This window comes from Oncorhynchus gorbuscha, linkage group LG13 (assembly GCF_021184085.1).
Source record: "Oncorhynchus gorbuscha isolate QuinsamMale2020 ecotype Even-year linkage group LG13, OgorEven_v1.0, whole genome shotgun sequence".
Classification (NCBI taxonomy): domain Eukaryota; kingdom Metazoa; phylum Chordata; class Actinopteri; order Salmoniformes; family Salmonidae; genus Oncorhynchus; species Oncorhynchus gorbuscha.
The window spans coordinates 30,763,067-31,051,424 of NC_060185.1; the positions used below are offsets into that span (position 1 = coordinate 30,763,067).

Here is a 288,358-nt window from a genome sequence, read left to right on the forward strand (position 1 = left end):
ACAGCTAGCAGCAGAGACGGTTGTCAAAGTGACCATGTGGTAGCCAACCTCATCTCTGTGTCCAGCTGAGCTGTTGAACTTGGGTCACGTGAAGCAGGTTTGAATTATTGAGCCAGGGATTGTTTAGGTATTAGTCCATAGGTGCTTCACGGCATAAATTAAACAAGGGCCACCATAGCAATGGGGTCACATGATACCAGGGGAAATCACTGCCACTATAAGCCCAGAACAAGATGCCAGCACTTACGTCAGACCGATGCCCAGTTGCGCCGCCCCCCCCTCTTCATTGCTCTTGCGCTCGCTCTCTCTCTCTCTGTGTCTCTCTCTAATTTGCCCAGCTGAATACACTTTAATTCCAGAAAGAAAATAACCGGGGTGCAGTCACACTGTAGCTGTTGAGCAGCCCCTAGCCTAGCTAGATGTACGTACGTGTGTGTGCGAACTTGTCCCTCTTGCTGAACGTGTGTTTGCGGTTATGGGGACTGGGGGTTAAGACCCTCTTCCTATAGGGTTATTGTTTTTGTGGACTAGGGATTTGAGACCCTCCTCACGTCACGCTGAGGGGGTTGTCTGTCCGTGTGTGGAGGGGGTTATTCTGTGTGTGTGTGTGGGACCTAGCTCCAAGCTGGCGGATCGGGAGGACTCAGATTGCTGGGATCAGATGATCCATCTTCAGCTGACCATCTCAGGGGACTGGCCAGCACCCTGTGAGTGAGCCTGCCCACCACCATAGTCTAGTTCAATCTCTCCTCTTTTTCTCCTTCTCTTATCTCTCATTTCACTCTCATTCCATTCATTCAATTCTCATCATCCAATCTTTCTCATTCCAACTCTCCATGCTCCTCTACTTCTCCTCTCCACTTTTATTTGATCATCTGCTCTTCCTCTACCTCTTTTGAATGCTTTGGATGATACTTTAGGTTTTATTGCTCTGCCTTATGTCTTTATGATTATCCTGAGTGTAGTTATACAAGTTATTTATTGGCATATAGTCTTGATATTTTCTAGTAGGAGATATGGGCTAGACCTGGTTGTTAAATGGGATCTAGTGAGCAGTTCTCCAACAGTTCAATCAACTAAATGCTTGATTATTTTATGCATATCCAGATATTTCTAATGCTTGACATTAGCGTATGTCTCTTTAGAAATTTCAATCAACACAAATGTTTGACTATCTTATTTTTTGATATCCCAAATGGTTCAAATGTTTGAGGTAAGCTTATGAATGTATTTTATTTATTTTTTATCTGAAAAGTGTAATTTTTTTGAGGTCCTGTAGGCTATATCATCAATATAACTATGTTACAGTTCAAGTTTACAGCAAACAATTCAGGGTTGTCTGACCACACATAGGAACAAACAGAACTTGGTAACCATGGGTAAATTATTGATTTGTGAGATCTGTGACCTCCATTTTGGTCTCTGTGGACCCGAGTCCAGCTGAATGTTGCCCAGATTACGTAAAAGCCCTCTCAAACAGCTGTGGGGGATGACAGAATTTTATCCACTATTAATCAAGGCACTGTATTTATTCTGCTTTTGATCTTATTTTTTTATGTTTAATGTGCTCAGTCTTCCCCTTCAATTAATCTCATCTGGGCTTTGTAGGTTTACGTCTGGCCAGTATTTGTAGTGTTAGGGGGATTACCAGTAGCAGTGTTGAATTATGATAGCTGAATAAAAACAGATTGCAAGAGAGGGCTATACAGATATCAAGATGATGTTAAGGAAGACCTAAATGTGATTTTTGCTCCTGACCTCTTACTGTAGGTTGACTTTCATTGGCTTCAAGGCTCGGTCATTTATGTGAAGCACCCTGTGACAAGTAGGGCTGGCATAATTACTGTGTCACCAACGGTTATGGATGAAGACCAGAATGAAAGTAAAATAGTTTTTTATTGTGGAACGAACAGCTGACCGGAGACGGGACAGCCAGGCATTTGTGTGGATGAGTCCATTTCTGCTATAACATGGACTCTACAATATGGTGAAACTTTGTTGCTCCTTGCTGAAAACAAGCATGGTGTTGTAGCAAACGAGTCATCCGTGATCTAGGCGACCCCCCCCCCTCCCTACAACAGTAGCATCAGCAGTCAGGAGCGGAGGAGAGGAGAAAATGTGCATCTTAATAAGTCGCTCTGGATAAGAGCGTCTGCTAAATGACTTAAATGTAAATGTTAATGGTTATTTTGGTGACTGGTTATTTGGCTGACCAATAACCGTCATCCACAATTCCATGACCGTCACAGCCCTAATGACAAGTGATGTCATACTTGAATATTTAACTGAACTGACAAGATTGGAAGAGTTTCGTTGACTGCAATTCACTGCTTAAGACAGTTCAATGTTGGCAGATCTGTGGAAGCAATATGGCGGAAGCTTCACAACTAAATCTCCTTTACCTAGGGCTATGCTGTACACACCAGCCTATCATTAACAATTTGACAAGCACTTGGCAATGCCTCCAATTTCACTGCAGCATCCCCTTTGTGGCCGTAATGTACCCCTAAAACATCCATTCCTTTTGTGGCCGTCGTACCCTTGGCCCGGAATGCTGCATTGTACCCTTCTCCCTCGGTGCTGCGTGTTCCGAGGCATCTCTCACTCACATGACTCTCCATTATGTGATCGGGTCTTTCTCACAGGCTACAGGTGAAGACAGACACATTGGGGACGTAACTGCGTGAGTCCTTATCCAATTCCGAGGTACATATGGAATATATTTACTTTTCGTCAGCCAACAAGATGAGTAGGCCTAACGAACAGCAAAAGCACTAGCCTATGTCAATCGACAGTCCCCCGTAGTACAAAAGTCAACCTATTCTGTACGAAAAATAAATACTCCAAAAATAGTCTGGGACAGTTGTGGGATGCGATAGATCCCAAATGAATACACCCACTAGCATCAAAAAATAACTTTTTATGCAATGTGGCTGATGCAACAGATCAGAACGTTTAGCTTAAAATGTTGATAAACTATTAGGCTATTTCTTCACATTATAAGCACAGCAATGTGCACATGGCAGTAGGCTATATTCGCGAATGTTCCATTAGTGGAAAACACCATTATCAAAAGTGACAGCAAATGTGAATATGCATGTAATGCTTTTATTATAAAGATGCTTTGTTATGATGAAAATTATCTTCCCCAAACTTGACTCACTCGCTGCTTATGTACAGCACCTTGCAAAAGTATTCACCCCCTTGGTGTTTTTCCTATTTTGTTGCATTACAACCTGTAACCAAAAGGGGCGCCCACCAAAAATCACAGACCAGGCAAGGAGGGCATTAATCAGAGAGACAACAAGGAGACCAAAGATAACCCTGAAGGAGCTGAAAAACTCCACAGCAGAGATTGGTGTATCTGTCCATAGGACCAATTTAAGCCGTATACTCCACAGAGCTGGGCTGTACAGAAGAGTGGCAAGAAAAAAGCCATCGCTTGTTCGCAAAATGGCATGTGGGTGACTCCCAAAACATATGAAAGAATGTACTCTGGTCAGATGAGACTAAAATTGAGCTTTTAGGCCATCAAGAAAAACGCTATGTATGGCGCAAACCCAACACCTCTCATCACCTCGAGAAGCTCAATCTCTCTGTAAATGCCATGTCTGTAGATCTCTCTGTTGCACTCTCTTTGCACTCTCTTTATGTATTGAGCTATCTTTTGTTTGAGCACCTCCATATCACTTTGTCCTCACCTGTGAGTATTGTTTTTGGTTATGGTGTTTGTTTTCTGGTGGGAAAAGGGGGAACCAAGACAAGTCGCCCGTGGGCATACACTACCCGTAGGTAGACTTTGTTAAATACACTAGTTAGAACTGTGCAGACCACCCACTGTATTTTTGGTTAGTTAGTTAGCTGGTGTTGAAATAGGCTAGTCTAGCTTAGGGGTGTTTTTGAATACTTATTATTTCTTTCCTTGGGTCCAGCTCAGCCCCTTTTCCTGCTCCCCCCATTACTGTGTGTTTTACAATAAACCTGGAGTTTGACGGTAGATTTCAGTTGTCGTGGTTACTTCATTCTCACTTTTACTTTGTCACTATTATAAATTGCATGAGTTATGTTACGGGTCTCATTAACATCCCCCTAGACTGTCTGGCCAAAGGGGATTCGTAACACTTATAGAGACATACCCCAAGCGACTTGCGACCGTAATTGCTGCAAAAGGTGACTCTACAAAGTATTGATCGGGGGTGAATAGTTACTCACGCTCAATGTTAACATTTTTTGTCTTATTTCTTGTTTGTTTCACAATAAACAATATTTAGCATCTTCAAAGTGGTAGGCATGTTGTGTAAATCAAATTATACTAACCCCCCAAAAAACATTTTAATTCCAGACAACAAAATAGGAAAAATGCCAAAGGGGCTGAATACTTTCGCAAGCCACTGTATGCAAGTTAGGCTCTTGTATCCACCCCTTGTATAGTGGATTTATGTGCTTTATTTTAAGAAGTTATTTGGCCACTTTAGTTGCAAAAATAGGCATTGTTCTGATGCTGGGCATCATTCACAAGTGATAATTAGAATTCATTAATTAAGTGATAGGCTAGTATTGTTACCCATCAGACTATTCTTGATTTAATCTGGTCTTTACGTATCCTAAATAATATACAGTGCATTTGGAAAGTATTCAGACCCCTTGACTTCTTTCACATTTTGTTACGTTAGAGTTATTCTAAAATGAAATAAAGTTTTTTTGCCCTCATCAATCTCCACACAATATCCCATAATGACAATCCAAAAACAGGTTTTTAGAAATGTTGGCAAATTTATTACAACAAAAAACTGAAATAACACATTTACAGTTGAAATCGGAAGTTTACATACACTTAGGTTGGAGTCAATAACTTGTTTTTGAACCACTCCACAAATGTATTGTTAATAACAAACTATAGTTTTGGCAAGTCAGTTAGGACATCTACTTTGTGCATGACACAAGTAATTTTTCCAACAATTGTTTGCAGACAGATTATTTCACTTATAATTCACTATCACAATTCCATTGGGTCAGAAATTTTACATTGTCATGGCAGAATCAGGATTCTTGAGGTAACATTTATAAATAAGATGTTTTATTCATTTTATTGCATGCTTATGTGAGATATTTGTCATTGGAATGTATTCTTTTGGATAATACTGTTTGCAGTTTGCAGTTATCCCTTTCCTGCTAGGGCTAAGTTACATTGGGCCCCAGAGAGGGGAAAGGTTAGTCCTCTCTGTGAATGTGTCTGTAAACTATTCCTAAACCATGTGAAGGGATGGTGTGATAAATGGGGAGCCAGATAGGTTGCTCCACAATGTCTGTGTGCCAGTCACTGTATCTCTGTGATCTTCTCCAGGAGGGAGTGTCTAAAATGACAAGATATATATATATATATATATATATATATACCATTGGATGAGGTAATGTCTTGTTACTGTTTTGTACCAAGAATGAGATAAGAGCTTCTTCGTTTAGGAGACCAAACTGAATGATAATTTATAGCTAAATACTGTCTGGCGATGGGATACTCCTCTCAAGTAAAATCTTTCTTTGTGTAATGTTCTTAAGATCTGTTATTTGTCATGTTGACTAGGGGGGTGGATCTTTGCTATAAAGGATCTCAGTTGCCATTATGTTGACACTCAGAGAATTCATTTATAGACACTGAATTGATCTGAGAGTCACAGGGTTGTGATGGAGCTCATATAATTAAATATGGACTTTATGATAACTCTGACTTGTGTTGTTTGCTCTCATGATTTGATAATACAGGAAATTTCCACGACAACATACACTGTGCCTTTAAACAGCTTGGAAAATTCCAGAAAATTATGTCATGGCTTTAGAAGTCTGATAGGCTAATAGACATAATTTGAGTCAATTGGAGGTGTACCTGTTGATGTATTTCAAGGCCTACCTTCAAACTCAGTGCCTCTTTGCTTGACATCATGGGAAAATCAAAATAAATCAGCCAAGACCTCAATGTTTTTTTTTTTTAATCTTATTTTTTTAGATCTCCAAGTCTGGTTCGTCCATGGGAGGAATTTCCAAACGCCTGAATGTACCACATTCATGTGTACAAACAATAGTACGCAAGTATCAACACCATGGGACCACACAGCTGTCATACCGCTGAGGAAGGAGATGTGTTCTGTCTCCTAGAGATGAATGTACTATGGTGCGAAAAGTGCAAATCAATCACAGAACAACAGCAAAGGACCTTGTGAAGATGCTGGAGGAAACTGATACAAAAGTATCTATATCCACAGTAAAACGAGTCCTATATCGACATAACCTGAAAGGCCGCTTGGCAAGGAAGAAGCCACTGCTCCAAAACCGCCATTAAAAAAAGCCAGACTACGGTTTACAACTGCACATGGGGCCAAAGACCGTACTTTTTGGAGAAATGTCCTCTGGTCTGATGAAACAGAAATTGAACTGTTTGGCCACAATGGCCATCGTTATGTTTGGAGGAAAAAGGGGGAGGCTTGCAAGCCAAAGAACACCATCCCAACCGTGAAGCACGGGGGTGGCAGCATCATGTTGTGGGGGTGCTTTGCAGCAAGATGGACTGGTACACATAACAAAATAGATGGCATCATGAGGGAGGTAAATGATGTGGATATATTGATGCAACATCTCAAGACATCAGTCAGGAAGTTAAAGCTTGTTCGCAAATGGGTCTTCCAAATGGACAATGACCCCAAGCATACTTCTAAAGTTGTGGCAAAATGGTTTAAGGACAACAAAGTCAAGGTATTGGAGTGGCCATCACAAAGCCCTGACCTCAATCCTATAGAAGATTTGTGGGCAGAACTGAAAAAGTGTGTGCCAGCAAGGAGGCCAACAAACATGACTCCGTTACACCAGCTCTGTCAGGAGGAATGGGCCACAATTCACACAATTTATTGTGGGAAGCTTGTGGAAGGTTACCCAAAATGTTTGACCCAAGTTAAGCAATGCTACCAAACACTAATTGAGTGCATGTAAACTTCTGGGACCCACTGGGATGAAATAAATAAATGCTGAAATAAATCATTCTCTCTACTATTATTCTGACATTTCACATTAAATTAAAGTGGTGATCCTAGCTGACCTAAGACAGAGAGTGTTTACTCAGATTAAATGTCAGGAATTGTGAAAAACAGTTTAAATATATTTAGCTAAGTTGTATGTAAACTTCCGACTTCAACTGTACATAAGAATTTAGACACTTTACTCAGTCCTTTGTTGAAGCACCTTTGGCAGCGATTACAGCCTGGAGTCTTCTTGGGTATGACACTACAAGCTTAGCACACCTGTATTTGGAGTGTTTCTCCCATTCTCTCAAGCTCTGTCAAGTTGGATGGGGAACGTCGCTGTACAGCTATTTTCAGGTCTCTCCAGAGATGTTAGATCAGGATCAAGTCCGGGCTTTGGAAGGGCCACTCAAGGACATTCAGAGACTTGTCCCGAAGCCACTCCTGGATTGTCTTGGCTGTGAGTTTAGGGTCGTTCTCCTGGTGGAAGGTGAACCTTCGCCCCAGTCTGAGGTCCTGAGCGCTCTGGGGCAAGGTTTCATCAAGAATCTCTCTGAATTTTGTTCCGTTCATTTTCACTTAGATCCTGACAAGTCTCCCAGTCCCTGCCACTGAAAAATGCTTCACCGTAAGGATGGTGCTCGGTTTCCTCTAGACGTGATGCTTGGCATTCAGGCCAAAGAGTTTAAATCTTGGTTTCATCAGACCAGAGAATCATGTTTCTCATGGTCTGATGAGTGTCTTTAGGTGCCTTTTGGCAAACTCCGAGTGGGCTGCCATGTGCCTTTTTTCTGAGGAGTGGCTTCCGTCTGGCCATTCTGCCATAAAAGCCTGATAGGTGGACTGCTGCGAGATGGTTGTCCTCCTGGAAGGTTATCCCATCTCCACAGGGGAACTCTGGAGGTCTGTTAGAGTAAACATCAGGTTCTTGGTCACTTCTCACTTCGCTGACCAAGCCCCTTCTCCCTTGATAGCTCAGTTTGGTCGGGAGGCCAGCTCTAGGAAGAGTATTGGTGGTTCCAAACTTCTTCCATTTAAGAATGATGGAGGCCACTGTGTTGTTTAATGCTGTCAACATTTTTTGGTACCCTTCCCCAGACCTGTGCCTTAACACAATCCTGTCTCGGAGCTCTTCGGACAATTCCTTCGACCTCATGGCTTGGTTTTTGCTCTGACATGCATTGTCAACTGTGGGACCTTATGTAGACAGCTGTGTGCCTTTCCAAATCATGTCCAATCAATTGAATTTACCACAGGTGGACTCCAATCAAATTACAGAAACATCTCAAGGATGATCAATGGAAACAGGATGCACCTGAGCTCAATTTTGAGTCTCATAGCGAAGGGTCTGAATACTTATGTAAATAAGGTAGTTTATATATATATACACACACACACACACACACATTTGCAAACATTTCTAAAAACTTGTTTTCGCTTTGCCATTGTGGGATTTTGTGTGTAGATTGATGTAATTTAACAAAATGTGGAAAAAGGCAAGGGTACTTTTCAAATGCACTATATGTGTAAAATTTGTTTTGATTTAGAATGGACCTTTACCATGCACCTGTATTGAAAAAAAAAGGTGAGTAAGAAATATAGAAGGCTTGGCCTATAGAAAGCTGATGGGATCCTCTTTTTAGTAGAGGCCATCACTCACGCAATTGCATAGGCTATTGAAATGTTGCATAACATGTTTTCATGGGCTGTGTACCAGGCGGTTAGCAAGTTTGGTAGGCTACTAATGACCATCAGCAGCATCAGAGATTGGGAGAAGCCTAATTGCCATGACTCGTGACCGGCAGTGTGGCAGTAATACGGTCACCGCAACAGCCCTACTTATACCTATTCTTCACATATACCAATACTAAAGGATTAGGGGTATGGAGTGTATTGGAACCAGCTGTGTGTTGTTGCTGTGTCAGGTGAGTTTTAGTGACTGTGTCTGTGTGTTTGCTGTGTCAAGGTGACTCCCAGCGGGTGGAGATGCCCAGGAGAGAGATGGAGGTGGTGAAGGGTCAGATGGTAGTCCTACAGGCCTGGTACAGCCCCACATCTGATATTGGCAGGAACAGCGTCATCTGGAACTTCATGGCCAACGACTCCAAGCAGGTATGTAAGGGATCTCCTCTTCCTCAGACATCATGCATGGTTTCCACAGAAAACACTGTTGCTGGATCTTTTCTGATGAACTTTTCCCTGAGGTTTTATGTCCCTCTCATTGGTGATTTGTTGGTGTGTGGTCTAAAGGAACAGACTAGTGTTGAAGAAACTGTTTATGAACTGTTGAAGAAGCTGGTTGATTATTTCAGGGCTGGGAGCAGTTCTGCTCAGTTATCGGTCAGTTTTAGTTTATTCTCTGAAGTACCGGACCAACCTCCCATTCTCAGTAATCCAATCCCCTTCTTGTAATCCCAGATCTGGCCAGGCATTTTAGCTGTTCAGCCATGCGGCAGGTAGCCTAGCAGTTAGAGAGGGTCCCACGTTAGACGGGACAAATCTGTCGATGTGAGCTGGATGCCATTCCCTGCTATTGAGCAAGGCATTTAACCCCCTACAACAACAGGTGCCCAGTGTGGCAACCTCCTACACCTCTCCAAGACCTGTATGTGTGTCTTTTGGTGGGGTTGGGTTAAAAGGATCTTGTGTGCAGTTGACCAATAAAATAATATTAATCTTAATGGCATGTACAGTGCCTATAATAAGTCTACACCCCCTTTAACTGTTTTTAAACATTTTGCTGCATATCATAATTGGATAAGTCTCCACCCCCTGAATTAAAACTTGGTGGAAGCACCTTTGGCAGCCACTAGAGCTGTGAATCATTTTCATTAAGATTCTACCAGCTTTGTACTTTGTCTTTGTACATATATCCATTGTTTTTGTCAAAATTGCTCAGGCTCAGTACATTTGGTTGGGGATCATGGATAGACAGTGATATGTAAGCCTTATATCTGTTTTTTTTAAAGCAGATTTAAGTCAGGACTGAGACTCAGGAACAGTCAACACCTCTTGGAAAGCCATTCTGGTGTGTCTTTTCAAAAAACATTAATGGAATTGTGTCGCAGAAAAATAAACCTATCCAAAGGGTCTTCAGAAGACTGAGGTGGGTTTTTCTCTAACTTTTTACCTGGGCTTTGCTCCTTTCATATTTCTTTTGATCCTAACAAACTCCCCAGTCCCTGCGGGTGACAAGCATACTCATAACCGGGTGCTACCACCACTATACTTGAAAATACAAAGGGATCAACAATATTACTGGCCTGTATGACAAAGTGAAAAGAAAGAAACCTGTGTTCAAAAATCCACTCAATCATCCATTCTATTCTGTTTTTCAGTGAGACAACAACACACATTTTTATACCAAAGACACACCAGAATGGCTTTCCAAGTGATGTTGAGTGTTCTTGGGTGGTCTAGTCTCAGTCCTGACTGAAATCAGCTTAAAAAGGTTTGAATATCACTGTCTATCAATGTTCTCCAACCAAATTTAATGTGCCTGAGCAATTTTGAAAAAAAGATGGATATATGTTGCCCTAAGATTTGTGTAAAGTTGAATTTGCAATTGTAATGGCTGCCAAAGATGCTTCCACAAAGTACGATCTTAGTGGGGTGGAGACTTATTAAATTATGATATTGCAGTTATAGAACATTTTCTTCATTTGGGAAATGTTCCATAACTTTCTTTCATGTAAATGTGGAGTAGGTTGTGTAGATCTTTAGAAAAAAATAAAATCTAATAAGGGATTAAATTCAAGACAACAAAATGTGAAAAGAGTTTAAGGGGTGTAGACTTTCTACTGGTATTGTATGTACATAGAGCAACTTTTTTTTATACACATTACAGACAACAAAAGGAGCTTCTTCACACTAGAATATGTAAATCTGAACAGCTCAACGTGGAACAATGCACTGATTGGAGACTACACAGTTGAAAGCTGTCAGATCTTTTTTCCTTTTTTGTGCTTAAATATTTGAGTTTTCACACAAAATGAAAAAATATATGATGAAGAAGATTAATAGTTCAAAGTTGGTTAGTTTGCCTCTAATCTCATCCACCGGCCGGCTCTCTCTGTCGAGCCGTCTGGTTTCACAGCACCTCAGTGCATCCCAATCTAGCATAACCCTTAGAACCTCCCCCCTACATTGGGGAATTCAAAGTGCGTACGCATCTTAGAAAGTGGAAAATCTGAAAAAACGCATCTTCGAAATAGTTTTCGCATATAAACTTTATCGGAATCAATTGGTCTTCCCAAAGATAACATGTGATAGAACATACATTTTGATTGGTCCCATCTAATACAGCTGTAGCAGGCTCGCTCCCATTCCCACCTCAATTTAAATAACCACACCTCTTTCAAGTCCCACTGTGGCACAGTGTTACCAGGCTCTGTGCCAGAAATTTGAGCCTGGGGATGAGGTTAGTTTAGCTTATTTATATTTAAAAATAAATGTAACCATTATTTAAGTAGGCAAGTCAGTTTTAAGAACAAAGTCTTGTTTACAATGATGGCCTACACATGTAGTTGTGTGAGACTATATTAGGATTATTCTCAACATCAAGCCTGATGGCTCCTTACTTTTATAGATCCAGACTAAATATGTGGTAACAATATGGCACTAACAATGTGGCCTTGTTGCATGTATGTCCTGTATGTTTAGAAAACGTGTGTGTGCATGTTTCTTCAGTGATAGTCTCAGTAGTTTCACTGGCCATGGCCTATGAGCTTATCTCTAACAGAAAATCAGTCTAAAAATTCTAACTCCATCTGCACATACATATCAGGATTATCTTTATGAAGGACATTGACTTCTGTTGTACGGTTAATCTGTGTGGCTGTGTAGACGGTCTATAGATGACACCGAAGATCGTATTTCAGCTCAATATCAGTATTGTATATCTAGAGAACCGGTATTTATGTAGTTACTTGCATTGGTTTTCATTACAACAAACTCTCGTGTTGCAAAAATGCTAGTCTCTCTCCTCGACAAGCAACACAAATGCTGGCTCGAAAAAGGCTATATGTAGGGTTTAGATGCAGTATGCTGGCGCTACTAGAAGGCTTCTATGGAATCGAGTACTCATCCGTGTAAATAATTGCTGACAGTACATTTGGTTCCTGAATTGCAATAGGGAACACAATCTACCATTGCGTTCCCTATTGTAAACTATTTCCCCTGTCTGTCTGTCCGTGCAGGTCATCTCCTACAGTAATGGTGAGCCAGGGATAGGTAGTCCTGAGTTCAGGAAGCGTGTTGGGTTCAGCCTGTCCATGCCCTCGTCCAATCTCTCCATCTACATCAACAACACCCAGGAGTCAGACTCAGGACGATACCTCTGCAATGTCATCATCCCTGGAGCCGCCGGTCTCTCTGGAGAAATGCGCCTCAATGTCAAAGGTACCGACCGGACGCCTAGATTCTGGCACGTTCCAAAAATGATTTTTGGGCCAGGCCTCAGAGATGGAAACACAAAAGTGTAAACTTTACAGTTTGTACATATGCACTGGGCTGTCTCTATAATATTTTCCCACAGCTTCAACAGATGGATAGTGTTGGCAAATGTCCTTTACCTTGGGCAGTGTGACCACCATTCTTAAATACAATACCCTGTTCAATTGAAATGGATTAATACAATACTTCAGGAGGTCAAAAGGGGGTCAATTGTAGTAGACCAAATCCTTTCATTTGTTTCTCTCTTAACTCTTCTGTTGTTTCTAACTATCTGTTCTCTCTCGCTCTCAGTCCCTCCCTCGCCTCCAGTGTGCACGATGACTGGGTCATCTGTGCTGAATGGCAATGTGACACTAAGCTGTAAATCCAGTTCGGGCGAACCCATCCCTCATTACAAATGGACCAAGAATGCCCCCATGTCAGAGGTCTTCTTTTCCCCCATGCAGAGTGAGTACTCCCTTATCTTTACCAATAATGTTAGCCAATCACATTACCTCTCTGCCTCAGTTACGTTTCATCCTAATACTAAGTAGTCCCAATCAGTATGGATTCAATTCTTATTGAGTTTAGAAAACACCTTTCTAATATTGAATTGCACTGCCTTTTGCTCTCAGAACAGACTCAATTTGTTGGTGCATGGACTCTACCAGGTGTTGAAAGCATTCCACAGGGATGCTGGCCCATGTTGACTCCAATGGTTCCCACAGTTGTCAAGTTGGCTGGATGTGCTTTGGGAGGTGGTACATTACACACCGGAAACTTTTGAATGTAAAAAACCCAGCAACGTTGCAGATCTTGACACACTCGAACCGGTGTGCCTGACACCTACTACCATATCCTGCTCAATGGCACTTCAATATTTTGTCTTGCCCATTCACCCTCTGAATGGCACACACACAATCCATGTCTTAATCTGTCTCAAGTGACATCAATAAGGGATCGTAGTTTTCACCTGGTCAGTCTGTCATGTAAAGAGCAGGTGTTCCTAATGTTTTGTACACTCAGTGTATGTACTGTATGAGCTGAGGATCACAAAGGATAGCTCACCTCTATCAATCACCAATGTATAGCATTAAACCATGTAATGCAGAGTAGCCACAACTAACCAGCACTGAAAACACCTGCCACTACTGTGGATGGGTGCAATATATTTTTAGCCAATGCAAACTGTACTCTTCACAGCAGCTCCATATGGGTTATTGTAGTAAGGAAACCTAGTCAGTTGTACATCTGAATGCATTCAACTGAAATATGTCTTCTGCATTTAACCCAACCCCTCTGAATCAGAACGTTGCGGGGGGATGCCATAATCGACATCCACGTCTTCGGTGCCCGGGGGAACAGTGGGTTAACTGACATGCTCAGGGGCAGAACGACAGATTTTTACCTTGTCAGCTCTGGGATTTGATCCAGCAACCTTTTGTTACTGACCCAACGCTCTAACCACTAGGCTAACTGTCGACCTGTCTGTCACTAAGATTGTCAAAATGAGAACTAAAATAGATAAATTGATATGCTCTTTAAGTAATAACTAGCTTCTAAATATACATTAACATTGACATATTCCAAATGAATAACAAATATATACCTTCAGAGATTCAGATTGATCTGACAGCGTTTACACAGGCATCCTATAATTCTGATATTTTTCCACTGATTGGTCTTTTGACCAATCAGATCAGCTCCTTGGCCAATTGAATCAGAATAGGGCGGCCTGTGTAAACACAGCCATAGCAGCATATTGTTATTCCATGTTTTTACTGGTAGATGTGTTCAGAAAATGTTGAGGACTAATGTGTGGTGTGTTGGTGCCTGGCGGTGGGATTGCGGATTCTCTCTTTTTTTTCTGTCAGTTTTTGTTTTCTTTGAAATGCCATAACATGCATCACTTAATCCTCTTTATAGACTGGGAAACGTCACCACATACACACTGCATGCTCATGTCAGACTTGCAGAGGGAGAAAAATATCTAAATGAGGTTTATTTCTGATATGATACTGCACATATGCCTGTTATATTGTATTATTTTGTGAAGAGTTGTGGAAATGCAGTGGAAACAATTATTGTGAAAGCACCAGCTGTTTCTGAGCAATAATAAGGCTTACACTGATTGACCCAAGTATTGGAATAGCTCTTTCTCTGATCTCCTCGCTTCTTCTATAGATCACCCATCTAATACACTATCTGTTTCACTGTCTGATTGACACAATATCAAGGACTATGGGTTTGAATGCACCACCAAACACACACAGACAAATCTGCATAATCTCTAGGAGTTGAAAACACTCTGATCCTCTGTATTTTTCTCTTTGACCTGGCATATGCTCTCTGTGACATTGAGCCTCCACCCCCGTGCTCTACTGGCATTCTAAAGGGCTCTACTTTTGACTAAGCGTAAGGGGTTGGTATTATCAAACGCAAATGTTCATTTTGATTGTTTTGGTCCAGCAGCAGCAGTCGGCTAATTCTTTTCGCCAAATTTGGCAACTTTCAGTTGTTTTATGGTAATAACTTTGTCAGTGGTGGCACATTGTCTAGCCTAAATTGCCCATATGCCAATGGAATAAGAGATGTGATTTATGACACATTTACATTTACATTTAAGTCATTTAGCAGACGCTCTTATCCAGAGCGACTTACAAATTGGTGCATTAACCTTATGACATCCAGTGGAACAGTCACTTTACAATAGTGCATCTAAAACTTAAGGGGGGGTGAGAGGGATTACTTATCCTATCCTAGGTATTCCTTAAAGAGGTGGGGTTTCAGGTGTCTCCGGAAGGTGGTGATTGACTCCGCTGTCCTGGCGTCGTGAGGGAGTTTGTTCCACCATTGGGGGGCCAGGGCAGCGAACAGTTTTGACTGGGCTGAGCGGGAGCTGTACTTCCTGAGTGGTAGGGAGGCGAGCAGGCCAGAGGTGGATGAACGCAGTGCCCTTGTTTGGGTGTAGGGCCTGATCAGAGCCTGGAGGTACTGAGGTGCCGTTCCCCTCACAGCTCCGTAGGCAAGCACCATGGTCTTGTAGCGGATGCGAGCTTCAACTGGAAGCCAGTGGAGAGAACGGAGGAGCGGGGTGACGTGAGAGAACTTGGGAAGGTTGAACACCAGACGGGCTGCGGCGTTCTGGATGAGTTGAAGGGGTTTAATGGCACAAGCAGGGAGCCCAGCCAACAGCGAGTTGCAGTAATCCAGACGGGAGATGACAAGTGCCTGGATTAGGACCTGCGCCGCTTCCTGTGTGAGGCAGGGTCGTACTCTGCGGATGTTGTAGAGCATGAACCTACAGGAACGGGCCACCGCCTTGATGTTGGTTGAGAACGACAGGGTGTTGTCCAGGATCACGCCAAGGTTCTTGGCGCTCTGGGAGGAGGACACAATGGAGTTGTCAACCGTGATGGCGAGATCATGGAACGGGTAGTCCTTCCCCGGGAGGAAGAGCAGCTCCGTCTTGCCGAGGTTCAGCTTGAGGTGGTGATCGGTCATCCACACTGATATGTCTGCCAGACATGCAGAGATGCGATTCGCCACCTGGTCATCAGAAGGGGGAAAGGAGAAGATTAATTGTGTGTCGTCTGCATAGCAATGATAAGAGAGACCATGTGAGGTTATGACAGAGCCAAGTGACTTGGTGTATAGCGAGAATAGGAGCGGGCCAAGAACAGAGCCCTGGGGGACACCAGTGGTGAGAGCGCGTGGTGAGGAGACAGATTCTCGCCACGCCACCTGGTAGGAGCGACCTGTCAGGTAGGACGCAATCCAAGCGTGGGCCGCGCCGGAGATGCCCAACTCGGAGAGGGTGGAGAGGAGGATCTGATGGTTCACAGTATCGAAGGCAGCCGATAGATCTAGAAGGATGAGCGCAGAGGAGAGAGAGTTAGCTTTAGCAGTGCGGAGCGCCTCCGTGATACAGAGGAGACCATGTGACCCGATTCTACCTAGAAGCATTGGAGCAAATAGTCTGCTTGTTTAATTTCATTTGATTTAAAAACCAAGCTTATATAAAATATTCTCTTTCGTAATGCTATATCAATGTAACTGCAAATGTAATCATGCTTATAGAACAATTGACATATCCATGCATGGCTCGCACATGATGCAATGCAATTTACCCTACTGTAGCCTATATAAGGCCTTTTCCGCTTACGAGAGTGCTGTGTAAGATAATTCCATACTTACTTATAATAAACATACATTTCTAACATATTTAGCAAATAAACTAGATACATGTGTTATTACAATTAGGGACTATTAGGTCACTATACTCCACCAATCACAATGGACTAGGACGAACATTCATGCCCTCCCACTGAATTGGAATTAATGACAACACACACATGTCAAAGTCTGTTCATGCCTTGAATCGACCACATTTTATACCGTAGAGCATGTTAAAATTAGCGATGGAGTGGTCAAGCCCTTGCCACACCTACAACTTACTAATTAATCAAAAGCTATCCCTTTTAAGTCACCTCCAGGTATTGCGTTCCGCCGTGAAAATGGCAACAATATTTCTGACACACCGTGAGCTATTTTGGTTTGTTAAAATAGCAAGCTTCCCTCAATCAATCAGCATGTGTCTCTTGCTTCAATCTAAGATGCTGGGTTTCTATTGTGTTCCCAGTCTCTCCTTCTCTACTACCTCGGTCTCATCACTCCTTTCTTGTAAACTTTTGCAACTATCAACTCCTTACAACTCCCTTGTAAGAGCTAGGGGTTGATGTCTCTTCTTCTCTCCGTCACTGTCTCTGTTACTCTTCTCTCCTGCATGACCACAGAATGGAGAGCCTGCCCCTCGCCCTTGCTTGTTCTAGGGTTCATGGGTAAGGGTTTCACAAATACACCCCCAACCCACTCTAGGATGCAGAAGACTGTAGAGCCCCACAGCCTATATAATATTAGAGCTCGCCAGCTTGTAGTCCTAAAAACGGAAGTGAGTTACCTCTGGTTTGTTCAGCCATTCCTATATGGGAAAAGAATTGGGAAAGAATGGGGTTTTGGGATAATTGGTGAAAATAAGGTCTGAGGTTAACACAGGTTTATATGTTTTGATCTATGAGATAATATCAGCCAGTTAACATGACTTTTAGAAATTATGAAGCCTTTAAGTTTGTGTTTTGATTACAACATTCACAAATGTGCTGTTAGCTGACAAAGATTATCTCATAGAACGAACCGTATAAGATATCCTAAGCCTGTGTTTACCACAAACTTTATTTTCGGCATTTTTCCTAAAACCCTGAAAAAGAAAACATTCACCCCCCCCCCATAGGCTTTGGCAAATGAGCCTTAACTGAGTTTGTGCCTACGAAAAGATGCCATTACTATTGCTCTCTATAATCTTGCTGGTGTCACCCCAACCCCATGTAAAACAAAACTGCCCCCCACTAGACAGACACAGCTGGTCCATTGCATCGAATGATATACATTCAATGATTCAATCAAACTATGATTGCAAGGTGCACTCTGCTGCGTTTGCTGAGATCATTGAGTTTGGATTGAATCCAGAATAAGTGTTTGCTTTTTGTCTTGTACGTACACTAAGATTCTGAATATGTATGAAACATGAAAAGGTGCACAATTAACAGTTGGCATAAATACTGCCAGTTTGTTTGTGTTCTTGCGTTCTTAGATCTTGGCTGTAGAAATGTTGGTGATAGTTACTTGCTACTGTAGTTTTACTGTAGTTATTTCCTAGTTTGATTTCAGTGTATTTTTATCAGTACAATACATTCTTGGTATAGACCTGTAGGTGATCTGATGTCACCAATCTCTGTCTTTGGATCTTGATTGCAGTGCAATTTTGAGAATCTGCCAAGTTTAAGAATGAGCTGATCTGTCGTTAATCTGTAGCAATTCTGTCTGGTTCCTCTTGTCAGAGTTACTAATGGCAGGTGCCTATTGAACACACCTACAGGCACGTCCGTCTGGCACACAAATCACTGTCAGGCCATGTACTTAGTATAGTTGTATTGAATCCTCATTGACGCAAATGATATCTCCTCAAGAGGCTTTGTTTATTCTGAAATGAAAGTAGGTATTTGTATAGTTTATTATGGATAAATAGGTAAGGGTTGGCAGCAGCTACTCTTCCTGGGGTCTAGCAAAATGAAGGCAGTTTGAAGTTAGTAGTAGCACCGTTGTGTAGTCTGTGTGCTTTGCGTGCGTAATGATTTTCCCCCACCCTCTCAGAGAGAACAGCAGATGGTGCATGCTGAGTTTATCAAACAAGAATCCCAGCCAGCATTTCACTCCTAGACTTTGGGACAGGGACAAACAGCTGTTTGTCCCAATGACAATTTAGGACAGAGGACATTGTATGCAATAGTTTATTTATAGGATTTTCTAGTCTGGTCATTAGTAAAGATACTGATATCCTATTGTGAACTTTAGCTTCTCTACTTGAGCGGCGCTGGTTGACTTACTGGGTTGCTTTGATAAACCATTTATGATATGCATCAGGACATTTGATGAAGATATATCCATTTGTTTTCCCTCTTGATTCTTTATATTGGTATATATGGATGGAGGCTCCAGCTGTCCAAGTCATAGACTGTTCTCTCTGCTACTGCAAAGCAAGCGGTACTGATGCACCAAGTCTGGAACCAACAGGACACCGAACAGCTTCAACCCCCAAGCCATAAGACTACTAAATAGTTAACCAAATAGCAATGACCCCCCCCCCCCTTTGCACTAACTATTTTGACTCATCACATATTCTGCTGCTACTGCTTATTATCGATCATGTTGCCTAGTAACCTTAAACCCTACCTATATGTACATATCTGCCTCAATTACCTCATACCCCTGCACAGTGGCTTGCGAAAGTATTCACCCCCATTGGCATTTTTCCAATTTTGTTGCCTTACAACCTGGAATTACAATGTATTTTTTGGGAGGGGGGTTAGTATCATTTGATTTACACAACATGCCTACCACTTTGAAGATGCAAAATATTTTTTATTGTAAAAAAAACAAACATGAAATAAGAGTAGAAAACTGACAACTTGAGCGTGCATAACCATTCACCCCCCAAAAGTCAATACTTTGTAGAGCCACCTTTAGCAGCAATTACAGCTGGGGTATGTCTCTATAAGCTTGGCACATCTAGCCACTGGGATTTTTGCCCATTCAAGGCAAAACTGCTCCAGCTCCTTCAAGTTGAATGGGTTCCGCTGGTGTACAACAGTCTTTAAGTCATAAATCAAATCAAATCAAATTTTATTTGTCACATACACATGGTTAGCAGATGTTAATGCGAGTGTAGCGAAATGCTTGTGCTTCTAGTTCCGACAATGCAGTGATAACCAATAAGTAATCTAACTAACAATTCCAAAACTACTGTCTTATACACAGTGTAAGGGGATAAGGAATATGTACATAAGGATATATGAATGAGTGATGGTACAGAGCAGCATACAGTAGATGGTATCGAGTACAGTATATACATATGAGATGAGTGTGTAGACAAAGTAAACAAAGTGGCATAGTTAAAGTGGCTAGTGATACATGTATTACATAAGGATGCAGTCGATGTAGAGTACAGTATATACATATGCATATGAGATGAATAATGTAGGGTAAGTAACATTATATAAGGTAGCATTGTTTAAAGTGGCTAGTGATATATTTACATCAATTACCATTATTAAAGTGGCTGGAGTTGGGTCAGTGTCAATGACAGTGTGTTGGCAGCAGCCACTCAATGTTAGTGGTGGCTGTTTAACAGTCTGATGGCGTTGAGATAGAAGCTGTTTTTCAGTCTCTCGGTCCCAGCTTTGATGCACCTGTACTGACCTCGCCTTCTGGATGATAGCGGGGTGAACAGGCAGTGGTTCGGGTGGTTGATGTCCTTGATGATCTTTATGGCCTTCCTGTAAAATCGGGTGGTGTAGGTGTCCTGGAGGGCAGGTAGTTTGCCCCCGGTGATGCGTTGTGCAGTCCTCACTACCCTCTGGAGAGCCTTACGGTTGAGGGAGGAGCAGTTGCCGTACCAGGCGGTGATACAGCCCGCCAGGATGCTCTCGATTGTGAATCTGTAGAAGTTTGTGAGTGCTGATTCTCAATTGGATTGAGGCTTTGACTAGGCCATTGCAATACATTTAAATGTTTCCCCTTATACCACTCAATTGTTGCTTTAGCAGTATGCTTAGGGTCATTGTCCTGCTGGAAGGTGAACCTCTGTCCCAGTCTCAAATCTCTAGAAGACTGAAACAGGTTTTCCTCAAGGATTCCCCTATATTTAGAGCCATTCATAATTTCTTAAATTCTGACCAGTTTCCCAGTCAATGCTGATGGAAAAACATCCCCACAGCATGATGCTGCCACCATGCTTCACTGTGGGGTTGGTGTTCATGGGGTGATGAGAGGTGTTTGGTTTGCACCAGACATAGCGTTTTCCTTGATGGCCAAAAAGCTCAATTTTAGTCTCATCTGACCAGAGTACATTCTGTACATTCTGTACAAACATATGTTTGGGGAGTCTCTCACATACCTTTTGGCGAACACCAAACGTGTTGGCTTATTTTTTTCTTTAAGCAATGGCTTTTTTTCTGGCCACTCTTCCGTAAAGCCCATCTCTGTAGTGTATGGCTTAAAGTGGTCCTATGGACAGATACTCCAATCTCCGCTGAGGAGCTTTGCAGCTCCTCCAGGGTTATCTTGGGTATCTTTATTGCCTTTCTGATTTAATGCCCTCCTTGCCTGGTCCGTGAGTTTTGGTGGGCGGCCCTCTCTTGGCAGGCTTGTTGTGGTGCCATATTCTTTCCATTTTTTTATTATGGAATTAATGGTGCTCCGTGAGATGTTCAAAGTTTTGGATATTTTTTATAACCCAACCCTGATCTGTACTTCTCTACAACTTTGTCCCTGAACTGTTTGGAGAGCTCCTTAGTCTTCATGGTGCCGCTTGCTTGGTGGTGGCCCTTGCTTAGTGGTGTTGCAGACTCTGGGGCCTTTCGGAACCGGTGCATATACAGTGGGGAGAACAAGTATATGATATGCTGCCGATTTTGCAGGTTTTCCTACTTACAAAGTATGTAGAGGTCTGTCATTTTTATCATGGGTACACTTCAACTGTGAGAGATGGAATCTAAAACAAAAATCACATTTGTATGATTGTTGAGAAATTAATTAGCATTTTATTGCATGACATAAGTATTTGATACATCAGAAAAGCAGAACTTAATATTTGGTACAGAAACCTTTGTTTGCAATTACAGCGATCATACGTTTCCTGTAGTTCTTGACCAGGTTTGCACACACTGCAGCGGGGATTTTGGCCCACTCCTCCATACAGACCTTCTCCAGATCCTTCAGGTTTCGGGACTGTCGCTGGGCAATACGGACTTTCAGCTCCCTTCAAAGATTTTCTATTGGGGTCAGGTCTGGAGACTGGCTAGGCCACTCCAGGACCATGAGATGCTTCTTACAGAGCCACTCCTTAGTTGCCCTGGCTGTGTGTTTCGGCTCGTTGTCATGCTGGAAGACCCAGCCACGACCCATCTTCAGTGCTCTTACTGAGGGAAGCAGGTTGTTGGCCAAGATCTCGCAATACATGGCCCCATCCATCCTCCCCTCAATATGGTGCAGTCGTCCTGTCCCCTTTGCAGAAAAGCATCCCCAAAGAATGATGATTCCACCTCCATGCTTCACGGTTGGGATGGTGTTCTTGGGGTTGTACTCATCCTTCTTCTACCTCCAAACACGGCGAGTGGTGTTTAGTCCAAAAAGCTCTATTTTTGTCTCATCAGACCCCATGACCTTCTCCCATTCCTCCTCTGGATCATCCAGATGGTCATTGGCAAACTTCAGACGGGGCTGGACATGCACTGGCTTGAGCAGGGGGACCTTGTGTGCGCTGCAGGATTTTAATCCATGAAGACATAGTGTGTTACTAATGGTTTTCTTTGAGACTGTGGTCCCAGCTCTCTTCAGGTCATTGACCAGGTCCTGCCATATAGTTCTGGGCTGATCCCTAACCTTCTTCATTGATCATTGATGCCCCACGAGGTGAGATCTTGCATGGAGCCCCAGTCCGAAGGTGATTGACCGTCATCTTGAACTTCTTCCATTTTCTAATAATGGCACCAACAGTTGTTGCCTTCTCACCAAGCTGCTTGCCTATTGTCCTGTAGCTCATCCTAGCCTTCTGCAGGTCTACAATTTTATCACTGATGTCCTTACACAGCTCTCTGGTTTTGGCCATTGTGGAGAGGTTGGAGTCTGTTTGATTGAGTGTGTGGACAGGTGTCTTTTATACAGGTAACGAGTTCAAACAGGTGCAGTTAATACAGGTAATGAGTGGAGAACAGGAGGGCTTCTTAAAGAAAAACAAACAGGTCTGTGAGAGCCGGAATTCTTACTGGTTGGTAGGTGATCAAATACTAATGTCATGCAATAAAATACAAATTAATGACTTCAAAATCATAATGTGATTTTCTGGATTGTTGTTTTAGATTCCGTCTCACAGTTGAAGTGCACCTATGATAAAAAATAACAGACCTCTACATGCTTTGTAAGTAGGAAACACTGCCGATTTTGCAGGTTATCAAATACTTGTTTTCCCCACTGTATACTGAGATCATGTGACACTTAGATTGCACACAGGTGGACTTTATATAAATAAATATGTGTCTTCTGAAGGTATTGGTTGCACCAGATCTTATTTTGGGGCTTCATAGCAAAGGGGGTGAATACATATTCACCCACCACTTTTCCGTGGCTTAATGTTTTCGAATATATTGAAAGAAGTAATTTTTTTCACTTCACCAATTTGGACTATTTTGTGGATGTCCATTACATGAAATAAAAATCCATTTAAATTACAGGTTGCAATGCAACAAAATAGGAAAAAAGCCAATGGGGATGAATACTTTTGCAATGTGCTGTAATTATCGTTGTGTATTTATTTCTTGTGTTATTATCTTTCTATAATTTTTATATTTTTCTCTCTGCATTGTTGGAAAGGGCCCGTAAGTAAAGCATTTCACTGTTAGTCTTCACCTGTTTTTCTCTGCGTTGTTGGAAAGGGCCCGTAAGTAAAGCATTTCACTGTTAGTCTTCACCTGTTTTTCTCTGCGTTGTTGGAAAGGGCCCGTAAGTAAAGCATTTCACTGTTAGTCTTCACCTGTTTTTCTCTGCGTTGTTGGAAAGGGCCCGTAAGTAAAGCATTTCACTGTTAGTCTTCACCTGTTTTTCTCTGCGTTGTTGGAAAGGGCCCGTAAGTAAAGCATTTCACTGTTAGTCTTCACCTGTTTTTCTCTGCGTTGTTGGAAAGGGCCCGTAAGTAAAGCATTTCACACGTTGTTAGTCATTTCACTGTTAGTCTTCACCTTTTTCTCTGCGTTGTTGGAAAGGGCCCGTAAGTAAAGCATTTCACTGTTAGTCTTCACCTGTTTTTCTCTGCGTTGTTGGAAAGGGCCCGTAAGTAAAGCATTTCACTGTTAGTCTTCACCTGTTTTTCTCTGCGTTGTTGGAAAGGGCCCGTAAGTAAAGCATTTCACTGTTAGTCTTCACCTGTTTTTCTCTGCGTTGTTGGAAAGGGCCCGTAAGTAAAGCATTTCACTGTTAGTCTTCACCTGTTTTTCTCTGCGCATTTTGTTGGAAAGGGCCCGTAAGTAAAGCATTTCACTGTTAGTCTTCACCTGTTTTCTCTGCGTTGTTGGAAAGGGCCCGTAAGTAAAGCACCTGTTTTTTCACTGTTAGTCTTCACCTGTCTTTTTTCTCTGCGTTGTTGGAAAGGGCCCGTAAGTAAAGCATTTCACTGTTAGTCTTCACCTGTTTTTCTCTGCGTTGTTGGAAAGGGCCCGTAAGTAAAGCATTTCACTGTTAGTCTTCACCTGTTTTTCTCTGCGTTGTTGGAAAGGGCCCGTAAGTAAAGCATTTCACTGTTAGTCTTCACCTGTTTTTTCTCTGCGTTGTTGGAAAGGGCCCGTAAGTAAAGCATTTCACTGTTAGTCTTCACCTGTTTTTCTCTGCGTTGTTGGAAAGGGCCCGTAAGTAAAGCATTTCACTGTTAGTCTTCACCTGTTTTTCTCTGCGTTGTTGGAAAGGGCCCGTAAGTAAAGCATTTCACTGTTAGTCTTCACCTGTTTTTCTCTGCGTTGTTGGAAAGGGCCCGTTGTTGGAAAGTAAGTAAAAAGTTAGTCTTCACCTGTTTTTCACTGTTAGTCTTCACCTGTCTTCACCTTTTTCTCTGCGTTGTTGGAAAGGGCCCGTAAGTAAAGCATTTCACTGTTAGTCTTCACCTGTTTTTCTCTGCGTTGTTGGAAAGGGCCCGTAAGTAAAGCATTTCACTGTTAGTCTTCACCTGTTTTTCTCTGCGTTGTTGGAAAGGGCCCGTAAGTAAAGCATTTCACTGTTAGTCTTCACCTGTTTTTCTCTGCGTTGTTGGAAAGGGCCCGTAAGTAAAGCATTTCACTGTTAGTCTTCACCTGTTTTTTTTTATGACGCATGTGGCAAATACAATTTAGATTTGATTTGGAAACACATCTGATAAATATTCTCTTGTGACGTTTCCAATCGGATTTTGAGAGGATTTGCTTGATAAGACCTGCCCCACATATGTTTATTATTCTCTAGTATCCCCAGTGTTACATATTTACAATAGAGCATCCCCATGCCAGCTATGACAAGTGGACCACAGCAACTAGGATTATGTTAACTGAGTCCAGTTGTGAAAAGCCACAGGTTCTGATTCATCATTGTGGAGATTCTTTGTCTGGTGTTTAACCATTTGCTAGTGAGGTCTCTCCATATAACAACATTATTTATCCCCGGGACAGAAAAGAGAGATGTCATCAAAGAGGATATGTACTGGTATAAAGAACAGCCCATCCCACTGGGCACATACTGGTTGACTCAACATTGTTTCCATGTCATGTCAGTGAAATGATGTTGATCCAATGTGGAATAGACATTGAATTGACGTCTGTGCCCAGTGGGATGTGACTCCCTCGGACCAGGATACCCCTCAATACTTATAGCTTCGGAACCAAGAGAGTATTGTACTTGGTAGAGTGGGTGGTCTGATTATGTTTGTATACATACTGTAGCTACCCTTGTGTTACCTAGTGTAACTGTCTACATTACTGTAGACAGAGTGTGTTTGAAAGGTGTATAACGTTCTGTGCACTGTACATCATCAACATATTCATGTACTGTAGAGGCAAGAGTGTGTAACACTGTCTTTCTCTTTCAGATGAGAGGCAAGGTACCCTCAGGTTGAGTAACCTCACTAAGAGCATGTCAGGGAAATATGTGTGCCGAGCTAGCAACACTGCCGGTTCTGACACTTGCTCTATCAACCTGGAGGTCTTCACCTGTACGTGTAGGAAAGTAACACACACATTCTCATATTAGTACATACAGACTGCTGATGTTTCCTGTTTGAAGCCTCTCTGTGTGTCCTCTTCCACAGCCTCTAATTCTGGAGCGATTGCTGCTGCTACTCTGGGGTCCATCGTGGGACTGGTAGCCATCATACTCTTCCTCATCTTCATGCTGAGGAGGAGAGACCACGAAGAGGAGGAGATAGCCAATGATATCAAGTGAGATTTTTTTCTGTGTTTGTGTGTGTTATCAGAAAATCAGGTGCAGTTGTTAAACACCACGGGTTGTACAACTACTAGGACTTTACCATGGACAATGCAGGTGTTCTAATTCAATTTCTGCAGGTTGATGGTTGGAGGATGTGTGTAGCATGTGATATGATCTTGGTTGGTGTTTTCTCATTAGCTGTCTGTCTGTCTGTCTATCCATCACAGGGAGGATGCCCAGGCACCCAAGCGTGTTTCCTGGGCAAAGAGTGGCACAGGCTCAGACATCATCTCCAAAAATGGCACGCTGTCATCCATAGCCACGAGCCCCCATCCGGGAGACCCCCAGCAGCTCAAAACTTCCCCTACCCCACTGCACCGGCCTCTGACACAGGCTCTGTGCTCAACGCCTACCGCCTTCGGCCTGGAGAGCTCAACCCCCTGCAGGGCCTCCCAGGGTACATCAGTGGCACACTTCCACCCAGGCACACCAGACCCCTCTGTGTTGCTAACAACATTGATGCCACCTATCCACAAGGGCACAGTCGACCCCCCAGTTCTAACCACATCAGTGGGACTCCACCCCCTGGCCACACCCGGCTCCTCAGCACGAGTATCATTGTTGACACTCCTCCCCATGGGTTCAGTCAACCACCCAGTTTTAACCATGTTGGTGTCACCTCTCCACATGGGTACAGCAGACCCCATAGTTCTAACAACATTGGTGCCCCCTCCCCCCAGGGGCACAGTCGACCCCCAAGTTCTAACAATATCGGCGCCCTCTCTCCACATGGGCACAGCAGACCACCAAGCTTGAACCACATCAGTGGCAGCTCTCCACAAAGGCACAGCCAACCCCCCAGTTCCAACCACAGCCGACCCCCCAGCATCAGTAGCATGCCTCACTATGGACACAGCAGATCCTCCAGTTCTAACGGTGCCCCACCTCATTCCCCACCTGGCCACATGGTCACAGACCCCGACAAGACTAAGGGGGCCCAGCCCCAGGTACCACGCCCTCTCACCTCGCCCATCAGCTCCACCACCCTGGCCCGTATGGGGGCTGTGCCCGTCATGGTGCCCGCTCAGAGCCAGGCTGGATCACTGGTATAGCCCACTGGAGGGTCTCCCGTGTTACTACTGAACACAAACTGAAGCAAATGGATAAAGACTTCCTCAAAGGAAGATTGCACAGAGTAGAGAAGGATTTGCTTGGAATTAAAAACACTTTTTTATTGTGATCGTTCAAAATGATGTTCGGAGTAGAAAGAAGAGCTCATGCTGAAGAAGACACTTGTGGAATCTCCTGTATTCAAGTCTGCACAAGTTCAAAGACTTAATTGATTTGTTTTTATTCTTTTAGCTGTTTTCAAATATTTTTTGCTAAATAAATGTTTTTGCTTTTATTTGCCATGCTCAGATTCTTTAAGGTTAAAACAAGGCCTATTCTATATTCTTTAAGGCCTATTAGTGGAATATCAGACCGTATATATTTTTACTGCTCTAATTACGTTGGTAACCAATTTATAATCGGAATAAGACACCTTGGGGGTTTGTGGTATATGGCCAATATACCATGGCTAAGGGCTATAGCCAGGCACTCCACTTTGCATAAGAACAGCCCTTAGCCTTGGGATATTGACCATATACCAACACCCTTTTTTAGCAAGTTGTTTGCGAAGACGTTGTTGAATCGAGATGCAGTACATTTGGAAAGTATTCACTTTTCCACATTTTGTTATGTTACAGCCTTATTCTAAAGTATCCTCATAAATCTACACACAAAACCCCAGATTTGAAATTTTGCAAATGTATATAATAAAAAAAAAACATAAATACCTTATAAGGCTTATATATAAGTACTCAAACCCTTTGCTATGAGACCCTAAATTGAGCTCAGGTTCCATCGATCATTCTTAAGATGTTTCTACAACATGATTACTTGTGGTAAATTCAATTGATTGGACATGATTTGGAAAGGCACACACCTGTCTTTATAAGGTCTCACAGTGCATGTCAGAGCAAAAACCAAGCCATGAGGTCGAAGGAATTGTCCTTCGAGCTCTGAGACAGGATTGTGTTGAGACAGATCTGAGGAAGGGTAGGTAAAAAAAAACATTTCTGTAGCATTGAAGGTCCCCATCATTCTTAAATGGAAGACGTTTGGAACCACCAAGACTTTTCCTAGAGCTGGCCGCCTGGCCAAACTGAGCAAGCAGGGGGAGAACAGCCTTGGTCAGGGAGGTGTCCAAGAACCCGATGGTCACCCTGACAAAGCTCCAGAGTTCCTCTGTGGAGATGGTTGTCCTTCTGGAAGGTTCTCCCATCTCTGCAGCACTCCACCAATCAGGCCTTTATGGTAGAGTGGCCAGACGGAAGCCACTCTTCAGTGAAAGGCACAACAGCCCACTTGGAGTTTGCCAAAAGGTACCTAAAGACTCTCAGACCATTAGAAAACAGGTTCTCTGATGAAACCAAAATTGAAATATTTGGCCTGAATGCCAAGCGTCACATATGGAGGAAACCTGGCACCATCCCTACGGTGTAGGATGGTCATTGCAGCATCATGATGTGGGGATGTTTTTCAGTGGCAGGGATTGGGAAACTAGTCAGGATCGAGGGATAGATGAACAGAGCAAAGTACATAGATCCTTGATGAAAACCTCCAGAGCGCTCAGGACCTCAGACTGAGGCGATTGTTCAGGTTTCAACAGGACAACGACGACCCTAAGCACACAGCCAAGACAATGCAGGAGTGGCTTCGGGACAAGTCTCTGAATGTCCTTGAGTGGCCCAACCAGACCCTGGACTTAAACCCAATCTAACATCTCTGGAGAGACCTGAAAATAGCTGTGCAGCGATGCTCCCCATCCAACCTGACAGAGCTTAAGAGGATCTGCATACAAGAATGGGAGAAACTGCCCAAATACAATTGTGCCAAGCTTGTAGCGTCATACCCGAGAAGACTCTAGACTATAATCGCTGCCAAAGGTGCTGAATTACTTGTAAATGGATTTTCTTTTTTTTTTCAATACATTTGCAAACATTTCTAAAAATCTGTTTTTGTTTTGTCATTATGGGGTATTGTATGTAGATTGATATGGGGGGGAACAATAATCTATTTTAGAATAAGGCTAACATAACAAAAATGTGGAAAAAGTCAAGGTATGAATGCTTTCCACTGTATTTGACAGGTTTGACTTATATACATTGTGTAAAATTGTTATGCCAGTTATTGATAAGGGAGGTGTTGTCTGGCGAGAACATGCTCAAGAATGCACATCACTTCCCGTAGATGGGTTAAACATTTAACGTCGCACACACGCAGATACCTGATATACAGTAAAGCACACTCCCTTAGTCCTCCTTGACAGTCTTCGCAGGCCAACTGTTCATGTTGAGTTGTTACAACTCCAGTAAAACCTCCCATACATGTTCTATCCAGGTATTTTAAACATTTCCAGTATTGAAATATACTTGCACACGTATCTAATAAGAACTTATATTACAGAATATTGTGGTTTTCACATTCATGTATACTGAGAATATAATCTCAATTAGGTAGTTGGAATGTATAATTCATTGATAATGCTAGGCTGTGTTCAATTTCTGGGCTTTAAATATTCTTCCCTTAACTCCAAAAGGCCCAGTGCAGTCATGTGATTTTCCTGTGTTCTGAGGTTGGAATAATACTGTGAAATTGATCATGGCCATTCAGTGTAAGAGATTTTTTTTTAGCATCGAAAAAGAATTTGCATCACAGGTACAAAGGTCCAATGCAGCCGTTTTAACATTTTAAACATGGTTTATCGTAATGTAGTACCACAGCTGAGAACATTGACATTTAAACTTATCTAGTGCTGTCAGTTTTATTGAGTGTAAATGACCAAATATTATAGTACACACACCATACATGAAACTTTAGTTATCCAACCCGCCACAGTTGTTTTAGGATTAAACTGGAATTATCATGAGAACCAAACTTGCTCCTGTTTCAAATGTTATCATAACTGAATACACATGAAAAGTCACGATATCAAACTAACCATCTGATACATCTGGGGCGGCAAGGGTAGCCTCGTGGTTAGAGCGTTGGACTAGTAACCGAAAGGTTGTAAGTTCAAATCCCCAAGCTGTCAAGGTAAAAATCTGTCGTTCTGCCCCTGAACAGGCAGTTAAACCTGTCATTGAAGGTAAAAAAATATATATAGATGCATTGTTTTTTTTATTGCAAGACAACCAAAAAGCTTCACCACAAAATACAGCATGGAGAAATATTACATTTCCAACGTGGTTCCACTTCCATACTGTATCTCCAATGAGTAACTTACTTAAATCACCTAACATTATTTAATTCCATGCTGTCAATAGGTCTTCCTGTCCTGTTTGCAATCTCAAACAAAACTGCTATAGTATTTTCCCCCTTTAAAAGACACTTGAGGGATCCAGTCACAGTCAAACGCCACATGATGGCTGCCACCACCATCCCTTCAAGACAGGAGAAAGTCCATTTTGGATGGCCCATGGCATTACATTTATCCAGACTCTGACAGTAAACTTCTGGCAATTATCATCCGCATCACTTCATTTGTTCCTGAAAGGAAGTATAAAAAGGGTAAACGTCAGTAATTTGTCAGTGCAACAATACCTAATTTTATAGATGTGTGCGTTACCATTCAAATACTGAACCACCTGTTACAAAGCAGAATTTCAGAAGGACAGCTTTGTCATGGTAAGCAAAGTGTATACATACCCTCTAGTATCTGGTGTACTCGAATGTCCCGGACAAACTGTTGAACAGCGTAGTCTTTGAGGTAACCGTATCCACCATGCATCTGGAGTGCCTGGTTACAGATCTGTTGATTGCAGAGATACCTGTGTGTGAGAGCTGTCCAGCTACATCTGATAGACATCATTAGCAGTGTGCAAAAGGAGACCACTTACTGTAAAACGTCCCTTAAATGTTGGGTCTCCAAGCATTGGTCTCTTAATGGCCGGGCATAGTTTCACATTTTAGCAAATAAACACTGGCCTATAATAAGCTCTGGTCCCCAAAAAGTATAATTAATCGTGTACTGTCTGCTGCAGTGGAATTTCACTGCATTTCAACCTTGCATGTCAAAACAAGTCTGCTGCAGTTTAAGCAAATACATGCCCAGGATAATAGCTATTGGAGGGTTTTACAGTAAATACTAAAATAAGTATTTTTATAAGAACCATTTTAAGAGATAATATTGACTCACGTTGAAGCACTCGTCAGTGACAAAGAGTTTGGCCATGGAGCAGAGGGACACAGCGTCAGACCTGCTCTCCTGCAGTGCCACGGCAGCCTCGCGTAGCAACAGACGTGATGCCACTAGCTTGGTTGCCATCTCTGCCAACTTAAACTGCAGGAACTACAGAAGGAACCCAGAATCAAATATCCTATTGGATTACTAAAGGTCTTTCCCAATTCAAAGCCGTAGACTTGATGGGATGCTTACCTGGTTGTTAGAGAGAGCCTCTCCAAACTGCTTGCGTACTAGCAGGTGATCTCTCGCCAGCTGTACACATGCATGGGCCGCCCCAAGAGAACAAGAGGCTGCAGGCAGATAAACCCAATGAAAGTTAATGTAGCTGACACCCTAGCATTGGTTGTGTTTTCAAAACCTGTGAATAAAATGGGTTAAGCAAAAACGACTTGAGAAAAATATATAGATGGCCATCAAATAACAAACCATTGAAACAAAAGGTAAATCTGGTGCCATCTCACCAATATTGATCCTGCCTCCGTTCAGGCCTCTCATAGCAATGTTGAAGCCCTGTCCCTCCTGACCCAGCCGATTGGTCACTGGGACGTGGCAGTCCTCTAAGATCACTGCTCTAGTTGGCTGAGAGTTCCATCCCACCTGGAGAGAGAGGAGGCCTCAGTTGGAAAATCACTGCATCCCTCAGGGACTCAACTATGGCCCCTGGTGGACATGGCTTCACTTAGTTAATGTCCTCATGTCTACAGACCATGTAAGTTTGTAGGTTCCTGCTTTACAGTTTAAGACAATGATTGTATTCAAAATTACCAATTTAAGACATCAATCAAATGCCAGCTACCTTCTTCTCCTTCTTGCCAAAGCTGAGTCCTGGAGTGTCTTTCTCCACCACCACACAGGAGATCCCCTTGGGACCTTTCCCTCCCGTCCGACACATTACTATGTACACGTCGGTGTCTCCTCCTCCACTGATGAAGGCCTGCAGTAGGACACAGAGTGAGACGGGAACTTCCACTTTATATCACAATTTATTCTATCAGCTATAGTATGGAGATGAATTAAAAACAGTACCTTGGAACCATTGAGGATATAATGGTCTCCTTCCAACTTTGCAGTAGTGAGTAACGAAGCAGCATCACTGCCACTGCCTGAAACGTGACATGAGATTCAATAAGACAAAAAGAAAATAAATTCAGATTCAGAAATAAAACTGCTTCATAACCACATTACACAGGTTCATGGTGTCAATGCATGACATACTACCATATACTAGAAAGATGAAGACAATACCAACCTGGTTCAGTGAGACAATAAGAGGCAAACTTGTCCATCGTACAAAGCTCAGGGCAGAACTTCTCCCTCTGCTCGGTGTTGCCGAAGGTGTCAATCATCCAGTTACACATGCTGCACAGAAATGAGCATCCATTAATGAACACCCCATACTCAAGTAAAATCGGCCTTTTTGGGCACCCATTGCATTCCACAAGGAAACTGCATGGCAGGGTGACCACCTGTTACACGAGTGCAGCAAGGAGCTATGGTAAGTTGCTAGCAAGTATTAAACTTATCTTATGAAAACAATCCATCTTCACAATCACTAGTTAACTACACATGGTTGATGATATTACTTGGTTAACTAGCTTGCCCTGCGTTGCATATAATCAATGCGGTGCCTGTTAATTTATCCTTGAATCACAGCCTACTTCGCCAAAACGGGGGATTTTGTTTTGTTTTTTTGTTTTAACCTTTATTTAACCAGACAAGTCAGTTAAGAACATTCTTATTTTCAATGACGGCCTGGGAACAGTGGGTTAACTGCATGTTCAGGGGCAGAATGACAGATTTGTACCTTGTCAGCTCGGGGGTTTGAACTCACAACCTTCCGGTTACTAGTCCAACGCTCTAACCACTAGGCTACGCTGCCGCCCCATGATTTAAGCGCATTCGCGAAAAAAAGCACAATCGTTGTACGAATGTACCTAACCATAAACATCAATGCCTTTCTTGAAATCAATACACAGAAGTATATTTTTTAAACCTGTATATTTAGTTAAAAGAAATTAATGTTAGCAGGCAATATTAGCGAGGGAAATTGTGTCACTTCACTTGCGTTCGATAAAATACGGAACGGTTCCGTATTTCACTGAAAGAATTAAACGCTTTGTTTTCGAAATGATAGTTTCCGGATTTGACCATATGTGATTTATATTATAATTAAGTCTATGATTTGATAGAGCAGTCTGACTGAGCGTTTGCTGGCAGCTCTTAGCAATGCTTGCTCACAGCGTTGTTCAAGCCTATCAACTCCTGAGATTAGGCTGGCAATACTAAAGTGGCTATTAGAATAATAATAAATAATAATATGCCATTTAGCAGACGCTTTTATCCAAAGCGACTTACAGTCATGTGTGCATACATCCAAAAGTCAAAGGTATATGAAATACTAATGGTATAGAGAGAAATAGTCCTATAATAACTACAACCTAAAACCTAACTGGGAATATTGAATAACTGGGAATACTGAACCACCAGCTTTCATACAGTGGGGCAAAAAAGTATTTAGTCAGCCACCAATTGTGCAAGTTCTCCCACTGAAAAAGATGAGACCTGTAATTTTCATCATAGGTACACTTCAACTAAAAAAATATCCAGAAAATCACATTGTAGGATTTTTAATGAATTTATTTGCAAATCAGGCCTCATCTTTTTAAGTGGGAGAACTTGCACAATTGGTGGCTGACTAAATACTTTTTTGCCCCACTGTATGTTCTCATGTTCTGAGCAAGGAACTTAAACAGTAGCTTTTTTACATGGCATATATTGCACTTTTACTTTCTTCTCCAACACTTTTTGCATTATTTAAACCAAATTGAGCATGGTATTATATTAAAATAAGTGATCATTCAGTATTGTTGTAATTGTCAATATAAAATATATATATATAAATAAATCAAATTATAAAAATAAAAATCAGCTGATTAATCGGTATCGGCTTTTGTTGGTCCTCCAATAATTGGTATCGGCGTTGAAAAATGATAATCCTATAATAACCAAAAATCCCCTATAGGCAATTGACTAGATATTAATTTAAGGCAGGGGTCGCTTGAGCAGACCCTGTAGAGAGGTTGAATGTTGTGGTGATTGCTGGCATTGGCCAGGCCTTACTTATGAATGCTGATGTAGGCTGTGGTGCTGACACAGCCTGTCGATAACGCCTCAAAGATGACAGAGGTGTCCAGGCGAGACAGGCCAGATCCCCCCACCTCCGGCTGTACATAGATCCCCCCAAACCCCAGCTGGGCAGCCTTTCGCATGGTCTCCACCGGGAAGATTTCCTGAACAATAAAAAAAATATATGCTTTTACGTTCAAACAAATGCCCTTACACAAAAAGGGGATGAGTGATTGCAGAGGAGGCTGGTGGGAAGAGCTGTAGGAAGTCAGGGTCATTGGAATGGCATTGATCACGTAGTTTCCATATGTTTGATACCGTTCCATTTCTTCCATTGATATGGATGGGTTGAAAGGGAGTCAGATTTTAAAGTGGCTCAAAAATCTAGCTAAACAAGCTGCACTGCACAGTAGTTAGTACCTTTTCATCCCACTCGGCCATGTGTGGAGACATTTCATGGGCTGCGAAGTCAAAGGCCATCTTCTGAAACTCCTTCTGTTCATCACTGAGGCCATGAGAAGCTGCAAGGAGGGAGTTAAGAATAGTGTCACGCATGGCACATACTGAATAAAGCCTAGTGGTATAATGACAATGATAATACTGTAGAGTCAGGTAAAAATGACCAGAATCCTTTTAAACATACTATTTCTCTTCATGTGAAAAAGTTCAAACAACCATAGAACATGACACGCCCTTTCTTTACATCCGTCCAACTCAACGTAGGTCAGGCCAGAACAGTGTTGCCATGTTCTGGCCAAATTGGGCTACTTTGAAAACGATGTCGCATGTGAAAATGTATTGTTAGAAGGTTGCAGGTTTTTGGGCTATTTCTAAGTTGCACTGCAGCCACCATGGTATTTATCTTTAAAATATATATACAGTACCAGTAAAAAGTTTGGACACACTTACTCATTCAAGGGTTTTTCTTTGTTTTTAATATTTTCTACCTTGTAGAATAATAGTGATGACAAAACTATGAAATAACACATACGGAATCATGTAGTAATCTAAAAGTGTTAAACAAATCAAAATATTTTTTATATTTGACACTCTTCAAAGTAACCACCCTTTGCCTTGATGACAGCTTTGCACAGTCTTGGCATTCTCTGAACCAGCTTCATGGAGGTAGTCACCTGGAATGCATTTCATTAGAGTTACCAGCCTCAGAAATTGCAGCCCAAATAAATGCTTCAGAGTTCAAGTAACAGACACATCTCAACATCAACTGTTCAGAGGAGACTGGGTGAATCACGCCTTCATGGTCGAATTGCTGCAAAGAAACCACTACTAAAGGACACCAATAAGAAGAGACTTGCTTGGGCCAAGAAACACAAGCAATGGACATTAGACAGATGGAAATCTGTCATTTGGTCTGACGAGTCCACATTTGAGATTTTTGATTCCAACCGGCATGTCTCCGTTCGCCTACTCTGCATGTGTGGTTACCACCGTGAAGCATGGAGGAGGTGGTGTGATGGTGCTTTGCTGGTGACACTGTCTGTGATATATTTAGCAATTGCCGATCAGTTGTTAGAACACATTAGATTGATGTTAATAGTAGTCTGATTAGGCTACAGGTGAAAATAAATTTAAAAAAATATACATTGGCTGTTGTTGACAAGCATGCATATATAAATACACACACACACACACACACACACACACACCTCAAAAAAATAAAGGGAACACTTAAACAACAATGTAACTCCAAGTCAAATCACACTTCTGTGAAATCAAACTGTCCACTTAGGAAGCAACACTGACAATAAATGTCACATGCTGTTGTGCAAATGGGATAGACAACAGGTGGAAATTATAGGCAATTAGCAAGACCGCCCCAATAAAGGAGTGGTTCTGCAGGTGATAACCACAGACCACTTCTCAGTTCCTATGCTTCCTGGCTGATGTTTTGGTCACTTTTGAATGCTGGCGGTGCTTTCACTCTAGTGGTAGCATGAGACGGAGTCTACAACCCACACAAGTGGCTCAGGTAGTGCAGCTCATCCAGGATGGCACAAACTAAGGAGATGATTGTGGACTTCAGGAAACAGCAGAGGGAACACCCCCCTATCCACATCGATGGAACAGTGGTGGAGAGGGTAGTAAGTTTTAAGTTCCTCGGCATACACATCACAGACAAACTGAATTGGTCCACTCACACAGACAGCATCGTGACGAAGGCGCAGCAGCGCCTCTTCAACCTCAGGAGGCTGAAGAAATTCTGCTTGTCACCAAAAGCACTCAAACTTCTACAGATGCACAATCGAGAGCATCCTGGCGGGCTGTATCACCGCCTGGTACGGCAACTGCTCCGCCTACAACCCTAAGGCTCTCCAGAGGGTAGTGAGGTCTGCACAACGCATCACCGGGGGCAAACTAACTGCCCTCCAGGACACCTACACCACCCGATGCTACAGGAAGGCCATAAAGATCATCAAGGACAACAACCACCTGAGCCACTGCCTGTTCACCCCGCTATCATCCAGAAGGCGAGGTCAGTACAGGTGCATTAAAGCTGGGACCGAGAGACTGAAAAACAGCTTCTATCTCAATGCCATCAGACTGTTAAACAGCCACCACTAACATTGAGTGGCTGCTGCCAACACACTGACACATCTCCAGCCACTTTAATAATGGGAATTGATGGAAAATGTAAAATATATCACTAGCCACTTTGAACAATGCTACCTAATATAATGTTACATACCCTACATTATTCATCTCATATGCATACGTATATACTGTACTCTATATCTACTGCATCCTTATGTAATACACTTTGTTTACATACTCATCTCATATGTATATACTGTACTCGATACCATCTACTGTATCTTGCCTATGCTGCTCTGTACCATCACTCATTCATATATCTTTATGTACATATTCTTTATCCCCTTACACTGTGTATAAGACAGTAGTTTTGGAATTGTTAGTTAGATTACTTGTTGGTTATCACTGCATTGTCGGAACTAGAAGCACAAGCATTTCGCTACACTCACATTAACATCTGCTAACCATGTGTATGTGACAAATCAAATTTGATTTGATTTCAATGCGAGCTGTGGCAAGAAGTTTTGCTGTGTCTGTCAGCGTAGTGTCCAGAGCATGGAGGCGCTACCAGGAGACAGGCCAGTACATCAGGAGACGTGGAAGAGGCCGTAGGAGGGCAACAACCCAGCAGCAGGACCGCTACCTCCGCCTTTGTGCAAGGAGGAGCAGGAGGAGCACTGCCCTGCAAAATGACCTCCAGCAGGCCACAAATGTGCATGCGTCTGCTCAAACGGTAAGAAACAGACTCCATGAGGGTGGTATGAGGGCCCGACGTCCACAGGTGGGGGTTGTGCTTACAGCCCAACACCGTGCAGGACGTTTGGCATTTGCCAGAGAACACCAAGATTGGCAAATTCTCCACTAGCGCCCTGTGCTCTTCACAGGTGAAAGCAGGTTCACACTGAGCACGTGACAGACATGACAGTCTGGAGACACCGTGGAGAACGTTCTGCTGCCTGCAACATCCTCCAGCACGACTGATTTGGCGGTGGGTCAGTCATGGTGTGGGGTGGCATTTCTTTGGGGGGGGCCGCACAGCCCTCCATGTGCTCGCCAGAGGTAGCCTGACTGCCATTAGGTACCGAGATGAGATCCTCAGACCCCTTGGGAGACCATATGCTGGTGCGGTTGGCCCTGGGTTCCTCCTAATGCAAGACAATGCTAGACGTCATGTGGCTGGAGTGTGTCAGCAGTTCCTGCAAGAGGAAGGTTATGATGCTATGGACTGGCCCGCCTGTTCCCCAGACCTGAATCCAATTGAGCACATGTCTCGCCCCATCCACCAGCGCCCCGTTGCACCACAGATTGTCCAGGAGTTGGCAGATGCTTTAGTCCAGGTCTGGGAGGAGATCCCTCAGGAGACCATCTGACACCTTATCAGGAGCATGCCCAGGGGTTGTAGGGAGGTCATACAGGCACGTAGAGGCCACACACACTACTGAGCCTCATTTTGACTTGATTTAAGAACATTACATCAAAGTTGGATCAGCCAGTAGTGTGGTTTTCCACTTTAATTATGAGTGTGACTCCAAATCCAGACCTCCATGGGTTGATACATTTGATTTCCATTGATCATTTTTGTGTGATTTTGTTGTCAGCACATTCAACTATGTGAAGAAAAAAGTATTTAATAAGAATATTTCATTCATTCAGATCTAGGATGTGTTATTTTAGTGTTCCCTTTATTTTTTTGAGCAATGTATATCAGACCATCTACCACAGGTATGACAAAAAAATACAATTATGGTAACCAGTTTGTAATAGCAATAACGCACCCCAGGGGTTTGTGGTATACGGCCAATATACCAAGGCTAACAAATGTATCCAAGCACTCCGTGTAGAGTCATGCTTAAGAACAGCCCATGGTATATTGGCCATATACCATTCCGCCTTGTGCCTTATCATAGCAGTCAAATTAGTTAAATTGACATCCATTGATAAAAAAATCTGGCGAGTTTAAGGGCAAATTATCTTTTTCAAATTGTCATGTCATACATAGCTCACAATTATTATTAGTGGTCGACCGATTAAATCGGAATGGCCGATTAATTAGGGACGATTTCAAGTTTATTATTTTTGGAAACCGATTTTGCCTGTTTTTTTTTACACCTTTATCTCATCTTTATTTAACTAGGCAAGTCAGTTAAGAACACATTCGTATTTTCAATGACGGCCTAGGAACGGTGGGTAACAGGGGCAGAACGACAGATTTTCACCTTGTCAGCTCGGTGGATCAAAACTTGCAACCTTACAATTATATACGTAGAATATACGTAGAATGTATGCACACATGTCTGTAAGTCGCTTTGGATAAAAGCGTCTGCTAAATGGCATATATATATATTTAATTAACTAGTCCAACGCAATAACGACCTGCCTCTTGTTGCACTCCACAAGGAGACTGCCTGTTATGCGAATGCAGTAAGCCAAGGTAAGTTGCTAGCTAGCATTAAACTTATCTTATAAAAAACAAATCAATCAATCATAATCAATAGTTAACTACAAATGGTTCATGATATTACTAGATATCTAGCATGTTCTGCGTTGCGTATAATCTGACTGAGCATTTAACCATCTAATTCTCTGACTGAGCGGTGGTATGCAGAAGCAGGCACGTAAACAGTCATTCAAACAGCACTTGCGTGCGTTTTGCCAGCAGCTCTTTGTTGTGCGTCAAGAATTGCGCTGTTTATGACTTCAAGCCTATCAACTCCCGAGATGAGGCTGGTGGAACCGAAGTGAAATGGCTGGCTAGATAGCGCGCTAATAGCATTTCAAACGTCATTCGCTCCTAGACTTGCAGTGGTTGTTTCCCTTGCTCTGCATGGGTAACGTTGCTTCGAGGGTGGCTGTTGTCGTTGGGTTCCTGGTTCGAGCCCAGGGAGGAGCGAGGAGAGGGACGGAAGCTATACTGTTACACTGGCAATACTAAAGTTCCTATAAGAACATCCAAGAGTCAAAGGTTAATGAAATACAAATGGTATAGAGGGAAATAGTCCTATAATTCCTATAATAACTACAACCTAAAACTTCTTACCTGGGAATATTGAAGACTAATGTTAAAAGGAACCACCAGCTTTCATATGTTCTCATGTTCTGAGCAAGGAACTTAAACATCAGCTTTCTTACATGGCACATATTGCACTTTACCTTTCTTCTCCAACACTTTGTTTTTGCATTATTTAAACCAAATTGGACAGGTTTCATTATTTATTTGAGGCTAAATTGATTTTATTGATGTATTATATTAAGTTAAAAGTGTTCATTCAGTATTGTTGTAATTGTCATTATTACAAAATTATTATATATATATATATATTTTTTTTTTTACATTTTTTTATTTTTTTATTTAGTTATTATTATTATATATTTTTTAATTATTACGATTTATTTATTTTTTAAATTATTAGTATTTATTTATTTAAAAAAAAATATTATTATTATTATAAATCGGCCGATTAATCGGTATCGGCTTTTTTGGTCCCCCAATAATCAGTATCGGCGTTGAAAAATCATAAATCGGTCGACCTCTAATTATTACCAATTTTGCTTCAAACGTAGTTATAAAAGTTACTACGATATTCCTTCTTAATTGGCTCGATAACATTATGGAAGAAGGTTTTATTGTATAAATATAGCAACTCCTCTCTTGCTGAATTTTTGTTTGTTTTTTAGCTGTAGATGGCAACCCTGGGACTGAAGGCCACCTCAAGACTGCTTCTCAAATTACTGCCTCGCCTGGTTCACCAACTATTTCTCAGAGAGTTCAGTGTGTCAAATCAGAGGGCCTGTTGTCCGGACCTATAGCAGTCTATGGGTGTGCCACAGGGTTCAATTCTCGGGCCGACTCTTTTCTCTATATACAACGGGGCAAAAAAGTATTTAGTCAGCCACCAATTGTGCAAGTTCTCCCACTTAAAAAGACGAGGCCTGTAATTTTAATGATAGGTACACTTCAACTATGACAAACAAAATGAGAAAATAAAATCCAGAAAAATCGACCAAATACTTATTTTCCACCATAATTTGCAAATAAATTCATTAAAAATCCTACAATGTGATTTTCTGGATTTTATTTTCTCATTTTGTTTGTCATAGTTGCAGTGTACCTATGATGAAAGTTACAGACCTCATCTTTTTAAGTGGGAGAACTTGCACAATTGGTGTCTGACTAAATACTTTTTTGCCCCACTGTATATCAATGATGTCGCTCGTTGCTGGTGATTCTCTGATCCACCTCTACCCAGACGACACCATTCTGTATACATCTGGCCCTTCTTTGGACACTGTGCTAACAAACCTCAAAACAAGCTTCAATGCCATACAAAACTCCTTCCGAGGCCTCCAACTGCTTTTAAATTCAAGTAAAACTAAGTGCATGCTCTTCAACCGATTGCTGCCCGCACCCTCCCACCTGACTAGCATCACTACTCTGGACGGTTCTGACTTAGAATATGTGTAAAACTACAAATACCTAGGTTTCTGGTTAGACTGTAAACTGTCCTTCCAGACTCATATCAAAACATCTCCAATCCTAAATTAAATCTAGAATCGGCTTCCTATTTCGCAACAAAGCCTCCTTCACTCATGCTGCCAAACATACCCTCGTAGAACTGACTATTCTACCGATCCTTGACTTCAGCGATGTCATTTACAAAATAGCCTCCAACACTACTCAGTAAACTGGATGTAGTCTATCACAGTGCCATCTGTTTTGTCACCAAAGCCCCATATACTACCCACCACTGTGACCTGTATGCTCACGTTGGCTGGCCCTCACTACGTATTTATCATTAAACCCACTGGCTCCAGGTCATCTATAAGTCTATGCTAGGTAAAGCCCCGCCTTATCTCAGCTCACTGGTCATCATAGCAACACCCACCCGTAGCACACGCTAAAGCAGGTATATTTCACTAGTCACCCCCAAAGCCAACATTTGCTTTGGCCGTCTTTCCTTCCAGTTCTCTGCTGCCAATGGCTAGAACTAATTTCAAAATTCAATGAAGCTGGAGACATATCTCCCTCTCTAAGCATCAGCTGTCAGAGCAGCTTACCGATCTCTTTTGCATCCCAGTATCTCTACTTGCACATCATCATCTGCACATTATCACTCCAGTATTGATACTAAATTCTAATTATTTTGTCTCCATGGCCTATTTATTGCTTTACCTCCCTACTCTTCTACATTGGCACACACTGTATACAGATTTTCCTATTGTGTTATTGACTGTACGTTTGTTTATGTGTAACTCTGTTGTTTTTGTTGCACTGCTTTGCTTTATCTTGGCCAGGTTGCAGTTGTAAATGGGAACTTGTTCTCAACTGGCCTACCTGGTTACATAAAGGTGAAATAAAAAAGGCAGGGGCATAGTACACACACCCCTGCCTCAGAGAGGTCGAACGGAGCCATGGCTGACCAATACAAATCAAGTGGCTGTCCTCAAGCAGGCCTGCCTGTACACCAGCATGCAATCTCAAAATTCATACGGTTAAAATACATCGACACAAAAACAATTTGAAAATCTTGTTTGACGAGGAGTTGCTACAGCAATGATTACTTTATGTCAGTTATGAACAGAAAACAGGGCCTTATCCCAGACACGTTTAAAGTGAAGAAATTAAAGAGTTGGCAATGAGAAGCAGTTTGGTGCTGCCAACAATGGAGAAGAGGGACCACTGGACCTGCAAGACCTTATAACATTATTCTCACGCAAACTCTTCAATGACGCCCTTCCACAAATTGTCCTAAAACACCAACTATACACAATAGTTGGACCCAAGTGGACATGTGTGACAGTATAACTTTAGACCGTCCAATCGCCCATACCCGGGGGCGAACCAGGGACCCTCTGCACACATCAACAACAGTCACCCACGAAGCATCGTTACCCATCGCTCCACAAAAGCCGCAGCCCTTACAGAGCAAGGGGAACTACTACTTCAAGGTCTCAGAGCAAGTGACTTCACTGATTGAAGCGCTATTTAGCACGCACCGCCGCTAACTAAGCTAGCCGTTTCACATCCGTTACACATGCAGCTGAGTGACTTGAGGGAACAGGGGAGGTGTTGATGTTCCAGCTGGGCTTTGATGCTGAGGTCTTTGGGTTGGTGTTCGCTGCAGACTACAAGGCTAAAGTCCTGGCCAGAGAGTAGGGGAGTTGGACTCTGGGCACAGTAGAGAAGATCCTGGTGAAAGTGCTGCCCTTCTGCAACAATATGAGCTTCAACAAATACAAAATACTCAAGGAGTTTCTCTTCACAGGCTCAGAGAACGCAACTGGTGAAGTCATGGGTTCTGACAGGGATGCTGGCAGCTCTATCCCCAACTGTCAGATTCACCAAGTACCTACTACAGGGTCGTAAAGTTGTGCTGGGCATGGTTAAGACGTCCAAATATAACTTAGTCTTAAGGCTGGAGGAGAGACAGACCAACTCACAGATTCAATTCCAGATCAAGTACCACATCCATGACATCATTGGTGCAGAGCTAGTAGAATGTATACCCACAACTTCAGGAACATTGTTAAGGTGTGTGGACTAATGAACTCAACTGACTGAATGGATATTAGGACCTGTTTTCATGGAAGAAACCCTCAGAGCAACTGAACATTCATTTGGTGTATTGCCTTGTTTTTGTGGAAGTTTTTTTTGCCAATTGTACAAAGTGAAAACTTGTAGATCGATGAAATGCCAATGGTGTAAAATAAAATATTTTCAGGTTTCATTAAATAAATATATTTTTTTTAAATACTGTATCAACACGACTACTTTGGCTTCAAAATAAGGTTTGAGTACAACTTGACCACCAGAGGTTACATTGCTACTTAGGTAGTACAACGTTAGCTGTTACTGTCTGTCGTTAATAACTGGTCAATATGACTAGCTAGTACTTAAGTAGGAATACATTGCTGGTCCGTACAATTGACCTTACTTTAGCGCCTAAAAAACGTAATACTTCCAGATCAACTGTAATGTCAATACCATTGTAAAGCACACGTTCTCCCCTTTCCAACAAAATAAGTGACATGACCTAAACACTGCCCATTTCTGCATGATTCAAGCAGGCAATGAGCCCCGTCGGATCTTTTTTTAAGGGGCGGGTGGGGAAGCGAAACAAATGCGTGATCGTAAGAAGGAGAGATGTTGTGTGGGAAAATTGCTTTTTTCACCAGATCTGTCCAACTTATCACCTTATCGCCTCTAAAATGTAAATAAAACACTATAAAAAGTTCATATCATGTGTGATTACATACCTATTTGAAGGTTTGTGTCGAATTTGAATCGGGTTTTTAGGACGGTGCTAAAGTGATCCTCAGAAGTAAACAGTTTTTTTGAGTCTTGATGCTTAGAGTGACAACGCAAAATATGACTAGGTATCCCCCCTTACCCCCGTCACTGTCCATTTCTTGTTTTTAAACGATGAGAGAAGTGCTACACCAGGTGGAGAGAGATTGTAAAACAGAAATAGTTGCTTTATGCGTGATGTACGTTATGGCATGACACGTCACGATGTAACGGAGGGTCCGTTTTCAACTTTTCTCCAATACTATAGAGCCATTACCATGTCGATCAACGCATGAATATAAACGTAGTTCACACCCCAGATTTTGAAGTCAACACAGTTCCATTAGTTTTCTTTGTAGCCTCGTTTGAATGTCGCGGTTGCGCACATTTGTACGGAATGGGGTGAGTTTACGTTACAGTACTCAGCTAACGTTAGCTAGTTTAGATAGCTATTCAGCTCATCCCAACTAAGCTAATGCGTCAGATGGTTAGTAGTGCAAGTCTGGAATTACTCTACCAACGATTTGGAAACCAAAAATGCTTACGGTCAATACACGAAGCGATTCCTCGTCTCTGTGTGCTGTTAAATATTAACCGCCGACTTCTGCCGATGCATGAACTCAGTCTGACAACTCTCGATAACGTCCCCATGGCCATGTTGGTTATTGGTTATATCACGCTGCTGCTGTAGGGAAATGTAGTTCCATTACGCAAGATACGTGTAGTTGTTATATTGGGTTGCTTGCTTAGTTTTCTTCTATACTTTTTCAGGAAAGGGCACATTTTTCTCGTTATTTAATTAAAATATAACTTAAGGTCGATTGTTTGCCTAAACCAGATACATTAAGGGGGCATAAACAGATAAACAAACTAAAACTAAAATAGTTTCTACTGCATATGCCTTTGACGTAAGCCACCAGCGCGGGAGTTCTTCGTCATTCAGTCCTTCTTTTTGCAGTGTTCTGAGTTTTATGGTTCCGACCACTTCGATTTGCATCGTTATAACGTACCAGTAAGTAACAATGCAACCCTTCGCATAATTAACTGATTTAATGAAACAAGTTATTTTTTTAAAATTGTAAATCAAATGTCACCTACTGTCACGCACCAATGGTTAGATATCATTGGAATGGGACTTGAAGATTCTAGTTCTTCCAAACCAACCACTATTGCTTCATCTCTCAGGCATGGCACCTAAAATGAGAACCCGTGGAACCACAAGAACACTACAATCCAGTAAGTAAAAGCGTTCACATTTCTGTGCACTGAATGACATGCCATTGCAATGTTTTTCAACATCCCTGACACTGTTTCACACTCACTTTACTACCACAATGATTTGATTTTAGAATGGCTATTAATAAGTGCATGTATTACCCAGGCAACGATGAAGAGACAAAAACTAATGCCCACAGTGAGGACTCCCCATTGGAGGTTGGTCAGGCAGTCAGGGGGAAGAGGAAAGGTTCTGGAAAGACTGGAAAACAGGAGAGTTCAAAGGCAAAAAAATCCCCTGTACAACCACAGTATTGTCACTGGCTGATGAAGTCAGAGCCAGAGAGCCGCTTGGAAAATGGCATAGATGTCAAGGTATTCTATTCTGCTTAATAATAGGATGGTGTCATCTGTGCCAAGACCTGTTGTTGCTCAATAGTGATGTCTTGTTCAGGAGAAATTATATCTAGGCTATTCCATGTCACAATTGTTACCAACTCAGAGGCTTTGTGGTTAATGTGTCCAACCTTAGATTGGAAAGTTGGGGGTTCAAAAAATGGGACCCGAGGCATCTGTTTAACTTTCAGCATAAATGGAATGGATTGGGAGTAATTCCCTGTGACAGACTAGCATCCTATTCTGGGTGTATACTTATACATCAAGCTGCCTAACGATATACAGAAACAAGAGATGGGCTCCTGTCCTATGGGTCCTTATGGCTTACTTACTATGTCACAGTTTGGGATCGAGGATCTGAAGACTCTTCCCAACCAAACTGGGTGTTGGGATGGTGTTCGGAACTATCAAGCCCGTAACTTCATGCGAGACATGAAAGAGGGGCAGCATGCATTCTTCTACCACAGCAACTGCAAGGAGCCTGGAATAGCTGGAGTTATGAAGGTGAGCCTGTTTTTATTTCTGTTGGTAATATACACTGTGTTTCAGGTATGGTGCCTCTCACCTGCTTTCTCTTTTCCAGATTGTAAAGGAGTCCTATGTGGACCACACTCAGTTTGACAAGAAAGATGTCCATTACGACGCCTCCAGCAAGGCAGACAACCCCAAATGGAGTATGGTATGAATGGTTTCATGTTCACATTTGTTTGTGTTCCAAATGGCTTGAGATCAAGATACATCACTGGTAAGGATACAGGCTTTTTATCGCAATCCAATTTAAACTGTACTAGTGCTCTGCTGGCTTGTTTCATGTTTGACTGCCAGGTTGATGTCCAGTTTGAGAGGATGTTGAAGCGCTTCATTCCTCTGTCTGAGTTGAAGAAGATCCACCTGCAGCACAAGGCCAAAGGCGGGTCCCTGAATGGCATGGCTCTCTTCACCAGGGCCAGGCTGTCTGTCCAGCCCCTCACCAGTGGTACGTGGAGATCAGTGACACTGGGTAATATGGTTGTCAAATTGCCACATCATGGTTTACAAAGCGTTTGTGTACGTAAAATCATACCTTTTTAATTTTTTCACTCAGAGGAATTTGAATTTGTCCTGAGTTTGGAGGACAATGACCCACTGTGAAGATTTTGACAAGATGACCTGGAGAGAAGTTTTCCTGTCTTGTGTATGATGATGCTGCTGATAATGTTTACTGTAGGTGAGATCTATTGAACCATTATGCTTGTATTAAATGAAAATTGTCTCAAGGTTTCTGTTTGTCAAGAGACAGCCTGGAGTTTATTTCTAATATTAAAGAGGTATTATTGACAGTTCATGTGTTTGCCTTCACTGTCTAAAGGGGATCATTTCAGTCTAAACATGCAGAATTTTCATTTCCAAGAGTAAAGGCAATCAACCATTCCATCAGTCAAATATTTATCAGGTGCACACATGAACTTATTTATATACCAAAACGTGTCTGTGGATAACAAGGCATTTGGCAAATGAATTTCAGTTTTGGGGAAAGGGGCTATTGATTAGCAATTTGCAGAGCACAAAAAATACAGGAAAACCTCAGGCTAAAAGATGTGTTAAACATATTGAGGCAACAAAATTTCATTTGCTAGATTGATACACTTAGGCACAACATTTCAAGTCTCTAACATGGAAGATACAGAAGACTCCTTACTATCAGACCTCAAATACAAGCACTTAAAATCCCTGCCTAACACTATTGGAATGCTTAGGTAAAGCATGTGAATGTAATAGTCACATTGTGGCACCGTCTGAATGCTATTCACTGTATGACGGTTAACGGCATAAGAGGGTGAGAGATTCAATGGCTCTTATTTGAAGGATTTACAAATTAATGGGTAAGTAATCATTTATCAAGCCCTCTCACTCAACAAAGAAATTAGACAACCCTTACAATGCAATAGAAACCTTCCAATGATCTCACTGTGCAATCATTACACAAGGACTGAGCATGTGTATGTGGAGGAGCAATGGATACATATAATCAGTGCAAAGTTAAAATTTCAGATTTCATTATGACAGACCACATCAAAATGTCAGGAATACATTTGACTGGGTATGGAATGTTTTAAATGCATCGCTGTTAGTCAGGTCTTCAACTCCCTATGACAATAGGTTTGTATACGGAGTTAGAATCCATTCATATATCAAGCTAAAGCTAGAAATATACTTTGACGAAGAAAGTTGATCATTTGAAGAAGACAGAGTATAATATTACATTTTAGGGTATCACGCACAGGGGGAGATCTAAACAAGTGGCCGGCTTTGCTTTCACTGGATATGTGTGTTGAGGGAGTTGACCTGCAGCGGAATTTTAGGCCCCTGTAATGCCTCATGCAGGCTTCTTTTTCATTGTTCAGGTGTTTACCTACAGTCTTCCCTTAATCCTTCCTTTATCCCTTTATTCAGCAGCCCTAATAAATAGGGCTACTTTATCAGTGATCATGTGAGCTGACAGGTGCCCCCCACTACTTTTCCTTCTGTGAGGAGAATGAGCTTTAGCCGCTGTCCTCCCTCGCCGCCTTCTCCAGAGCGCTCTCTGAACTGGCTGAGCCCTCGAACCGCTGGGCTCCGATGGTGGCCTGGCTCGACATGCTCTTCCTCACCACATCCCCTTTCCTCCACAGTGTGATTTCCTGGAGAAGGAAGTGGTCTTGAGCTCATTGTCTTAATCATTAAATAATTTCCATAGGGAAACATTTAATGCTAGATAGGAATGCAATATATAAAAAGTGCAGCACAGTGGATACACCATGTTGAACCTGACGCCTGATAAATTCCCTCTAACTGCTAACAGTTACCCATCAGAAGCCCCTGTTCCATACCTGCTGTTTGAAGTAGCGTCTCTCCTCCTCATCAATCAGCACCAAGTTAAGGTAGTAACGCACAGAGAACTTCTTATTAATGTCTCGCATGGTGGGAGTCATCTCATAGCCAGCCAGAAACAACCGGATTGGAATTGACTCTCCTTAAACATAATAAAAACACTCAGTCAGACCTGATGGGTAGTTGAGCATTGCCATTTTCAAAAGCATACAATCCACTTCACTATATCCTTCACCTCGGACAGGAGCCCCATCCATGATCTCATATTTGGCGATGGTGTCATTTTCATGGTATACACTAGGACCGGTGCCAGTTGTCTCCCGTTTGATGATGTCAATCTCCATGTGCTTTATCTTAATCCGCACCAGCAGGAAGTAGATCTTACCCACAATTACGTCTTTCAGGTGGTACCTGTAGAGGACAGGAGAGATCGTCACAGGGCTGCTATAACACAAAAAGACAATACATAGTCAAAGGAAAGGTTCTAAACTACAATGGTTTCTGCATGTTCCTGTGACCAGAGGGGGGCATTTTGTTACTTTGTAAATTTAGTTTTTTAAAATTAGGTGACTAAGGATGTAATTTTTAAAAATCTATTTCACCCTTACTTAGATTTGTTGTACTCAAACTCAATGTGGAGACAGTCTTCAATCCCAACTTCCATTTTTATTGATGAGTTGAGCTCTGGGTAAGTGCTGAGTGTGTGCACCACGATATCCATCTCTTTACTGATGTCATTCAGTCTCCTGCTCACCGTAGCACGCAGAAAATACCTGCAAGTACAGCCGACAGACACTGAGCAAATCTGCTGTAATCTCAGATGTTATCCAACAACATATCCTCATTGCATCCCGAGGCTATAAAATAAGATAGTCATTATCATAACCAGTAATTATGATTTGTGTGTGTAATGCAATACATTTGAGCATGTGAAGCACACAAACATTACTCTTGATGAGGAAGTAGTGCTAGGCACATGACTGACAGGTCAAAGGTGAACTTGGGTTAAAGAGTGAGCCATAAAGTAATAGTTATTTTGGCAGAGAATGTTCAGGCTGCATGTTTCCTTACCGCAGCTTCACATTCTGGCCTGTGTAGGTCTCATAGGGCTTCTCAACATGGGTGAACTCAAAATCGAAGGTCTGTGACTGAGTAAGCTCGCCAGGCCTTGCCAGATCTTTCACCAGGGAGACAAACTCATGATGGTTTCCTCTGTCGTAGTACAGCTCTGTGAAGAAAGGACAGGTATACACATCGCAATAGAATCACTCCCTCATAGAAGAATGCATCAAGGCGTATTGGCACATATGACACTACTGCTGTTGATCAAAAAGTCCAACAGAAAAGGGGCCATTGCATTTATTATGATTCATTTGGAATAGATATCTCGACATTAAACTAGGATTAATACTCACCAATCTGGCCTACAAATTCGATTTTGATCCCTTGATGTTCCAGTCTTTTCCCAGGGTTCTTCAGTGTAACGTTGATCTTTCCAGACACAGTCTCCCCGTCATAAAATAGGAAATATTTGTCCTTCTTCCCATCTTCAGTCTTATGTTCAGCCTTCTTTCTCGTCTCAGCATCAGTCAGAACTACATCAATTTCTGCACTTTGGCCAAAACTGAAGAAACTCATGCTTGTGTTCTTTTGTGTGCCGTTTTATGAACAAGGTTAAGATTTATCGGATCTGAACATGAACAGATCTTTAAAGACCAATGTAGGTGACACTTTCAGTGCCCTATTTCTTACAAAAGTAAATTCAGTAGTTCATTCGAAATGACGGAAAGTGCAAAAAAAACAACTTGTTTGTTACCAGAAATGATCACAGAAGGTAGTATTTCCGAGAGGTCTCGAAAAATATGCAAATGTAAGCGTTATTTTACCTTTATATCTCTTCTCAAATTCAATTCAATTACACATACAGCACCATATCTTCGTATCCCTATAGATTAAATAAATAGCCTAAATACTACAAAGCATGGTGATATCTGCAAACACTGAAGAATGTTGCGTTTCCCTCGAACTCAAGATGTATCCGTCATTCATCGAAACCGATTAACAATGTGGTGAGTCTTGATTGTTTCCTTCAGAATGTTATTCGCACTGAATTGTTAAATTGTATCTTTCCTGAAATAGCATAATGTTGCAAGCGATCATTTCCTATGTTTTTGCACTTCCGGGGTTGTCTGGTTGACGGCATTATTTTTCAAAATAGAGGTTCAACTCTTCTGTAGTCAATTGCAAATAAAAAGTCCCAACAATACAGTAAATACAGTTACTTATGTTATGTCTTTATTGACAAAATGAAGTAAGCATATAACAGTATCCATTTCTTGCACTACAACGAATGAACAATTAACATTTTACAACAGTTCCTGAGTAGTGTTATTTTATAAACAAAGAATACCAATGAAAAAATAACTATATCAATAATGTTTCAAAAAGTCATTTTTAACAATTTCAATTTGAAACATTGTTTAATACTTATGATGTATTGTTACTGATAAAAATGTATGTGTAGACATTTTTTTTCTAACAAAGTTGTATTGCCTGTACATCCATTAATATTGTATATTGTGTCCATAAACAAAATACAGTTAATTGTGAGTCACAACTGGACAATATGTCCAATATTCATAATGTAGGTCATTAGTAAGCACAGAAGGTCACTTATAAACAGAAACAGCACTCTGAAAAAAATAATAATTACTTGATATACTAATAATAATACATCGTACATTGCAGTATTATACTGGGATTATACTGTATAACTGTAATATGTTTCTTTGTTATTCTGAACGCAGAGAATAAAGTTAGTTGGCTTTATTAAGCACAACCGACTGTTTCATTGTGCCCGTTGACTCTGCATGTAACAGATTATCAGCTTTTTATACATGCCCCACTCACTGACTGTATGTTCACTACCGTTCAAAAGTTTGGGGTCACTTGGAAATGTCCTTGTTTTTGAAAGAAAAGCAAAAATAATTGTCCATTAAAATAACATCAAATTGATCAGAAATACAGTGTAGACATTGTTAATGTTATAAATGACTATTGTAGCTGGAAATGGCAGGTTTGTTTATGTAATATCTACATAGTCATACAGAGGCCCATTATCAGCAACCATCACTCCTGTGTTCCAATGGCACGTTGTGTTAGCTAATCCATCATTTTAAAAGGCTAATTGATCATTAGAAAATAGCAAAATGGTTATGTTAGCACAGTTGAAAACTGTTGTTCTGATTAAAGCAATAAAACTGGCCTTCTTTAGACTAGTTTAGTATCTGTAGCATCAGCATTTGTGGGTTCGATTACAGCCTCAAAATGGCCAGAAACAAATAACTTTCTTTCCTCTGTCCAGTGTTTGTGTTCTTTTGCCCATCTTAATCTTTTCTTTTTATTGGCCAGTCTGAGAAATGGCTTATTCTTTGCAACTCTGCCTAGAAGGCCAGCATCCTGAAGTCGCCTCTTCACTGTTGACGTTGAGACTGGTGTTTTGCAGGTACTATTTAATGAAGCGGCCAGTTGAGGACTTGTGAGGCGTCCGTTTCTCAAACTAGACACTGTACTTGTCCTCTTGCTCAGTTGTGCACCGGGGACACCCACTCCTCTTTCTATTCTGGTGAGAGGCAATTTGCGCTGTTCTGTGAAGGGACTAGCACACAGCGTTGTACGAGATCTTCAGGTTCTTGACAATTTCTCAAATGGATAGCCTTTATTTCTCAGAACAAGAATAGACTGACGAGTTTCAGAAGAAAGTTCTTTGTTTCTAGCCATTTTGAGCCTGTAATCGAACCCACTAATGCTGATGCTCCAGATACTCAACTAGTCTAAAAGCCAGTTTTATTTCTACTTTAATCAGAACAACAGTTTTCAGCTGTGCTAACATAATTGCAAAATAGTTTTCTAATGATCAATTAGCCTTTTAAAATGATAACCTTGGATTAGCTAACACAACGTGCCATTGGAACACAGAAGTGATGGTTGCTGATAATGGACCTTTGTACGCCTATGTAGATATTCCATTTTTAAAAATCACTTGTTTCCAGCTAAAATAGTCATTTACAACATTAACAATGTCTACACTTTATTTCTGATCAATTTGATGTTATTTTAATGGACAAAAAAAAATATTTTCTTTCAAAAACAAGAACATTTCTAAGTGACCCCAAACTTTTGAACGGTAGTGTATATATTCACAATTATATTGACACAACCTTCCTTCATAATAACATAAACCAGTCCATCTTGCATTCAGAGGCTATGCAAGGCTGTTTTTGTAAAACAGGGTTGGTATATTTTGTAGAAATGTTTGGAAGTCAAAAATCATTGTCCAAAAACAGTATGAGGGAATGTTCCAGCATCAGTTTAGATGAACATGTTGGTGGAAGTTCAAATGTCAAAGCTTAAAATCGTACTGTAGTTGTAGTTACAGTAACGACTGAGGGCAAAACATATTTGTGCGACAAAAAAAACGGTGTACTAACAGGGACATAACGTTGCAATTGCCTATCAGAAATTTTGAAATAATGATTGATATTTTTCAAGATGATAACTTTGGTAAGTTAATTGTTGATGCGCACCAAAAAAGAATGTGCAATGTTACAGCTTAAATTTCTCACACGAAGCCTTATTATGGGATTTGATGCACTTTTGACTTCAGTGTGTCTCCTCTTCAGTGTGTCTCCTCTTCAGTGTGTCTCCTCTTCAGTGTGTCTCCTCTTCAGTGTGTCTCCTTTTCAGTGTGTCTCCTCTTCAGTGTTTCCCCTCTTGACGGTCTTCTATCTCAGATTTCAAATTATAAATGATGATTTGTGCCGGAAGTGACCCTGATGGAAATGGGAATATCAATTATCAAAAGAATACATCCACCTGCAGTTTATATTTATTTTTGTTTGCCATTTTGATAAATACATTGTGATTACATTTTAGCTCAATAATAATATAGAATATGGGAAACAGAATTAAGTTAATTTTATTCACCTCATCGGCTTCGGCATATTCAACACCATCATCTGCTGCTGGCGATTTGTAGCTAAAACACACACGCAAAAAAATCCTTAATTGTCACGCCTTGGTCATTGTATCTTGTGTTTTTGTTATATGTTTGGGTAGGCCAGGGTGTGACATGGGTTTATATGTTGTATTTCGTATTAGGGTTTGTATTAATTGGAAGTGTGTATTATTAGGGGTGTGTCTAGTTAGGCTTGGCTGCCTGAGGCGATTCCTAATTGGAGTCAGCTGATTCTAGTTGTCTCGGATTGGGAACCGTATTTAGGTAGCTTGAGTGCGCGTTGTATTTCGTGGGTGATTGTACCTGTCTCTGTGTTAGTCACCAGATAGGCTGTATTAGTTTCACTCGTTTGTTGTTTTCTGCATTTCGGTCTGACTCTCTCCAAACAACAGACGAAGTTCATTACATTAATGTCCACACAGACTTACTAAGCAATTCACAGCACATAGCATGTCACTGTACAGTACATTCAACCTATATCGTACTTGGGTTATTATCTATATTACTATTATTATCACTGCATTGTTGGAATGAGCTCTCAAGGTAAGAATTTCACTGTACTCTTTTACACCTGTTGTATCCTGTGCATGTGGCAAATAAACATTGAAACTTGAAACTACATAGCCCTACTCACTTGGTTCCTGTGTGATCCTTGCCAGAGGAAAAGCAGCCATGTTTGTGTGCATGATAAACCCCCACCATCACAATAGTGAATCCGGCCAATGCTGCCAACACCTTCAGAAAAATCCCCACTATGTCGACATCATCTGAAAATACAAGCAGGGCATTTTGAGATGAGATCTGGGTGACATGAACTCAAATTGAAACAACTTAAAGCAGAGATCATCAACTAGATTCAGCCGCGGGACAATTTATATTCTTGAGCGGACGGTCAGGGTGCCAGAACATAATTATAAATAATTTGTAGACCGCAAGAAGCTCAATCAGATATAATATGATAAAGTTTGGGAACCCTGACTTAAAGGAATGACCTTCCATGTCAACCACTATGATTTATGTGCACTAGAGTAGATGCATGTGACTCACAAGCAGGTTTGGTAACACACAATGGTATGTTCAGTGTGGCAGCGGTATGACACACTGACATATTTAAACATAATACATAGTCGCGGTAAGAATGTCAGTTGGGTATTTAGTACAGCATGGCCTACTCACAGACGTCCATCAGCTGTGCGGGACACTGTGCATGTCCAGCTTCATTCTTTGCCTGGCAGAAATACTCTCCCGCATCCTCCTTCCTCATCCTGCGGAATTTCTGCAGGGCAAAACGCCAAAATCAACCCCAATAGATCATACAGCTTTTCTCTTGTACTAACATCATCCAACAGTTGGATCTACTGTCTCATTAAAGTTGATAATCATATAGCTAGTGTCCTTTCGACCTCCCAGTCCCATTGATTCCTTACCAGACCACCTGTGTCAGTGTTAATGGAGTAGGTGGAGTTGATGAACTTGGGGCTGCTCTTTGGGTCCTGGGGAAGCTCCTCGTTGTTGCGGAACCAGCGGTACTGTGAGGCAGGGAAGCCCTCGTTCTCTAGGCAGCGCAGCTCAGAGGACGTGCCAACAGTCACTGCCACAGGCACACTGCACCTGGGCACCACAGGCTTTACTGTGTAGACAGATGAAAAAGAGATTTATAAATAAGATTTATTTTTCTAATTGTACACAAAGGTCCAACTGGAATTCGACTTCTGCTTTATCCTGACTGCTCCGGAAGACACACATACACTTAGGCTAATGGCAGAGGCCATACTACGGCACCCATGGAACATTTTATTTACAGAGAGAGGGAGCACATACTACAGTCTATACTTAAGCAATAAGGCACGAGGGGTTGTGGTATATGACCAATATACCACGGCTAAAGGCTGTTCATATGCAAGACGCAAAGCGGAGTGCCTGGATACAGCCCTTTGATGTGTAATATTGGCCATATACCCCAAACGCCTGAGGTGCCTTATTGCTATTATAAACTGTTACCAACATAATTAGAGCAGTAAAAATACATGTTTTGTCATACCCGTGGTAAACGGTCTGATATACTATGGCTGTCAGCCAATCAGCATTCAGGGCTCGAATCACCCAGTTTATAATTAGAAATAGACAACAACGCTGAAAAAACATAGCAAACTACTACAGGCTTAAAACTTTACACAGGAATATGAAAATACGTCCTCACCCCTGACAGCAAGACTGATTAGAATTTCATCAAAGTGTTTGTGGTCATCAATGGCAGCGACCTCACAGCGGTACTCTGCAGTGTCTGCACGGCTGGTGTTGAGGATCAGTAGGTTGGCTGGCTGGATCAGCTGGGCTCTGTGCTCCAAGTCCCCTAACAGAGAGGCAAAAACACACTCCAACCTCTCATTCACTTACAGAGAATAATAACAGTTCTGAGGCCAATTTGGTATTGGTAAAGTGCTTAAAAAAAGAATAAAAAATAATCATCTTACCTGAAATTTGATTTTGAAAGTACACATAACTAGGGACACCGTTTTTGATTTTCTTCCATTCGATTCTGGGGTTGTTTGTTGAGATGGACTCTATTAAGCAGGTCAACTCAATAGCTGGGAAGAAAACAGTGATACTACAATGTAAAAACACTGGCAGACAACAGAAGAGCCTGAAAAATGATTCTGGGAGAATGAGTCAGTGTTTCAGTGACTTACGTTCAAATTCATTTGCCCACACAGTCTTGTCTGTGGTTCGGAGGATTACCCCACGTGATGGAATGTAGCCTGTAAAAGACAAAAAAGAAGTGAAAAAAAAAAGAAGCTGATTGACAAGCTTCAGAATTTTCATCCCAGGACTATGCCCGTTTAAACAGATCAAATTAGAGGGTCAAGAGGTGTAGGCCTATCGCTACAGAGAGGGTGAGAATGAACCTTAGGGACAGGATTAATCATATCTCCGGAAGCATTTCTCGTGTATATATAAGAGGCAAGTGGAGCACATCTCGACGGGAGCACAAGTCTCAATATTAGTCAGTGATGTTTCCTTACTTTTAATTCTACAAAACACTTTCAAATTAAATAATTGAGAGATATACTTAGGGAGGCCTAAGAGTTACTAAAGGAACACACAGTGAGTAATGGAAACAGTCCCTTCTTCTATGTCGGCATCAGCGGTGTTAAGGACTCCAAATGAGGGGTGAAAACAGACGGTAATGTATTGGAGCACAATTCATCCAAGTGTATAAAATACTTCCAAGGTATAATCCAGACAGATAAAAGCACTCTGCGGTAGGGCTGTTACGGTGACCATATTACCGCCATACCGGCAGTCACGAGTCATGATGGCAATAAAATTCCATGTGACTGTTTAGTCACGGTAATTAGGCTTCTCCAAGCTCTGATGCTGCTGATGGTCATTAGAAACATACCAAACTGATACTCAGCACTCTATTGTCCCTCTAATCACTCTGACATCAATGCAAATGTGATTGAAAATATAATCAAACACTTCATGAAAGAACATGAGCTCATGTTGTGTAATGTTTCTATAGGCTAGGCCTACTATATTTATTTCTAAACTTTCCTAATATTAAGCACATTGCTTATCTTTACAACAGGAGTATAGCCTACCTGGCTGGCATGAATATTAAAATATGTAAACTTCTGACCTCAACTGTATATACGCAGAGCGTAAGTTTTGAGTTTGAGAAATATCCTTTTCACCATAAAAAAAATGCATCTTTATAATAAAAGCAATACATGCATAATCACTTTTGATCATGGTGTTTTCCCGCTAATTGATTGCATTTTGGAACATTCGCGCGTGTAGCCTACTGCTGTGTGCGCATTGCTGCGCTTCTAATGCGAAGAAATAGTCTAATAGTTTATCAACATTTTAAGCTAAACATTCTGATCTGTTGCATCTGCCTTAAAAAAAATGTTTTTGAGGCTAGTAGTTTTAATAATTTGGGATATATTGCATTCCACAACTGTCCCAGACTATGTTTGGAATATTTATTTCTCACACAGAATACGTCAACTTTTGTACTATGGGGGATTGTAGATTGACGTAGGCTAGTGCTTTTACTGTTTGTTAGGCCTACTCATCTTGTTGGCTGACAAAAAAGTAAATGTGGACGGGCATTGGCTAATAAGAATTTAGCTATCTGAAAGAGCCATGGCAGTGAGAGGTGCTTCCAAGCACGCAGCTGGGAAAAGGGAATTATAATTATTATATTCAGTCCAAGGGCACAACGATCACTGGCTGCAAAACACATACATTTTTTAGGGGGCATTAAGGCCACACAAAGGTGATGCTGCTGGGAAATATGAAGCATTATCAAGTGATTGTCAAATTGTGAATGAGAGACTGATGAAGTGTGTGCAGCCCGCGCAAAAAAAACAAACCAGAGCTCATGCCTTTGATACAACTTTTTTCAAATCATCATTAGAGTCATATCATGCAGCCTTAGAATGTATTAAAAATCTTAACATATAGCCCAACATGTGTATCACAACTAAAGTAGCATAAATAACTCTAAATGAAGCATATAGGAGGACCTGTTTCTTTGTTAACTGCTCAACACAGAATAGCCGCATGTGCGTACTCCCTCAAATTGTTTGGAGAAAATATCCTCTCTATTTTATTCAGCTATGTTCCATTGTATTCTTCATACAAAAAAATGATACCACGGAATTCTAAGCAAATCTTGTCTGCTAAATGAACTAGTGTAGCCCACAGCCATATGGCATAGCCAGATCAGGACCTAACATAAGGACAACTCAGAGTATGTTATTCTGGTCCTACTGAAATAGACTACATTTTCTTTATATTATGTTTCTTTAGACCTGTCTAAAATAAATAATGTAATTATTGTGATGGTGTAGGCTATATTATATGGATTTATTAGACTTTTAAAATGTAGATGTTCCGGGCCTCCCGGGTGGCGCAGTAGTCTAGGGCACTGCATCACAGCGCTAGCTGTGCCACCAGAGACTCTGGGTTTTGCGCCCAGGCTCTGTCGCAGCCGGCCGCAACCGGGAGGTCCGTGGGGCGAAGCACAATTGGCCTAGCATTGTCCTGGTTAGGGAGGGGTCCTTGTTTCACCGCGCACCAGCGACTCTTGTGGCGGGCCGGGCGCAATGCGCGCTAACCAAGGTAGCACAGTGTTTCCTCCGACACATTGGTGCGGCTTGCTTCCAGGTTTGAGGCGCGTCGTGTTAAGAAGCAGTGCGGCTTGGTTGGGTTGTGTTTCGGAGGACGCATGGCTTTCGACCTTCGTCTCTCCCAAGCCCGTACGGGAGTTGTAGCGATGAGACAACAATTGGATACCACGAAATTGGGAAGAAAAATTATTTTAAAAATAAAATATATATATTTTTTAATGTAGATGTGGCTATTCTGTGTTGAGCGGTTAACAAAGAAACAGGTACTCCTATATGCTTCATTTAGAGTTATTTTTGCTACTTTAGTTGTGATACAAATGTTGGGCTATATGTTTAGATTTTTAATAGTTACTGGCCATTCCAAAGGTCTGCATCAATAGCTTGTAGGCTATGTGGAAGCCAGGATATGCTAAATGTGTTTATGTTAATGAATGGTTAATTACCGTGAGGCAGGCAGTTATTAGCTTGACAATCACCGGCTGACAAAATTTCATGACCGCAACAGCCCTACTCCACGGCTGAATTAAAATGTTTTTGGTTAACAATTCATGATCCACATGAAATCCAAGTCAGCCAGCACTGAGAGTGGAGAAAACATGGGTCCTGCCAAAGTGGAGTACACAGTCATATTAGCACAGCTGTGGATGCTGATGAGATCCGACTCTTAGGTCTCAGCTTCCGTCTCTGCGGCTGACTTTCCCACCCCTGTACATCATGAGCTATTTTTACACCAAACAGTTACTGGCCATCCTGAGAGACACGAGGAGAGCTTGTCCAACAAATCTTCCCCTGGTAAACAGAGCAAGGACAGCCTATCCCTGTAAAACCACTCATTAACCTTAAATTCCTTTACAATATACTTAGACTTAGATAATATGAACTACTAGACTATAAATAGCTTAAACTACATGTCTCTATCCTAACTCTTCTCCTTTTTTGCTGCCAATAGACAGACAGACACTTATTGTCTCATTGTATATTTTAGGTGTCCAAGCTTTACTGTATCCCCGCCTGCATGAGGCTTTGTTGTCCCAGACAGTTTTTAGAGCGTGGGAGAGAATCTGTGGTTAATTAAGAAGACAATGGCTGATTTGCTATTGTGTGCCTGGAATAAAAGCATTCCATAGCCGAAAGCCCAACTTTACACTGTGTAGCCTACATCAAGAAAGAGATCTATGTGTTTATGTGAAGAATTTAATCAGAACTGGAAAGTTGTCAGACAGTAAAATAGATAGAAATGTGGCATATGTTGTTGGAGAATATTAGAGACCATCTCTCTCCCTCTATCTCTCTAATCCCTTTGTTGTTTTAATATATACAGTATAGAGACAGGAGGCTATACCCTGAGTGAAATGCGCTCTATGTTAAGTAGCTGTTCTACAGTTTTCTTTATGCACTTCAAGCTAAATATGAAAACAACATTAAAAAAATAAAAAAACAAGCTGTTGATCCAGTTCATCTAAAAAAAGCAATTTCCCAGACATTCCAGCACAGCCACTGTAAAATCAGCCAAATAACTTACCAACATTAAAACTGACCAAATGCAGTAGACTAGTATGTGAATAAAACTGTAATGATCAGTCAATACCACACAGAGACTGACTTGGCTATAATGTTATCTTTCTGAGCTGTAGTTGCAGCGCAGCAGTAATGTCGACAGAAGACAATGTATTCAAAACATAGATAGTCCTAGTAAAGTCTTCCTGAAAACACTGCCGCTGTCAGAGTGCTATTTTATCAAAGCAAATGTTATTTGTCACATGCTTAGTAGGCAACAAGGGTAGACTAACATTGAAATGCTTACAACAATGCAGAGTTAAAGACACTATCTTTTTTTATTTTATGAAATAGTAACACAGTGAATAACAAATAAAAATAACGAGTAAAAATAACATAGGGAGTAAAAACTAACATGGCTATATACAGGGAGTACCAATACCAAGTCCATGTGCAGGGGTACGAGGTAATTGAGGTAGCTATGTACTGTACATATAGGTAGGGCTAAAAGTGATAACTAGCAGGAGCGTATGTGGTGAATTGTGTGTGTGTGTGTGTGTGTGTGTGTGTGTGTGTGTGTGTGTGTGTGTGTGTGTGTGTGTGTGTGTGTGTGTGTGTGTGTGTGTGTGTGTGTGTGTGTGTGTGTGTGTGTGTGTGTGTGTGTGTGTGTGGCATCACTATGCATGTGTGTGCATGTTATGTGGTGTGGGCGTATGTAACAGTGTAAGTATCTGTGAGTGTGTGGGTAGAGTCCAGTGTGTGTGTGTGCATAAAGTCTGTGCATGAGAGTTGGTTCATAAAGGGTCAATGCAGGTAGTCTGGGTAGCCATTTAATTAGCTATTTAGCCGTCTTGTTTAGAAGTCTTAAGGCTTGGGCCAAGAAGCTGTTCATGGTCCTATTGGTTCCAGACATGGTACATTGGTACAGCTTGCCGTGCGGTAGCAGAGAGACTTTACCAGAATAAAATAACTCACACAATGAACTGTAGGCCTACCTGACAGCCTGGACGGAAATAGCGGTTGACATCATCATACTTTGAGTGACAGTTGAAGAGAGCCCAACGTTAGAAGATACAAAAGCAGTGTGTGTGCAACTTGTTCTCTCTTTATTTAAATATGAATGGAAAAACTGCAGAGGAATGTGTGAGCGTTTCAATGTCATTATAACGCATGTATAAATAAATTAATTACCATCTAATAATTGTGTGGCTCATCCTCAGCATGTTTACAGACCTGGACAAGCTATGCTAGGAAGCCCGTCTAGTCAGCGCGATCATTTCCATAACAAAGAATTGCTGTGATTTATTCAATTGTAATGCATAACACGTACCGTTACACTACACCTTATCTTAGTGGAAATGAAAATAACTTACCGAGAATTGAATAAAGGATGAACAAAGCCGTCAGTCGTTGTAACGCCATCTTGAAACCTTGGTAATGGATCGGTAATTCTGGCACACATAAAGCCAGCTAGCTAGCTATCACACTCCGCGCCCCTGGTCAAAACGGGTGAACTGGCTGGTGGATGTTGCCATTGACGAGTTTCCATAGCTACAAGGGCATCAGGGCGGAAGACTGATAAATCCCGAGACCGGAAATACATTTACATCTATTTTATAATGATGGTATACAACAATGCAATTTCATTAATGTGCCAAACAAGATTAATTATCCGTAATCCCTCTCTGACATATCACAGCTTTGACCCAGAGAACTAAACAATGCAAATGACATTTTATGTGAACATGAAAGGTTCAATTGAGAGAGACAGAATACACTCTTTTCACGCCATTTCGCCCGGTGGGCGGTGCTGTATGTCACGGTGGGCGTGGGTTTCAAAGTGCTTGGACTGTCTGATGCGCGTTCAAATTCAACCGAGAATCCGCCTAGGAACTCAATCATAAATGGCATTCTGTCAATCACTGAAATTAATTACTTGCGTTTCTGGCTTCATTAAAAGCTGTTCATTTTGGATGACCTTGGTTTTATTTATTTTTTCTAGAGCCAATGCATGTTACCATATTATCCTGGAGGTATACATACACACCCAGTCTCATCACTTTGCGTGAATGATAGGCCATCTCCAACTTCAAACAATGCAAAATTCGAAAACAAATCAGGTAGTCCTCTGGAATGTATTTCAATTAGAAAGTGTGCCTTCTTAGAAGTTGATTTGGGGAATTTTTTTCCTTTTTAATACGTTTGAGCCAATCGGTTGTGTTGTGACAAGGTAGGGGGGGTAAACAGAACATAGCCCTATTTGGTAAAATACTAAATCCATATTATGGCAAGAACAGCTCAAATAAGCAAAGAGAAACAGTCCATCATTACTTTAAGATATGAAGGTCAGTCAATACACAAAAGTTCAAGAACTTGAAAGTTTCTTCAAGTGCAGTCCCAAAAACCATCAAGCCCAATGATTGAACTGGCTCTCATGAGGACCGGCATAGGAATAGAAGACTCAGAGTTACCTCTGCTGCAGAAGATAAGTTCACTAGAGTTACCCGCCTCAGAAATTGCAGCCCAAATAAATGCTTCACAGAGTTCAAGTAACAGACACATCTCAACATCAACTGTTCAGAGGAGACTGTATGAATCAGGCCTTCATGGTAGCATTGCTGCAAAGAAACCACTACTTAAGGACACCAATAATAAGAAGAGACTTGCTTGGGCCAAGAAACACGAGCAATTGACACATTTGTCCTTTGGTCTAGAGTCCAAATTTGAGACTTTTGGTTCCAACCACCATGTCTTTGAAAGACGCGGTGTGGGTGAACGGATGATCTCCGCATGCGTATTTCCCACCGTGAAGCATGGAGGAGGAGGTGTTATTGTGTGTGGGTGCTTTGCTGGTGACACTGTCTGTGGTTTATTTAGAATTCAAGGCACACTTAGCCAGTATGGCTACCACAGTGTTCTGCAGCGATACGCCATCCCATCTGGTTTGGGCTTAGTGGGACTATCATTTGTTTTTCAACAGGACATTGACCTAACACAACTCCAAGCTGTGTAAGGGCTATTTGACCAAGAAGGAGAGTGATGGAGTGCTGCATCACATGACCTGGCCTCCACAATCCCCCGACCTCAACCAAATTGAGATGATTTAGGATGAGTGGGACCATGAAGGAAAAGCAGCCAACAAGTGCTCAGCATATGTGGTAACTACTTCAAGACTGTTGGAAAAGCATTCCATGAGAAGCTGGTTGAGAGAATGCCAAGAGTGTGCAAAGCTGTCATCAAGGCAAATGGTGGCTATTTGAAGAATCTCAAATACAAAATATTTTGATTTGTTTAACACTTTTTTGGTTACTACATGATTCCATATGTGTTATTTCAGAGTTCTGATATCTTCATTATTAATATAAATAATAATATAATATATGCCATTTAGCAGACGCTTTTATCCAAAGCGACTTACAGTCATGTGTGCATACATTCTACGTATGGGTGGTCCCGGGGATCAAACCCACTACCCTGGCGTTACAAGCGCCATGCTCTACCAACTGAGCTACAGAACCACTTATTCTATAATGTAGAAAATAGTTTTAAAAAATAAAGAAAAACCCTTGAATGAGTAGGTGTTCTAAAAACCTTTGACCGGTATTAATTTGTGGATGTCCATCATTCATTTTGAATGATATCTTACTATTTAAAAAATTGTATGAAATGTTATGAATTGCAGTTTGTACAATATATTACGAATTTGTAATACCTATGCCAGAGGTCTGGTGGGAGGATCTATAGGAGGACAGGCTCATTGTAATGGCTGTAATGGAATAAATGGAACAATATCAAACATGTGGAAACCAGATGTTTGACTCTCTTCCATTTATTATTTTCCAGCCATTAAAATGAGCCAGTCCTCCTATAGCTCCTACTACCAACCACCCTCTTTAAGTAACCTTCTGTCTGTTGTTGCTAACTTTAGCTAGGTGGTTAACATTAGCTAGGCTGGGGGTTAGGGTTTAAGGTTAGGGTTAGGAGTTAGGTTAAAGGGTTAAAGTTAGGGTTAGGTAAAGGGTTAGCTAACATGCGAAGTAGTTGCAAAGTAGCTAAAAAGGTAGTAAGTAGTTGCTAATTAGCTAAAATTGTCTGTGATGAGATGTGAACACACAACCCTTGGGTTGCTGAATGTTCGTGTTATATGCCTACCCATACACCCTGACCAACCACCCTCTTTAAGTAACCTTCTGTCTTATGTAACCATATCAAACGTAACATATTTTACTAATTTGAGTGTCTCAGATTTACATTTACTATGTTACGTCTAGTCTATGAGACCAGGTTGTAAAATAAGATACATTTTCCTTTGAAGAACCACATTTATTGTTGCCATAATCTGGTCACATGTTTTCATCCTCTCATAAATACACCAGGTGGCAGTGTGTGACCAAACATCACTGATTGTCATTCAATCATTATATCATGTGTTCCTACGAACACACCCCACATACAGACAGCATAATTCCTCTGTAGTCTCAATCAACACACAGTAAATCATCTGCCCTTGTGCAAATTGGCTTTAGGTCAGATAATATTATTAAGGGTTAATAAGTGATTATTACAGTGTTATTGTAGACCTATAGTTTATAGTGGGGATTAGTTTTATGATTTATATGACATTACTCATAGGCTATATGCAAATCCATCAGATGATAGGCCTTGCTGACTTTCCCATTATTCTCAACAATCTATTTTTAGTTATTTATTTCACCTTTATTTAACCAGGTAGGCAAGTTGAGAACAAGTTCTCATTTACAATTGCGACCTGGCCAAGATAAAGCAAAGCAGTTCGACAGATACAGATACAGATCAATCTATGTCATTCATATTAGTGAAGGGCTACCATGGGCTTCAGTCAGGATAATTGCATAAATCTATATTCCCAAATTGGCTTTGGAATAAATGTGTCTTGATCTTATTTGATATCTAGGCCTATACTGGCATTTAGAAATTACACAGATATAGCCATGAACCCATTGCCCCATCTTGTAGAATGGTTATGTGCTGAGGTGATCATGCTGCTCTAGTCCACCTTAGAGCTGTTGCTAATATGGGTTGCTAGGCAATTGTCCACAGCGGGATTCCCCCTTATGGATCAGGACCTTTGTGGCATCTCCTTGGGAATCTGAAGGTTTTATGGCCTGGCAGGAGTTCAGACTGAATTGACGAAAGAAATATCCTAACTATGAACAGTTTGTCTTTCTCAGAGAATACTGGGGGCCTGGGGCCATTCCTATTAACATGCCCCGCACTCAGATTTAAATGTCTTAGTGAAAGAAAGAATATCCCTCTGATTGCGTGGAGGAGATAATGACTGTCCTTGAGATCTATAGTAGGTTGTGGGACTCCATTTCAGGATCTCAGCTGTTCAGTCACGTTTAGTCACATCAAACTCAAATTAGTACGACAAGTCCTGATGTTATATAATTTAGTTTCATTAAAAGTTTCTGTTTGATAAATTATTTATTTAGGGAACTTAACAAGACTATGCCTATTCTCCAGTGTTTTGTATGCTTGCTTTTCTCTTGTTTCAATGAAGGCACAGTGGACATGATGCCTGAGCACAGGGGATAATTCATTGGAGACCATGGCCTGCACACTATTTGTTTCTTCTTCTTGCAGGGGTTTCATTAAGTATGCATTATGGAAGACTTCAGGAGGCAATCATGCGCTCTATTTCCTCTATTTCCTCCACATTAGCAAGAAAGAGCACGACTGTGTACGACATTGAGTGCTGAATGTCTGGAATAAAACATACTTGCTATGTTATTGAAACACAACATTTTCCTTACAACAGGCTGTAAATGAGGATGGCAAGGGAGAAATAATTTATTACAGATAAGAAAATCCGTCCCGTGGGGTCCTCAAGATCCTCATAGAGGCTAATAAATGTATTATTATGCCTCTGTTTGCCAATTTTTGGTTTTAATGCCTCTGTTTGACAATTTTTTAAAACTATTTTAGATACAGTATGTACCTTGCAAAAGGAATTCAAGAGTGGCTTCTTTAAACAAAAAGAAAACCGCTTTTTAAAAAAAGAGCTAATAGCATTGTTGCTTTTCCCCTCCCTGGCCTTCCCTATATCTGTCAGGTGACTGAGTGGCCTGTCATGGTTGTTGTCTTTGTTAAATCAGAGGTCTATTCCAGATGAACAGCCCATGGATCAATGATCCCTCTGCACAGTCCAGCTTTCTTGACATTACAGTACATAGATCTCCCATTTATCACCTGGATTCCATTTTCTGAGTTTGAAATACGATCACTGGAATGAAACTGCCATTTTGGCAAGGTTGCCAAGACAAGGTGATGAGAAGATAAGACAGTAAAGCATCCTCATGATACTCTATAGCAGTGTTTCTCAACCCTGGTCCTCGAGTATCCCCAAAAGTACACATTTGTATTGTAGCCCTGGACAAGCACACCTGATTCAGCTTGTCAACTAATCACCAAGCCGCCAATGAGCTGAATGAGGTGTGTTTGTCCAGGGCTACAATGAAAATGTCCACTGTTGGGGTACTGGAGGACCATGGGAAACACTGCTCTATAGGACTCTGGTTGAAATGTTTGACTATAGAATTCTTCCTTTGTCCAGACATAAGCTCTACAACACTACCATACTGCAGTAACCCTCAAAATGATATACTTCCCAGCTATACAATATATTTATCCATGCTGAAAAATATCTCATTAAAGTCAATATTGTTGAATATATATATATTAGAACTGGAAGACTGAGTTCAATCATAAGGAGGACAAATTCTTGCATTTATTCAAATATCAGTGAAACTGAATCCAGGTGAGAGACTATGCAATTTGACTGCATATGAAAACCTGACTCAATGAATTACTGATGAAATGTCATTTCAAATGACAAAAGTCCTCACCTTTTCATATATCCTTTGTGGAAGCAGGGTTGAATGGGAGTCTAGTGAGGGAGTGAGGCCTTACGCATGCTAGAGAAAGGAGTAGTCAGGGAACCAAGGCAACACACAGATATACAACTGTCCGTCTCTCACCTCTTGGACTTCTAGAGCTGAGGTACAGTACAGCTGTCAGACAGATGGAGTGATTTGTGGCCCCTGAGTGATGATAGGGGTATTTCTTCAGTTACCAAAGGGAACTGGTAACTGTAGGGGGGACACATTCCTTCTGGTCATTAACTCTTGTTCAGCAGCCAATATCTTGCGGACTCAATAAATACTTAATAGAACACATTTCTATTGCATACAGGACCGGTCTTAACGGTAGCTTTTTGTATGTATTCAGGAATCAATCTTGATTGTGCGCTATGAAGCTTGATGGACAGCTACAGTATAACACTAGAGAGCTGTGTTCCCTGCAATGATGTGTTGAAATGAATTGATGACAACCATATCAAATCTCAGGATCAAGCCCATTTGATCATGGCAATATTACAGCTCCATTTCATAACTTTGACCCCATTAAATTAATGTATAATACCCTTGAGTCAGACGGTGGTGTGGCATAAAGGAGCCAACAGGAAAGGCCCTTAATTCCAAAGAGAACTTCCATTTCCCCTCCAGCCAATCTCCATACAGTATTTCATTCCAGGTGAATATGTGAGACCTTTTTATAGCTCAGTAATTATGTGACCTGGATCCCCTGAACCTTCTCTTATTGATGAGGCTCATATGTCTTCTCCTACATTAAAAGGTTTTTGTTTTGTATTTGGCTAACAAAGGTAATATTTTTTTTTCTTTGTGTTTTCTTTTATGACATCCTACATATGAGGGATATTTCAGCTTGAATAGTACATGTATAGACTATTGTAGTTCCCAGGGGAAATGATGGTTCAAAATGAATTGTTAGGGAAGTTTTCAAAGGAAAGGCTGACCTTGCAGTATCCTCATTTAAAGGCTTTGAAATTCCTTTCAATTACTTTATACCAGACTTCCAGACTCTCATACGTAATCACTTAAAACTTAATTTACTGTGACAGTCTCCTCCTCTCTATATCTATATGAATATCATTTGCTGTAATAATTTAACTAAATACTGTATTTATTTATGCTCGATCTCAAGTAGTGCTGACAGGGCTGCATGTGCCCTTTGAGTATTGATATCTCCGGTAACATAGTAGCTGAAAAGGACATTAATTCCACTGCTCCGTATGCTAATGGTCAGCATCTTGGGAAAGTCTGTGCTTGAAATTTTAAGAAAGTCATCATGGCAGATGCAAAATGGCTCTGAATATTTCCATCCTATCCATCGCTTTCCTCCTACAATAGATGATTTTGGTTCAAGAGTAAACATAACACTTACACATGAAGATACAAGTATTTTCTAGTAGGCACATTGAAATGGCAGCTTGAAAGCATGAACCATTGTTGTTGCAGCCATTTACTGTACTGTAATGTATAGATAGAGGAAGCTAATCAATATGCTTTGCTGTTTTTATTTTTAAACTGAATTACATTACCAAACCCTGCCATCTGTTGAATCACATCAGTACTGCTTCACTTCCCTTCTCAGGTTATGGGTGGGAGGGTGGGTGGTATTAATGTCAAATTCCACAATTTATGAATGAATCACCTCAGTACTGCTTCACTTCCCTTTTCAGTTTAAACCAAAATCGAGACATACAAATTGAGACATAAAAAGGCTCTCACCGGTCAGGGCGTGACCGTACCCCCCCCAAAGGTGCGGACACCGGCCGCAAAACCTGAACCTATAGGGGAGGGTCCGGGTGGGCATCTATCCGCGGTGGCGGCTCTGGTGCGGGACGTAGACCCCGCTCTACCTCTGGCTCACCTCTGGTGTGGGGATCCTCACCGCCGACCCCGGACTGGGGACCCTCGCTGCGGGCCCCGGACTGGGCACCCTTGCTGGAGGCCCCGGACTGGCCCGCGGAGCAGGCACCAGACTGGGCAGCAGGCCCCTGACTGGGCACCCTTGCTGCTGGCCCCGGACTGGCCCGTGGAGCAGGCACCGGACTGGGCACCCTCGCTGCGGGCCCCGGACTGGGCACCCTTGCTGGAGACCCCGGACTGGCCCGTGGAGCAGGCACCGGATGAACCAGGCTGGGGAGACCTACTGGAGGCCTGGTCCATGTAAGAGGCACAGGATGAACCAGGCTGGGGAGACCTGCTGGAGGCCTGGTCCTTGGAGGAGGCACAGGATGAACCAGGCTGGGGAGACCTACTGGAGGCCTGGTTCGTGGAGGAGGCACAGGATGAACCAGGCTATGGGGAGCACTGGAGATCTGGTGCGTAGCCTTGGCACCACTCTTCCAGGCTGAATGCCCACTCTCGCCCGGCACCTCCAGAGCGCATGCACAGGTCGAACCGGGCCGTGGGGGAGCACTGGAGCTCTGCTGCTTGGCACTTGCACCGCTCCTCTTGGCTGCATGCCCACTTCAGCCCGGCACGTGCGGGGAGTTGGAACAGGCCGGACTAGGTTCTCCTGGCAAACTGGGGAAACCGTGTGTAGAGCCGGCACAGGACTCACAGGGCTGTGGAGGCGCACTGGAGGTCTGGAGTGCCGAGCTGGCACAAGACGTGCAGGGCTGGGGAGGTGCACAGGAGGCCTGGTGCGTGGGGCTGGCACAGTCTTCACCAGACTGCTAGCACGCACCTTAGGACGAGTATGGAGAGCTGACTCATTTGACATCAAACCGAGAACACGCTCCATAGGGCGAATGCCTCATGCACCAACACAGCAGCTCTCTCATAGCTCTCTCCTCCAATCTCCCCATCAACTCCTTCACTGTCTCTGCTTCACTACCTTCGCTCCCCTCCAAGTTCACCTTCCTCTCCCAGACTGGATCTGGTTCAAGCCTCGGCTCCGCCGACCATCCCGTGTGCCTCCCCCCAAAAAATTGGGGGCCGCCTCTGCTGGCCAGGCTGCTTGGTCCTTTGGTGGTGGGATGTTCTGTCACGGACGTCGTAAGAAGAGGACCAAGGTGCAGCGGGTTGAGCATACATTTTCCTTTTTATTAGATAAATGTCGCCAACAAACAACAAAACAAAGAAACAACTGTGAAACTTATGAGGTTATAGTGCCACTAACAAAGATAACCTCCCACAAATACAACAGGGGAAAAGGCTGCCTAAGTATGATTCCCAATCAGAGACAACGATAGACAGCTGTCCCTGATACCCGGCCAAACACAAAGAAATAGAAAACATAGAAATCAGAACATAGAATGCCCACCCACATCACATCACACCCTGACCAAACCAAAATAGAGACATTAAAAGGCTCTCACCGGTCAGGGCGGGACACTACCCAGGTTGTCATAATCCCACTGTTTCTTGGCCACAGAGGACTCTCAAGGGGTGGTCACGAGAGTGCTCAGGTAGGTGTTTAGGGGTTTCCATTGGTGCTACTATGGTGGAGAGTCCAGACCAGGTCTCCACCGTGCGCATTCTCTCTGAATATGTCGATTTGTCTCTCGTTTTCTCTAAAAAGAAGGCGACTCAATTACCACCCCATCGACGGGGCGATCATGCAATAGATCTCCTGGTAGACGCTGCACTTCTCAGGAGTCACGTGTATCCCCTCTCACAGGCAGAGATGGAGGCTATGGAAACATATGTCTCCGAATCCCTGCATCAGGGGTACATTCGGTCCTCCACTTCACCCGTCTCCTCAAGTTAATTTTTTTGTGAAGAAGAAGGAGGGAGGTCGTCTGCGTCCGTCTATTGACTACTGGGGTCTATATCAGATCATGGTGAGGTATAGTTACCCGCTACCACTCATAGCCACAGTGGTGGAGTCAATGCACAGGGCGCGTTTCTTCACTAAACTAGATCTCAGGAGCGCTTACAATCTGGTGCGTATCCGAGAGGAAGAGGAGTGGAAGACGGCTTTCAGTTCCACCTCTGGGCACTATGAGCATCTCGTCATGCCGTACAGGTTGATGAATGCGCCATCAGTCTTCCAAGCTTTTGTATACAAGATTTTCAGGGACTTGCACGGGCAGGGTGTAATGGTGTATATTGATGACATTTTGTCATATTCCGCTACACGCGCCAAGCATGTGTCCCTGGTACGCAAAGTGCTTGGTCGCCTGTTGGAGCATGACCTGTATGTCAAGGCTGAGATATGCCTGTTCTTCGAACAGTCCGTCTCCTTCCGAGGGTATCACATTTCCATGTCAGGGGTGGAGATGGAGAGTGACCGCATTGCAGACGTGCGTAATTGGCCGACTCCCACCATGGTTAAGGAGGTGCAGTGATTCTTAGGGTTTGCCAACTACTACTGGAGGTTTATTCGGGGTTTTGGTCAGGTAGCGGCTCCCATAGCTGAGGCGGACAGGGCTTTCAGTCACCTGAGGGCTTTGTTTACCTCGGCTCCCGTGCTGGCCCATCAGGATCCCTCTTTGGTGTTCATAGTGTAGGTGCGCGTACCGAGGCTGGGATAGGAGCTGTGCTCTCTCAGCGCTTGGGTACGCCACCGAAGCTCCGACCTTGTGCCTTCTTCTGGAAGAAGCTCAGCCCGGCGGAGCGAAACTATGACGTGGGGGACCGGGAGTTGTTGGCTGTCATCAAGGCACTGAAGGTGTGGAGACATTGGCCTGAGGGGGCTAGACACCCTTTTCTCATCTGGACTGACCACTGCAATCTGAAGTACATCCGGATGGCGAGGAGACTGAACCCTCGCCAGGCATGTTTTTCACCCATTTTGTGTTTACCCTTTCTTACAGACCAGGCTCCCAGAACGTTAAGGCAGACGCATTGTCCTGGCTGTATGACACAGAGGAGCGGCCCATGGATCCCACTCCCATACTCCCCGCCTCTTGTATGGTGGCGCCGGTCGTGTGAGAGCTGGACGCAGACATTGAACGTGCAGAGCCCGCTCCCCCTCAGTGTCCAGCTAGGCGTCTGTACGTTCCGTCTGCTGTCCCCGACCGGCTGATCTATTGGGCTCACACGTCACCCTCCTCTGGTCATCCTGGGATCAGTCAGACGGTGCGCTGTCTTAGTGGGAAGTACTGGTGGCCCACTTTAGCTAAGGACGTGAGGGTTTATGTTTCCTCTCTGCTCGGTGTGCGCCCAGTGCAAGGCTTCTAGACACCTGCCCAGAGGTAAGTTACAACCCTTACCGTTACACAACGGCCGTGGTCGCACCTGTCGGTGTATTTCCTAACCGATCTTCCACCTTCACAGGGTATCACCGTGATCCTGGTCGTTGTGGATCATTTTTCTAAGTCCTGTTGTCTCCTCCCTTTGCCCGGTCTCCCTACGGCCCTACAAACTACGAAGTCCTTGTTTACACATGTCTTCCGGCACTATGGGGTGCCTGAGGATATAGTGTCTGATCGGGGTCCCCAGTTCACATCGAGGGTCTGGAAGGCATTCATGGAACGTCTGGGGGTCTCGGTCAGCCTTACCTCAGGTTTTCACCCCGAGAGTAACGGGCAGGTGGAGAGAGCGAACCAGGATGTGGGTAGGTTGCTGAGGTCTTATTGCCTGGACTGGCCAGTGGAGTGGGCGGCGTTCGTGCCCTGGGCAGAGATGGTCCAGAACTCGCTCCCCCACTCCTCCACTAACCTTTCTCCCTTCCAGTGTGTATTGGGGTATCAGCCGGTTCTGACTCCTTTGCATCAGAGTCAGACCGAGGCCCCTGCGGTGGACGACTGGTTCCTGTGCGCAGAAGAAACATGGGACGCCGCCCATGTCCACCTTCAGCGCGCCGTACTGCGCTTGAACGTTGGCGCAGACCGTCATCGCAGTGAGGCCCCGGTGTCTGCACTGGGGGACAGGGTCTGTCTCTCGACCCGAAACCTGCCCCTCCGCCTGCCCTTTCGGAACCTGTGTCCGCGGTTTGTGGGGCCATTTAAAGTTCTGAGGAAAGGGGGACCAGGAGCTGTTGGCTGGAGATCCCTAACAATCTTGTCTACAAAGTATTGGAAGACTGATGGAGCATTCATCAACCCGTACGGCATGACAAGGTACTCATAATGCCAGGTTGTAAGCGCTCCTGGGATCCAGTTTAGTGAAGAAGCGCACCCCGTGCATTGACTCAATCACCGTGGCGAGAAGAGGTAGCGGGTAACTGGATTTGATTTAGACCTCTATAGACAATGCACGGGCGCAGACCTCCATCCTTGAGGAGGTGGGTGAAGTGGAGGACCGAATGTACCCCTGACGCAGGGATTCAGAGACATATGTCTCCATAGCCGCCGTCTCCGCTTGTGACAGGGGATACACATGTCTCCTGGGAAGTGTAGCGTCTACCAGGAGATATATCATACAATCCCCCCGTCGATGGGGTGGAAATTGAGTCGCCTTCTTTTTGGAGAAGGCGAGAGCCAAATCGGCATATTCAGGAGGGAAGCGCACGGTGGAGACCTGGTCTGGACTTTCCACCGTAGTTGCACTAACGGAAACCCCTACACACCTCCGAGCACTCTCGTGACCACCCCGTGAGAGCCCTCTGTTGCCATGAAATAGTGGGGTCATGACGAGCTAACCAGGGAAGGTCTAGTACCACGGGAAACGCAGGAGAGTCCATGAGGAAGAGATTGATTCTTTCCTCGTGACCCCCCTGCGTCACAATGTCCAGTGAGATGGTGGCTTCCCTAATTAGCCCGGACCCTAAAGGTCGACTATCCAGAGCGTGTACCGGGAAGGGTCTAACCACAGGAACAATGGGGATCCCTAAACTTAGGGCGAATGTCCTGTTGATAAAATTCCCAGCCGCGCCTGAATCGACGAGCGCCTTATGCGGGGAATGCGGGGAAAACTCAAGGGAAAAAACATGCACAAACAGGTGAACAACAGAGGGCTCTGGATGAGAGTGGTGCAGATATGGGGTAACGTCAGAGAGCCCTGCCTGCTTCCTTGACTCCCAACGACCGGCAGTGTGCCCTCTGCGGCCACAGATGGTGCAAGTGAAGGTCCCTCCTCCGGCCTCCCTGAGCGCAGCCCCTCCCAGCTCCATTGGCACCGGATCTGGGGGTGCTGGAAGCGGGTGACCAGCAGGTTATCCAACTGAATGGACAGATCCACCAGCTGGTCAAAGGTGATGGTGGCATCCCTGCAGGGCAACTCCCGACCGACATCCTCGCGCAGGCTGCATCGGTAGTGGTCGATGAGGGCCCTGTCGTTCCAACCTGCTCCGGCGGCCAAGGTCCGAAATTCCAGGGTGAATTCCTGGGCGCTCCTCTTCCCCTGCCACAGGTGGAAGAGACCTCCACCCGCCGCTCTACCTTCGGGCGGATGGTTGAAGATGGCCCGGAAGCGGCGGGTGAACTCCCCGAAGTGGTCCAACGCCGCATCTCCTTCTCCCCACACAGCGTTTGCACACTCCAGAGCTCTCCCTGAGAGGCATGAGATGAGGACGGACACCCTCTCCCTTCCCGAGGCAGCCGGGTGAACGGTGGCCAGGTATAGGTCCAGCTGTAATAGGAACCCCTGGAACCGTGCTGCTGTCACATCATACTCCCTGGGAAGGGCGAGACGTGTTGATAACCAGTTTATAATAGCAATAAGGCACCTCTGTGGTTTGTGGTAAATTGCTAATATACCAAGGTGTAGGGCTGTATCCCGGCACTCCGCGTTGCGTCGAGCATAAGAACAGCCCTTAGCCGTGGTATATTGGCCATATACCACACCCCCCCCCCCCCGGGGCTTATTGCTTAATTATAACTCCAGTAGCATGGTGATAAGACAGAGTTAGAATACCATAATGAACCTCCCACAATGAACCTCCTTATCCCCACACAAAATGCTACCACAATTGTGTTGCATACGAGTCAAAGACATGCAGATAGGTATTACCATGTCCAAATGTTGTGATGAGAGTTATCCCAATGAGGCAAACACTGGTTTAATCAACATTGTTTTCACATCCTTTCAATGAAAATACATTGAACCAACCTGGAATAGACGTTGAATTGACATCTGTGCCCAGTGGGATCTCTGTCAGGTATAGAGGCTCCATTTAGATCAGTGTGTTCACAGCACCGAGGCTCACATAAGACAGTCTGCTATCACATCCTCTCCTACCCTCAGCCCTCAGCAGCTCTGTTTAAGCAGACAGTGACCAAATAGACCTGCTCTTTGTGCAGCTACTGGTGTGAGACAAGACATTTAGAGACTGTGTTAGCTCAGTGACTGTAGCCGATATTAGAGAGGGGGAGCAGAGCTGCTCAGGATAGGATGGTAGCATTGCCAAGATCCAAGCACCCAACCTAGTTAGAGTTCAGATATGAATACTGTAGTGGATTTGAGCACAACTCAAGGTTTATTGCAGGATATTACAGAAAGGATATTTTGAGAGTATTGCTTTTGAAATGAGAGGGCATTCTCAATTCTGATTGGTATAGAGTTTTGTTCCTCCATATGACTTTTTCCCTAATTTTCCAAACCTAAGTAAATAGTCACCACCGTAGAGATGTTCCATTTCATTCTGTGGTCACTAGTATAAAGGACATGCGGAAGCTTACCTTTGAACAGCCCTATTGATGGACGCATGATAGGAATCAGCATTACACCTGCATGAGACCTGGAAACCATGCCAACCATACGTGCTACTTCAAGCAGCTAAATTGGGTTCAACAAGGTGTGTTAAACACGTGCGTAACGTCAACCTTGATGACTAAATACACTACTGTAGGTACACACAGATGGTGTGAAAATCTACAATCCAACCAATAAAAGAACACTTTCATCATGCTGTACATCATTAAAGGCAGTGTGTTACAGCATCCACACCACCGCATGGCCTTAAGCTCTACTCCAGCAGGATTTTATTGAGATAATCATTTGGATGCTTGCTGAGGAGACATTAGATTGTGTCTTGAACTAAATTACATGGGCAGCACTGTTGTACTGTGTTTAACTGGATGTGTCGATACAGATGCCAGCTGCTGCAGAGAGAGATTTTCACACAGTGACAGTGAAGCAGGGAATGAGACATCATAAGGTAGCTTCTACCACTACACAGGGAAAGAAAAAAAGGGAGCTAACACTTGCACTTGTCTTGAGCTACTAGCACTGACTTTTCTGATAACTGCTTTGAGGAAAAATGTGCTTACTACAACTGTGATATGTGGTTGTCTCACCTAGCTATCTTAACATGAATGCACTAACTTGTAAGTCATTCTGGATAAGAGCGTCTGCTAAATGATGCTAAATGATCAAATGTAAATGTAAGATGGCCACTTCTGGGCTCCCACCCCCCCATTCAATGCATTGATTAGCAAACACCAAAGAGGACTGCTGAAATAGGTAATTGTAACGAATATCATTCAATTACCTTCATATCCATATGAAAATGGGGGAGAGGAAAGGTTACATTTGTGGCTTAGTGCTCTTCTTTTGGACTGCTGTATCATGTTGGGCCAGCCAGTCAAATAAATCCATCCCCCCCTTAACCAGCTTGTCATTCAGGTCTGCTTCCTGCGTAAAAATTATAGACCTCTACATTTGTAGGACTCTGAAAATAACAGAAGACATTCATGTTTTTAAATTAAGTGGATTGAAAATGCAACAATGATATCTATGAAATATGATGGTGTGTGAATATAAAAATAGATATTTTCATTATTTGAAACAAATCCTCATAGGAGGCAGTCAAGCATTAGTCACTGGTTAGCAGACCATGAGATTGAAAATATATGAACTGATGGAACAATGGGGAGTAGTACTTGCATCTTTTCAGGGATTCTTTTGCTTTTCATGTTTTAGACACACATTATCCTTCTTGACACACACACACATGCACAGATAGAGAGAAAGAGATGTGAGAGGGAGAGTCAGATGGGGAAAGAGAGCTAGAAAGAGGGACAGAGATAGAGGGAGAGGGAAGAGAGATGCATCAATTTCCTGCTTATCTAAGATTTGGAGGTGCAGCACTTGTTTCAAGCCAAGCAGGCAGGCAGAATAGCACGTGAATAATATACAAATGATTCTCATTCAGATGTCCCATTATAGCTGATGGAGACAGACTTGGCAGGGTAATGATAAGAAGATTGTTTAGCTGTTTATTTCTGCCTGCCGTTCCTGAGTCATCAGTCTCAGCAGAGGATCTGGTCATGGGAATTGAGGAAAGCCTTGTAGGTTTGTCTGCTCTCTCTCTCTCTCTCTCTCTCTCTCTCTCTCTCTCTCTCTCTCTCTCTCTCTCTCTCTCTCTCTCTCTCTCTCTCTCTCTCTCTCTCTCTCTCTCTCTCGCTCTCTCACTCGCTCTGAATTTGGAGAATTCAGCTGTATTTCTGTTAGTGAGGCATTTTTAGTCCCTCCATCATCACCACTATCACCACCATGGCTGACTGACATGATGACATCACAGTCTCCATCAGCTCCTCAGCTCCGATTGACACTCTCTAGAACAGTCATTTTTACTGACAAGTAGGAATGTACAATGCTGATGAGACCAACTTGCTTTAGGATGTAGTGTATTATTTAATTCTGAAATAGGTTTACAAACATCCCTGAGCAAATGATGATTAGCACTGAGGTGGCTATTATAGTCAGTGTTCCTGGAATCACAGCATCAGCTATTACATTGAACAAATATGACCTCCTCTATGCTGCTAGTGTAGGTGAATTCACCTACAGTACTGTTTCAGCTAATGCAGGCCAGCCGTTGTATTATAATATATGTGTTTCCTCTGTGTTCTACACTCTAATCTGATGAGTCACAGTCACATCTGTGTTGGTCTGTAATTACATTTAGAGATAACCTTGGCGCACTACACCCACACCTTCCTTTTTCAAGTTAATTTGGTGTTAGTGGGAGAAAGAGGGAGAAGAGAAGATGCTGAGAGGGGATAAGAAGGATGTGTGGCGAGAGGGAAAGAGAGAAGAAAAAGTGATGAAGTAAGAGGGGGATCAAAATCATTCCTAAGGTTCACTGGTTTAGGTGATTATTATAGACCTACATTACTCTTCCATGCAGTCTCCATCACTCCCCTCCAGCCTCTAGATGTCCCTTCCTATTGAATGTGTCCCATTAGAGTATTGTCCCTCAGAGGGAGAACAGACCAGAGTGCTGGGAATCACTCATTCAGACTAAAGTGGTGACAGCTGACAGGGTCCTGCAGAGACTCGGTCTACATCCCAAATGGCACCCTATTCTCTACATAGTGCACCACCAGGGCCCTGAATCAAATCCATTTTATAAATGTAAATGGCATGTTATAGAGGAGTCCAGACACTTTTTTGGCAATTTCACAATACTTTTCAGTGTGTGAGCATGCGTGTTTGGAGCGAGAAAGCACACGCATCCTTCACGTGGAAAAGTATCGCTGAAGTCCATGTGTACATTTCCCCCTTCTGATGACCAGGTGGCGAATCGCATCTCTGCATGTCTGGCAGACATATCAGTGTGGATGACGGATCACCACCTCAAGCTGAACTTCGGCAAGTCGGAGCTGCTCTTCCTCCCGGGGAAGGACTGCCCGTAGAACCTTGGCGTGATCCTGGACAACACCCTGTCGTTCTCAACTAACATCAAGGCGGTGGCCCGTTCCTGTAGGTTCATGCTCTACAACATCCGCAGAGTACGACCCTGCCTCACACAGGAAGCGGCGCAGGTCCTAATCCAGGCACTTGTCATCTCCCGTCTGGATTACTGCAACTCGCTGTTGGCTGGGCTCCCTGCCTGTGCCATTAAACCCCTACAACTCATCCAGAACGCCGCAGCCCGTCTAGTGTTCAACCTTCCCAAGCTCTCTCACGTCACCCCGCTCCTCCGCTCTCTCCACTGGCTTCCAGTTGAAGCTCGCATCCGCTACAAGACCATGGTGCTTGCCTACGGAGCTGTGAGGGGAACGGCACCTCAGTACCTCCAGGCTCTGATCAGGCCCTACACCCAAATAAGGGCACTGCGTTCATCCACCTCTGGCCTGCTCGCCTCCCTACCACTGAGGAAGTACAGTTCCCGCTCAGCCCAGTTCCCGCTCCCCCCCCCCCCTTAAAAGATTTAGATGCACTATTGTAAAGTGGCTGTTCCACTGGATGTCATAAGGTGAATGCACCAATTTGTAAGTCGCTCTGGATAAGAGCGTCTGCTAAATGACTTAAATGTAAATGTAAAATGTACAAGATCAAAATAACTGCATCACTATACTGAGAATGTTGCCATTTCAAAAATGACGTATTTGTTTTTGTTGTTGTAGCCTTTGTTATCTGTGTCTTGGCACTGCAGAACAAGCCTGAGGAAGTCTATCACTGGTAAGTTTCCCAAAACCAAGTGAAATCACCCCAAAAGTGTATATGGACTCTTCTATAACATACTATTTACATTTACAAAAATAGATATTTGACAAATAAAAGCTCATTTGTACTTTAAGATCTTGGGGAGGTAGAGAGGACAGAGTCAGCTACATTTGGGAGAGAGTTGACAATGTTCTATGTGGTAGACATTGGGCTTGTCTGAAATTGTTTGATTTCTTACACTATCTGTCCAAATAAAATAAAATGTTATTTGTCACATATGCCGAATACAACCGGTGTAGTCTTAACCGTGAAATGCTTACTTATGAGCCTTTTCCCAACAATGCGGATCAAAAATGAGTTCAAAAATAAGAAAAAAAAGTGTTAAAAATGTCTACGGATATAACAGTAATGAGGCTATATACAAGGAGTACCAGTACCGAGTCAATGTGCAGGGGTATGAGTTAGTTGAGGTAATTGAGGTAAAATGTAAATGTAGGTAGGGATAAAAGTGACTAGGCAATCAGGATAGATAATAAACAGAGTAGCAGCAGCGTATGTGAAGAGTGTGAAAGTGTGAGTGTGTGTGGCGTCAATATACATGTGTGTGTGTGTGTGTGTGTGTGTGTGTGTGTGTGTGTGTGTGTGTGTGTGTGTGTGTGTGTGTGTGTGTGTGTGTGTGTGTGTGTGTGTGTGTGTGTGTGTGTGTGTGTGTGTGTGTGTGTGTGTGTGTGTGTGTGTGTGTGTGTGTGTGTGTGTGTGTGTGTGTTAAGTGTGCGCATGTGTGCATGTTGGAGTGTCAGTGTAGTATGTGTGAGTGTCTGGGTAGAGTCCAGTGAGTGTGCATAGAGCCGGTGCAAGAGAGTCAGTGCAAATAAAAAGGGTGTCAATGCAAATAGTCAGAGTAGTCATTTCATTAACTGTTCAGCAGTCTTATGGCTCAAGGGTAGAAGCTGTTCAGGAGCCTTTTGGTTGCAGAGTTGGTACTCCGGTACCGCTTGCCTTGTGGTGGAGGAGAGAACAGTCTATGACTTGGATGGCTGGAGTCTGACCATTTGTATGGCCTACCTCTGATATCGCCTGATATAGTTGAAAATTACACCCTTGGCTTTGACGCAGGAGGGCAGCCATGTATGTGCTCTATTCATTTGAGAATTGGTATTCATTTGAGTATTCCAATGCTTTATATTGTGTGGGGATTAGGCTGTAACTTGCTTAAATATGTAGCAACCAACTACTGTACTGTAGCTGATGTACAGCTGCCATTTTAAGCTTGTGTGCTTGCTACACATTGCCAATTTCAGTGGTGAGATGTCATTCACCAGTTTAAAACTGATTAAGCAACCAAGATTATAGCTACATTGGAAATTACTGTAAGTAATATAGAGCACATACACACTGAGACAAACCCTCCTCACTCTTCTGCCTTAAACATATTGGCTGTGCCATGTTGTGGCTTCCAGGAAGGAGTCTTTTCCTGGCACCCATTTGCTGTCCAACTGCATCAAAGCCAAAGGCACAATTTTCAACTTCAAACATAACAGAGACACATTGAAGATTGAGAACAGAAAAGTGCAAAACATGCATGTAAGGAGAAAGTAAACTCAAGTCTGGTAGCCAGATAAGTTTATGCTTTAGCCAAGTACTTAGTCATGTACAGTAAGTCATGACAGTGAACACACATCAGTGGAGTTGGCTGGTTCAAGTTCAAACAGATGGATACCAGGTCATGAAAACATAGGATTACAAGGAGCAGAGTACCCATTCACAAAAGTATTTCATGCTACTGTAAACAACCAGATATTATGAGCTCAGATCTTTTTGCCTTATTGGGCATAGATTGGATTAACAGACAGGTGTCCCTCCCTTGGCCCCATGAGTATGGCCTATACAAACCCATCCCTGGCAGTTTGGAGAACTCTCCCGCCATGCACATCCCCACTCAGGTCAAGATATGTATGGGAAATGTGACTGTACGCAATTGGGAGAGGTTGTTTAATTCCCAACTCAAGCTGCCCTTGTAGGAATCACGTGTGGCTGGGGGAGGATTTGCATGCATTGGTGCCCTTGTGGGTTGGCACTTTCACTATGACAGATGAAATCTAGATGCAGAAAGCCAGAACATGTAATCTCTGCATGGCTAGTAGCATGGCAAACCCACTGTCTAAAATGTATGCCACTAACCACACTAGCCTATGTTAGGCTTCTGATAAACATCTATTGACACCCCATGTTAAAGTTGGTGGATTGTAGGACAACAAATGATATGATCTTAACACAAATGTGTACGCTTTCGAGCCATCGGCATACAGTAGGCTTTCCATAGATTTACTGTGTTTTAAGAACTACATAACTAATGACAATATCTTCACATTAAAATAATGGCACTTAAAATGACATCACACGAGCCTAGGTAATAACATGGTAATATAATGGTAACAAGTTATAGTAAAATTGTCAACAACCTATTGCAGTAATGATGCTCTAAATAAGAGATACATAATAGGGGATTGTATCAACTTAATTTCATCCTAATCTAAAATAAATCATCACACTGCTGCTGTCTGTCTGTCTGTCTGTCTGTCTGTCTGTCTGTCTGTCTGTCTGTCTGTCTGTCTGTCTGTCTGTCTGTCTGTCTGTCTGTCTGTCTGTCTGTCTGTCTGTCTGTCTGTCTGTCTGTCTGTCTGTCTGTCTGTCTGTCTGTCTGTCTGTCTGTCTGTCTGTCTGTCTGTCTGTCTGTCTGTCTGTCTGTCTCCTACTGCCTCATAAAGCTGGGCTAATACCATTATGCTATGTTGGTGTCACCGTGGAAACAGACCCTGTACAGTACTTATCAGGATTTATAATCCCAGAGGGTCATGAGATGTTCTGGTCAGGAAAAGGCGGTGTCAGCACTCTTGCAACTTCAGGCAGGCAGGCAGGCAGGCAGGCAGGCAGGCAGGCAGGCAGGCAGGCAGGCAGGCAGGCAGGCAGGCAGGCAGGTAGGCAGGCAGGCAGGCAGGCAAGCAGGTAGGGAGGGAGGCAGAGAGGCAGAGAGAGAGGGAGAGAGAGAGAGAGAGAGAGAGAGAGAGAGAGAGAGAGAGAGAGAGAGAGAGAGAGAGAGAGAGAGAGAGATGACCTTGTGCTAGGTTTGCCATGCAGCAGTCAGAGAAAGAGAGGGAGCACTATTGCACCTCACCTATGCCAGTAATTGGGTCAATGTGGGAGACAGAGGACAACTCCACCCTCCTAATGGCTTTGTCATCCAGGACCAGGTCAATGGGCATATCAATTTAAAATAAAAAACATACTTTCCTGCTGGTTTGGCAGGAAAACGCAGCATGTAAAGTGTTGGTCCCATGTTTCATGAGCTAAAATAAAAGATCCCAGAAATGTTCCATAGGCACAAGACGCTTATTTCTCTTAGAATTTGTTCACATCTTGTCACGCCCTGATGTGTTTCACCTGTTTTTGTGCTTGTCTCCACCCCCCTCCAGGTGTCGCCCATCTTTCTCACTCGGGTATTTATACCTGTGTTTTCTGTCTGTGCCAGTTCATCTTGTTTGTTCAAGTCAACCAGCGTTTTCTCAGCTCTTGTTTTTCCCAAGTCTCTCTTTTTCTCGTCCTCCTGGTTTAGACCCTTGCCTGTCCTGACTCTGAGCCCGATTGCCTGACCACTCTGCCTGCCGTCCTGTACCTTTTCCTCTACTCTGGATTACCAACCTCTGCCTGACCTGACCCTGGGCCTGCCTGCCGTCCTGTACCTTGGCCCCACTACTCTGGATTACTGACCTCTGCCTGACCTGACCCTGGGCCTGCCTGCCGTCCTGTACCTTGGCCCCACTACTCTGGATTACCGACCTCTGCCTGACCTGACCCTGGGCCTGCCTGCCGTCCTGTACCTTGGCCCCACTACTCTGGATTATCGACCCCTGCCTGCCTTTATCTGTCATTTGCCTGCCCCTGTTGTTACAATAAACATTGTTCCTTCAGGTCTTACCTGAAACCTGATACATCTCTGTTACTGAGAATTTATCCTTTGTCAAGATAATACATCCACCTGACAGGTGTGGCATATCAAGAAGCTGATTAAACAGCATGATCATTACACAGGTGGACTTGTGCTGGGGACAATAAAAGGCCACTTGAAAATGTGCAGTTTAGTCACACAACACAATGCCACAAATGTCTCAAGTTTTGAGGGAGCGTGCAATTGACATGCTGATTGCAGAGCTGTTGCCTGAAAATGTAATGTAATTTCTCTACCATAAGTCCAACGTCATTTTAGAGAATTTGGCAGTACATGCAACCAGCCTTACAACTGCTGACCATGTGTAACCACGCCAGCCCAGGACCTCCACATCTGGCTTCTTCACCTGCTGGATTATCTGGAACCAGCCCCCTGGACAGCTGATGAAACTGTGGGTTTGCATAACTGAAGTATTTCTACACAAACTGAAGTATTTCTACACAAAGATGAGCTTCCCTTAGAAACCATCTAAGGGAAGCTCATCTGCATGCTCGTCGTCTTCACCATGGCCTTGACGTAACAGCAGTTTGGCGTCGTAACCGACTACAGTGTGCAAATGCTCACCATCCCATGGCCACTGGCATGCTGGAGAAGTGTGCTCTTCATGGTTGAATCCCAGTTTCAACTGTACCGGGCAGATGGCAGATAGTGAATATGGCATCATGTGGGTGAGCGGTTTTCTGATGTCAACATTGTGAACATGGTGGCGATGTGGTCATCCTGTCTGGGTTGGCGCTCCCCCTTGGGTTGTGCCATGGCGGAGATCTTTGTGGGCTATACTCAGCCTTGTCTCAGGATGGTAAATTGGTGGTTGAAGATATCCCTCTAGTGGTGTGGTGGCTGTGCTTTGGCAAAGTGGGTGGGGTTATATCCTTCCTGTTTGGCCCTGTCCGGGGGTGTCCTCGGATGGGGCCACAGTGTCTCCTGACCCCTCCTGTCTCAGCCTCCAGTATTTATGCTGCAGTAGTTTATGTGTCGGGGGGCTAGGGTCAGTTTGTTATATCTGGAGTACTTCTCCTGTCCTATTCGGTGTCCTGTGTGAATCTAAGTGTGCGTTCTCTAATTCTCTCCTTCTCTCTTTCTTTCTCTCTCTCTGAGGACCTGAGCCCTAGGACCATGCCCCAGGACTACCTGACATGATGACTCCTTGCTGTCCCCAGTCCACCTGGCCGTGCTGCTGCTCCAGTTTCAACTGTTCTGCCTTATTATTATTCGACCATGCTGGTCATTTATGAACATTTGAACATCTTGGCCATGTTCTGTTATAATCTCCACCCGGCACATGCAGAAGAGGACTGGCCACCCCACATATGCTCTCTCTAATTCTCTCTTTCTTTCTCTCTCTCGGAGGACCTGAGCCCTAGGACCATGCCCCAGGACTACCTGACATGATGACTCCTTGCTGTCCCCAGTCCACCTGGCCGTGCTGCTGCTCCAGTTTCAACTGTTCTGCCTTATTATTATTCGACCATGCTGGTCATTTATGAACATTTGAACATCTTGGCCATGTTCTGTTATAATCTCCACCCGGCACAGCCAGAAGGGGACTGGCCACCCCACATAGTCTGGTTCCTCTCTAGGTTTCTTCCTAGGTTTTGGCCTTTCTAGGGAGTTTTTCCTAGCCACCGTGCTTCTACACCTGCATTGCTTGCTGTTTGGGGTTTTAGGCTGGGTTTCTGTACAGCACTTTGAGATATCAGCTGATGTACGAAGGGCCATATAAATACATTTGATTTGATGGGGTTATGGTATGGGCAGGCATAAGCTACAGACAATGAACATAATTGCATTTTATTGATGGCATATTTGAATGCACAGAGATACCGTGACGAGATCCTGAGGCCCATTGTCGTCTCATTCACGCGCTGCCATCAATTCATGTTTCAGCATGATAATGCAATGCCCCATGTTGCAAGGATCTGTACACAATTTCTGGAAGCTGAAAATTTCCCAGCTCTTCCATGGCCTGCATACTCACCAAACATGTTACCACCAATTGAGCATTTTTGGGATGTTCTGGATCGACGTCAACGACAGTGTGTTCCAGTTCCCGCCAATATCCAGCAACTTCACACAGCCATTGAAGAGGAGTGGGACAAGATTCTACAAGCTACAAACAACAGCCTGATCAACTCTATGCAAAGGAGATGTGTCACGCAAATGGTGGTCACACCAGATACTGACTGGTTTTCTGATCCACGCCCTACCTTTTTTTAAGGTATCTGTGACCAACAGATGCATATCTGCGTTCCTAGTCATGTGAAATCCATAGATTAGGGCCTAATGAGTTTATTTCAATTGACGGATTTCCTCATATGAACTGTAAATTGTTGCATGTTGGGTTTATATTTTTGTTCAGTGCAATTTCACGAGTTGCCATGGAAAAGGTGTTTGCCATTTTACAAATGGACCCAAATGTAATTTTTGTCACAGATGTCAGATGATCTCTTAGAAAATGTACGTACACAAGAATTCCTAGGATTTATATTTCAACACTTGATGTCATCACTTTGTCCATCCCAAAACTCTGTTTCCTCTTGTGCAAAGGCACTTTCTCCTAATCAAGAGTTACAAAATGAAATGCCTCATTGACCATTCTTTTTTTTCTTTTTTTACTGTGTTACCCAAAGCTTCCAACATAGTCAAATGTGGAATCCATCCAGTCGTGAAAGAATGTGGAATGTTGTTAGCATAGAAATGTGTTTGGTATGGGCACTTTAGATTCACCAGTTCACCACCCATTCAGGGCATAGACCTCTATTACAATACTGCTGTTCCTCCAGGTGTTGTTTCATATTGTCCCGTGATTCACAGTTCTCTATTGTGTGGTTAAATGTTTGCCAGATTAATCACTTTTAATTGGATCTGTTTACCATATTGTAGCCACATCTCTCTACAAAGCCTGGAAAATGTCCCTGTTACTGCCTTTCTAAACTCCTGAATGGTTTATACTATGGTTGGTGGTATTTTATACATTTTTATTTAACCTTTATTTAATTAACTAGGCAAGTCAGTTAATATTTACAATGACGGCCTACCCCAGCCAAACCCTAACCCGGACGATGCTGGGCCAATTGTGCGCCGCCCTATGGGACTCCCAATCACGGCTGGTTGTGATACAGCCTGGAATCGCACCAGGGTCTGTAGCTGATGCCACTAGCACTGAGATGCAGTGCCATACCACTGCGCCAAACGGGAGCCCTAGGATGCAGTCCAATCAACATTAGTCTTAATTTTGACCCTAAAATGCTATTTATTTATCAGATAGAGTATATATCTGTCCTTCATTTTGGGGAACAGTCAGTGAAAAAATTGGGTTGTGTGTCATGATAAGTAGCAGCTGAAAATTTTGAAGCCAGACTTGCTGAATTGCTATCATTTAACTGAGGAATGTGCATGTGCAGCATTAGGCCTACCATTCACTGGAATAAGATGGAGTAAGTACCTGAAAGATACAGAAAACCACATAAACTGCTTTTATCCATATATGGAGAGGAACATAACACCATTTTGCATTGATGGAGGAGTACATTAGATGATTTTCCCGATGGAAATAAAAAACATTTAAATCATTCTGATTTTTATATGTTATGTGCAGTGTTTGGAAAAAGTGACTCTTAATACCTCTACATTTTCACTGAATGGAGATGTAAAATGAGCGTGCGGATACGGTTCCAACGATATGCCATGTGTAGCTAGGCTACAGCTGGATTGGGAGCATCAGCAGACAAGGCAGCCTCCTCGAAGAAATAGAGGGGAAAACAATGTTTGCATCTGTCGCCACACCCAACACATTAGCCGAGGTTGTAGTATCAGAAAGGGAACGTTTTAACCCGGTGATAAAGACAAGACCACAGCTAGAGGCTGTGAATGAGCGACAGACAGAGGAGGGACTGAGGAACGGCACAGACATCATTGCTCTTGCGCATCACCAGCATACTGTAGCTCGCAGCATGAATATATATGCCAACATTGATATGAAGAATGAGTGCATGTTCAAAGGTTCTCAATATACTGGTCAGCATTGAACAATTATGGTGCCACGTGTTAAGGGACACTTCAAGACAGGCATTTAAAGATGCGGACTCGGCTCTCTGTCAATGCGCATGATACTGCGGTTCTACTACTACGGCACGCTCCAACTCACCTTGAATTGGTACGCGTCTGTCCTCCTGTCATTCGATAGTAAGGGGCGGAATAATAGCCAATACACGCCCCAAATCCTCTATCAGCAACCAATCCAATGATAGAAGAGGCGGACCTAGTGGCTAAATTCTCACAAAGATTTCACTATGCACTCGTAAAACAGCTCGGTCTACTACAATCGCCGCGGTGCAGGTGCTCTGTCTCTTCGAGGGAGGATGCGGACGGAAGGACGGGGGAGGGAAGGGATGAAGGGAATCGCCGATAGGAAAGTGCATAGAATATGAATAAAAGGGCGTCGATAAGAGCGCGCGCGGTGCAAGGTCGAATATGACAGATTCGTTGAACGGGGCACTTTGCGTTGTAATAGCTGGTCGGCAATAGTACTATGATTTGGTATGTGGCCACTTTGATAGCAAGTGTATTCAGCACCAGAGAAACGGCCGCTCAAGGTGAGTTGAAGTGCAATATATTTTGTGTCGCCCATAACATATAATTTTGAGCGACTGCATGTGGGTTTGCTGCTGGCCTTTGCATAGCATGCTCATTCTAAATTGGTAGATAAACGCAATAACTGTTTTTCATTGATATAAATGGCTGCATTTTCTCTAGTCGCGTGAAAGTTCTGTCTTGGTTTATTCGTATTTTTAAATATTTTAGGGAAAATATTAGCCTACTCCTTATCATGCAATTATCATGTAATATAGCCTAAAGAGTAAAAACTCATATTTGAAAGGACAAATAAGTGATACATAATATTGCATAATTCTGTGTAAAATAATTCCTTCATTATTTGAGCAGAAAAATACTACAAGCATATTTCTCTCTCTACTGTAAGTACATATTGCTATGGTCAGTGATAGTAGCCTATACAGTCAGGACGTGTTTCAGATGTGTCAGATAAAAGGCAAAAAACACTAAATGAAACACGTTTTTCTTCTGATATTTGCTTTCGAAGAAAATCTGTCATGATCAGTAGAGGTGTCAGCAGTCTCAAATGTGATCATTTTACAAAAAGGGGTGTGACTGCTTCACTAGTTTCCAGCATGGGAAAGTACCTCCTCAATGCAGCAATACTGTCACATGACATTGGAACTTGTCTGTGCATAAATGTATTTATTTAATTTGACTTTAGATTTGTGTGTATTGTTGAGTATTGTTAGATATTACTGCACTGTTGGAACTAGGAACACAAGCATTTTGCTACATCCGCAATAACATTTGCTAAATATGTGTATGCGACCAATAACATTTGATTTTGATTTTGTCTGTTTAAATTGTATTTCAGATGGTATGTAACTGCTGTGTGATGTGTCAGTAACTGACAGTTGTGACTGATGCAGTGCCCATTAGAGATGTTTATCAAATGGTCTGGAATGGCGCAATGAACTGTTTAATAATTACAATATACATTATGCAAGTTTGCTCACATTTTCATGAAACTACTGTGTTGACCCATGGACTGACTTAACCTTGCTCTTCCAATAGTGTCCAGATGGGGGAGTCTTTCTCGAGTCGTAATATGATGATGACTGAGCTCAATGACCCCTCATCCTCTGTCTAAAGTTACTTTGCTTTCTGTTTTATTTGACAATTAGGATTTGTGAGGGCCAGGGGTTCGTTTTTCTAAATGAAACATAATTAGATATTAGTTAGCTAAAACATACATTATTATTTCCTTTATGCTGTTTATTTGATCATTCATACCTGTATTGGTCTTTTATTTGATTGTATTTTACCTTTATTTAACTAGGCAAGTCAGTTAAGAACAAATTCTTATTTTCAATGACGGCCTAGGAACAGTGGGTTAACTGCCTGTTCAGGGGCAGAACGACAGATTTTGTACCTTGTCAGCTCGGGGATTTAAACTTGCAACCTTTCGGTTACTAATCCAATGGTCTAACCACTAGGCTACCCTGCCGCCCCTCATATAGTAGTCACATTCAGTCACTGCCAGTTCCAACCTTGAGATATGTATTACCTAGGTATTACCAGTGGTCTATACAATGTTGTTGTTTTGTCTTTTTAATCCCACCATTCATGTTGGTTATTGTTAGGATTTATTTTTCCATAAAAAAAAAACGTTTTAGAAAACTGTCAACCCGCTGAAATGTGATTACACAAATCTGAAAACTGCCTATGCAAATTTTAGGTTAAACAGCATATGTGGAAATAAATCAATTCCATTGGTATACTTTCTAAGACTGTCTGCATCATTTGGCTGTTGCGTTTTCTATCTCTGTGTTAGGCATGTTGGTAGATGAGATCAAATGTCAGAGTAGAGGGTATTGTCCCTAGCAGGGTTGGGGTCAATTCCATTTCAAACCAATCAATTCAGAAAATTAATTCAGAAGCAAAAATCATTGTTGTAAACTATGGGCATGAATTCAATTTGAATTTATCTCCTGAATTGACATGGGCATGACCCCATTCCCAGTCCCTGGCAATATGTGTTTCATCCTACTGTACCATGACTGCCTTCCTGTTCTCTGAGCGCCGATGACGTGGATGTTGATTAAGGCAGGACCCGCACCTCTCTGATTGAGAGGGGTTGAATTAAATGTGGAAGACACATTTCAGTTGAATGCATTCAGTTCTACAAGTGACTAGTTATCCCCTTTCCCTTTCATTTTCTATGCCTGAGAGGATACAGGCAGTCTAGTCTAGGCAATCTAGTCTCTCTTCTCTCTCTCTCTCTCTCTCTCTCTCTCTCTCTCTCTCTCTCTCTCTCTCTCTCTCTCTCTCTCTCTCTCTCTCTCTCTCTCTCTCTCTCTCTCTCTCTCTCTCTCTCTCTCTCTCTCTCTCTCTCTCTCTCTCTCTCTCTCTCTCTCTCTCTCATTCATTCAATCGTTCTCTGTTATCATTCACTCACCTATAGTGCCCATTCACCAACAAATACCTCACTCACTTCACTCACTCCCTCAGTCACGCACTCACTCACTTTCACTCAGACATACAACCTATACCCTCACTCATTCACTGTCAGGCATATGCTCTATTTACTCTCCCAATCATGGGAGTAAAGCTTGTAAACCCAGCCTAGAGAAAGCCCTGTGCTCAAGCTGTGGAAGGCATACTTCTGCCAGCACAGCACTGGGCATGTGCCAGCTCTTTCTGCTGCAACCACTCCTCTCGCCTCGGCCAGTACGCTCCCAGTGGAATCTCCATGCAAACAAAGCCTGGAGCATTCTGGGAAAGCCAGAGTGAGGAACGGGCCTGGTTGAAGCCCCCAGTTCTCTCTCTGGTTGACTACTCACACTTCTGACAAACTAGTGTAACCATACAAAACAAAGGCTGGCTCTCCCTCCCAGTTTGATGAAAATGAAGATAATGCTAGTAGTGTATCTGCCACAGCAACTCACAGAAATGTACAGCAATCAGGAATGTATTGCTTATTCAATCACTCATAGTTTCTGGCTGTACTGTACTGTAGATTCCATCACTCACACTTGTTCTTGAGGGCTGTGCAATTTATTTGATTTATCGATGTAGAATTAACATTATTTTCAATAACCAACTGTAATTAGAAAAGCCATATGAAAGCGCTAATAAGCATGCTTCTTGATGCAATTAATTTACAACACTATATGGTTATAATGGCTGAAGAATCTACTACTTATTTAAAAAAGGAAGGAAGTTGAGTCTGTGTGTGTGTGACTCGATCCGTGTTAGCATGGGGAAATGTCAGTGACTTACAACCCCTGGCTGGCACAGGGCAGGGCAGGCGCCACCCTCCTTATATCCTGATTTCCTGTAATGTGCACCTCTGGCAGTGCCCCACAGTGTTGAATTGGCCTTTGGGCCTCTGGCACGCACGCCTGGCCTGTTTCACACCCCCTCTCTGTGCCCAGTGCCCAGGCAGGAGCAGGTGTCAGCTCATTGTCGACTGAGGGCTGGGGCCTGTCCTTAATTGGGCTGCGCTTGTCTTAGGGGGACGTGCAGCTACAGAGGGCCAGAGAGTGGAGGGGATAGAGACTGACTAGGCTGGGCTGGCTCACAACACTGGCTTGTCAGGACAGAGATGTGTTTTAAAGGTATATGACACCCAGGTCTCTGTCTGTCAGCTGAATGCCACTGGTGTTTCAGAGAAAGCAGGCAGCTAGCCTGCGGTGGCCTGGCCTCTTATCTGTGTTATGTAGTAGTGGGCAGCCTGTGTAGGAGGTAGTGTTCATGAGGCTGCTTTTCATGTAGGAGAGTGTGCTGTGCTCACAAGCATATGTTGTGTGTAGAAGGATGGGCCACTAGCTCGCATTGAGTAGAAGGAATAGGATTACTAATCTGCATTCTATGTTCCCTGTCGTGCAAGGTTGCCTTCTCCACACAATGATTCCTGCTTAGGGTTGCAAAATTCCCAGAACTTTCAATAAATTCCCTGATTTTCCAGAAATCCTGGTTGGAGAATTCCGGATTTCCTGCCTATTCCCTCCTGATTCTGGGAATCCTCTAACCTGGTTTTCGGTAATACCAGGGAATTTATTAAATGTTTTTTTCCTTTGTTGTCATCACTTTTACTTATAGATGTTATCAGTACTCAGTTAGAGATTTTGGAAAGGTTGATAAGTAACCTACTTGACATACAAGTAACTGCCAAAATAATGGAAATACTTGAGTACATGAGGGATACAAAGTATATTGAAAGGACATGCTTCCACACAGGTGTGGTTCCTTAGTTAATTCAGAAATTAACATCCCATCATGCTTTGGGTCATGTATAAAAATGCTGGGCAGGCCATTATTTTGGCTACCATGGCTATGCCCCATAGGATGACAATGCCCCCATCCACAGGGCATGAGTGGTAACTGAATGGTTTGAAGAGCAAAAAAAAAGTAAACCAAATGCCATTGCCATCTCAGTCACCAGATCTCAACTAGAGGTGGACTGATTATGATTTTTCAATGCCGATACCGATTATTGGAAGACAAAAAAAGCTGATACAGATTAATCGGACGATTTTTAAAATGTATATATTTTTATATATATACAGTGGGGCAAAAAAGTATTTAGTCAGCCACCAATTGTGCAAGTTCTCCCACTTAAAAAGATGAGAGAGGCCTGTAATTTTCATCATAGATACACTTCAACTTTGACAGTAGTAGGTTCATGCTCTACAACATCCGCAGAGTACGACCCTGCCTCACACAGGAAGCGGCGCAGGTCCTAATCCAGGCACTTGTCATCTCCCGTCTGGATTACTGCAACTCGCTGTTGGCTGGGCTCCCTGCCTGTGCCATTAAACCCCTACAACTCATCCAGAACGCCGCAGCCCGTCTAGTGTTCAACCTTCCCAAGTTCTCTCACGTCACCCCGCTCCTCCGCTCTCTCCACTGGCTTCCAGTTGAAGCTCGCATCCGCTACAAGACCATGGTGCTTGCCTACGGAGCTGTGAGGGGAACGGCACCTCAGTACCTCCAGGCTCTGATCAGGCCCTACACCCAAATAAGGGCACTGCGTTCATCCACCTCTGGCCTGCTCGCCTCCCTACCACTGAGGAAGTACAGTTCCCGCTCAGCTCAGTCAAAACTGTTCGCTGCTCTGGCTCCCCAATGGTGGAACAAACTCCCTCACGACGCCAGGACAGCGGAGTCAATCACCACCTTCCGGAGACACCTGAAACCCCACCTCTTTAAGGAATACCTAGGATAGGATAAAGTAATCCTTCTCACCCCCCTCCCCCCTTAAAATATTTAGATGCACTATTGTAAAGTGGTTGTTCCACTGGATGTCATAAGGTGAATGCACCAATTTGTAAGTCGCTCTGGATAAGAGCGTCTGCTAAATGACTTAAATGTAAATGTAATGTAAATGACAGACAAAATGAGAAAAAAAATCCAGAAAATCACATTGTAGAATTTTTTATGCATTTATTAGCAAATTTATGGTGGAAAATAAGTATTTGGTCACCTACAAACAAGCAAGATTTCTGGCTCTCACAGACCTGTAACTTCTTCTTCCATTCAAAGTGGCTAGTTATACATGTATTACATAAGGATGCAGTCGATGATATAGAGTACAGTATATACGTATGCATATGAGATGAATAATGTAGGGTAAGTAACATTATATAAGGTAGCATTGTTTAAAGTGGCTAGTGATATATTTACATCATTTCCAATCAATTCCCATTATTAAAGTGGCTGGAGTTGAGTCAGTGTCAGTGTCAGTGTGTTGGCAGCAGCCACTCAATGTTATTGGTGGCTGTTTAACAGTCTGATGGCCTTGAGATAGAAGCTGTTTTTCAGTCTCTCGGTCCCAGCTTTGATGCACCTGTACTGATCTCGCCTTCTGGATGATAGCGGGGTGAACAGGCAGTGGCTCGGGTGGTTGATGTCCTTGATGATCTTTATGGCCTTCCTGTAACATCGGGTGGTGGGGTGTCCTGGAGAGCAGGTAGTTTGCCCCCGGTGATGCGTTGTGCAGACCTCACTACCCTTTGGAGAGCCTTACGGTTGTGGGCGGAGCAGTTGCTGTACCAGGCGGTGATACAGCCCGCCAGGATGCTCTCGATTGTGCATCTGTAGAAGTTTGTGAGTGCTTTTGGTGACAAGCCAAATTTCTTCAGCCTCCTGCGCCTGCTGCGCTGCTGCGCCTTCTTCACGATGCTGTCTGTGTGAGTGGACCAATTCAGTTTGTCTGTGATGTGTATGCCGAGGAACTTAAAACTTGCTACCCTCTCCACTACTGTTCCATCGATGTGGATAGGGGGGTGTTCCCTCTGCTGTTTCCTGAAGTCCACAATCATCTCCTTAGTTTTGTTGACGTTGAGTGTGAGGTTATTTTCCTGACACCACACTCCGAGGGCCCTCGCTTCCTCCCTGTAGGCCGTCTCGTCGTTGTTGGTAATCAAGCCTACCACTGTTGTGTCGTCCACAAACTTGATGATTGAGTTGGAGGTGTGCGTGGCCATGCAGTCGTGGGTGAACAGGGAGTACAGGAGAGGGCTCAGAACGCACCCTTGTGGGGCCCCAGTGTTGAGGATCAGCGGGGTGGAGATGTTGTTGCCTACCCTCACCACCTGGGGGCGGCCCGTCAGGAAGTCCAGTACCCAGTTGCACAGGGCGGGGTCGAGATCCAGGGTCTCGAGCTTGATGACGAGCTTGGAGGGTACTATGGTGTTGAATGCCGAGCTGTAGTCGATGAACAGCATTCTCACATAGGTATTCCTCTTGTCCATATGGGTTAGGGCAGTGTGCAGTGTGGTTGAGATTGCATCGTCTGTGGACCTATTTGGGCGGTAAGCAAATTGGAGTGGGTCTAGGGTGTCAGGTAGGGTGGAGGTGATATGGTCCTTGACTAGTCTCTCAAAGCACTTCATGATGACGGAAGTGAGTGCTACGGGGCGGTAGTCGTTTAGCTCAGTTACCTTAGCTTTCTTGGGAACAGGAACAATGGTGGCCCTCTTGAAGCATGTGGGAACAGCAGACTGGTATAGGGATTGATTGAATATGTCCGTAAACACACAGGCCAGCTGGTCTGCGCATGCTCTGAGGGCGTGGCTGGGGATGCCGTCTGGGCCTGCAGCCTTGCGAGGGTTAACACGTTTAAATGTCTTACTCACCTCAGCTGCAGTGAAGGAGAGTCCACATGTTTTCGTTGCAGGCCGTGTCAGTGGCACTGTATTGTCCTCAAAGCGGGCAAAAAAGTTATTTAGTCTGCCTGGGTGCAAGACATCCTGGTCCGTGACTGGGCTGGGTTTCTTCTTGTAGTCCGTGATTGACTGTAGACCCTGCCACATGCCTCTTGTGTCTGAGCCGTTGAATTGAGATTCTACTTTGTCTCTGTACTGACGCTTAGCTTGTTTGATAGCCTTGCGGAGGGAATAGCTGCACTGTTTGTATTCGGTCATGTTACCAGTCACCTTGCCCTGATTAAAAGCAGTGGTTCGCGCTTTCAGTTTCACGCGAATGCTACCATCCATCCACGGTTTCTGGTTAGGGAATGTTTTAATCGTTGCTATGGGAACGACATCTTCAACGCACGTTCTAATCAAATCAAATCAAATCAAAATGTGCGAGTTCTAATGAACTCGCACACCGAATCAGCGTATTCGGTGTGCATCCGCAGAATTTTCCCTCCCTCATGATGCCATCTATTTTGTAAAGTGCACCAGTCCCTCCTGCAGCAAAGCACCGCCACAATATGATGCTGCCACCCCCATGCTTCACGGTTGGGATGGTGTTCTTCGGCTTGCAAGCCTCCCCCTTTTTCCTCCAAACATAAAGATGGTCATTATGGCCAAACAGTGTTATTTTTGTTTCATCAGACCAAAATACATTTCTCAAAAAGTACTATATTTGTTCCCATGTGCAGTAGCAAACCGTAGTCTGGCTTTTTATGACGGTTTTGGAGCAGTGGCTTTTTCCTTGCAGAGCGACCTTTCAGGTTATATTGATATTGGACTCCTTTTTACTGTGGATATAGATCATTTTGTACCTGTTTCCTCCAGCATCTTCACAAGGTCCTTTGCTGTTGTTCTGGGATTGATTTGCACTTTTCGCACCAATGTACATTCATCTCTAGGAGACAGAACACGTCTCCTTTGTGAGCGGTATGATGGCTGCTTGGTCCGATGGTGTTTATACTTGCGTGCTATTGTTTGTACAGATGAAAGTGGTACCTTCAGGTGTTTGGAAATTGCTCCCAAGGATGAACCAGACTTGTTTGAGTTTATTTTATATTTACAGGGACAGTGTACATTAATCAACGTTTCAGTAAAAGTGCCGGTTTTAGCCAGCCGGCAGGTTATTAAAAACAATTACAATATAGACAATCATTGAGCAGTGAGCACACACAGAGCAACATAGGACAAGCAAGACATAGCATACAGACAGAGCAACATAGAACAAAAAGCAGCAAGACAAAATTCATAAAAGCAACAAAGTGTTTCCACACCTCACAAGCTACAGACAACAGACAACATGGAAAGCGGCAATACACAGCTAGGGATTACGTTCACAAATCTGATTGACCTTTAGCCATGTCTTCATACATTTTGTGAAAGTGTGATAGATGGTGCAGTTATTTGTGTCTGATGGCAGTGTATTCCAGACATGGGAAACTCTCACAGAGAAAGCGGATTTACTAAAGGTGCTTTCCCTTAAGGGAACTATACAGTCACCTCTCATGGCAGACCTTGTGGATCTGCTGCCATATGTTTGGGTTTTCTGTTTAAGAGAAATACTGAGTGGAGGGGGAACCAGACCATTTAGGATCTTGAATACAAGACATGCGTCGGTGTATTGCACAATATTTTCCCAACTCAGGAGCTCATGCTTTCTGAGGATGTAACAGTGATGATGGCTATTGGGCTTCCTATCAAGCACAGTGAGAGCCTGTTTCTATAGAGACTGAATAGGTTTTAATGTTGTACAGCAAGCTTGGGCCCAACTAGTCAAGCAGTATGTTAAGTGGGGGAGTATCATAGATTTGAAGTACAGTTTTGCTACCTCTGTAGTCAAACAATTTCGTATAAATCGGAAATTAGCTAGGTTGAATTTGGTTATCTGAATGACCTTTTTCGCATGCTTTTTAAAAGAGAGGTTGGAATCAAGTATGATGCCAAGGTACTTAAAATCAGATACCACCTGGAACTTCTCCCCTGACACATAGACATCTGGTTCAGTAGCATCTGTTGCCCTCTTTGTGAAGAACATGCAAACAGTTTTTTTCACATTGAGATGCAAACACGAGTCACTGAGCCACTTTGTAACCTGGACCATTACAGTAGTGAGTTCTTGTGCAGCTTGTTGTTTGCTCTTTGCATGCACTTATATCACTGTATTATCTGCATACATTTGAACTTCAGACCCAGTACAGACAGAAGGCAGATCATTAATGTACAGGCTGAACAGGAGGGGCCCCAGTATTGACCCTTGGGGCACACCCACATCATATCTAAGATTGGGCGACAACTCATTGTCATTCTGACACTGAGTTCTGCCTTCAAGGTATGATTTCATCAATCTCAAGGCACCAGGGGAAAAGTTGAACTTGGACAATTTTGTGATGAGAATCTCATGGTTAACAGTATCAAAGCCTTCCTTAGGTCCAGAAACACAGCCCCAACAATGCCCCCTTTGTCCATCTTGGACTTCACATTTTCCAGAAGAAAGCAGTTGGCCGTTTCTGTGGAGTGTTGAGGTGGGCAATCAGTTGTTCTGCACACACTTTTCAACAACCTTTGACACCACAGGTAGTATACTAATAGGCCTGTAGTTACTCACGTCAGCAGGGTTGCCAATTTAAAGATGGCCGTTATTATGGCCGACTTCCATACCCTTGTATGTGTTGGTGACCTTAGTAATGGGGCCCTTAGTAATGGGGCCAATGAGTGACTCTGTAGTTTTTAAGAAAGGTAGAGTCCAGCCCAAACACATATTTGGCTTTAGAGTTCTTTAGTGAGCTAATCACCTTGTTCACCTTTGACTCAGAAAACTCCCTTATGAAGACAGGTTGAGTGTCATTCACTAGCACTGAGCCCAAGAAACAACTGGAGGGTTTCTGTGTCAGTACCCTGACAGAGTTAATAAAGTAGGAATTGAAGGTGACCTTATATGTGCCATTTAGCAGACACTTTTATCCAAAGCGACTTACAGTCATGTGTGCATACATTCTACGTATGGGTGGTCCCGGGGATCGAACCCACTACCCTGGCGTTACAAGCGCCATGCTCTACCAACTGAGCTACAGAAGGACCTTGTTGAGGTCCACAGTTGTTTTCTGAAGTATTGGCAAAATTATTTTGATTTTCCCATGATGTCAAGCAAAGAGGCACTGAGTTTGAAGGTATGCCTTGAAATACATTCACAGGTCCACTTCCAATTGACTCAAATGATGCCAATTAGTCTATCAGAAGCTTCTAAAGCCATGACATAATTTTCTGGAATTTTCCAAGCTGTTTAAAGGCACAGTCAACTTAGTGTATGTACACTTCTGACCCACTGGAATTGTGATACAGTGAATTTATAAGTGAAATCATCTGTTTGTAAACTATGTTGGAAAAATTACTTGTGTCATGCACAAAGTAGATGTGCCAACCGGCTTGCCAAAACTATAGTTTGTTAACAAGACATTTGTGGAGGGGTTGAAAATGAGTTTTAATGACTCCAACCTAAGTGTTTGTAAACTTCCAACTTCAACTGTATGTTGGTATGTGTTTACGTATTCTGTATTCTTAGTTAGATAGTAAATAAATATTTAAGCCAATTTTTGTATCACTGATTCATCACTTAGGTTAGGGTTCGTGCAGACATCCAAGGATTATGCAACGTTCAGAATGAGACTGATGAGATAATAATTAATAATTGACAGTTAATGATGTAAGAGATATTTAGATAATCTTTAGAGTAAACCCTGTTAAGGAAGTAGAGAATTCAGGCAGCTTTTCGCAGCTTTTTGTTAAAAATCGCACAACATTTCAGCGCCCTGCTATTCATGCCAGGAATATAGTATATGCATATGATTAGTATGTGTGGATAGAAAACACTCAGACGTTTCCAAAACTGTTTAAATCACGGCTGTGGCTTTAACAGAACGTGCGTTTCATCGAAAAGTGCAGGGAAATCTGTTTACTGAAAATTGAAAAATATATCCTTCCGCGACTTCAAGGAATTGTTCAAAGTGAACCGAATTAAATAGGGCCGAGGTTACACTGCCTACAGGTTCCACACGTTGTCTAGAGTCTTGTCATTTGATTCGCAATTGATTCTTGGTCTAACCGGTTCAAGGGAACTCCTTCCCTCCGGTCTCTGACCGGATGTTTTGATCGAGCTCTCTCCGGACAAGTTTTATACACGGACAGCAAAAGAAATTACATCGCCTCCTGATGAATTTTATCGCTTATTAACGTGTACTAATACCTAAAGTTGCATTAGAACAGTATTTCGAAGTGTTTTATGAAAGTTTATCGTCGACTTTTTGAATTTAAAAAAATGACGTTACGTTATGAAACGCTATTTTTTTCCGTTTATCACACAGTATTCTTAGATCGATATCTAGGCTATATATGGACCGATTTAATCGAAAAAAGACCCTAAATGATGTTTATGGGACATCTAGGAGTGCCAAGAAAGAAGCTCGTCAAAGGTAATGAATGTTTTATATTTTATTTCAGCGTTTTGGTTTGCGACGGCTAACGCAAAATCTGTCGTGTTAGGTGACGTTGCAGTATTTTGAGGGTGCATGGTATCAGATAATAGCTTCTCATGCTTTCGCCGAAAAGCATTTTACAAATCTGACTTGGTGGATAGATTCACAACGAGTGTAGCTTTAATTCAGTATATTGTATGTCAATTTTAATGAAAGTTTGATTTTTATCAAAAACTATACGTGGCGCACTTGAAATTTCCACTGATTTCCACTGATTGATGTTCCCACAGCGGGAGCACTTCCCTAACAAGTTTTAAGCCGGGAGATAGTATCTCTGTAAACAACTGTTCCCGTGGTGCCCCAAATTCCTAAAGAGTTCATTGTTACATGATTAATTTAGTCAAGTAATACTGAAATGTAGTAGGTAATTATTTGATTTATTAAATAGCAGTCACAGCAACACACACACACACACACACACACACACACACACACACACACACACACACACACACACACACACACACACACACACACACACACACACACACACACACACACACACACACACACACACACACACACACACACACACACACACACACACACACACACACACTGTGCTCTGATGTGACCGTCAGCACATGCAGGCTGTCATTCAATTACCACCCTGTCAGTGGCCCATCCAGCCCAGTCACTGCACATCCTTGAGATTCCTTCTCTAGTCTATATTATTCCATTACATCCTGGACATTGTGTGTTCTGTCCAGCTTAATCTGTGCTCATATCCTAGTACTCATGGTATTGCATCACATACATACACCAGAACACTGTCTGTGCTGGTGCTGAAGTGCTTGTAGTGTCATATTCACCTTAGCTCAATGCCCGATTTCATATCGCTCTCAAAAAAAGTTGTCCACCAAAAGTAAAAAAGTAAAAAAGTTGTCCACCAAACTATTTAATTTTTCATAGAACATTCGTGTACAATACACGATTTTCTTCATAACAAATTCAAATTTGTTGTGGCCAACATTAGCTATGTTAGCTAGGTGACTAATGTTAGCGAGGCTAAGGGTTAAAGTTAGGATTAGGGGTTAATTAAGGTTAGGGTCAAATGAAATCAAATTGTATTTGTATTTGCTACATGTTACATGCTCCAAATACAATGAAATGCTTACTTGCAAGCCCTTAATCTACAATGCTTACGAAGTTAAGACAACAAATTAAAGTAAGTGTTAAGTAAAAAATAGAAAATAAAAGTAGCAAATAATTAAACAGCAGCAGTAAAATAACAAGGTGACCAGATTTCTGTAATGAAAACCGGGGACATTTCCAGTTCGGCTGTCAATATATAATTAAAATATCCAATGTCATTATCTATGAAATAAAAAAGGGGAACAATTCCGGTTTCATGTAGTTAGTCTAACAGGCACACTGTGATACAGAGAAAACAACTATATTACAGAAACACTATAGACAAGACAGAACTGGCCGATCTGAACAGCCATTCAGTGGTCCTGGAAGAATAAGAGCAGAAGAGAACATGAGCAAAATGGAAAAAACAGACAATAGTATACGTGAAATACTTAACAACATAATAAAGAAATAAGACGATGATGAGATTGGTAACTACATAATATACTTATACCAACCTAATCTGTATATTTCTCAGAATAATGTATCTTCTTCAGGATTGATCTGTTTTTGGCCAGCTTCTCCATTAACTCCTGGCAGGGGAGGTTGAATTTTGTCTTCACAATAAGCATGGACTTGTTGGTAGAAATAGTGAACCTATTTCTTCTGTCCATATATCATTCATTTGGGAGAACACTCTCTCGACCGGTGCATTACTTCCAGGTATTCACATGACAACATACACTAATCTAGACAGGAGGTGTGTGTGGGATGTCGTTCTCTTTTAAGTGGTTAACCACTGTGCTCCATCTCTGACTAAGCGGTGTCTCAGATGTTTTCCATTCTTCAAGCGATCCCCCCTTTAGGAACTCTTGCAGGCCAGTAACCTCGTCAAACAATGCATCCCCATTGATTGTCACATTGGGGCATTTTTCCTGCAGTGTGCCTGCTGCCTTCTGGATCTCTTCTCTGCCTTTTTAAAAGGAGACAATGTAAATATTTTAGACTATCTTTGTGCTTTCCCCATGCTTGCAAGTAGTTCACAGCCGTAGTGAAGAATGATTGGGATCTTTTGAGAAATCTCTCTTTAGACATGGCTCCATTTCCCTCTAGCTCTCTCAGAAGTCCTCTGACCAAAACTGGAATGAAGTTGTCATCACGTCTTGCAGTCAATTTTGCCTCAATGTTTCTCAGAATTGCAGCTGACTCCACAACACAGTGGTCCTGGCCTCCAAACATCTTGATCGTGTCACTGAATATGGTCAAGTTTCCATGGACAAAGTCCAGCCAAAGTTCAGTCAGTGGATCTTCGAACATTGTTCACAGGACAACAGGGCCTTTGTCTTCAGAAAGAAAAAAGGATTTCAATGGCACATACCTTTTCAGCACTCTTTCTAGTGGGAGGGGTACGGTCCGGAAGAGAGGTGCTGGGTTCCGTTGGCTGATGTATTGGACCCTGAACTGCTGCGAGAATTCCACCGTTGCCGGCCGGATCGCCCTGCTCCTCGCCCTCCGGAATCTTACACCAACTATGGAGTCAGCAGGAGCAGTTACCCCAGTCAGAGGAGTCGAGGAGCACATCCGGGAACATGCGGCAATGCTACATCATCTCGGTGCCATGATGGATCTCGTTGTCCAGACCATGGACCACTGGGAGAGACAGGAAGTCTCTCCAGCGCCTCGACCAGCACAACCGGGGTTGCCTCTACCCGTCCTGTCTGGATCCAGCTCCAGTGGGATGCGTCTCTCCCTTCCAGGGAGTATAATGGGACAGCTGCACAGTGCCAGGGGTTCCTTTTACAACTGGACCTATACCTGGCCACCGTTCACCCAGCTCCCTCAGGAAGGGAGAGAATATCCACCCTCATCTCATGCCTCTCGGGGAGAGCTCTGGAGTGGGCAAACACCATGTGGAGAGAGGAAGACGCGGCGTTGGACCACTTCGAGGAGTTCACCCGAGAGCGGCGGGGGAATGACTCTTCCGGACCTTGGCCGCCGGAGCAGGATGGAACGACAGGGCCCTCATCGACCACTGTCGATGCAGCCTGCGTGAGGACGTCCGACGGGAGTTGGCCTGCAGGGATGCCACCATCACCTTTGACCAGCTGGTGGATCTGTCCATCCGGTTGGATAACCTGCTGGTCATCCATGGACGTCCTGAGGGGGCTCTGTCGGTTCCATCTCCCAGCAGTCCCGCTCCGGTGCCCATGGAGTTGGGAGGGGCTGTGTGCGTAGGGAGGCTGGAGGAGGGGCCTTCACGTGCACCATCATCATCTCCAACCTCTACCTCGTAATGTTTTGATGGTAGATTTGTCACAGATTGAGTCAGTGTCAGGAAGAGGATTTAGGCACCCTGGGGTGACATGAAAACCCCACAATGGCTCCTAATGTAGTACATTTATTATTTATATTTATTCAAATTGTAAATTAGCTCTTATCACATTGGCCTTCGATAATGTCAAAATATTTCACGGCTATTGTTCTAGCTGGTATAATTACAGCCCAAAGTGCCTGGCGAGTCCACACACACACACACACATACACACAAATATGTGATCGTTATTGCAAGTACAGTAAAGAGTACTTTGCATGCAAGTGCCTTTATTGTCACTGTGGCTCAAAAGGCAGGTTAGAATCTCCAGCGTATTTAACTCCTAACTGTATGTGCTGTTCTACTGTGAACATTTCGGTTCTGCTCTGGACAGATGTTGATTGACTCAGAATAGATGTATTTTATTGATTAAGTGAGCTGCAACAGAAGGAGACTGCTTGCAGTGAGTAACTGTGTCTACTATTGGTAGTGAACCTGCCTATTTAACTGGTGCCAAATAATCTGGAATTATTGCCCGGCATTGTACTCTGTGACATGAACTGCCTCTGATTTAGCTAATTTACCTAACAGATGTAGACAGCAGCATAGTGTACTGGATAAAGTCATCCCTTCAGGAATTTGTTTTGAGCAGGATCAGCACTACTGTTAGTTGTAGTTAGGAGTTAGGAGTTAGGATTAGGGCTGTTGTGGTGACCGTATTACGCACACTGGTGGTCACTAGTCATGAAGGCAGTCAAATTCCTCATGCCTGTTTAGTCATGGTAATTAGGTTTTCTCCAAGCTCTGATCCTGGTCATTAGTAGCCTACCAAACTTGCTAACTGCCTGGTACTCAGCACTCTATTGTCCCTCTAATCACTCTGGCATTAATGCAAATGTTTTTGAAAATCGAATCAAACACACTACTAAAAAGAGGTGGATCCCATCAGCTTTCTACAGGCTAAGCCTACTATATTTATTTCTCAACTTTCCTAATATTAAGCACATTGCTTATATTTACAACAGGAGTACAGCCTACCTGGCTGGCATGAAAATAAACCAGGGGAAAAGCGTTGGCCATTCACTATTTAAGTGCATAGATGACATGTATTTGTTTTTACACTGCCCCTCTTTCGATACGGTGCATAATAATGGTGCATTCTAAATCAAAACAAATTTTACACATATCATTTAGTATACATACATATTAAATCAAGAATAGTCTGATAGGTGACAATATTAGCCTATCACTTGTAAATGATATATTATTAATGATGCCCAGCATAAGAAACAATGCCTTTTTTTGCGACTTTTTCTAATCATAGTCGCCTCATGTAGCCTAGACCATGGGCCTATATGTTTTAATAAGGTTTCTATCACAACTAAAGTGGCCAAATAACTTCTTAAAATTAAGCAAATGACTCTGCTTTACAAGGGGTGTAGAGCCTAACTGTCACGTCAGTATTAATGGTCGGGAGACAAGCGCAGGAATGCGTAATAGGGTTTTTTATTTACACAAATTACAGCGTGCCATGTACAGGCGCGGGGACAAAGACCAAATAAACACTATACAAAACACAGGGTTGAGACCCAAACAAAAAAGCGAGGAGTACCTTGAATAAATACACAATCGCACAATGATTATCACACGGGACGAGACCTGTAATCATCTGCACAATACACGTCGCACGAAAGCCAAAACAACACAGCACAGATACTCACATGACCAACGGACATTGAAACAATAATCGACAGGACAATGGTGAACAAAGGGCACACTTATAGAATTACTAATCAATGGGAATAGGGACCAGGTGTGCGTAATGACAGTTCCGGAGGGATCCGTGACACTAACTGGCAGCACATGAATTTCAAGTTTGGGGAAGATCATTTTCACCATAAAAAGGCACCTTTATAATAAAAAGATTACATTCAGAATTGCATTTGCTGTCACTTTTGATAATGGTGTTTTCCACTAATGGAACATTCTCGCTTATAGCCTACTGCCATGTGCTCATTGCTGTGTTTCTAATGTGAAGAAATAGCCTAATAGTTTATCAATATTTTCAGCTAAGCGTTCTGATCTGTTGCGTCAGCCACATTGGAATGCAATTTTTGGGGGGATGCTAGTGGTTGTATTAATTTGGCACAACTGTCCCAGACTATGTTTGGAATATTTATTTCTCGCATAGAATAGAATATGTCAACTTTTGTACTATGGGGGATTGTAGATTGACATAGGCTAGTGCTTTTGCTGTTCGTTAGGCCTACTCATCTTGTTGGCTAACAAAAAGTAAATGTGGACAGTTCCAATATCTTCAATAATCACCTCGGAATTGGATAAGGACACGCGCAGTTGCGTCTCCGATGTGTCTGTCTTCACTTGTAGCCTGTGAGAAAGGCCCAATCACGTGATGGAGTGCATGTAGCACTCAGGGAGAATGGCACAAAGGCCCCTACACTACAAAAGGCATGGATTTTTATAGACTGCAGTACAGCCACACAAAGGGGATGCCACCATGAAATTCTAGGCATTATCAAGTGCTTGTCAAATTGTGAATGAGTGACTGATGTAGTGTCTACAGCCTGCACAAAAAAATAATATATAATAATAATAATATATGCCATTTAGTAGACGCTTTTATCCAAAGCGACTTACAGTCATGTGTGCATACATTCTACGTATGGGTGGTCCCGGGAATCGAACCCACTACCCTGGCGTTACAAGCGCCATGCTCTACCAACTGAGCTACAGAAGGATGCCTCTCAGGTGTCTTTTTTCAAATCATCATTAGAGTCGCATACAGCCTTACGATGTATTAAACATCAAAACAAATAGCCCAACATTTGTAGAACATCTAAAGTTAAATGAATAACTCTAAATTAAGCATATAGGAATATCTATTTCTTTGTTAACTGCTCAACATAGAATAACCACATGTGCGCACTCCCTCAAATCATTTGGAGAAAATATCCTTTCTATTTTATTCAGCTTTGTTCAACTGTATTCTTCAAATAATATAATAATGTAATATAATAAAATAATATAAAATAATGCCACAGAGTTCTAAGCAAATCTTGTCAGCTATATTAACTAGAGTATACCAAAGCCATTTGTCATGGCCAGATCAGAACCTAACACAAGGACAACTCAGAGTATGCTATTCTGTTCTTCTGAAATAGACTACATTTTCTTCATATCATGCTTTTTAGACCTGTCTAAAATAAATTATTTATTTATTGTGAAGGTGTAGGCTATATTACATGGACTTATTAGACTTTTTAAAATGTAGATGTTCCTAAGGTCTGCATCAGTGACCTGTTGGCTATGTGTGAAAGCCAGGAGATACTAAATGTGTTTATGTTAATAAACGGTCAATTGCCTTGGCTGTCGAAATGTTGTGACCGCCACAGCCCTAGTTTAGATACATTAAAACATACAGTAGTTCTGAATTAGATGTCTAAGAAGGTTGTTACTAACCTAATATAGGGCAGGATATAATATATTGACTTGTGGTCTTTTTGTTAGATGTATTGGTGCCTCAGTGATGACACCTGGTCTTTGAGATAAGCTCAACCTGTGAAGAGGTAGTGGAGGTTAGAACAGGGAGGGCCTATATCATGATTTGCACCGCTGGCATTTATGTCTTGTTGAGAGCGTAAATATGTTCCCTTGAAAAAGCTCCCATAAACCCTGCCGGGTCACTGTGTCTCCATTAAGGAAATGAAAACGGCGGTATCAGTGAACCTTGTCCCCTTGTGATGATCTCATGAAGGGATTGGGGAGTTATTAGCCAGGCAGTATATTATCATGGGTCTTTATAGTAATTCCTACATTGCTCTATTCCCCTGCCCAGAACTTACTGCTCTCAGGGAAGGCCGACAAGGATCCAAAAAGAGCTCCTGAAACCTGAACTGTCTGCAGAGAACCAATGGGTTTCAGCACTGCTGTGCCCCAAGTATAGAGTATAGGATTTATAATGTGACAGCACTTAGTTCTCAAGCCAAACAATGTGGATAATATTTTATCCTCCTCAACTTGTGTGGATAGTACTTGGCCTGCTTGGTCCCTTACGTAAAAATACATGTGAACACATGAATAGAGAAGAAAACTGTCATGTTTTGTCATTTATTATCATGTCTTGTCCCTGTGCTCCCCATTCTATTCGTTTCCCTCTGCTGGTCTTATTAGGTTCTTTCCCTCTTTCTATCCCTCTCTCTCCCCCTCCCTCTCTCACTCTCTCGCTCTCTCTTCTCTCTATCGTTCCGTTCCTGCTCCCAGCTGTTCCTATTCCCCTAATCATCATTTAGCCTTCCCACACCTGTTCCCGATCCTTTTCCCTGATTAGAGTCCCTATTTCTCTCCTTGTTATTCGTTTCTGCCCTGTCGGTTCCTTGTTTAGAATTCACCGTGCTGTGTTTGTGTATCGCCCTGTCGTGTCGTGTTTTCCTCAGATGCTGCGTGGTGAGCAGGTGTCTGAGTCTGTCTGATTCAAGTGCCTTCCCGAGGCAACCTGCTGTTCACCTGCTGTTCAAGATCGAGTCTCCAGTTTGTCCTCGTCATTTCGAGTGAAAGTTGTGTTTTTTTGATTGTATTTACTTTACTGGATTAAAGACTCTGTTTTCGCCAAGTCGCTTTTGGGTCCTCTTTCACCTGCATGACAGAAGGAACCGACCAAGGAATGGACCCAGCGACTTCAGACGCTCGTTACACTGCCGTCGAGATCCAAGGAGCCATGCTCGGCAGACACGAGCAGGAATTGTCTGCTGCTCGCCATGCCGTGGAGAACCTGGCCGCTCAGGTTTCCGACCTCTCTGGACAGTTCCAGAGTCTTCGTCTCGTGCCACCTGTTACTTCCTGGCCTGCCGAGCCTCCAGAACCTAGGGTTAATAACCCACCTTGCTACTCCGGGCAGCCCACTGAGTGCCGCTCCTTTCTCACGCAGTGTGAGATTGTGTTCTCTCTCCAACCCAACACATACTCTAGAGAGAGCTCGGGTTGCTTACGTCATTTCACTCCTTACTGGCCGGGCTCGAGAATGGGGCACAGCTATCTGGGAGGCAAGGGCTGATTGCTCTAACAAGTACCAGAACTTTAAAGAGGAGATGATTCGGGTTTTTGACCGTTCAGTTTTTGGTAGGGAGGCTTCTAGGGCCCTGGCTTCCCTATGCCAAGGTGAACGGTCCATAACGGATTATTCTATTGAGTTTCGCACTCTTGCTGCCTCTAGTGAGTGGAAAGCCGGCGCTGCTCGCTCGTTTTCTGGAGGGACTCCACGCAGTGGTTAAGGATGAGATTCTCTCCCGGGAGGTTCCTTCAGATGTGGACTCTTTGATTGCTCTCGCCATCCGCATAGAACGACGGGTAGATCTTCGTCACCGGGCTCGTGGAAGAGAGCTCGCATCAACGGTGTTTCCCTGCTCCGCATCGCAACCATCTCCCTCCTCTGGCTCAGAGACTGAGCCCATGCAGCTGGGAGGGATTCGCATCTCGACTAAGGAGAGGGAACGGAGGATCACCAACCGCCTGTGCCTCTATTGCGGAGTTGCTGGACATTTTGTTAATTCATGTCCAGTAAAAGCCAGAGCTCATCTGTAAGCGGAGGGCTACAGGTGAGCGCAACTACTCAAGTCTCTCCATCAAAGTCCTGTACTACTTTGTCGGTCCATCTACGCTGGACCGGTTCGGGTGCTACATGTAGTGCCTTGATAGACTCTGGGGCTGAGGGTTGTTTCATGGACGAAGCATGGGTTCGGAAACATGACATTCCTTTCAGAGAGTTAGAGAAGCCTACGCCCATGTTCGCCTTAGATGGTAGTCATCTTTCCAGTATCAGATTTGAGACACTACCTTTAACCCTCACAGTATCTGGTAACCACAGTGAGACTATTTTTTTTTGATTTTTCGTTCACCGTTTACACCTGTTGTTTTGGGTCATCCCTGGCTAGTATGTCATAATCCTTCTATTAATTGGTCTAGTAATTCTATCCTATCCTGGAACGTTTCTTGTCATGTGAAGTGTTTAATGTCTGCCATCCCTCCCGTTTCTTCTGTCCCTACTTCTCAGGAGGAACCTGGCGATTTGACAGGAGTGCCGGAGGAATATCATGATCTGCGCACGGTCTTCAGTCGGTCCCGAGCCAACTCCCTTCCTCCTCACCGGTCGTATGATTGTAGTATTGATCTCCTTCCGGGGACCACTCCTCCTCGGGGTAGACTATACTCTCTGTCGGCTCCCGAACGTAAGGCTCTCGAGGATTATTTGTCTGTGTCTCTTGACGCCGGTACCATAGTGCCTTCTTCCTCTCCGGCCGGGGCGGGGTTCTTTTTGTTAAGAAGAAGGACGGTACTCTGCGCCCCTGCGTGGATTATCGAGGGCTGAATGACATAACGGTTAAGAATCGTTATCCGCTTCCCCTTATGTCATCAGCCTTCGAGATTCTGCAGGGAGCCAGGTGCTTTACTAAGTTGGACCTTCGTAACGCTTACCATCTCGTGCGCATCAGAGAGGGGACGAGTGGAAAACGGCGTTTAACACTCCGTTAGGGCATTTTGAGTACCGGGTTCTGCCGTTTGGTCTCGCCAATGCGCCAGCTGTTTTTCAGGCATTAGTTAATGATGTTCTGAGAGACATGCTGAACATCTTTGTTTTTGTCTATCTTGACGATATCCTGATTTTTTCTCCGTCACTCGAGATTCATGTTCAGCACGTTCGACGTGTTCTACAGCGCCTTTTAGAGAATTGTCTCTACGTAAAGGCTGAGAAGTGCTCTTTTCATGTCTCCTCCGTTACTTTTCTCGGTTCCGTTATTTCCGCTGAAGGCATTCAGATGGATTCCGCTAAGGTCCAAGCTGTCAGTGATTGGCCCGTTCCAAGGTCACGTGTCGAGTTGCAGCGCTTTTTAGGTTTCGCTAATTTCTATCGCCGTTTCATTCGTAATTTCGGTCAAGTTGCTGCCCCTCTCACAGCTTTTACTTCTGTCAAGACGTGTTTTAAGTGGTCGGTTCCGCCCAGGGAGCTTTTGATCTTCTAAAAGAACGTTTTACGTCCGCTCCTATCCTCGTTACTCCTGACGTCACTAGACAATTCATTGTCGAGGTTGACGCTTCAGAGGTAGGCGTGGGAGCCATTCTATCCCAGCGCTTCCAGTCTGACGATAAGGTTCATCCTTGCGCTTATTTTTCTCATCGCCTGTCGCCATCTGAGCGCAACTATGATGTGGGTAACCGTGAACTGCTCGCCATCCGCTTAGCCCTAGGCGAATGGCGACAGTGGTTGGAGGGCGACCGTTCCTTTTGTCGTTTGGACAGACCATAAGAACCTTGAGTACATCCGTTCTGCCAAACGACTTAATGCCCGTCAAGCTCGTTGGGCGTTGTTTTCGCTAGTTTGTGATTTCTTACCGTCCGGGTAGCAAGAACACCAAGCCTGATGCCTTATCCCGTCTGTTTAGTTCTTCTGTGGCTTCTACTGATCCCGAGGGGATTCTTCCTTATGGGCGTGTTGTCGGGTTAACAGTCTGGGGAATTGAAAGACAGGTTAAGCAAGCACTCACGCACACTGCGTCGCCGCGCGCTTGTCCTAGTAACCTCCTTTTCGTTCCTGTTTCCACTCGTCTGGCTGTTCTTCAGTGGGCTCACTCTGCCAAGTTAGCTGGTCATCCCGGTGTTCAGGCACTCTTGCGTCTATTCGCCAGCGCTTTTGGTGGCCGACTCAGGAGCGTGACACGCGCCGTTTCGTGGCTGCTTGTTCGGACTGCGCGCAGACTAAGTCGGGTAACTCTCCTCCTGCCGGTCGTCTCAGACCGCTCCCCATTCCTTCTCGACCATGGTCTCACATTGCCTTAGACTTCATTACCGGTCTGCCTTTGTCTGCGGGGAAGACTGTGATTTTGACGGTTGTCGATAGGTTCTCTAAGGCGGCACATTTCATTCCCCTCGCTAAACTTCCTTCCGCTAAGGAGACGGCACAAATCATTATTGAGAATGTATTCAGAATTCATGGCCTCCCGTTAGACGCCGTTTCAGACAGAGGCCCCAATTCACGTCACAGTTTTGGAGGGAGTTCTGTCGTTTGATTGGTGCGTCCGTCAGTCTCTCTTCCGGGTTTCATCCCCAGTCTAACGGTCAAGCAGAGAGGGCCAATCAGACGATTGGTCGCATACTACGCAGCCTTTCTTTCAGAAACCCTGCGTCTTGGGCAGAACAGCTCCCCTGGGCAGAATACGCTCACAATTCGCTTCCTTCGTCTGCTACCGGGTTATCTCCGTTTCAGAGTAGTCTGGGTTACCAGCCTCCTCTGTTCTCATCCCAGCTTGCCGAGTCCAGCGTTCCCTCCGCTCAAGCGTTTGTCCAACGTTGTGAGCGCACCTGGAGGAGGGTGAGGTCTGCACTTTGCCGTTACAGGGCACAGACGGTGAGAGCCGCCAATAAACGCAGGATTAAGAGTCCAAGGTATTGTTGCGGCCAGAGAGTGTGGCTTTCCACTCGCAACCTTCCTCTTACGACAGCTTCTCGTAAGTTGACTCCGCGGTTCATTGGTCCGTTCCGTGTCTCCCAGGTCGTCAATCCTGTGACCATGTGAGACCATGGTCGAGAAGGAATGGGGAGCGGTCTGAGACGACCGGCAGGAGGAGAGTTACCCGACTTAGTCTGCGCGCAGTCCGAACAGGCAGCCACGAAACGGCGCGTGTCACGCTCCTGAGTCGGCCACCAAAAGCGCTGGCGAATAGACGCAAGAGTGCCTCGAACACCGGGATGACCCGCTAACTTGGCAGAGTGAGCCCACTGAAGAACAGCCAGACGAGTGGAAACAGGAACGAAAAGGAGGTTACTAGGACAAGCGCGCGGCGAAGTGTGCGTGAGTGCTTGCTTAACCTGTCTTTCAATTCCCCAGACTGTTAACCCGACAACACGCCCATAAGGAAGAATCCCCTCGGGATCAGTAGAAGCCACAGAAGAACTAAACAGACGGGATAAGGCATCAGGCTTGGTGTTCTTGCTACCCGGACGGTAAGAAATCACAAACTCGAAACGAGCGAAAAACAACGCCCAACGAGCTTGACGGGCATTAAGTCGTTTGGCAGAACGGATGTACTCAAGGTTCTTATGGTCTGTCCAAACGACAAAGGAACGGTCGCCCCCTCCAACCACTGTCGCCATTCGCCTAGGGCTAAGCGGATGGCGAGCAGTTCAGTTACCCACATCATAGTTGCGCTCAGATGGCGACAGGCGATGAGAAAAATAAGCGCAAGGATGAACTTATCGTCAGACTGGAAGCGCTGGGATAGAATGGCTCCCACGCCTCCTCCTCAACCTCGACAATGAATTGTAGTGACGTCAGGAGTAACGAGGATAGGAGCGGACGTAAAACGTTCTTTTAGAAGATCAAAAGCTCTGGGCGGAACCGGACCACTTAAAACACGTCTTGACAGAAGTAAGAGCTGTGAGAGGGGCAGCAACTTGACCGAAATTACGAATGAAACGCCGATAGAAATTAGCGAAACCTAAAAAGCGCTGCAACTCGACACGTGACCTTGGAACGGGCCAATCACTGACAGCTTGGACCTTAGCGGAATCCATCTGAATGCCTTCAGCGGAAATAACGGAACCGAGAAAAGTAACGGAGGAGACATGAAAAGAGCACTTCTCAGCCTTTACATAGAGACAATTCTCTAAAAGGCGCTGTAGAACACGTCGAACGTGCTGAACATGAATCTCGAGTGACGGAGAAAAAATCAGGATATCGTCAAGATAGACAAAAACGAAAATGTTCAGCATGTCTCTCAGAACATCATTAACTAATGCCTGAAAAACAGCTGGCGCATTGGCGAGACCGAACGGCAGAACCCGGTACTCAAAATGCCCTAACGGAGTATTAAACGCCGTTTTCCACTCGTCCCCCTCTCTGATGCGCACGAGATGGTAAGCGTTACGAAGGTCCAACTTAGTAAAGCACCTGGCTCCCTGCAGAATCTCGAAGGCTGATGACATAAGGGGAAGCGGATAACGATTCTTAACCGTTATGTCATTCAGCCCTCGATAATCCACGCAGGGGCGCAGAGTACCGTCCTTCTTCTTAACAAAAAGAACCCGCCCCGGCCGGAGAGGAAGAAGGCACTATGGTACCGGCGTCAAGAGACACAGACAAATAATCCTCGAGAGCCTTACGTTCGGGAGCCGACAGAGAGTATAGTCTACCTCGAGGAGGAGTGGTCCCCGGAAGGAGATCAATACTACAATCATACGACCGGTGAGGAGGAAGGGAGTTGGCTCGGGACCGACTGAAGACCGTGCGCAGATCATGATATTCCTCCGGCACTCCTGTCAAATCGCCAGGTTCCTCCTGAGAAGTAGGGACAGAAGAAACGGGAGGGATGGCAGACATTAAACACTTCACATGACAAGAAACGTTCCAGGATAGGATAGAATTACTAGACCAATTAATAGAAGGATTATGACATACTAGCCAGGGATGACCCAAAACAACAGGTGTAAACGGTGAACGGAAAATCAAAAAGAAATAGTCTCACTGTGGTTACCAGATACTGTGAGGGTTAAAGGTAGTGTCTCAAATCTGATACTGGGAAGATGACTACCATCTAAGGCGAACATGGGCGTAGGCTTATCTAACTCTCTGAAAGGAATGTCATGTTTCCGAACCCATGCTTCGTCCATGAAACAACCCTCAGCCCCAGAGTCTATCAAGGCACTACATGTAGCGCCCGAACCGGTCCAGCGTAGGTGGACCGACAAAGTAGTACAGGACTTTGATGGAGAGACTTGAGTAGTTGCGCTCACCTGTAGCCCTCCGCTTACAGATGAGCTCTGGCTTTACTGGACATGAATTAACGAAATGTCCAGCAACTCCACAATAGAGGCACAGGCGGTTGGTGATCCTCCGTTCCCTCTCCTTATTCGAGATGCGAATCCCTCCCAGCTGCATGGGCTCAGTCTCAAAGCCAGAGGGGGAGATGGCTGCGATGCGGAGCAGGGAAACACCGTTGATGCGAGCTCTCTTCCACGAGCCCGGTGACGAAGATCTACCCGTGTTCTATGCGGATGGCGAGAGCAATCAAAGAGTCCACATCTGAAGGAACCTCCCGGGAGAGAATCTCATCCTTAACCATAGCGTGGAGTCCCTCCAGAAAACGAGCGAGCAGCGCCGGCTCGTTCCACTCACTAGAGGCAGCAAGAGTGCGAAACTCAATGGAATAATCCGTTATGGACCGTTCACCTTGGCATAAGGAAGCCAGGGCCCTAGAAGCCTCCCCACCAAAAACTGAACGGTCAAAAACCCGAATCATCTCCTCTTTAAAGTTCTGGAAATCGTTAGAGCAAACAGCCCTTGCCTCCCAGATAGCTGTGCCCCATTCTCGAGCCCGGCCAGTGAGGAGTGAGATGACGTAAGCAACCCGAGCTCTCTCTCTAGAGTATGTGTTGGGTTGGAGAGAGAACACAATCTCACACTGCGTGAGAAAGGAGCGGCACTCAGTGGGCTGCCCGGAGTAGCAAGGTGGGTTATTAACCCTAGGTTCTGGAGGCTCGGCAGGCCAGGAAGTAACAGGTGGCACGAGACGTAGACTCTGGAACTGTCCAGAGAGGTCGGAAACCTGAGCAGCCAGGTTTTCCACGGCCTGGCGAGCAGCGGACAATTCCTGCTCGTGTCTGCCGAGCATGGCTCCTTGGATCTCGACGGCAGTGTAACGAGCGTCAGAAGTCGCTGGGTCCATTCTTTGATCGGTTCCTTCTGTTATGCAGGTGAAGGAGGACCCAAACGCGACTTAACAGAAACAGAGTTTATTAATGCTCAAAACCGAATAACTGAAATCCTCTAGATAGTAGAGGGGAAAACAACTGGAGAAGCGGCCACAGACTGCAGGTCGCTTCGGGTAGGCGCAGGCCGTAGTCAACTGAGACACCTGCTCACACGCAGCGTCTGAAGAAGGCACAAAACACGACAGGACAGGGTGATACACAATCACGGCAAAAACACGACAGGACAGGGCGAAACGCCATTACAGCATGGAATACAAAACAAGGAACCGATGGAACAGGAACGGATCACAAAGGAATAAATAGGGAGTCTAATCAGGGAAAGGATCGGGAACAGGTGTGGGAAGACTAAATGATGATTAGGGGAATAGGAACAGCTGGGAGCAGGAACGGAACGACAGAGAGAAGAGAGAGCGAGAGAGTGAAAGGGGGAGGGGGAGAGAGAGGGATAGAACCAAACAAGACCAGCAGAGGGAAACGAATAGCATGGGGAGCACAGGGACAAGACATGACAATAAATGACAAACATGACACAAACAGGCAAATCGTCAATAAAGAAGATTGAATCGTACTACACCGCCTCCGATGCTCGCCGGACGTGGCAGGGCTTGCAAATTATTACGGACTACAAAAGGAAGCACAGCCGCGAGCTGCCCAGTGACATGAGCCTACCAGACGAACTAAATAACTTCTATGCTGCGTTATCACTCTCTCCGTAACCGATGTGAGTAAGACCTTTAAACATCACCACTCAGTCTCCTCTACCATGTCTACCACCCTCCAGCCCTCACCACTCAGTCTCCTCTACCATGTCTACCACCCTCCAGCCATCACCACTCAGTCTCCTCTACCATGTCTACCACCCTCCAGCCATCACCACTCAGTCTCCTCTACCATGTCTACCACCCTCCAGCCCTCACCACTCAGTCTCCCTACCATGTCTACCACCCTCCAGCCATCACCACTCAGTCTCCTCTACCATGTCTACCACCCTCCAGCCCTCACCACTCAGTCTCCTCTACCATGTCTACCACCCTCCAGCCCTCACCACTCAGTCTCCTCTACCATGTCTACCACCCTCCAGCCCTCACCACTCAGTCTCCTCTACCATGTCTACCACCCTCCAGCCATCACCACTCAGTCTCCTCTACCATGTCTACCACCCTCCAGCCCTCACCACTCAGTCTCCTCTACCATGTCTACCACCCTCCAGCCATCACCACTCAGTCTCCTCTACCATGTCTACCACCCTCCAGCCATCACCACTCAGTCTCCTCTACCATGTCTACCACCCTCCAGCCCTCACCACTCAGTCTCCTCTACCATGTCTACCACCCTCCAGCCATCACCACTCAGTTTCCTCTCACTCAGTCCTCTCTGTCACTGATGCATCAGATGCAACTGATACTACTGATGTTTTCCTGCATCTTATCACAGTGTGTCCGCTGTTGCTTTGTACCATTAGCAGTTAGAATTTACACCGAAAGTGCCACATTTTTACTTTCAATAAGCATGATAAGTAGGTGCATATTTAGCTTTATTATAGGTTATAGGTGCTCTTTACTCATTCCCTTCCCTGAAAGTGGTCTCTTTGAGTCTAGCTTGTAGGCTTTCTAATGCTTGTGTAGGCTGTGTTGCCGGTTTGTTTAGCTTTGGCTTTAGGTCTTAGCTACAGACTGTTTTGTGGTCATGTGCAAGGTCCAGTTACTCAGCGTAGGGCACGTGTTCCAGTGGGCTGGTCATTAACACTAAGCCATTGATTTTTACACTGCTGTTTTTTGCATCGCTTACCAGAGAGACACAATGGCAGATTCCAGGAGTAAGGCCTGTGACTGGTAGACCACATCTCCACTTTAACAAAAAGTGTAATTTGATTAATTCTGCTCTGTTTCAATCCAAAAGCTGTGCTGGCTAAATCAAATAAAGGGGATTAACTCTTCCACCGGATAAAGCAGATTAAACTGGTAAACACAATCACTGACTGATGCATAGGACCTTCAGGGGTGGAGCCTGATATAGAGGTAAAGAGGCATTATCACTGAAAGAAAAGGAATGGAAGAAAATATTTTGGGTTTTAAGTTGAGGGTGTTTAATTGTAAAGGAACAATGGAAACCGTAGCAATTCCTATTTTACATAACACTGACAATGATTTACACACACAGTTCCATTACAGAAACCTACCTAGATAATCGTACTGCTACCTTTTCCCCATCCTGAGGCGTAGCCTTTCTTTGCCACTACTAAACTCGGATGCTGTACTTCCTGAAAACATTAGCAGCCATAATGCAAGTGATAGTGTTAATGAAAGTTAGTCAGACAGTATTTCTGTCGAGTGAATCGTTAGCATGTCTCTTGATCCCTGAAGTGATGTTCCCCCCAGGGCGAGGGGAGAGAGGGCAGAGGGGCGGCCATACTCAGTCTGTCGGATGGGATCCAGAGATCCAAGCTGGCTCAGTGAGAGCAGAGGTGGGGAGGCAGCTGGACAAAATTCATTCCCAGAGTGAGTGTTCTGCTGAGGAGGTAGGCCGACCTTTCAGCTGTCTGATAGGTCAACCCTCGGTAGTGTGCCTGGACATCCGTGGCTAAACGCCAGCCCAGCCCTGGTAACGCTCACAGTAAAGCCCATATGAGCAGCAGCTAGCTCTGATCAATGGAACTGCCTGGGCCTGGCAAGTTATACTACTGTAGGTGACCTACACCTCAGACAGAGGTGTCTCACCAGGAGAGATGATGACACAGGAACTGTACAGAGTCAGACTGTCCTGTACTAGAACCATGGAAGTACCTACAAGGGCCACCAACACTGTAGGCAGGGCTGCTCAATCTTACTTTTGACGAGCTACATGGCCTGTTTTATAGGCATTGGGCAACTAAGCAACAATGTCTTCTCTGCTTGGTCAGCACAGCACAGCTGTAGTGGTAGAGAACAGAACAGTACAGCACATGTACTGTACTGTACTGTTACCTCCCACCTTCTCTAAGATACGCTCTGCTCTTTGGTTAAAAGACCCTCTCCCGTTATTCCCCCAGGTGCCCACGGAGTGAGAGAGGAGCCCCGGTTTTTGACGGCGCGCGCTGGAGAGAGCGTGATCCTGGGATGTGACGTGTCCCCTCCCCTGGACGGCCAGCAGCCCCCCTACGTGGTGGAGTGGTTCAAGTTCGGAGTGCCCATCCCCTTCTTCATCAGCTTCCGCTTCCACCCTCCTCATGTCGACCCAGAGTACACCGGTAAGAGCCTTCCACCCTCCCCATGTTGACCCATAGTACACCGGTAAGAGCCAAGCCTTCCAAACTCCTCATGCCAGAGTAGCCTGCTGCCTAACACACACACACACACACACACACACACACACACACACACACACACACACACACACACACACACACACACACACACACACACACACACACACACACACACACACACACACACACACACACACACACACACACTTTTTAAGATCTGCCTGGCTAGCTATTTCCATTAATCCCCATTTCCCATTTCTCACCAAATAAATGATTAATCTGGGTGGAACCGAGACTAAATGTACTGTCATTGCCCGGCTAGTCCTGCAAGGCAGTCAATGTACTGTGTTCAGCCTACATTTCTGTGTCTTGATGTACTGTATTTAACCTATATTTCTGGGTCTAAATGCATTCATGATGGAGATGAGAGGTTTCGGATTGCCTTTTACAGTAGCAGAGCTCGTATGTGGGGGTAAGCTAGCTTCTCATGACTATCTGTCTCTGTGAGCTTTACATCGGCATAGTTGAAGACTGCAGTCTATTTTCTAATTCCACTATGACCTTATCTTTTACAAGGGATCTTTTACAATCTTAGATGCTGTTAAATAATGATGTTATGGTACAAATTGTATATAGGTTGTATTTATGTTAAAGTGGATTGGGGGTGGCAAACCTCTCTCTTGCAAGGAAAATACAGACTTTTACTTTTCGACTGAGTATTACACTTCGGCAAGTGTCTTATTCAGTGCAAGAAAGAAATGGAGTGCTCCTCCTCTAGTGTGTTAGCCAATTGCCCAAGGTGATATGCAAATCTAACATTTAAAATCAGCTATTTTTGCGCCAACTCAAGCAAAGAAACAATCAATAATTCAGATACTGTATGATATTTAGTTTTTTGGGGCTAGGCTGGTCTTACATCTCCCAAACCCAATTCCCAGCCTCTCCTCCAATCAGAGCCAGTGAAAAGCCTGCAGAGGGATTATGGTCTTTAAAGAACTGAAAGTTTAGCTGCATGGCTCTCTTTAGCTCTATTCTCCTCTGCTCTCTCTATAGCTATTGCAGCAGTGCAATGGATCGAAGCCCATGTGTGATATGAACAAACCCAGGGCCATATTCGCTGTAGGCAGCAGTAGTGTTAGATTACAGTATGTGTGAATGCCCTGGAAGGGTTGGTCTTGATGTGGATACAGTATTGTTAACTCTGTTTACAGCACAACTCTCACTCGGTGACAGATTGAACCTGAGGTCGATCCCTACCCTTCACGCCACTACTCACACCACTCAGCACTTCATCACCCAGGCAAAAATAGACCTGACTTTTAAAGCCTTGCCTTATTACTGCAAGACTGCAGTCTCCCCCTTCCCTCTACCTTCTTCCCTTTGCCTTATCGATTTCCTGCTCAACAAAAACCCACCATTTTCTTCCCCAGGTATGGCAGCCGTCCCGGGGAGAGGCTATCTATTGCATCTATATGCAGCGCTGCTGGAAGACCAATCCAACCCGCCCTCGACACCAATATGTTTACCTGACATTCAAAATGAACAAACAAGCAACAGTACTTACAGGACAAACATTGCATTCGGAAAGTATTCAGGCCTCTTCACTTTTTCCACATTTTGTTACATTACAGTCACATTCTAAAATGGATTAAATAAAAGAAGAATATCTGCAATCTACACGCAATAACCCATTATGACAAGGTGAAAATGTTTGCAAATTTATAAAACCTTAAAAACAGAAATACCATTCTTAAATGGAAGAAGTTTGGAACCACCTAGACTCTTCCTAGAGTTGGCTGCCCGGCCAAACTGAGCAATCAGGGGAGAAGGGCCTCAGTCAGTGAGGTGACCAAGAACCCGATGGTCACTCTGACAGAGCTCCACAGTTCCTCTGTGGAGATAGGAGAACCTTCCAGAAGGACAACCATCTCTGCAGCACTCCACCAATCAGGCTTTTATGGTAGAGTGGCCAGATGGAAGCTACTCCTCAGTAAAAAGCACATGACAGCCCGCTTGGAGTTTGGTAAGTTTGGAGTTTGGAGTTTGGACTATGAGAAACAAGATTCTCTGGTCTGATGAAACCAAGATTGAACTCTTTGTCTTGAATACCAAGCGTCACGTCTGGAGGTAAACTGGCAACATCCCTACAGTGAAGCATGTTAATGGCAGCATACTGCTGTGGGGATGTCTTTCAGTGGCAGGGACAGGGAGACTAGTCAAGATCGAGGGAAATATGAACAGAGCAGTACAGAGAGATCCTTGATGAAAACCTGCTCCAGAGCACTCAGGACCTCAGACTGGGGCGAAGGTTCACCTTCCAACAGGACAATGTCCCTAAGCACAGCCAAGACAAATCAGGCGTGTCTTTGGGACAAGTCTCTGAATGTCCTTGAGTGGCCCAGCCAGAGCCCGGACTTGAACCCGATCCAACATCTTTGGAGAGACCTGAAAATAGCTGTGCAGCAACGCTCCCCATCCAACCTGACAGAGCTTAAGAGGATCTGCAAGAATGAGAAGAATGAAAGAAACTCCCCAAATACAATCTTTTAGCTTCACCCCCCATGAAGACTTGAGGCTGTAATCATTGCCAAAAGTGCTTCAAAAAGTACTGAGTAAATAAAGGGTCTGAATGCTTATGTAAATGTGATATTATTATTATTATTTTTTTTTATAAATATGCACATTTTTCAAAAAAACTGTTTTTGCTTTGTCGTTATGTGGTATTGTGGGAGATTGACGAGGGAAAAAACGATTTAATTGATTTTAGAATAAGGCTGTAACCTAACAAATTGTGGAAAAAGTCATTGGGTTTGAATACTTTACGAAGGCACTGTATATACAACTCAAAGTTTGGAAAAGGATCTTTGTACCAGGGCACGGCTCTAACAGAGGTTTGAGTGGTTCAGTCTGTTCATCCGGCTTGACTGTCAGGGCTGTTGTCATGTTTTGTCATTTATTATCTTGTCTTGTCCCTGTGCTTCCCATTCTATTCGTTTCCCTCTGCTGGTCTTATTAGGTTCTTTCCCTCTTTCTATCCCTCTCTCTCCCCCTCCCTCTCTCACTCTCTCGCTCTCTCTTCTCTCTATCGTTCCGTTCCTGCTCCCAGCTGTTCCTATTCCCCTAATCAATCATTTAGTCTTCCCACACCTGTTCCCGATCCTTTCCCCCTGATTAGAGTCCCTATTTCTTCCTTTGTGTTCCGTTCCTGTCCTGTCGGTTCCTTGTCTAGAATTCACCGTGCTGTGTTTGTGTATCGCCCTGTCGTGTCGTGTTTTCCTCAGATGCTGCGTGGTGAGCAGGTGTCTGAGTCTGTCTGGTTCAAGTGCCTTCCCGAGGCAACCTGCTGTTCACCTGCTGTTCAAGATCGAGTCTCCAGTTTGTCCTCGTCATTTCGAGTGAAAGTTGTGTTTTTTGTTTGTATTTACTTTACTGGATTAAAGACTCTGTTTTCGCCAAGTCGCTTTTGGGTCCTCTTTCACCTGCATGACAGAAGGAACCGACCAAGGAATGGACCCAGCGACTTCAGACGCTCGTTACACTGCCGTCGAGATCCAGGAGCCATGCTCGGCAGACACGAGCAGGAATTGTCTGCTGCTCGCCATGCCGTGGAGAACCTGGCCGCTCAGGTTTCCGACCTCTCTGGACAGTTCCAGAGTCTACGTCTCGTGCCACCTGTTACTTCCTGGCCTGCCGAGCCTCCAGAACCTAGGGTTAATAACCCACCTTGCTACTCCGGGCAGCCCACTGAGTGCCGCTCCTTTCTCACGCAGTGTGAGATTGTGTTCTCTCTCCAACCCAACACATACTCTAGAGAGAGAGCTCGGGTTGCTTACGTCATTTCACTCCTTACTGGCCGGGCTCGAGAATGGGGCACAGCTATCTGGGAGGCAAGGGCTGATTGCTCTAACAAGTTCCAGAACTTTAAAGAGGAGATGATTCGGGTTTTTGACCGTTCAGTTTTTGGTAGGGAGGCTTCTAGGGCCCTGGCTTCCTTATGCCAAGGTGAACGGTCCATAACGGATTATTCTATTGAGTTTCGCACTCTTGCTGCCTCTAGTGAGTGGAACGAGCCGGCGCTGCTCGCTCGTTTTCTGGAGGGACTCCACGCAGTGGTTAAGGATGAGATTCTCTCCGGGAGGTTCCTTCAGATGTGGACTCTTTGATTGCTCTCGCCATCCGCATAGAACGACGGGTAGATCTTCGTCACCGGGCTCGTGGAAGAGAGCTCGCATCAACGGTGTTTCCCTGCTCCGCATCGCAACCATCTCCCTCCTCTGGCTCAGAGTCTGAGCCCATGCAGCTGGGAGGGATTCGCATCTCGACTAAGGAGAGGGAACGGAGGATCACCAACCGCCTGTGCCTCTATTGCGGAGTTGCTGGACATTTTGTTAATTCATGTCCAGTAAAAGCCAGAGCTCATCTGTAAGCGGAGGGCTACAGGTGAGCGCAACTACTCAAGTCTCTCCATCAAGATCCTGTACTACTTTGTCGGTCCATCTACGCTGGACCGGTTCGGGTGCTACATGTAGTGCCTTGATAGACTCTGGGGCTGAGGGTTGTTTCATGGACGAAGCATGGGTTCGGAAACATGACATTCCTTTCAGAGAGTTAGAGAAGCCTACGCCCATGTTCGCCTTAGATGGTAGTCATCTTCCCAGTATCAGATTTGAGACACTACCTTTAACCCTCACAGTATCTGGTAACCACAGTGAGACTATTTCTTTTTTGATTTTTCGTTCACCGTTTACTCCTGTTGTTTTGGGTCATCCCTGGCTAGTATGTCATAATCCTTCTATTAATTGGTCTAGTAATTCTATCCTATCCTGGAACGTTTCTTGTCATGTGAAGTGTTTAATGTCTGCCATCCCTCCCGTTTCTTCTGTCCCTACTTCTCAGGAGGAACCTGGCGATTTGACAGGAGTGCCGGAGGAATATCATGATCTGCGCACGGTCTTCAGTCGGTCCCGAGCCAACTCCCTTCCTCCTCACCGGTCGTATGATTGTAGTATTGATCTCCTTCCGGGGACCACTCCTCCTCGGGGTAGACTATACTCTCTGTCGGCTCCCGAACGTAAGGCTCTCGAGGATTATTTGTCTGTGTCTCTTGACGCCGGTACCATAGTGCCTTCTTCCTCTCCGGCCGGGGCGGGGTTCTTTTTGTTAAGAAGAAGGACGGTACTCTGCGCCCCTGCGTGGATTATCGAGGGCTGAATGACATAACGGTTAAGAATCGTTATCCGCTTCCCCTTATGTCATCAGCCTTCGAGATTCTGCAGGGAGCCAGGTGCTTTACTAAGTTGGACCTTCGTAACGCTTACCATCTCGTGCGCATCAGAGAGGGGGACGAGTGGAAAACGGAGTTTAACACTCCGTTAGGGCATTTTGAGTACCGGGTTCTGCCGTTTGGTCTCGCCAATGCGCCAGCTGTTTTTCAGGCATTAGTTAATGATGTTCTGAGAGACATGCTGAACATCTTTGTTTTTGTCTATCTTGACGATATCCTGATTTTTTCTCCGTCACTCGAGATTCATGTTCAGCACGTTCGACGTGTTCTACAGCGCCTTTTAGAGAATTGTCTCTACGTAAAGTCTGAGAAGTGCTCTTTTCATGTCTCCTCCGTTACTTTTCTCGGTTCCGTTATTTCCGCTGAAGGCATTCAGATGGATTCCGCTAAGGTCCAAGCTGTCAGTGATTGGCCCGTTCCAAGGTCACGTGTCGAGTTGCAGCGCTTTTTAGGTTTCGCTAATTTCTATCGGCGTTTCATTCGTAATTTCGGTCAAGTTGCTGCCCCTCTCACAGCTCTTACTTCTGTCAAGACGTGTTTTAAGTGGTCCGGTTCCGCCCAGGGAGCTTTTGATCTTCTAAAAGAACGTTTTACGTCCGCTCCTATCCTCGTTACTCCTGACGTCACTAGACAATTCATTGTCGAGGTTGACGCTTCAGAGGTAGGCGTGGGAGCCATTCTATCCCAGCGCTTCCAGTCTGACGATAAGGTTCATCCTTGCGCTTATTTTTCTCATCGCCTGTCGCCATCTGAGCGCAACTATGATGTGGGTAACCGTGAACTGCTCGCCATCCGCTTAGCCCTAGGCGAATGGCGACAGTGGTTGGAGGGGGCGACCGTTCCTTTTGTCGTTTGGACAGACCATAAGAACCTTGAGTACATCCGTTCTGCCAAACGACTTAATGCCCGTCAAGCTCGTTGGGCGTTGTTTTTCGCTCGTTTCGAGTTTGTGATTTCTTACCGTCCGGGTAGCAAGAACACCAAGCCTGATGCCTTATCCCGTCTGTTTAGTTCTTCTGTGGCTTCTACTGATCCCGAGGGATTCTTCCTTATGGGCGTGTTGTCGGGTTAACAGTCTGGGGAATTGAAAGACAGGTTAAGCAAGCACTCACGCACACTGCGTCGCCGCGCGCTTGTCCTAGTAACCTCCTTTTCGTTCCTGTTTCCACTCGTCTGGCTGTTCTTCAGTGGGCTCACTCTGCCAAGTTAGCTGGTCATCCCGGTGTTCGAGGCACTCTTGCGTCTATTCGCCAGCGCTTTTGGTGGCCGACTCAGGAGCGTGACACGCGCCGTTTCGTGGCTGCTTGTTCGGACTGCGCGCAGACTAAGTCGGGTAACTCTCCTCCTGCCGGTCGTCTCAGACCGCTCCCCATTCCTTCTCGACCATGGTCTCACATCGCCCTAGACTTCATTACCGGTCTGCCTTTGTCTGCGGGGGAAGACTGTGATTCTTACGGTTGTCGATAGGTTCTCTAAGGCGGCACATTTCATTCCCCTCGCTAAACTTCCTTCCGCTAAGGAGACGGCACAAATCATTATCGAGAATGTATTCAGAATTCATGGCCTCCCGTTAGACGCCGTTTCAGACAGAGGCCCGCAATTCACGTCACAGTTTTGGAGGGAGTTCTGTCGTTTGATTGGTGCGTCCGTCAGTCTCTCTTCCGGGTTTCATCCCCAGTCTAACGGTCAAGCAGAGAGGGCCAATCAGACGATTGGTCGCATACTACGCAGCCTTTCTTTCAGAAACCCTGCGTCTTGGGCAGAACAGCTCCCCTGGGCAGAATACGCTCACAATTCGCTTCCTTCGTCTGCTACCGGTTTATCTCCGTTTCAGAGTAGTCTGGGTTACCAGCCTCCTCTGTTCTCATCCCAGCTTGCCGAGTCCAGCGTTCCCTCCGCTCAAGCGTTTGTCCAACGTTGTGAGCGCACCTGGAGGAGGGTGAGGTCTGCACTTTGCCGTTACAGGGCACAGACTGTGAGAGCCGCCAATAAACGCAGGATTAAGAGTCCAAGGTATTGTTGCGGCCAGAGAGTGTGGCTTTCCACTCGCAACCTTCCTCTTACGACAGCTTCTCGTAAGTTGACTCCGCGGTTCATTGGTCCGTTCCGTGTCTCCCAGGTCGTCAATGCTGTCGCTGTGCGACTGCTTCTTCCGCGACATCTTCGTCGCGTCCATCCTGTCTTCCATGTCTCCTGTGTTAAGCCCTTTCTTCGCACCCCCGTTCGTCTTCCCTCCCCCTCCCGTCCTTGTCGAGCGCACCTATTTACAAGGTACATAAGATCATGGACATGCGTTCTCGGGGACGGGGTCACCAATACTTAGTGGATTGGGAGGGTTACGGTCCTGAGGAGAGGAGTTGGGTTCCGTCTCGGGACGTGCTGGACCGTTCACTCATTGATGATTTCCTCCGTTGCCGCCAGGATTCCTCCTCGAGTGCGCCAGGAGGCGCTCGGTGAGTGGGGGGTACTGTCATGTTTTGTCATTTATTATCTTGTCTTGTCCCTGTGCTTCCCATTCTATTCGTTTCCCTCTGCTGGTCTTATTAGGTTCTTTCCCTCTTTCTATCCCTCTCTCTCCCCCTCCCTCTCTCACTCTCTCGCTCTCTCTTCTCTCTATCGTTCCGTTCCTGCTCCCAGCTGTTCCTATTCCCCTAATCAATCATTTAGTCTTCCCACACCTGTTCCCGATCCTTTCCCCTGATTAGAGTCCCTATTTCTTCCTTTGTGTTCCGTTCCTGTCCTGTCGGTTCCTTGTCTAGAATTCACCGTGCTGTGTTTGTGTATCGCCCTGTCGTGTCGTGTTTTCCTCAGATGCTGCGTGGTGAGCAGGTGTCTGAGTCTGTCTGGTTCAAGTGCCTTCCCGAGGCAACCTGCTGTTCACCTGCTGTTCAAGATCGAGTCTCCAGTTTGTCCTCGTCATTTCGAGTGAAAGTTGTGTTTTTTGTTTGTATTTACTTTACTGGATTAAAGACTCTGTTTTCGCCAAGTCGCTTTTGGGTCCTCTTTCACCTGCATGACAGCTGTAGCAGAAGCCGTGTTGGTGCAGTGGGTTGGAAGCTGTGAGACAGATTTCAACATGCCTGGTTTCCTCAACTTCGCTCATTCTCTGTGACATGACTTCCTACTTTTAGATTTCCTCTTTATCTCCTGAGCTTTCAAAGAAAAGACAGTCTTTTTCACTATTTGACATGGAGTGCTTTCCTATTCCAAGCCCTGTGCTTCATCAGGAAGGGGGGGGTAGAGGGGGGGAGAGGAGATATATATATATATATATTGCCCTCCAGGTAATGTTATCCATTAATCCTAATACTGAATAGGTTAGGGGTTATCTAACAGCACCATCTCAGGCCACAGAGACCCAGAGAAGATGCTATTGGCAGATTAGCTCCGTTTTTCTTCTGCTGTGTGATGTCTGTGTCAGCGGTATGTCAGTATGTTGGTGTGGGTTCTGCGTGTGATACTGTAGTGTCATTAATGAATTGAACAGTCAGTGGAATAATGAAAGAGCTGTGTAAGCTTCATCCATGTTTAGATATGCACATCATACTGATTGGTGTCCATGTTCATGGTGCTCTTTGGGTACACTGCTGGCCATATTGGGTGTACCGTTTGGACCTACTCAAATTTTATGGTCCTGACTCCTGACCCTCCCTGTGTTCTTCTCTCCACCCCAGGTAGAGCCAGCCTGCATGGGAAGGCGTCTCTTCAGATTGACCCAGTGCGCTCAGAGGACCAGGGCTGGTACGAGTGTAGGGTTCTGATGCTGGAGCAGCAATACAACACCTTCCACAATGGCAGCTGGGTGCAGCTCACAGTCAATGGTGAGTCCCTGCGTCCCAAATGGCAGCCTATTCCCTATGTAGTGCACTACTTTTGACCAGGGCTCATATGGCTCTGGTCAAAAGTAGTGCACTATACAGGGAATAGGGTGCCTTTGTTTCACTTCACTGTCACTTTACTGTCAGCAACAACAGATTGGAGTGTGGTAGGTGTGGTTTGGAATTGGGACCCAATATGGGGAATGTGTTTCTACAGTGTAATCTCGTTAGATGTGTGTGCTCGAGTGATTCGTGACAATGTTCACCTCATAGGTTGCTTACATTCCATGCCTCAACAGTTTTCATTGGTCAGCCTCATATAGCTATACTGTTGCTAACTACATTCAGAAGTTTTTGTCAGAACATTTCTTCTCTCTTATTCGCCATTCAATGACTTGTCTGAGATTTCAGATTTACTGTGTGCGTGATCACTTGTGCGATGTTTGGCTTTTTAGTGATTCTATGTGGTACTGTAAAATAATTTGTCCCCCAAAATATTTTTTTCATGATTTATGGCCTTTTCTTTGCAGTCACTTTGGCTATGTTTATTCTGAGATGCTAAAGCTCTGATGAGTGACAATCAGGGTTGGGGAGTAACAGATTACATGTAATCCATAACATGTAAGGGATTACAAAAAAACAGCAACTGTAATTAGTTATGTTACCTGCAAAAATATTGTAATCAAATTACAGATAATTTTGAAAAACTATGTGATTACATTGAGGATTACTTTTTATTCAGTAAGAATGTTTGCGGGAAAAAATGTTTACACTTCTCTGTTCTCTCAATGACATTCAAAATAGCATGAAAAAAATACGCAAGTTTAAGTTTTATCACCTGAGGGAGTCTGACCACAAGTCAGAGACCACTATGATGACACACCAAATGTGTGGGATCGCTGGAAAAGAGCAGGAATAGGCTTTTGTAGGCTACCAATGGTGCAACTGCTGTCGGTGTCATGCAGGTGAAAGAGGACCCAAAAGCGACTTAACAGAAACAGAGTTTATTTAAATCCAAAACAGGGAATAACAAAAATCCTCTAGTCTGTAGAGGGGGAATAACTAGAGAAGCGGCCACAGACTGCAGGTCGCTTCGGGTAGGCGCAGGCCGTAGTTGATAGAGCCACCTGCTCACACGCAGCATCTGATGAAGGCAAAAAACACGACAGGACAGGGCGAAACGCAATCACAGCATGGTGAATACAAAACAAGGAACCGACGGGACAGGAACGGATCACAAAGGAATAAATAGGGACTCTAATCAGGGGAAAGGATCGGGAACAGGTGTGGGAAGACTAAATGATGATTAGGGGAATAGGAACAGCTGGGAGCAGGAACGGAACGATAGAGAGAAGAGAGAGCGAGAGAGTGAGAGAGGGAGGGGGAGAGAGAGGGATAGAAGGAGGGAAAGAACCAAATAAGACCAGCAGAGGGAAACGAATAGCATGGGGAGCACAGGGACAAGACATGATAATAAATGACAAACATGACAGTACCCCCCCACTCACCGAGCGCCTCCTGGCGCACTCGAGGAGGAATCCTGGCGGCAACGGAGGAAATCATCGATGAGTGAACGGTCCAGCACGTCCCGAGACGGAACCCAACTCCTCTCCTCAGGACCGTAACCCTCCCAATCCACTAGGTATTGGTGACCCCGTCCCCGAGAACGCATGTCCATAATCTTATGTACCTTGTAAATAGGTGCGCTCTCGACAAGGACGGGAGGGGGGGGGAGGGAAGACGAACGGGGGTGCGAAGAAAGGGCTTAACACAGGAGACATGGAAGACAGGATGGACGCGACGAAGATGTCGCGGAAGAAGCAGTCGCACAGCGACAGGATTGACGACCTGGGAGACACGGAACGGACCAATGAACCGCGGAGTCAACTTACGAGAAGCTGTCGTAGGAGGAAGGTTGCGAGTGGAAAGCCACACTCTCTGGCCGCAACAATACCTTGGACTCTTAATCCTGCGTTTATTGGCGGCTCTCACCGTCTGTGCCCTGTAACGGCAAAGTGCAGACCTCACCCTCCTCCAGGTGCGCTCACAACGTTGGACAAACGCTTGAGCGGAGGGAACGCTGGACTCGGCAAGCTGGGATGAGAACAGAGGAGGCTGGTAACCCAGACTACTCTGAAACGGAGATAACCCGGTAGCAGACGAAGGAAGCGAATTGTGAGCGTATTCTGCCCAGGGGAGCTGTTCTGCCCAAGACGCAGGGTTTCTGAAAGAAAGGCTGCGTAGTATGCGACCAATCGTCTGATTGGCCCTCTGCTTGACCGTTAGACTGGGGATGAAACCCGGAAGAGAGACTGACGGACGCACCAATCAAACGACAGAACTCCCTCCAAAACTGTGACGTGAATTGCGGGCCTCTGTCTGAAACGGCGTCTAACGGGAGGCCATGAATTCTGAATACATTCTCAATAATGATTTGTGCCGTCTCCTTAGCGGAAGGAAGTTTAGCGAGGGGAATGAAATGTGCCGCCTTAGAGAACCTATCGACAACCGTCAGAATCACAGTCTTCCCCGCAGACAAAGGCAGACCGGTAATGAAGTCTAAGGCAATGTGAGACCATGGTCGAAGGAATGGGGAGCGGTCTGAGACGACCGGCAGGAGGAGAGTTACCCGACTTAGTCTGCGCGCAGTCCGAACAAGCAGCCACGAAACGGCGCGTGTCACGCTCCTGAGTCGGCCACCAAAAGCGCTGGCGAATAGACGCAAGAGTGCCTCGAACACCGGGATGACCCGCTAACTTGGCAGAGTGAGCCCACTGAAGAACAGCCAGACGAGTGGAAACAGGAACGAAAAGGAGGTTACTAGGACAAGCGCGCGCGGCGACGCAGTGTGCGTGAGTGCTTGCTTAACCTGTCTTTCAATTCCCCAGACTGTTAACCCGACAACACGCCCATAAGGAAGAATCCCTCGGGATCAGTAGAAGCCACAGAAGAACTAAACAGACGGGATAAGGCATCAGGCTTGGTGTTCTTGCTACCCGGACGGTAAGAAATCACAAACTCGAAACGAGCGAAAAACAACGCCCAACGAGCTTGACGGGCATTAAGTCGTTTGGCAGAACGGATGTACTCAAGGTTCTTATGGTCTGTCCAAACGACAAAAGGAACGGTCGCCCCCTCCAACCACTGTCGCCATTCGCCTAGGGCTAAGCGGATGGCGAGCAGTTCACGGTTACCCACATCATAGTTGCGCTCAGATGGCGACAGGCGATGAGAAAAATAAGCGCAAGGATGAACCTTATCGTCAGACTGGAAGCGCTGGGATAGAATGGCTCCCACGCCTACCTCTGAAGCGTCAACCTCGACAATGAATTGTCTAGTGACGTCAGGAGTAACGAGGATAGGAGCGGACGTAAAACGTTCTTTTAGAAGATCAAAAGCTCCCTGGGCGGAACCGGACCACTTAAAACACGTCTTGACAGAAGTAAGAGCTGTGAGAGGGGCAGCAACTTGACCGAAATTACGAATGAAACGCCGATAGAAATTAGCGAAACCTAAAAAGCGCTGCAACTCGACACGTGACCTTGGAACGGGCCAATCACTGACAGCTTGGACCTTAGCGGAATCCATCTGAATGCCTTCAGCGGAAATAACGGAACCGAGAAAAGTAACGGAGGAGACATGAAAAGAGCACTTCTCAGCCTTTACGTAGAGACAATTCTCTAAAAGGCGCTGTAGAACACGTCGAACGTGCTGAACATGAATCTCGAGTGACGGAGAAAAAATCAGGATATCGTCAAGATAGACAAAAACAAAAATGTTCAGCATGTCTCTCAGAACATCATTAACTAATGCCTGAAAAACAGCTGGCGCATTGGCGAGACCGAACGGCAGAACCCGGTACTCAAAATGCCCTAACGGAGTGTTAAACGCCGTTTTCCACTCGTCCCCCTCTCTGATGCGCACGAGATGGTAAGCGTTACGAAGGTCCAACTTAGTAAAGCACCTGGCTCCCTGCAGAATCTCGAAGGCTGATGACATAAGGGGAAGCGGATAACGATTCTTAACCGTTATGTCATTCAGCCCTCGATAATCCACGCAGGGCGCAGAGTACCGTCCTTCTTCTTAACAAAAAAGAACCCCGCCCCGGCCGGAGAAGAAGAAGGCACTATGGTACCGGCGTCAAGAGACACAGACAAATAATCCTCGAGAGCCTTACGTTCGGGAGCCGACAGAGAGTATAGTCTACCTCGAGGAGGAGTGGTCCCCGGAAGGAGATCAATACTACAATCATACGACCGGTGAGGAGGAAGGGAGTTGGCTCGGGACCGACTGAAGACCGTGCGCAGATCATGATATTCCTCCGGCACTCCTGTCAAATCGCCAGGTTCCTCCTGAGAAGTAGGGACAGAAGAAACGGGAGGGATGGCAGACATTAAACACTTCACATGACAAGAAACGTTCCAGGATAGGATAGAATTACTAGACCAATTAATAGAAGGATTATGACATACTAGCCAGGGATGACCCAAAACAACAGGTGTAAACGGTGAACGGAAAATCAAAAAGAAATAGTCTCACTGTGGTTACCAGATACTGTGAGGGTTAAAGGTAGTGTCTCAAATCTGATACTGGGAAGATGACTACCATCTAAGGCGAACATGGGCGTAGGCTTATCTAACTCTCTGAAAGGAATGTCATGTTTCCGAACCCATGCTTCGTCCATGAAACAACCCTCAGCCCCAGAGTCTATCAAGGCACTACATGTAGCACCCGAACCGGTCCAGCGTAGGTGGACCGACAAAGTAGTACAGGACCTTGATGGAGAGACTTGAGTAGTTGCGCTCACCTGTAGCCCTCCGCTTACAGATGAGCTCTGGCTTTTACTGGACATGAATTAACAAAATGTCCAGCAACTCCGCAATAGAGGCACAGGCGGTTGGTGATCCTCCGTTCCCTCTCCTTATTCGAGATGCGAATCCCTCCCAGCTGCATGGGCTCAGTCTCAAAGCCAGAGGAGGGAGATGGTTGCGATGCGGAGCAGGGAAACACCGTTGATGCGAGCTCTCCTCCACGAGCCCGGTGACGAAGATCTACCCGTCGTTCTATGCGGATGGCGAGAGCAATCAAAGAGTCCACATCTGAAGGAACCTCCCGGGAGAGAATCTCATCCTTAACCACTGCGTGGAGTCCCTCCAGAAAACGAGCGAGCAGCGCCGGCTCGTTCCACTCACTAGAGGCAGCAAGAGTGCGAAACTCAATGGAATAATCCGTTATGGACCGTTCACCTTGGCATAAGGAAGCCAGGGCCCTAGAAGCCTCCCCACCAAAAACTGAACGGTCAAAAACCCGAATCATCTCCTCTTTAAAGTTCTGGAATTTGTTAGAGCAATCAGCCCTTGCCTCCCAGATAGCTGTGCCCCATTCTCGAGCCCGGCCAGTAAGGAGTGAAATGACGTAAGCAACCCGAGCTCTCTCTAGAGTATGTGTTGGGTTGGAGAGAGAACACAATCTCACACTGCGTGAGAAAGGAGCGGCACTCAGTGGGCTGCCCGGAGTAGCAAGGTGGGTTATTAACCCTAGGTTCTGGAGGCTCGGCAGGCCAGGAAGTAACAGGTGGCACGAGACGTAGACTCTGGAACTGTCCAGAGAGGTCGGAAACCTGAGCAGCCAGGTTCTCCACGGCATGGCGAGCAGCAGACAATTCCTGCTCGTGTCTGCCGAGCATGGCTCCTTGGATCTCGACGGCAGTGTAACGAGCGTCTGAAGTCGCTGGGTCCATTCCTTGGTCGGTTCCTTCTGTCATGCAGGTGAAAGAGGACCCAAAAGCGACTTAACAGAAACAGAGTTTATTTAAATCCAAAACAGGGAATAACAAAAATCCTCTAGTCTGTAGAGGGGAATAACTAGAGAAGCGGCCACAGACTGCAGGTCGCCGGGTAGGCGCAGGCCGTAGTTGATAGAGCCACCTGCTCACACGCAGCATCTGATGAAGGCAAAAAACACGACAGGACAGGGCGAAACGCAATCACAGCATGGTGAATACAAAACAAGGAACCGACAGGACAGGAACGGATCACAAAGGAATAAATAGGGACTCTAATCAGGGGAAAGGATCGGGAACAGGTGTGGGAAGACTAAATGATGATTAGGGGGAATAGGAACAGCTGGGAGCAGGAACGGAACGATAGAGAGAAGAGAGAGCGAGAGAGTGAGAGAGGGAGGGGGGAGAGAGAGGGATAGAAGGAGGGAAAGAACCAAATAAGACCAGCAGAGGGAAACGAATAGCATGGGGAGCACAGGGACAAGACATGATAATAAATGACAAACATGACAGTCGGCATCCAAAGATTATCCAACTTGAATAAACACTTAGAGGTAAGGATGACAGCAGTGGTGTAGTCTACAGCGATACGGATATCACTTATTATTGATATCTACATAGCGCATTGGTGTAAATCACACTTCTGCTCTCTCATTTAGCGATTTGCGGCTTACAGATTGTGGTTGTTGTGGATGGCTCTTCGCAAATCTAAATGTGTATTTGAACCCAATAATGGTTTAATTCAAGAAGTGCAAGAACTTTTGGACAGGTAACTAGTAACTGTAACGGAGTACATTTAGAAAGTAACCTACCCAACCCATGTGGCAATTAGAACAGCTGTTTTCAGGAACATGGCACAGACAGACACATTTCAGATTGCCTTGGGGATAAAGGGATGAGAGACTAGTAAGAAGGGGAATTGATTGTGGCCTGCTTAACACAGTTCCGGCAGGAAATGTCTGGAATAGTCTGTGAGCAATCAAACTGATGACCAGGCGGGAAAAGAAATCTGCACGTTTGCACTTCCCAGGAAGGCCCCAACGGGTTAGCGGCTAGCTGCTTCTAGCTATGTAATGTGTTCCAGTACATTGTTCAAGACTAACTTTTAGAAGGTTGAAAATGGTTTTAATTCCAGACATTCAGTTACATAGCATTATTTAGATATTATCTATGTCTTGTTAATGGGACACTAACATGGCTGTCATAGAATGTTGAAGTATCATGCAGAACCCTCTATGTATAGTTCTGTTCAAGACCTAGAGTCAACTTACAATGATGCCCATGATCTTTACTATTTTATCTTCTGAAAACCAAATCGGTTTTATATTCATATTTTCTGATGGGTTCTGATTTTATTCATTTTGTCAGATGTTATAATAGACAATAAAAAAATAATTTTCTTGGAGAAATGTAATATAATTTAATTGCACATTGCCGTATTCAATTTGGTTTGCAGGGCCGCAGATGCGAAAGTGTAGCTGCAGCATATCTGTTCATTCCAATTATTTTGGTCTCTCTGCTGGTGTTATTCAGATACAATACTTCTCTTATTTGTCCGTCCTCCAGCTGGATAGCGGTGGGTAGTTATCTCTCCATACAATACAGGCATTTGAAAATAATGGGTTCAACTAAACGCAGTCGTCTCGTTAGAGTCATGTTATAACATTAAACAGTGTTTTTTCCCTCCAGATAGACACCTCACAAGGACTGAAGATATTATTAGTGTGACAGTTTGCAGTTTATACCGTCAGATTCACACACTCAAAAAGTATTTTTGGTTTGAACTTATGCTCACCCTCTGTGTGAGGCTCATGCATATTCTCAGGAACCTTCTAATCTCTAACTGATTTTAGATGCATATACAGTATACTTGCCATTGGATGAGGTTCACTGTAAACCTGATGGTCATTATGAAACTTAACAGGGAGACTACCAATGTGTCTATGTGTGCAAGCATACATCTACACACTGTATATTTGTGTGTGAGAACATTTGCATGTGTGTTACACCATACACCATACCCAAACCGGCCGCGTGCGCGATCACGACACGCCGGTTGAAATATTAAAACAAACTCTGAACAAATTATAGTAATTTAGGGACATGTCGAAAAGCATTAAACATTTATGGCAATTTAGCTAGCTAGCTTGCAGCTGCTAACTAATTTGTCCTGTTTAGCTAGCTTGCTGTAGCTTGCAAATTTGTCCTGGGATATAAATATTGAGTTGTTATTTTACCTGAAATGCAGAAGGTCCTCTATTCCGACAATTAATCCACACATAATACGGTGAACTGAATCGTTTCTAGTCATCTCTCCTCCTTCCAGGCTTTTTCTTCTTTGGACTTTAAATGGCGATTGGCATCTAACTTTCATAGTTACCATGACGACCGCCTGAACTCAGTTCATCTTTGAATCACCCACGTGGGTATAACCAATGAGGAGATGGCACGTGGGTATCTGCTTCTATAAACCAATAAGGAGATGGGAGAGGCAGGACTTATACCATGATCAGTGTCACAAATAGAACTGACTTCTATTTTAGTGCTTGGCAACGCATAAGCTCGTTGGCGCGCGAGCGGTGTGGGTGCAATAATTGAATAACGTATGTTTGAAATTCATTTTGCAACTCTCGCACACACGACGTGAGCGATGTGGTCAGCATGTAAGGGTACATGTCTCAGTATTTCAACGGTTCAGTGTGCGCGCACTCATGCATGTGTGTAATGGTGGGTGTGTAATGGTGGGTGTGTAATGATGGATGTGTACTGGTGGGTGTGTAATGATGGGTGGGTAATGGTGGGTGTGCATTTGGCTGTGGCTAAATGAGTTTCCTATCTACTGAGTTACACTCATGGTTGCCCTGCCAGGGAGTGTCACCTGTGCAGCGTCTAGGGGGGAGTTTGTGAACATCTGTGTGTGTTTGGTTTGAATGGCTTCCTGTGCAAGCGGGCACCCTGCTTCTCTATGGCCGTCCTCATCAGTGTTCACACTCACTCGCTTACTCATTCACTCGCTTATGCTCTCCCCCTCCCCTACTGCTAGACCTTTACACAATCACTGAGTTGTCTGGATCATTTGTTTGATGTGTCATTATCCTTTGTGTTGGAACCAGTTGTTGGTGTTTGAGCTCAAATAAAACAAGTCTAAAATATTTTGTTTGTCCATACCTTGTTTACGGCAGTGTAATGGCAAAGGTGCAGAGCATAAGGCTAATGCCTTGTTTTCCCAATTGGGTCTGTTGGGGCTGTACCTGAAGCCAAGCTCTCATGTCTACTGAAAGAGCCAGAGCAAAATGGCTGGCAGTGTTTGTGCTTATTTTGAGACATCTGTGAGTTGAATTGACATTCAGAGGCCTCATCATGGCTGCATGTCCTCTCAAAGGGTCTCTGTTGGGAAGGCAGGTGCTCTCCTGGCCAGGCTTCATCACAGATACTAAAGGCAGCCTTTTCCTGTGGCCTGTGGAATCTACATATGATACACTCCCTGCTTTGAGTTCCTGTTTGCTGCCCTCTACTTCCTGCCAAACAGAAAGAGGATTCATGCCCACTCAGTGGCAGGTGTCAGATGGCAAGACCTTGTGCCCGAAAGACAGAGAGTTCACTGTGGTGCCTCCTCTCCTCTCCTCTCCTCTCCTCTCCTCTCCTCTCCTCTCCTCTCCTCTCCTCTCCTCTCCTCTCCTCTCCTCTCCTCTCCTCTCCTCTCCTCTCCTCTCCTCTCCTCTCTTCTTAATTTAGTATCAGTTAGCAGTATGCTAATAAATCAGCAGCTTTTGGATAGTGTGAGAGAAACAGTGAGTGAGAGAAACATAAGTGAGAGAAACAGTGAGTGAGAGATTGTGCGTGTCAGCTCACACAGCTGCAGTAACTTCAGAGACAAATAGTCTTAAGGGGATCTCTTGGTGCCTTGAGGGAAAATTGTTGTTGGGTTGCGGATGGAAAGTAGAGTACAGTAAACAGTAAAGGGCTAAATATATGCTGCAATTTGATAAAAATGCATGATGATCCTTTCGTGCTGTAAGTAGTAGTCCTCAGGGAAAAGATGCTCTCTCTCCCACTCTCGCTGGCTCTGTACAGTAAATGTTCATTTTCTCTGAAATCTGCTCATAAAGGGAAATCAAAGAAAAACTGTGTAAAACTATGCAGTCTTCCAGGGAGCGGGAGAAAGAGAAATGGCGAGAATGAGGGAGAAATAGAGGAAGGCAGAGAATCAGAGTGAGGAGGGGAGAGAAGGAGAGATGTCGGGGAGCAGGTATGGAGCTCTAAGGAGGCCATCTGCTCGTATAGAAAGGTCTACTGAGGGGAGTGGTGTGAATACAGAAGCAACTGAATCCAGGAATAAAGAAGATGTGAAAATGATGAAAGTAGGGCGAGAATGTGATGCTCGACTTGGCTTTTTGTAGAACATCTCCTAAATTCCCCACTTGGTGACACGTACTGATGTGTTGTAACTGATAATGGGCGGAAAGAATTCCCCTGTCACCCTATCCGCTCACAGTAAATGCCACCTCCTGTTTGCCACCTACTTAGTGTAAATTAATGTTAGGTCATCTAAACCACATTATAGATGTGAATCAAAGATGTAGACCTGTTCATAGAAAATAATCTACACCACATTCCACAATATGGTTACCCATAAAGCACACTTGCATTGTAAATCCCTACAAAAACCAGAGCTGGTTGCTTAATGTGCTGAAATTAATATACTGTAGTAACATTACAGAACGACAATACCCAAATAAGTAATTGAGAGAATGCATACAACAGCTGTTAAAGAGATCGAACGGGATCTTAAGCACATTCGTAACATGTCATACGATCCAGCAGGTACGTAACATATCATACGATCCAGCAGGATGTAACATATCATACGATCCAGCAGGATGTAACATATCATACGATCCAGCAGGATGTAACATATCATACGATCCAGCAGGATGTAACATATCATACGATCCAGCAGGACGTAACATATCATACGATCCAGCAGGATGTAACATATCATACGATCCAGCAGGATGTAACATATCATACGATCCAGCAGTACGTAACATATAATACGATCCAGCAGTACGTAACATATCATACGATCCAGCAGTATATAACATATCATACGATCCAGCAGGATGTAACATAGCATACGATCCAGCAGGGCGTAACATATCATACGATCCAGCAGGACGTAACATATCATACGATCCAGCAGGACGTAACATATCATACGATCCAGCAGGATGTAACATATCATACGATCCAGCAGGATGTAACATATTATACGATCCAGCAGGATGTAACATATCATACGATCCAGCAGGACGTAACATATCATACGATCCAGCAGTACGTAACATATCATACGATCCAGCAGGATGTAACATAGCATACGATCCAGCAGGGCGTAACATATCATACGATCCAGCAGATGTAACATATCACACGATCCAGCAGGACGTAACATATCATACGATCCAGCAGGACGTAACATATCATACGATCCAGCAGGATGTAACATATCATACGATCCAGCAGGACGTAACATATCATACGATCCAGCAGGACGTAACATATCATACGATCCAGCAGGACGTAACATATCATACGAAATTTAAAATGGAAATGGATGATGTTGTGCCCAATTGTTCACAATTTTAGGGGATCCGTTTTGGCACGTGAGCGCTACTTTCAAAATTACTGGTTGAAAGTTCCTTAATGGTAGTCTCTGGTAGCCTCTATACAGGAGTACTGTGTAGTGAGGGGCCAAGATGGAGAGGCAGATCTCTAGATATGCTAATTTGTTAGTTTGTTTACTCCAACACCAGGTGTGTGTTCAATTAGAAGTGAAGACAAGACTCCCATCGGCTAGCCATGACCCATTTTGGTAGAGAGAGTGTGATCATCTCTTCAGCTAAATTCAGTTAAGTTTTATTGTCACATGCAGAAGTACAGTGAAATGCTTAACTTAAGAGCTCTACCCAACAGTGCAGTAATCAATGTCTAAAATAATATAGCTAATAATTTAAAAAAAATAGAATATACACTATCGTTCAATAATTTGGGGTCACTTAGAAATGTCCTTGTTTTTGTAAGAAAAGTAAAACATTTTGTCCATTAAAATAACATAAAATTGATCAGAAATACAGCGAATACATTGTAAATGTTTTAAATAACTATTGTAGCTGGAAATGGCAGATTTTTTATGGAATATCTACATAGGCGTACAGAGGCCCATTATCAGCAACCATCACTCCTGTGTTCCAATGGCACTTTGTGTTAGCTAATCCAAATGTATCATTTTAAAAGGCTAATTGATCATTAGAAAACCCTTTTGCAATTATGTTAGCACAGCTGAAAACTGTGGTGCCGATTAAAGAAGCAAATAAAACTGGCCTTCTTTAGACTAGTTGAGTATCTGGCGCATCAGCATTTGTGGGTTCGATTACAGACTCAAAATGGCCAGAAACAAAGACCTTTCTTCTGAAACTCGTCAAATGTTTCGGGTAGCCTTCCACAAGCTTCCCACAATAAGTTGGGTGACTTTTGGCCCATTCCTCCTGACAGAGCTGGTGTAACTGAGTCAGGTTTGTTGGCCTCCTTGCTCGCACACACTTTTTCAGTTCTGCCCACAAATTTTCTATGGGATTGCGGTCAGCTTTGTGATGGCCACTCCAATACCTTGACTTTGCTGTCCTTAAGCCAATTTGCCACAACTTTGGAAGTATGCTTGGTGTCATTGTCCATTTGGAAGACCAATTTGCGACCAAACTTTAACTGACTGATGTCTTGAGATGTTGCTTCAATATATCCACATAATTTCCCCTCACGATGCCATCTATTTTGTGAAGTGCACCAGTCCCTGCTGCAGCAAAGCACCCCCACAACATGATGCTGCCACCCCTGTGCTTCACGGTTGGGATAGTGTTCTTCGGCTTGCAAGCCTCCCTCTTTTTCCTCCAAACATAACGATGGTCATTATGGCCAAACAGTTCTATTTTTGTTTCATCAGACCAGAGGACATTTCTCCAAAAAGTATGATCTTTGTCCCCATGTGCAGTTACAAACCTTTGTCTGGCTTTTTTATGGCGGTTTTGGAGCAGTGGCTTCTTCCTTGCTGAGCGGCCTTTCAGGTTATGTCGATATAGGACTCCTTTTAATGTGGGTATAGATACTTTTGTACCTGTTTCTGGGATTGATTTGCACTTTTCGCACCAAAGTACGTTCATCTCTAGTAGACAGAACGCGTCTCCTTACTGAGCATTATGACGGCTGCGTGGTCCTATGGTGTTTATACTTGCATACTATTGTTTGTACAGATGCCTGTGGTTTCTTCAGGCGTTTAGAAATTGCTCCCAAGGATGAACCAGACTTGTGGAAGTCTACATTTTTGGGGGGACTGATTTCTTTTGATTTTCCCATGATGTCAAGCAAAGCGGCACTGAGTTGGAAGGTAGGCCTTGAAATACATCCACAGGTACACCTCCAATTAACTCAAATGATGTCAATTAGCCTATCAGAAGCTTCTAAAGCCATGACATCATTTTCTAGAATTTTCCAAGCTGTTTAAAGGCACAGTCAACTTAGTGTATGTACACTTCTGACCCACTGGAATTGTGATACAGTGAATTAAAAGTGAAATAATCTGTCTGTAAACAATTGTTGGGAAAAAAAAAAATGCATAAAGTAGATGTCCTAACCGACTTGCCAAAACTATAGTTTGTTACCAAGAAATTTGTGGAGTTTTTGAAAAATGAGTTTTAATGACTCCAACCGAAGTGTTTGTAAACTTCAGACTTCAACTGTATATACAGGGTCAGTGCCAATAACACATGTACAATGTGCAGATGTACTGGAATATTTTGAGGTAGATATGTACATGTAGGCGGGGGATTTAGGAGAAAGTGACTGGTACCAGGTTAAATAATAATACTAATAGTAAACAGTATGGCAGCAGCATAAGTGGTGGGTATGTGTGTGCGTGGTGTTGAGTGTCTTTGTGTAAGTGTTTGGGTGTTAGTGTGAGTGTGTGTGTTTGTGAGAGTGCCATTGTATGCGTGATAGGCAGATATACATGTAAACAGCGGTGAAAAGTGACTGTTAGCAGGAATATATTCCCTCCACAATCACCCAACCTCAACCCAATTGAGATTGTTTGGGATGAGTTGGACCACAGAGTGAAGGAAAAGCAGCCAACAAGTTCTCAGCATATGTGGGAACTCCTTCAAGACAGTTGGAATAGCATTCCAGGTGAAGCTGGTTGACAGAATGCCAAGAGTGTGCAAGGCAAAGGGTGGCTACTTTGAAGAATCTGAAATATAAAAAAATATATTTAGACTTTTTTGGTTACTACATGATTCCTTCCATATGTGTTATTTCATAGTTTTGATGTCTTCACTATTATTCTACAATGTAGAAAATGGTAAAAATAAAGGAAACCCATTGAATGGGTAGGTGTGTCCAAACTTTTGACTGGTACTGTATACATACTTATGGTAATAACTAGTGGTAATATATACAGTGCCTTCAGAAAGTATTCCTATCCCTTGACTTATTCCACATTTTGTTGTGTTACAGCCTGAATTCAAAATTGATTACATATAGTTTCTTTCTCACCAATCTACACACAATACCCCATAAAGACAAGATCGTTACATCTGAACATCACACCTGTGGGACAGGTACAGGATGGCAACAACAACTGCCCGAGTTACACCAGGAACGTGTCATGCAGGTGAAAGAGGACCCAAAAGCGACTTGGCGAAAACAGAGTCTTTAATCCAGTAAAGTAAATACAATCAAAAAAACACAACTTTCACTCGAAATGACGAGGACAAACTGGAGACTCGATCTTGAACAGCAGGTGAACAGCAGGTTGCCTCGGGAAGGCACTTGAACCAGACAGACTCAGACACCTGCTCACCACGCAGCATCTGAGGAAAACACGACACGACAGGGCGATACACAAACACAGCACGGTGAATTCTAGACAAGGAACCGACAGGGCAGAAACGAATAACAAGGAGAGAAATAGGGACTCTAATCAGGGAAAAGGATCGGGAACAGGTGTGGGAAGACTAAATGATGATTAGGGGAATAGGAACAGCTGGGAGCAGGAACGGAACGATAGAGAGAAGAGAGAGCGAGAGAGTGAGAGAGGGAGGGGGAGAGAGAGGGATAGAAAGAGGGAAAGAACCTAATAAGACCAGCAGAGGGAAACGAATAGAATGGGAAGCACAGGGACAAGACATGATAATAAATGACAAAACATGACAGTACCCCCCACTCACCGAGCGCCTCCTGGCGTCGAGGAGGAATTGGCGGCAACGGAGGAAATCATCAATGAGTGAACGGTCCAGCACGTCCCGAGACGGAACCCAATCTCCTCAGGACCGTAACCCTCCCAATCCACTAAGTATTGGTGACCCCTCCCGAGAACGCATGTCCATGATCTTATGTACCTTGTAAATAGGTGCGCTCTCGACAAGGACGGGAGGGGGGAGGGAAGACGAACGGGAGTGCGAAGAAAGGGCTTGACACAGGAGACATGGAAGACAGGATGGACGCGACGAAGATGTCGCGGAAGTGCAGTCGCACAGCGACAGGATTGACGACCTGGGAGACACGGAACGGACCAATGAACCGCGGAGTCAACTTACGAGAAGCTGTCGTAAGAGGAAGGTTGCGAGTGGAAAGCCACACTCTCTGGCCGCAACAATACCTTGGACTCTTAATCCTGCGTTTATTGGCGGCTCTCACAGTCTGTGCCCTGTAACGGCAAAGTGCAGACCTCACCCTCCTCCAGGTGCGCTCACAACGTTGGACAAACGCTTGAGCGGAGGGAACGCTGGACTCGGCAAGCTGGGATGAGAACAGAGGAGGCTGGTAACCCAGACTCTCTGAAACGGAGATAACCCGGTAGCAGACGAAGGAAGCGAATTGTGAGCGTATTCTGCCCAGGGGAGCTGTTCTGCCCAAGACGCAGGGTTTCTGAAAGAAAGGCTCTATGCGACCAATCGTCTGATTGGCCCTCTCTCTTGACCGTTAGACTGGGGATGAAACCCGGAAGAGAGACTGACGGACGCACCAATCAAACGACAGAACTCCCTCCAAAACTGTGACGTGAATTGCTTCTTCCTTGCGAGCGGGCCTCTGTCTGAAACGGCGTCTAACGGGAGGCCATGAATTCTGAATACATTCTCGATAATGATTTGTGCCGTCTCCTTAGCGGAAGGAAGTTTAGCGAGGGAATGAAATGTGCCGCCTTAGAGAACCTATCGACAACCGTAAGAATCACAGTCTTCCCCGCAGACAAAGGCAGACCGGTAATGAAGTCTAGGGCGATGTGAGACCATGGTCGAGAAGGAATGGGGAGCGGTCTGAGACGACCGGCAGGAGGAGAGTTACCCGACTTAGTCTGCGCGCAGTCCGAACAAGCAGCCAGAAACGGCGCGTGTCACGCTCCTGAGTCGGCCACCAAAAGCGCTGGCGAATAGACGCAAGAGTGCCTCGAACACCGGGATGACCAGCTAACTTGGCAGAGTGAGCCCACTGAAGAACAGCCAGACGAGTGGAAACAGGAACGAAAAGGAGGTTACTAGGACAAGCGCGCGGCGACGCAGTGTGCGTGAGTGCTTGCTTAACCTGTCTTTCAATTCCCCAGACTGTTAACCCGACAACACGCCCATAAGGAAGAATCCCCTCGGGATCAGTAGAAGCCACAGAAGAACTAAACAGACGGGATAAGGCATCAGGCTTGGTGTTCTTGCTACCCGGACGGTAAGAAATCACAAACTCGAAACGAGGAAAAACAACGCCCAACGAGCTTGACGGGCATTAAGTCGTTTGGCAGAACGGATGTACTCAAGGTTCTTATGGTCTGTCCAAACGACAAAGGAACGGTCGCCCCCTCCAACCACTTCGCCATTCGCCTAGGGCTCGGATGGCGAGCAGTTCACGGTTACCCACATCATAGTTGCGCTCAGATGGCGACAGGCGATGAGAAAAATAAGCGCAAGGATGAACCTTATCGTCAGACTGGAAGCGCTGGGATAGAATGGCTCCCACGCCTACCTCTGAAGCGTCAACCTCGACAATGAATTGTCTAGTGACGTCAGGAGTAACGAGGATAGGAGCGGACGTAAAACGTTCTTTTAGAAGATCAAAAGCTCCCTGGGCGGAACCGGACCACTTAAAACACGTTTGACAGAAGTAAGAGCTGTGAGAGGGGCAGCAACTTGACCGAAATTGTTTAATGAAAGCCGATAGAAATTCGAAACCTAAAAAGCGCTGCAACTCGACACGTGACCTTGGAACGGGCCAATCACTGACAGCTTGACCTTAGCGGAATCCATCTGAATGCCTTCAGCGGAAATAACGGAACCGAGAAAAGTAACGGAGGAGACATGAAAAGAGCACTTCTCAGCCTTTACGTAGAGACAATTCTCTAAAAGGCGCTGTAGAACACGTCGAACGTGCTGAACATGAATCTCGAGTGACGGAGAAAAAAAATCAGGATAAAGTCAAGATAGACAAAAACAAAGATGTTCAGCATGTCTCTCAGAACATCATTAACTAATGCCTGAAAAACAGCTGGCGCATTGGCGAGACCGAACGGCAGAACCCGGTACTCAAAATGCCCTAACGGAGTGTTAAACGCCGTTTTCCACTCATCCCCCTCTCTGATGCGCACGAGATGGTAAGCGTTACGAAGGTCCAACTTAGTAAAGCACCTGGCTCCCTGCAGAATCTCGAAGGCTGATGACATAAGGGGAAGCGGATAACGATTCTTAACCGTTATGTCATTCAGCCCTCGATAATCCACGCAGGGGCGCAGAGTACCGTCCTTCTTCTTAACAAAAAGAACCCCGCCCGGCCGGAGAGGAAGAAGGCACTATGGTACCGGCGTCAAGAGACACAGACAAATAATCCTCGAGAGCCTTACGTTCGGGAGCCGACAGAGAGTATAGTCTACCCCGAGGAGGAGTGGTCCCCGGAAGGAGATCAATACTACAATCATACGACCGGTGAGGAGGAAGGGAGTTGGCTCGGGACCGACTGAAGACCGTGCGCAGATCATGATATTCCTCCGGCACTCCTGTCAAATCGCCAGGTTCCTCCTGAGAAGTAGGGACAGAAGAAACGGGAGGGATGGCAGACATTAAACACTTCACATGACAAGAAACGTTCCAGGATAGGATAGAATTACTAGACCAATTAATAGAAGGATTATGACATACTAGCCAGGGATGACCCAAAACAACAGGTGTAAACGGTGAACGGAAAATCAAAAAAGAAATAGTCTCACTGTGGTTACCAGATACTGTGAGGGTTAAAGGTAGTGTCTCAAATCTGATACTGGGAAGATGACTACCATCTAAGGCGAACATGGGCGTAGGCTTCTCTAACTCTCTGAAAGGAATGTCATGTTTCCGAACCCATGCTTCGTCCATGAAACAACCCTCAGCCCCAGAGTCTATCAAGGCACTACATGTAGCACCGAACCGGTCCAGCGTAGATGGACCGACAAAGTAGTACAGGATTTTGATGGAGAGACTTGAGTAGTTGCGCTCACCTGTAGCCCTCCGCCACAGATGAGCTCTGGCTTTTACTGGACATGAATTAACAAAATGTCCAGCAACTCCGCAATAGAGGCACAGGCGGTTGGTGATCCTCCGTTCCCTCTCCTTAGTCGAGATGCGAATCCCTCCCAGCTGCATGGGCTCAGTCTCTGAGCCAGAGGAGGGAGATGGTTGCGATGCGGAGCAGGGAAACACCGTTGATGCGAGCTCTCTTCCACGAGCCCGGTGACGAAGATCTACCCGTCGTTCTATGCGGATGGCGAGAGCAATCAAAGAGTCCACATCTGAAGGAACCTCCCGGGAGAGAATCTCATCCTTAACCACTGCGTGGAGTCCCTCCAGAAAACGAGCGAGCAGCGCCGGCTCGTTCCACTCACTAGAGGCAGCAAGAGTGCGAAACTCAATAGAATAATCCGTTATGGACCGTTCACCTTGGCATAAGGAAGCCAGGACCCTAGAAGCCTCCCTACCAAAAACTGAACGGTCAAAAACCCGAATCATCTCCTCTTTAAAGTTCTGGAACTTGTTAGAGCAATCAGCCCTTGCCTCCCAGATAGCTGTGCCCCATTCTCGAGCCCGGCCAGTAAGGAGTGAAATGACGTAAGCAACCCGAGCTCTCTCTCTAGAGTATGTGTTGGGTTGAGAGAGAACACAATCTCACACTGCGTGAGAAAGGAGCGGCACTCAGTGGGCTGCCCGGAGTAGCAAGGTGGGTTATTAACCCTAGGTTCTGGAGGCTCGGCAGGCCAGGAAGTAACAGGTGGCACGAGACGTAGACTCTGGAACTGTCCAGAGAGGTCGGAAACCTGAGCGGCCAGGTTCTCCACGGCATGGCGAGCAGCAGACAATTCCTGCTCGTGTCTGCCGAGCATGGCTCCTTGGATCTCGACGGCAGTGTAACGAGCGTCTGAAGTCGCTGGGTCCATTCCTTGGTCGGTTCCTTCTGTCATGCAGGTGAAAGAGGACCCAAAAGCGACTTGGCGAAAACAGAGTCTTTAATCCAGTAAAGTAAATACAATCAAAAAAACACAACTTTCACTCGAAATGACGAGGTCAAACTGGAGACTCGATCTTGAACAGCAGGTGAACAGCAGGTTGCCTCGGGAAGGCACTTGAACCAGACAGACTCAGACACCTGCTCACCACGCAGCATCTGAGGAAAACACGACACGACAGGGCGATACACAAACACAGCACGGTGAATTCTAGACAAGGAACCGACAGGGCAGAAACGAATAACAAGGAGAGAAATAGGGACTCTAATCAGGGAAAAGGATCGGGAACAGGTGTGGGAAGACTAAATGATGATTAGGGGAATAGGAACAGCTGGGAGCAGGAACGGAACGATAGAGAGAAGAGAGAGCGAGAGAGTGAGAGAGGGAGGGGGAGAGAGAGGGATAGAAAGAGGGAAAGAACCTAATAAGACCAGCAGAGGGAAACGAATAGAATGGGAAGCACAGGGACAAGACATGATAATAAATGACAAAACATGACAAACGCACAATTCCTCCATCAGTGCTCAGACTGTCCGCAATAGGCTGAGAGAGGCTGGACTGAGGGCTTGTAGACCTGTTGTATGGCAGGTCCTCACCAGACACCACCGGCAACAATGTTGCCTATGGGCACAAACCCACCGTCGCTGGACCAGACAGGACTGGCAAAAAGTGCTCTTCACTGACGAGTTGCGGTTTTGTCTCACCAGGGGTGATGGTCGGATTTGCGTTTATCGTCGAAGGAATGAGCATTACATCGAGGCCTGTACTCTGGATTTTGAGGTGGAGGGTCTGTCATGGTCTTGGGCAGTGTGTCACAGCATCATTGGACTGAGCTTGTTGTCATTGCAGGCAATCTCAATGCTGTGCTTTACAGGGGAGACATCCTCCTCCCTCATGTGGTACCCTTCCTGCAGGCTCATCCTGACATGACCCTCCAGCATGACAATTCCACCAGCCATACTGCTCGTTCTGTGAATGATTTCCTGCATGACAGGAATGTCAGTGTTCTGCCATGGCAAGTGAAGAGCCCGGATCTCAATCCCATTGAGCACGTCTGGGACATGTTGGATTGGAGGGTGAGGGCTAGGGCCATCACCCCCAGAAATGTCCGGGAGCTTGCAGGTGTGTTGGTGGAAGAGTGGGGTAACATCTCACAGCAAAACCTGGCAAATCTGGTGCAGTCCATGAGGAGGAGATGCACTGCAGTACTTAATGCAGCTGGTGGCCACACCAGATACTGACTGTTACTTTTGATTTTGACACCCCCTTTGTTCAGGGACAAATTATTCCATTTCTGTTAGTCACATGACTGTGGAACTTGTTCAGTATATGTCTCAGCTGTTGAATCATATGTTCTAACAAATATTAAGTTTGCTGAAAATAAACTCAGTTGACAGTGAGAGGACGTTTATTTTTTTGCCGAGTTTATGTGTGAGGCACAGAGATGAGGTAGTCATTCAGCAATGATGTTTAACACTATTATTACACACAGAGTCCATGCAACATTATGTGACTTAAGCACATTTAAGCACATTTAAGCACATTTCTACTCCTGAATTTATTCAAGCTTTCCATACCAAGGGGTTGAATAGATATTTACTCAAGACATTTCATTTTTTCATTTTTTATTAATTGGCCAAAATATTGAAAAACATAATTCCACGTTGACATTATGGGATATTGTGTGTCGACCAGTGACAAAATAAATCTAAATGTTATTCAGCCTGTAACACAACAACATTTTGAACACATCTGAGGAAATGAATACTTTCCAAAGGCACTGTACATGTGAACAGGAGTAGTAGTGACAAGTAGCATGATAAAATAGATAGATACTAATAAAATAGATAGGTAATAGTCAATAGTCAATGAATGGCAACATAGCGGTAGGAATAAATCGAATCAATAATCATTTTAGCAGCAGCGTAGGTGTGAGGGAGAGTAGTATTTGTTAACCCTTTAACATTCTTATGGCCAGGGGATAGAAGCTGTATAGGAGTTTGTTGGTCTGAGCCTTGATGCACCTGTACTGTTTGCCGGACGGGAGCAAGGAGAACAGTCCATGTCTCGGGTGGCTGGAGTCTTTGGCAATTGTTGGGGCCTTTCTCAGACACCGCCTGGCATGTACGTCATGAATAGAACAATGCTGCTTCCATTTAGAACCAGAGTTACATTGAGATATCAAGTGCAGTTGACTCATGAGACGTAGCGTAGCAGCTAGTTAGCTTGAAATAGATGATAAACCCATAAGGATATTAGTGATGCCCAGGAACAGCTGTGCAGTATGCCTTAATGATTGGTTTTATTAGTGGCTGTATTCTGTTAGATGGTTGTGATTTGATGCTCTTCACTGGGTTTATAGAGAGCAGATTAGGTTATCATTGCCTATATTGAAGAGGGAACACATTTCTTAAATTTGAGTAAATTTGAGAGATTTCTCAATGTGTATTTGATTTATAACAGTCATCCCTCATCTCTGTGTAATGCTGGTTAGAGATGAATGGACATAAAACACTTGTGATAGGCTTTTTATTTAAAGACTATGCCACATCTTGGAAACCTTCAAGAAATTAAGATATTCTCAGTGGATCGAAAATATGCTAATGGTGTTTTTTCTTTTCCCAAAGCCCCTCCCACTTTTACGACCACGCCCCCACAGTATGTGGAGGCCAAGGAGGGGGGCAGCACACTGCTGACTTGCTCCGCCCAGGGAAACCCCAAACCAATGATCAGCTGGCTGAGGGAGGGGGAGGAGCTTGCAACCAGTGGAAAATACACGGTAAGCCAAAATGGACAACAAATGTACTGTACCCTCGGGCTAGAAATACATGCCTTTTAAACCTTGAATCAGCAGTGAAATGGTCTGTGAAAGTGACTCTTTAGGTCAGTGGAAATAAACCATTCTAGCCATTTCCTCCAGGTTAATATTGGATTTGTCAATTTTCTAGGACTGCCATGACATTCTTTGATATTTAGGGAAATGAGCCTTGAAGGTATGTGGACTCCAGATAATTTAGCCTTGGAGACATTCAGAAGTGACATTGAAATCTTAGATATTATACCTGTCTTGCATGCTTAAGACCAGCCCCACCCCAGCGCTTCTGAGGATGTCACTGCTCCTGATGTTTGTTTGTTTTTGCTATGGAACAAAAGTACAGTAAGCACTGAATAGTATGGAAATATTCAGAACAACTGAACAGTATGGAAATATTCAGAACAACTGAACAGTTTGGAAATATTCAGAACAACTGAACAGTATGGAAATATTCAGAACAACTGAACAGTATGGAAATATTCAGAACAACTGAACAGTATGGAAATATTCAGAACAACTGAACAGTATGGAAATATTCAGAACAACTGAACAGTATGGAAATATTCAGAACAACTGAATAGTATGGAAATATTCAGAACAACTGAACAGTATGGAAATATTCAGAACAACTGAATAGTATGGAAATATTCAGAACAACTGAATAGTATGGAAATATTCAGAACAACTGAACAGTATGGAAATATTCAGAACAACTGAACAGTATGGAAATATTCAGAACAACTGAACAGTATGGAAATATTCAGAACAACTGAACAGTATGGAAATATTCAGAACAACTGAACAGTATGGAAATATTCAGAACAACTGAACAGTATGGAAATATTCAGAACAACTGAACAGTATGGAAATATTCAGAACAACTGAATAGTATGGAAATATTCAGAACAACTGAACAGTAGAAATATTCAGAACAACTGAATGGAAATATTCAGAACAACTGAACAGTATGGAAATATTCAGAACAACTGAACAGTATGGAAATATTCAGAACAACTGAACAGTATGGAAATATTCAGAACAACTGAACAGTATGGAAATATTCAGAACAACTGAACAGTATGGAAATATTCAGAACAACTGAACAGTATGGAAATATTCAGAACAACTGAACAGTATGGAAATATTCAGAACAACTGAACAGTATGGAAATATTCAGAACAACTGAACAGTATGGAAATATTCAGAACAACTGAACAGTATGGAAATATTCAGAACAACTGAACAGTATGGAAATATTCAGAACAACTGAACAGTATGGAAATATTCAGAACAACTGAATAGTATGGAAATATTCAGAACAACTGAACAGTATGGAAATATTCAGAACAACTGAACAGTATGGAAATATTCAGAACAACTGAACAGTATGGAAATATTCAGAACAACTGAACAGTATGGAAATATTCAGAACAACTGAACAGTATGGAAATATTCAGAACAACTGAACAGTATGGAAATATTCAGAACAACTGAACAGTATGGAAATATTCAGAACAACTGAATAGTATGGAAATATTCAGAACAACTGAACAGTATGGAAATATTCAGAACAACTGAACAGTATGGAAATATTCAGAACAACTGAACAGTATGGAAATATTCAGAACAACTGAACAGTATGGAAATATTCAGAACAACTGAACAGTATGGAAATATTCAGAACAACTGAACAGTATGGAAATATTCAGAACAACTGAACAGTATGGAAATATTCAGAACAACTGAACAGTATGGAAATATTCAGAACAACTGAACAGTATGGAAATATTCAGAACAACTGAATAGTATGGAAATATTCAGAACAACTGAACAGTATGGAAATATTCAGAACAACTGAACAGTATGGAAATATTCAGAACAACTGAACAGTATGGAAATATTCAGAACAACTGAACAGTATGGAAATATTCAGAACAACTGAACAGTATGGAAATATTCAGAACAACTGAACAGTATGGAAATATTCAGAACAACTGAACAGTATGGAAATATTCAGAACAACTGAACAGTATGGAAATATTCAGAACAACTGAACAGTATGGAAATATTCAGAACAACTGAATAGTATGGAAATATTCAGAACAACTGAACAGTATGGAAATATTCAGAACAACTGAACAGTATGGAAATATTCAGAGCAACTGAACAGTATGGAAATATTCAGAACAACTGAACAGTATGGAAATATTCAGAACAACTGAACAGTATGGAAATATTCAGAACAACTGAACAGTATGGAAATATTCAGAACAACTGAATAGTATGGAAATATTCAGAACAACTGAACAGTATGGAAATATTCAGAACAACTGAACAGTATGGAAATATTCAGAACAACTGAACAGTATGGAAATATTCAGAACAACTGAACAGTATGGAAATATTCAGAACAACTGAACAGTATGGAAATATTCAGAACAACTGAACAGTATGAAAATATTCAGAACAACTGAACAGTATGGAAATATTCAGAACAACTGAACAGTATGGAAATATTCAGAACAACTGAACAGTATGGAAATATTCAGAACAACTGAACAGTATGGAAATATTCAGAACAACTGAATAGTATGGAAATATTCAGAACAACTGAACAGTATGGAAATATTCAGAACAACTGAACAGTATGGAAATATTCAGAACAACTGAATAGTATGGAAATATTCAGAACAACTGAACAGTATGGAAATATTCAGAACATGTCATGCAGGTGAAAGAGGACCCAAAAGCGACTTGGCGAAAACAGAGTCTTTAATCCAGTAAGGTGAATACAAACAAAAAACACAACTTTCACTCGAAATGACGAGGACAAACTGGAGACTCGATCTTGAACAGCAGGTGAACAGCAGGTTGCCTCGGGAAGGCACTTGAACCAGACAGACTCAGACACCTGCTCACCACGCAGCATCTGAGGAAAACACGACACGACAGGGCGATACACAAACACAGCACGGTGAATTCTAGACAAGGAACCGACAGGACAGGAACGGAACACAAAGGAAGAAATAGGGACTCTAATCAGGGGAAAGGATCGGGAACAGGTGTGGGAAGACTAAATGATTGATTAGGGGAATAGGAACAGCTGGGAGCAGGAACGGAACGATAGAGAGAAGAGAGAGCGAGAGAGTGAGAGAGAGGGGGGAGAGAGAGGGATAGAAAGAGGGAAAGAACCTAATAAGACCAGCAGAGGGAAACGAATAGAATGGGAAGCACAGGGACAAGACAAGATAATAAATGACAAAACATGACAGTACCCCCCCACTCACCGAGCGCCTCCTGGCGCACTCGAGGAGGAATCCTGGCGGCAACGGAGGAAATCATCAATGAGTGAACGGTCCAGCACGTCCCGAGACGGAACCCAACTCCTCTCCTCAGGACCGTAACCCTCCCAATCCACTAAGTATTGGTGACCCCGTCCCCGAGAACGCATGTCCATGATCTTATGTACCTTGTAAATAGGTGCGCTCTCGACAAGGACGGGAGGGGGAGGGAAGACGAACGGGGGTGCGAAGAAAGGGCTTAACACAGGAGACATGGAAGACAGGATGGACGCGACGAAGATGTCGCGGAAGAAGCAGTCGCACAGCGACAGGATTGACGACCTGGGAGACACGGAACGGACCAATGAACCGCGGAGTCAACTTACGAGAAGCTGTCGTAAGAGGAAGGTTGCGAGTGGAAAGCCACACTCTCTGGCCGCAACAATACCTTGGACTCTTAATCCTGCGTTTATTGGCGGCTCTCACAGTCTGTGCCCTGTAACGGCAAAGTGCAGACCTCACCCTCCTCCAGGTGCGCTCACAACGTTGGACAAACGCTTGAGCGGAGGGAACGCTGGACTCGGCAAGCTGGGATGAGAACAGAGGAGGCTGGTAACCCAGACTACTCTGAAACGGAGATAACCCGGTAGCAGACGAAGGAAGCGAATTGTGAGCGTATTCTGCCCAGGGGAGCTGTTCTGCCCAAGACGCAGGGTTTCTGAAAGAAAGGCTGCGTAGTATGCGACCAATCGTCTGATTGGCCCTCTCTGCTTGACCGTTAGACTGGGGATGAAACCCGGAAGAGAGACTGACGGACGCACCAATCAAACGACAGAACTCCCTCCAAAACTGTGACGTGAATTGCGGGCCTCTGTCTGAAACGGCGTCTAACGGGAGGCCATGAATTCTGAATACATTCTCGATAATGATTTGTGCCGTCTCCTTAGCGGAAGGAAGTTTAGCGAGGGGAATGAAATGTGCCGCCTTAGAGAACCTATCGACAACCGTAAGAATCACAGTCTTCCCCGCAGACAAAGGCAGACCGGTAATGAAGTCTAGGGCGATGTGAGACCATGGTCGAGAAGGAATGGGGAGCGGTCTGAGACGACCGGCAGGAGGAGAGTTACCCGACTTAGTCTGCGCGCAGTCCGAACAAGCAGCCACGAAACGGCGCGTGTCACGCTCCTGAGTCGGCCACCAAAAGCGCTGGCGAATAGACGCAAGAGTGCCTCGAACACCGGGATGACCAGCTAACTTGGCAGAGTGAGCCCACTGAAGAACAGCCAGACGAGTGGAAACAGGAACGAAAAGGAGGTTACTAGGACAAGCGCGGCGACGCAGTATGCGTGAGTGCTTGCTTAACCTGTCTTTCAATTCCCCAGACTGTTAACCCGACAACACGCCCATAAGGAAGAATCCCCTCGGGATCAGTAGAAGCCACAGAAGAACTAAACAGACGGGATAAGGCATCAGGCTTGGTGTTCTTGCTACCCGGACGGTAAGAAATCACAAACTCGAAACGAGCGAAAAACAACGCCCAACGAGCTTGACGGGCATTAAGTCGTTTGGCAGAACGGATGTACTCAAGGTTCTTATGGTCTGTCCAAACGACAAAGGAACGGTCGCCCCCTCCAACCACTGTCGCCATTCGCCTAGGGCTAAGCGGATGGCGAGCAGTTCACGGTTACCCACATCATAGTTGCGCTCAGATGGCGACAGGCGATGAGAAAAATAAGCGCAAGGATGAACCTTATCGTCAGACTGGAAGCGCTGGGATAGAATGGCTCCCACGCCTACCTCTGAAGCGTCAACCTCGACAATGAATTGTCTAGTGACGTCAGGAGTAACGAGGATAGGAGCGGACGTAAAACGTTCTTTTAGAAGATCAAAAGCTCCCTGGGCGGAACCGGACCACTTAAAACACGTCTTGACGGAAGTAAGAGCTGTGAGAGGGGCAGCAACTTGACCGAAATTACGAATGAAACGCCGATAGAAATTAGCGAAACCTAAAAAGCGCTGCAACTCGACACGTGACCTTGGAACGGGCCAATCACTGACAGCTTGGACCTTAGCGGAATCCATCTGAATGCCTTCAGCGGAAATAACGGAACCGAGAAAAGTAACGGAGGAGACATGAAAAGAGCACTTCTCAGACTTTACGTAGAGACAATTCTCTAAAAGGCGCTGTAGAACACGTCGAACGTGCTGAACATGAATCTCGAGTGACGGAGAAAAAATCAGGATATCGTCAAGATAGACAAAAACAAAGATGTTCAGCATGTCTCTCAGAACATCATTAACTAATGCCTGAAAAACAGCTGGCGCATTGGCGAGACCAAACGGCAGAACCCGGTACTCAAAATGCCCTAACGGAGTGTTAAACGCCGTTTTCCACTCGTCCCCTCTCTGATGCGCACGAGATGGTAAGCGTTACGAAGGTCCAACTTAGTAAAGCACCTGGCTCCCTGCAGAATCTCGAAGGCTGATGACATAAGGGGAAGCGGATAACGATTCTTAACCGTTATGTCATTCAGCCCTCGATAATCCACGCAGGGGCGCAGAGTACCGTCCTTCTTCTTAACAAAAAGAACCCCGCCCCGGCCGGAGAGGAAGAAGGCACTATGGTACCGGCGTCAAGAGACACAGACAAATAATCCTCGAGAGCCTTACGTTCGGGAGCCGACAGAGAGTATAGTCTACCCCGAGGAGGAGTGGTCCCCGGAAGGAGATCAATACTACAATCATACGACCGGTGAGGAGGAAGGGAGTTGGCTCGGGACCGACTGAAGACCGTGCGCAGATCATGATATTCCTCCGGCACTCCTGTCAAATCGCCAGGTTCCTCCTGAGAAGTAGGGACAGAAGAAACGGGAGGGATGGCAGACATTAAACACTTCACATGACAAGAAACGTTCCAGGATAGGATAGAATTACTAGACCAATTAATAGAAGGATTATGACATACTAGCCAGGGATGACCCAAAACAACAGGTGTAAACGGTGAACGAAAAATCAAAAAAGAAATAGTCTCACTGTGGTTACCAGATACTGTGAGGGTTAAAGGTAGTGTCTCAAATCTGATACTGGGAAGATGACTACCATCTAAGGCGAACATGGGCGTAGGCTTCTCTAACTCTCTGAAAGGAATGTCATGTTTCCGAACCCATGCTTCGTCCATGAAACAACCCTCAGCCCCAGAGTCTATCAAGGCACTACATGTAGCACCGAACCGGTCCAGCGTAGATGGACCGACAAAGTAGTACAGGATCTTGATGGAGAGACTTGAGTAGTTGCGCTCACCTGTAGCCCTCCGCTTACAGATGAGCTCTGGCTTTTACTGGACATGAATTAACAAAATGTCCAGCAACTCCGCAATAGAGGCACAGGCGGTTGGTGATCCTCCGTTCCCTCTCCTTAGTCGAGATGCGAATCCCTCCCAGCTGCATGGGCTCAGACTCTGAGCCAGAGGAGGGAGATGGTTGCGATGCGGAGCAGGGAAACACCGTTGATGCGAGCTCTCTTCCACGAGCCCGGTGACGAAGATCTACCCGTCGTTCTATGCGGATGGCGAGAGCAATCAAAGAGTCCACATCTGAAGGAACCTCCCGGGAGAGAATCTCATCCTTAACCACTGCGTGGAGTCCTTCCAGAAAACGAGCGAGCAGCGCCGGCTCGTTCCACTCACTAGAGGCAGCAAGAGTGCGAAACTCAATAGAATAATCCGTTATGGACCGTTCACCTTGGCATAAGGAAGCCAGGGCCCTAGAAGCCTCCCTACCAAAAACTGAACGGTCAAAAACCCGAATCATCTCCTCTTTAAAGTTCTGGAACTTGTTAGAGCAATCAGCCCTTGCCTCCCAGATAGCTGTGCCCCATTCTCGAGCCCGGCCAGTAAGGAGTGAAATGACGTAAGCAACCCGAGCTCTCTCTCTAGAGTATGTGTTGGGTTGGAGAGAGAACACAATCTCACACTGCGTGAGAAAGGAGCGGCACTCAGTGGGCTGCCCGGAGTAGCAAGGTGGGTTATTAACCCTAGGTTCTGGAGGCTCGGCAGGCCAGGAAGTAACAGGTGGCACGAGACGTAGACTCTGGAACTGTCCAGAGAGGTCGGAAACCTGAGCGGCCAGGTTCTCCACGGCATGGCGAGCAGCAGACAATTCCTGCTCGTGTCTGCCGAGCATGGCTCCTTGGATCTCGACGGCAGTGTAACGAGCGTCTGAAGTCGCTGGGTCCATTCCTTGGTCGGTTCCTTCTGTCATGCAGGTGAAAGAGGACCCAAAAGCGACTTGGCGAAAACAGAGTCTTTAATCCAGTAAGGTGAATACAAACAAAAAACACAACTTTCACTCGAAATGACGAGGACAAACTGGAGACTCGATCTTGAACAGCAGGTGAACAGCAGGTTGCTTCGGGAAGGCACTTGAACCAGACAGACTCAGACACCTGCTCACCACGCAGCATCTGAGGAAAACACGACACGACAGGGCGATACACAAACACAGCACGGTGAATTCTAGACAAGGAACCGACAGGACAGGAACGGAACACAAAGGAAGAAATAGGGACTCTAATCAGGGGAAAGGATCGGGAACAGGTGTGGGAAGACTAAATGATTGATTAGGGGAATAGGAACAGCTGGGAGCAGGAACGGAACGATAGAGAGAAGAGAGAGCGAGAGAGTGAGAGAGGGAGGGGGAGAGAGAGGGATAGAAAGAGGGAAAGAACCTAATAAGACCAGCAGAGGGAAACGAATAGAATGGGAAGCACAGGGACAAGACAAGATAATAAATGACAAAACATGACAGAACAACTGAACAGTATGGAAATATTCAGAACAACTGAACAGTATGGAAATATTCAGAACAACTGAACAGTATGGAAATATTCAGAACAACTGAACAGTATGGAAATATTCAGAACAACTGAACAGTATGGAAATATTCAGAACAACTGAACAGTATGGAAATATTCAGAACAACTGAACAGTATGGAAATATTCAGAACAACTGAACAGTATGGAAATATTCAGAACAACTGAATAGTATGGAAATATTCAGAACAACTGAACAGTATGGAAATATTCAGAACAACTGAACAGTATGGAAATATTCAGAACAACTGAACAGTATGGAAATATTCAGAACAACTGAACAGTATGGAAATATTCAGAACAACTGAACAGTATGGAAATATTCAGAACAACTGAACAGTATGGAAATATTCAGAACAACTGAACAGTATGGAAATATTCAGAACAACTGAACAGTATGGAAATATTCAGAACAACTGAACAGTATGGAAATATTCAGAACAACTGAACAGTATGGAAATATTCAGAACAACTGAATAGTATGGAAATATTCAGAACAACTGAACAGTATGGAAATATTCAGAACAACTGAACAGTATGGAAATATTCAGAACAACTGAACAGTATGGAAATATTCAGAACAACTGAACAGTATGGAAATATTCAGAACAACTGAACAGTATGGAAATATTCAGAACAACTGAACAGTATGGAAATATTCAGAACAACTGAACAGTATGGAAATATTCAGAACAACTGAACAGTATGGAAATATTCAGAACAACTGAACAGTATGGAAATATTCAGAACAACTGAATAGTATGGAAATATTCAGAACAACTGAACAGTATGGAAATATTCAGAACAACTGAACAGTATGGAAATATTCAGAGCAACTGAACAGTATGGAAATATTCAGAACAACTGAACAGTATGGAAATATTCAGAACAACTGAACAGTATGGAAATATTCAGAACAACTGAACAGTATGGAAATATTCAGAACAACTGAATAGTATGGAAATATTCAGAACAACTGAACAGTATGGAAATATTCAGAACAACTGAACAGTATGGAAATATTCAGAACAACTGAACAGTATGGAAATATTCAGAACAACTGAACAGTATGGAAATATTCAGAACAACTGAACAGTATGGAAATATTCAGAACAACTGAACAGTATGGAAATATTCAGAACAACTGAACATTATGGCTAGGCTATACAATACAAGATTTCACAGACTCCAAAACATTCTCCACACAATGTTCTTATGCCTGATACAGACAATTTGAGTTGTGAATGGATGATCATTTTGTGGAAACAGATTATTAGTCTTAAAACATGCCTTTTCCTCAATCTGGGTACATGGGCTGTAGATATACTATACAAACTTTCACAGACTCCAACACAATGTGTACACAATGTTATCAGTTTAGGGAAGCCTGGTGATGACAATTTACAGTCATGAATGCTACACTCTTTTTGTGAAAATGTATGATTTGTTTTGATTAAAAACATGCATGTTCCTCTATCTGGGTACTCAGACTAAGCTGTAGATATACCGTAAAAGCTTTCACAGATGCCAAATCATTCTCTACACTATTTTGGTGGCAATACAGTAGGTTGTTATCTTAAAACGTGCATTTTCATCTATCTGGGTACTCACACTGGCTGTAGATAAGCCTATACAGCCTGTTTCATAACTCATGTTCAAGTAAGGCAGTCTATAGGTGTGGTTGTGTGTACTGGTGAAATTTTCTGCACACACCACCATCTCTCTGAGTATACGTAAGACTGCACCCAGATTGCAGATTGGCACCCAGATTGCAGATCGAGAAGCCCTTAATTGGACTGTCTGGCATGTCTGTGATTGGCCAGGAGCGTCTGTCATTCAGGCTGCGGAAGGCCTGCAGAGAGCAGGTCCCTGAGGGGAGGAAGAACAGTCTAGGCATGTCAAGCCACGACTGCACCCCCTCTCTCATTTGTCATGTTTTGCGTTCATGTTCCAGTTCTCTTTAAGGAAGCCTGTGAACCATAGACAGACCCCTCTCTTATCCCTCGCTCACCCCTCCCTACACTCAGATGTTTCAAATGGAGTAAATCTGTGAGCTAGCTGAAGGCTTGCTGAAGGCTGCACCTAACATTTGGACTTGATATGTGATGTACAGGAAGTGACAGCTCACCTCATTCCTATGTCATTGTGTCTGTCACTGAGCTGGCCCTCTGTCTTAACCCTCTCTCACCCCTCTCTCGCTCACCCCTCTCTCATCCCCCTCACTCACCCATCTCTCATCACTCTCTCGCTCACCCATCTCTCATCCCTCTCTCTCTCTCACCCCTCTCTCATCCCTCTCACTCACCCTCTCTCATCCCTCTCACTCACCCCTCTCTCATCGCTCTCTCTCACTCCTCTCTAACCCCTCTCTCATCCCTCTCTCACCCCTCTCTCATCCCTCTCACCCCTCTCTCATCCCTCTCTCTCACTCCTCTCTCATTCCTCTCTCACCCCTCTCTCATCCCTCACTCATTCCTCTCTCACCCCTCTCTCACTCCTCTCTCACTCCTTTCATCCCTCTCTCTTACCCCTCTCAGGCTCCCACACCACAGCCTCATCAAAGGTCAGAGTGGAGGAGCCCAGGGCTTTAACATGTTTGCAATAGTAAACGATTGGAAGACTTCCTCATGCATTATTAATCCCCTCCTAATGCATCAATATTACATTACTCTTAATATGAATGTTATACTAAACATGAATATCAACAGTGAACCAAGTACCTCACATCTTAACCATGCTTTGATGCAGTCAGCATTTAGGCGCATTGGTAGTGAGGGAGGAATATGTTTATGATTTGTTTGAACGCTCAAAATGTTTTTGATTTCCATGTGGTTGGTTTGCTGTGAGAGGAAACTGGAAAAACGTTTATATTCCCAACCAAGCGATAGTCTATACATTTGAGGACTCCCCTTGTAGTAAAGAGATGGTGGTAATGTTTGCGCTCCATGGATGGTGTCCTTGAGGACTTGGGAGGGAATGTCAGGAATGTGACAGTGGAGAGAAGAGGAGGAATCATGGTCATCATCTCAGCACCCCCTGTTGTTTGAGGTCCCACACATGAATCAATGTGTCCACCTCCTCCTCCACCTTCGTCTCCTCATCCTCCCCTCCCCATCTGCCTTCCCTATAGCTATAAAAACGACCTGCTGACTATTACACTGCTGCAAGTGTAGTGTAGTTTACTGTGTCATAACTGTGGCCCAGCTATGTGTGTTTGTCCTGCAATGGAGTGGGATTAAAAGGGAGTTCTACCTCAGCTGGGCTGACCCAAGGCAGGATGGACCACTGTGTGGGTGTGTCTAGTGGCTGCTAAACTCTCTTGACTGAAAGGTTTGAGAGACAGATGAATAGGTATAATCCCAAAGGTTTAACAGATTCCCTACCATTGGCTTGAATGAACAGGGCTACAGCTGTGTGTATCCTGAATGGACAGAACCCAGCAACCCTACTGCATCATTTACAAGGGTATTTTTATTAGGTTGGGTTATTGTGTTCCCTCCCTGCTTATTGGTTCCTGTCAGCGTCCTCCTCGGCAGAGGGGAGAGGAAATACAGGCGCACAGTGAGACGTTTCCCAGGTTACCACTTGGAGAGATTAGCCTCACATCACAACCAAAGTTAATTAGAGAATAACCTCGTCCCCAGGCTATTACGCACAGTGCATATAAGCCTGGGATATCAACCACTCAAAGTTTTCCTTAGTGGCAGTGACTATAGAATTCTATGGGTGTGACCTCCTGAGTATTTCAATATTGTCATTTATTTGTAATTTTAGCGAATCACAGGGTTGTGAGGCGTGGCTCTGTGCTTCTGGTTTACTAGTGTATGGGGGAGAGTTTGTGAGAAGGTGTTCTCCTGGAGTTTTCCTGGCTCTCTGTATTGGCTCACGAAGACCAAGTTTGATGCATTGGTCCACCAGACTCTTCGCATTTGGACGGAAGTATCTGGGAACAAGATCAATTAGAGAATGACATGATGATGAGTTTAGACTTTACAGTATTGGTTGAATGCTCTCTATATTAATACCTCTGTGCGCAGACCTACCCACCGACTCACAGAGCGAAAAATACATTCCTACCAAAGACAGACAACCTCAATCCTGCCTTGATTTTGGTGTGCAATTTCTCTAGGTTACACTTATAAATACCATCTCTGTATGTTTGCTCTGTCTCTCACAAATATGTCCACCCTAGGTGCATGATGGGAGTCTGACGGTGCTGGGGATCACTCGGGACGACAGAGGGGCGTATACGTGTCGAGCCTTCAGCGACCAGGGAGAGGTACTCCACACCACCCGTCTGCTGGTCCAAGGTAACAGGGCAACGGTCACATTGTAATGTCACAGATGGGTATAACTTCAGAGGTTGTTATGGTGATGTGAGGGAGAAATCATGACTTTTCCCTACTGAGATGCAAATTGATTACTGAGGATGAGTTTTGAGGAGAAGGTTCCTAGGACAATTGCTGGCTGAATACTGAAAGAACAGTTTGTCCTGACTGTCTGAATAATCCCTAATCTGAGAATCTTTCTGCTATTTTTGCCTTACACATTCTATTAAACATCTATTACACGCCTACAGCTATGCAGTATAGTGTCTAGATTGTGTTTAAGATAGAGAAATGAAGTCCTGCCGCTATCTACTTAATAAGTATCTGTTTCCTGCCTTTGTCACAGTATGCAGGGATAGTGTTTGATTTTATCAGTGTGGTAGTATGCTTTCGTCTGTATCAGTCAATACTCTTAAGTCCTCTGGTGACCTAGTCTGTGGCTGCTGCTGCTGGTGGTGGTGTGTGTGTGTATATCACTGTCTGTCTGAGGCATTCGTCACTGTCTGTCTCCGGTCCATTAACCAGGCTCTCTCTCGGATAGACAGACACAGACACAGATCTGGGGTCTGCTCTGCTCCGATAAATGGATCTGATACAGGCTTCCTCCACTTCCTGCCTCTGGCTCACTCAGTCTACATCAAACACACACACTCTCTCTCTCTCTCTCTCTCTCTCTCTCTCTCTCTCTCTCTCTCTCTCTCTCTCTCACACTTTCTCTCTCTCTCTCTCTCTCTCTCTCTCTCTCTCTCTCTCTCTCTCTCTCTCTCTCTCTCTCTCTCTCTCTCTCTCTCTCTCTCTCACCTCTCTCTCTCTCACACTTTCTCTCTCTCTCTCTCTCACACTTTCTCTCTCTCTCTCTCTCTCTCTCTCACACTTTCTTCTCTCTCTCTCTCTCTCTCACACTTTCTCTCTCTCTCTCTCTCTCTCTCTCTCTCTATCTCTCTCTCTCTCTCTCTCTCTCTCTCTCTCTCTCTCTCTCTCTCTCTCTCCCTCTCTCTATCTATCTATCAAAACAAGCACTGGATGAGTTAACAGGCTGTATATTACAGCCGATGGAGCAGGTTGGTTTTATGGTAGGCTTGTTACGTTTGATGGTGGGATAAAGATGTGTCAATTTCAGTCAATGTGCAAGTGTCTAAAAGGAATATGGGCAAGAAGTGCTTGGTTACATCTTGGATTTACTCTAATGACCCCTCTAAATACACACACTGCATGCACATGCCTGATAATACATGAAGGTGAGGGGAAAGTTTTGAATGAGGGTCTGACTGAAACATCCTCAAAAAACTCATATGTGTCTTAGGTGGTTTCAATAAATACAAATCCAGAGTGAATTGGAATAAATCTAAGATATCATGATACATATCAGTTTTGTACACCAGCAATAATGCAGCCTGTTTTTGTTTTTTTTCACTACGGAGTATTCATCCATAAGCAGGCTCTGTGGAAATGTGCCAGTAAAGTTGTCTAAAGCTCTCTGAGCAATTACATGTAGCCATCGGAGGAGTCGTGATTCTCACTCAAATATCTGTTTTTATTTGTTCTGTGACTTAACCACTCTTTCAGTAGTCCCTCCTGGTGTATAAAAGCCATTCAGTGTGTATTTAGGAAATAACCAGGAGGCTTGTAGCTGGGCCCACTTATAAAAGACAGCTTACGTTTCACTGTCTGTAATATAGTACAGAGAGATAGAGAGCAGAGCAGCAACCTCAGGGCACTGAGTGTTCATGCTGTGGAGGCATCTGCAAGTCTGGCAACCAAGTCTGTGGCTCAAGTTACAATATGCCTGCTTACTGTATCTCATAGACTACTAGAGAGAAGCATGTGCCAGGGGTCTACTGTACCTACGTACCAATAAACAGACGCTGTGTGAATGGGTCATAAGATAAGCATTTGAGTATCCATATCTACACTGAACAAAAATATGAACGCAACATGTAAAGTGTTGGTCCCATGTTTCATGAACTGAAATAAAAGATCCCAGAAATTTTCCATCGAACAAAAAACATATTTCTCAAAAATGTTGTGCACAAATTTGTTTACATCCCTGTTAGTGAGAATTTGTCCTTTGCCAAGATAATCCATCCACCTGATAGGTGTGGCATATCAAGAAGTTGATTAAACAGCATGATCATTACACAGGTGCACCTTGTGCCGGGGACAATAAAAGGTTTAAAAATAGTTTCGATAAAGTGTGCCATTTTGTCACACAACACAATGCCACCGATGTCTCAAGTTTTGAGGGAGCGTACAATTGCTGTGCTGACTGCAAGAATGTCCAACAGAGCTGTTGCCAGAGAATTTAATGTTAATTTCTCTACCATAAGCCGCCTCCAATGTCATTTTAGATAATTTGTCAGTACTGTACGTCCAACTGGCCTCACAACCAGAGACCACGTGTAAACACGCCAGCCCATGACCATCTGTGGGATTGTCTGAGACCAGCCACCCGGATAGCTGATGAAACTCTGGGTTTGCACAACCGAAGAATTTCTACACAAACTGTCAGAAACCATCTAAGGGAAGCTCATCTGCGTTCTCCTCGTCCTCACCAGGGTCTTGACCTGACTGCAGTTTGGCATCGTAACCGACTTCAGTGGGCAAATACTCACCTTCGATGGCTACTGGCACGATGGAGAAGTGTGCTCTTCACAGATGAATATCGGTTTCAATTGTACCGATTGACTGATTTCCTTATATGAATTGTAACTCAGTAAAATATATTAAATTGTTGGATGTTGTTTTGTTGTACACTAAAAGCCTTGTTTGATTCCTGCAGGGCCACCGTATATTAAGTCACCACCAGAGAACATCACTGTCAACATATCCCAGAATGCACGCTTCACCTGTCAAGCAGAGGCGTATCCTGGAAACCTGACCTACACCTGGTTTTGGGAGGAAGATAACGTCTACTTCACTAAGAAGTAAAGTTATAATCGAGATGGTGTTTCTGTTTGTCTGTGTACCTTCCCTTTGGTCTTTGAGTTTTTTCCACCCTGTGATGTTAAAGTATTGTGTACAGTGTCTTGTTGTATTTGAGTATTCCAGACCCTGTCCTGGTGTTGTGAATTTGAATGTGCGTGTGTTTTGGTGTGTGCGTGTGTGTGTGCGTGCCTACATGTCTGCGTGCCTGTGGGACTGTGTGTGTGTGTATGTGTGTGCGTGCCTACATGTCTGCGTGCCTGTGGGACTGTGTGTGTGTATGTGTGTGCGTGGCTACATGTCTGCGTGCCTGTGGGACTGTGTGTGTGTGTGTGTATGTGTGTGCGTGCCTACATGTCTGCGTGCCTGTGGGTCTGTGTGTGTGTATGTGTGTGCGTGGCTACATGTCTGCGTGCCTGTGTGTGTGTGTGTGTGTGTGTGTGTGTGTGTGTGTGTGTGTGTGTGTGTGTGTGTGTGTGTGTGTGTGTGTGTGTGTGTGTGTGTGTGTGTGTGTGTGTGTGTGTGTGTGTGTGTGTGTGTGTGTGTGTGTGTGTGTGTGTGTGTGTGCGTGCCTTCATGTCTGCGTGCCTGTGGGTCTGTGTGTGTGTGTGTGTGCGTGCCTTCATGTCTGCGTGCCTGTGGGTCTGTGTGTGTGTGTGTGTGCGTGCCTTCATGTCTGCGTTCCTGTGGGTCTGTGTGTGTGTATGTGTGTGCGTGGCTACATGTCTGCGTGCCTGTGGGACTGTGTGTGTGTGTGCGTGCCTACATGTCTGCGTGCCTGTGGGACTGTGTGTGTGTGTGCGTGCCTACATGTCTGCGTGCCTGTGGGACTGTGTGTGTGTGTGCGTGCCTACATGTCTGCGTGCCTGTGGGACTGTGTGTGTGTGTGCGTGCCTACATGGCTGCGTGCCTGTGGGACTGTGTGTGTGCTGGTGCCCTGGCCTGCTGTGGTTCGGCAGCAGTAAGAGAGGGGCTAGCAGGGGCTGTCTGGAGCACACCAGCCGGGTTAGCACACTCAGATGACAATACCACATGCCTCTTATTCTTTAGTAATGATCTGAAGCATAGCCAGGAGCTCTGTCAGACTCGCCTCTTTAGTTTAGTGATGGAGATGTTTTAGAAAAAACAAGTGACAGGGGGACCAAGTGTCTGTCTGGGAGAATCCACCTATCAGAGAGTCCCTTAGAAAGAGGCCCATCTAAAATTGTTTTCTGAAGGCCTGGAAAAAGACTGTGCATAATCAACCCAAGGATGAGACACTACTATCCTAGTTGGGCTGCTTACAATGTTTGGTCTATCCTGGGGACCAACAGTCTATCATAAGAGGATATTTTTGGTCTAGTCATAAGATTTATTTACTCAAATATATACAATGAAAAGTTTAGATTAATTCATAGTTTCGATGAGAATATTCCCTCTGCTATTTCTTTTGCATAATGTCTTCTCAAATATTTCTCGAATGAACATGGTGTGCAGTGGGTTTGTTCTTTGTTTGAACACAGCGGCAATAGAATATCTGCCAGTGTACTCTTCATGAGGGTACTTCATTTAAAGTGGTAGTGAGAGAGAAAACACGAGGGCTGCAACGTCAGGTGATTGTGAAAATTAGGGGATGTATTTGACATACAACTCCTCCATCTTTTGGAACATTTTCACCCTGGATGGATTTGACCAAATGCTGCCCTCTCATGGCAGACTTGTGTAATTGCATTAATGCAGCCCCCAGTGTGTGTGTGTCTATGCTATGGCATGTTCGATAACTGTCTGCTTTCTCTCGGCAGTGACCTGAAAAACCGAGTCCGCATCCTCATTGACGGAACCCTCCACATTTTCCGGGTGAAACCAGAGGATGCTGGGAAATACACCTGCAGCCCAAGCAACAGCCTTGGAACTCCACCGTCAGCATCAGCACACCTCTCTGTTCAGTGTGAGTGTTACCATGGCGACGGAGGGAGGGATAGGGGGAGGGGCAGACGAGGCTGGCTGGCTGTACTGGAACAGGAGGAGAAACAACAGTATCACAGCCTGCATAGTGGCAGCCAGAACACTGCTGCTGTACAGTATCGTCGTTGGTGATGCAGTACCATATATATCACCCTGCTGAAACTTTTCCACCCTTGGCTGAATTTCAGATAGTCCTACTGCTCATCATCTTGGCAGGGCCTCTCTCATCACCATATTCTTAGCATTTTTCCCATCTATGATTCCAGTCTCTGAAGTGTTGATTATCTTTCATTGCTAGACAGTGACAGAGACTGTCTGCTAGTCTCACCCCATAGCATGCTGCTCAGTCTGTCGTTTTCCCCTTAGAGAAAGAGTCCTGGTCTTGTCAGTGTGCCGGACTGAATTGAAACGGTGACCTTTTAGTTAATCTGCTACTATATGTGGAAGGGAAATGCCACAAGGCCAGACATTTTTTTAAATCATCAGTCTAAGCATGTTTTTTACTATGCTAATTCCCTCTGAAGTCGCTGGTCATTGATCTCTGAGAGAGAGAGAGAGAGAGAGAGAGAGAGAGAGAGAGAGAGAGAGAGAGAGAGAGAGAGAGAGAGAGAGAGAGAGAGAGAGAGAGAGAGAACTACCTTTGTGATTGGCTTCAGAGGGTGACCAGAGCCTCTCGCTGAACCAGTCTTCCAGAACTGTCCTTTTTTTCTGTTATGTACTATCCAAGTTGATAGCTAAAGACAATTAGTTAGCAGCTAGCTTGGGTTGCCATAAAGTAACTTCAAGTTACTCCAGTCACCCAAGTCATAAACTGTTTTCTCTGCTACACTGCACGGCAAGCGGTACCGGAGCGCCAAGTCTAGGACCAAAAGTCTCCTTAACAGCTTCTACCCCCAAGTCATAAGACTGCTGAACAATTAATCAAATGGCCACCGGACTATTTACATTGACCCCCCTCCATTTGATTTTGTACACTGCTGCTACTCACTGTGTATTATCTATGCATTGTCACTTCACCCCTACCTACAAGAACAAATAACTAACCACAACTTGTAATGGCGTTCTTCATTTGTCGAAAGAGAGTCGGACCGAAATGCAGCGTGGTGGTTACTCATGTCTTTAATATAGAAGAGCGATAGATGAAACAACTTAATAAATATACAAAACAACAAAACTAAACGTGAAAACCTATACAGCCTGTCTGGTGAACACTAACACAGAGACAGGAACAATCACCCACGAAATACACAGTGAAACCCCGGCTACCTAAATATGATTCCAATCAGAGACAACGAGAATACCTGACTCTGATTGAGAACCGCCTCAGGCAGCCAAGCCTAAACTAGACACCCCTACTCAGCCGCAATCCCAATGCCTACAAAACCCCAATACGAAACACAACATATAAACCCATGTCACACCCTGGCCTGAACAAATAATTAAGGAAAACACAAAAATACTATGACCAAGGCGTGACACAACTAACCTGTACCCCCACACATTGACTCGGTACCGGTACCCCTGTTTATAGCCTCGTTATTTTATTGTGTTACTTTTTATTCTTTTTTACTTTTGTTTATTTGGTAAAAATCTGTTCTTGAACTGCACTGTTGGTTAAAGGCTTGTAAGTAAGCATTTCACGGTAAGGTCTACACTTGTTGTATTCTGCGCATGTGACAAATAAAGTTTGATTTGATTATAAAATACAATTTTTTTAATGGTTTCCATACCGACCAATTTATTATAGGAGAAGTGAAATTGTGATTTAACAGTTTCAGACTTATGCTCCAGTCTATTTTCACTGAAACCATCTCCTGTCCATATGCACAAAACCTTGTGCTCTGTCGTTCCCTGACCTCTAATCTCTGACCCTCAGACCCTGCCCGTGTGCTCAACATGCCCTCCATCATATACGTTCCACGGAAACTTCCAGGGGTCATCCGCTGCCCGGCGGACGCCAACCCGCCGGTGATATCAGTGAAGTGGGAGAAAGATGGCTACCCTCTCAGAGTGGAGAAGGTCAGTCTCAGTCTGCCATCCGTGGGGGCCTCTGTCTGTCTGGACTGATGCTGACACCTCATTCACCATAACAGCTGTTCACAAAGCATCCCAGATTAGGATTGCTGATCTAGGATCCCTTTTTGGTTTTCCACCCTACTGAATACGATTATTTGGACACCAAGGACCTGATCCTAGATCAACACTCCTTCCTTAACACGTTTTGAATACAGGCCTTGACATGCTGTAGAGAATATTGCATCCATATGAATTTGAGAGTAGCTCCTCTCTCCTGTCTCAGTACCCCGGATGGAGCCAGGCACCGGATGGGAGTATCCGGGTGGCGGAGGCCACAGAAGACTCCCTTGGCACCTACACCTGTATGCCTTACAACACCCTGGGTACAATGGGCCAGTCTGACCCGGCCACTCTGGTGCTAAAGGTACTGGTACTGAAAGAAACCTCTGATCAAATGTGATATGTGTAGTCTTCTCTCCCCCTTTTGGTGAGACTTGATCTGTGACATTGTGTGTGTGTTGGCCCGGCCCACAGGATCCCCCCTACTTTAACGTGAGGCCTGGTGGGGAGTACCGCCAAGAGGCTGGTAGAGAGCTGGTCATCCCCTGTGCTGCCTCGGGAGACCCTGAGATACCAACCATCACCTGGAGGAAGGTATGACACCACGCTACAGCTGGGAATAGTCTGGGAAGAGAAACATGGAATATTCTAACTTATTTTGTAATACGACAGGATAGTCCCAATGAACTGTGTGTGTGTGTTCAAGGTGGGGAAGCCCAGCAAGAGTAAGCACAACATCCTCCCCAGCGGCAGCTTACAGTTCCTGTCCCTCAGCAAGGAGGATCATGGGGAATGGGAGTGTGTGGCCACCAATGTGGTCACCAGCATCACTGCCAGCACGCGCCTCCTCGTCATAGGTACTGTCCTCTGTGACCTCATAACCCTCTGTCCCCATGTGTGTCTGATGATCCTAGTCATAGGTACCGTACCCCCTGTGTTTTCTCAGCTCTTCAGGGTTCAGAATTTCAGTTAATCTGAATTGAAGTGGATTTGACAGCAACCCTGCAGCTCTCTGTTTCCATTCATGATGACCCTAGTCCCAGCTGTACTGTATGTATACTGAAGTACTGCTTAGACAATCATGATGACCCTAGTCCCAGCTGTACTGTATGTATACTGAAGTACTGCTTAGACAATCATGATGACCCTAGTCCCAGCTGTACTGTATGTATACTGAAGTACTGCTTAGACATTCATGATGACCCTAGTCCCAGCTGTACTGTATGTATATTGAAGTACTGCTTAGACATTCATGATGACCCTAGTCCCAGCTGTACTGTATATATACTGAAGTACTGCTTAGACATTCATGATGACCCTAGTCCCAGCTGTACTGTATGTATACTGAAGTACTGCTTAGACAATCATGATGACCCTAGTCCCAGCTGTACTGTATGTATACTGAAGTACTGCTTAGACAATCATGATGACCCTAGTCCCAGCTGTACTGTATGTATACTGCAGTACTGCTTAGACATTCATGATGACCCTAGTCCCAGCTGTACTGTATGTATACTGAAGTACTGCTTAGACATTCATGATGACCCTAGTCCCAGCTGTACTGTATGTATACTGAAGTACTGCTTAGACATTCATGATGACCCTAGTCCCAGCTGTACTGTATGTATACTGAAGTACTGCTTAGACAATCATGATGACCCTAGTCCCAGCTGTACTGTATGTATACTGAAGTACTGCTTAGACATTCATGATGACCCTAGTCCCAGCTGTACTGTATGTATACTGAAGTACTGCTTAGACATTCATGATGACCCTAGTCCCAGCTGTACTGTATGTATACTGAAGTACTGCTTAGACATTCATGATGACCCTAGTCCCAGCTGTACTGTATGTATACTGAAGTACTGCTTAGACATTCATGATGACCCTAGTCCCAGCTGTACTGTATGTATACTGAAGTACTGCTTAGACAATCATGATGACCCTAGTCCCAGCTGTACTGTATGTATACTGAAGTACTGCTTAGACATTCATGATGACCCTAGTCCCAGCTGTACTGTATATATACTGAAGTACTGCTTAGACATTCATGATGACCCTAGTCCCAGCTGTACTGTATGTATACTGAAGTACTGCTTAGACAAGGGACTTGCTTGTGCGTGTTTACAGTAAATATGAGTAACAAGCATTTCTCAGGACTCTCACAGTCATACACCCTAGCTGGCACCTGCCCAAGTGTCCCCTCACTGGAGTGACAGGTGACATGTCAGAGGTGCTGAGTGTAGAGTGGACAGATTTGACATTTCTGACCATAGTGGTCAACACAGCAGGTCTCCCTTTAATACAAGTGAAAGATGCTGGGTCTTAGCCACACAGCTGGGGGCTGGGATGGTGATGGTCTGGCCAAGCCATAGACCTTCACTCCCCTTCACTTCAACATTGGTCTACAACACCTGACATTACAGGGAATTAGCCAATCAGATAGGCCATTCACAGCCATTGTAGGCAGTTGTATACTGTAGAGGACTGTGAATGGTAATGACAGCACAAAGTACATTATTTGACTTAATAGGACACATTTCGGGACAATGATAGTGATTCTTTGTGAGATGGCTTTTTATACATTGAGAAAACAGCTGTTTTGGGAATAACACACCTGATACAAACTGTGGTTATTGAAGGATTGTAGAATGGTGATCATAACTTTCACCATACTGTACACATAGACCTAACAGATTGCTCTATCACTCTTTAGTGAGCAATATATAGTATATATATAGTAGAGAGATATAGAGAGGTATACTGTAGATGGCCCTGGTATGAAATATGACAATCTCTTTTCTCTGACCTTCAGGCACCAGCCCACATGCTCCAGGCAACATTCGTGTGTTGCCCTCGGTGACCTCGGCCAATGTGTCCTGGGAGCAGGGTTACGACGGAGGCTTTGAGCAGACATTCTCAGTGTGGTATGGCCCAGTGTGAGTACTCCCAGCATGCTCTATCACATCTTATACTCAGATTGCAGCTGATTCCCCTAATAGAGGTGGGGGGACAGAGACTTTCGGGATTGATCTGCAATAGATATGTATTGTTTAGGGCTCTTAATGTGACCGTATTACTGCCCCCCCCCCCCCCCCCCCCCCCCCCCCCGAAAATCACGAGTCATGACCGCATTCAAATTCTACGGGACCGGCTTTCCATGTGGCACAATGGTCCTTGTCCCATCGCGCACTAGTGACTCCTTGTAGCAGACCTGGCGCATGCACGCTGATTTCGGTCGCCAGATGTACGGTGTTTCCTCCGACACATTGGTGCGGCTGGCTTCCTGGTTAGGAAGCAGTGCAGCTTGGCAGGGTTGTGTTTCGAAGGACGCACGGCTCTCGACCTTCGCCTCTCCTGAGTCCATATGGGAGTTGCAGCGATGGGACAAGACTGTAACTGCCAATTGGTTATCACGAAATTTGGGAGAAAATGAGGTAAAAAAAATAAAATAATAATAATTATAATTCCACGGGACCGTTTAGTCACGGTAACTAGGCTTCTCCAAGCTCTGATGCTGCTGAAGGTCATTAGTAGCCTACCAAACTTGCTAACTGCCTGATACTCAGCACTCTATTGTCCCTCTATTCACTCTGACATCAATGCAAATGTATTCAAAATTCTAATCAAACACTTCATGAAAGAACATGAACTCGTGTTGCACAACATTTCTATAGCATATGCAATTGCGTGAGACAACAGATGTTTGATGGCCTCTATTAAAAATAGCAACCCATCAGCTAACTATAGGCTAAGCCTACTATATTTATTACTCAACTTTCCTAATTTTAAGCACATTGCTTCTATTTAGAACAGGAGTATAGCCTACCTGGCTAACATGAAAATAAACCAGGGGAAAAGCGTCCTCCATTCGCTATTTAAGTGCATAGATGACATGTATTGTTTCCTGCTGTCCCTGTTTCAATACAGGTGCATGATAATGGTCCATTCTAAATCAAAACAAATGTCACACATATATATAATTTAATATATGTAAAGACAAGATTAAATCAAGAATAGTCTGATGGGGGACAATATTACCCACTAATACACAATCACTTGTGAATGTAATATGATCACTTGTGAATGATGCTCAGCTTGTCTGCAGTAAGGTAAGAATCACCGGCTGCCAAGATTTCATGACCGCCCTAGTAGGCATCTGATTTGTTATCAAGAAGAAAACCTATTGATAATTGAATTACATGAAATACTGCAACAGTATCCAGGGGGAAACATTATCTTCAACGGGCAAGTTTTACAATGCACAATGCTAATGGTTTATTACTCAGTACTCCAGTAATGTTACTCTCAGTTATTCAGTATTTGTATTTACAATATTTGCATTGTTGAAGAGTAGGGCATACAATAAATCACAGAAGATGCATAATTCATGTGTTTGTTTATTAAAGGTGTCATGGGATGCATTGGAAAGACACTGCAGTAGCATTCTATTAGGCAACATCCACGAGGTGCCATAAAATCATCATTATCATTTTATGTACATGTCTGCAGTCATAAAGCCATTCTGTGTTGAATGGGAGCTGTGTGTGAATGAATCATCTGATAGAAGTGGTGCTTTTGGCAGTTTAATATGAACAGCCATTCTCATCCATCTCTCTGTCATGGCCTGATGGCACTTAATGAACATTTGTTGACTGGGATATTAAACCATTTGCTTTGAGGAACATTGCATATGAGTGGAGGCATCTCTTGTGTACTAAAATAATGAATTACTTTGTACAGAGAGCTGTTACACATAAATGTATGAGTCAAAGTGATCTAATTACCTTTAGTTAAGATTACAGATATGATGACTGTGAGGAGGACATTAAATAGAGTAAAATATAGCCTAGCAACTGTATTGTATTGCAACACTGTGACCCATTGCCTGTGTAGTTTGACAGAGGCACACTACATAAGACTGGCTATCTGAGTGTTACCAGGATGGCCCATTGACCTTATAGTCAGGGTGCAGGTTAGTTAGTATTGATGCCTCTCTCTGTGTTTCTGTCCCCCAAGGTTGAAAAAGGAGAATTTTGGCCCCCATGACTGGCACTCCATGCCAGTGTCGGGGTCTCAGACGTGGTTGGTGGTGCCGGGGCTGGAGCCCAGGACAGAATACCAGTTTAGTGTCCTGGCACAGAACAAACTGGGCACAGGCCCTTTCAGCGAGGTTGTGACGGTTAACACAGTAGGTAAGTTGCACCAGCACCAGAACAGCTGCCTACACTAGACTGATACTGTATGCCTATCCTATAGATACAGTGCCATATTCAGAACCCTTGACTTTTTCCAAATTTTGTTACGTTACAGCCTTATTCTAAAATAGATTCATATTTTTTCTCAGCAATCTACACACAATACCCTATAATGACAAAGTGAAAACAGGTTTTTATAAATGTTTGCAAATTTATAAAAACTTAAAAACAGAAATACCTTATTGACATAAGTATTCAGACCCGAAAGAGACTCGAAATTGAGCTCAGGTGCATCGCATTGCAATAAGCACAGCCATTACACTTGTAGTTCCCATCCAGTAGGGGCTCAAATAGGCATTGTGCAGGGATATCTTGGGCTGGTAAATCAGAGTTTACCAATTGTTCTCTGAGATTTCTGCCCTGCGAGAATACGACCAAGGGATGGTCCAAAAACACATTACCGATACTATCATCGGACCTTAGAATGTGCCAACGATTCCCTTAACCAAGTCATGAGGTCGAGGGAATTGTCTGTAGAGCTCTGTGAGGATTGTGTCGAGGCACAGATTTAGGGAAGGGTACCAAAACATTTATGCAGCATTGAAGATCCCCAAGAACACAGTGGCCTCCATCATTCTTAAATGGAAGAAGTTTGGAACCAGCGAGACTCTTCCAAGAGCTGTACGCCCGGCCAAACTGAGCAATCGGGGGAGAAGGGCCTTGGTCAGGAAGGTGACCAAGAGCCCGATGGTCACTCTGACAGCGCTCTAGAGTTTCTCTGTGGAAATGGGAGAACCTTCCAGAAGGACAACCATCTCTGCAGCACTCCACCAATCAGGCCATTATGGTAGAGTGGCCAGATGTAACAACATGTGGGAAAAGTCATTGGGTCTGAATACTTTCCGAAGGCACTGTACATACAATAGATTCTTTGTAATGCCTGTTTCTTTTTAGATGACTCTATAGCTTATGTTACGCCTTAACTTGAAGCACAACGGATTTGTATTTAGACGTTAGCACATCAGTGTGTCATGTTGATTCTGTAAGCTCACAATATAATTGACACTACTGCTCTCTAGTGCCAACTTGTAGAATGCAGTTTGTAATTGCTCTCACCATCTTCCATTTTTCTCTGATTAATCACATGTGATTGTACAGTATGGGTTTGTTATGACTGTTTGAATAGTATGAATTGGTTAACTTCCTTCATTAACGGGTCTGTTCTCTTGACCCCTTAGTGTCTCCCCTGAGTACCCCTGAACCACAGGTGCTTCTTACTCCACCACGGTGCCTCACAGCCAATCGCACACAGCACGGCGTCCTGCTCACATGGCTCCCACCAGCCAATCACTCATCGCCTGTCGACCGCTACATCATGGAGTTCCGTCTCGGGGAGCGGTGGGAGGTCCTCGACGATCTGATCTCTGCAGCTGAGACTGAGCTGATGGCCAGGGACCTAGTCCAGGTAAAGGGCCGTACATACCTCGATGTATAAACAATGCTGTCTGTTTTTAGTGACAACTGCCGATGTGTAATGACTGTTCATTACAGTGTCATAAACTGTCAATAAGATAGTAATGAACACTTTATGAATTACTAAATCATTTTAAGTGTATGTAAAGTGTTACCTCTATTATTTTGCAGATGGCAGTTGTTTTGGGGTATTGACACCTTTATTTTGAGACAGGGGTTATGCTGAGGTGAATTGGACTGTGGTTGTGTTGTGTGTGGAATGGACAGTGGAGGAGTGTGTTGTCTTGTGTCCCTGACAGGAGTCCTGGTATGAGTTCAGAGTCATGGCCGTCATGGACGACCTCATCAGTGAGAGCAGTAATGTGGTGGGAGTGTCAAGCACAGGTTAGTGTTACACCTAATATTTTACACACCTTAATTCAGAATTAGATTAAAAGAATATTGAAATAATATTCCCAGATAGCTACAATGAAATAGAATATTTTCAAATGTGGCTAATATGTCACTCCATTAAATCCATTACTTCCATAAGATTGGTGAAGTTCATGATTTGAAGGTGAAGTCCATTTCCACCTCCACATTTCTGAACCCCTGGGTACCTATTCCGCCTCAGATCCCTTCCCCCCTGCGGAGGTGACTGAAGAGGGGTTGGCGCTGCCCGTGGTAGCGGGCGTTGTGGCAACCATCTGCTTCCTGGCGGCTGCAGTGCTCTTCAGTACTCTAGCAGCCTGCTTCGTCAACAAACAGCACCAACGCAAACTCAAACGCAAACCAGGTATGCTTGCATTACTTCTCACTTCTGTTTCATTTCTACTGTTCTTTCTCTGGTCTTGGCTGTAATCTCTAAATCTCTGTTTTGTCTCTTCTAAGACCCTCCCCTGTCTGTAACACACTTCAGGAAAAGCATTGACTCATCGTAAGTACTAAAAACAAAACCGGAGAGTTTAAAAAATAGGAGCCAACCTTTTGAGCTCATATGCCAATTCACAATGCAGTAGTCACTGGATTAAATTTAGATGCAACATCAACTCGTCTTTACCTGTTATAAGGGTTATTGTTATGGTCTCTGTTCGTTTCACTCCTGTTGAGTACCATCTGTCAGGGCAGGGTAGCTTTGCTAGGACATGAGTATAGTTTGAATGCAAACGATATATACAATATATGTGAATATCCCTTCAAATTAGTGTATTAGGCTATTTCAGCCACACCCGTTGCTGACAGGTGTATAAAATAGAGCACACCGCCATGCAATCTCCATAGACAAACATTGACAGTAGAATGGCTTTACTGAAGAGCTCAGTGACTTTCAACGTGGCACCGTCATAGGATGCCACCTTTCCAAGAATTCAGTTTATAAAATGTCTGTCCTGCTAGAGCTGCCCCGGTCAACTGTAAGTGGAAACGTCTAGGAGCAGCAACGGCTCAGCTGAAAAGTGGTAGGCTACACAAGATCACAGAACAGGACTGTCGAGTGCTGAAGAGCGTAGCACGTAAAAATAGTCTGTCTGCGGTTGCAACACTGACTACCGAGTTCCAAACTTCCTCTGAAAGCAACGTCAGCACAATAATTGTTTGTCAGGAGCTTCATGAAATGGGTTTCCATGGCCGAGCAGCCGCACAAAAGCCTAAGATCACTATGCGCAATGCCAAGCGTCGGCTGGAGTGTTGTAAAGCTCGCTGCCATTGGATACTGGAGCAGTTGAAAGGCGTTCTCTGGAGTGTTGAATCAGGTTTCACCATCTGGCAGTCCGTTGTACGAATCTGGGTTTGACGCTTGCCAGGAGAACACTACCTGCCTGAATGCATAGTGCCAACTGTAAAGTTTGACAATTCATAATATGGGGCTGTTTTTCATGGTTTGGGCTAGGCCCCTTAGTTCCAGTGAAGGGAAATCTTAACGCTACAGTATACAATTACATTTTAGACGATTCTGTGCTTCCAACTTAGTGGCAACAGTTTGGGGAAGGCCCTTTCCTGTTTCAGCACGACAATGCCCCTGTGCACAAAGCGAGGTCCATACATAAATGTTTTGTCAAGATCGGTGTGGAAGAACTTGACTGGCCTGCACAGAGTCCTGACCTCAAACCCATCGAACGCCCTTGGGATGAATTGGAATGCCGACTAGCGAGCCAGGCCTAATCGCCCACATTAGTGCCCGACCTAATGCTCTTGTGGCTGAATGGAAGTAAGTTCCTGCAGCAATGTTCCAACATCTAGAGGAAAGCCTTCCCAGAATAGTGGAGGCTGTTATATATATTAATGACCATGATATTGAAATGAGATGTTTGACGAGCAGGTGTCCACATACTTTTGGTCGTGTAGTGTATATTGTGTGTATGTCAAGGGTTTGGAGAGAGGTCTATGTTAAAAGGAATTGGATGTTTTAACTTCTTGGAATATATAGATGGTCAAGTGAATGAAAATGCCATTATAGGAGACTTGGCAGGGACTTTTATATCAGACTAGTGAAGTCTGGTCCTTTTGTGATGCCATGATGGTCCCTCCTCTGTTGTGTGGAGGTTTGGCTTAGTTGACAGATGACCGTGGCCCATGCCGTTTGTGTGTCTCCCACCGCAGGCCTCCTCTCACCCCCTTGCCCGGGGTAGAGCCCTGTTGGGACGCGCCAGCCAGGAGCAGCTACATGCCCCCACCAGCCAGGAGCAGCTACATGCCCCCACCAGCCAGCTCCCTGTGAGTGCTTAGCTGCTTACACCATGCCACAGTGTGTGTTGTGCTGCACTACGCTATGCTGGCTTGGCTGCATGGATAATAAATGCATTTTATAGATTTGATTTACTTAGTGCTCTGCTGGCCTAGCTGCATGCACAGTATACTGTATATGCACCGTATAGGGATTTGTATTTGCGTCGGCTCAGCTGCATGTACATGCACTATAGTTGACTGTGTAGTTACAAATCAAATCAAAGTTTATTTGTCACGTGCGCCAAATAGAACAAGTGTAGACCTTACAGTGAAATGCTGCTCCTGGTGTGTGGCAAATAGATAAAAAGGCCTAGTTGGAAGTCATCTGTGTTTTTCTTAAGCCATAAAAGCATTTGTCCCCCCCCACAAGACAAATGAACCTCCGTTTTTGCCCAAGAGCGAGTAAAAGAATATCTTTGAGACGGTTGTCATGGCTGCTTGGTAATGGTTCCTCTCTCATACTGTCGCCGTGGCTCAAGTCATTAGCTTCAATGCTAGCAGAATGCACTGGCTACTATCATAATGCAGGGGTGGAATACGAATAAAACAGATGTATTTGCTTTGACATGGTGCCATGGCTTTGGATTTTCTCATCTGTCTAGCATAGTAGTGATGCATACTGTGGATAAATTATATTTTACTGTGCACAATTAGGCTGTTTATTGATTAATAACTGCTGTTTAAAGGGTTCATTATGAAGCCATCATGTTTGAGTGTCTGTCTCTGTGTTGGTTGTCTCTGACAGGCTGTCCTCTGGGAAGATCAGTCCAGAGAGCTCCCCTCCCGACTCGCGGCCCCAGTCCCTGTCCTCAGATGGGGCCCACGGCCCGGGCCTGTACGTCAGGAGACTGCCCAGCCCTCAGAGAGACAGGGACAAAGAGCTCTCCTTCTACAAGAAAACCAAGCGTGCTATAGCCAGCAAGAAGTACAGCGTGTCCAAGCACGAGGCAGAGGTCACCAGCCCCATCGAGCTGATCAGCCGCGGTCCTGACGGCCGTTTCAGCATGGCCAGCCCGCCATCAGCCCACCGCCGCATCCAGGGCTTCCCGTTCGCTGAGGAGTCCGACATGTACCCCGAGTTCCGGCAGTCCGACGAGGAGAATGACTTTGACCCCGGGCCCCTGCCCCCGATCATGGCCACGCTCCGACCACAGCTCTCCCCAACATCCTCCAGCCTGGAGTCCACTCAGCCCCCCAACTACAGCCCCCGCCTCCACAGGCCCATGGAAGGTATGAGCTTTGTGGAGGGCAGTGGGCATCATGCTGCAGGGCAGGCCCCAGCCTCCCACTACAGGGACTTTCCCCAGGTCCCCTTCTATGGGTATCTAGGCAGCCGCGGTGAATCGGGGATTCCGCCACCTTTTTACATGCCGGACATCAGTCCGCATAGCTCCGCTCTGTCCTCCCCCCCAGGCACTGCTGACGGGGGGCCCTACGGTTATCCCTCCATCCCAGAGGAGAGGGAAGAGATGGAGCTCCATCATCAGTACACTTCCTCTGGCCATTCCCTCCCACATTCACACAGCCCTCCCCCTCGCTCCCCTCGCTCACCTGACAGCTGGCAGCCTCACGAATTCCCCTTCCTGGGTCTGGAGGGGCCCCGCTTCATTTATCCACCTCATCATCCCTTACATCATCACCAGGACCTCCCCGACCCTCCACCGTACCCCCCCTCTCCACTCTCTCCCCCCCAGCCGCCTGCACCTCCCCAGCCCTCGGCTCCTGCAGTTGGAGGTCCCCATGGCTCCACAGGGCAGAGACCAACCCCCAGGCCTTCCAGCTAGGCGCTTAGCTATGCAACAGGCCCAGAGTCTCGGCCAGCTCAGACACACATCCCATGGTGTGGGTGTACCAGTGTTGCCTTACCCTGACCCATCAGCCCGTGCAGGGAGCCCAAGCACAGCCCCTAGCAGCAGCCCCCAGTCCTGGCTCAGCCCGAGGTCAGGGCGTAGGACAGACCCCTCTCTGCCCCCGCTGGTCCTCCAACCCTCCCGCCTCTCCCCCCTCTCCCAGAGCCCCCTTAGCACCCAGCCAGGTTCCCCAGATATCCTAGTCCGCCCACCACCCCACTCCAGCATCCTCCGCACCTCCCGCTCTCTGGAGATGCCTGAGATCACCCTGCACCCCCAAGCCACCGTCAGTTTCTCCCGAAGGTCCTCCCTGGCCTCCTCCCCCACTCAGGGCCAGCAGGGAAGCCGCAGGCCCAGCCCCAGTTACCGTCCCCACATGTCCTATGCTTCTACAGCAGCCAGTTACCCCTCCCAGTCTCCCTCTCCCCCCCTTGGAGGGCAGGGATGTGTTCGGGCAGTGGCCGTCCCAGAGGAGAACAGAGGAGGAGATGCTGCCCTCAGAGCCCTCCCAGCTCCAGATATCCGCCTCAGGGTAGGTGACCTACACCGGTCCGGCAGGGACAGCAACGCACTGACTAACGAACACAACAAACTTCTCCAACCTGGGGACTCAATTCTAAATGTTTCCCCAGTTTATAGAATATAACTTAATGTATTACTTTTGGCATACCAATAATTAATATTTAGGCTTTATATGCAGAAAGCATGTATTTGAATTTGGCACAAATTTGATCAGTCATAAACAAGTTATTTATTCAAATTTTGTCAATATACCCATTTGAATCAGGGCAAATGGGTAAAGTGTAGGTTTCACATGAAAAGTCCTGATTGACACATTTTGTCATTTAACCCTAGAACAAAGACACATCTGAAGATATTGATATTGATCTTTGAATTCTGTAATTATTATTATAAGATCTTTTTGTTTTTCTCTGTATGGGAACTCATTCATTTGAGGAAGAAAAGGGGATTTGTAACTGCCATAGTTCACAGAAAATACTGTTTACTAAAGAAAATGTTGGCAGAAAACCTAAACAAATATTTTTTGTAAAACATTACAATTGCATTAAGGTGCAATCTGCAACAAAGGATTTCAGGTGGAAGACATATGGGAGCAAGTGCTTCACTAAATAATTAACTAGCATATACAATGTTTTTTATTGATTGAAAACTCTGAATAATAGTGTAGTGAGATAATATTTATTCTTACATGTTTGTAAGTTTGATTTCCTTGTATTATTGCCCACCTATGACTTCTCATCAGAGGCTTTCCTGTTTTTTAACTGGTGGTAAATGATACTGTAGCTAAACTAAAAGATTACGATTGAGTGAGACCTACACTTTAAATTTAAAGGTTGAGTTCCTTCTACCGCACAAATGAAATATGAAATGTACAAGGTATCAAAATTATTTTCACGATATTCATCATCATTATTGGCCAGATAAGCTTTCTATTTCAGGAATGATTTTCACACATTTGAAGGCCAAAGCAGATTTTACTGCACCTCTGAGGTTTATGGCCAAACACCAATTTTTTTATAACCTGAGACCATTTGGATTACTTGATCATCTCTATTATTATATATTACACCAACATAGTCATACAGTACATGCTCTGCAGGACAATAAAATACATACAAGAGAGCAATATACCTGAGGCGCATATAATATTCCCCTTTTGTCTGTATACCTACATGCTTATCCCCTTCCCCCTTCCCCCTCACACCCACCTCCTACCTTTCTGAATCTCAGGGATTGCCCGGTTAGCGTAAGAGGCCGTGCTCTTTTCCCACCCCTTTACAATGTCGTGGTCATATGGGCAAGCATAGTGTAGGGCTGCTGGTTTGTACAGTGTGAGGGCTCAAGGGTCTTACCACATCTGTTTTTGATTGATCTCAGCTATCTGGGCAGCGTTGTTGTGAGCCGGTCCCCTACGCCGCAATAGGTAAGGGTCGGACCCATGTCTGAGAGGGGAGGCGTCAGCAGGGGAGGGCTCTTATCACTCTCTCCTTTAAAGGGGAATCGCTGACTTTGGGTTGAGCCTCTATACTGGATTCAAGTTTGCTAGCTCTAATGCTAACTGCTAACATACAGGTTACATTTCCTACAGTTCCTTGGCACAACATGCCTGCTGTCGCGCACAGTGATTAGGCTGGTGAGCAATATTAGGAGCTGTTTTGGACTGTGGAGCAGTATTTGAAATACAGGCACGGTTTCCCTGCACAAAAAAAGCCTTGAATCAATAGAGGACCCAGATTACTGATAGACTGGAGTATTCCCCTTTAAAGTTTTGTTCCATGTGCAAAATGCCATGCATGCCTTCTCAAAATATCTATTTTTTGACTCAAACGAATAACAATATTTCTCAAGACTAAATTCTTTGTCACATTCGTCGTCTTAAGTGCTTTCGTTTCTGTCATGTGACTGTTTTTATTGGCCATTTCCTCTTCCTGTCATGTGACTGTTCTTTAACGGCCATTTCCTCTTCCTGCCATCTCCTCCCGTCAGCATGGTGAAGCCTCTGTACACAATGTTCATAATGATGAAAGTGTGATGTACAGTGTTCATGTTTTATGGAAATGTACTGTATCTAACTAACTGTGGCCCCTGCACACAGTATTTGTGATTATGAAAATACTGCTGTATTTATCTAACGAGGAATGCTTTAATTCTCATATTTGTCTCCCTTTTCTGCTAAGGGCTCTCAATCTCTCTCTCTACAGTGGCACTATGAAGGACACCACCTCTAAAGCTTTGTGTTCCTACAGTATGCCTTTTGAAACAATATGTTTTGGTAGAATCACTTGTCTTTACGTATCGTCGAGTCAGGTTTTGAAGCTGGTGTGTTAATAAGTAATTTAATGGCAACAAACATACATCTCATGAACCTGAACGTAAATGTTTGGTGTTGATGAGATTATTTTGGGGTCTTAGTATTATTATTTGCATCTTTCTATGATGGACTGCAAAACAAATGTATTCATTATGAGGTAAAAGTATATTTAAAAACAGATACCTTTCTGTTTAAGGCTCATCAACTTGCCTCAATTTGACATGGATTTAAAATTAGCCAATGATAGAGACTGCTCATCTTTAACCCTTAAAAAATATGTTCAGTATTAGGCAGAGTTTGAATGATATGTCACTCATAAAATGAAAATAATCCACATAGAGCTATCAAAAGAGGAGAATCCTCTTTGTTGCCCCACTCAACAAAAAAAGCGTAGATTCTCACTGTAGAGAAAGAAGAGCAACTCAGTAACTATAAAAACTGGAGCCTTTCTTCTGAAAAGTGTTATTACAAATACAGTATAGAGATTATTTTCATTTTATGGGTATCTGAAAGTGACAAAATATTGACATATTCCTTCATATTTTTTTTGAGAATTAACCCTGTTCATCCTATAGTATCTTATTGATTCCTCACAATCTGAAGCCAATGAATTTCTCACCAAATCATCAGTTTATTTATGGTTCAATATTACAGAGCCTTTCGGAATCAATGTCCTCCTGACTCCCCATCTAACTTATCACTGAGAGGATAGCGCCCCCCGGTGGTGAGTTAATGTAAAGCATGTGCATTGTGCCTGTCTCCTCCTCTTTCTAGGGAACCTCTAGGTGCGTCTAGTGATCCTGCTGGGTCTGAGAGCTTACAGTCACTGCTACACCACTGTATTACTAAAGCCAAGAGAGTGGCTGCCAACACCAATAACAACTCCACTTCCAGGAGAAGAACAGGTCAGTCTCTGAACTAAAGAATATGCCACAGGCAGCCACACAACTGTTAGAAGAACAAAAAACAACAGCATTTAGTGAGTTCCTTGTAGCCTGGTCTCAAATGTGTTTGTGATGTAAAGCCAAATCCTATCGTTGTCATGCCTATGTAACGACCATAGTTGTTGGCTTTACAACACTTAGACGAGTCTGGGACCAGACTAAATGCCTCACTGTTGTATCCTCAATAACACTGCCTCTCCATCCCTAGGTGTGTCTCCCTCTCAGACCCAGCAGCAATCCCAGACCCCCTCGGCTCACAGAGAAGATCTCTACCTCCACAGGAAGAGGAAAAGGCAGAACAGGAAGAACCCATATCTCTTTTTAACCTCCTTCCTGCACCGCAGCAGACGCTCTGAGGAGGACCAGGCGGCCATCCTGGCCAGTACAGACTCAGACGGGCCCAACTACAGGACTCCCCACTGACCACTGACCAGTATGTCCACTACTGTCACTCACAGACAGATCAAGCCATGGGAGGCAACTACATTGACCTGCCAACCTAGATCTCTCTATAACTCCCATACAGAAATTATGATAATCATGTGATTAATTCCATTCAGCTTTTGGCAGTGGGTAACCTGTCTCTAGTGTTTTCCAAATAATTTAGACAAAATAAAGATGTTTTCCGTGTCTCCCTGAGGATAATGTTGTTAGGGTCACCAGATAAAACATCTGTAATGTAAATACATAAAATAATGAAAAGGGGGACAATATCTCCTATTGTAGTAAAATGCATTGATCTAAATCATTCACAACACCTTAAAAGTCCCTGGTCATGGAAGAGTCTATCTGAGGTGTTACAGTGACACAGTGGACTAAACCTGGTGTGTTCCTTAGACAAGGACCTCAGCCTACCTTTCCTACAATTCAAATAGTGTCAGTATCTAACACAGGGTACTTATTGCAAAATATACCTCAGAGTAAGTGCAGAATTGCTGTAATTCTATTGGACTATACGTATTTTACATTATTTTTCAAATGAAATGTATGAAAGAAATGGTATATAATATCATTCACTTCACACATGAATTGGATGCTGTGGCCTGAAGTCTGATTTTCATCCGCTTTTAATATCGAGCCCAATCTGCATATTTTGCTTAATCCCAAAAGAATATCATCCAATACAAGGCGTGGAATGATATTGGTATATTTCAAATCACTAAAAGACATGACCTCACTCTCTTGCATTTAACCATGTGATCAAATCCAGTAAAGGTGAGCCCATGTTCTTCTTGCTAAGACATACAGTAACTTTGTGTTCAAGAGGCCAAATGTACACTTGATAGGGTGAGGACAGAAGAGAGGTGAGAAAATGTGATACATGTGTATACAGTGTTTTTCATTCATATGGAGGAAACCTCCAGTCTATTGTGGAGTATGGCACATCTCTAGGTGCCTTGTTCGCCTTTTCTCTCTTGTTTTTGAAAAGTGAATTAACTGCCTTTTCCTTCACCTTCACGCATTCTCTCTCTCTGTTGGGACTCATTATAAGCTCCAGTCTGACCTGTGGACTGACTCTACTTTGTTCTGCCAAGGACACCTAGCTGTGAGGAAGGGGCACTGAAGGTGTATTACTCTGGTTCTTTTCTAAATCTTGACTGTGTATATATATTCTACTAATAGAACAGACCTATAATAACAATTAGTGATGATGATGACAGTGTTAATCATTTCAGGTTTAACATTGTGGTAATGCTATAACATAGGTATTTAAAGAAAAACACACAATTTAATCAACATTTACATGTAAAAGGTACAGAGGTAGTTATTATGCTGAAAGTGAAACTTGCCCCTGATGTTCATATTTCAAAACAGCTGTAATACTGAATACTGTATTGAAAGAACTGATTGCTGTTTATTAGGTGATTTTAACAAGTGGGCTTGTTAGATGACAAGTGACAACATTTGGCTTACATGAACTAAACTCAGAAGGTGGGGTGGCTGTCTCGACTCTCAACTGTTTATCTCTAGCAACGGTATAATATTACCTGTTAGCTATTTCTCTGTATGTTTATTCATTTGAACACTAACCGATAATGAATGTATGTTTTGCTGTACAGGAAGTGACTGTCCTGATGTCATAGTACAAACGGATGACCTGTCGCATGTGGTGATATTAAGTTTAGGTTTAATTGGCTAGTTGGCTAGTTGGCACAATAGTTTGATTTGATTTATCACACAAGGTTAGCTGGTTAACCAAGGATGGGTTCAACCACTCTTGGTTGAATTCTTTCCTTTACACTGATGGTTAATGTTACCATTTTCTTCTCACCCTGTAGACTAGACCTATTAGAGAGCTTTACACTTACACACTTACAAGATGAATCACTGGAAGACATTGAGATTTTAAACCAGTTGTCTGATTTGGAGTCACTTTTATCTCTACTGATAGCAATTCAGGAGTTGAACTAGACATAAGAACTCTCTGAATGTATGTTAACTGAACCCCTTTCTGCTTGCTATAGAATATAAATCAGTGATCAAAACATCAACTTTATCTGCCCTCTTCACTCACTTTCCAACATATATTTTTTTTAATTGGTGAGATAGTGACAATTTTGAGGAATGAATTTAATTGAAATTGATACATCAAAGTGCATATTCCAAGAACTGGTTATATGTAAGATACGGGGAAAATCTATATTCATAATGTATACATGGTGTGTACTGTATTTGGGAAGATGAAACAGAAAGATTTTTTGTTCAATATGCTTGAGGACAAAAATAGAGAGACAGATTTAAAACAAGTTAATATTAGATGTGATGAAAGTATTTGCTTTAAGGCTTTAAGTGGACAATATTTCTAAAACATCTTAAGGTGCTTCGTTTGTCATGTTTTCGGAGACATTGTTTTACGTTTATGGAAAAGGAAATGTTAGCACAGAACAAAGGTTTTATTGTCATGTGGGCCTGTTGGCTGCACAAGTTCAGTAGTATTTCTTCTGTTGTATAGTATGTGAATGAATACCAATTTGAAAAGCATCAACATGTCGTTGCTGGACTAAACCTTATCTGAAACAGAAAACTTTTTTTTTCACAAGCACACAGGTAGATTCACTCACGATCACTTGCCTCCAGATGTCCAAAGTAACAAAGAAACAAAAGAGAGCCACAAACAATCTAATAGTTATGGGGTACTGTATGTGCTGCAACCGAAGTCGTGTTTACATTAGCTAGAGATGACGTACGTGCTACTAGGACGTAGTTGCTTTCAACATTATGACTTGGTGCTATGTTTAACTCTGTGGTGCTGTAGATCAGAGCCCTACTCTCTTGAAGTCCTCTGTGTTTTACCAACTCAACTAGTTCCATCGCTGTAAGTCCTATTAATAAACTAGTGCGATTGGCAATGAGCAAATTGTATTGATTGTGGGATCAGATAGTGGCAATAGATAGTGTGGTGACATTCAAAAAATACATCAAAGAGACTTAGAATAATGTAGCAATGGAACAATAGTTAGTTTCTGTCTCTGTTCCAGCCTCTGTCTGTGCTTCCAGGGTACCCTCTCCAGAGTGTTGTACTTGTGTTGAAGGGGAGATATAATACCCAGATTAGATGGGGAAACCTACTTGGTGTGAAGTTATTTATCAGTACTTTTGATCAGTATTAAATATGTAACAGCAGACAGGGGAGGGAATCTGAGCCCATGGTCAGGGCATGAGAAGGTCGTTCTACACTACACACTTCCTACAGGTCAAAACTATTTTTAATGGACAGCACTGTTTTTAAGCACACAACTGCAGGGGCATAACCTTCTTATGTGATTTCTCTCCACTGGTTTCACAAAGTCTCCTATTGGGGGACAGTATTGTACAGTATAGCCAATAAGAGTATTCATCAAACAGCGTTTGTATTTAAGCTGATTCTTCTCGTATGTTTTGGTAAAGGTATTGCTGACACACTCTTCATATAGACTTTTACTAATGTATGTAGTCTTCCGGGCTCTCTTGCCTTTTCAACAACAAAAATACATACAGTATGTAAGAGGGCTGCTTTGGAGGTACAGATGTAGGATCTTAATTTGAGCCAATTTGCTACAGCAGGAAAATAAACCTGCAGCAAAAGAAAATGTGAATTATTATAGTGATTATAATTAATGGACGTTTTTGTAGGGTCTGATATATTTTTCTTAAGGGAAAATCAAGACTGAAATGTCAAAGTGGAAATTACAAACTTCAGAAGCCTTTCTAAACCTCAAATACACTACAAGTGTGAAATATCAACCATTGCAGGAAAGTTCTCCTGCAACAGGGCGATCAAATTAAGATCCTGTACTCTTAGATCGACTTTTATTTTGTGTTTTTCTGCTTAAAGGCTTTTAGTGCATAAGTAGGAGCTGGTATGATTATACTTAGAGCAAATTTGATTTAACTATATTTATCTTGCATGTAGAGACAATACAAAAGAGCCTATTCAGAAATCAGTCATAAACTTTCAACCTGGTTGTGATCAGACAGAAAATGGAATATGTAGTATTTTCTATGTTCTCTGTTTTTCCATGTGTACCAGCACTGAGGAAATAGAATGTATTATTACTGTACAATAAGTGCTACATCTTTGACTGTTTTAACTAATGCTCCTCATCCTCAAGCCAGTAGTGCTTAAAGGAAGAATATGTAGTCATGTCATAGCATATTTTCATCCATTGAGGCATGTGCGTGTGCTGTACATCACGTTTACATTCTATATTTTATGTTGACATCTTCTGTGCATAATCTGTTTCAATATGCCTTTTTCAACTGAAACAATTGATCTATATCAGACTGTTCATATGTAAATATTCCAAAGCAAAAACATGAAACATATTTTACTTTTAGTCTATTTTACAATGATAACCTGCGGATCATTTGGAGCTTCATCATTCAGTTATGTTTGATTGACATCAGGAATTATTTTACACTTAACTTTTATGTGAGCAATTAACTCATCTACTGTATGGTGCTGTACCAAAGCCTTATGTAAAATACTAGTCTGTGTTGATTTTCTCTTTTGCCACTGTTGTCCAGGGAATTCAATATTGTCTGGGATCACGTGTTGCTCACTTCATGTTCAACTGCCATGGAACTTCTTCTTCAAACGAAACCCTGAAGAAAAAGCATAAACGCACTGGCTTAATACCACCAGTGGCTTCTAGAGAATAGGTGACAAAGGCTTATGACCTGTGGCATAGGCTCAAGACAAAGTGGCATACGTTTATTAAAAAGGTATCATTGGCTCATGAGCGGTTTGTGACATAGACATACAGCATGTTCTATGATGATCCATGGCATGCCAATAATAAGTGGAAAGCAGCGTTGCGTTCATGTCCATCATGTGTCAATTTCCAACGCTTAGTCCAATGTAATATTTTCCTCTTCAATTTTTGTATTTTGATATAATAAAAGTCTAAAACGTGCTTATGTATGTGCTTGTATTATTTTTCGATCAACAAAGTAAAATGGAACTTCTGTTACAGATCTGTAGAGGTGTAGTTTCAATTACATGACACAAGGTGTGAGTGTTGGATAGCGAGCCAGACACCATGATTGGGGGCTAGATCATTTAATCGGGTCTGGAAAAGTATTTATTTAGAGTACTTCTATATATTATCGTAAAGCTATCTAGTCAGATTCATACAGTTCATACAATTGGTATATAGTGGGTTATAGAAAAGTCTGACCATACAAAGTACTGTAGGCCTATATGAAATGAAGATGATGTTAAGTTGAAATCACTTCCACAAATTGCTAAGAGGGATTCTTTCCACTTACAGTATATAACAATAAAGTCGTGTTCAACTACAAAACACCTGGCACATCAGTCATGAGTCTAGTGTTGAGATAACTCCACCACCGAATGACTAAACTGGAGAGATACTGACAGGGAATGAGGTATGTCATCACAACACATTGGCCTTTGCACTCATGTCCAAATTCCTCTCTGGCTTGGCAAAAACAAATCCCTTTCTGTCTACATATACACTGAATATAGCAAACATTAGAAACACCTTCCTAATATTGAGTTGCACCCCCCCCCACATGCTTTTGTTTGCCTTAATTAATCTGCATGGACTCTACAAGGTGTCGAAAGCGTTCTACAGGGATGCTGGCCCATGTTGAAACCATGTTGGCTGGATGTCTTTTGGGTGGTGGACCATTCTTGATGCACACGGGAAACTGTTGAGCATGAAAAACCCAGCAGCATCGGGCACCTACTACCATACCGTGTTCAAAGGCACTTACATTTTCTTATTCTTGCCCATTCACCCTCTGAATGGCACACATACACAATCCATGTCTCAATAGTCTTAAGGCTTTAAAATCCTTTGACCATCATCTACACAGATTTATCAGGTTACATCAATAATGGATCATAGCTTTCACCTGGATTCACCTGGTCAGTCTATGTGATGGAAAGAGCAGGTCTTTTAAACTTTTTGTCTACTTAGTGTAGCGCAAACATACAAGTCAAGTGCCTTAGGTAAAAGACGTTTGGTCTCTTAGGCCTTATTGTTGATAGTAGGTACACACAGATTATGTCATTAGTATATCATCTGTGTTGAGTGTGTTGTTTATCTTATTTTACCAGGTAAATGTAGAATTTATGTTTGTAAATGAATTATATACTGAGCTTATAGACATCACTGATCACTGACAAGTTCATATACAGTACATGTAGTTTATTCATACTGAAATCAGCACATTTATAGGTTAATTGTCCTGTCAAATGATCAATGTCATAAAACAAATACAATTCATATCAAATGTTATTCGTCACATACACACTTTACAGCAGGTATAAAAGGTGCAATGAAATGCCTATGTGCCAGCTCCCTCAACAACGCAGTACATTCATCAATTTCCATAACAACAATAAAAGAGTCAAGTCAAAAATAGCAAGAATAGAAAGTTAAAAAAGCTAGTATGCATAGTAAAAATGGACTGAATTTACTAATATGAAGTGGGTAGTGGCATGTAGTAGAACAGATATGTGTTTGTGTTTATGCAGCCTGGTCTCAGAGTAGACCTAACATACTAAATGTAAATCAGTGATGCCAAATTAGTATTATTAGGTATGTTTGGTATGGTGACATGAGACAGATGGTTACTTAATTGTAAGGCAAAAACAAAAGTAGAGTGAATGGGTGGATGGTTAGGCGTATAACGTGAACGTCTAGCAACAAAAAGGTTCCATGTTTGAATATAATCATGGAAATGTTTTGCCAATTAGAAACTACTTACTACTTTTTTAGCTACTTTTCAGCTACTTAACATGTTAATTAAACCTTCCCCTAACCCCTAACCTTGATCCTTTAACCAAATTCCTAACCCTAACCCCTAACCTAGCTAACTTTAGCCACCTAGCTAATGTTAGCATTATCCACCTGGCCAACGTTAGACATGCCAAATTGGAATTCGTAACATATCATATATTTGCACATATATGCATATATTTCCCCTCCTCCCTGTAGGCTGTCTCATCATTGTTTTTAATCAGTTCTACTACTGTTGTGTTGTCTGCAAACTTGATGATTGAGTTGGAGGCATGAGTGGCCATGTAGTCATGGGTGAACAGGGAGTACAAGAGGGGGCTGAGCACGCACCATTGTGGTTTTCCTGTGTTGAGGATCAGCGACGTGGAGGTGTTGTTTCCTACCTTCACCACCTGGGGGTGGCCCGTCAGGAAGTCCAGTACCAAGTTGCACAGGGCGGAGTTCAGACCCAGGGCCCCAAGCTTAATGATGAGTTTGGAGGGTACTATGGTGTTGAATGCTGAACTATAGTCAATGAACAGCATTCTTACATAGGTATTCCTCTTGTCCAGATGGGATAGGGCAGTGTGCAGTGCAATGGTGATTGCATCGTCAGATCTATTGGGGTGGTAAGCAAATTGAAGTGGGTCTCGGGTGTCAGGTAAGGTAGAGGTGATTTGATCCTTGACTAGTCTCTCAAAGCACTTCATGATGACAGAACTGATAGTCATTTAGTTTAGTTACCTTTGCTTTCTTAGGTATAGGAACATTGATGGACATATTGAAGCATATGGGGACAGCAGACTGGAATAAGGAAAAATTGAATATGTCCTTAAACACTCCAGCCAGCTGCTCTGCGCATGCTCTGAGGACGTGGCCAAGGATGCCGTCTGGGCCGGCAGCCTTGCGAGAGTTAACACGGTTAACTGTCTTACTCATGATGGCCATGGAGAAGGAGAGCCCACAGTCCTTGGTAGCGACCCACGTCGGTGGCACTGTGTTATCCTCAAAGCAGGCGAAGAAGGTGTTTAGCTTGTCTGGAAGCAAGATGTCGGTATCCGCGGCGTGGCTGGTTTTCCCTTTGTAGTGATTGTCTGTAGACCATGCCACATACGTCTTGTGTCTGAGCCTTGGAATTGTGTCTCCACTTTGTCTCTAACCTGACGTTTTGCCTGTTCGATTGCCTTACACTGTTTGTATTCGGCCATATTCCCAGTGACCTTGCCATAGTTAAATGGTTTGCGCTTTTAGTTTTGCCCTCATATTGTTTGAATTGTTATTTGTAACATACAGTATCATACACATTGTTATCTGTAACATATCATACGAAATGGATGATAGACGTCCACAAATTAATACATACCATACTTAACATATCATACCAATTGGAGTGTCCCGGATTTATCCTTACTATATTATGTCTACTCCTGAGTACAGGTTGCAACATGGGTGCTAGTGTGTGAACATAACCTATATACTGAAATCCACTGATGAAATAGTTGACAAGGCTCCTTTTTGTTTGCCAATAGCAAATATATTTCTTCTCATAAATCACCCACAACATAGTACACATACTTTTGTTTCTTTGTTAGGAGTGGAAGAGCGATTGAAATCTGATCTCTGATGTAGGCCTACTAGGACAGTTGAGGGCACTAGGATTAGAATAATTTAAGGAATCATTGAATTTGCCTGCGAGTACGCGCCCAGCCTGGTTTTGCGCGCTCACAGCGTCGGGTGCAGAGCATAGGAGTCTACGGTTTTAGTGCGATGGTCTCTTTTATAGGACATGTTCATCGACGAATCACTGACTTTTTACACATTTTTACTCAAGCAGTGCGAACTGGGCTTCGTAGTGCGATGTTGAAAAATCAAAGTCATTGCTTTCGAAACCCTCAACAGTGGTGAATTGCGCGGCACACTGCGACTCGGAGAAGATAGAGGAGACGCATGGTGGTTTGTCCTACGGTTACAGGTATGTTTAAAAGACCATCTCAAAGTGTTTACTATCGTCCTCATAGGCTACTTGTGTTGTGCTGTGTATTGGTTTTAGGTGAGTGAGAAAGTTAAGGTGTGAATGAATGTTGTGGCTTTTGAAGGTTATGAGATAAGTATGTTGTATGTAATGACATGTTAACTACATAGAGATCATATTAAAATACTAGAGGGGTTATAAACCCTCAAAGTTTCATAATGGGGCGAAAATGGCAGCCATCTTGGTTAGGGAGAAATAAAAAAAAAGTATAATTGGAATGAATGGCATAGGTGATGCATATTCTGTTTTTACTTATGCAGGAAAATAAAAGTGAGCCATGTGATATATCATCAGTTGTGTAATGTAATTATAGTCAACCTAAAATATTGTCATGTAATTATAAATACAGGGTTGTTCCATGTCATTTCAGCAAGCCATGACACCCACCATCTCAGACTGTAAATGTATTATGGGAAAAATTGTGGTGGAAATGCCTTTATGCGGAGATATTGATATAATAACCATCATATCGAAGTAAACTTGGAGTCACGTTAAATTGGTGTGGTCCTCACTCTACAACTCGGGAAACCATTCAGATAATTAGATTACGGATGAAATAAGTTATGAACTTCACAAGGTGGTGAAAGCTTTCATCTAGTTGTCAGAACCTGGTAATATCAGAATGTTGGATGAGACATAAACCTAACAAATTTGATTACTAATTTCTCTGAACAGGAGAAAAAAACATCACCAATTTCACTGGGAATACATTACATAGGATGAAGAAACAATACTCCAAGCCGCAGCTCCATACTACTTGTCAGTCACAGAGAACTGATACTATAACGTTGTTGGGGTATGATTGGTGGGGGGTCCTTGTGTGGCTTTTGACCATTCCTTTGGATTCCTCAGGTTTAACCCATTGTTAGAAAAAGGTTTGGTCCAAATCAGATGTTGGTTATTGTATTTACAGTTGAAGTCGGAAGTTAAAGTCAAGAGTCATTAAAACTTGTTTTTCAACCACTCCACAAATTTCTTGTTAACAAACTATAGTTTTGGCAAGTCGGTTAGGAAATCTACTTTGTTTACAGCCAGATTATTGAATTTATAATTCACTGTATGACAATTCCAGTGGGTCAGAAGTTTACATACACTAAGTTGACTGTGCCTTTAAACAGCTTGTAAAATTTCAGAAAATTATGTCATGGCTTTAGAAGCTTCTGATAATTGACATAATTTGAGTCACTTGGAGGTGTAGCTGTATATGTCTTTCAAGGCCTCTTTGAAGGCCAGCATCCCGGAGTCGCCTCTTCACTGTTGACGTTGAGACTGGTGTTTTGCGGGTACTATTTAATGAAGCTGCCAGTTGAGGACTTGTGAGACGTTTGTTTCTCAAAACTAGACACTGTACTTGTCCTCTTGCTCAGTTGTGCACCGGGGCGTCCCACTCTTCTTTCTATTCTGGTTAGAGCCAGTTTGTGCTGCTTTGTGAAGGGAGTAGTACAACGCATTGTACGAGATCTTCAGTTTCTTGGCAGATTCTCGCATGGAATAGCCATCATTTCCCAGTACAAGAATAGACTGACGAGTTTCAGAAGAAAGTTTGTTGTTTCTGGCCATTTTGAGCCTGTAATCGAACCCACAAATGCTGATGCTCCAGATACTCAGCTAGTCTAATGAAAGCCAGTTCTATTGCTTCTTTAATCCACACAACAGTTTTTAGCTGTGCTATCATAATTGCAAAACGGTTGTATCTCTCATGAGTAAAACAATATTGAAGATAAGCCTACGGTATATCCACAGGCAGGCTCATTTGAAAAGGGCAGAGGTATTGGGAGTTATATTAAAGGACCCTCCAGAGGAAGTTTCCACCGCTATTTAGATGTAATTTCCTGTCCTAGAGAGGAAATGCACTTTTAGGTTCTACCCCCAAAGAATGGAGAAGGCTACTTGTACATATTCGCTAATTGGGCATGGGAATCTCCACGTGGAGTTGATAAACATCAACAAATAAGGGACTGACAGCTGTCAGTGTTGCTAGCTAGCATGCTAACCTTATCTAGCTGGAAACCACTGGCCTGTCTTATTATATTTATTTTATTTAACCTTTATTTAACTAGGTAAGTCAGTTAAGAACAAATTCTTATGTACAAGGACGGCTTTTCAAAAGGCCTGCTGCGGGGACGGGGATAAAAAATATAGGACAAAACATACATCACGACAACACACATAAAGAGGGACCTAAAGACAACAACATAGCATGGCAGCAACATGTGACAGCACAGCATGGTGGCAGGACAAAACATGGTACAAACATTATTAGGCACAGACAAAGGCAAGAAGGTAGAGAGAAAAATATGTTATGCTAAGCAGCCACAACTGTCAGTAAGAGTATCCATGATTGACTCTTTGAATGAAGAGATGGAGATAACTATCCAGTTTGAATGTTTTTTTGCAGCTCGTTCCAGTCGCTAGCTGCAGCGAACTGAAAAGAGGAGCAACCCAGGGATGACCAGTTTACGGAGGGGTATAGAGTGCAGTGATGTGTCCTATAAGGAGCATTGGTGGCAAATCTGATGGCCGAATGGTAAAGTACATCTATCCGCTTGAGAGCACCCTTACCTGACGATCTATAAATTACGTCTCCGTAATCTAGCATGTGTAGGATGGTCATCTGAAGCAGGGTTAGTTTGGCAGCTGGGGTGAAAGAGGAGTGATTACGATAGAGGAAACCAAGTCTAGATTTAATCTTAGCCTGCAGCTTTGATATGTGCTGAGAGAAGGACAGTGTACCGTCTAGCCTTACTCCCAAGTACTTGTATGAGGTGAATACCTCAAGTTCTAAACCCTCATCGGTAGTAATCACAACTGTGGGGAGGGCATTCTCCTTAGCAAACCACATGACCTTTGTTTTGGAGGTGTCCAGAACAGGGCAGAGCAAGCTTGTTGGACACTAAGAAAGCTTTGTTGTAGAGAGTTTAACACAACATCCGGGGAGGGGCCAGCTGCATATTTTTTAAATTTTTTAATTTAACCTTTATTTAATCAGGTAGGCAAGTTGAGAACAAGTTCTCATTTACAATTGCGACCTGGCCAAGATAAAGCAAAGCAGTTCGACACATACAACGACACAGAGTTACACATGGAGTAAAACAAACATACAGTCAATAATACAGTAGAAACAAGTCTATATACGATGTGAGCAAATGAGGTGAGATAAGGGAGGTAAAGGCAAAAAAAGCCCATGGTGGCAAAGTAAATACAATATAGCAAGTAAAACACTGGAATGGTAGATATAAATATATAAAATAAAATATATATATAAATGGATGAGAGAGCTTCCTACTGCCTGAGCTATGTTGATGAAAAATTGGTGTCCCTTGGTGACAGGCACTGACTGAGACAGCAGATATTCTGACTTTATACCGTGCCTTCTTTGAGAGAGGTAGTTAACAAACCAGGCTGAAGACCCCTCAGAGACACCAATACTCCTTAGCCGGCCCACAAGAATGGAACGGTCTACCGTATCAAAAGCTTTTGCCAAGTCCATAAAAATAGCAGCACACACAACATTGCTTAGAATCAAGGGCTGATTTTTGACAAGTTTTTCCAACACTTTTGATAAACAGGGCAAAATAGAAATTGGCCTATAACAGTTAGAATCAGCTTGATCTCCCCCTTTAATTAAATGATGCGATGGGAACCTCCCCAGAGAGGAGAGACTGGTTTGGCGATGATAGGGCCTGCAACCTTAAAGGATCTAAACCATCTGACCCAGATGTTTTTTTGGGGTCAAGTTTAAGAAGCTCCTTTAGGACCTCAGACTCAGTGACTGCCTGCAGGGAGAAACTTTGTAACAGGGCAGGGGGAAAAGAGGGAGGAGCATCGGGACTAGTCACATTAGAAGGGGTGGGAGATGAGGAAATGTTGGCTGGGTAATGAGGCATGGCTGAGTCAAATAGGAATCTTGACTTAATGAAGTGGTGATTTAAAAAGCTCAGCGATGTGCTCCTTGTCAGTAACAACCACATCATCAACATTAAGGAACATGGGCAGCTGTGTGTCATGTTTGTCATTTATTATCTTGTCTTGTCCCTGTGCTCCCCATTCTATTCGTTTCCCTCTGCTGGTCTTATTAGGTTCTTTCCCTCTTTCTATCCTTCTCTCTCCCCCTCCCTCTCTCACTCTCTCGCTCTCTCTTCTCTCTATCGTTCCGTTCCTGCTCCCAGCTGTTCCTATTCCCCTAATCATCATTTAGTCTTCCCACACCTGTTCCCGATCCTTTCCCCTGATTAGAGTCCCTATTTATTCCTTTGTGTTCCGTTCCTGTCCCGTCGGTTCCTTGTTTTGTATTCACCATGCTGTGATTGTGTTTCGCCCTGTCCTGTCGTGTTTTTGCCTTCATCAGATGCTGCGTGTGAGCAGGTGTCTCTGTCTACTACGGCCTGCGCCTACCCGGCGACCTGCAGTCTGTGGCCGCTTCTCTTGTCATTCCCTCTACAGACTAGAGGATTTCTGTTATTCCCTGTTTGGACTTGAATAAACTCTGTTTCTGTTAAGTCGCTTTTGGGTCCTCTATCACCTGCATGACAGAAGGAACCGACCAAGGAATGGACCCAGCGACTTCAGACGCTCGTTACACTGCCGTCGAGATCCAAGGAGCCATGCTCGGCAGACACGAGCAGGAATTGTCTGCTGCTCGCCATGCCGTGGAGAACCTGGCCGCTCAGGTTTCCGACCTCTCTGGACAGTTCCAGAGTCTACGTCTCGTGCCACCTGTTACTTCCTGGCCTGCCGAGCCTCCAGAACCTAGGGTTAATAACCCACCTTGCTACTCCGGGCAGCCCACTGAGTGCCGCTCCTTTCTCACGCAGTGTGAGATTGTGTTCTCTCTCCAACCCAACACATACTCTAGAGAGAGAGCTCGGGTTGCTTACGTCATTTCACTCCTTACTGGCCGGGCTCGAGAATGGGGCACAGCTATCTGGGAGGCAAGGGCTGATTGCTCTAACAAGTTCCAGAACTTTAAAGAGGAGATGATTCGGGTTTTTGACCGTTCAGTTTTTGGTAGGGAGGCTTCTAGGGCCCTGGCTTCCTTATGCCAAGGTGAACGGTCCATAACGGATTATTCTATTGAGTTTCGCACTCTTGCTGCCTCTAGTGAGTGGAACGAGCCGGCGCTGCTCGCTCGTTTTCTGGAGGGACTCCACGCAGTGGTTAAGGATGAGATTCTCTCCCGGGAGGTTCCATCAGATGTGGACTCTTTGATTGCTCTCGCCATCCGCATAGAACGACGGGTAGATCTTCGTCACCGGGCTCGTGGAGAGACTCTGCATCAACGGTGTTTCCCTTTTCAACCATCTCCCTCCTCTGGCTTTTGAGCCCATGCAGCTGGGAGGGATTCGCATTCGACTAAGGAGAGGGAACGGAGGATCACCAACCGCCTGTGCCTCTAAGTTGCTGGACATTTTGTTAATTCATGTCCAGTAAGAGGCCAGAGCCCATCAGTAAGCGGAGGGCTACTGGTGAGCGCTTACTACTCAGGTCCCTTCATCTAGATCTTGTACTACTATGTCGGTCCATCTACGCTGGAACATGCAGTGCCTTGATTGACTCTGGGGCTGAGGGTTGTTTCATGGACGAAGCATGGGTTCGGAAACATAACATTCCTTTCAGACCGTTAGACAGGCCTACGCCCATGTTTGCCTTAGATGGTAGTCATCTTCCCAGTATCAAATTTGAGACACTACCTTTAACTCTCACAGTATCTGGTAACCACAGTGAGACTATTTCTTTTTTGATTTTCCGTTCACCGTTTACACCTGTTGTTTTGGGTCATCCCTGGCTAGTATGTCATAATCCTTCTATTAATTGGTCTAGTAATTCTATCCTATCCTGGAACGTTTCTTGTCATGTGAAGTGTTTAATGTCTGCCATCCCTCCCGTTTCTTCTGTCCCTACTTCTCAGGAGGAACCTGGCGATTTGACAGGAGTGCCGGAGGAATATCATGATCTGCGCACGGTCTTCAGTCGGTCCCGAGCCAACTCCCTTCCTCCTCACCGGTCGTATGATTGTAGTATTGATCTCCTTCCGGGGACCACTCCTCCTCGAGGTAGACTATACTCTCTGTCGGCTCCCGAACGTAAGGCTCTCGAGGATTATTTGTCTGTGTCTCTTGACGCCGGTACCATAGTGCCTTCTTCTTCTCCGGCCGGGGCGGGGTTCTTTTTGTTAAGAAGAAGGACGGTACTCTGCGCCCCTGCGTGGATTATCGAGGGCTGAATGACATAACGGTTAAGAATCGTTATCCGCTTCCCCTTATGTCATCAGCCTTCGAGATTCTGCAGGGAGCCAGGTGCTTTACTAAGTTGGACCTTCGTAACGCTTACCATCTCGTGCGCATCAGAGAGGGGGACAGTGGAAAACGGCGTTTAACACTCCGTTAGGGCATTTTGAGTACCGGGTTCTGCCGTTGGTTCGCCAATGCGCCAGCTGTTTTTCAGGCATTAGTTAATGATGTTCTGAGAGACATGCTGAACATCTTTGTTTTTGTCTATCTTGACGATATCCTGATTTTTTCTCCGTCACTCGAGATTCATGTTCAGCACGTTCGACGTGTTCTACAGCGCCTTTTAAAATTGTCTCTACGTAAAGGCTGAGAAGTGCTCTTTTCATGTCTCCTCCGTTACTTTTCTCGGTTCCGTTATTTCCGCTGAAGGCATTCAGATGGATTCCGCTAAGGTCCAAGCTGTCAGTGATTGGCCCGTTCCAAGGTCACGTGTCGAGTTGCAGCGCTTTTTAGGTTTAGCTAAATCGGCGTTTCATTCGTAAAATCAAGTTGCTGCCCCTCTCACAGCTCTTACTTCTGTCAAGACGTGTTTTAAGTGGTCCGGTTCCGCCCAGGGAGCTTTTGATCTTCTTAAAGAACACGTCCGCTCCTATCCTCGTTACTCCTGACGTCACTAGACAATTCATTGTCGAGGTTTTTGAAAGCCATTCTATCCCAGCGCTTCCAGTCTGATAAGGTTCATCCTTGCGCTTATTTTCTCATCGCCTTCGCCATCTGAGCGCAACTATGATGTGGGTAACCGTGAACTGCTCGCCATCCGCTTAGCCCTAGGCGAATGGCGACAGTGGTTGGAGGGGGCGACCGTTCCTTTTGTCGTTTGGACAGACCATAAGAACCTTGAGTACATCCGTTCTGCCAAACGACTTAATGCCCGTCAAGCTCGTTGGGCGTTGTTTTTCGCTCGTTTAGTTTGTGATTTCTTCAAGAACACCAAGCCTGATGCCTTATCCCGTCTGTTTAGTTCTTCTGTGGCTTCTACTGATCCCGAGGGGATTCTTCCTTATGGGCGTGTTGTCGGGTTAACAGTCTGGGGAATTGAAAGACAGGTTGCAAGCACTCACGCACACTGCGCTCGCCGCGCGCTTGTCCAGTAACCTCCTTTTCGTTCCTGTTTCCACTCGTCTGGCTGTTCTTCAGTGGGCTCACTCTGCCAAGTTAGCTGGTCATCCCGGTGTTCGAGGCACTCTTGCGTCTATTCGCCAGCGCTTTTGGTGGCCGACTCAGGAGCGTGACACGCGCCGTTTCGTGGCTGCTTGTTCGGACTGCGCGCAGACTAAGTCGGGTAACTCTCCTCCTGCCGGTCGTCTCAGACCGCTCCCCATTCCTTGACCATGGTCTCACATTGCCTTAGACTTCATTACCGGTCTGCCTTTGTCTGCGGGGAAGACTGTGATTCTGACGGTTGTCGATAGGTTCTCTAAGGCGGCACATTTCATTCCCCTCGCTAAACTTCCTTCCGCTAAGGAGACGGCACAAATCATTATTGAGAATGTATTCAGAATTATGGCCTCCCGTTAGACGCCGTTTCAGACAGACAATTCACGTCACAGTTTTGGAGGGAGTTCTGTCGTTTGAGTCCCAGTCTCTCTTCCGGGTTTCATCCCCAGTCTAACGGTCAAGCAGAGAGGGCCAATCAGAGATTGCTGAATACGCAGCCTTTCTTTGTCTTGGGCAGAACAGTTCCCCTGGGCAGAATACGCTCACATTCGCACCTTCGTCTGCTACCGGGTTTCTCCGTTTCAGAGTAGTCTGGGTTACCAGCCTCCTCTGTTCTCATCCCAGCTTGCCGAGTCCAGCGTTCCCTCCGCTCAAGCGTTTGAGCGCACCTGGAGGAGGGTGAGGTCTGCACTTTGCCGTTACAGGGCACAGACGGTGAGAGCCGCCAATAAACACAGTCCATTTCATTGGACTGTGTATACCATGTGTATCCTGTACATATGACTAAAAAAACTTAACTTGATAGGAAAAGACACCACATTCTCACGGATTTGCGTGAAGTGGGCAGTTCGGATTTGTCACTTCAAGCCCAAATACTGTATATTATACTTTGACTAAAACGATGTCTTATTGACTTAAATCGCTGTGGTGTATCATGGGTAAGCTCTGGCCATCGTCTTTCTGCTCTGAAAAGTGTATTTCTACAGGTGTGGGAGTTTAAACGTTACTACCAGCACCAAACCTATGTCAGCTAAGCTTAAACAATTCCCCTCACATACCTAACTGATTCAATTTGAACAACATGCAAATAGGCTTACGGTCGGTCCTTTGTTGAATTGCTTTTCTCAATGGTAAGAAGCTGTGTGTAAAATAAATGAATTTCAGTTTATTTTTGTCTACTATTGCTGCCTGTATTTCTGGACAGAGTATAGTCTATGACCTTTATACTATATTTCTAATCTTCATTGTGTGTGTCTGGAATGGGACAAAGAATAATTTAAACAGCAATTAAATTCATCATGAGATGAAACATAATGAATCCCACTGTAGTAGATGTAAATCAGATTATAGAATCGTATGATTCTCCTCCCTGAGAGGAATAGCATTAATCAGGTTTTTAAGCCCATAAACACAATCACCTCTGTACTGTATACGGTATTGTGTTCATAGTACATAGTTCATTTCCTCTTCCGGCTACCTCATCAGTCGAGAAGAGGAGCAGCTCACAACCGGCAGGTTACCATAGCAACCCCATGCCTCCACTGCGTCTAACTTTATGACCGCATTCCAGAGCTCTGAATGAGAGTGCAAAACTTTCCCCTCAACAGCCAGATGGAAACATACACTAGGGAGCGCCTCTATCAAAACCCATGGAGATGTTGTTGACGAATACAGTACTGTGAGCTCAGCTGTCTGGGTGGGGGCTGCTCAGTGACCCCAGAGACACTGAACAACATAACAGTATGAGATGAAACAACAGTCATTTCTCTCTTCCCAGCGGCTCCCTTAGATATATTACACCACATCTCTTAAAGCCTTTGGCCTACTGGCATACAGCACAGCACTGTAGAAAATGCATTAGGTTAACATGTGAGTGTGCCTAATATGAAGCTTCAGAGGATCGTGTCATGAAATTCTTCTCTTAGAGATAATGTGTGGGCATCAATTCCTCACTCCAGCCCATGAATTGTAATACAGGTTTCATAAACGGCATGCAGAATTGCGTAGGCTGCCCTAGATTTCCTGGAGTACCATTTAGGCCAGAGTCGTCAAAGCCAGATCAGAGCTGTTTCTGTCTCTAGGCAGCAGAAATGGAGAGCTTCCTTCAAGTGGTGAACAAGATGTCTTGTAGCTACCGCTACTGTACATGGATGATGGTTTTACTATGACCAGTCTGGTATGACTGACAGATAAGCAGGGGAAAGATAATATCCCAAATGACAGACTATTCCCCATATAGCGCACTACTTTTTGATCAGGACTCATAGGGCTCTGGTCAAAAGAAATGCACTATGTAGGGCATAGTGTGCCATTTGAGACATTACAAATGCCTCACATTTGGTATGGGTTAACGTGGCAAAAAAAATATGTCCTCATTAAATCGAATTGCAATGCCATGTTATCAATATCCTAAATGAATGGATGTACCTTGTCATTTTGCCATAAGGCGGTGCAGAGTGTCTGCTACACAGCAATGTCCTGCACAGGATGTCCTTATCTGAGAAGAAACATTCTCCATTCTGAACAATCAAGGTTGGGCATGTTGCATTTTATAATGGAATAAATGCAATGCAGTGAAAATATTACAGTGCTTTTGAAAACATTACTGGACAAACAAAGTTGGACCAAACATTCTGATGGTTGACAGATTGTCAGACTATACTGAATGGCAAAAACATTCTGTACATAGAAACTAGTGTGTTACTTTGTTCATCTTCAAAGTAATGTAGCCTATCCCTGGAGAAACACATTTGTGACTTAAGATAAATCGTTGCTTGTTTTTTGTGTCGTCATGCTATCCTCTCAAATATTTGTTGTATTAATGTTTGATAGGATATCCTATAGATAGGCTTCATCTGCCATTGGAGAGAGGTGAGAGTACAGTAGAATATAGTAGATCTGTGCATGTGGAGTGGGTCTGGTTTGCCCAGTGTCTCTGGCTGGTCACATTGTGCTGAGTCAGAGGGTGTGTGGAACTCTGTCAGCAGTGAGCACCACTCTGTGGCTACGGGCCAATGGGCTGCCTCCCTCTGCCTGCTCTCTTGGGGAAATTGCTACCCTGTACTGTAATGGCTGGCCTGATGTATATATCTACTACTCCTTACAAACATCTCTATGGTCATCATTACAGCTTCTGATTGGAGAAGAGGAAAACTCCTGCTTTACTACCTCGGTATTGATTGGCTGGGGAGTTTTAGTGCTGAGGTGTACAACTGATGTACTTTGTGTGCACAATGCACATACTGTAGCACTCCAGGACCAGGGTTGTTTACCACTGCACTGTGTTTGCCCAATATCTAAGATGGTAGTTCAGATCCCAGCACTGCCTTTCATGAGGCCTAGTTATGGAAAGATTAGAAGGCTGTGTTATGTTTGTTTCGCTCTGTCAGAGCATTCCTTTTATTTGTTGACAGGCTATAAAGAGCTGTAGTAGGGATGATGGCTCAGAGTGCTTGACACCAGACCTGGTCACAACACTCCCATGCTGGTGGGGTTGGTTTCTGCCTCTCAGGATGGTGCCAAACATAGTCATAGACACATGTTGGCGGAAGGAGAGTCCCAAAGCTCCCATGTAGTGCTCCTCCTAGACCTGTTTTAATTGTTTTGAAAATGGGTGTTCTCTAACTGTAATGTTTAAGATGTACTTTTTGTTATCCCTTCTGGGGTCTCTTCCCAACAACACTCACCATGAAGGGTTCGTGTCTGCCTCTCAGGACCACTCCAAACCCAGCCACACATTCAAGTCGCGGTACTTCACCTGCAGTATGGATGGATTCCAGATTGTTTTAAAAATAAATATTTAAAAATGACCTGTTTTAAAAATAAATGTTTAAAAATGACCTGTTTTGAATGAAACAATTTGACGTGTAGGAAGTGTGTATTTACTTGTTCACTGAATGCCTGTCTTACTATAGACACATTAACCTTTCATCTTTTAAAAGGCGTGAAATTATTCTGAACAACGCAAGCTGCAGCTAAGAGTGGGTTAATGTCTGGCAGCTTCCCAGCTAAGGTTGACTCTCCTCTCCCCCTCTCTCCTCCATCTCTCTCTCTCCTCCATCTCTCTCTCTCCTCCATCTCGTCAGTCGACTGCTTCGGTAAGGCAGTATGATGGAGGCTGGCTGTGGGGTTGCCGCGGTGATCGGGAATGCTGGCTCAGGACATCAGGGAGAACCAGGAAGTGGTGACGTCCTTGAGGGGTGAGTTACTCTCTCACACTCACGCTGCACTGTACCGTACTGCTGCTATGTCAGCTGACCAGGACTCTGCAGATATCACACCCAGAAATGTAAAGGAGACGTATACAGGATCAGTTGAGGATGTGTGTGTTCTTGAGTGATTGTACAGGCATGTGTGTGTATTGTGTGTACGTGAGAGATTGACGGGGAGCAAGAGTGATGGAAAGAGAGGAATTCTAAAAGACATTAGTGATGGCTACATTATATCGATGACAGACAAATGATCTCTTCTCTATCTACTGTAAGTATGCTGGAAAACAACCAGGCCTTGATAGGATGCCTTTCATTTAATCACAGCTCTCCAGCAGATGAGATGAGCTCATTCTATCAGTCCCAGTGTTCTTGTCCTTTTTAGCAGATCTCAGGAGCAGTGGTCTATGAGACTGTATCACTGCATCACTCAGTCTGTGTCTGAGCCCTGGAAGGAAGGACAAATCGAAGGCATCCACTCTTCTTCATTGTCCCTGAGAAAAGTTGGTCTGAATGGACTTTTCTCCCTCTGCCTAGCACACTGACTCAGATTTCAGCTGCAGGTTTTGTGAGGCGCTCCCTTGTGGGCGGATTGCATTCGTGACTTACTCAAAGGAAAGGCTTTGCTTACCCGAACATACACAAAAGCCATTATAGCTTTGTTTTGGTCCTACCAAGTGTGAGATGCTTCTTTTGTCAGGCTAAGTATATTCTTTCTCCATGATGTGTTTACTGTATGTAGGCTAGGCTATTACTCGTCTCTGGAGCTTTCTGTACCGGTCAGGAGCCATTTGAGACCGTGTGCAGTTATGTGCTATCACCAGAGTAACAAGGATGCAAATACCACAGGGTACATTATGTTTTCTGGGCCACTGGTGCAGTGTCATGATTTGAGCACCAGAAACATGATGTAAATATATTTGTCTCTCACTGGCTCCCTCTGGTGGCTTCTATGGAATTTTTCTATTTTAATTTCAAGTATTTCAAATGTAATGTATTTATGGATTCAGATTCTTCATCTTTCTCTCCCTGTTTATCTCTGGCCTTCCCTCCTCTCCCTGTGTAGGGCTATGTGTATTACACCAGATAAAGAAGAGACCCAGCCTGATCCACACAAGAGCACTACTCCAACAGAGAAATCTCCAAAAGAGAGCACAACTGACATGGTACACTGTCTATAATCACTAGTTGAGGTCTGATACAAGCACTCTAACCTTGGAATAGCAGTCTCTGAACTCTACTACTATGTAGTCTTATATATATATACTGCTAGTATGGGTTTCTTTTAAGTATTATTGAACAAGCAAATGTAAAGTACTGACTGTCTTGTAATTGGTTTACATGTCAGGAATGTTGAGTATTGTATGTGTTGATTGGCAGATATTGTGTGTTGTTGATTGGCAGGTACAGAGTGATGAGGTCACAGAGCTTCCTGTTGAGCCTGAGCCCATCCTGCGTTCCTGCGTCAGCACAGCCAGCATGAAGGTCAAAAACATGAAGAAGTAGGTGCTCCCGTCCCCACGGAAACGGTCTATTATGGGCTGTAAAATGGGCCTCTAAACCAGGGCAGTAAAATAAAGTGCAGTAAAAGGATGGGCTGGGGCCTGGCAGAGACTGACTGGTCAACTTGCTGTCTCTGCTGTCTTACTCTCACACTACCATCTCCCCCTTCTCTCTTTCCTTGCCCTCTTCCTCTGCTCTCCTTCTCTCTTTCTCTCTGCTCTCTCTCTCATGCTCACTCTCTACTCACTCCTCTCCCTCTTCTTTCTGCTTCAGTGTAACAGCCAGTAGAATACTGATGAGGTGATGCTGTTGTATTTCAGGCTGACGTTCCCCAGAGGTCATTTTCCCAGGCTGGCTGAATGTGCCCACTTCCACTATGAGACCGTTGACTTTGGCACTGTGCAGGTGAGGCCCGGCCCGGAACTGAACACACATACATTCTATGGAGAACAGAAGTCATTTGTTGCTGGTATTTTGGTAATTGTGTCTTTGACTCAATTTCATGTGAAGCTCAGTAGACATCATGGTGAATTGTTCCACAAAATACCTCATTCCCTTAATGGAAGAGAGCAGTCTGTCCTAATTATTTTAGATCATCCTGTCCCCGCCCGACCCACATTCCACTCTCCAATTTCCCATATTGAAAAAATACAGATGGAATATAAATAATCTCATTCATTATGTACTTAAAGTGATACTTCGGGCGACCCATAGACTTCTAGTCATTGCGTTAACGTTAGTTAGCATTGGCTCACAAAATTAAATCTAACTTCCTACATAATGGACATGGCGACATAAAAACGGTATCCATTAGTTCATCTATCTCTGGGGAATTAGATAAAGGGCCTCATTGCCAAAATCCCCAAGTATCCCTTTAATTTAAATATAAAATTGGATACGTGATAAGGCAATAGCAACATGAAATCCAATATATCAGTATATTTAAAATGTTGTTCATGAATATTTAATCCAGTGTGTGCATTAATCCACTAAGTAGCATTCATCCCTGTCCTATCAGCTCAGGTTAAGCCTGCAATCCTCAGCACTTGTTGGATGAAGCTGATGGTATCAGCCAGAGAAATAGTCTGATTTCTCTGGGTACACAGCTTTACTGTAGGAGCATCCACAGGCGTCAGTACCATTGTAGTTGAGAGAGTGAACTGTAGCAGCTTTCAGATTCCAGTAGGTGGCAGGAGGGAGCAGTTATGTGCAGGGAGTTATGTTTAATACTGTAGAATGTAACAGAACATTTAACTGTATAAGATTTTGTTTTGTTTGCTTACCTTGAGTGATATCAACCCATAGCCTCATCAGGTGGTCATTGAGGATGGCCCTATTGGTCATTTTTGATGACACTTTAACTATAGATTCATTGCCATTAGTCAGCACAGATTCCAGAGGGTTGAGAGTGAGAATTTGTTTTGCCTGTGGTGATAATTTGAATCAGTCAGGTGGAAGCGGCTGCTCACTCATTTGTGAAAGTGGCTGTTCCTTGCCTGGATAATTCCTGTGTAATTCTGTGGGCTTGACAGCAGAGAGCAGTAGTCATCTACTCTTTTGCACATTGATGCTTTTACCAGTCTCTAAACCCAGAGGCCCAACATCGTGAGACTTCCGGGAACGCTTGCGAAGCAGACAAACCAGACCGGGGTTTGAGAAGTCAATGAGAGAAGTGAACATTTCTTCCCTTGGAGAGCATTTTTTGCATATCGTCATACTAAACCATCTTTGCTTTTACCGTTGAGAGCGCCTCACTGAAGCGCCATGTTCGTAGGGTGGTATAACATGACCTATTACATGTATGTGTGTGAGCTGATGCAAGTTCAAACACCGTGCATTGTAACTATAGAATAGCTGACCTACTGTAGCTGTGGCAACTGTGATACATTAGATGTGTGGCTGGAGCGTAGCTACTGAACAGAAGTGTCTGTCTGTGACCTTGAGATCTTCCTACAGGGGAAGATGAGCTGAGCTAGGAGAGAAATATCACTCTAGGGAGAGACCAGCCATGCCTCACTCTGACACTTAGACTTCACACGCTTAACTGTTTTCTGCCCAGTGCAGTCAAAAGCTCTGTTTTCTGCTGTTTTATATATATTTCCACACTATGAGTGTCACGTTCTGACCATAGTTATTTTGTGTTTTCCTTGTTTTAGTGTTGGTCAGTACGTGAGCTGGGTGGGCATTCTATGTTGTGTGTCTGGTTTGTCTATTTCTATGTTTGGCCTGATATAGTTCTCAATCAGAGGCAGGTGTTAGTCATTGTCTCTGATTGGGAACCATATTTAGGTAGCCTGTTTTGTGTTGGGTTTTGTGGGTGGTTGTTTCCTGACTTTGTGTTTTCTGCACCAGATAGGGCTGATTTGGTTTTCACGGTTATTGTTTTGTATCCTGTTCATGTTTGAGGTACCTTATTAAATTACCATGAACTATAACCACGCTGCATTTTGGTCCGCCTCTCCTTCCCAGGAAGAAAGCCGTGACAATGAGGTTGGAATAATACTGTAAAAATAAATGCCCTTTTAGTGTAAGAGCTGTTTGAAAAGACTGACTGAAATTTCTGTTTTGGTGGGATGGAATTTTGGCCTTTCCAGGGTGACATCACCATGTGGTTAATTAGTTAATTGGTTTGGAACTCTTTCTTATTGGGCTATTTGCCAATAACAGATAACAATTTTCAGTGTTCCCATCTTCACTCAGACCACTTCCAGACAGTCCTAGCTAAATTCTTTCTTGAGAATTTGCTCTTTGCTAAGAAGCAATTTTTGTTTCTTTTTGATGATTTTAATTAAGGTACTTAATTGCAGTTGTCACTAAACCTCGAGTCCAAGTCGAGTCACCAGTCCTCTGTCCTTGAGTCCGAGTCCAGTCACCAGTCCCTATGGCTGAATCCCAGTGCTCGAGTCCAGGTCCAAGTGCTCAAGTCTGAGTTGAACAAAAAATAAAACCAATATTAATGTAGTATGTGCACATAGAAAAAAATATATACCTTTTGAAAGCCAAATTTAATGAGTTTTTTAGACATATTTGGTATTTTAGTTACTGTTGTTTTTCTGCTCGCTTGTATTGGTGGCTTGACGACCGTCTGTTGCTCTATTGATTTGGCTCGTATTTAGCAGAAGAAATCTGCCCAACAACTAGTGGCAGGCTGTTGGGAAGGTTTTCATGGGGGCGTTGAAGTAGAGCAAAGATTTTCCTCCTGTTGCACAATGGTCATAATTGCCTGCAATATACTATAGCCTATGAAACAAATAGTCCTTCATGCAGTCTCACACACATGTTATTTGATATAATGTTCAATAGTTATGTCAAATCAGTAATGTTTTAAAGGGATGAATGGTCTCTTGACAGAATTGGCTATTGCTCCTGTCAGATTGACCAGATTATTATTTGCTACCTTTTTTGTAATCGGCCACTAATATTTATGTATGTTGTGTTATTCCAAAGTGAAAACTAAAGGGAGACTGGTGACAGTGGGAGGGTAGAGCGAGATGACAAATTCAAATACAAACTACTTTTCAATACTCAAGGGGAGAGAGGAAGACAATAGCTGTACTGTTTTTTTACTTTTAAACTCAATAGAATTGTTTTCAATTTCGTAAAGCAGTTTGTGTTTCTTAACCATGCAAAGCTAAATAGTAGGCTGGCGACTGGTGAATACGGGGAAGCAAGAGTCGCTTGCGCGATGTGTATGATTGGAGGCGAAGCCAGAGTGGAGCCTGCCTTCTTGTCTGCCCACACTCATCGCTTGCTCCCCCGCAGCTCACCAGCTGATGTAGGCTGCGTGCGCCAGTGTGGTGCGCCATTCCCATGGCTAGCTAGAGGACAGAACCCTCACTGCTCTGCGCACCCAGTGCTGCAAATATTCTGCTTATTTTAGTAGCCAATCCAGTCAAAGTGCAAATACAAGTCACAGGAAGGTGAGTCCAAGTCATCAATGGTCGAGTCACAAGTCATGAAAATTGGGAGTCAAGTTCCAGTCCTGGACTCGAGTACTACAACACTGCTTAATTGTTACTCAAAAATGATTTGATATTGAGATAAAAACAGCAGCATTGGACCTTTAACTGCTGTTATAGTGTTATAAGTTACATGCTGACTTCACCCTAAGAGGGTGGTCTGACAGATTAGAGGGAGTGTCAAAACATTGTCCCTGTGGTGGGTCTCATGACTCATGTCCTCATCCTCGAAATCACACACAGGACCAGAAGGGATATGACAGATCAGGTCTCAGGCAGAATGACAACATGTGGACAGCAGCCTCTGAAACAAATACAGAGGACTGGGTCGATTCTGCCCGAGATGACTTCCATCTCTACAGAAGCATCATTTGAAATGGAAATGCCTGGGTGGTCTGTTTCCTCCTGCACCTCTCTCTGTGTCAGGCCTACGTATGGTTATACACTAACTGCTTTGGTTTAGCCTATATACTGTAGAGCTCCTTTGTCACGAGAGGATGAGGAAAGTTAGAGGGAGGGAAGGAAGGAGAGTGGGAGGGAGATTGAGATGAGGAGGGAATGGGAGGGACCAAGGGAGAGAGAAACGTCGGGATGCTTCCCCTATTTATATTCTCTGCTATTAAGGTGTAATTAAACAGTGAAAGCATGTTGTGGATCCACCTTATGGCGAAGGACAGACTGAAGGGGAGCATTTTGATTTAACCTAAGGGACAGATGAAAGCAACCAGCATCTGTTTAACGCTGCTCAATCCAGAGGCAACTCCACTCTTTTCCCCTGTCCTAAATCCACCAGCCAGTGGTAGGAAGCTACGGGTTCAGCTTAGTGACTTCTATCTGGAGACACAGGACTGCAGTTGAACGCTGTCTGGGAGACATCCAGCTGTGTTGTAACCTGACTTAAAAGCTGAGGACCAGTTAAAAGCCTGCACTGGCAGGTACCAGTATGCGATTGTGTATTCATTTCTGTTTCTGGGTCCAGATGTGTGTATTAATAGTTAATGACTGCAGGCATGTTTCTATTTAGGGATTTGTGCTGCGCCGTGTGTGAGGTTGTCAGTTTTAGTTGCTTGGCTAAAATGCGCTGGTAAAAAGAGTTGGGGGATAGAAAGAGTGTAAACAAAACAGAAGTAAGACATGCACTAAATTTACTCAGTTGAGTTTGCAGTGTTAAATGACTCCGCTCCATGTGACTGTGTGTCTCTGTCCAGACATCCTCTTGGCATATTGTTAATCATCATTGATTCATGTTTGTTGTCTTATCATGCTAACCGTCCATATTTCCATCTACATGACCGTAGTTAATGTTGTTGTTTAATTCACTCATTGACTAATGATTCTTCTTCCAGCCTGTATTAATAGTTGACATCCTCCAAACAATATTGATTATTTTCTTTTCTATTTCAAATGTTTGCTTTGTGATAAGGTATTTTGCATTGATTTGTTACTCTCTGCATAGCTACGTGTATGAAGGAGCTGTGGTTTACCATGTTATTGAGCAGTGATGGGTAACTAGGTCATATTGTGTTGGGTAACTCGAGTATCTAGATTAGCTGTTCACTCTTCTAAATAACCAAAACCTCCCCTGCCTCGCAGGCCTTTGAAGTTATGCCTGTATTTGTTATCATTGTATTCCCCTTACTATTCCTGAGGCTTTGATCTCCTCTTGGTATAGGAGTTGATGGAGTTATATGGGACAGAGGGAGGGGGGTGGGGTTCTTGGTACATTTCCATAGCCTCTCAAACAATGAAAGGGTTCTCAATTGCTTAAATATTATTAATATACTGCATTATTTTTTGGGTTGAAAAACATATGTCAAGGGCTCAGTGTCATGGTGTTGAAAATGCACATTCGTACTTTCTTAACCTCTCATAACAGCCAGTGAACTTGCAGGGCGCCAAATTCAAAACAACAGAAATCCCATAATTAAAATTCCTCAAACATACAAGTATTATACACCATTTTAAAGATAAATGTCTTGTAAATCCAATCACAGTGTCCGATTTCAAAAAGGCTTCACAGAGAAAGCGCCTAGTCACAGAAAACCATACAGCCATTTTCCAGCCAAGGAGAGGGCTCAGAAAAGTCAGAAATAGCGATTAAATTAATCACTAACCTTTGATGATTTTCATCAGGTGGCACTCACATGACTTCATGTTATACATTAAATGTGCGTTTTGTTCGATAAAGTTGATTTTTATGTCCAAAAACCTCAGTTGAAATTAGCGCGTTATGTACAGTAATCATTGTCTCAAACATCCGGTGAAAATGCAGAGAGCCACATCAAATTACAGAAATACTCATCTTAAGCATTGATGAAAGATACAAGTGTTTAACATACATTTAAAGATAAACTTCTCCTTAATGCAACCGCTGTGCCAAATTTTTTTTAAAGGATTTACGGCGAAAGCACACGACGCGATTATGTTAGGTCAGCGCCTAGCCACGAAAACCATACAGCCATTTTCCAACCAAGGAGAGGTGTTACAAAAGTCAGAAACAGCGTTAAGATGAATCACTTACCTTTGTTGATCTTCATCTGGTGGCACTCCCAGGTCTCCATGTTAGACAATAAATGTTTGTTTTGTTCGATAATGTCCCACTTTAGTGCGCAATGCTCGCTCTCAACATCAAGACGAAAAGTCAAAAAAGTACAATAAAAGTTAGTATAAACATGTCAAATGATGTTTAAAATCAACCATCAGGTTGTTTTTGTCATAAATATTCAATAATATTTCAACCAGACAAAAGCTTCGTCAATAGAAAAGGAGAAACAAGAAAGGCGTGTTCCCAGTCACGCGCAGGACTCATTGCTGGAAATTTCCACTAACCTCTCATTGAAAGTGCTCATTTTTCAGAGTAAAAGCCTGAAATAATGCCTAAAGACTGGTCACATCTAGAGGAAGCCATAGATCTCGTGAACTGGGTCCTAAGTCTTTGTATGGTGGATAGGCTTTCAATGGAAAACCAGCCTTTCAAAATAATAGTACTTCCTGGTTGGATTTTCCTTAGGTTTTCCCCTGCTATATCAGTTCTGTTAGACTCACAGACATTATTTTAACAGTTTTAGAGTGTTTTCTATCCAAATCTACTAATTATATGCATATCCTAGATCCTGGGCCTGAGTAGCAGGCAGTTTCATTTGGGCATGCTTTTCATCCAAAATTCCGAATGCTGTCCCCTACCCTAGTGAAGTTAAGAGTTCTTTCTTATTGTACATGAATTCAGCAGCTCTCAAGTCCAAAGGACCTCAACACATTTTTTAAAGGGGCCTCTTCTTTTTGAAATATTATGTAGATAATACAATTAGATTTGAGATGTTTCTGGTCATGACAAACTAACCAATTTCTAACCATGATAGTGTTACCCAGTTGGCTCTACTGTCCATTACCGATAGAGTTTGGAGAGTGAGCTAAGTGACCGAACATGCATTTGGTGTGTGTTTTACTTTCACACTAGTACAGAAACAGAAAGAGGTTGCTGTATTAAACTCCTGCATTATTTAGAGTGTGGTGTCCCTCACTATTTAAATCTCTCTGTACCCATTCCCCTGCAGCTGTCCTTTGCAGAGGAGCAAACTGAGGGGAAGAAGGCTGGTCTGGACTCCAAGGAGCCACTCTTCGTGGTTCAGATCTGCTGCCAGGTATAATGGAGCTTGAGGGCTAGGCCCTAGTTTCTGACCCATAGAACATATTATCTGAAGCATGATACTCATATCTAAGGGGGTAGGATAAACCAGTGCTTCTCAACCCTCTCCTTGGGACCCCCAGACGTTTCACAATTTAGTTGTAGCCATGAACTAGCACACCTGATTCAAGTAGTCGAGGGCTTGATGATTAGTTAAACAAGGTTTGCTCGCGCTGCACTAGATCAAATACATGGAATGGCTACGGGTCCAGGAGGAGAGGTTTGAGACAGGCTGGGATAATCCATTTTGTGCCTTTGTACAGTAGCTTTATCCTAGATTCCTTCACTCATTTCAGGCTCACTGTCTCTGTTTGTGTCTCAGAGTCTGAACTGGCTGGTGAAGCGCTCCTATGAAGACTTCCGTGTGCTGGACAAACACCTCCACCTTTGTATCTATGACAGACGCTTTTCTAAACTCACTGAGCTGCCCCGCATTGACTCTCTGAAGGACACAGTAGAGGTAGAGGTCAGTCAACAGGACTTAATCTTACGACTGGCAATATTATACTATCTGCTGTGAATGAGACCGGTTGTAAATCCCAAATGACACCCCATTCCCTAAATAGTGTACTACTTTTGAACAGTGCACAGGAAACTAGTGGACTAATTAGGGAATCGAGTGCCATTAGGGACACTTCCACAGTCATAGTTACATTACATCAGGTATCTCCCCTGGCTTTGCATTCAACCTAACTCATTCCCGCCGGCTCTATTCTCCTCAGGAAATAACCAAGATGTTGGCGGCCTACCTGTCCCGTCTCTCAGCCATTGCTGACAACAAGATCAACTGTGGTCCAGTGCTGACATGGATGGAGGTGAGCTACTCATGTTTCTCTTTATTCAATTAGACTTCTTGCAGAATGACATTTTCCATAGATAGTAATAGATCCATTTGCTGTCTTTGCTAAACTCCGTTATGTCATTTTGTACTCCATCAGCCTGTGTTTTTGTCTCTCAGATTGATAACAAGGGCAACCACATGCTGGTAGCTGAGGAGTCCTCCATCAATGTTCCTGCCATCGCCGCGGCCCACGTCATCAAACGCTACATTGCCCAGGCCACAGACGAGCTGACCTTTGAGGTGACCCGTCTGGGCATCTTATGATAGGACAGGAAAGGGGAGAGGTTTAGGGAACAGTGGGATGATATGGGGATACATTCACTAGGGTATTTGTATACATTCTGCCATGGTTGTTGATGTTTTTAAACCCACTCAAACTATTATACTCTCTGTTGTCTTTTCTGCATCGTCCCTGTTCTAGGTAGGGGACATTGTGTCAGTTATTGACATGCCTCCTAAAGAGGACACTGGCTGGTGGAGAGGGAAGCATGGTTTTCAGGTAAAACCCCTCAAATAAGTCTTACATAAACAGCTTTGTCAGTCCCTTCATAATAGTGACCCATTTTCTGCATCCAACACCCTACTGTACATGGAGGTTACTATCACTTACTCTTCCTTAGATTGTATCTGGTGCATAAACAGCACGGGAGAGTTACAATTCCTCCTTCTGTTTCTCTCTGTGCAGGTTGGCTTCTTCCCCTGTGACTGTGTGGAGCTGATCAGTGACAGGGTTCCCCCCTGTGTGTCCAGCTCTGTGCCAAAACCAGGTACTGTGGCCTGTTTTACAGCAACAATATGTTGTTCTCCCTCTTCTCCATGATGCATGTATAACTGACTGGATGTGACTCTTAAAGCGTGTCTGAATCAATGAGGTGTGTGTGTGTGTGTGTGTGTGTGTGTGTGTGTGTGTGTGTGTGTGTGTGTGTGTGTGTGTGTGTGTGTGTGTGTGTGTGTGTGTGTGTGTGTGTGTGTGTGTGTGTGTGTGTGTGTGTGTGTGTGTGTGTGTGTGTATACATACAGTGCATTTGGGAAGTGTTCAGACCTTCACTTTTTCCACATTTTGTTACATTAGTCTTATTCTAAAATGGATTAAATTAAATGTTTTCCTCATCAACCTACACACAATACCCCATAATGACAAAGTGAAAACATATATTTTTTTTAAATGTATTTTTTTTTAAATGATACCTTATTTACATAAGTATTCAGACCTTTTGCTATGAGACTCGGGTGCATCCTGTATCCATTGATCATCCTTGATGTTTCTACAACTGGATTGGAGTCCAACTGTGGTAAAATCAATTGATTGGACATGATTTGGAAAGTCACACACCTGTCTAGATAAGTTCTCACAGTTGACAGTTCATGTCAGAGCAGAAACCAAGCCATGAGGTCGAAGGAATTTTCCGTAGAGCTCCGAGACAGGATTGTGTCATGGCACAGATCTGGGGAAGGGTACCAAAAAATGTCTGCAGCATTCAAGGCCCCGAGAACAAAGTGACCTCCATAATTCTTAAATGGAAGAAGTTTAGAACCACCAAGACTTCCTAGAGCTGGCCGCACGGCCAAACTGAGCAATCGGGAGAGAAGGGCCTTGGTCAGGGAGGTGACCAAGAACCCGATGGTCACTCTGACAGAGCTCCAGAGTTCCTCTGTGGAGATGGTTGTCCTTCTGGAAGGTTATCCCATCTCTGCAGCACTCTTCCAATCAGACCTCTATGGTAGAGTGAGCTACACTTCAGTAAAAGGAATGACAGCCAGCTTGGAGTTTGCCAAAAGGCACCTAAAGAGCACCATGAGAAACAAGATTATCTGGTCTGATGGAACCAGATTGAACTCATATGTTTTATTTCATAGTTTTAATGTCTTCACTATTATTCTACAATGTAGAAAATAGTATAAATAAAGAGAAATCCTTGAATGAGTAGGTGTGTCTAAATCTTTTTTTGCTTTGTCATTAAGAGGTTTTGTGTGTAGATTGGGGGGGGGGGACAATGTAATCAATTTTAGAAAAAGACTGTAACGTAACAAAATGTGGAAAAAGTGAAGGGGTCTGAATACTTTCCGAATGCACTGTATGTGTGTGTAAGTGTTATATGGGTTGACTCTGAAGAGAGGACCACTTTGGGCTTAAGTGTTTTTATTCATACTTTCAAGTGTTATCCACTGGGATACAAATGAACAGTTATTGTTTTTATTTACAACCCAAAACTACATTAGATTCATTCAGATTTTGTCCTTCAGTTTGTAAGAAGCACGGAAAGCTGGTGACATTCCTGAGGAGCTTCATGAAGTCCCGTCCACCTCCCCAGAGGCTGAGGCAGCGTGGGATCCTCAGGGAGAGGGTGTTTGGCTGTGACCTGGGGGAGCACCTCCTCAACTCAGGACACGATGGTCAGTCTCCCAGCAGCCGTATCTCTCTATAGTTAGCACAGTATAGAGAATGGTAGTCTTCTCAGTCTTTGTCGTTCAAATCTTTTGGATGTTACTGTGTTGACGGCCCTTCCTCCAGTCCCCCAGGTGATCAAATGCTGTACTGAGTTCATTGAGAGACATGGTGTCGTGGATGGGATGTACAGACTCTCTGGGATCTCCTCCAACATCCAGAAACTGAGGTAAACCCTTGCTTCACTTAGCATTACATAATGTACAACATCTTTGAAAAGATTGAGATTCAATCATCATGTCAGTACTGCTTACAGACTTTTAACGTGTTGACCATACGTGATGGTCTGATGTTGAGCGTTAACCAGTGTCTTCTCTGTTTCCCCAGACATGAGTTTGACTCGGAGCAGATACCAGACCTCAGTAGAGATGTCTTCAAGCAGGATATCCACTCCGTAGGGTCTCTGTGTAAACTGTACTTCAGAGAGCTGCCCAACCCTCTGCTCACCTACCAGCTCTATGAGAGATTCTCAGTAAGTAGCAGAATACTGGATTGGGACTGGTACTTAGGGGAGAGATGGGGGGCTGATTGGAGAAAAAATAGTGTAGGAGATATTCTTAATAATATAGTCATCTTGTAATAAACCAAGGGACATACTGTACTATTACATAAGGGGTAGAATTCTTAATCAGAAAAAAATCCTTTTAGCACAGTGGGGTGTATTGAAGATTACTGTAAACGGGGGAAACAACAGTTAAGGACAGAATGCTCCTGCTGGCCTAGTTATGAGGCTCTCTCTGTGTGGACCTCTCGTGTTCCCTCCCGCCACAGGAGGCTGTGTCTGCAGCTACTGATGAGGAGAGGCTGGTGAAGATCCACAACGTCATCCAGCAGCTTCCTCCTCCTCACTACAGGTCAGTTGGAGAACTCACAGCAAACCCAAATGGCTTCAAATCAAATCAAATCACATTTTATTTGTCACATACACATGGTTAGCAGATGTTAATGCGAGTGTAGCGAAATGCTTGTGCTTCTAGTTCCGACAATGCAGTAATAACCAACAAGTAATCTAACTAACAATTCCAAAACTACTGTCTTATACACAGTGTAAGGGGATAAAGAATATGTACATAAGGATATATGAATGAGTGATGGTACAGGGCAGCATACAGTAGATGGTATCGAGCACAGTATATACATATGAGATGAGTATGTAGACAAAGTAAACAAAGTGGCATAGTTAAAGTGGCTAGTGATACATGTATTACATAAGGATGCAGTCGATGATATAGAGTACAGTATATACGTATGCATATGAGATGAATAATGTAGGGTAAGTAACATTATATAAGGTAGCATTGTCTAAAGTGGCTAGTGATATATTTACATAATTTCCCATCAATTCCCATTATTAAAGTGGCTGGAGTTGGGTCAGTGTCAATGTCAGTGTGTTGGCAGCAGCCACTCAATGTTAGTGGTGGCTGTTTAACAGTCTGATGGCCTTGGGATAGAAGCTGTTTTTCAGTCTCTCGGTCCCAGCTTTGATGCACCTGTACTGACCTCGCCTTCTGGATGATAGCGGGGTGAACAGGCAGTGGCTCGGGTGGTTGATGTCCTTGATGATCTTTATGGCCTTCCTGTAACATCGGGTGGTGTAGGTGTCCTGGAGGGCAGGTAGTTTGCCCCCGGTGATGCGTTGTGCAGACCTCACTACCCTCTGGAGAGCCTTACGGTTGAGGGCGGAGCAGTTGCCGTACCAGGCGGTGATACAGCCCGACAGGATGCTCTCGATTGTGCATCTGTAGAAGTTTGTGAGTGCTTTTGGTGACAAGCCGAATTTCTTCAGCCTCCCGAGGTTGAAGAGGCGCTGCTGCGCCTTCTTCACGACGCTGTCTGTGTGAGTGGACCAATTCAGTTTGTCTGTGATGTGTATGCCGAGGAACTTAAAACTTGCTACCCTCTCCACTACTGTTCCATCTCTCAAAGCACTTCATGATGACGGAAGTGAGTGCTACGGGGCGGTAGTCGTTTAGCTCAGTTACCTTAGCTTTCTTGGGAACAGGAACAATGGTGGCCCTCTTGAAGCATGTGGGAACAGCAGACTGGTATAGGGATTGATTGAATATGTCCGTAAACACACCGGCCAGCTGGTCTGCGCATGCTCTGAGGGCGCGGCTGGGGATGCCATCTGGGCCTGCAGCCTTGCGAGGGTTAACACGTTTAAATGTCTTACTCACCTCGGCTGCAGTGAAGGAGAGACCGCATGTTTTCGTTGCAGGCCGTGTCAGTGGCACTGTGTTGTCCTCAAAGCGGGCAAAAAAGTTATTTAGTCTGCCTGGGAGCAAGACATCCTGGTCCGTGACTGGGCTGGGTTTCTTCTTGTAGTCCGTGATTGACTGTAGACCCTGCCACATGCCTCTTGTGTCTGAGCCGTTGAATTGAGATTCTACTTTGTCTCTGTACTGACGCTTAGCTTGTTTAATAGCCTTGCGGAGGGAATAGCTGCACTGTTTGTATTCGGTCATGTTACCAGACACCTTGCCCTGATTAAAAGCAGTGGTTCGCGCTTTCAGTTTCACGCGAATGCTGCCATCAATCCACGGTTTCTGGTTAGGGAATGTTTTTATCGTTGCTATGGGAACGACATCTTCAACGCACGTTCTAATGAACTCGCACACCGAATCAGCGTATTCGTCAATATTTTTATCTGACGCAATACGAAACATGTCCCAGTCCACGTGATGGAAGCAGTCTTGGAGTGTGGAGTCAGCTTGGTCGGACCAGCGTTGGACAGACCTCAGCGTGGGAGCCTCTTGTTTAAGTTTCTGTCTGTAGGCAGGGATCAACAAAATGGAGTCGTGGTCAGCTTTTCCGAAAGGGGGGCGTGGCAGGGCCTTATATGCGTCGCGGAAGTTAGAGTAAAAATGATTCAAGGTTTTACCACCCCTGGTTGCGCAATCGATATGCTGATAAAATTTAGGGAGTCTTGTTTTCAGATTAGCTTTGTTAAAATCCCCAGCTACAATGAATGCAGCCTCCGGATAAATGGTTTCCAGTTTGCAAAGAGTTAAATAAAGTTTGTTCAGAGCCATCGATGTGTCTGCTTGGGGGGGGATATATACGGCTGTGATTCTAATCGAAGAGAATTCTCTTGGTAGATAATGCGGTCTACATTTGATTGTGAGGAATTCTAAATCAGGTGAACAGAAGGATTTGAGTTCCTGTATGTCTCTTTCATCACACCATGTCTCGTTAGTCATGAGGCATACGCCCCCACCACTCTTCTTACCAGAAAGATGTTTGTTTCTGTCGGCGCGATGCGTGGAGAAACCCGTTGGCTGCACCGCCCCGGATAGCGTCTCTCCAGTGAGCCATGTTTCCGTGAAGCAGAGAACGTTACAGTCTCTGATGTCCCTCTAGAATGCTACCCTTGCTCGGATTTCATCAACCTTGTTGTCAAGAGACTGGTCATTGGCAAGAAGAATGCTAGGGAGTGGTGCACGATGTGCCCGTGTCCGGAGTCTGACCAGAAGACCGCTACATTTCCCTCTTTTACGAAGTCGTTTTTTGGGGTCGCTGCATGGAATCAATTCCGTTGACCTGTTTGTAAGGCAGAACACAGGATCCGCGTCGCGGAAAACATATTCTTGGTCGTACTGATGGTGAGTTGACGCTGATCTTAAGTAGTTCTTCTCGACTGTATGTAATGAAACCTAAGATGACCTGGGGTACTAAATGTAAGAAATAACACTTAAAAAACAAAAAACTGCATAGTTTCCTAGGAACGCGAAGCGAGGCGGCCATCTCTGTCGGCGCCGGAAGCTTATGCAATACTGCATCTTCTGTATTCACTACAACGGTATATAAAGTCACCACTGAACTGTAGGTGCTAAAGCGCCATCTGTTGGCTAACAGAGAGCATTGACCAGTCAAAGTCTTGGTATTGTAAGCTGACAGTAAAGAAGTGTGTATTCCACATGTCTGTGTTCTACCTGATCTGTAATACTCTCTGGTCTGTGTTGTAGGACTCTGGAATTCCTCATGAGACATTTGTCCCAACTAGCCACCTTCAGCCCTATTACCAACATGCACACCAGGAACCTGGCCATCGTCTGGGCTCCCAACCTGCTTAGGTATATTGTAACATTCCAACAACCAACACTGTCATTAGTATTTACTGCGAATATACACTGTTTTGTAACTGGTTATGACTGGCCATGAAGTTGAATAGGATATAATTGTGTTCCAGATCCAAGCAGATTGAGTCGGCCTGTTTTAGTGGAACAGCAGCCTTCATGGAGGTGCGTATCCAGTCAGTGGTGGTGGAGTTCATACTGAACAACACAGAGGCACTCTTCAGCCCCAAACTCAACGCCCTCATCCGGGAGAGCACAGGTACAGCATTACCCTGGCTTAGGCAGTCATTATAGGGAAGTTGTGAGGACATTATGTGAAGTTCAAAAACATTGCTCCCTTTGCTTCCAGGTACCAGTACCCTATCGAGGCCCAAGTCTCTGCTGGTGTGCTCTCCCTCCACTAAGCTCCTGTCTCTGGAGGAAGCCCAGGCCCGTACCCAGGCCCAGCTGGGCTCCCCTGTTACTACTCCAATTCTGTCCCACAGCGAGTACATCGAGGTGGGGGAGGGACCCGGGGCACTGATGGGCAAGTTCCACACAGTCATTGAGCTCCCCACTGAGAGGTAGGTTGTTGTTGGTGCTTCTAGAAACTAGTAGCCTACAGTACATTGTAGTTGTATAAACCATGTACAGTACCAGTCAAAAGTTTGGACACACCTACTCATTCCAGGGTTATCTTAATTTTGACTATTTTCTGTATTGTAGAATAATAGTGAAGACTTCAACTATGAAATAACACATATGGAATCATGTAATAACCAAAAAAGTGTTAACCAATAATAAAAAAATATAAATATATTTTATATTTGAGATTCTTCAAAGTGGCCACCATTTGCCTTGATGATCAATGAAATTGCAGCCCAAATAAATGTTTCAGAGTTCAAGTAACAGACACATCTCAACATGAACTGTTCAGAGGAGACTGCGTGAATCAGGCCTTCATGGTCGAATTGCTGCAAAGAAACCACTACTAAAGGACACCAATAATAAGAAGAGACTTGCTTGGGCCAAGAAACACGTGTAACAGACATTAGACCGGTGGAAATCGTTTGGTCTGAGTCCAAATTTCAGATTATTGGTTCTATCCGCTGTGGCTTTGTGAGATCCAGAGTGTGGTTCCCACCGTGAAGCTTTTAGGTGTGATGGTGTGTGGGTGCTTTGCTGGTGACACTGTCAGTGATTTATTTAGAATTCTAGGCACACTTTACCAGCATGGCTACCACAGCATTCTGCAGCCATACACAATCCCATTTGGTTTGTGCTTAGTGGGACAATCATTTGTTTTTCAACAGGGCAATGACCCAAAACACACTTCCAGGCTGTGTGAGGGCTATTTGACCAAGGAGACTGATTGAATGCTGTATCAGATGATCTGGCTTCCACAATCACCTGACCTCAACCCAGTTGAGATGAGTTGGACCACAGAGTGAAGGAAAAGCAGCCAACAAATGCTCAGTATATGTGGGAACTCCTTTAAGACTGTTAGAAAAGCATTCCAGGTGAAGCTGGTTGAGAGAATGCTAAGAGTGCAAAGCTGTCATCAAGGCACAGGATGGCTACTTTGAAGAATCTCAAATATAACATATTAAGATTTTTTAAACACATTTTTTGGGTTACTACATGATTCCATATATGTTATTTCGTAGTTTTGTTGTAGAAAATAGTCAAATTAAAGTATACCCTGGAATGAGTAGGGGTGTCCAAACATTTGACTGGTACTGTATGTCTCTGATCACCCTGTACATTCCGCTTTAGTCACGGGGCATGTTGTGTTATAGTAAGAGGGCTCCTGGGAAGGTGAAGAAGTCCCCAGTGGGAAGCTGGCGTTCATTCTTCCACCTGGGCAAGTCCTCCTCCATGACTTCCAAACGCAAGCTGAAGCGTCACCCCAGCGAACCCAATGAGATAAAGAGCATCGCGCTGCCAGGTCAGGCCTCAACCAGCACTACACTGTCACCATCCAGTACTGTAAACAACCATAAGGACTTTCTTCACAGCCATGTTATAAAATACCTCCCAGTCATGTCTCTGTGGTTAAATGTATGGGTGTTTTTTTTTAAGAAGTCTATTTTCAACTTCAGTTTTTACTTCCATATTATTCAGGTGGAAGAGGTGACAGTGGGACACTGCGCTCCACCAAAAGTGAAGAATCGCTCACCTCTTTGCACAATGTGGAAGGTAAACATGCACCCAGTCACACTTTCAATCCTGTCAGTACCCGTGTTTCATAATACTTGATAAACAAATTAGTAGAGTAACAATTTGTTTGTTACGTTTATGTTGATGTTGTCTGTTTAAGTCTGCCTCTGAACAGTAATGCATACTATTTGTCTATTTGTTCTAGGGGAGCCCCAGATGTACCGCCCCCCTAGACCACGCTCTACCAGCGATGCCCTCTCCACCGCATTCAGGGATGACCTGTGTGATGCCAGGGACAAAGGCGACCGCTACCACAAACAGGCCAAGGAGGGCCATAATGGTGCTGATGGTCCTGTCTATGACCCAGCTGGTGTGTCCTCTCCACATCAGGAGGATGACCTTGACCTCTGTCTTCCAGCCCCTGGCATGGCCTTTCTGGACTTTGACCCCATGTCCTTCCAGTGCAGCCCACTGAGCCCACCAACGGCTAAATCCGCTCCTCAACGCAAAGCAAGCGTCAACTGGAGGAAGAATGTCAGGGGTTCCAGTGAATCAGAGCCCATCTCTTCATCCCTCAAAGTCCTCAGTAACTCCCAGTCCCCTGACGTCACCCCAGTCCATAGGAAAAGAGGGGAGAAAAAGAAAGTGGCTCAGGTCGTCTCCCCCAAACTCAGACGGAGGTCCTCTACGTCCCCCCCTGTGGTTGAAACAGATGTGCACACTGTGTGTATCTCTGCCCCACGCTGTGTCTCAGACACCCAGGGTGGTGAGTCCTCCTCCCCTCCACCTCTGGATCTGTGTGAGGCCCAACTAGTGAGTGAGGAGGGGAGTGAGGCCAGGGTTCCCTGCCGGCTCTCCAGCCCTCCAAGCTTCACATCAACTTTCACAGACAGCCTGGCTTCACAAAACCCTCAGGATCCAGGTCAGTGGCACATTAAAAACAAATTACATTTTTGTTCATTTTATTTGTAAAGCCTTTTTAAATCTACAGTTTATCACTAATGTGTACAGTTCTTATTGTGTTCCGTTGTTAGCTGAAGTTCTTATGGTATTATTCTATGTGTTGTCCCCTCATGTCTGATCACAGCGTTGTTTGTCCTGTCATACTGTAGCAGCATTGTTTGTCTTATGCCTCCCCAGGAACAGATAGGCTTGTGAATTCAGTGTCTGTCCTCCCTCCTCACCCTCCGTTGACGATGGCTGCCCGCAGGCTGGCCCTGGCCCTGGCTGAGTCTGCCCAGAAGGCCACTCTGACCTCACAGAGGAGGAGCACCCAGCCCCCCTACCCTCTCCAGAGACAGGACACCCCCCATCCCCTGGACAGACCCCCACGGCCCTCTGTTCTCCACCTCCAACCCTGCTCTAAGGATTACGGCGACCTCAAGGTCTCTTCTCTATCCCCCCTCTTACCCTTGGCTGGTACATCAGTTGAGAGTCCTTGTGGCCGTTTCCCTAGCCATGCGAGAAAACAGGCTCCTGAGGGACAAGTGGCTATGAGTAACTTCACTCCCACTGTCAGTCCCTTAGAAGCTGGAGCTCTACTGCAAGGCAGCACAGAGGTGAGGGACCAGAGAGGAGGGAGAGACAGGCCCCTGGGAGCTGTGAGACCTGTTCACCCTCAGACGGTTTCCTCCTTGTATCACAGTGGTAGGGTCTCCCCTCCCTTTCAATCAGTCTGCTCCATTCAGAGCCCGTTAGCCGCCGCTGTCCTCGCTAACACTGACTCTGTCAATGCCTATAACTATCGGACTGTTCTGGCTGAGGCGTCCATGCCAGGGTCTGTGGAGGAGATCCCTTCATGTCCTCCTCTGCCGTCCTTAGTCCATCAGTACAGCTCTGATGAAGAGAGAGCTATGAGGGAGGCTGAAGATGTGTACAGACATCATCGGGTCAATCCAGCAGGACAGGTATCTGGACCTCACCATCTTCGGCCTGGCTGTCTCCCTCCTCACCTGGCAGGGCCCAAAAGCATGTACAAACCCACGTCTGACAGCTGCTACAGCACTTTAGGCCTCCGGCACCACCCATCTTCCTCCCCCCAGTACAGAGGTCAACCCCAACCCAGGGAGGAGCACAGCTCCAGCGGCCACCACAGATCCAGGGGACAATGGCAGAGGACTGAGGAGAGAGCCCCGGGGTACCCGGTCATCCGCAGGGCACGCTCCTTCCATGCCCAGCAACCTAGTTGTGTTCAACCGGCAGAAACTGAAGTCCTACCCCCAGACATCCTGTTCTATGTCCAACGTCCAGCTGTCCAAGAAAAGGAGTGCCAGAGGCTAGTCCAGTCAGGTGTCCAACCCCTGCAGCCGTACTTTGAGAATGGACGCGTTCAGTACCGCTACAGCTCCTATTCAGACGCAGCGCCTCTAGAGGAGTCTTACTACTATGTGGACCCTTACAGGACGAGCCGTATCCGACACAGTCAGTCATACACCATGCGCTCTACTAGGGATAGTGGACATCCTGGCTACCACTATCGCCCTTCAAACAACATCCCACCTGCAAAAAGAGAACTCTTCTTGGAGAGTAGGGATCTAGAGCGAGTCATTTACGAGTCCTGGGACCACCCAGAGGGTTGTGACAGACTAGTCTATCATCCAATCAGACAAGAGAATAGAGCCAGGCAGAGGACCCAGGGCCCTATCATGTCTCCTTATGAGAACCTGGATCGTCCCGTCCCACAGAGTGACATCAGGGGCAGAGATATCAGTCACACCAGAAGCAGGTCAGACCCAGGTAATGCCTGCCTGCTGGCCATCGACAGAGTGGACAGCCAACGTGAAGTACCTGCCATGTCCCCAATCTCCCCTGGCCAGCAGCTTTCAGACCCTAGTGATTACATCAGGCACCAGAGGGGTCATTGGCCAGGTGAGGAACCAGTCCCTCCCAGGAGAGAGAGTGTCTCCAGGAGAACCCAGTCCAAGCAGGGCACCTCTCAACGACATCAACCACAGCATTGCAACGTCCCCATGCTCCTAGATGTTAAGAACGTGGAGCAGGGTGAGGGTGGTCCTAATAGAGTTTGTGACCAGGACAAAGTAATGATGGGTAATGCTGCTAATAACTACTCTGCCCGATTAAAACCAAGCATCCCCAGGAGACAACGATCACAGAGCATCAAAGAGCCTCGATACTACCACCATGTCAAATCACCTGTGGAACCAGATCACCCTGGGCCCTTTTCCACCCAGCCCCACAGGAGAACTCAGAGCACGAAGGCCATGTCCTCTCACTATGATAACCTGGAGGGGTACTACCCAGCTCCCAAACCCAAACCCTCAGGGTCTAGTAAGGCCATGCCAGGGCTGTTCCCTGGCCACGGCTGCATGCCCCCACACAGCCACAGACTGCTGTCCCAGGCCCTAGGGGGCCACGGGGCCTTCCTGCAGTCAGGCCTCAAGCCGCAAGCTGGAGTTTACGCTGAGTGATTCAGTCCTCTAATCACACCGGAAGCTGAGGCCAGTTTGGCATCATCACATCGCCAACTCAACAGATTAATGTTGATGTTTATAAAAATTGAAAATAAAATACAGATATAAACCTTCATAAACTGTTTTTAAGAAAATGTTGAGTTGACACAAATGGGTGGGGTCATACTGTTGGTAACGTGTAGATAGCAAAGAAAGAGGTACATTATTTTCTCATTAAATACAATGGGACTGGTAACGGAGATTTTGAAAGCTTGTTTTGTGCAATGGTTTATGAAGGTTTTTAAAATAATTTTTATGCCCAAAGGTTAATTATAATTTCATGTCCATGAGATAATATTGTCCAACAAACAGAAAATACCATTTTAAATATCTGCCAAATATTGTTAATCTTATAAGCAGTAATATTCTAAGATATAATTTCTTATTTGGCCTACTGCCAAAGTGATATTGTTTGCCTAGTTTATTTAGATCATCCTAAACATGCACTTTTTAAGTATGATAGTAAATGAGAAACATGCGTAGAGCTCCTTGACTTTTATGTTTTGCAATTCCACTGATTCTCCACTGAAGGTGTTTAGTAACATGAGCACTTTTGGTGTTATTTAGTTCATACAATAGTGGAAGACAGAGGACATTTCTTCACCGGCACTGCTCTCACCTTCACAAAACACTCAGACATGGAAAGATTAAGGAGCAAGGAGGACTGACCACAGTTAGGGTCCATCTGTCATCTTACCAGAAGAAATAACTTCCAAATGTGTACATGTGCTGCAAATGTGAAAGTGTATGTCAATGCACTTCTCACATTAACAGGAAGCTGTGATGCTTCATGACATTGTGGTGTATTATGAGAGGACATACGTTTCTCTCTTTGTAGGGATATTTTAATGGTATGTCATGTTTTAACTGTTGCTTTGTTCTTTTGTTTTAGTTTTGTATTCATTAAATATGTTATTTCAAACCCAACCCTCTGTAAAATGAGGAAATATTGCTAAGACATTTTAATGTTGTTTTTTCATTTAGAATATAAATAAAAAATAAAAAATATCTATAGCATACTATGAAAAATTGTCAGATTTTTTAAAAACCATTTTGTTCATGGGAATGCACATTTAATTTAATTATTAGTTGGAGCAAAAATGCATACTCACTGGGAATTTATCTTGCAGATTCAGAGAAGTTTAGGCATTAGACAGCAGAGGGCACTGCAGTATTGCAGAGAAAGTGGTTCCCTAATAATGTTTCTCTGAATCTCTAGTGTTCATAACATCTCTCATTCCTTAAATGTGCAGTGGTATTACTATACACACAGTGACTATGTATTTCCCAAACACAATCTAATTAGCATAGACAAAACAGACAACTTCTGAAAAGATGTAAATGCATCCTCTCCCCTTGATCTGTCATCCATATCCAAGGAAACTGCTAGTGCAAAATTAGGAATAAATCATTCAGCAAACCGGGAACATTCGCAGAACATTAGCGAACACTCAAACTAAGTTTAGTTAGGGTTTGAGCTGAGCCAGTATCTGGGCAGAGGAGACAATGAATATGGCGAGATCTTCTCTGCTCAGAAAGCTACCATTCAAGTTACCATTCACCAACTCTGCAAGCGTTATGACCAGATAAGGCATATACCGTAAGGGTTTTCTTCTGGTGAAAGAGAGGCGGACCAAAAAGCAGCGTGGTGGTTATTCATGTTTTTAATAAAGACGACTATACATGAACAGACTATACGAAACAAGAAAAGTGAAAACCTAAACAGTCCTATCTGGTGCAAACACAGAGACGGGAACAATCACCCACAAAACCCAACACAAAACAGGCTACCTAAATATGGTTCCCAATCAGAGACAATGACTAACACCTGCCTCTGATTGAGAACCATATCAGGCCAAACATAGAAATAGACAAACCAGACACACAACATAGAATGCCCACCCAGCTCACGTCCTGACCAACACTAAAACAAGGAAAACACATACGAACGATGGACAGAACGTGACATATACGGTTGAAGTCGGAAGTTTACATACACCTTAGCCAAATACATTTCAAATCATTTTTACACAATTCCTGACATTTAATCCTAGTAAAAATTCACTGTGTTAGGTCAGTTAGTATCACCACTTTATTTTAAGAATGTGAAATATCAGAATAACAGTAGAGTGATTTATTTCGGCTTTTATTTATTTCATCACATTCACAGTGCGTCAGAAGTTCACATACACTCAATTATTATTTGGTAGCATTTAAATTGTTTAACTTGGGTCAATCGTTTCCGGTAGCCTTCCACAAGCTTCCCACAATAAGTCGGGTGAATTTTGGCCCATTCATCCTGACAGAGCTGGTGTAACTGAGTCAGGTTTGTAGGCCTCCTTGCTCACACACGCTTTTTCAGTTCTGCCCACAAGTGTTCTATAAGATGTGGATATGTGGTCAGGGCTTTGTGATGGCCACTCCAATACTTTGACTTTGTTGTCCTTAAGCCATTTTGCCACAACTTTGGAAGTATGCTTGGGGGTCATTGTCCATTTGGGAGACCCATTTGCGACCAAGCTTTAATGTCTTTAATGTCTTCAATATATCCACATAATTTTCCTCCCTCATGAATCTGATCTATTTTGTGATGTGCACCAGTCCCTCCTGCAGCAAAGCACCCCCACAACATGATGCTGCCACTCCCATACTTCACGTTTTTGGAGCAGTGGCTTCTTTCTTGTTGAGAGGCCTTTCTGTTTATGTTGATATAGGACTCGTTTTACTGTGGATATAGATGCATTTATACCTGTTTCCTCCAGCATCTTCACAAGGTCCTTTGCTGTTGTTCTGGGATTGATTTGCACATTTAGCACCAAAGTACGTTCATCTCTAGGAGACAGAACGCGTCTCCTTCCTGAGCGGTATGATGGCTGCGTGGTCCCATGGTGTTTATACTTGCATACTATTGTTTGTACAGATGAACGTGGTACCCTCAGGCGCTTGGAAATTGCTCCCAAGGATGAACCAGACTTGTGGAGGTCTACAATTTTTTTCTGAGTTCTTGGCTGATTTCTTTTGTTTTTCCCATGATGTCAAGCAAAGAGGCCTTGAGTTTGAAGGTAGGCCTTGAATACATCCACAGGTACACCTCCAATTGACTCAAATTATGTCAATTAGCCTATCAGAAGCTTCTAAAGCCATGACATTTTCTGGAATTTTACAAGCTGTTTAAAGGCAGTCAACTTTGTGTATGTAAACGTTTGACCCACTGGAATTGTGATACAATGATTTATAAGTGAAATAATCTGTAAACAATTGTTGAGAAAATTACTTGTTTCATGCAGATGTCCTAAGTAGATGAACTAACCAACTTGCCAAAACTAGTTTGTTAAATGGTTGAATGGTTGAAAAATGAGTTTTGTAGATTTAAAGACTCTAACCTAAGTGTATGTAAACTTCCGACTTCAACTGTACCCCCCCCCTCCCTTTTTTGGCAGTAAATGATGATAGTTGCAAGCAGGGTATGCATGCAGGGTATGCATATTTGGTAACGAGTAACGAACGTGTATTGACATAACACTTTACATAACATAACAGCTTATCATATTCATTGACTACTTGGCCCACATACTAGTTCAGGTTTGAGCTAACATTAGGTTGTTAACATCCCACAAACATACAAATGTTTATTTTTTAAGAAAAAAGTTTAAAATTAAATATCATTGGAATGTGTTAACATCCACTCAAGTGTTCTCAATCTGTAAAAACTACCACAGAAGATTCCCCTCAGGTTGATTTTGTTGCCAGGGAATGTAATAACACAATGTTCCTAATAAAACATACTGCCGCAACAAATGTGGGAGCAATAGAAGTGGTTCTGAGGAAACATTACAGGAACGTTTTGCTAATATTGATGGATGTTATTCAAAACACCCATAACAGCAATAATATTCCTACAATGGTCTCGTGAAGTTATAGTCTGACATTGACATGAGGATTCTACAAATGCCCCCTTAACATCTAGTGCCAGTCAAAAGTTTGGACGCAACTTCTCCTTCAAGGGTTTTTCTTCAAGGGTTTGTCTTTATTTCTTTTTTTAAACTATTTTCTACATTGTAGAATAGTAGTGAAGACATCAAAACTATGAAATAACACATGTGGAATCATGTAGTAACCAAAAATGTGTTACATCAAAATATATTTAGTATTTGAGATTCTTCAAAGTAGCCACCCTTGGGCTTGATGACAGCTTTGCACACTCTTGGCATTCTCTCACCCAGCTTCATCTTGAATGCGTTTGCACCAGTCTTGAAGGAGTTCCCACATATGCTGAGAACTTGTTGGCTGGTTTTCCTTCACTCTGCGGTCCAACTCACCCCAAACCATCTCAATTGGTTTGAGTTCGGGTGATTGTGGAGGCCAGGTCATCTGATGCAGCATTCCATCACTCTCCTTCTTGGTCAAATAGCCCTTACACAGCCTGGAGGTGTGTTGTGTCATTGTCCTGTTGAAAAGCAAATGATAGTCCCACCAAGCACAAACCAGATGTGATGGCGTATCGCTGCAGAATGCTGAGGTAGCCATGCTGGTTAAGTGTGTCTTGAATTCTAAATAATCCGCTGACAGTGTCACCAGCAAAGCACCCCCACATCATCACACCACCTCTTCCATGCTTCACGGTGGGAAGCATGGAGGAGGCATCCATCCATTTCTCGTGTTTCTTGGCCCAAGCAAGTTTCTTCTTATTATTGGTGTCGTTTAGTAGTGGTTTCTTTGCAGCAATCGAACACGAAGGCCTGATTCACACAGTCTCCTCTGAACAGTTGATGTTGAGATATGTCTGTTACTTGAACTCTGTGAAACATTTATAATTTCTGAGGCTGGAAACTCTAATGAACTTATCTTCTGCAGCAGTGGTAACTCTGGGTCGTTTCCGTGGCGGTCCTCATGAGAGTCAGTTTCATCATAGCACTTGATGGTTTTTCAAAGTTTCTCTTTGCTGATTTGAGCTGTTCTTTCCATAATATGGAATTGGTCTTTTACCAAATAGGGCTGCCTTCTGTATACCACCCCTACCTTGTCACAACATAACTGAATGGCTCAAACACATAAAATTAACTTTTATCAAGGCACACCTGATAATTGAAATGCATTCCAGGTGACTACTTCATGAAGCTGGTTGAGTGTGGAAACCTGTCATCAAGGCGAAGGGTGGCTACTTTGAAGAGTCTCAAATATAAAATCTATTTTGATTTGTTTAGCACTTTTTTGGTTACTACATGATTCCATTTGTGTTATTTCATAGTTTGGATGTCTTCACTATTATTCAAAATGTAGAAAATGAGTAGGTGTGTCCAAAACTTTGACTTCTACATATATATATTTTTATTTTACCTCTTTTTCATGGTATCAAATTGTTAGTAGCTACTATCTTGTCTCATTGCTACAACTCCCATATGGGCTCAGGAGAGACGAAGGTTGAAAGTCATGCGTCCTCCAATACACAATCCAACCAAGCCAACTGCTTCTTAACACGCGCATCCAACCCAGAAGCTAGCCGCACCTATACACCAGAGGAAACACCGTGCACCTGGCAACCTTGGTTATCATGCCACAGGAGTCGCTGGTGGACGATGAGATAAGGATATCCCTACCGGCCAAACCCTCCCTAACCCAGACAACGCTAGGCCAATTGAGGACCCACGGACCTCCACAACAGAGCCTGGGCGCGAACCCAGAGTCTCTGGTGGCACAGCTGACACTGCAGTAAAGTGCCCTTAACCACTGCGCCACCTGGGAGGCCACGGTACTGTACTTCAGCACTAAAATGCTGGAGCACTTGAAGTTGTTCGAAAAAAACATTCCTGGAATATTCACTTGTTGATGGAGCTACTGTAAAACTACTAACACCTATAACAACGGACAAGAAACAAGGTTATTATGAAATGATGATCCAGAATTGTTCTAAAAACATATTTCAACAATACATTTTAAAAATCTCCAATGTTCTGCTAATATCGATGTGTAATGTAACATTATAAATGGCATTTCAATCTTCTTACTGTTTTTATTAGGGTATTGTCAAAACATAGCTATTTTAAAGAATGGTAAGTAAGTAGATTTGAACCAGAAATCTGCCATCTTCAAGCCCTGTAGGTGACTTAGTCTGCAGTGCCACCAGGATCATAATGTTTTCAGCGGATTTCCTGTTGTAGTGAAATCCTTATTATAATCCAAACTATGACTCTTTGTCTTAATACATATGCAAATCTATGTACACTTACCCGCAATATGCCAGGCAATAATTTAACATGATTTCTGAAATCAAGTTTGTAGGGAAAATAAAAGTCAAAACGTCCGACATTGCAGTATAAAGAAGAAGATTGGCAGAGTAAATAATAATAGAGGATTTAGTTATCCTCTCTTTTTTTTAACATGTTTATTATTTTCCAATATATATATATTTTTTAAAGACAGCGATACTAACATTGACATTCCTGTTGAATGGGATGGCCAATTTATAGGACGAAACCTAACTCACACATACACAAAATTAAAATGAAATCCTATTATGTGGTACATGTATAAGAAGACAGCATATAGTCATTACAAGCAGTGTAGTTAAGCCAAAAATAAATATAGAGTGGAGTACAGCACAGAGTAGCAGCAGATCGTCAACCCAGTTATGATGCGGGACTAGACCATTTATCCAGTATAGGCTGCCATATTTTGTAAAACATTGTACTTCTATTGGAGAAATTGTATCGGATCTTTTACATATGTGTTACATTCCCTAAATCCCGTAACCACATTTCAAAGGTAGGTACGGTCTACAATTTCCAAAATTGCAATGTGAGCCTTTTGGCTAATAGAGTACAAAGAGAGACAGCCTTCCCCTCCTGGTTATTCCCATCAACTGTAACCAAACAGAGCGATCAATGGGTTTGGGGCTAGAACTCTATCGAAAGGCTTTAGATAAATCATCAAAAATGAGAGCCCAGTAAGCATGTCACTTAGGACATGTCCAGAATAAGTGGGTCAACGTCCCCTCATCCTGCTTGCACCTCTCACACAGTGGTGAGGTGTCCGGGAATATTTTATGCAGTTTAACCTTTGAGTAATGTAACCTGTGTATCACCTTAAACTGTACAAGGTTGTGTCTGGCATTCACTGAACTGTGGTTTATATTCCTGAGAGCTTCTACCCAGTCCTCATCTGAGATTTCTGAACCAAGTTCTTGTTCCCAAGCCCTTTTAATAGTGTCTGTGGATACCTCTATGTGGGCCTATAGCACATCATATAGTCTAGAGACCGACCCTTTTGAATGTGGTTTGACAATTGTTGTATCTTTGGCTATGCCGGATTAAGTGATATGACATGCTATTCTATAAAATAATTTTTCCGTAATTAATATTACCTGATTGAGCTAATCATGTAAATGTAATTAACGTGTGTCAGGGCACCATGAAAGAATATTTATAGAACTGTTATCTTCTGAATTTACTCTTAAAGACCTAGTAATATTTTACATCAATAGCAGTCAATATTAATCGTCATTTTAATTCAGTCTAATCTGAAAGTTATATATTCTTCGTTATCTGCACGAACCCTGGCTAACAAGTTAAATCAGCAATACAAAATTGGGTTTAATTATTTATTTAGTAAATACCTAACTAATCACACAGAATTACACATACACATAATTAAATCATAACTTGATTACAAATTATGTCATAAAGGAAAATGACAGATATGACAGCTGGTTACACAAAAGAAAAGGGGCTGGGTTTGAGTGAAAGAGCGGGAAGACTGAGGAACAAAGGGCGAAGCTGTGCTATCGTAAATACAATATCTTATGCATTCTAAATTACCGCGCATTTGGAAAAGGAAAATGCAATTAATATTTACTCTGAGCTGTGCTTCGGTAGGTTGGTGGTAGATGGAAGGCCGTGTTGCCAAACCGAGTCCTTTGTCCTTTGAAGAATGTTTCTGGTGGTCAATTGGATACGTTGTGGTAACGTCATTGTGTGATACACTGGATACTCTGTCTGTTCCTTCCTAACCCTCATTTGCATCTGCTGTTGCTAACTCAACGGCTAGGAGGTATCACTTCTGTAGTGAATAAGAGTTCAAAGTTCATACCATTCGCAGCCAAAGCTCACGCTGATGTTGGCTTCGTTCTGTAGTTATTATCTGAACCATTCTGACATTGGACCGTCGTCCTCACATCCTCGGAACAGAAGGTTATATTGTCTGTCAGGATTTGGCCAGGGTTGTTCCGGTTTTTGGTCACTAGATGCCCCCATTGTGCTTTTTGACCTTTTGTTTTCCCTTGATCCCCATTATTATTTGCACCTGTGCCTCGTTTCCCCTGATTGTATTTAAACCCTTAGTTTTCCTCAGTTCTTTGCTCTGTGTTTGTATGTTAGCACCCAGCCCTAGTATTCTGTGAACTCTTGTTGATCCCGGTGGACTCTCTTGTGGAATTCTGTTTTTTGTTCTTGTTTATTTATTTTTGAGTATCTATTGAGGCTTTTTATGCTATACCTACCACCTTGTGGATTTACCTTTTTGTCTTGGAGGATTACCTTTGTTCTTGTGGAATTCCTTTTGAGTTTGTGGAGTTACATGGTTTCCTGAAGGACTTCACTTTTTACTTCATTAAATACACCGTCTCAAGTACTGCTGTGTCTGCCTCATCTTCTGGGTTCTGCCGACTATTCGTGGCTCAGTTGGTTAAGTGACTGTTTCTCACTCCGGAAACCCACGTTCGTAACCGGGTCCTGACAATTGTCATCAAGGCTTTATATAGGAAGGGAGAGGAGGGTGTGTTTGAAAAGTTTTATAGCCCATGTCCCTTCACAGGGGCGGGCCACTGACTGACCCTACCTTATAAAAATCCAAACATTTTAGAAGCTAAAATCAAATTTAATCCCATCACGAATAATTTCATATTCAAACATTTAAATTGAACAACAATTCCATGTGAATCCGATAACTCTGATGTGTAGACTTTCCACTGTAGAGTTTATGTCACCTTATCATTGATGAGAATGTCTCAGATGACAACCGAACTGACATCATATTCATTAAGTACCACCGTATATGTTCATTTGGTCGGATTACCAGAATATAGTTAATTTCCCCCCACCTTCTGATGTTCCCAGGATCTCTATGTTAACCAAGGGTTTTGCAAATGTAACATCAGTATGGGTAGAGAGAGGAAAAAGGGGGGAGGAGGCATTTATGACTGTCATAAACCTACCCCGAGGCCAACGTCATGACACAAGGATCTAATGTGGGATACTTTGGCTTAATGCCATATTGTGGGATATGTGTTCTTAATAAATTCCTGAGGAGGAACCTAAAAAAATGTGTTGTTGGCATGTTAAACTTTCCCTGTAATAGTTGAAATGAAGCTAACGAACCATCAATGTATGTTACCAATTGTTGTGAGCTCCTTCTCCCTCCACTGTGAAAACACCATATCATCCAATGCGGGGTGGAAAGCATGATTCAGGCAAATCGGGCTGTCAATGTATACAGTGGGTATGTTATTAAGAATTTTTTTTCCAGATCCTAAGAGTATGACAAATGATTGGATTAGAGTCATAGTTATCCTCTCTTTTTCAAAGACAAAGACCACAACCTGGAAGTCAGAGTAAAGGTGTGAACAACTTTATATTTGATTTGGTCCCATCTCAGTGGCGCAGTGGATTTGAGTCCAGGGATAACACTCAAAGCTCCCAGGTTCACTCACTGCTTGTGACTATCAACAAAATACAGTAAAACTGTGTTTTCAATAAATGTCTAATAAATTATGTGATTCCAAATAATTGCCATACTGTAATTGCTTCTACGTGATTGCTGTACAACTGTTCAAATTGAGAAAAAAGGCCCAAGGGGGCGTGATATATGGGCATTTATACTACGGCTAAGGGCTGTGTCCTAGCACTCCGTGTTGCGTCATGTGTAAGAACAGCCCTTAGCTGTGGTATATTGGCCAAATACCACACCTCCTCAGCCGTTATCGCTTAATTTGAACAGTCCATGGAGGTTTCTTTCAAGTGTTAGTGTTATTTTACTCTTGAGGAAGTTACAGTCATTGTACAGCAATCCATGTAGAAGCACATACAGTATGGCAATTATTTGGAATCACATAATTTATTAGACATTTATTGAAAACATAGTTTTACACTATTTTGTTGATAGTCACAAGCAGTGAGTGAACCTGGGAGCTTGGAGTGTTATCCCTGGACTCAATCCACTGCGCCACTGAGATGGGACAAAGTCAAATATAAAGTTGTTCACTTTACTCTGACTTCCAGGTTGTTGTCTTTGGCTTTCAACCAATCAGCTGTCATGACTGTCCTGACCAGGTCAGGTTACAGGAGACCACAACCCTACAGATTATCTCTCAACCCCAACAGAGGAGGATAGATCTATGGGTCTGAAGATGTGGGGGGTTTTATGGCCCCTCATGCCCCTGGTAAATCTCAGGCCTCAGACAAATGATTTTGTCCTGTTACTATGGAGAACCAGCCTCAGAACATTAAACATGAAATAAAGGGACTTTGGAACAATGGTTTCCGTCAGCCACAATGGTGGTCATGACGATAGATGGAATATGAAAATGTATGTCATTTTTGTTTTGTTATTAAAGGTTAATAGATGACGTTATTACGAAAACATTTTAATGTGAAGAGTTTTTCTAGTATATGTTTGATGTTTATACATTGTACGTTGTATGGAAAATATCCAAATCAAAGAGAATCTTTTGGGGAAGATTAAATGTTAAGTTAGTTGTCTAAAATTGGATTTGAATAAAATCTAGACCTTGCCTCATTAACTTGGTATGCCCAGAGAATTGCCCTAAAGGCGGTTACGCCCACTTCTGACCCAAGGGTATAAAACCTGTGAGTATAAAATTTACAGGGAGACTACGTGACCCAAGCTGCAGCAAGGTCTAAAACGTCAACGAACCCGGAACAAGTTTGAAGACAAAGAAATCCTTTTCTACCCAAGCTACGGATGAGTAGCTGTGTCTAAGCGGGTGAATTCAAGTCGAACCACCTAGCCTCCATCTCCCATCGAATTGTGGTATCTAAAGGGTTTCATTCCTATTCTGTGAGCTCTGAGCGACAGAGCTGTATGTCCTCAGAAGACCCCTTCCAGAGCAAAGGGTGAGGGAACAGACTCCTAAGCCAAAAGGACACTGACATCGGGAGGACGATCAGATAGGTGCGCCGGAGTAGTGAGTCATCGAGCAGTCTGGACGGTCCACTCAGAGAATCCTCGGAGAGGCAAGTCTAGGGTTAGAATAGCATAGCTGCCAAATTCACCCAAATGTATATTTCTCTCGTGTACTTTCTTTTTTTCACTCTCTCTTTGAAATTCCCCCTTTTGGGTAACACACGCCATAGTGTGTTGGCCTGTTATACTAAGTTCTAATCAATAGCCTATAATGTGTTTTGTCTATGTGTATCTTTTATCATCATGTTAGCTTTTTAGTAAATAAATATTAAACTAAGATTGGTGTGGTACGAACTCATTGGTGAGACCCGGGTCCGTGCAGATTCATGGGCTATACAACGTTCAGAGTGAGATTGGTAGAGGAAACTGGTTAATTAGCGGCTGTTGTAAAATCGATATTCTAATATTCTTTGAGTTAATTTGGGAAATAGAAACTCAATAAAAACTAGTTTTCCCATGGTGCCCCAGGTTAATGAGTTAATAATTGCTTGATTCAGTTAATCACGCAATTAGAAACTTTAATCATTCGATGAACAACAGTCGTCACATTAACTAATACAACGTCACGACACAGCATTCAGGGCTTAAACCACCCCGTTTATAAAATCAATTTGATCATTCTGGGAAGATAGGAATAACATTCCAACTTTGAGGGAACGTTTTGTGCACCCTAATACAAACATTGTAAAAATTTAATTATAAGCGGAAAGATTTCGTGTTTTGGGAACCTATTTCTTGTCATATCCCCATAAACTAAATACATGTTTTAGGAACTTTTAAAGAACATAGTAAATATGTTCTGGGAACATTCTTACAACATCAGGCAAATGTTTTTTCAACCTACTAGAAACATTGTTATCGTCAGCACAACTGGACAGTTTTTGTGTTTTGGGAAGATATCCTTTGTGATGTCCCCACAATGTTACCACCACACTGTTCCTATAACTTAATGAAACATTCCGGCGATCTTTAAAGAACAGACTAAATGTTTTCTGGGAACGTTCTTGTAACGTCAGGCAAATGTTTTATATAACTGAACAACTGGACAGTTTTTGTGTTCTGAGAACATTAGCCACAATCTTACGAATATTCTGGGAAATTTAACAGAACCAATTTTGGTTTGCTGGGTGTTTTGTTGTAAATGAAGAGAAAACAAGCCTCCGTCAAATCACCGCTGACAGGGGGGTTTCCTGCACTGTGGCAGAAACAATTACTGAGACCTGAGGAGGTCGAGACACCCCTCTTGTCAGCTCAGCGTTGCTCCGGGAGCAGCCATCCAACAGATTCATTGTTTATTCATCGCTGCATTGACATTCAATGTGCACCCGTACCGCACCCTCTTATAACCAACAAGTTGCAATTTCTATGCATGTGAACGTTGGAGGGGATATTATTTATGGGAGACGACTTGGGTAAAGTGAGCTTTTAGAAAAGCGTTTTGCGCTGCGTCCAGGCGCAGAGCGATCCATTTGTGTATTGAATGTGCTGGATCACAGCGAGGTGTGCATGCATTATTCAGCTTTACTCTGGTGGGTCTGGGCCACAGCTAGACGGCCATCTGCTCGGCGGACATTGTGATGTATTTGGGACACGCTGCCTTTCAGCTTCAGGTTTACGCCTCATCGTTCAGTGGGGAAAATGAAATGAAGGGGTAATGGTTTCCTGTAATAATGCCCAATGTCATTTTCTCAAAGTTGGCCACCCTTTTCCCCTAACCAAAGTAGAGTTTAAGTTAAGGGGCAGAGAGGGTTGAGTTGAGTTAAACTGTGAAGGGGAAGTCTGAACCCTCTTCACCTACTTGCTTCGAGAATTATTCCTGAACATCTGTGCATGTCCAGATGCAGAGAGAGCAGAAATGTGCTGTGTGGGGAGTTTGGTGCCAAGCTGTGCCCGTTACTGTCCCTTTTGGTGGAGACAGCAGGTGCCTGGCGGTAGGACCCCTCTCAGGGGGTAGTGATCTGTAATCTGCCCTATGGGTGTGTCTGTTGTCTGGGAAAGAGTGTGGGTGGCTCAGCACTATAGACACCTGTACAGAGACACTCTGTCCTTGGGGATAATACCAGGGGGAAAGTAGGTTTATGGGGTGTCACACAGACGCTAAGGAAAAAGGCCATGGTGTTATGCACATTTGAATCTGATTGGCATATCCTGCTTTTCAGCACCTGAAGGTTGACACTATTGGAATCCCTTCAATTGCTTGTTCTTTCAAAGGGGTAATTGCCATTACCAAGGCAAATATAAACCTTAAAATATTTTCATCCCTCATAATCACCTCAACAATAGGGTGCTAAATGAATTAGCGACAACCTCAATCAACAGAGCCTTAGTAGTGCTTGAGGTTCCTAATGCTGTAACCTTGGATACGGATGGAATAGAGGAGGCAATCAGTGGCTTTCACCTTCTTGGTGATGGATTGGAGGGATAGGGGTTGATGGGATAGAGGAGGGCAGAGAAACAATACTGGGCTGATTAAGTGGCTGATTAGACCTCACAATAGCATTAGGCAACATCTCTTGACTGAGCATCAACCCTTACACGGCCCCTCTTCTATTCTGATATTCTCATGTGGATTCTGTATTCTATTCTAGTGGAGTTGATTTTGGTTGAGAAGAAGGTGTAGTTGGACTGTGGACTGATGCCAAATCCCAGGTGTCACTGTCACAGCTGATGATGAAGCTCTTGACCCTTCTCTGTAGGTGACCGATCCTAAATGATAATGCCCTACCTGTCACCCTAGCAAGGTAGGCAATTATTCAGGAAAATACTGTGGGTACAAAGGGTAATTGTTAGACTTTTGATATTAATTAGTTGTGTACCACTAATTATCTGCTGTACGTGACACTAGTCAGTACCTAACCTCGTCCCGAGGCTCAAGTGCTAGAGAGCCAACTGACGAGATTAGTAAGTGCCTTATAATACAGCTGGTATTGGGTTGTCTATATAAGGTGTAAGTTTACAGGGTTTACTGTCATTATAAGGTGTAAGAGGGGTGTTGAAGGGTTTATTGTCTTTATAAGGTGTAAGGGGAGTGTTAAAGGGTCTATTGTCTTTATAAGGTGTAAGGGGAGTGTTATAAGGGGTTTATTGTCTATATAAGGTGTAAGGGGAGTGTTAAAGGGTTTATTGTCTTTATAAGGTGTAAGTGGAGTGTTAAAGGGTTTATTGTCTTTATAAGGTGTAAGGGGAGTGTTAATATTGTCTTTATAATATATGCCATTTAAAGGGTTTTTGTCTTTATAAGGACTTACAGTCATGTGTGCATACATTCTCTTTATGGGTGGTCCCGGGGATGTTAAAGGGTTTACCCTGTCTTTATAAGCGCCATGCTCTACCAACTGAGCTACAGAAGGGTCTATTGTCTTTATAAGGTGTAAGGGGAGTGTTATAAGGGGTTTATTGTCTATATAAGGTGTAAGGGGAGTGTTAAAGGGTGTATTGTCTTTATAAGGTGTAAGTGGAGGGTTAAAGGGTTTATTGTCTTTATAAGGTGTAAGGGGAGTGTTAAAGGGTTTATTGTCTTTATAAGGTGTAAGGGGAGTGTTAAAGGGTTTATTGTCTTTATAAGGTGTAAGGGGAGTGTTAAAGGGTTTATTGTCTTTATAAGGTGTAAGGGGAGTGTTAAGGGGTTTATTGTCTTTATAAGGTGTAAGGGGAGTGTTATAGGGTTTATTGTCTTTATAAGTTGTAAGGGGAGTATTAAGGGGTTTATTGTCTTTATAAGGTGTAAGGGGAGTGTTAAAGGGTTTATTGTCTTTATAAGGTGTAAGGGGAGTGTTAAAGGGTCTATTGTCTTTATAAGGTGTAAGGGGAGTGTTATAAAGGGTTTATTGCCTATATAAGGTGTACGGGGAGTGTTAAGGGGTTTATTGTAATATAATAATAATAATATAGTCTTTATAAGGTGTAAGGGGAGTGTTAAAGGGTTTATTGTCTTTATAAGGTGTAAGGGGAGTGTTAAAGGGTTTATTGTCTTTATAAGGTGTAAGGGGAGTGTTAAGGGGTTTATTGTCTTTATAAGGTGTAAGGGGAGTGTTAAAGGGTTTATTGTCTTTATAAGGTGTAAGGGGAGTGTTAAGGGGTTTATTGTCTTTATAAGGTGTAAGGGGAGTGTTATAGGGTTTATTGTCTTTATAAGGTGTAAGGGGAGTGTTAAAGGGTTTATTGTCTTTATAAGGTGTAAGGGGAGTGTTAAGGGGTTTATTGTCTTTATAAGGTGTAAGAGGAGTGTTAAAGGGTTTATGTCTTCATAAGGTGTAAGGGGAGTGTTAAGGGGTTTATTGTCTTCATAAGGTGTAAGGGGAGTGTTAAAGGGTTTATTGTCTTTATAAGGTGTAAGGGGAGTGTTAAACAAATTATTGTTTGTTTTCTGCCTCCCTTCGGATCACTTAACATTTATGACTGATCCATAAAAGTTATGTGCCTGCGTCACTTGTTCCCCATCAAATGAGAGACCAAAACACACGCACTCACGCACGCACGCACTCACTCACTCACTCACTCACTCACTCACTCACTCACTCACTCACTCACTCACTCACTCACTCACTCACTCACTCACTCACTCACTCACTCACTCACTCACACTCACACACACACACACACACACACACACACACACACACACACACACACACACACACACACACACACACACACACACACACACACACACACACACACACACACACACACACACACACACACACACACACACACACACACACACACACACACACACACACACACACACACACACACACACACACACACACACACACACACACACACACACACACACACACACACACACACACACACACACACACACACACACACACACACACACACACACACACACACACACACACAGTTACTGTGCTAATAGGCAAAACATTCAACGGATGCCACTCTTCCATGACTGAGTGAAGGTGCAGTACAGTATCAAGGCCTATTCTGTCATTGTATACATTGATGCAGAGAAAACCTGGGTGTATTGAATCACATGGTTTATAGTTCTCTCCTTGAGAAGCCACACACCGTCGAGTCACGATAAGATGGTAAATAGATCTGAAATCCATTACCTCTCGGAGTCGGAGCTTAGGGGAGCATGATTAAGACGTCATCTGATGATAATATGATGATAACTGCAGGTTAATCTTACCACCTATGTCTTAAAAAGGAAGCCGATGACTGTGCAGGAATGAAAATGAATCTAGTTTAGCTAGCTTCTGAGGCAAAACACTGGCCACTAGTGTCAGATGGTTTGTTTTCTGGACTCCAGTCATCTCCTCAGAGGCAGCCATGTGTGCACCTCAGCAACCTCCCCACACATACTCAATAACAAACAGGTAGTTTGTTGTCGCTATTAGTATAATTCGATATGGATTTCATGAACGTGCTTTAATAATGTGTCATTATTATAATTCAGTTGATTGGCACACTCATTAATCCGGCACAAACAATTTGAAACACAAATAAGGAAGCAAACAATATAAAGAGCAATTACTGCTGCCTTGTCCTGCAACTCGCTGTATGTCAGATTGGGCTTGGCTCTAATCGTTTTACATTCAAAATGAGACATAATGGGAAAAATATTACTTTGTCCATCTTGATAAGCGGTATTTTACTAAATTGATGAACTTTTGCAGGAACATTTTCTGAGTAACTTTACACTTTGGCATCAGAAGATAGGCCTATTTGGCCTCTCTTTCATACAATACATTTTCTCCTCTTTTATGCAAAGCCAATTTTCCACTGTTCACATCAGTGGTTCTACTGATGGACACAGCCTATTGATAATCTGCTCAGAGAGATAGTGCGAGTTCTACTCTCTAACTTCAGATACTTAGCTAGGCTCTGCTCTGCCTTTCATGCCTTTGGAGAATGAATAGCCTTTGATAGCCGTTGAATTCTGCTCTTGGTGATGACTTTGCTCATCCACCCAGAGTGAGGTCGTATACCACCGCCCACCTCTCTGTCTGAGTGTTCCATCGTATGGAGACATGCTGTGTCACAGGCGATATGCTAAACTGTATTATATGTGTGTTATACATGTGTCATAACAAGATTCTGCAAGACACTCAACAATAATACGGTGTCGATGAGCTATGCAACATTTTGGCATTCAAGAGCATTGAATGTACGACTTGATGTACTACATGCTACATTACACTTCACAGTCTAGTAATCCATATTGACTCTTTAAATACATAAAGAAACTTGTTCTGACAGTCGAGTTGACATATAGCCATTGGCAGCTGCTTACATACAAGCACAAGATGATGTCTTTCTAAGATGCTTTTCGACACCCACACAAAGGAAATGTAATTTAAGTTTAAACGCTAATGAATAATGTGCCACTAACCTTTTGTTTCTGATGGAGTCCTATAGTGTTTGAATTCATGTCTATTTAATTAATTCATGTCACACTTCATTACCAAACTAATTAAATTAGCAAGGCAAATGTGTCACAATGATAAATGATTGGGGAGGAAGTAGGCAGTGTTCGTCTTTAGCAACTCCCTCCCTGCATCAACAAAGCCTATTTCTAATGGCTTCTACTAGTGTCATCAATAAGCCTGATTTATCTTGTAGTTTACTGTTATTTCACTCACTGGTAGATCGACAAAAGAAATGATACTTTACACACTGTTAAGTAATGTAGACAGCCCTTTATGAGGTTGACTGGACAAACAGTGTTGAAGGTTGACAGTTTACACAGTCATTTGTAGTGTTGCTTAGCTGCGGCTCTCCTCATGGTAGATGAAGCAGGAAGACTTGAAGTCATGTTTTCTCTGTGTTTTTCTCCAGGACCCCGGAGGAGCTAGAGGGCACTAGTGGGAGAGATGTGAATTCAGGCAGCAGATGAGATGTCCACTATACTGAGGTTAGGTAGCTGTCTGTCTGTCTGTCTGTCTGTCTGTCTGTCTGTCTGTCTGTCTGTCTGTCTGTCTGTCTGTCTGTCTGTCTGTCTGTCTGTCTGTCTGTCTGTCTGTCTGTCTGTCTGTCTGTCTGTCTGTCTGTCTGTCTGTCTGTCTGTCTGTCTGTCTGTCTGTCTGTCTGTCTGTCTGTCTGTCTGTCTGTCTGTCTGTCTGTCTGTCTGTCTGTCTGTCTAACATTAACATATTGCTCACTCAGTCAACAGAGTAATTAGAAATAAACCCGTTAGACTGGCACAGAAAAACAACTTTCAGTTAAATAAACCTGCCACAGAAAAATTAGACAAGTATTTCCTTAGACTTCAGTTAGACATTTCTTTTAACTGACACTAATAAGTACTGTGTCTTGTGGTCGCCTAATAGGACGAGTTCCAAAGGAAAACAAATTAAACATGTCAGCTGACTGTCACGCCTTGGTCTTAGTATTTTGTGTTTTCGTTATATATTTGGTCAGGCCAGGGTGTGACATGGGTTTATTTTGTTGTGTTTCGTATTGGGGTTTTGTAGGCATTTGGATTGCGGCTGAGTAGGGGTGTCTAGCATAGGCTTGGCTGCCTGAGGCGGTTCTCAATCAGAGTCAGGTGATTCTCGTTGTCTCTGATTGGGAACCATATTTAGGTAGCCTAGGTTTCACTGTGTGTTTTGTGGGTGATTGTTCCTGTCTCTGTGTTTGTTGTCACAAGATAGGCTGTATAGTTTTTGCGCGTTTCGTTTGTTGTTTTGTTATTTAGTTATTTCATGTATCGTCATTATTTTCAATAAAGAACATGAGTAACCACCACGCCGCATTTTGGTCCGACTCTCCTCCAACAGACGAAAGACGTTACACTGACAAGGTGAGAATATATCTAATTGCACACAAAGACAGAAAGTACATAAATACGGAAAGTAGTTGAAGAAGCAGGTAAGAAACAGCACATTTCTTACTGCAACTGCAACAATGGTATCTTTAAGCTATTCAAGGCCATATAGATAAATATGAACTTCTATCTAACCATTACATTCAAATTAAAAGTTTAGAAAACGAATTATATCTGAACAAAACAAAATAAGATGCAGGACTGATATGCATCAAAACAGGAGTAGATAAGGTACCAGGACTGGGAAGATTTAAATACAGTTAAGAGTTTGAGCTAATTTGTTCTCAAGTTTCGATTGTGTCGCGCTGTAACTGTGGAACAATATCACTTTTTAGAGAGAAAGGAGACACCTTGAACATTTGTTTGAGAAAAACGTGATGGAAATATCTGAGTGCTAAAACAGAACATTGTAGAGAACTCAATCTGAGGAAATTGTTGTTTTCTGTGACATTCTTTAATTGAGTCTATTTTCATAGAGAAGTAAAAAGAGCAAGGTATTATTATAATTGTGCGGTTTTTGTATTATCAGCCACATGCAAACTGAATATCAAAATCCAGCACATTTTCCCTCTGGTAAACATCAGTGTCTGATTAAGTACTAGGCAACGAGTATTAACCCGAACATCAAGCAATAGCATCTCTGACTTATGAGCCTGTAGTGCTGTTCACAGCATCTTTTAGGCTTAGAGTTAATCACCTCCCAAACACAAGACTTTTCTGTCTGCCACTCACACACAGGATTAGCAGGGCTTGGCTATGTGTTTTAATTAACCAACATCTCTCTTCTTCATAGGAGGCTGAGATAATGTGCTGTCTTTCTGACTGATTAGACGATTCAGGTGTTTGTCATTGAGATTCAGCATTTAGTTTTATTTGTAAAACTATAACGTTTTAAAGTTGTGGTTATTTTGTTTGTTTAAATATGTTTGTCATTTTCAACTTTTTAATGAGGTCTGTTTTGAGCATTTGATCCCTATTTGAAATGGGTACCATTTTGCACTCAATATATTCAAATGTGTGCCTTTGCTTATAACCAAACCCTGACAACACCCTCCACAGCACTTCTGGTCAGAATGATATTCTTATTCTAGTTAGGAAGCTGCTGTCCCTCAACAATCAATTATCTCCACTGTTGGTAGTGTAGATCTCTTGTACAAAGCAAGTCCCTGAAATAATTATGTGTTTTCTTCTTGGCTGTTGTGTGTATTCCCACTGAATCTTTTGTAACAAGCATCTCTCCTGTGTGGAAAAACTAGAGAACATCCTCTTATGAACACTGAGAATGAAAGCTTTGTACAGAAGGCTGCTGGGTAACTGGAGTAAAGATTAGTTTGTCCTTTCAGTCATTGCCCACTGATGAATCAGCCACGGCCTGGGGGGGGGGGTGCGCGCGTGCGTGTGCATCGCAGGAGGTTGGTAGCACCTTAATTGGGGAGGACAGACTTGTGGTAATGGCTGGAGCGGAATAGGTGGAATGGTATCAAGTACATCAGACACATGGTTTCCATGTGTTTAATGCCATTTGAATTTGCTCCGTTCTAGACATTATTATGAGCCGTCCTCCCCTCAGCAGCCTCCACTGGCTGTACATGTATGGTTACACAATACCTGGAATTACGCTAGCAGTCAGAACCTGTCGCCCCTAGCTGTCTCTAATCACACACATGCACGTATTTATACTTACATCATTTAATTAGGCCGCAGCCAAGCAAAGTGATACATGCCATCAATCTTAATCAATAAATTAGCCAACTAAACAAGCCATGCACTGACACTCATTCATTCTCCATTTCCACACTGTGCTAATTACACTTAAACATGGCATTGCAAATGAAAATGGAACGTTTAAAAAGAACTAACAGCATCTTAATATATGGACAACTACAAATACCTAGGTGTCTGGGTAGACTGTAAACTCTCCTTCCAGAATCACATTAAGCATCTCCAATCCAAAATTACATTTTGAATCGGCTTCCTATTTCACAACAAAGCTTCCTTCACTCATGCCGCCAAACATACCCTTGTAAAACTGACTATCCTACCGATCCTTGACTTCGGCGATGCCATTTACAAAATAGCCCCCAACACTGTACTCAGCAAACTGGATGTGGTCTATCACAGTGCCATCCAATGTATCACCAAAGCCCCATATACTACCCACCACTGTTGTTATGCAGGTGAGTGAGGACCCAAAAGCGACTTAACAGAAACTGAGTTTATTCAAGTCCAAACAGAAAATAACAAATCCTGAATCCTTAACAGGAAATGTCCAAACGGGGATAACAGAAATCCTCTAGATTGTAGAGGGGAATAACAAGATAAGCGGCCACAGACTGCAGGTCCCTTCGGGTAGGCGCAGGCCGTAGCTGACAGAGACACCTGCTCACACGCAGCATCTGATGAAGGCAAAACACGACAGGACGGAACAAGAACACATCACAGCAAACAAGGATCCGACAAGGACAGAAGCAGAAACAGAGAGAGAAATAGAGACTTAATCAGAGGGCAAAATAGGGGACAGGTGTGAAAGAGTAAACGAGGTCGTTAGGAAAATGAGGAACAGCTGGGAGCAGGAACGGAACGATAGAGAGAGAGAGAGGGGGATAGAGAGAGGGAAAGAAACCTAATAAGACCAGCAGGGGGAAATGAATAGAAGAGAAAGCACAGGGACAAGACATGACAATATATGACAATACATGACAACTGTGACCTGTATGCCGTCGTTGGCTGGCCCTCACTACATATCCATTGCCAAACCCACTCCAGGTCATCTATAAGTCTTTGCTAGGAAAAGCCCCGCCTTATCTCAGTTCACTGGTCACCCACCCGTAGCACGCTCTCCAGCAGGTATATTTCACTGGTCATCCTCAAAGCCAACACTTCCTTTGCTCGCCTTTCCTACCAGTTCTCTGCTGCCAATGACTGGAATGAATTGCAAAAATCTCTGAAGCTGGAGTCTTTTATCTCCCTCTGTCACACCCTGACCATAGTTTGCTTTGTATGTTTCTATGTTTTGGTTGGTCAGGGTGTGATCTGAGTGGGCATTCTATGTTGTGTGTCTAGTTTGTCTGTTTCTGTGTTTGGCCTGATATGGTTCTCAATCAGAGGCAGGTGTTGGTCATTGTCTCTGATTGGGAACTATATTTAGGTAGCCTGTTTGGTGTTGGGTTTTGTGGGTGATTGTTCCTGTCTTTGTGTTTGTTGCACCAGATAGGGCTGTTTCGGTTTTTCACGTTTCTTATTTTGTATTATACATTGTCCAAGCTATCATCTTTATTAAATATGTATAAAAATAACCACACTGCGTTTTGGTCCGCCTCTCTTTCCCAGGAAGAACCCCGTTACACAATCACCCACCACAACAGGACCAAGCGGCGTGGTGACAGGCAGCGGAAGCAGGAGCAGCGCAAGGAGGAATGGACATGGGATGATGTATTGGACGGCAAGGGTTGCTACACATGGGAGGAGATCCTGGCGGGAAAGGATCGCCTTCCATGGGAACAGGTGGAGGCTGCTAGGAGAGCAGAGGCAGCCGGAGAGAGGAGCCGGCGATATGAGGGAACACGGCTGGCAAGGAAGCCCGAGAGGCAGCCCCAACAAATTCTTGGTTGGGGGGGGGCACACAGGAAGTATGGCGAAGCCAGGTAGGAGACCTGCGCCAACTTCCTGTGCTTACCGGGGGGCGAGAGAGACCGGGCAGGCAGTGTTATGCTGTGAAGCGCACAGTGTCTCCAGTGCCGCCAGTCTGCAAGGATCCGCCAGTGCCGCCAGTCTGCAAGGATCCGCCAGTGCCGCCAGTCTGCAAGGATCCGCCAGTGCCGCCAGTCTGCAAGGATCCGCCAGTGCCGCCAGTCTGCAAGGATCCGCCAGTGCCGCCAGTCTGCAAGGATCCGCCAGTGCCGCCAGTCTGCAAGGATCCGCCAGTGCCGCCAGTCTGCAAGGATCCGCCAGTGCCGCCAGTCTGCAAGGATCCACCAGTGCCGCCAGTCTGCAAGGAGGCGCCAGTCTGCCAGGATCCGCCAGTGCCGCCAGTCAGCCAGGATCCGCCAGAGCCGACATTCAGCCCTGATCTGCCAGAGTCGTCAGCCAGTACGGAGCTGCCCCTCTGTCCCGAGCTGCCCCTCTGTCCCGAGCTGCCCCTCCACCCAGACCCTCCCCTCCCCAATAGGTTCAGGTCCGGCCGCACCTTGGGGGGGGGGGGGGTGTACTGTCACACCCTGACCATAGTTTGCTTTGTATGTTTCTATGTTTTGGTTGGTCAGGGTGTGATCTGAGTGGGCATTCTATGTTGTGTGTCTAGTTTGTCTGTTTCTGTGTTTGGCCTGATATGGTTCTCAATCAGAGGCAGGTGTTAGTCATCTGTCTCTGATTAGGAACCATATTTCGGTAGCCTGTTTGGTGTTGGGTTTTGTGGGTGATTGTTCTTGTCTTTGTGTTTGTTGCACCAGATAGGGCTGTTTCGGTTTCTTATTTTGTATTATACATTGTCCAAGTTATCATCTTTATTAAAGATGTATAAAAATAACCGCGCTACATTTTGGTCCGCCTCTCTTTCCCAGGAAGAACCCCGTTACACCCTCTCTATCTTCAAGCATCAGCTGTCTGAGATGCTTACCGATCACTATACCTGTACACAGCCAATCTCTAAATAGCACATCCGACTACCTCATCCCCATATTATTACTTACCCTCTTGCTCTTTTGCACCCCAGTATCTCTACTTGCACATCATCATCTGCACATCTATCACTCCAGTGGCAATGCTAAATTGTAATTATTTTTTCCTCTATGGCCTATTTATTGCCTTACCTCCCTACTCTTCTACATTTGCACTCACTGTACATAGATTTGGTTCTCAACTGACATACCTGGTTGAATGAAGGTGAAATTAAAAATGACAAAATTAATTAATGTGAAATCATTGCAGTGTGCATATGTTCATTCACCTATGTTCATTCACATGTCATCATTTGCATTATAAATATTTTTATGTGATTGTTGTCCCAAGCTCATACCATGTTTAGATTTCCCCCTTTCCCCCTTCTGATGACCAGGTGGCGAATCGCATCTTGTCTTGAATGTCTGGCAGACATATCAGTGTGGATGACGGATCACCACCTCAAGCTGAACTTCGGCAAGACGGAGCTGCTCTTCCTCCCGGGGAAGGACTGCCCGTTCCATGATCTCGCCATCACGGTTGACAACTCCATTGTGTCCTCCTCCCAGAGCGCTAAGAACCTTGGTGTGATCCTGGACAACACCCTGTCGTTCTCAACTAACATCAAGACGGTGGCACGTTCCTGTAGGTTCATGCTCTACAACATCCGCAGAGTACGACCCTGCCTCACACAGGAAGCGGCGCAGGTCCTAATCCAGGCACTTGTCATCTCCCGTCTGGATTACTGCAACTCGCTGTTGGCTGGGCTCCCTGCCTGTGCCATTAAACCCCTACAACTCATCCAGAACGCCGCAGCCCGTCTAGTGTTCAACCTTCCCAAGTTCTCTCACGTCACCCCGCTCCTCCGCTCTCTCCACTGGCTTCCAGTTGAAGCTCGCATCCGCTACAAGACCATGGTGCTTGCCTACGGAGCTGTGAGGGGAACGGCACCTCAGTACCTCCAGGCTCTGATCAGGCCCTACACCCAAATAAGGGCACTGCGTTCATCCACCTCTGGCCTGCTCGTCTCCCTACCACTGAGGAAGTACAGTTCCCGCTCAGCCCAGTCAAAACTGTTCGCTGCTCTGGCTCCCCAATGGTGGAACAAACTCCCTCACGACGCCAGGACAGCGGAGTCAATCACCACCTTCCGGAGACACCTGAAACCCCACCTCTTTAAGGAATACTTAGGATAGGATAAAGTAATCCTTCTCACCCCCTCCCCCCTTAAAATATTTAGATGCACTATTGTAAAGTGGCTGTTCCACTGGATGTCATAAGGTGAATGCACCAATTTGTAAGTCGCTCTGGATAAGAGCGTCTGCTAAATGACTTAAATGTAAATGTAAATGTAGATCAGATTGTTTCAGTTATTTTCACACTAGGGTAGCTTGCAGGCAAACTCTTCATAATTGTGTAGAGAACATAGAGATGTAGAGTGTAGTGTACATAACTTAGAGATGTAGATTGTAGTGTAGTGAACTTATTGATGTAGAGTGTAGTGTAGAGAACTTAGAAATTTAGAGTATAGTGTAGAGAACTTAGAGATGTAGAGTGTAGTGTAGAGAACTTAGAGATGTAGAGTGTAGAGAACTTAGATGTAGAGTGTAGAGAACTTAGAGATGTAGAGTGTAGTGTAGAGAACCTAGAGATGTAGAGTGTAGTGTAGAGAACTCAGAGATGTAGATTGTAGTGTAGAGCACTTAGATGTAGAGTGTAGTGTAGAGAACTTAGAGATGTGTAGAGAACTTAGAGATGTAGAGAACTTAGAGATGTATAGTGTAGAGAACTTAGAGATGTGTAGTGTAGAGAACATAGAGATGTAGAGTGTAGTGTAGAGAACATAGAGATGTAGAGCATAGTGTAGAGAACTTAGAGATGTAGAGTATAGTGTAGAGAACATAGAGATGTAGAGTGTAGTGTAGAGAACATAGAGATGTGTAGTGTAGAGAACATAGAGATGTAGAGTGTAGTGTAGAGAACATAGAGATGTAGAGTGTAGTGTAGATAACTTAGAGATGTGGAGTGTAGTGTAGAGAACTTAGAGATGTAGAGGATAGTGTAGAGAACATAGAGATATAGAGTGTAGTGTAGAGATGATAAAACACATTTATAACATATTAAATGATCAGACATTTAACACAAGACGGGGTGTTACATTTCCATGATCCTGTGGCTAATGGAGAGAAATGTCTGGTTTCTGAGGTTAAAACATTTCCATTAAAGCTTGAATAATGCTGCTGACCTTTAGCTGGGATCACTTCAAATAATGGGAAAAGGCTGCTGGGACAGGATTATGAAGACAGAATGCTACATGCTAATAAATTAGGTCCTGTTTTTGAACATGCCTATCAATTTCTCAAATCAATGTCAACATCCAAAGGCTGTGTCTGATATCTTAACATGTGTGGAGTTGAGCTATGAAAAAAATACTAATTCAATCAGGATCACTAACAACTACAGTACATCACTCACCACATCACAGCTAATTTCGATGAAATACACTGCTCAGCTTCAATTGAGAGACCAAGGGGGGTACAATATTTAAGAAATATCAAAAGCTCTGGATCTAGAAGCTGAGTTGAATAGAGGATTTTGAAGCAAAGTTGAAGTACAAATACAAAAACTATATTCACACCAGGAGTAACAGTGCAGGGCCAAGGAAATGGCTACTGTCACAGCACAGAGTAGGGAAAGCCACCTTTATGGGTTGAACCGTGTTAAAAGTTCTTGACAACAGAAATATCAGGTAAAAGACGATACAGCCCATTTAACATTGATATATTTTTATTAAGACAAGTACTCTTCAGATTTTTTCTGTAAAAATGTTTTATGAACCAATACAAAATATGTATGGGAACATGAGGAAACCTTTCTTTACTACACAGAAATGTTGCCCAGGTACAGAGAGACTAAAGATTTGACCTCAAAACAACTAACTGGGGCAATGAACAACCAAAACATTCTAGGCATCAAACATGTTCTCCATCCAAACATCAAAGAAATGTTGGGGGTTAATCAGAAAACGTAACCACTGCAAATATACCACCTGTTGTTTGAAAACATCTGAAAATGTGACTGACACGCATCCTACTCAGGATGTTAATATACCATTAGAGAGTATCTAATGCTAGCTAAGGCTCTATTCAATCCGTATTGCAGAAGTTCAGCGTTACAGCATGATTGAATTTGAAAGGGAACGTTCCTGCGTTAGCGGAGACTGCATTCACTGTAAACGATGTATATGTCAACGCAATCGGAAATGACCTTTACATTAATATTGCACAATCTGTAACAATACAGATTGAATAGAGCCCTTAGTCTCCATTTTGTTTGGTGATTACTTGTTCTTTATGTCTGGGGAAAAAACAGACGATACATTTTACTGTGGATATAAGGTTTTATAAATAACAACCCCTGTATTTTAGTGGACACCGACTGTACAAGTGATATTGTCTAATTAACAACTCTAGTTCTTTCATTGTGAACTAGGTCTATACAAAATAATACGTAACATTTAACAGTGCACCATATATTAAGAACACAACATATACAACTGAGAAAAAAAGATATATCTTGTGATTTGATAACTTTCTGAAATGTGTAGTATTCTTCGGGGGCATTCGCTTTGCATTTCACCTGAGATGCAAAACACAAGATTCAACATGAACCTGAGAAAGTGGAAACACATGGACTACATATCAAATACACTCAGTAGCCAGTTTATTAGGTACAGTCATCTAGTACTGGGTCGGACCCCCCTTTGCATTCATATCAGCCTGAATTCTTTCTGGGCATGGAAACGTTGCTCAATTGGTATCAATGGATTGAACGTGTAAGGGACTGAACGTGTGCCAGGAAAACATTCTCCACACTATTACACCCCCGCCACCAGCTGTACCGTTGACACCAGGCAGGTTGGGGCCGTGGACTCATGCTGCTTACACCAAATACTGACTTTGCTATTAGGAACCTGGATATGCAATGTTTTTCTACTCCTCAATTGTCTAGTGTTGTTGATCGAGTGCCCAGTGGAGCCACTTCCTCTTGTTTTTAGCTGACAGGAGTGGAAACCGGTGTGGTCGTCTGCTGCAACAGCCCATCCGTGACAAGGACCGACAAGTTGTGCGTTCTGAGATGCCGTTCTGCAAACCACTTTTAAAAAGAACTTAATTTAACTAGGCAAGTCAGTTAAGAACAAATGTTTATTTACAAAGACGGCCTACCACTGTTGTACTGCGCCGTTATTTGCCTGTTTGTACCCCCCTGTTAGCTTGCATGATTCATGCCATTCTCCTTCGACCTCTCATCAACAAGCTGTTTTTGTCGACAGGACTGCCGCTGACTGAATGTGTTTTGTTTGTCTCACCATTCTCTGTAAACCCTAGACACCGTTGTGCGTGAAGCGCCCAGAAGGCCGGCCGTTTCTGAAATACATACCATGCTCAAAGTGGCTTAGGTCAGTCGTTTTTCTCCTTCTAACGTCCAATCGAACAGTAACTGAATGTCTCGATGCCTGTCTGCCTGCTTTATATAGCAAGCCACGGCCACGTGACTCACTATATGTAGGAGCAAAACCATTTTCGTGAACGGGTGGCGTCCCCAATAAACTGGCCACTGAGTGTATACTGAAAACAAAAACAACACTTCATATGAATCTCTACAGCGATCACTTCAATTGTATCCAGAATAAACATTGATGATTAACAAAACAAAAGCAAGTTCAGAACTAATCGATAAGCTTTGAGATTAATATTGATTTGCACATTTCTATGTGTTATACTGGTATCGGTTATGTTCTGCATCACACTCAAGCAATTCAATTAAATAAAGATCAGATTTCCAGGACTGTTTCGCTTCTTTTACCTTTCCTAAAAGTGTGGTGAGCCTTGACCACAATTACAGTACATACCTAATACAATAACCATACAAATACAACCAAAATGTACTTAAATGAACTATTTCGGCTACCTTATAAATTCTCAACGGACAGAAATAGACAGAAATAGATTCATACTACTCAGCTTGTTTGTTATGGGGAGATGTTTTTCAATACAAGCTGCCATATCATTCAGTTACGATTCCAATTATTTATCCAATGTGAAAATAACTCCAGCTTGTTATTCCACTTCTTAGTACTGTCTGATTTATGAGTTACATGTGAATAGAGGGTGAGATTACCACTACTGGTGTAAGGTAGCACGGGATTCATATACTCAGATATAGTATGACACTGTTGACATCGTACTGTTATACCCTTTAAATAAAGGAAGGCACTGAATTTAGTCCTTCACTCTTTTTTTCCATCACCATTATGACATATTTAAAAGCAAAGTAAGGCAGTGGCTGTCCTTTTTTATGAATGTATTTGGAGTTGTTTTGCCAGTCACACCGATATATATCCAATAAATCCACTAATGTACCGTGGAAAGATAAAAGCAGGAACTTCAGTATGCATTACAGGGATTTCCACAGCAATCTGTACATTTACTTTAAAAGCGGAAACATGGCAGAAATGGAAACCATGCTACTCATTCCCCATTCAAAACTTCTAGGGGATCTTGAATAACTTATGACTCACAGACACCATTAGGAATGCTCATTGAGCAATAACCATTAGTGTTCTGTTACATTTCTCATTTGAAAACAAAACAAACATGAAGTAATGCAACAATTATATAAAAGTGTATCCTAATATCCATAAAATATACAATGGCAGTCAAAATAATACATACAGAATTGTGTACTAGCTAATGTTTGAAAAAAAAAGAGACAGAGTTTTTAATTAGACATCATTACAATTAAAACATCTTCAATCTAAAGTATAGGTAACATATTTTCTTCCCTTTTCATACTGAGATACAGTATATTCCTCTCAATAGCAACCTGAGCCAACAGACTAGTTAAAGGTAGGGTTGGTTTCCCAGCTGGCAGCCTGCAGCCTGAATTTGACCCGCGGGTGGTTTTATTTGGCCCCCCAAGTTTTCTGAGCATAAAATTTTAAATAATTAAAATATATATATTTTGGGGGGGGGGTTATTTTGGACATAAGACTGACTATAAAAATTCTGGGAAATCAGCTTCAAGTGATTTTAATTTAGAAAATTGGATCCCAATGAGCAATGCGGGGGATGATTAGGTGGTCATGATGGAATGTGGCCGGGTTGGGAATTTAACCATGACACTGAGGTGAACAACCCTACTCTTACAATAAATGCCATGGGATTTTGAATGACCACAGAGGCAGGAGACCAGTTTTAACGTCCCATCAAAAAGACGGCCCCCTATGCACTGCAATGTCCCCATATGTAAACAAAGTTTGAAATTATTATGTTTTAGTGAAATATTATTATTATTAATTTTCAGCCTAAAAGTATTTTTTTAAATGATGTTCCGCCCCGCCAACTATCCGCTCAAGAAGAAATTGGCCTGGGGCTGAATCTAGATGATGATCCCTGGCCTAAGACAGCAATAAAATAGGGTTTGAAGGTCCTTGTAAGGTTTCTAAATATACATTCAATATATTAAATTCAGTATATAATGACACAATTGAACTTGTTTTATCTGTAGAAGAGTATTCTTTCAACTAGAATTGAACCTGTGTTGAAAATACTGGGTAATATATGCACTGTATTTACACACATGTACAAGCATTACTATTACATTGGTCATTTACTGATCATTAAGGGTATGAGTATGATGACCCAGATTAAACCATATTGTGACCTTAATCCCACACCTAGTGACCTCATTAAGAGGTTTGAACCTCTTAGCGTAACAGTTAAGACAACACAACTCAACAAGTCTTATGACCTTGGCAGCAACTTCAGTCTTTTAACCACAGAATAAAAATAAAAGTGATGTTTCAGGATGTCTGATACAGCAGGAGAGGTCATATGTATCATTGAGTTAAGAGGGACAGTATAGTTTGATATTGATAAGAGTTGTTTACAATAGGTTTCAGCTGGAAATGACTCAAATGTATTGTTGGCTGCTTCTACAGTACACAGCACAGAGAGAGAGAGACACAGAGAGCGAGAGAGAGGGTGCTTCTAAAAGCCTGGTACACAAGCTAAGATGGATCAGCAGGACAACAAGAGAAGAAGTGCTGTGTCATCTCCTCTAAAAGATAACTGCAGCAAAAAGGAACTGGTGGAGTCAACAGGTTTGGGGTGGGGGAGTGGGGGGATGGGGACGGGGCGGGGGCGGGGGGGCGACAACAATTACGAAAGAAATAGAACAAGGCACAAAATTGTCTGTAAAATAATTGAACTGTACAGAATGGGACCCAGCAGTCCAGGAGAGGTTGGATGGGAGAATCCACGACGAAGCAATGAAGCCTCCCACTACTCATCCACTCCAATCTTCCTCTCCTCTTCAATTCTCATCACTCCTCTCCTTTTCTCTTCTCCTTTCCCCACCTCTCTTTCCTCCTTAGTTGCACCTTTCATCCTCCACCTCTCCCCCACCCCTCCGGCCCATTCAGAGTTAGATATAGTGCTCCTACAGGACCCCCACCATAACACCCCCCCCTGGCCTCTCATCATTAGATGTAGTACTCCTTCTTCTCTTCCGTGTTGTTGTGTCCCCCCTCTGCATTAATGATGGCAGTGTCTGCATCTGCTGCGTCGTCTGCCCCTTTGGCTTCATGTGTGAAGTAGGTGCCTGCAATGAATAAACAAATTCATGAACACCCCTGTTGGACTCAAATGGATGATAATGAATCTCTACAGCTAGTCCACTTCTAGGTCTATGAATGATCAATGATAGTGTACACCAGTTCATCTCAAGCCAGTGGAAGCATTGTAACAGCCAGGGAACCCAGGTGAGCCGTTATACCTTTGTGTCTGGCGAAGTAGCGCCCCAGGACGATGAGTGCACAGAGGATAGCGAACATCACCACGGCAACCACGCCTCCGATGACAGCGTGGTCTATCTTCTGTGGCGCCCCCTCGCCAGCTCTGGAGTCTGGAAACAAGCCAATCACAGCTTCTTAAAACAATGATCCCCAGACCCCTTCTTTGAGCCAATCAGAGCTATCAGAGCAGTGACTGCCTTCTGATTAAATCACAGAGCAGGAGATGGGCAGTAGCATAGTAATGTACAGTGTACTCAAAGTCACAAACACTTTTAGAAATCGCGTAACATTTGCAGCCAGGAATATAGGGATGAAGCAAGACTACATTTGTCAACTTCTACATAGAACCTACTATAGATGTCCATGGTCAAAGAGTGACCCACTCAGGGAGGTGTCTGTGACTCAATACAGAGTGACTACTGTCGTATTCAATACAAATCCATTAGAGCTATTCTGTTGAAAGTGTCTTGTTCAACAATGAAGGACAGCAATGCATTGTACAACGTGAAGCAGTGGAGTGTTTTCAGTTCAAATCAACATTCGAATGTATGATTAACCTCCTCCCACTCAGTCACACCTTCTCTTCTCTTCCTACTGTGGCTGTATGGGCTGTAGAACAGAACAGAATAGCCCACTTCATTGCAGTTTCATTACTTTTTCTGCATACAGTTGAATTGCACTTCTGAATGATATGATTCAAACTATCAAATGCAAGTCTAATGTATATATATATGTATGTGTGACATAATGACCACTTCAGATCCCATGACCATTCAAACTGATACTGCACTACCGTGAATGAGGCCTCAATCTTTGCCTATCTTTATCTATGTCATTTATAAGTGTCATTGTCTGTGTGTGGCAATGGACATTCACAACAGGATATGTACCATGTCAATGCATTTGTTCTCTCCGCTTTAAAATAGAATGAAATCTGGCCGAACTCCATGACACTGTATCATAATTCCAAATACCTCCTTATTCTGGGAGGCTAGAGCTTCTCCTCTCCAAAAAGTGGTTGTGTAAAATGTTCCGAGTCCGTTACATAAAAATGATATACTTGACATACCCCACAATTTAACAGAAACATTCCAGGGAACTGTAAAATATACTCTGATTTAAGCGGTAATATCAGGAAGTTATAGACCTCAATCATAGAGAGTAGACACAAGCACGTAATAAATCTGGCCCGGTGTGCTGTCCCCTCTCGCAGAAATACATTTCCCTCCCAGGAACCCACAGTGGATCGTTGTCCACGGTTTAGTCCACTGTTTACTGTTTAGTGAGATTTATACATCTGCTCGCTACAAAAGAAAACGGCAAGGCATTAAATCTCCAAACTTTCCAAATTTTCGGCACTTGAGGTCTACAGATTAAGTGTGGGGATCTGTGTCAGTTGAGACTGATGGAGGAGTGAAGAGGAGAGGTGAGAGAAGGGTGTTACTTTATTGCCTGAAGGAGAGACTCCATTTCCCATCAGTCCCCTCCAATCATGAACTGAAATTGGATGGTTTTGAATAAAGATTATGATTAGGAGAAAGGACTTTCTTTCTGAATGTGAATGATAAAAGCCTAAAATGTCTGACACATCCTTAACTTGAATAGAGAGTGGCATTTCCTCTTCAAAATGGACTTACCTCCACCAAGCAGAGGCAGAGCTCACATACTGTAGACACAGACTAGAGTGTTATTGGCTGCTGCTAGTTGTATCTCAGGCAGGATGAGCTGAGCTGAGCAGAGCAGAGCATAGCTGTTTGTTTCCAGTATCAGGGACATCTGGTAGCACAGCACAGCACAGCATGCTCCCTCAGGAGAGGGAAGGGCCCATGCTCCATGCTAATGAACATCAACACGCTAAATGGACTGAGCCGAGGAGCCTTGTCATGTCCCCTCCCTCCATCGCCCTCCCCGCCTCACCCCCACCCCACCCCCCACCACCTTCCATTTGACACCTGAACCAGACAAACGTCTGGGAGCACAACCAGCCTGCCACAGCACACAGAGGGGGAAATGGAGCTGGTTTATTTTCACACAAAGAAGTGGGCCTGTCTAAAGCATTGAACGTACCTAAAAGGTATCACAAAATATCAACTGGGGGACTGTAAAATCTATAATCCATCTCTAATGCCCAATGGCTAGATGAATGGCATATCTGTAACGGAACCATCCCACACGGTTGCCCTGTCTGGAGTCATTCAATGGTTCTGCCATTTAGTTCAGAACCACATTAGCGGCCCTTTATGGCCTTGCACGTAAACTCAATTGAATTTTGTCCTGACATGATGTGGCTGAGGAACTGTGACATGCCCACACCTCGGTCCTGACAGGATATGGCTGGGGAGCTGTGACATGCCCACACCTCGGTCCTGACAGGATATGGCTGGGGAGCTGTTACATGCCCACACCTCGGTCCTGACAGGATATGGCTGGGGAGCTGTGACATGCCCACACCTCGGTCCTGACAGGATGTGGCTGAGGAACTGTTACATGCCCACACCTCGGTCATGACAGGATGTGGCTGGGGAGCTGTGACATGCCCACACCTCGGTCCTGACAGGATGTGGCTGGGGAGCTGTGACATGCCCACACCTCGGTCCTGACAGGATATGGCTGGGGAGCTGTTACATGCCCACACCTCGGTCCTGACAGGATATGGCTGGGGAGCTGTGACATGCCCACACCTCGGTCCTGACAGGATGTGGCTGAGGAACTGTTACATGCCCACACCTCGGTCATGACAGGATGTGGCTGGGGAGCTGTGACATGCCCACACCTCGGTCCTGACAGGATGTGGCTGAGGAACTGTTACATGCCCACACCTCGGTCATGACAGGATGTGGCTGGGGAGCTGTGACATGCCCACACCTCGGTTCTGACAGGATGTGGCTGAGGAACTGTTACATGCCCACACCTCGGTCCTGACAGGATGTGGCTGGGGAGCTGTGACATGCCCACACCTCGGTCCTGACAGGATGTGGCTGGGGAGCTGTGACATGCCCACACCTCGGTCCTGACAGGATGTGGCTGGGGAGCTGTGACATGCCCACACCTCGGTCCTGACAGGATGTGGCTGAGGAACTGTGACATGCCAACACCTCGGTCCTGACAGGATATGGCTGGGGAGATGTGACATGCCCATGTAACAGTATAATTTTAAACCGTCCCCTCGCCCATACCCGGGCGCGAACCAGGGACCTTCTGCACACATCGACAACAGTCACCCTCGAAGCATCATTACCCATCGCTCCACAAAAGCCGCGGCCCTTGCAGAGCAAGGGGAACTACTACTTCAAGGTCTCAGAGCAAGTGACGTAACCGATTGAAACGCTATTTAGCGCACACCGCTAACTAAGCTAGCCGTTTCACATCCGTTACACCCACACCTCGGTCCTGACAGGATGTGGCTGAGGAACTGTGACATGCCCACACCTCGGTCCTGACAGGATATGGCTCGGGAGCTGTTACATGCCCACACTTCGGTCCTGACAGGATATGGCTGGGGAGCTGTGACATGCCCACACCTCGGTCCTGACAGGATGTGGCTGAGGAACTGTTACATGCCCACACCTCGGTCCTGACAGGATGTGGCTGAGGAACTGTTACATGCCCACACCTCGGTCCTGACAGGATGTGGCTGAGGAACTGTTACATGCCCACACCTCGGTCCTGACAGGATGTGGCTGAGGAACTGTTACATGTCCACACCTCGGTCCTGACAGGATGTGGCTGAGGAACTGTTACATGCCCACACCTCGGTCCTGACAGGATGTGGCTGAGGAACTGTGACATGCCCACACCTCGGTCCTGACAGGATATGGCTGGGGAGCTGTGACATGCCCACACCTCGGTCCTGACAGGATGTGTCTGGGGAGCTGTGACATGCCCACACCTCGGTCCTGACAGGATGTGGCTGGGGAGCTGTGACATGCCCACACCTCGGTCCTGACAGGACCAGGTGAATTTATGGAGGAATAAAGAGGATTTGTGGCCGATGTTCACGTCGTCGGCGCAGCACTGAAATGTGCTCTGCTGGAGTGGAGGGGCCAAATGCTTTATGGTTCCCTCTCTCTCTGTGTCTGTTCTGGAATGACTAATTACACATAACCAGGTCACTGGTGGAATACCCTAGCAGCCTCGCACTGACTGACTAACTGACTAGCTGACTGGCTTAGTGACTGACTGACTGGCTGACTGGCTTAGTGACTGACTGACTGAGTGACTGCCTAACTTATTGACTGTTTGACTGACTTGTTGACTGACTGAGTGACTGCCTGATTTATTGACTGAATGACTGACTTGGTGACTGACTGCCTGACTTATTGACCGAATGACTGATTTGGTCAGTTGTGTGTATCTCTGTCCTTTGGCTGATTACATGGAATATTGATTTCATTGGTCATACTGGAACACCCTCTTGTGAAAACAGGCAGGCGGTTTGTATGCCCACTGTGGATTTACAGATGTAATTACACACATTTAATTGCAATGCTGACTCTTGTAAATTGATGGAAAAAGCTCATGATATATTAGGCAAAGGGGAAAATTCAATCTCGCCCTCAATAGAAATACAGTGCATTCGGAAAGTATTCAGATCCCTTGATTATTTCCACATTTTGTTAGGTTACAGCCTTATTCTGAAATGGATTAAATCAATAAAAATCCTCAGTAATCTACACACAATACCCCATAATAACAAAGTGAAATAAGGTTATTTGACATTTTTGCAAATTTATGGAGAAATAATATATACCTTATTTAGGTACAGTAAGTATTCAGAACCTTTGCTATTAGACTCATAATTGAGCTAAGGTGCATCCTGTTTCCATTGATCATCCTTGAGATGTTTCTACAACTTGTGTCCTTGAGATGTTTCTACAACCTGCGGTAAATTCAAAGGATTGGACATGATTTGAAAAGGCACACACCTGTCTATATAAGGTCTGACAGTTGACAATGCATGTCAGAGCAAAAATCAAGCCATGAAGTCGTAGAGCTCCAAGACAGGATGGTGTCGAGGCACAGAACTGGGGAAGAGTATCAAAACATTTCTGCAGCATTGAAGATTCCCAAGAACTCAGTGGCCTCCATCATTGTTAAATGGAAGAAGTTTGGAACCACCAAGACTCTTCCTAGAGCTGGCCACCTGGCCAAACTGAGCAATCGGTGGAGAAGGGCCTTGGTCAGGGAGGTGACCAAGAACCCGATGGTCACTCTGACAGAGCTCTAGAGTTCCTCTATGGAGATGGGAGAACCTTCCAGAAGGACAACCATCTCTGCAGCACTACACCAATCAGGCCTTTATTGGTGTAGTGCTGCAGAGATGGTTGTCCGTCTGGAAGGTTCTCCCAGGAGTGGCTCTGTTCTGATGAAACCAAGATTGAACTCTTTGTCCTGAATGCCAACGGTCACATCTGGAGGAAATCTGGCACCATCCCTATGGGGAAGCATGGTGGTGGCAGCATCATGCTCAGGGGATGCTTTTCAGCGGCAGGGACTGGGAGACTAGTCAGGATCAAGGCAAAGATGAACGGAGCAAAGTACTGAGAGATCCTTAAAGGAAACCTGATCCAGAGCGCTCAGGACCTCAGAATGGGGCAAAGGTTCACCTTCCAACAGGACAATGACTCTAAGCACACAGCCAAGACAATGCAGCAGTGACTTCGGGACAAGTCTCTGAATGTCCTTGAGTGTTCCTGCAAAAGATCCCATGGCACTTATCGTAAGAGTAGGGGTGTTAACCCCAGTGTCCTGGCTAAATTCCCAATTCTGGCCCTCAAACCATCACGGTTACCTAATAATCCCCAGTTTACGATTGGCTCATTCATCCCCCTCCTCTACCCTGTAACTATTCCCCAGGTTGTTGCTGTAAATGAGAACGTGTTCTCAGTCAACTTACCAGGTGAAATAAAGGATAAATCAAATTTAAAAAATAAAAAACAGCCCGGACTTGAACCGGATGAAACATCTCTGGAGAGACCTGAAGATAGCTGTGCAGCAATGCTCCCCATCCAGCCTGACAAAGCTTGAGAGAATCAGCAGAGAGGAATGAGAGAAACTCCCCAAATACAGATGTGCCAAGCTTGTAAGACATGATTTATCAACCCCTACAAAAATGTTAATTGATTATAATCCACTGTACAGGAGAAATATGGCAAAGGCAGGCTGGACTGGTTTGAATTGAGTCTTAGATTTGAAAGTGTCTTTTAGGGCTGTGAGGTCAATGCTTTATGTGTTGTTTGGAACAGGGGTGCAACTTTCACTGGGGACGGGGGCTACTCTTTATTTGACTGATGTAGCTAACAAGGTAACAGCTGTTTGACTTAACAGAAAGAAAAAAAATATTCTCAGTGCTGAGCTAGTAGTGTAAATGACATGGAACGTTAGCTAATGTCTCATCCCCCATCGACTGAAGTTCTGTCTGAAGAGAATGAACTAGAGCTAGCTAGTAGCTACCACAGCCTGTTTAGCTCTAGCCTCTAGCGATCTGTCAGGTAGCAGCATCTAACAGCTGGTGTGTGTATGGAAATGTTTTGTATCCTTTTTGTCCCATTTCAACAGAAGTAAATTAACTTTGAATAGTAATCAGTGAATGGATACAAAGTTCCATCTTATAAATAAAACTGTGAAGGACCTCGGTGTTACTCTGGACCCTGATCTCTCTTTTGAAGAACATATGAAGATCATTTCGAGGACAGCTTTTTTCCATCTACGTAACATTGCAAAAATCAGAAACTTTCTGTCCAAAAATGATGCAGAAAAATTAATCCATGCTTTGTCACTTCGAGGTTAGACTACTGCAATGCTCTACTTTCCGGCTACCCGGATAAAGCACTAAATAAACTTCAGTTAGTGCTAAATACGGCTGCTAGAATCCTGACTAGAACCAAACAATTTGATCATATTACTCCTGTGCTAGCCTCTCTACACTGGCTTCCTGTCAAAGCAAGGGCTGATTTCAAGGTTTTACTGCTAACCTACAAAGCATTACATGGGCTTGCTCCTACCTATCTCTCTGATTTGGTCCTGCCGTACATACCTACACGTACGCTACGGTCACAAGACGCAGGCCTCCTAATTGTCCCTAGAATTTCTAAGCAAACAGCTGGAGGCAGGGCTTTCTCCTATAGAGCTCCATTTTTATGGAACGGTCTGCCTACCCCTGTCAGAGACGCAAACTCGGTCTCAACCTTTAAGTCTTTACTGAAGACTCATCTCTTCAGTGGGTCATATGATTGAGTGTAGTTGGCCCAGGAGTGGGAAGGTGAACGGAAAGGCTCTGGAGCAACGAACCGCCCTTGCTGTCTCTGCCTGGCCGGTTCCCCTCTTTCCCCTGGGATTCTCTGCCTCTAACCCTATTACAGGGGCTGAGTCACTGGCTTACTGGGGCTCTCTCATGCCGTCCCTGGAGGGTGTGCGTCACCTGAGTGGGTTGATTCACTGTTGTGGTCATCCTATCTGGGTTGCCCCCCCCCCTTGGGTTGTGCTGTGGCGGAGGTCTTTGTGGGCTATACTCAGCCTTGTCTCAGGATGGTAAGTTGGTGGTTGAAGATATCCCTCTAGTGGTGTGGGGACTGTGCTTTGGCAAAGTGGTTGGGGTTATATCCTTCCTGTTTGGCCCTGTCCGGGGGTGTCCTCGGATGGGGCCACAGTGTCTCCTGACCCCTCCTGTCTCAGCCTCCAGTATTTATGCTGCAGTAGTTTGTGTCGGGGGGCTAGGGTCAGTTTGTTATATCTGGAGTACTTCTCCTGTCCTATTCGGTGTCCTGTGTGAATCTAAGTGTGCGTTCTCTAATTCTCTCCTTCTCTCTTTCTTTCTCTTTCTCTAGGACCATGAGGACTACCATGATAATAATAATATAATAATATATGCCATTTAGCCCTTTTAGGACCATGCCCCAGGACTACCTGACAACTGATGACTCCTTGCTGTCCCCAGTCCACCTGGCCATGCTGCTGCTCCAGTTTCAACTGTTCTGCCTTATTATTATTCGACCATGCTGGTCATTTATGAACATTTGAACATCTTGGCCATGTTCTGTTATAATCTCCACCCGGCACAGCCAGAAGAGGACTGTCCACCCCACATATTCTCTCTCTAATTCTCTCTTTCTTTCTCTCTCTCGGAGGACCTGAGCCCTAGGACCATGCCCCAGGACTACCTGACATGATGACTCCTTGCTGTCCCCAGTCCACCTGGCCATGCTGCTGCTCCAGTTTCAACTGTTCTGCCTTATTATTATTCGACCATGCTGGTCATTTATGAACATTTGAACATCTTGGCCATGTTCTGTTATAATCTCCACCCGGCACAGCCAGAAGAGGACTGTCCACCCCACATATGCTCTCTCTAATTCTCTCTTTCTTTCTCTCTCTCGGAGGACCTGAGCCCTAGGAAAATGCCCCAGGACTACCTGACATGATGACTCCTTGCTGTCCCCAGTCCACCTGGCCATGCTGCTGCTCCAGTTTCAACTGTTCTGTCTTATTATTATTCGACCATGCTGGTCATTTATGAACATTTGAACATCTTGGCCATGTTCTGTTATAATCTCCACCCGGCACAGCCAGAAGAGGACTGGCCACCCCACATAGCCTGGTTCCTCTCTAGGTTTCTTCCTAGGTTTTGGCCTTTCTAGGGAGTTTTTCCTAGCCACCGTGCTTCTACACCTGCATTGCTTGCTGTTTGGGGTTTTAGACTGGGTTTCTGTACAGCACTTTGAGATATCAGCTGATGTACGAAGGGCTATATAAATACATTTGATTTGATTTGATCTTGAGTTGATAGCTAGGTTACAGTCTGGGATCTGGGAAAAATGGTCATTTCAATTATTGAACCATTGATTCTATTATTGGATCATATAATGTATATATCTACACAAAGGTCATTCTTTGTCATGCATCATTTGAGCAGGATCAGATGGTGACAGGGGTTTCAGCAGGGTCATACATCCAGCGAAGACCAGTCTGTGACGGCTCTGAGGTGAACTTTGCAGATACAACATTGCATTCTCTTTGCAGCAAACAATGGACAAGCCAGAAGCTTCAAAGATTTGAACTATTTTAAGAAAGTCTGACAAACCTCTAAAGTTGAATTCCCAATGTTTTCAAGGGTTTATAGAGGCTTTTCCCGATGACACAAAACATGACAGACAAAAATGTGACGAAGACCTGGGTAACACTATTGATGAAGATGAAAGCATACAGATGTGTTTGAATGTGCAGTCATGTTCATATCATCTCAGACATCAATTACTGCAAGTTAAGACCATCCATAGAACATACCAGTGAAAATGAATATCATGCACTCAGAAATGAAAATCCTCTGCTGGAGGTGTAAAACACAAAAGGAGACATATTTGCATATGTTATGATCTTGTCAAGGCTGGCTGAATTCAGGCTTCTCCCTGTTCTTGTTTGCTTGGAAATGTTGATACTGGAGTCTGTTATCAGAAGAAACTGTGTAAACTAGCATTTATGGTGGCTAAGAAAAGCATTGCCATTAATTGGAAGGTTGGTTATCCTCCCAGAATGTCACAATGGGTGGCAGAAATGTCAAGTTATGCATCATTAGATTTAATTTATTACAAGATTAAGGGTATATACTGTGAAACATTCAGAACGTCTGGGTGCCTTATATGGAATACTGTATGACAAAAGCAGTTGAGCAGTTGTATATAGATATTTTTTTTTCATGGCACACGAGACAACTGTCTGATTTGCACCTGTCCTATTGGACTAATCCATTGAGGAGGCCGCGGGGATTCCATGGTCCAAGAATATGGGGATTGTGTCTCAGATGCACAAGGCACAGCTCTCTCCAGAATGCGCTCTCTCCCGCCATTTCATGGACATTCATTGTTTCTTAACTTCATTGTGTGCATTGTTTGCTGTGTCTATCAATTCCCCATTACATACAGTACCAGTCAAACGTTTGGACACACCTACTCATTCCAGGGTTTAAAAAAAAAATATATTTTCTACATTGTAGAATAATAGTGAAGACATCAAAACTATGAAATAACATATATGGAATCATGTAGTAACCAAAAACGTGTTAAACAAATCAAAATATATCTTATATTTGAGATTCTTCAAAGTATCCTTGATTACAGCTTTGCACACTGTTGGGATTCTCTCAACCAGCTTCATGAGGTAGTCACTTGGAATGTATTTCAATTAACAGGTGGGCCTTGTTAAAAGCACATTTGTGGAATTCTTCTTAATTGAGCCAGTCAGTTGTGTTGTGACAAGGTAGGGGTGGTATACAGAAGATGGCCCTATTTGGTTTTTTATTTTTATTTTATTTCACCTTTATTTAACCAGGTAGGCTAGTTGAGAACAAGTTCTCATTTGCAACTGCGACTTGGCCAAGATAAAGCATAGCAGTGTGAACAGACAACACAGAGTTACACATGGAGTAAACAATTAACAAGTCAATAACACAGTAGAAAAAGAAGCAGTGATCGGTTGAAAAGCATGCATTTGGTTTTACTAGCGTTTAAGAGCAGTTGGAGGCCACGGAAGGAGTGCTGTATGGCATTGAAGCTCGTTTGGAGGTTAGATAGCACAGTGTCCAATGACGGGCCGAAAGTATATAGAATGGTGTCGTCTGCGTAGAGGTGGATCAGGGAATCGCCCGCAGCAAGAGCAACATCATTGATATATACAGAGAAAAGAGTCGGCCCGAGAATTGAACCCTGTGGCACCCCATAGAGACTACCAGAGGACCGGACAGCATGCCCTCCGATTTGACACACTGAACTCTGTCTGCAAAGTAATTGGTGAACCAGGCAAGGCAGTCATCCGAAAAACCGAGGCTACTGAGTCTGCCGATAAGAATATGGTGATTGACAGAGTCAAAAGCCTTGGCAAGGTCGATGAAGACGGCTGCACAGTACTGTCTTTTATCGATGGCGGTTATGATGTCGTTAAGTACCTTGAATGTGGCTAAGGTGCACCCGTGACCGGCTCGGAAACCAGATTGCATAGCGGAGAAGGTACGGTGGGATTCGAGATGGTCAGTGACCTGTTTGTTGACTTGGCTTTCGAAGACCTTAGATAGGCAGGGCAGAATGGATATAGGTCTGTAACAGTTTGGGTCCAGGGTGTCTCCCCCTTTGAAGAGGGGGATGACTGCGGCAGCTTTCCAATCCTTGGGGATCTCAGACGATATGAAAGAGAGGTTGAACAGGCTGGTAATAGGGGTTGCGACAATGGCGGCGGATAGTTTCAGAAATAGAGGGTCCAGATTGTCAAGCCCAGCTGATTTATACGGGTCCAGGTTTTGCAGCTCTTTCAGAACATCTGCTATCTGGATTTGGGTAAAGGAGAACCTGGAGAGGCTTGGGCGAGGAGCTGCGGGGGGGCCGGAGCTGTTGGCCGAGGTAGGAGTAGCCAGGCGGAAGGCATGGCCAGCCGTTGAGAAATGCTTGTTGAAGTTTTCGATAATCATGGATTTGTCGGTGGTGACCGTGTTACATAGCCTCAGTGCAGTGGGCAGCTGGGAGGAGGTGTTCTTGTTCTCCATGGACTTCACAGTGTCCCAGAACTTTTTGGAGTTGGAGCTACAGGATGCAAACTTCTGCCTGAAGAAGCTGGCCTTAGCTTTCCTGACTGACTGCGTGTATTGGTTCCTGACTTCCCTGAACAGTTGCATATCGCGGGGACTGTTCGATGCTATTGCAGTCCGCCACAGGATGTTTTTGTGCTGATCGAGGGCAGTCAGGTCTGGAGTGAACCAAGGGCTGTGTCTGTTCTTAGTTCTGCATTTTTTGAACGGAGCATGCTTATCTAAAATGGTGAGGAAGTTACTCTTAAAGAATGACCAGGCATCCTCAACTGACAGGATGAGGTCAATGTCCTTCCAGGATACCAGGGCCAGGTCGATTAGAAAGGCCTGCTCACAGAAGTGTTTTAGGGAGCGTTTGACAGTGATGAGGGGTGGTCGTTTGACTGCGGCACCGTAGCGGATACAGGCAATGAGGCAGTGGTCGCTGAGATCCTGGTTGAAGACAGCGGAGGTGTATTTGGAGGGCCAATTGGTCAGGATGACGTCTATGAGGGTGCCCTTGCTTACAGAGTTAGGGTTGTACCTGGTGAGTTCCTTGATGATTTGTGTGAGATTGAGGGCATCTAGCTTAGATTGAAGGACTGCCGGGGTGTTAAGCATATCCCAGTTTAGGTCACCTAACAGAACAAACTCTGAAGCTAGATGGGGGGGCAATCAGTTCACAAATGGTGTCCAGGGCACAGCTGGGAGCTGAGGGGGGTCGGTAGCAGGCGGAAACAGTGAGAGACTTATTTCTGGAGAGAGTAATTTTCAGAATTAGTCGTTCGAACTGTTTGGGTATGGACCTGGAAAGTATGACATTACTTTGCAGGCTATCTCTGCAGTAGACTGCAACCCCCCCCCCCCCCTTTGGCAGTTCTATCTTGACGGAAGATGTTATAGTTGGATATGGAAATCTCTGAATTTTTGGTGGCCTTCCTGAGCCAGGATTCAGACACGGCAAGGACATCAGGGTTAGCAGAGTGTGCTAAAGCAGTGAGTAAAACAAACTTAGGGAGGAGGCTTCTGATGTTGACATGCCTGAAACCAAGGCTTTTTCGATCACAGAAGTCAACAAATGAGGGTACCTGGGGACATGCAGGCCCTGGGTTTACCTCCACATCATCTGCGGAACAGAGAAGGAGTAGTATGAGGGTGTGGCTAAAGGCTATCAAAACTATCAGTCGCCTAGAGAGTTGGGGACAGAGAATAAGAGGAGCAGGTTTCTGGGCATGGTAGAAAATATTCAGGGCATAATGCGAAGACAGGGGTATGGTGGGGTGCGGGTACGGCGGAGGTAAGCCCAGGCACTGGGTGATGATGAGAGAGGTTTTATCTCTGGACATGCTGGTTGTAATGGGTGAGGTCACCGCATATGTGGGAGGAGGTATCAGGGGTATGAGGAGTGGGACTAGGGGCTCCATTGTGAACTAAAACAATGATAACTAACCTGAGCAACAGTATACAAGGCATATTGACATTTGAGAGAGACATACAGCGAGGCATACAGTAATCACAGGTGTTGAATTGGGAAAGCTAGCTAAAACAGTGGGTGAGACAACAGCTAATCATCTAGCATAACAACAGCAGGTAAAATGGCATTGACTAGGCAACGGGCCGACAGATAAAACAAACAAGCAGAATGGAGTACCATGATTAATGGACAGTCCAGCGTGCATCAGCTATGTAGCCAAGTGATCAGATTCCAGGGGCAGCGGTGGATGGGGCAGGGGGGCTGGACTGGCGAGTGTTATCCAGGTTAAGAAACTAACAATGACTAAATAGCTTGTAGCTAGTTAGCTGGTTAGCTTCTGGAGGTTCTTGAGTGTGTCCTAAAAATTAAAAATAATAGCGATTCCGTATCACATTGGGTGAGGCAGGTTTCCGGAAGGTATTATCACATTTTTAAAAATCGGGAAGAGATAGAAAGTACATATGGGCCACTGCGTGTTTGGGACGCGGCGATGCAGACGGTTAGCAGGCCTGTGCTAACAAGCTAACAGATTAGCAGGCTGGGGTAAACAAGGTAGTAGTTAGCGGACCTGGGCTAAACAAGCTAGCAGTTAGCATGCCGAATTAGCAAGCAAGGAGATTGGATTAGCCTTTGGAGGACGTCGCGATGGGGTGAGTCTGTTTATTCCTCTTCATGCAGTGACATCGATAGACCGGTTGTGGGTCCGGGTATTGTAGCCCAGGAGTATGCTAGGAGCACAGGAGCTCTGGCCGGGTTAGCTTCAAGCTACTTGGGTGGAAACGCTAGCCAGGAGTAATCAACCAGGGTTGTGGTTTAGCTCGATAGCTAGTTGTGAAGATCCAGCTGAAAAATGTTCCGCTTCCAGTGGGAATCCGGGGATAAAAAAATAAATAGGTCCGTTATGCTCTGGTTAGCGTCGCGTTGTTCGAACTGGCGAGAGCTTTCCGAGCTAAAGGTTAGCTGATGACCGGTTAGCTGAAGACCGCTAGCATAGCTGGTGGTTAGCTGGCTAGCTTCAGTTGAGGGGTTCCGGTTCCGAAATAAATATAAATACTTTAGGAAAAGTAGCTACATTCGGTGATGCGGGTTGCAGGAGAGTATTTGGAAGCTTAGGTTTAGCAAAATGTTTTTAAAGATATGCAAAGAAAAATATCTAAAACGAAAAAGAGACGATATTTACAGAGAGACGATACGACAGGACAACTTACTGCTATGCCATCTTGGAAACGTAAATGGTTAAAGACCAAGTCCATATTATGGCAAGAACAGCTAAAAAAAGCAAACAGAAACGACAGTCCATCATTTCAAGAACCTTGAACATTTCTTTTGAGTGCAGTGACAAACACCATCAAGCGCTATGATGAAACTGGCTCTCATGAGGACCGCCACAGGAAAGGAAGACCCAGAGTTACCTCTTCTGCAGAGGATAAATTAATTAGAGTTAACTGCACCTCAGATTGCAGCGCAAATAAATGCTTCAAGGAGTTCAAGTAACAGACACATCTCAACATCAACTGTTCAGAGGAGACTGTGAATCAGGCCAAGGTGGAATTGCTGCAAAGAAATCACTACCTAAGGACACCAATAAGAAGAAGAGACTTGCTTGGGCCAAGGAACAAGAGCGATGGACATTAGACTGGTGGAAATCTGAGATGTTTTTTATTTTTTAAATTAGAAATGTTTGGTTCCAACCGCCATGTCTTTGTGAGAAGCAGAGTAGGTGAACAGATGATCTCCGCATGCGACTTTCCCACCATTAAGCATGGAGAAGAAGGTGTAATGGTGCTGGTGACACTGTCTGTGATTTATTTAGAATTCAAGGCACACTTAACAAGCGAGGCTACCACAGCATTCTGCAGTGATATGCCATCCCATCTGGTTTGCACTTAGTGGGACTGTCATTTGTTTTTCAACAGGACAATTACCCAAAACATACCTCCAGGCTGTGTAAGGGCTATTTGACCAAGAAGGAGAGTGATGGAGTGTTGCATCAGATGACCTGGCCTCCACAATAACCCAACCTCAACCCAATTGAGATGGTTTGGGATGAGTTGATGACTGCAGAGTGAAGGAAAATCATTCAAGAATTGCTCAGCATATGTGAGAACTCCTTCAAGACTTTTGGAAAAGCATTCCAGGTGAAGCTGGTTGAGAGAATACAAAGAGTGTGCAAATCTGTCATCAAGGCAAAGGGTGGCTCCTTTGAAGAATCAAAAATATAAATATATTTTGATTTGTTTAAACACTTTTTTTGGTTACTACATGATTCCATATATGTTATTTCATAGTTGTTATTCTACAATGTAGAAATAGTAAAAATACTTTAAAAAACCTTGAATGAGTAGGTGTGTCCAAACTTTTGACTGGTACTGTATATCACCAGTAGTAACCTACATTTACCATTAATTCCCATCATTTCTAATCTGCAATGTTTGTTAGGTTACGGTCATTTCTTTTAATGCATTGAATATATTATTATTACAGTCATTTAACTTCCTCATTGTTGGAGTGGACATGTGTTTTGTAGAACTCACAACCTATGCTACAAAGTTTTTGTTTAATTCTTTTCATTTCGAGTTTTGTCAATTTATTCAGCGTCTTTTGTTTGAAACGCTCCGGCTAATGTTGATTACAAATATAGAAGTTGGACTAGTCTACCTGGCCTGCGCACAAATGTAGGCCTATAAATGTGCCCATTTGGGGATGTCTGATAATATCTCTGATTGTCTTAACTCACCACCACTAATGAGCTGTGGAGCTTCTCAATGTAATCTTTCTTCACCTCAAACAGCACATAAATGAAGTCTGTTTTTATAATCAATTGAGAATGACAAAAGTTCCTCAAAGTATTTGAAGAATATTTCCAGTTCTTTCCCTTTCGATAACCACTCGGCAAGAAGGTGAAAAATGTAAAGCTCTGATCCAGTGGAAACGTCATAAAATACCTGATTACTTCTAATCCCTTGCACTAATAGCCTACAGCTGTGTCTGTCCCGAGCTCATCGGCGCAGAATATTTAGTTGTTTATATTTTTACATTTTCTCCCCAATTTCGAACCCCAGGCTGTAGTGACGCCGCAACACTGCGATGCAGTGCCTTAGAATGCTGAGCCTCTTGGGAGGTCGGGCCCAGAATATTTTATACAATGCTTCAAGTTTGCTAGCATGAGTTTCTGGGTGACCCAGTTGATAGTTGATACAATGTTTCAAGTTCGTTGCAGACAGGCCATGTGTAGCCAATGTGATTCATAGTATTTTTTTGAAAAATCAAGATATTTTCTACCTGCTGGCTGCAATGTTTTTATGTATTGGCTGTATGTACGCTATTTTTACATAGTTGGCAATGGCAATAAAAGTTACATTTAGATTTGTATAATTTTCATTTAGATTTAGATAGAATGTAGATTTACCACAGGTCATGATTTTGATATACAAATACTTAAAATTGAAATTATACTGTTCCACGAAAATGCACATATGAAAATCTAAACTGGCATGAAGATTGGTAGAAATGGTAAGAAAAATTGTTGCTCCAAATGTCAAAGGTTCCTAACTGCTGGTGTAGCCTATTACCGACAACTTCAGGAGCGTAATTCTGTGAAGACCAGCAGCAGCAGGAGAAAGTTATTTTCTTCTGGTTAGGCTATCTTGATCTCTGACTCCCTCTTGAGTAATTTGTGTGTCTTAATTATTTAATCAAACAGCCTGCTAGAGATTCAGAGACAAACTTGCTTTATCAATTCTGAACAAAGCAGTGAAGATTCGAAGACTCAACCATGACATTTTATGGAGGTGCGTAAATACAGGTGAAGGACTGATGGCAACATATACAATCTCTGAATGGAGAGTTGACTGTGAACTCTGGACCATGGGATGTTAGCAAAAATGTAGTTTGGGAAACTTTGGTTTGACAAAACAAGCTTCTCAACTACACACAAAAGGATACTGAATGCTGCCTGCTTCTACCGTGTTCCTTTAAAGTGTTTTTATGGGGAAGGTCATGGCTAAGGAAAGTGATTGACTAGCTAATGGAAAATATGTTCTAGTGCTCTACCCTGCTCTCACAGTAGCAGCTGTACCACATGTTCCGGTGGACAACGTAACCAAGACTCTAACCACCCCAGAAAGAATATTAGAGGAACTGAGTTCTCTGAACTTCCAATGCCGTATATTGTTACCCTTTGGAGGGTCAGAAGGTGGACAAACTAACACACCATTTCTGGTTAGACATTCTCCTGCTGTGCATGTCAACCGAAGAATGTTGAAAGGGTTCATAATGGGTTTTGAGGAATATTGAATCCATCTGTGCCTGTTTTCTTTTTTTTTAACCTCAATATGATTTTCTAACATTAGCTGCTCAAGATCTGAGAAAAAGTTGTAAAGTTAAATATCCATATTTCAAGTTAAAATCAGGCCTATATGAGAAAACCATCTTCATTTAGTATGACACTCTTTGAACATCCTCATCCTTGCACAATACAACCTATACAACCCCGGGGACCAATTAGAGTGGACTATTGTACAGACTAAATTGGAGCTAGTGGCTAATTTTCTCCTCACATAAATGGATTTATTTTTTGTTGCTCAATCAAGAAAGCAAAGCACACCCATTACAAAGGGAACCAATCTGCTAATATGAGTCAACATCATTTGCATATCAAATAAGCATTTAATGTTAAGCCTCAAAGGCTAATGATATACAAGTGTTAAGTGTTTGCATTAAATGTTTGACAAATGACTCAATGTTTTATAAACAATGAATTAACTCACACTAACTGTCTGAATCAGGAGTGTTAGAGCCAGGCTTGATGTGCATTCTGATTCAAGCCTGGCTCTAACACTATTGACTCAGACAGTTCATTTATTGTTAATCCCTATGCAGTGGAAACTGACCTATTGCCTCTACCATTCACCTCTCTTTCACATACAGTATATTTCGTAATACACTAGTATGACTTTACTTCAGCCCTAAATGAGTACATTATGATAAGGTGCCATCTGATTTCAAAGGTGCTAAACCATGTGGGTATATATATGTATCCAAAGGATTCACTCAGTCAAAGCCGTGAACAGCTGAATCATTCACATGTCTTCTTGCTTCTGTCTCAGCACCAGGAGGATCAGCATAATAAAGTCACACTCTGGTCTGCTTGCCTGTCTGCTTGTCCGTCTGCCTGTCTGTCTGTTTGTCTGTCTGTCTGTCTGCAGAGCTATCTTTGGCAGTGCTTCAGCAGCACAATGAGGTGTGCCGAAGTTAGGCACTGTAGAGTTTCAACGTCAGAACGTGGAAGACTTCTCACTTCCACTGTAGCCCATTAACTCAGTGACATATTCAGGCCTCAACACTATTTAGTGACACCATGTAGCCTTGCCTTGGTGTGGTTGGTAACACTTAACATGGCTATATTTTCTAACAGATAGGACTTAGCTCATACAGTAAGATACTGTTAATTAACCATTCTGTTAACCACTAACATGTATTACTGTTTATAATATTGTTACGCATTGTTATGACAGTAAAGACAGTTCAACATTTTGTAGAACATTTGCTAATGTTTGCACTGAAGATTACATGCACAGCTTGAAGGCACACCCACGTACTTTTGGAAGATGAAGAAGCCATACTCCATAAGACAGTGATGAAACATATGAGAACACACAAAAACAACTGTGAAAGTATCAACGTCCACTTACAGTAAGACAGCATACTTTCTCTAGTTTCACTCCAATACATTTCAGCTATAGTCAATAACAATGAAATTGCCTCACAAAGCATAGCAGAGGAGAGAAAAGTCAAGGTCAAGTGTTCCATTCATTCCTTATTCTTAGTGCCAGCTAAACTCAGATTGACTCATTCATTGTTGATGAAAGGTCCTTCCCTGGAGTAGGATCAATTTAGCTGGATGATAGTGGATACGCTGTGGTGGGCTAGCATCCTTGCAGCATACAAACACAGGCTTGACGGAGATCTGTGTGGTAGCAGGCAGCATGACTAGTGTCATATCTTTGGCGCTGTATACATAATATACATTAAGACAATATAGAGCCTGCAGCAGAACGGGGAACTGTGGATACCCTGCATGCGGAGGACTTAGTGCTCCTCCAGCCACTGAGCCTGTACATCTGGATCAGTTGTTAAACCACAGGGTTCTGGAGATCTCATTTAACTGAACAGGATACTCAACATTTACTTCTTACAGTTCATTTATTCAACATGCACACCGGCACAATGTACAGTGCAGGAGCCCTATCAAGTGGTTTGAGTTTTCAATAGAGATCATTGTGAATGGTGAGAAGTGTTTTTGTCCAGATGCTTCTCTACTCTCTACTCTCTCCAGCCAAGGCGAGGTAAGGAGGGGGTTTGCAGGAGATTACCCAGGATATGATGTCCCTCCCTGGGATCATCTCTGAATGTTTGACGAGTGAAGGCTTTACCTCAGCAGACTGCCTTTATACCCCTTGAGATGTAGAATCAGAATGACTACTACCCCCTCACCAATAGGATCCAGCCTGCCAGCACAATACCAGAAAGCACTCTGTTTAATAATGCTGGCTGAAATCTATTCACACCAGCTCCTCCATAAAAGCCATGGTGCCTGGAGCATTGCATTAGGTTAGCAAACCAATCAGAGAGGCAGCACTTATGAATTAGGATGGGCACTGTACTTGTTTGTGTGCCATTTTATAATAGTAAAACGTATTTTAAAATAAATTCCCCATACATTTGTGAGGTGGAAGACCTTCAGGAAAAAGACGATTGGGTAACCCCTGCACTCTCAGTCTCTTTACTTTAAAAAGGTTAATACAGCTGCTTTAAAACCTACTTTTTAAATGCACTTCACAATAACCTTCGGTTAAGTAAATGTTGGTGTACCTATAGTTGACAGTATAGCACTGAAAAGAGGTTAGGCTTTATCACACCCATGACACAATGCTTTCATAGATTGTGGCTCATCTCTCCCCTGAACTCTGCAGGGACTTAAAGTCCCTTAGTCCTACATATTTTATATAAGAACACTGAAAAGGTTGACAATGTGAACTCTCCAAGCACCCCCTTTCTTTTTCTCTTTGTTTGTTTGTTTGTTTGTTTGTTTGTTTGTTTGTTTGTTTGTTTGTTTGTTTGTTTCTTTCTTTATTTCTTTATTTCTTTCTTTCTCTGAGATAGAGCAGTAGATACAAAACGTGGAGGACTGGCCAGCTCTACACCAGAGATGTACAAACGACTCTGTGGTTTCATGCTTTACCATGGCATTTGCTCCTCCTCAACACAAAACCATATTTAGGCCTTGAACCACTGGCTCTATAGCCTGTTGCTAGGCTACACCAAGGAAATGCAAAGAAAAAAAGAAAACACTTATCAAGGAGAGAAAAATCTAGCAGGGCATGAAAGCATTACACTGTGGAAATGAAAAGACAAATTCTACATGAACTGGGAGCCACACAAAGAGGAAACGGTGCATAAACAACTTGTTCAGAATGGAACCCCACAGAATGTTTCCCTTAGCTTCAGAAAGGGAAGTGGAGAGGCCACATGGAGGGATGGCTGCTTGTGTGGATCAATGAAAAATGGCAGCTTGAGAGCTGTATGTTTACACATTCATTTGGATAACAGCATTCACACACATCACAGGAGTGCACTGTGTGGTGCTCGGGGCAGGGAGGAACTAGCTTAAGTAGTCCTCGATTTGTTCCTAACAGGAATCCCTGTGAAGTCCAATGAAGAGTTCTCTAAGTACAATGTAAAGCTATGGTCCGTAACATTATATTTCAATCTCTATGGGCCTCAGGCAAACAAGGATATTCTGGTCATGACACTCATGTTACCCTCTGTTGTGAATATACGTTTTATACTTGAACAGAGTAAAATGCCAACAGAAGGTGCGGTTCTGCAGCTTAGAGTAATGCAATGTGCCGCTTTGCAGGCCAGGTTAACAAGGCCCCTGTGACATGGTATTTAGAAGAGTAGTGAACAGCAAGAAAGCTCTATTACATCCTACCAGCATGCACTGCAGAAATCATGTCAAACCCCCGTTTAAGTCCTGTCTCTCGGAAATCACTGAGGACTTATGAAAACGTCTCCGCTGCCTCATTCATTAAACTGTGAAGTGAAGAATAATTGGTATACAATGAAAAACACAACACACCATTTTAACAACCACCTGTTTTTACAAATTGCATTCCCACTGTAAGTTGGCTGACACCCATGGGAGTTGAACCCCAATACTATAACTACAGTATCATCTGTGATTCTCTGTAGAGACCATATAAGATCATTCAACAGTCTCCTCAGAGTTTTGTCCTAATCCAAGGACAATCATAAAACGTCAGACATACACATGTAGGATCTTTTTGCGCCAGTTTGCTACAGCAGGAAAATAATCCTGCAGCAACAGGACATGTGAATTAATATATAGATTATAATTAATGAAAAAATGAAATGATTACAAACTTCTGAAGCCTTTTTAAACTTCGAAATACACTACAGGATGAAAATGTCTGTAACGGCGTTCGTCTGTTGAAGGAAGAGAGTCGGACCGAAATGCAGCGTGTTTGTTACTCATGATCTTTAATGAAGACGATACATGAACGATACATGAAATAACTAAATACAAAAACAACAAACGGAACGTGAAACCTATTACAGCCTATCTGGTGAAACTACACAAAGACAGGAACAATCACCCACGAAATACAAAGCGAAACTAAGGCTGCCTAAATACGGTTCCCAATCCAAGACAACGAGAATCACCTGACTGATTAGGAATCACCTCAGGCAGCCAAGCCTATACCACACCGCTAATCAGCCGCGATCCCAAATAATACAAACCCCAATACGAAAACAACATATAAACCCATGTCACACCCTGGCCTACCCAAACATATAACAAAAACACAAAATACAATGACCAAGGCGTGACAATGTCCTGCATTGCATGAAAGTTCTCCTGCAACAGGGTGATGAAATTAAGATCCTACATCTGTATAAAAGTACAAATACTGGGACACAGTATAGTAGCATGTCATTGATACAGAAGATCCTATACAGAAAAGCTCCCCCCTCTTCTGTGGTGTGAAATATTCCAAATGGACAATAAAAAAAACTTAGAAATAGGGGCTAGACCTCCTTCATATCACAGACCACTCACTCACCTTGTAGACCTGATTGTGCAGTTGATGAGACACTCAGACTCTCTACTCCCTCTACTCAGACACACAAAATGGCCTCCGGAGCTTTCCAGCACCAGCATGAAAGGGACCTGATTACTTCTCTAGTGCCTGAGTGGAAATCAAACAGCCCATACTGTACCACCACCCACCACCACCTCCTCCACTGTAGGAGCTTGCAGTGTGACATGCCATGGGACATGTACTGTACGTATGGTACATCTTGATGGGCTGGCTTTGAATGAATTGGGATGACTTCATGTTAGCTCTGGAAGTACATTGTCAGCTATGCAAGTGCATTTGCCCCTTCCCTGTGTGTTAGTAGATAATGAAAGCAGGACCCATGGAGTACTTCAATAGCGTAGATTTTCATTCAAACATTTGAGAGAACTATGCTTGCAAATATTGATAGAAATCTATTATGAGTTCTGGGTTTAGCTGGCAAACAACAGTCCAAAAAAAATAAAAATAATGAATGGCAGTTGTCAATCCTGCAGTTACTCTGCAATATAAATACCATATTTAGTTATCTCTAAATGTCACCTCCCGATGCTGCCAAGTACTTTTGGCCAACATTAGGCTTCAATAGACATTTTAAAAGCCCCAACCCATCCCAGAAGTCCCATCCTATTTCTCTCACTGCCAGTTTATCAGAAATGTATTATCTTCTAAACGGACTTTCTCTCACTGATGAATTAATTTGGCGATCCTAGTACATTGTCTCCATGTGTCCTTATATGAGCAAACCTGAGCTATCTACAATGCAGGAGAGACAGATTTTTGTTTTGTTTTTGATTTTAATTGAACAACCATATTATACACAAAAAAATCTTACCAATAGCAACACACTTCTCCCATAAAAGTGAAAAGAATAGGAACTGAGCTACATACAGTACTATAGAAGAACCAGCACTAAAAGGTATGTACTAAGGTGGGCCAGCTGACACTGTAAATAAACTGACCTCCATCCCATATCATAAGCAGTGGCGACCCATCATTCAGGCCAGGTGGGCAGTTGTTATTATTATTATCTTTTTTGTTGCCTGTTTTGCATGATGTTTTGGCATTAATATGTGTCACATATCAGTTTGCAAACATTTTCTTTTTTAAGTATTGAGCTAATAAAGCCACATACAAACATTTTTTGCTTTCTCTCATGGGGACACTAAGTCACCACAAAATGTAAGGGAGGGCAAAACAATTCAAGCCCCTTGGGTGCTGCCATATATTTACATTAGAAGTGCCCATCCATGAAGGCTCAAGGTCATTGGCCACGGATAAAATGATTTCAAATCACATTATATCTACCGTAGCTTTGATTGGACTGATCATACTTTCAACATCTTAGCTAGCAAGCTAGACAAGTAGTCATGAATCACATCGACAATCTACTGGCAAATCCTTTTCAATCATTGTCATATGAAGAGAAATTATAGATAAAACGTATCGGTGCTCATTGGACATTACACAAAGTCAGACAGCTAACGACAACATCAGATGAGCTAACATTAGTAACCTAATCAATTCTCTATAGTATTAACTGGTATACGACTCCTTTCCGTTACTCAAGTTATAATGCGTTAGTTGCTTACTGGACCCTGGCAATCTGTGTGAAATGTTAACTAGTTAACGAACTAACCACTATCTGTGAACTAATGTTTTCCCTCTACAGTATGTGGTTAATTTTCAGAATGAGAAAATTAGGTGAAAATGAGGCATTGTTTGTTAAACAAGTGGATTCAGGGATCAAGTGTAGCTGGAGCTGGGCCTGGTTTAAGCGGGATGCCACCATAGAGGTGAAAGGAACACAACACTTTCTCTCTTTCTCACTTGTTCAATACAGTGGATAAAAAGGGTTATGCCAGGTGTACTCTCTGCCTGAAAGAGATCAGTTATGCCAGGTGTACTCTCTGCCTGAAAGAGATCAGTTATGCCAGGTGTACTCTCTGCCTGAAAGAGATCAGTTATGCCAGGTGTACTCTCTGCCTGAAAGAGATCAGTTATGCCAGGTGTACTCTCTGCCTGAAAGAGATCAGTTATGCCAGGTGTACTCTCTGCCTGAAAGAGACTCTCTGCCTCAGTTATGCCAGGTGTACTCTCTGCCTGAAAGAGATCAGTTATGCCAGGTGTACTCTCTGCCTGAAAGAGATCAGTTATGCCAGGTGTACTCTCTGCCTGAAAGAGATCAGTTATGCCAGGTGTACTCTCTGCCTGAAAGAGATCAGTTATGCCAACAAAAGGTAAAAAGTGCAAAAAGTGTACAATGTAATAATGTGCAGTTTAGGCCCAAAATATAGTTTTTGTGGTGTTGAACTTGACAGTAACACTTGTGTGAGTGAGGAGGGTTTATTTCATTTTTTACTCAGTGAAAGTTATTTTTGCACACACTTGATCGATGTCTACAGTACTACAGTGGCCACTATAATAGAGCAAAAATAGAATGCATGGTTGTTTCATTCTATTTCTACTTTAAGATGTTTTTTCCCCAAGTGCAATATTTAGATGTGTGGTCACACGCATCCTATTATAAAGGCTGTCATGATAACTGCAATATCAGTGTATTGTTTTTTTTTCTCAAGACTTGAGTGTCTTGAGTAGTAAAGTCTAGGCAGCAAAAAACATTGGATTGCTTCCTTTCCGCTGACAGCCAAGTGTAGCCGTGGTAAGAATTCACTCCATGGTGCTGAAAAGAAAGCTCTGCAGTTGGGACAATTGTCTTGGCCCTAACAGTTTGTGGGCACCATTTGTCACTGTTATAGTGCAATCAATGTATTGTTTAGTGTTGTGTTGTGTAGTTGCTTTGCTGGCATGCATCTAAAAAATCATATATAGTATATATATCGAGTTTGCCAAACCAAGATTTACATGCTAAAATCGCCATATATATATATATATATATATATATATATATATATATATATATATATATATATATATATATATATATATATATAAAACAGTCAATGTTTCCAGGCCGACAAAGATGGATGTGATTGTGATTTGATGGGGGAGATGTAAAGGGCATTATAATGTGAATGTGATGACAGCGTGCGCAGGTTGATATAAGGCTGCATGGCGATGCTGATAAGATAGCAGAGAGCCAAGCGACCAACATGTCTCCTCCATCCTCACAGATCAAACATGTGACAGGTGTCACTGAAAGCACAGTGTAGGTCATCCACCATTTCACCTATCAGCAGGACAATCTGATTAAGACTGCCTGCCTGCAGTCTCTCCCTCTCCCAAACTCTCTCACCCACTCTCTCTTTCTCATTGTACAACACTACTGCAGACCCACACAAGCAAGCATGCACACGTGTACACACAGGCGAGGGGTGAGAGTGAACAAAGCGTGGACATACAGTACCTTGGGTGTTGTCTAGGTTCAAGGTGGTGGGTGCGGGGATCGTGGTAGGAGCATCTAGATGGAAAACATACAAAATAAAGACATGAATAAGAAATAAAGAAAGTGTGAGAAGCCATTAAGGATGGGGTCATGCAAGTATGGAAGTAGCAGGATTGGGAAAGTGTCAAATCTCTAAGTAACTACTGTAGTACCACTATAGAGATAATGATTTAGGTGCTGTATTGTATGCTGTGTATGTTTTTCCCTCAGGAAGAACGTTGCTTTTCCAGAATTGCCTTCTTCATCTGTAAACTGTGTCAACGCATCATTGATGGCTTTTCTAGTGATAGTGAAGGCAATATCAGAGCATAGATAATGCACAGTGCATGATATCAGGTCATTCCAACCTTACTTAAACCTCTACTCATCAACAATAGGCCAAAACGTTGCCATGAACACATCACATTGAAAATGTTGTATTCTCATACCGTAGTTTGAAAAACAAACTTAAATTGTCCAATATTGCTCATAAACATTCAATGGGTAGTTGGGAACTCATAAATGAACATATTAAGTGATTATTTCCAGTAATTAAGTTAAGCAGTGCATTAAGCAACTCTGGCACACTCCCCTGCAGTTCTTCTGCACCCCTTGCAACAGTAACAGACTGATAGTGTACTGATGATGAGGCCTTTCATAACACCACAAACAAACTAATGAGAATGACAAAATGGAGGCCAATACAGGTATGCAGCGGTGCTAAGAGGCTTGAAAGCTTCCCTGCCACAGGGAATATCTGCCTGCTTTTGGCACAGAGAGAGATAGCGCCGGCCCCTTGCTGGGGACAAGTCACAGCGGGAGAAATTGGCTGGCTGTCTCCATGCCTTTACTGTCTGTGCCCATCAGAAGTCCACAGTAGGGGACCACACACTTCCAAACTAATGATAAAACATCAAGGGCGGCATAATGTCGCTGCTGGGGAAGGAGGGGGAAAGGGGAGGAGAGGTGAGGAAGGGGATATCAGGAACAGATTCTCCGCAAACAATATTTATGGGGGATTTCTTCTTTCTCTGTGACCGAAGGCGGTCTGATAGCTGAAATGTCAGCTATCAGCTACCCTGAGAAATAGGGTATGCAGGCCAGGGATAAGAGGCTGCCACAAAGGCCTGGATGGGATGTGGCACATATAATAGTCTAGCAAACAAGTATTCTCCATGGGCAATTTGCAGGCTGGATGACTTGGCTCCACATTATGATTGCTGAAATTTGAATATATTTGAAGGGGGCATATTTTCAGGGTGCATTTCTATTTGTAAGAAAACTGAAACAACATGGGAGAAATTGTTTAACTATGCCCTCTTAAACAGCTAATTAACATGATTTTTCTTCACCTTTTAGCAATTCTATATACATTGCTTTATATGCACAGTTGCTTCATCATTGGGCAAAGGAGATTTTTGACTCAAACAAATACTCCATAAAGTACTACAGTACAACCATGTCATCAGATGGATTTTTCAAAACACATTAAACTATGTTTTCTCTTGACACTGTATGACTGGGTTATTGATTTGCAGCCTGATGTTTCATCTGTTATTCTGTTCTATGGTGCAGAGATGGGTGATGGCCAGAATCTGTGTGATTCAACACGTTTGTTTTCACAGCAGCCCTTCATCCAACTCAGGGTCAACAGAGCCATATTTGAGCATGCTTTCTGACTAGGCTTGACACACAGATGGCTGCATGGGAATCTTTGACCTCATGGTCATGTAGGAAATCTTTGGGTCAGGGAGTCAACTGCATTACAAACCCTTGAGCAAAATACATAATTGATCTCCTGCCAACAGCCAGTATGTGTGAGTTATCGCACCAGGTCAGCTTTGTACAATGAATAGAGTTTGGTGGGAGACTAGTTGGGAGCCTGTTTTGGACCTGTTTTCTCCCACACTGGATTTAAACCAACCATGGGGCAGCATTCACAGCCTACTGAAAACAACTCAGAACCAGCAGAGGCCAACAAGCTATCTACTTTCTCTCTCACCCTTAGACCAGAATACAACTGACAACTAAACTGTAGACTTGCCCTACACAGAGAGGTCACAATATTTATGTTAGGGATGGAGTGTTTCTTAGTGCAGTGCTAGGCTGAGGGATGATGAGAGTAGAAAACTGTACATTCCCATGCTCAGAAAGTAGCATACATGAATATCTAATATGTCTAGAATGGCACTCACATTGATTCACATACTGTACTCTCCTGTTGCCCTTCAGTAGTTAGGAGTGTTCCTGGTCATCTAGCTTTGACATGGTACAACTACTGTACATAGTCCTCAGACAGATCCACGTTAATGAACATCAGGGACATACTAAGAGCAGCTGTGGATTCCAACACGAGACACTAATGGGCTCCTCCAGGGCCTAATACAAGTAGAAAACAGGATATTGTACACAGAAAAACCCACCCAGCAGTCTCTTCACCTAGAGACCCACCTGCTAATCTGACACATCTGTGGTTCTCATCATGCTTACCCCTAGACGTAGCCATGCTCAGAAACACACACTCGTTAAGCTAGTGTACAGTAGCTAGCATGATTAGTCAGGCAAAACAATCCTCTTATGGACCAACAGCATGGCTTATTTTGTTTGGCATCTAATCCTGTGGAATAATAGAACTGGGAATCTCAAACATAATTAAACAGCATTATTAGCACCTTTTTCAAATCTCCAGTGTCTCATTAATGCTCTAACTAGAAGAATAGAGACTGCACTGATAGCTCTGATAACACCAGATATATGCTGTTTCTAATGTTGAGGTGGTAAAAGATTGCAAAGCTGCACTTAAAATGTAAAATGGGATATTTCACTGTGCAAAAGGCATACAAATAGTTAATTATTCTACAAAGCATGTACAGCTCACACATGCTAGCATGTTTGCTACACCAGCAAACACACATTTTCACCATGGAAATTCATTCATGAGTCTTCTTTGCGTGTACCGTAGTTCGTCCAGTTTATCTCTGTTGAGTAAGGAGCAGGTTGTTCCTTCAAAGAAATTTAGGAAAATGCAATATGGAGACATGAGGAGAGTCTAGATGAAGAGACACCTACTATAGAACTTGATTATGCAAGGGAGAGGAGTAAATCTCCAAATCAAATGGTCAGCTCACATTCCCCATCAAACCAACGTGCGACAACAAGTATGAACGTAAAAGACAAAGCAACATATATCAAAAGATGGTGTGTATGGAAAATGTTTTCTATCCTGGCTGTCTCACTTTCTCACAAGCTCCAAACTGAAGCTAAATCTATTTGGAACGGCTAGATGTGTGATGTTCAAAACCCCAAATAATCATATTCCAAACAAAGGATCCATCTGGAAGCAAGGCTACAGCCTGATTCCCAAACCTCAAATATTTTCCTGTAGATACTGTACTGTGCATTCGGAAAGTTTTCAGACCCGTTTAGGTTTTCCATATTTTGTTACGTTACAGCCTTATTCTAAAATGTATTAAATATATTTTTCTCTCATCAATCTACAAACAATACCCCATAATGACAAAGAAAAAACTGTTTTTTAGAAACATTTGGCACATTTATTTAATACATAAGTATTCAGACCTTTTGCTATGAGAATTGAAATTGAGCTCAGGTGCATCTTTGATTGAAGTCCACCTGTGGTAAATTCAATTGATTGGACATGATTTGGAAAGTCACACACCTGTCTATATAAGGTCCCACAGTTGACAGTGCATGCCAGAGCAAAAATCAAGCCATGAGGTTGAAGGAACTGTCCGCTGAGCACTGAGACAGAATTGTGTCGAGGCACAGATCTGGGAAAGGGTACCAAAAATATTTCTGCAGCATTGAAGGTCTTCAAGAACACAGTGGACTCCATCATTCTTAAATGGAAGAAGTTCGGAACCACCAACCACCGGGCCTCTGTGGAGATGGGAGAAACTTCCAGAAGGACCACCATCTCTGCAGCACTCCACCAATCAGGCCTTTATGGTAGAGTGGCCAGATGGAAGCCCCTCCTCAGTAAAAGACACATGACAGCCTGCTTGGAGTTTGCCAAAAGGCACCTAATGACTCTCAAACCATGAGACAAAAAGATTATCTGGCCTGATGAAACCAAGATTGATCTCTTTGTCCTGAATGCCAAGCTTCACGTCTGGAGGAAACCTGGCACCATACCTCCGGTGAAGCATGGTGGTTGCATCATGCAGTGGGGATGTTTTTCAGCGGCAGGGACTGGGAGACTAGTCAGGATCGAGGGAAATCTGAACGTAGCAAATCACAGAGAGACACTTGATGAAAAACTTCTCAAATAAAATTGTATTGGTCACTTATACATGGTTAGCAGATGTTAATGTGAGTGTAGCAAATGCTTGTG

At 43.8% G+C, this 288,358-nt stretch overlaps 7 protein-coding genes and 2 pseudogenes across 13 annotated transcripts in view; 5 read left to right on the top strand and 4 right to left on the bottom strand.

Annotated features, from left to right (window-relative positions):
- The first annotated feature begins 374 nt into the window (after nt 1-374).
- LOC123992705 (endothelial cell-selective adhesion molecule-like) lies at nt 375-27,402 on the top strand. The gene is given in 8 exon segments (XM_046294140.1): nt 375-707; nt 8,974-9,119; nt 12,206-12,407; nt 12,753-12,908; nt 25,660-25,782; nt 25,879-26,008; nt 26,225-26,346; nt 26,349-27,402. Coding segments are annotated over 8 exon segments (1,686 nt in total). The 5' UTR covers nt 375-661; the 3' UTR covers nt 27,110-27,402.
- Nucleotides 27,403-29,162: 1,760 nt separating this feature from the next.
- Nucleotides 29,163-44,955, bottom strand: LOC123992706 (isobutyryl-CoA dehydrogenase, mitochondrial-like). Its single transcript, XM_046294141.1, has 11 exons — nt 44,797-44,955; nt 34,834-34,934; nt 34,408-34,577; nt 32,537-32,646; nt 32,314-32,390; nt 32,084-32,221; nt 31,749-31,884; nt 31,480-31,577; nt 31,240-31,392; nt 30,750-30,852; nt 29,163-30,590 (listed from the first exon to the last, which is right to left on the bottom strand). Exons 1-11 carry the CDS (start codon nt 44,906-44,908, stop codon nt 30,532-30,534), a joined length of 1,257 nt encoding a protein of 418 aa, XP_046150097.1. The 5' UTR covers nt 44,909-44,955; the 3' UTR covers nt 29,163-30,531.
- LOC123993803 lies at nt 35,825-43,654 on the top strand (annotated as a pseudogene).
- On the top strand, nt 44,582-47,184 carry thyn1 (thymocyte nuclear protein 1). Of its 2 annotated transcripts, XM_046294144.1 has the most exons (8): nt 44,607-44,653; nt 45,210-45,263; nt 45,437-45,487; nt 45,633-45,841; nt 46,205-46,366; nt 46,446-46,541; nt 46,688-46,838; nt 46,947-47,184. In XM_046294144.1, exons 3-8 carry the CDS (start codon nt 45,439-45,441, stop codon nt 46,991-46,993), a joined length of 714 nt encoding a protein of 237 aa, XP_046150100.1. In that variant the 5' UTR covers nt 44,607-44,653; nt 45,210-45,263; nt 45,437-45,438; the 3' UTR covers nt 46,994-47,184. The 2 variants fall into 2 exon arrangements, with proteins under 2 accessions (XP_046150099.1, XP_046150100.1); XM_046294143.1 differs by having other exon boundaries at nt 44,582-45,263.
- A 90-nt stretch (nt 47,185-47,274) lies between these two features.
- Nucleotides 47,275-50,890, bottom strand: LOC123992707 (vacuolar protein sorting-associated protein 26B-like). The gene is made up of 6 exons (XM_046294142.1): nt 50,128-50,890; nt 49,784-49,940; nt 49,321-49,485; nt 48,948-49,123; nt 48,712-48,854; nt 47,275-48,522 (listed from the first exon to the last, which is right to left on the bottom strand). The coding sequence occupies exons 1-6, from the start codon at nt 50,348-50,350 to the stop codon at nt 48,385-48,387; spliced, it is 1,002 nt and encodes a 333-aa protein (XP_046150098.1). The 5' UTR covers nt 50,351-50,890; the 3' UTR covers nt 47,275-48,384.
- Nucleotides 50,891-52,804: 1,914 nt separating this feature from the next.
- LOC123993918 (junctional adhesion molecule 3B-like) lies at nt 52,805-62,159 on the bottom strand. Its single transcript, XM_046296393.1, has 9 exons — nt 61,741-62,159; nt 56,420-56,488; nt 56,204-56,317; nt 55,930-56,082; nt 55,157-55,359; nt 54,906-55,005; nt 54,364-54,496; nt 53,699-53,750; nt 52,805-53,544 (listed from the first exon to the last, which is right to left on the bottom strand). The coding sequence occupies exons 1-9, from the start codon at nt 61,787-61,789 to the stop codon at nt 53,509-53,511; spliced, it is 909 nt and encodes a 302-aa protein (XP_046152349.1). The 5' UTR covers nt 61,790-62,159; the 3' UTR covers nt 52,805-53,508.
- Nucleotides 62,160-87,870: 25,711 nt separating this feature from the next.
- Nucleotides 87,871-189,282, top strand: LOC123992710 (annotated as a pseudogene).
- Nucleotides 189,283-192,712: 3,430 nt separating this feature from the next.
- On the top strand, nt 192,713-227,947 carry LOC123992711 (rho GTPase-activating protein 32-like). Of its 4 annotated transcripts, none has more exons than XM_046294146.1 (22): nt 192,713-193,090; nt 204,684-204,797; nt 205,873-205,972; nt 206,211-206,308; nt 206,630-206,714; nt 213,823-213,909; nt 214,276-214,419; nt 214,676-214,768; nt 214,912-215,034; nt 215,216-215,293; nt 215,480-215,561; nt 217,039-217,188; nt 217,307-217,409; nt 217,568-217,712; nt 218,012-218,094; nt 221,206-221,313; nt 221,430-221,575; nt 221,666-221,879; nt 223,095-223,243; nt 223,420-223,494; nt 223,661-224,377; nt 224,596-227,947. In XM_046294146.1, the coding sequence occupies exons 2-22, from the start codon at nt 204,706-204,708 to the stop codon at nt 226,881-226,883; spliced, it is 5,160 nt and encodes a 1,719-aa protein (XP_046150102.1). In that variant the 5' UTR covers nt 192,713-193,090; nt 204,684-204,705; the 3' UTR covers nt 226,884-227,947. The 4 variants fall into 4 exon arrangements, with proteins under 4 accessions (XP_046150102.1, XP_046150105.1, XP_046150103.1 ...); XM_046294149.1 differs by having other exon boundaries at nt 224,543-224,746; XM_046294147.1 differs by lacking the exon at nt 192,713-193,090 and adding an exon at nt 195,617-195,677.
- Nucleotides 227,948-257,790: 29,843 nt separating this feature from the next.
- Nucleotides 257,791-288,358, bottom strand: part of LOC123992712 (cell adhesion molecule 1-like) — a 176,435-nt gene continuing 145,867 nt past the window's right edge. For 2 of the 3 annotated variants that reach the window (XM_046294151.1, XM_046294150.1), the window contains 3 exons: nt 283,987-284,040; nt 258,415-258,543; nt 257,791-258,240 (listed from right to left, as the gene is read on the bottom strand). In XM_046294151.1, coding sequence (XP_046150107.1) covers nt 258,122-258,240; nt 258,415-258,543; nt 283,987-284,040 — 302 coding nt within the window. In that variant the 3' untranslated portion in view covers nt 257,791-258,121. The remainder of the gene's footprint in view (nt 258,241-258,414; nt 258,544-283,986; nt 284,041-288,358) is intronic. The other variant, XM_046294152.1, reaches the window with a different exon arrangement.

Coding starts and splice junctions, on each gene's coding strand:
- LOC123992707 (XM_046294142.1), bottom strand. CDS start 50,350: ATGAGTTTCTTCAGTTTTGGCCAAAGTGCAGAAATTGATGTAGTTCTG. Junction 48,855..48,947: donor GGATGGGGCTCCTGTCCGAG/GTGAAGGATATA, acceptor ATTATGTTTAAG/GAGAGTCAATTCCAATCCGG. Junction 48,523..48,711: donor GACGCTACTTCAAACAGCAG/GTATGGAACAGG, acceptor TTCCTTCTCCAG/GAAATCACACTGTGGAGGAA.
- LOC123992711 (XM_046294146.1), top strand. CDS start 204,706: ATGATGGAGGCTGGCTGTGGGGTTGCCGCGGTGATCGGGAATGCTGGC. Junction 213,910..214,275: donor TGGTTCAGATCTGCTGCCAG/GTATAATGGAGC, acceptor TTTGTGTCTCAG/AGTCTGAACTGGCTGGTGAA. Junction 221,880..223,094: donor ATTGAGCTCCCCACTGAGAG/GTAGGTTGTTGT, acceptor GTTGTGTTATAG/TAAGAGGGCTCCTGGGAAGG.
- LOC123992706 (XM_046294141.1), bottom strand. CDS start 44,908: ATGGCCATGGGGACGTTATCGAGAGTTGTCAGACTGAGTTCATGCATC. Junction 31,578..31,748: donor CGGAGGCAGGATCAATATTG/GTGAGATGGCAC, acceptor ATCTGCCTGCAG/CCTCTTGTTCTCTTGGGGCG. Junction 30,591..30,749: donor AGTACACCAGATACTAGAGG/GTATGTATACAC, acceptor ACTTCCTTTCAG/GAACAAATGAAGTGATGCGG.
- LOC123993918 (XM_046296393.1), bottom strand. CDS start 61,789: ATGGCGTTACAACGACTGACGGCTTTGTTCATCCTTTATTCAATTCTC. Junction 56,489..61,740: donor CATCCTTTATTCAATTCTCG/GTAAGTTATTTT, acceptor TGTCTTTTACAG/GCTACATTCCATCACGTGGG. Junction 54,497..54,905: donor CGCACAGCTGATGGACGTCT/GTGAGTAGGCCA, acceptor TTGTATTTTCAG/ATGATGTCGACATAGTGGGG.
- thyn1 (XM_046294143.1), top strand. CDS start 45,439: ATGGCACCTAAAATGAGAACCCGTGGAACCACAAGAACACTACAATCC. Junction 45,488..45,632: donor CACAAGAACACTACAATCCA/GTAAGTAAAAGC, acceptor TGTATTACCCAG/GCAACGATGAAGAGACAAAA. Junction 46,367..46,445: donor GAATAGCTGGAGTTATGAAG/GTGAGCCTGTTT, acceptor TCTCTTTTCCAG/ATTGTAAAGGAGTCCTATGT.